Source organism: Medicago sativa, chromosome 2, assembly GCF_051527215.1.
Source record: "Medicago sativa cultivar Bolivia chromosome 2, Bolivia_mono, whole genome shotgun sequence".
Taxonomy (NCBI): Eukaryota; Viridiplantae; Streptophyta; class Magnoliopsida; order Fabales; family Fabaceae; genus Medicago; species Medicago sativa.
The window spans coordinates 61,130,673-61,414,966 of NC_140750.1; the positions used below are offsets into that span (position 1 = coordinate 61,130,673).

At 34.4% G+C, this 284,294-nt stretch overlaps 12 protein-coding genes, 12 long non-coding RNA genes, 1 other non-coding gene and 7 pseudogenes across 35 annotated transcripts; 11 read left to right on the forward strand and 21 right to left on the reverse strand.

Annotated features, from left to right (window-relative positions):
* Positions 1–2,534: 2,534 nt before the first annotated feature.
* On the reverse strand, positions 2,535–3,281 carry LOC146949372 (uncharacterized). The gene has a single exon (XM_085748520.1). The coding sequence runs from the start codon at positions 3,279–3,281 to the stop codon at positions 2,535–2,537; it is 747 nt and encodes a 248-aa protein (XP_085604646.1).
* Positions 3,282–11,440: 8,159 nt separating this feature from the next.
* Positions 11,441–11,547, reverse strand: LOC146949373 (small nucleolar RNA R71). Its single transcript, XR_015029465.1, has one exon. It is a non-coding gene; the product is annotated as a small nucleolar RNA R71 (small nucleolar RNA).
* Positions 11,548–24,666: 13,119 nt separating this feature from the next.
* LOC146949374 (kunitz type trypsin inhibitor 106 pseudogene) lies at positions 24,667–25,853 on the reverse strand (annotated as a pseudogene). The gene has a single exon (XR_015027239.1). The product of XR_015027239.1 is annotated as a kunitz type trypsin inhibitor 106 pseudogene (transcript).
* A 2,753-nt stretch (positions 25,854–28,606) lies between these two features.
* Positions 28,607–34,097, reverse strand: LOC146949375 (protein neprosin-like). 2 transcript variants are annotated; one of them, XM_085745415.1, is made up of 8 exons: positions 33,896–34,097; positions 33,639–33,725; positions 33,315–33,524; positions 30,911–31,066; positions 30,273–30,326; positions 29,759–29,905; positions 29,132–29,516; positions 28,607–28,871 (listed from the first exon to the last, which is right to left on the reverse strand). In XM_085745415.1, the coding sequence occupies exons 1-7, from the start codon at positions 34,082–34,084 to the stop codon at positions 29,145–29,147; spliced, it is 1,215 nt and encodes a 404-aa protein (XP_085601541.1). In that variant the 5' UTR covers positions 34,085–34,097; the 3' UTR covers positions 28,607–28,871; positions 29,132–29,144. The 2 variants fall into 2 exon arrangements, with proteins under 2 accessions (XP_085601541.1, XP_085601542.1); XM_085745416.1 differs by lacking the exon at positions 30,911–31,066 and having other exon boundaries at positions 33,896–34,083.
* A 6,780-nt stretch (positions 34,098–40,877) lies between these two features.
* On the reverse strand, positions 40,878–46,918 carry LOC146949376 (protein neprosin-like; annotated as a pseudogene).
* A 10,591-nt stretch (positions 46,919–57,509) lies between these two features.
* On the reverse strand, positions 57,510–64,335 carry LOC146949378 (protein neprosin-like). The gene is made up of 8 exons (XM_085745420.1): positions 64,126–64,335; positions 62,866–62,952; positions 62,531–62,740; positions 60,443–60,592; positions 59,941–59,994; positions 59,492–59,638; positions 57,812–58,216; positions 57,510–57,710 (listed from the first exon to the last, which is right to left on the reverse strand). Exons 1-7 carry the CDS (start codon positions 64,315–64,317, stop codon positions 57,845–57,847), a joined length of 1,212 nt encoding a protein of 403 aa, XP_085601546.1. The 5' UTR covers positions 64,318–64,335; the 3' UTR covers positions 57,510–57,710; positions 57,812–57,844.
* On the reverse strand, positions 57,510–126,956 carry LOC146949377 (protein neprosin-like). Of its 3 annotated transcripts, none has more exons than XM_085745418.1 (8): positions 126,744–126,956; positions 125,407–125,493; positions 125,007–125,216; positions 121,878–122,033; positions 120,889–120,942; positions 120,457–120,603; positions 119,428–119,823; positions 57,510–57,710 (listed from the first exon to the last, which is right to left on the reverse strand). In XM_085745418.1, exons 1-7 carry the CDS (start codon positions 126,936–126,938, stop codon positions 119,461–119,463), a joined length of 1,212 nt encoding a protein of 403 aa, XP_085601544.1. In that variant the 5' UTR covers positions 126,939–126,956; the 3' UTR covers positions 57,510–57,710; positions 119,428–119,460. The 3 variants fall into 3 exon arrangements, with proteins under 3 accessions (XP_085601544.1, XP_085601543.1, XP_085601545.1); XM_085745417.1 differs by lacking the exon at positions 57,510–57,710 and adding an exon at positions 119,183–119,337; XM_085745419.1 differs by lacking the exons at positions 57,510–57,710; positions 121,878–122,033 and adding an exon at positions 119,183–119,337.
* LOC146949379 (uncharacterized) lies at positions 88,159–89,905 on the forward strand (annotated as a pseudogene). Its single transcript, XR_015027240.1, has 5 exons — positions 88,159–88,668; positions 88,944–89,243; positions 89,464–89,536; positions 89,647–89,691; positions 89,723–89,905. The product of XR_015027240.1 is annotated as an uncharacterized LOC146949379 (transcript).
* On the reverse strand, positions 91,302–95,719 carry LOC146949380 (protein neprosin-like; annotated as a pseudogene).
* Positions 102,737–105,293, reverse strand: LOC146949381 (uncharacterized). The gene is made up of 4 exons (XM_085745421.1): positions 105,141–105,293; positions 104,085–104,360; positions 103,898–103,999; positions 102,737–103,392 (listed from the first exon to the last, which is right to left on the reverse strand). The coding sequence occupies exons 1-4, from the start codon at positions 105,231–105,233 to the stop codon at positions 102,943–102,945; spliced, it is 921 nt and encodes a 306-aa protein (XP_085601547.1). The 5' UTR covers positions 105,234–105,293; the 3' UTR covers positions 102,737–102,942.
* Positions 105,806–117,047, reverse strand: LOC146949382 (uncharacterized; annotated as a pseudogene). Its single transcript, XR_015027242.1, has 8 exons — positions 116,713–117,047; positions 116,538–116,616; positions 113,489–113,598; positions 111,185–111,294; positions 110,661–110,994; positions 109,235–109,285; positions 107,347–107,415; positions 105,806–106,059 (listed from the first exon to the last, which is right to left on the reverse strand). The product of XR_015027242.1 is annotated as an uncharacterized LOC146949382 (transcript).
* Positions 113,670–114,500, reverse strand: LOC146949383 (uncharacterized). The gene is made up of 2 exons (XR_015027241.1): positions 114,361–114,500; positions 113,670–114,016 (listed from the first exon to the last, which is right to left on the reverse strand). It is a non-coding gene; the product is annotated as an uncharacterized LOC146949383 (long non-coding RNA).
* A 4,249-nt stretch (positions 126,957–131,205) lies between the features above and the next one.
* Positions 131,206–135,567, reverse strand: LOC146949384 (putative sodium/metabolite cotransporter BASS1, chloroplastic). Its single transcript, XM_085745422.1, has 7 exons — positions 135,057–135,567; positions 133,405–133,498; positions 133,163–133,196; positions 133,027–133,081; positions 132,476–132,559; positions 131,831–132,118; positions 131,206–131,707 (listed from the first exon to the last, which is right to left on the reverse strand). The coding sequence occupies exons 1-7, from the start codon at positions 135,537–135,539 to the stop codon at positions 131,555–131,557; spliced, it is 1,191 nt and encodes a 396-aa protein (XP_085601548.1). The 5' UTR covers positions 135,540–135,567; the 3' UTR covers positions 131,206–131,554.
* Positions 135,568–137,466: 1,899 nt separating this feature from the next.
* LOC146949385 (uncharacterized) lies at positions 137,467–137,928 on the reverse strand. The gene is made up of 2 exons (XR_015025403.1): positions 137,788–137,928; positions 137,467–137,685 (listed from the first exon to the last, which is right to left on the reverse strand). It is a non-coding gene; the product is annotated as an uncharacterized LOC146949385 (long non-coding RNA).
* Positions 137,929–143,217: 5,289 nt separating this feature from the next.
* Positions 143,218–143,984, reverse strand: LOC146949386 (uncharacterized). Its single transcript, XR_015027243.1, has 2 exons — positions 143,515–143,984; positions 143,218–143,412 (listed from the first exon to the last, which is right to left on the reverse strand). It is a non-coding gene; the product is annotated as an uncharacterized LOC146949386 (long non-coding RNA).
* A 167-nt stretch (positions 143,985–144,151) lies between these two features.
* LOC146949387 (uncharacterized) lies at positions 144,152–146,002 on the forward strand. The gene is made up of 2 exons (XM_085745423.1): positions 144,152–145,077; positions 145,169–146,002. The coding sequence occupies exons 1-2, from the start codon at positions 144,415–144,417 to the stop codon at positions 145,409–145,411; spliced, it is 906 nt and encodes a 301-aa protein (XP_085601549.1). The 5' UTR covers positions 144,152–144,414; the 3' UTR covers positions 145,412–146,002.
* A 6,870-nt stretch (positions 146,003–152,872) lies between these two features.
* LOC146949388 (uncharacterized) lies at positions 152,873–158,220 on the reverse strand. Of its 4 annotated transcripts, none has more exons than XR_015027247.1 (5): positions 157,737–158,218; positions 157,158–157,646; positions 156,637–156,739; positions 156,374–156,431; positions 155,017–155,483 (listed from the first exon to the last, which is right to left on the reverse strand). It is a non-coding gene; the product is annotated as an uncharacterized LOC146949388 (long non-coding RNA). The 4 variants fall into 4 exon arrangements; XR_015027245.1 differs by having other exon boundaries at positions 155,017–155,438; positions 157,737–158,216; XR_015027244.1 differs by having other exon boundaries at positions 152,873–155,438; positions 156,374–156,739; positions 157,737–158,220.
* Positions 158,221–159,053: 833 nt separating this feature from the next.
* LOC146949389 (uncharacterized) lies at positions 159,054–159,984 on the forward strand. Its single transcript, XR_015025404.1, has 2 exons — positions 159,054–159,176; positions 159,270–159,984. It is a non-coding gene; the product is annotated as an uncharacterized LOC146949389 (long non-coding RNA).
* A 3,734-nt stretch (positions 159,985–163,718) lies between these two features.
* LOC146949390 (uncharacterized) lies at positions 163,719–164,123 on the forward strand. Its single transcript, XR_015025405.1, has 2 exons — positions 163,719–163,825; positions 163,927–164,123. It is a non-coding gene; the product is annotated as an uncharacterized LOC146949390 (long non-coding RNA).
* A 3,049-nt stretch (positions 164,124–167,172) lies between these two features.
* Positions 167,173–168,761, forward strand: LOC146949391 (uncharacterized). Its single transcript, XR_015027248.1, has 2 exons — positions 167,173–167,855; positions 167,961–168,761. It is a non-coding gene; the product is annotated as an uncharacterized LOC146949391 (long non-coding RNA).
* A 646-nt stretch (positions 168,762–169,407) lies between these two features.
* Positions 169,408–169,928, forward strand: LOC146949392 (uncharacterized). The gene is made up of 2 exons (XR_015027249.1): positions 169,408–169,546; positions 169,642–169,928. It is a non-coding gene; the product is annotated as an uncharacterized LOC146949392 (long non-coding RNA).
* Positions 169,929–174,097: 4,169 nt separating this feature from the next.
* On the reverse strand, positions 174,098–179,020 carry LOC146949393 (uncharacterized). 2 transcript variants are annotated; one of them, XM_085745424.1, is made up of 2 exons: positions 178,483–178,943; positions 174,098–175,191 (listed from the first exon to the last, which is right to left on the reverse strand). In XM_085745424.1, exon 2 carries the CDS (start codon positions 174,751–174,753, stop codon positions 174,304–174,306), a length of 450 nt encoding a protein of 149 aa, XP_085601550.1. In that variant the 5' UTR covers positions 174,754–175,191; positions 178,483–178,943; the 3' UTR covers positions 174,098–174,303. The 2 variants fall into 2 exon arrangements, 1 of the variants encoding a protein (XP_085601550.1); XR_015027250.1 differs by lacking the exon at positions 174,098–175,191 and adding an exon at positions 176,523–176,714 and having other exon boundaries at positions 178,483–179,020.
* Positions 179,021–182,599: 3,579 nt separating this feature from the next.
* On the reverse strand, positions 182,600–185,007 carry LOC146949394 (uncharacterized). The gene is made up of 2 exons (XR_015025406.1): positions 184,602–185,007; positions 182,600–182,832 (listed from the first exon to the last, which is right to left on the reverse strand). It is a non-coding gene; the product is annotated as an uncharacterized LOC146949394 (long non-coding RNA).
* Positions 185,008–186,987: 1,980 nt separating this feature from the next.
* On the forward strand, positions 186,988–187,658 carry LOC146949395 (uncharacterized). The gene is made up of 2 exons (XR_015027252.1): positions 186,988–187,344; positions 187,440–187,658. It is a non-coding gene; the product is annotated as an uncharacterized LOC146949395 (long non-coding RNA).
* Positions 187,659–193,600: 5,942 nt separating this feature from the next.
* On the forward strand, positions 193,601–194,702 carry LOC146949396 (F-box/kelch-repeat protein At3g23880-like; annotated as a pseudogene).
* Positions 194,703–203,805: 9,103 nt separating this feature from the next.
* Positions 203,806–204,949, forward strand: LOC146949397 (uncharacterized). The gene is made up of 2 exons (XR_015027251.1): positions 203,806–204,121; positions 204,214–204,949. It is a non-coding gene; the product is annotated as an uncharacterized LOC146949397 (long non-coding RNA).
* A 10,761-nt stretch (positions 204,950–215,710) lies between these two features.
* Positions 215,711–218,825, forward strand: LOC146949398 (uncharacterized; annotated as a pseudogene).
* A 13,339-nt stretch (positions 218,826–232,164) lies between these two features.
* On the reverse strand, positions 232,165–245,901 carry LOC146949399 (uncharacterized). Its single transcript, XM_085745426.1, has 3 exons — positions 245,303–245,901; positions 236,756–240,279; positions 232,165–236,462 (listed from the first exon to the last, which is right to left on the reverse strand). Exons 2-3 carry the CDS (start codon positions 240,202–240,204, stop codon positions 232,997–232,999), a joined length of 6,915 nt encoding a protein of 2,304 aa, XP_085601552.1. The 5' UTR covers positions 240,205–240,279; positions 245,303–245,901; the 3' UTR covers positions 232,165–232,996.
* Positions 240,684–242,105, reverse strand: LOC146949400 (uncharacterized). Its single transcript, XM_085748522.1, has one exon. The coding sequence runs from the start codon at positions 242,103–242,105 to the stop codon at positions 240,684–240,686; it is 1,422 nt and encodes a 473-aa protein (XP_085604648.1).
* Positions 245,902–255,966: 10,065 nt separating the features above from the next.
* Positions 255,967–256,408, forward strand: LOC146949401 (uncharacterized). The gene is made up of 2 exons (XR_015025407.1): positions 255,967–256,074; positions 256,171–256,408. It is a non-coding gene; the product is annotated as an uncharacterized LOC146949401 (long non-coding RNA).
* A 14,866-nt stretch (positions 256,409–271,274) lies between these two features.
* LOC146949402 (putative sodium/metabolite cotransporter BASS1, chloroplastic) lies at positions 271,275–273,090 on the reverse strand. The gene is made up of 3 exons (XM_085745427.1): positions 272,841–273,090; positions 271,812–272,033; positions 271,275–271,693 (listed from the first exon to the last, which is right to left on the reverse strand). The coding sequence occupies exons 1-3, from the start codon at positions 272,868–272,870 to the stop codon at positions 271,541–271,543; spliced, it is 405 nt and encodes a 134-aa protein (XP_085601553.1). The 5' UTR covers positions 272,871–273,090; the 3' UTR covers positions 271,275–271,540.
* A 4,252-nt stretch (positions 273,091–277,342) lies between these two features.
* On the reverse strand, positions 277,343–281,902 carry LOC146949403 (putative sodium/metabolite cotransporter BASS1, chloroplastic). Its single transcript, XM_085745428.1, has 7 exons — positions 281,323–281,902; positions 280,378–280,471; positions 280,267–280,300; positions 280,126–280,180; positions 278,862–278,945; positions 278,275–278,562; positions 277,343–278,157 (listed from the first exon to the last, which is right to left on the reverse strand). The coding sequence occupies exons 1-7, from the start codon at positions 281,785–281,787 to the stop codon at positions 278,005–278,007; spliced, it is 1,173 nt and encodes a 390-aa protein (XP_085601554.1). The 5' UTR covers positions 281,788–281,902; the 3' UTR covers positions 277,343–278,004.
* Between the last annotated feature and the right edge of the window lie 2,392 nt (positions 281,903–284,294).

Here is a 284,294-nt window from a genome sequence, read left to right on the forward strand (position 1 = left end):
TCTAGGGTGGTTAGTTGTTGGGTAGGTAGTTTAGTTTCTGAGGCTTGAATGAAATTTGTTTGCTCAGGTGCAGTAAGTTCAGAAGTATCTGGGTCAGAAGTGGTTTGTTTAAGAATAGTAGGTTCATAAACAGTTTGGCTGGAGCTTGTTGAGGGGGCCATTTGTGGGTTAATTTGTGTGTTTGGTGGTTGTTGTTGTTGTGATGAAGTCTTTTGTGGTTCAGGTGCTTGTTGTTGGGGGTTTTCTAAAACAACTTTCTCAGAAGCAACTGCTTCAGAAGCTGTTTCAGAGGCTTTCTCTGAGTTTGGGTTAACTTCATCAGTTACAATCATGTTAAGAGGTTGGATGACTTGTGGTTAAAGAGGATGATATAGAGGTAATCTTTCACAGATTTGGTTTCTTCTCTCAGACATTTCACCTATCTTTTGATAAATCAAATGACCAATAGGTTCGTAAAAGCTTGTCTGAGAGGGCTTTTTGTTGATCTTGGTTGATGTTGACTGGATTTTTGCAGTGGCGGAGCCACATGAGGACTGGGGTATGCCATGGCCTACCCATTTATCTTTTGAAAAGACTATAATACCCCTGATGTAATTTTAATATGACTGTCATGCCACTCACCAACTACCCCAATCTTTTTAACTTTCCATAAGGTTACTATGTTTCAGTGATTTGGAAGTGCATAAATATGTTAATTAGTTCCTTTGTTAATTAGATTTGGAAATAATCACATGATTGTTAATTAGATTTGTAAATATCAATGATAGAAATACCACTACTTGTTAAATTCAATGTTGCAACTGCTGTTATACACCCTGCAGCTGCGCCACTACTATTCTTGAAAAGGATACTGCTGGACAGACAAATATATATTCAGTCGAGGTTAGAATTTTTTCTTTTATTAAGGAATTAAAGCTGTTCTTGTTTCATAATTTGTTATTTCTTTGATCTTTATGTGTGTATGTGTGATTATGTCCCTTTGACTTTGTTGAGCATGTAAACATATAGCAAAACATGCTAGTGATACAAGAGAGTAGTATGTACTAATCATATCTATCTTGTTAGTCTGGACATATCAATTTTAGAGTATCTCGTTGAGGAAAAATGGAGGGAGGGGACTCAGGGTAGAAAAACTCATCCCGATTCAATGGGACAAAAGTGAGATATAATTTGGTCCATTTTAAAATCATGTATGTTATTTCAATGAAATTGAAACTGGCTTTTGTTATAAAATTTGAATGTTATTAGAATAGATGTAACATTGAAATCCATGTATTGTTATTTGATTTTTACCTTTCCTTTTATTTGATTTTTGTTGATTTTGAAAATGTTTCAACAGAAAAAGTTACTATGAAAAGTCAAAAAATCGATTAATTTTTTCAGAGGAAGGCCGATGATAGCGGTCACCCCAAAAGGTTTGGTCTGGCTCCGCCACTGCTTTTTGTAACTTTTGGGAACCATTGTCCTAGAGGTATGTCATCATCAGAATCATCAGATGATGATGATGATGATATGGATGAAGATGAGGATGAGGATGGGGAATCTGATGATACATTGACAACTTCTTCCGGCTTGGCATCAAAATCCTTCTAAACAGAACCTCTTGCTATCAACAATAAGTTCTCTGCTTCTGAGGTCACTTGGTGTTGAAGATCCTCAGTAGCTTGAATAGCTTCTGTAGCAACAGCAGCAGCTTCTTTACTGACAAGGCTAGATGCATGAACTTCAATCTCTTTTGATAGCTTCAAGGCCTTCTGAAGAGCCTGAGCCGCAGCTTTTTCCTCCTTTTTCTTCTTCAGTTCCCTTGTTACCAGATCAGTTGATGCTTCCACACCTTCTACTTCCTCAACTACATAGGGAGATTCCTTAATTTTCCTTACTGCAGACTTCCTCTTCTTCTTAGGCACTGGAGGTTGTTCAGGAGTTGTTACAGTTTCAGAAGCAGCAACTTTACCATTTCTGGTCTTCCTCTTCAGGACCACATTAGTGTCCAGATCCTGAACTTCTTCCTCAATCGATGGTAATCCAGAACCACCAATTTTCAGCTTGTCAGAAGCTATATTCTTCTTTGACTTCCTGGAAGGCTTTTCTACTTCCATATACTCTTCTTCTGACATTTCCTTTCTCTTCCTCTTTCTGCTTCTTTCAACAGGTAGCTTACTTCCTGGCATCTCTTCAGGAACTTCCTTTAAACCAATATACTCACCAGTTGTTGAAAAATGATCACTAAGAAGTGCCATTTGAACTGCAAGAGAGTCCTTCTTACAGATTGGGGGGAAATCAGCATTCAGTTGTGAGACTACCATGGATTCACTGATATCTGACTTCAGAGGTGTGAACTCCTGAATCAGGTTCATGCTCTTCAAGGTTCTTCCATTGATCACCTTACCAACCACTGTATCCAGCATTGTATCAATATAGAACCTTGTTGCACTGAGTGCTGCAATTATTCCTCCTTGATGAAAGATTTCATAAAGCAATCTTCCATAGGGTACCCAGAATCTATTCTTGTTCTGACTCTTCCAAAGCTGATTCTACATGTATTTGAAGATATACTTAGGCAGGTTGATTTTCTCCCCTTTGATAAGATGGTGAATGAAAACTTTATGAGCCAATGAAGGTTGCTCATTCCCACCACCCTTTGGTAGCAAGTTCTCATACTGGATTTTCAGAAGTATCTTCTTCACCATATCCAAGTCAGCATACTTCTTTGGTTTTGTTGAGTTGAAGAGAGTCATGTTTACACTGTCATTCCAGAATCTCTCTTTAGAACTTGAAATCTCTATCCCAGAATATTTTCCAGATGCTTCTACACCAATCACTGAAGCAATCACCTCCTGAGTGATTTTTATGGGAACTCCCATCACCGTTGATCTGATTTCAGTTCCATTAAAGGGTTCCAGCATCATTTCTTCTCTTGTTTTCCCAACAAGTTTTGGATAGCGTAGAACCAAATCCTTTTCTTCTGCATTTGCTGCTTTTCTGTCAAAAATAGATGCTCTTACCCAGAAATGCCTTACCAAGGCTTTGTACGTAGGACCATTCAGCATCCTAAAGTACTCCTGCCAGCCTTGAGTATTATAAAATCCCTTGATATTACACCCGTGATGCAAATGAGATGAGAAATCAACTGAATTTTCAACTTGTACGACCAATTGATATTCTTTAAGCTCCATAGTAGACCCAGCCATCAGATAAGCAGCCCTTTCTGGTTGATTCTGATGTTGTTGCATGTTGGATGTAGATTCTGATAGTGCTTGTTGCGAGCTTGATGATGCCATTTGATGAAGATGATGATGATGATGATGATTTTGGGTTCTAGGGTTGAGAATTGCGCTTACTTCGCCAGAACAGGTTTGAAAGAATAAGTGTTTGTTGTGAAGTGAGTAGTGTGTCAATTGTCAAAGTGTTAAGAGTAAAAACGTTTGCAATTCAAAAGAGACAAACAAACATAGCATTAATGACATTGGGGGGCGCGTGAAAGTACTTTTAAAGCTTTTAAATTATCATTGCCATTTTAAGTTATACACCAATACATGTAAGCCACATCAGAAGTTCTCAGAGTAACTGCCAAGTTAGTGGGCCAGTGTTACCACAAAAAGTAACTTCCAGCGTTTCCACTAACTCTACTATTCAGAAGCGTAAAATCCAGCTTCTGGACTTCAGATGCTGACGTCATCATCAGAAGCGTATTTTCCTCAGAACCTCAATAAAAAGCTTCTGATGGACCACAACTTCTGAACTGACTTCAGAACCTAAAATCCTATTCAGGAGCAAGCAAGTTTTTTAATCAGACACAAAGTGCATGTTCAAATTTTTCTTTATAAAATCAAATCTTTCAACAGTTAAAGGCTTAGTAAATATATCAGCCCATTGATTCTCAGTATCAATGAATTGTATATCTAAAATTACTTTTTGAACATAGTCTCTGATAAAATGAAGTTTGATTTCAATATGCTTAGCTCTTGAATGCAAAATTGGATTTTTGGACAAACAAATAACAGCAGTATTATCACAATAAATGGGAATACTGTTAGCAATAATCTGGTAATCTTCCAACTGGTGTTTCATCCAAAGTAGTTGTGTACAACAACTTGCAGCTGAAATGTATTCTGCTTCTGCTGTAGACATAGCAATAGTTGTTTGTCTTTTGCTAGCCCAAGATATAAGATTATCACCCAGAAATTGACAATTTCCATTGGTTGACTTCTTTCAATCCTATCACCAGCAAAATCAGCATCACAGAATCCAATTAGCTTATAATCTAAGGATTTCCTATAAAGGAGTCCAAGATTAGTTGTTCCTTTCAAATACCTGAAGATTCTCTTGACAGCAGTCAAATGAGATTCTCTAGGATCTGATTGGAATCCTGTACACAAGCATACACTGAATAAAATATCTGGCCTAGATGCAGTGAGGTATAACAAAGAACCAATCATACCTCTATACACCTTCTGATCTACTTTTGCTCCTTCATCTTCTTTGCTTAAGGTGCATGTAGGATGCATTGGAGTGTCATCACTTTACAATCTTCAAGCTTGAACTTCTTCAGAAGCTCCTTTGTGTATTTGGATTGATGAACATAGACTCCATCATTGCATTGATTGATTTGAATACCCAGGAAGAACTTCAGCTCTCCCATCATGCTCATTTCAAATTCATCCTGCATTAACTTAGAAAATTCCTTGCAAAGAGATGCATTAGTAGAACCAAATATTATATCATCAACATATATTTGCACAATAAGAATATCTTTCCCAAGGGTCCTTCTGAAGAGTGTTGTGTCAACCTGTTCTCTTTTAAAATCATTTTTGATTAAGAAATTATTTAGTCTACCATACCAAGCTCTGGGAGCTTGATTCAAGCCATATAGCGATTTCTTCAATTTAAAAACATGATCAGGATACTTAAGATCCTCAAAACCAGGAGGTTGTTTGACATACATTTCTTCTTCTATGACACCATTAAGAAATGCACTCTTGACATCCATTTTATATAATATTATGTCATGATTAGCAGCATAGAAAAGAAGTAACCTGATTGCTTCCAATCTTGCAACTGGAGCAAATGTTTCAGTATAATCAATGCCTTCTTGTTGGCTATAACCTTGTGCAACAAGTCTTGCTTTGTTTCTTGTTACTTCTCCTTGCTCATTCAACTTGTTTCTGAATACCCGTTTTGTTCCAATAATGTTCTTATGCTGAGGTTTGGGTACCAGATCCCAAACATCATTTTTTTGAAATTGATTCAACTCTTCTTGCATAGCTAAGATCCATCCATCATCTAAAAGTGCTTCATCAACTGTTGTAGGTTCAATCATTGATATCAGTCCAATCATTGTATCTTCTTGTCTGAAGTATGATCTTGTTCTCCTAGGACTATCTTTGTTTCCAATGATTAGCTCCTTAGGATGTGAAGACTTGTGCTTGAAAGTGTTTATGGGAGGATATGCTTGATGTGAGTCATCTTGTGCTTCATCAGAAGTAGCTTCATCTTGAGCTCTGATGTGGGTTCAGCTTCTGGACTATCTTCAGATTCAGCTATCTGATCAGGTTCTGGAGTATCTTCAGGAACCTGTATCTCTGCAAAACTTTCATCTTTCTCTGAAGTTTTACTCCTAGGCTCTTTGTCATCAAATTTAACGTGCATAGATTCTTCAACACAGAGTGTCTCTGAATTATACACTCTGTACGCCTTTGACCTTTCAGAGTAACCTAAAAAGATTCCTCTTTGGGCCTTGACATCAAATTTCTTTAGGTAGAGCTTATTATTCAGAATGTAACATGTACATCCAAATTGATGAAAGTAAGAGATATTGGGTTTTCTTCCTATAAAGAGTTCATATGTTGTTTTCTCCAAAATAGGTCTGATATAGACCCTGTTTTGGACATAACATGCTGCATTCACTGCTTCTGCCCAAAAATGCTTTGCTAAATTGTTTTCATGGATCATGGTTATGGCCATTTCTTGTAAGGTTCTATTCTTTCTTTCTACAAACCCATTTTGTTGTGGAGTTCTAGGAGAAGAGAATTCATGGACAATTCCATGTTTTTCACAAAAAGCTTCAAATGGCTCATTTTCAAACTCTCCACCATGATCACTTTTGATTTTCAAAATCTTTGTTTCTTTTTCAAATTGAATTTGAGTGCAGAAACTACTGAATACATCACAAGCAACATCTTTACTCTTCAGGAATTTTACCCAAGTCCATATGCTGTAATCATCAACAATAATCAATCCATATTTACTTCCATATAAGGATGCAGTGCTAACTGGTCCATTTAAGTCAATATGGAGTAGTTCTAAGGGTCTGGAGGTTGAAACAATGTCTTTTGTTTTAAAAGATGATTTCACAATCTTCCCTTTCTGGCATGCACCACAAAGTGCATCTGAATGATAGTCAATGTCTGGAAGGCCTTTGACAAGTTGTAGCTTACTAAGCTTAGAGATTAATCTCCAGTTAACATGTCCTAACCTTCTGTGCCACATCCATTTCTTATCATTCATTGACAGAAGGCATATGACCTTCTGATCAACCAGTTTAGAAAAGTTGATTTTGTAGACATTTTTCACTCTCTTTCCCTTGAACACAGTGGATTTGTCTTCCTTGTTGATTACAGTACAGTTGGCTTTTTCAAACAAAACATCATAACCATTGTCACAAAATTGACTAATGCTCAACAGGTTATGTTCAAGACCATCTACCAACCATACATTATTAATTGAGGTAGAGGAATTACCAATAGTTCCTGTACCAATGATCTTTCCAAACTGGTTGCCTCCAAATTTCACACTTCCTCCTTCTTTCATTGTTAGGTTGAGGAACATTGACTTCTCTCCTGTCATGTGTCTTGAGCAACCGCTGTCTAGGTACCATGATCTTTGTTTCTCCTTTGCTCTTAGACATACCTGCAACATGGACATTTTTAGATTTAGGTACCCATTGTCTTATGGGTCCTCTCAGGTTAGTACTAGAAGTTTTACTCTTCACTTCTTGTTCCTTGTGTTGTGTGTTGGGTTGCTTCTGATTAACCATCACCTTAGGTTTTACAACCTTTGGTTTTGGTACTTCAGGAGCAGTAACTGTCTTCTTCTGAGACTTAGATTTCAGAACCTCAGGTTTTGGTTTCACCAGACTCTGAGGAACATGTTCTGATCTCTTTAGAATCCTGATCTTTGAAGTCTTGGAATCAGAGTTGATCATAGCCTTTGGCTTGAAGTTCTTTGGCTTTGAAGTAATCTTAGCCTTAGAGCTAGAAGCTTCAGGTTCTGATTGAACAACAGTTTCCAACTCAGCACCTTCAGGTACAAAGAAGGTTTTCAATCCTTCCTTGATGCATTCACAACATGCTTTGAGACTGATTTCATTAGGTTTCCCTCCTGAGAAACCAATCCCTTTGCCATTGTTTCTGTAAATGCTGTAAATCATTGAAGCAACTCTGCTTCTGTCAATGCCAGACATGATAAAATCTTCAAGAGCAATTTCATGGTTGCTTAAAGGTTTTTCATTACACTTTTCTTGTAGCTTCTGACACAAGAACATGAGCTTATCTTCATAATTTCTACAAATGAAGTCAAAGCCTCTAAGTCCTTCTTCAGAAGCTTTCAGATCCAATAGAGTTGATTCTTGTTGTTTCATTAAGTCAACATATTTTTCTTTCAAATCCTTCAACTCATTGGTTCTTACTTCAAAATGTGTAAGGAGTTCTTTAAGTGACTCAACAAGTTCATTTATGGGAATTTTAGAATATACCTCGTTTTCATCTTCAGAGTCTGATTCTGATCCAGCTTCTGAAGTTGTTGTAGCTACTAACCCAACAGCTATCTTTGCACCTTCATCAGCTTCCTCTTTATCAGATCCAGATTCACTTTCCAAATCAACCCAGGTGGCCATTAAACTCTGCTTAATCTGCTTCTTGAATTTGCTTGGTTTGAAAGATGACTTCTTTAACTTGTCCTTTGACTTATCCTTTTGAAGATCAGGGCAATCAGCAATGAAATGTCCAGGCTTCTTATAGTTGAAGCAGCCCTTCTGATCTTCTCTCTTTGAGCTTCTGGAGTTACCCCTTCTGGTCAGAAACTTTCTATTCTTCTTGGCCAGATACTGAAGTCTGTTGGAGAGCATAGCCATCTCAGCAGCATCTTCTTCAAAGTCTGAACCAGATGGTTCTTCTTCTTCAGATTCAACTACTCTGAGAGCTTCTGATGACTTGCCTTTGGATGGAAGAGCTATTGATTTACTCTTCTTAGTAGGCTCATGTTCATTAAGACTTAACTCATGAACTTTGGTCTCCATGGCAGTCACTTTTGGTCTCCATTTAGCAGGCAAACTTCTGAGTATCTTGCTCACATGATCAGAAGCAACATAACTCTTCTTCAGTATTTGTAGTCCAGAGACTAGAGTTTGAAACCTTGAGTACATCTCCTCAATAGTTTCATCATCCTTCATCTTGAACAACTCATACTGATGAACCAGCAAAAGAGCCTTTGCTTCTCTAACTTTCTTGCTGCCTTCCTAGTTAGCACAAAGAGAAGCAAACATTGCTTTAGCAGTTGACTTATCACTCATCTTCATGTACTCTACTTTAGGGATAGCAGTGACAAGTGCTCCTCCGATGATATGATGCTTCTTGTAAATCTTCTTCTGAGCAGGAGTATGTTTCTTTCTATCCACAACAGCTCCTTCTTCATCAAGAACCAAGTCATCACCAACACCTTCTTCTAGTATGTTCCATAGTTCTTCATCCAAACTCATGACATAGCTGTAGAAGTTAGTTTTCCACCAAGAAAATTCTTCAGGGTCTCCATTAAACTTGGGAATCTTTCCTACGCTGGATTTCTTGTTGTCACCATAATCATATGCAACAGTAGTATGATCAGGTCCAGATCCAGAAGTAAAAGTACCACTAGACATGTTTTTCTCAGATCTTTTTCTGTTACACTGTTAAGTGTTGAGATAACAGACCAAGGCTCTAGATAAACACAAGAAGGGGTTTGAATTGTGTTTTTAAAAAATTCTTCGTTTCATCTAAACTGAGCACACTGGTCAGAAGCTAAGTGAGACAGCTTCTGAAGTGGTAATCAGAATCTGAACGCAGCGGATAAAAACAGAGAGAGAGAGAGAGAGAGAGAGAGAGAGAGAGAGAGAGAAGAAAGACACAAAGCAATTATACAGGTTCCTTCTACAAACCGGAAGTAGTCCTGTCCCCCTTGCACTTCCAAGGAGAGTTCACTAGAATGTAATATCTTATTACAATTGCTCAAGCACACAACAAGAGACTTCCTTTGCTCAAGCACACTTTGCAAGAGTCTTCTTATGCTCAAGAACACAATCAAGAGACTTCTATGCTCAAGCACAACTGCAAGAGACTTCTAAACAAACAAGATTACAAAGAAAAATGTTTGAAGTTGAACACTTGATATACAATCAGAGGTGCTCACAATACAAATCAGATAAGACTCTAAGACTTAAGAATTTCTAGAATAGGACTTTGAGAAACAGAAATTCTAAGTGAATGCAGAAAAATTTCAGCAGAGGTTTGACACTTGTAAAAATGTTGAGAGTCTTTCATTCAGCACTACCAAATCTCTAAGTCTTCAATCCTTTATATAGAGGTTGATGAGTCTATATTTAGTCTATTTTTATGCATTATTTAGTTTAGTTTTATTTAGATTTGAATTTATTTTATTACAATAATATTTCCTTTTTGAATCTTTTTACTACAATTGCATATTTTATATTTTAGGAACGAATATATGATGGAAGGTGTCTTGGAGCAAAAGAAAGGAGTCTGGAGCTGATTTGGAGCAAAAATACGAAAGATTCGGAACAAAAATATAAAGCCCCCAAGTCAGAAGCTTGGCACGGCCCGTGCCAATATGTGGCACGGCCGTGCCACCTCAATGAAGGCCTTTTGCTGCTTTTTCTTCGGGCCCAAGTTACTCTGTTGTAGTTTTACTGATTAGCCCTTATAGTTGCTTAGATTTTAAGTCAATTGTAAAGCTATAAATAGAGTAGCACTCCATCATAAACATTCATCTTTTGTTCTTGGAATAAAAGTTCACTTTTACTTTAATTGTTATTTTATATTCTTCCTCTTCTCCTTCTTCTCTATGTCTACAACGAACGTTAGTGAGTAGACTTCTTTGTCTTGGGATTGTTGGATAAGTCTAATGACATAATCTGAATCAATCCAAGCCTTAAACCCTAATTATATGTTACCTTAATTCCTAATCTAAATTCACCGCTTTAACATGAATTAACTATTATCAAACTGTGGAAGCGAACGCGGAGGGTTTGATAATGGTTAATTCATCATCTCAAATATCAATTCATAAAGCGAACGCGGAGCTTTGATATTCGAACAAGTGAATTTAGACAAGGTTTGTGAAACATGAGAATAGTCTAGCAAGCCTTGAGACATATAAAGTTTCGATCTTCAAGGGTTCCAAAGGCAATCACCCATGAGAATAGGTGTGGTTGTTGGAGGAATACACTCACTGACTTCGAGAGAAGCTTTGATATGCTAAAGAGAAACTTGTCTTTAGAAATTAAGAATAACGTAGAATTATAAGTTTAAGGCTTGATTGTGAAGGATTCGTTGTTAGGATGAACCAATAATCCCAAGACTCTTTTATTTTATTATTGTTATTTTCTTATAAATAAAAATCCAAACTTTATTCTCAAAACTCTCTTCTAATCGTTATTAAAGTTAATTGAATTCATAACTCCCTAGCAGAACGATACTCTCTCTTACTACTATTACTTCGATAGACCGTGCACTTGCGGTTTGACCTATCAAGTTTTTGGCGTCGTTGCCGGGGAGTTATTGCAATTTGGTTAATTTTTTTTTTTTAACGATTAGACTTTAAAAAAAAAACAATTTGCTTTATTTTATTTTATTTTATTTTATATATTTCTTTCTAAAAAAAAATGTTTTGCTTTATTTTATTCTATTGTATTTTATATTTTTTCTTTTTACAGTTCTATCCAAAATATATATATATATATATATATATATATATATATATTTCTATTTCTTCTTTTTCCTTTAACTTCTTGGGAAGATAATAACGATATGACTTAGAACGCTCTCTCAAAGAGTATGCAATCCCATCTTCAAATGAGTCATATGATGCTATTGTGTACCCAACGGTTGAGGATAATTTTGAAATAGAACCTGCACTTGTTCACCTAGTGCAGCAAAATCAATTTTTCGGATCACCCACTGAGGATCCGAATTTTCATATTTCAACCTTTTTAAGACTCAGTGGAACCTTGAATGCAAACCAAGAGGCCTTAAGGCTGCACCTCTTTCCTTTCTCCTTAGGGGGTAGAGCTAGTGCTTGGTTTCATTCATTGGAAATTGGTTCTATCTTTTCATGGCAACAAATGAGGCAAGTTTTTCTTGCCCAATTCTTTCCCTATTTTAAAACCGTCCAATTAAGGATTCAAATCACACAATTCACTCAAAAAGATGGTGAATCTCTTTACGATGCGTGGGAGCGCTTCAAAGAAATGCTTAGACTTTGTCCCCATCATGGTTAAAAGAATTGGCTTATTATTCACATTTTTTATAATGGTCTTTTATATACCACAAAAATTTATGTTGATGCAGCTGCAGGTGGAGCTTTAATGAACAAGAATTACACAGAAGCATACGCCTTGATTGAAGACATGGCTCAAAATCATTACAAGTGGACCGACGAGAGAGCCATCACAAATTCTTCACCCTCCAAAAAGGAGGCAGGTATGTTTGAAGTCTCTAACTATGATCACCTTGCCGTTAAGATTGATGCATTAACCCAAAAATTTGAAAAAATAAATGTTAGTGCCATCTCTTCTTCTTCTGCATCTCCTTTTTGTGAAATTTGTGGTGTATTTGGCCATATTGGCATTGGTTGCCAACTAGGTAGTGTTGTTAGAAGTCTTGAGCAAGTAAACTATGCTCAATATAATCAAGGGTTTAGAAACAATCAAATTTTTTTTCAAACCCCTCAAAATCTTTTTGGACAACAAACAACATCACCCAGTTATGCAAACAACCAAAGAGTCCCTCAAAAATCCAGCTTGGAACTTTTTTTAGAAAACCATTGTATAAATCAATCCGAGCAGCTCCAAGAGCTTAAAAATCAAACTGAATTTTTGAAGGACTCTCTTGCCAAACTTACATCAAAAGAAGACTCCATAGCTACTCACAGTCAGATGCTTGAGACTCAGACTTCTCAAGTGCCCCAACAGGTGGCTACTTCCTCTCAATCCTCCGAAGTCATCCTAGACCAAACCGAAACCAACCCCAAAAACCATATAAGTGATATTACTCTTAGGGATGGTAAACAATTAGAGGACCCTGTTGTGAAAGTTAAGAACAATGAAGGAGAGATAGGGTGTGATGAGCCTCAAAGTGAGAAAGCCAAAGGAGAGAATGAAAAGTCACTTGTTTCACCATCTCATGAGCATGAAAATCCATTAACACAGGGGTTTGATGAGTCCAAGTTAGATGAGCAGTTTAGAAAATTTATTGAAATAATTCCAAACAAATTGCCACCTAAACTTAAGAATCTAGGAAGCTTTTCCCTACCTTGTGTCATAGGATCTGAAACTATAGAAAAAGTCATGTGTGATTTGGGAGAGAATGTTAGTTTGATGCCATTGTCCCTTTCTGAGAGATTGGGTATAGGATAGATGAACCACTTTCTAACCGTCAAGCTAATGACTCTAAACGAGCGCTTCGTGGGAGGCAACCCATGAATTTTATTGCTTTTATTTTTTCTTTTGTGTTATTTAAATTTGTTTTGTAGGTACTTGTCCAAGATGATGCAAAGAAAAGAAAAAAAATTTCAAAAAAAAAAATTTTAAGAAAAAAGAAATATTTATGCCTAAACTCCAGAGAGTAGGCACGGCCCGTGCCTATGGTGGCACGGCCGTGCCTAAGAAAAAAGAAAAAAAAATTAGGGAAGAAGATTGCTGGCTCGGATGATGATGCAAGGAGGAAGAAATCAACAGTCATGAACCAGGATATCAAATTCAAAGATACCGAATAGGTATACAACTCTTGACTCTAGACCTATATCTGCTTGCAGGTACCCTGATCATAATATTATGATTACACTAGGTATTAGAGATACTATGGTTAGATTGTTGAACACATTGTCTTGTACCATGTGGAGTAGGAAATAGGTAGGGATGTTGAGGACTGTTGAGCTGTTTATATTGTGGGCTATGCTTTATAACTATCATATTAAAATTTGCTATTATTTGCTTAATTATCTTGTTTCAATTGTTAAAAAGAAACTGGATGATAAGGGTGATATAATGGTAGGTGGAATCATCACTTTTCTTGTTAGGAAGTTTGGGGTGAGTATGAATCAAGGGAACAAGAGGATAGAGGGAACAATTATCTAGACTTATACTCTCACTACTTTGTCCTTCCTTAGAACCCATGGCCCTACTCACAATTACCAATATGAATGGAGAATTATTAGAGCTTATTATTTGATTATTCTACCTAATCCGGACTTAACTATTCTGGAGGTGGTGGAAAATTTGCTTTATGTTGGTACTAACCCACAGGTACAAAATGATCGTGATGATGGTGGTGATGAAGCGGAGGTAGGTGCAAACTTGCACCATGAACAAGAAGCCGGTGGAAGCTATAATGATGAACGGCGGGCATGGATGCAAACCAAAGTTCAAAGAATAAGCACCGAGCAACAAAAATAAGGTGTTGAAAGGAACAATGTCCAAAGGAGCAATCGAATAAATGAAGAAAACAATCAAATGCTCCAAAACATGATGCAACACCTTCACCTCCAAAGTCCACTATGGACTTCAATAAAATTGTGAGCTTTCCACTTCCTCTACTCTTCTTCTTCTTCTTCTACTTCTTCTTCTACTTCTTCTTCTTCTTCTTCTTTTATTTTTCTTTTTGAATCATTGAGGACAATGCTTCTCCTAAGTGTGGGGGGAGCCTAATAAAGTGTCTAGAGTCGTAGTGTCACAAACTCCCTTGAACTTTATTCTTTTATTGTTTTTATAGCGAAAGGCATGATTAAGTAGCTTGTTTTTAATGGAAATCATATGGCATAAAAAATTTTGTTGTCTTCTCTTAAAAAGGTTGTTTCTTGTGCATCAAAGCAATTTCTTGTGTTTTTAGTGTTCTTGCTATACCCACATCATGTTTTATTGTGAAAAATTCTCCAATGAGAAAAGCACCCAGTTGCAATCTTTGAGCAAGTGTATGAGTAGGTATTTTAAGGAGCACGTTCTATCTCTAGTGGTAACTTAGACCCTTAAAAGTCTTTAGAGTAAAAGTAGTATAACTTTGTGTGGGAAATTAATCAATTGTGCTTCAATGTTATATTCTTAATTGTTAAAAGTTAAATGGGGCGGGAGAATGGCACCAACATGTGGGGGAAAGGACAATCCCTAACTTCCTAATTGTGGTGGTGACTCCCTAATTTGAACTTAAAGAAAATAAATTCATCAATGCTAGGGGGAAAGGACAATTACATCCAAAAAGACTTCCTACGCGGAGATGAAATAAAAGAAAATTTTGCAGCACTGCTTAGGGTGATTTTAAATCTAGGGGGAAAGGACAATTACATCCAAAAAGACTTCCTTTGAGGATAGATAGCCCCTAAGCATCTGCAGCCCCTTTGTGCTTAATTGTTAATTTAATTCAATTTTAACTTAAATTCCCATCACTCTTATATGAAATGAAGAAAGGACTTTTCTCGGTTACTTTAGCATTAAGGATAGAACATGTTCCTCATAATATCTGTCTTATACAGGAGCAAGAAAAAGGTTGGACTGCACACACACACTCACTTAAGACTTGTTGTTGGGTTGAATAGGTTCACAAAGAATACTTGAAGTCGTAATTAGTCCACTTGAAACAAAACCTTAGGAGAGACTTGTGTTTTTAATTGTGTTTCCATGGTTTAATCTTTCTTGTTGCTGCTATGTCTATTGCCTTTTGCTTGAGGACAAGCAAAGATTCAAGTGTGGGGGAGTTTGATGAGTCTATATTAGTCTATTTATATGCATTATTTAGTTTAGTTTTATTTAGATTTGAATTTATTTTATTACAATAATATTTCCTTTTTGAATCTTTTTACTACAATTGCATATTTTATATTTTAGGAACGAATATATGATGAAAGGTGTCTTGGAGCAAAAGAAAGGAGTCTGGAGCTGATTTGGAGCAAAAATACGAAAGATTCGGAACAAAAATATAAAGCCCACAAGTCAGAAGCTTGGCACGGCCGTGCCACCTCACAGAAGGCCTTTTGCTGCTTTTTCTTCGGGCCCAAGTTACTCTGTTGTAGTTTTACTGATTAGCCCTTATAGTTGCTTAGATTTTAAGTCAATTGTAAAACTATAAATATAGTAGCACTCCATCATAAACATTCATCTTTTGTTCTTGGAATAAAAGTTCACTTTTACTTTAATTGTTATTTTATATTCTTCCTCTTCTCCTTCTTCTCTATGTCTACAATGAACGTTAGTGAGTAGACTTCTTTGTCTTGGGATTGTTGGATAAGTCTAATGACATAATCCGAATCAATCCAAGCCTTAAACCCTAATTATATGTTACCTTAATTCCTAATCTAAATTCACTGCTTTAACATGAATTAACTATTATCAAACTGTGGAAGCGAACACAGAGGGTTTGATAATGGTTAATTCATCATCTCAAATATCAATTCATAAAGCGAACGCGGAGCTTTGATATTCGAACAAGTGAATTTAGACAAGGTTTGCAAAACATGAGAATAGTCTAGCAAGCCTTAAGACATATAAAGTTTCGATCTTCAAGGGTTCCAAAGGCAATCACCCATGAGAATAGGTGTGGTTGTTGGAGGAATACACTCACTGACTTCGAGAGAAGCTTTGATATGCTAAAGAGAAACTTGTCTTTAGAAATTAAGAATAACGTAGAATTATAAGTTTAAGGCTTGATTGTGAAGGATTCGTTGTTAGGATGAACCAATAATCCCAAGACTCTTTTATTTTATTATTGTTATTTTCTTATAAATAAAAATCCAAACTTTATTCTCAAAACTCTCATCTAATCGTTATTAAAGTTAATTGAATTCATAACTCCCTAGCGGAACGATACTCTCTCTTACTACTATTACTTCGATAGACCGTGCACTTGCGGTTTGGCCTATCAGAGGTGTGAAAGATACGTTGTGAAATTGCCAGCACATCAAAAGAGTCGTTGTTGAAGCGTGATCTTTCACCAATGATCTTTTGCCTGATTTGGTTGTTGTCCTATGAAGAACCAATTTGAAATCCATTCCCATTGTGAAGGAACATCTTTGCAGGCATAACTGTTATTCTGGAGCTGTTTTCTTATCTTGTAGCGTGGACATAAAACAGAGTAGTGGAGAAGGTGGTTGTATAGTTCGTAAAAAGTACAATGTCAACGCTCTTTGAAGATAAGCTTCCAATGACTTCAAATCTTCACCAAAATGACCGTTGTAACGTTCCATTAGTCTTCTGCATTTCTTTCGAATCCAATTAGACAGCTTTTGAAGTGTTAATTCTTGAATCTTCGGCTTGTGGTGATTATCAGCTTCTGATGAGCTTCAGCTTCTGCTGAAGTTGCTTCTGATGAACTTCAGCTTCTGATGACTTTCAGCTTCTGATGACGTCATCATTCTTCAGGAGCACTTTTGGTCTTCAGGAGCACTTCTCTTCAGATGCTTTAAAGCTTCCTTTCCTTGATTCCTTAGCTCTCATTTGTTCTTCAGAACCTTTAAGTGATGTAAATTTTTAACTATGGTCGTGTACACTTGAACAAATATTAGCTAGTCCAATTGTCAATTTTTAATACCTTGTTATCATCAAAACTCTCAAAGGTTTATTGTTAAACACATTTTGTTCCAACAAGAGTTTCTACCTGGGTTAGGGATAAAAATGCGGGCTTTATATTTTTTGGAAGTAGGAAAAGACAGTTGCGCCCTGACTTTTTTCGTGCACGGGGCATATTGCAAATGCACGGGGCTCATGGTGCAAATAATTTGCATGCACGGGGCGCTTTGCAAATTCCCTAGTTGCATGAAATCGATTTTCGTGCCCTAGGCGCATTGCAAATTCCCTAGCGCATTTGGCTATCTTTCGGTCCCAAATCTCCGATTTTCCGTCGTTTTTAGGTCTTCGTCTTCAAATAACTTGCTTCAGTACTTTGCAAACATTATTCCTCCCACTTGTAAGTCTTCTAAGGCCTCTTGAATCTTCATTCTTTGTCCCTTGAATCTTCACAATTCTTCGGTTGTTCTTGATTTGCCAATTTGCATGATTTCTTCGTGAATTACTTCAAAAACCCCCTCAAATTGCTATGTTTCGGGAAAACTAGAATTACAGACACAAATATAGAAAACATTACAAAAGTCCTGAAATCATAGGCAATCGTTCTAATACTCCTCCTTTTTGCTGCTATATCCTACTAGAATTAACTGAAAAACATGATAAGAATAACGTAAGATGACCTGTCATCACAACCCCAAACTTAGACTGTTGCTTGATCTCAAGTAACGAAAGAAAAACATAATTTATTCTTTTCATTTTTTCAGGAAAAACATATCTTTACGGAAGTTGTGCTTAAGAATCATTCATCACATTTATAGCAGAGCAGCAACTAAACTTACCACTATACATTCAAGCGGGTCTGGCTTGGTGAAAGTAACCTATGTTGTCCTTAATCTTTTTTATGATACACGTATGTATCTCCTAATGCCAATAGGGCTGGTCACGACATTTTCCCACTCCAGTCGTCACATGAATGTACCTTGCTATAAATTTGAAACAATTCTAAACAGACAGTCAAGTTAAAGTTATTCACACACTTGGAGGATTTGAGGGTTATAACTTGGCTGAGGTTAAGGGTGGATATAATTTGGGAAAGTAGGCTAACAAAAGAACTTGGAGTTAGTTCACTAACCTAGGGATTACTAATAAAACATTAATGCATTGTCATCCTTCCTTCCTTGATTCAAACAATATGGGTAAAACAGTAGAACTATTTGTCTTTTTATTTAACAAAAACATACTATTTTTTTTTTTGAAGAGACCATTATTGGCTCTTGATTTTTTTTCTTTTTTCTATTTTTTTTTTGTAGATCCATGGTCATCTACATTTTTTTCATTTTTTTTCTTCCACTCTCATTATATGAAAACAGAATACTACCATAATTACTTAACTACCCATACCTAATTTTCTTCCAAACTTTTTCCTTTACAACTTTAGGGTTATTTTTGTCATATCCATTATCAAAACCCACTTTACTAAAACCCACTTTCTCACCTTTCTTTATTTAATAATAAACTTTTCTCTCTCATCTTTCTTTATTTATAATAATAATATTTTCTCTCTCATCTTTATTTATTTAATAATAAACTTTTCTCTCACCTTTATTTTTTAATAATAAACTTTTCTCTCTCAATCTCAATCTCACTCTCCTCTCTTATCTTTTTCTTACTAACTTTTTCCTTTTTTCATTTTCTCTCTTCATTTTCAACTCCATTTTGTCTACTAATTTTCAATTCGGTTTTACTAACAAGTTTTTTTTTAGAGGAAACTAACAAGTGTTGTTGTTATAGCAAAATATGATTTTGTATTTTACGATAACACTATTGTATAATACGTTAATTACTTTTTTCACGGGACACATATTAATATTTTCACACTCAAACATATTAGTAAATAAAATCTATGATTATTTTTCTTTATTAGCTTTTTTCATATCGTCAATACTAAAACAAGAATAATATTATAATATACTATGATTAATCATACTTCAATTTTGTCTGTTTTTTTAAATGTATCACTAAAAAACCCGTTGGAGTGTACAATTGTAACATGAGACCCATTTTAGTAACTACAATGAGTGATCAATTTTAATTAGTATTTTTTAATATCTCTAATTAAACAGCGCGATTGCCTAAGTTTTATTAATATATTAATAAAATATATGTGGGTGTATGAACTATATATTTATAAAAATATATGAGTATATGTTTGTTTTATGGGAATATATTAATATATTCTTATTTCTGAAATTTAATGGGAACTATATATTGATAAAATGCAAATGAGTATATGAACTATATATTTACAAAAATATATCTCACTATATGTTTTTTTTTACGTGAATATGTTATTATATATTTATTTATGAAATGTATTTTCATTTATTAGCTTTTTTAATATCGTCAATACTAAAACAAGAACAATATTATAATATAATATGATTAATCATACTTCAATTTTTTCCGTTGTTTTCTTTTTTTGAAAATGTATCACTAAAAAAATCATTGGAGTGTACAATTGTAACACGGGACCCATTTTAGTAACTACAACGAGTGATCGGTTTTAATTAGTATTTTTTTAATATCTCTATTTAAACACTGCGACTGCCTAAGTTTTATTAATATATTCAAAAAATAAATGTGGGTGTATGAACTATATATTAATAAAAAAATATATGTGAGTATATGTTTGTTTTACGGGAATATATTAGTATATTCTTATTTCTGAAATCTAATGGGAACTATATATTGATAAATATTTATGAGTGTATGGACTATATATTAATAAAAATATATCTCACTATATGTTTTTATACGGGAATATGTTAGTATATGCTTATTTGTGAAATGTATTTTCATTTTTTTTAATATCGCTAATACTAAAACAAACAAAAAAATTATAATATACTATGAGTAATCATACTTCAATTTTTTCCGTTGTTTTCTTTTTTTGAAAATGTGTAATATCCCGCCTGTCAGTATCGGTATATTACCAGTCGATCGTGTCAGAGGATTTAAAATCATGAAAAGTAAGTTAATGGAGATATTTTATGAGATGTCAGCTTTTTACGGGTAAAGTATCAGAGTCGTTTTAAACACGCTTGAGGCAAGGGTATTATGATAATTTCACGAAGAAAGGATATTTAATTGGATTTACCCAAAAATATCTCACTTTCCTCTTTCCTTTCTCTCTCTAGTTGGCAAACAATTGCTCTTCCTTCTCTCTACTCTTCTCCATCGCCCTCTTTTCTCCCTCACTCCATCAATTCTTCTCAAGTTTCTTTCTACCAAGAATCATGTTTTATGAGGTTCTTTCAAGATCTTTATCATTAGAAGCTTGAGATTTGTTTGTTCTCTCTCTAATGGATTCAAAAGTTAGGGTTTGGATTTGAATAAGAAGCTACGATCTTTGATGGTTGATTGGAGCTTATGTTGGGTCTATTTCATGGAATCGGAAAGCAAACAAGAAACAATTATGGAATGAGTGGAAGCTTTGGAGTCACCTTGGAAGCAAGAGTTAGGGTTTGTTTGAAGGTGAAGATGGATTTTAAATTGGCACAAGGTATGGTCTCCACAAGATCAAGGTAATAATATTAAGTTTGAATGGATTAATATCTCTATTCTTCCTCACCAAGAATTCCTTTTGATTTTAAGTTTTGAATATGTGTTTTGAGGGTAATGTTGGAGTATGGTTTTGAGCTTGAGATGGTGTCTTGGTTTGCAAGATAAGGACAACAAGTTTGAAAGGCATGAGCTAAGGTTGCAAGGAAATCAAGTTAGGGTTTTTGATTCTTGAGCTTATAAGCTTGGAGATGTTTCAAGAAATATACTAGGTGAGTTCCATAGATAGATTTCCCACCCTTTGGGATTATGTTATGTCATGTTAGTATATTATGAGAACTATGAAATTCTAGGGTTTTATGTATGTGGTTAATTGGCCCTTTTTATGCCATGCATGCTATACATGCTAATACTTGCCATATGCATGTTTTACAAGTTTCATATGATCAAATATGTACCAATATGTGTAGGGACACTTGGTTTGAGGTTTTTGGGTCAAAAATACCATTTTTAGGGGTTCCGGACTGTCATAACTCGCCACAGCGAGCTATTACTCGCCACGGCGAGTTAGAACTCCGAAAGGGGGGTCTTACTCGCCCCCAACTCACCTCGGCGAGTTACCACTCGCCTCCCCAGCAAATCTACTCGCCTAGGCGAGTAAGACAGTGAGGAATCTCATTGTAAGCAAGATTTCTATGATAAAGAAGCAAGTATTAAGCATGGTAGTAAGGCATAGCATATGAGAGAAACATGTTATGAATTGGGTAGCAAGTTATCCTTAAGCAAGGGAAAACTAGAGCCTCGACATAGTCGTCGAGAACTAGCTAGTTAGTATGAATTCTTAGAATGACTTAGCTAGTATGTAAGTTGTGGATTGATAAGTTAATTCTCTCCACCATGTTATGAACAAGTATAAGTTTACCGTTAATTGGATCGATTCAAGGGTCCGAGGTAATAAGCAAGCAAGTATGTATATGTTTAATTTATGTATACTACAAGACCATGACTAATAAGTAGGTGGCATGTCTCTTGCTATCCACATCAGGGGGATACAAGAGGTTCTCGATCTAAGGGGAACGATTCAAGCCGTAAGGGACCCGCATGTCACTGAAATAAGCAAGACGTAGGTGCTCGTGTCTCTTGTTATCCACGCTAGGGGGATACGGGAGGTTCTCGACCTAAGGGGAACGGTTTAAGCCGCAAGGGACCCGCACGACACCGAGGGAGTCCGATGTACGTACATCGGTCATGTATGGGATTGATCTCGGGGTTACTCCACCCGGGACTGTCTGTAAAATGAATCCAGATTATAATTGTTTGTTCAACGCTAACATAATTGAATGAACTTAGATACGTTTATGTATGATTATGATTATGATTATGATTATGATTATGATTATGATTATGTTCACGAATGAAAGCACGTATGATTAAGTTAAGTATGAGAGCATGTGATGCCTTAAGACAAGTTCAAGTTATGTATAGAACAAGTAAAGAACATGATACCGATGACGATCTTAGGTTTCCCCTAATCGTCCGGTTTAGAATCGTGCCATGATTATGATATGTTTAGGCCTTGATACGTAGATCGTATTCTTGGCAATGCGGTTCTAGGTTCCCTTTCGACCGCCATGACATGTATAGGATGAGAAGCCTATAATATGTGAGATATGATTATGACGGCTCTAGTATGCACCACCGTCTAAGTATGCAAGTCCCCACACACGTATAATCAACCGTTAGGTTGTAATGTAGACATGTGGTGACCGTAGGTTTCCCCTTGAGGTTGCCTATAACCTAGGATTTAGGGGAACTCACTGAGACATTATGTCTCATCCCAATCCTTATTTGTTTCAGATAAGCAAGTTGGTATGCAAGCTTGAAGCCGGATGGATGTATCAACAATGCGTGCTCGTATCGCTACAAGATGCCAAGGATGTCAAGGATGTAATTTTCAATGTTGGATGAGATGTTTTTGTTAATGTGTGTACGAACGCAATTTGTTGTATAAATATTCATTCGAAACTTTTATTGTTGTATATTTTAATGTATCCAGTACTAAATTAAACGCACGTGCTAGACTTTCTAGATACGTCTGGTATGGGTGTTACAAAATGTATCACTAAAAAAATCACTAGAGTGTACAATTGTAACACGGGACCCATTTTAATAACTACAACGAGTGATTGGTTTTAATTAGTACTTTTTTAATATCTCTATTTAAACATCGCGACTGCCTAAGTTTTATTAATATATTCAAAAAATATATGTGGGTGTATGAACTATATATTAATAAAAATATATATGTGAGTATATGTTTGTTTTACGGGAATATATTAGTATATTCTTATTTCTGAAATCTAATGGGAACTATATATTGATAAATATTTATGTTAGTATGGACTATATATTAATAAAAATATATCTCACTATATGTTTTTATAAGGGAATATGTTAGTATATGCTTATTTGTGAAATGTATTTTCATTTTTTTTTTAATATCGTCAATACTAAAACAAAACAAAAAAATTATAATATACTATGATTAATCATACTTTAATTTTTTCTGTTGTTTTTTTTTAAAAATGTATTAATAAAAAACCCGTTGGAGTGTACAATTGTAACATGGGACCCATTTTAGTTACTATAACGAGAGATCAGTTTTTTTTTGAAAGAAACGAGTGATCAGTTTTAATTAGTATTTTTTAATCTTTGAAAAAAATTAGTATTTTTTAATATCTCTATTTAAACACCGCGACTGCCTAAGTTTTATTAATATATTAATAAAGTATATGTGGGTGTATGAACTACATATTAATAAAAATATATATGAGTATATGTTTGTTTTACGGGAATACATTAGTATATTCTTATTTCTGAAATCTAATGAGAACTATATATATCGATAAAATATATATGAGTGTATGAACTATATATTAACAAAAATACATCTGACTGTATTTTTTTTTACGGGAATATGTTAGCATATGTTTATTTATGAAATATATTTTACAATAACAATATTATATAATACATTAATTATGATTTTTCACGGGATGCTTATTAGTATTTTTTACACTAAAACATATTAGTAAATAAAAACTATGATTATTTTTATTTATTAGCTTTTTTAATATCGTCGATACTAAAATTTAATATATATTTGTTCATATTAAAATTTAATTATTTTATAATTTTTCATTACTACCGATCAATATATACATTATTATGCTTTAAATATTTTACATATTTTCACCATAGACATAAAAAAAAAATCATTATGTCAAGCGCAGCCGAGACACGACAAGCAGCGGAGCCGCGGCCATACAGCGCGGCGAAGCCGCGCTACCCGTGCTGTAGCACGGGTATCTCGACTAGTTTGGCTTAAATATGTAAATTGTGCCTGTAAGTTCGCGTATTTTTGGTTTTTGTCCCTGTATTTTTTTTGTTCTAAATCGTCCCTGACAAATGTGTTCTAGTGTTACCCCACCCCAAACTTAAGATATTGCTATCGGCTATCGGCTTACTGCTTGATTGGATATTTGATTAACAGATACTCTGTATTTTGAGCGTCCTCTTTTGGTACGCCTTGTGCTAGAGAGGCGTCTCTGCTTGTGTGAATATATATATACCATTTTTGCTTCTTAAAAAAAATAGAGTAAACATAATATATATATATATATATATATATATATATATATATACACACACACACACACACACACACATTGCGAATTTGACTAATGATGATGATGATGATGATGATGATGATGATGATGATGATAATAATAATAATAATAATAATAATAATAATAATAATAATAATAATAATAATTTGTCAAGTAGTTTAGTGACTAGAAATTCACCCCAAAGGTAAATAAGTGGGGAATAAGGCTTTCGAATTACCAGTCATGCATTTAAAATGTGATGTCTATATATGAAATAATTTTAATAGATATTATGCATAACACAAACTATAATTATATATATATATATATATATATATATATATATATATATATATATTAAGCTTCATTTTTTATGGTGGTTAAAGACGCCTAAACCGGGTTTCTCTTTTGATTTTCATTATTGGTGGCCTATATCGTCTCTTTGCATAGGTTACACCAGTTTGTAATTGTGGTTTTTGTCTCTGAGGTGTTTGTTACTATAATGTTGGTATAAACTTAATCAAAAAATTTACACAAATAACCAAACTTTTTTTATTTTACGAATACATAAATAACCAATATTGCTAGGGTTATTTTATGCAGTAGTGAACAGAAGTATTTTTGCTTACAAAAATAGTAAAACTAGTGATTTACACACATTTTGGAGCTTAATTTTATACTTTAAGAGAAAGAAAAGTCACATGCTTTTTCTATCCTCCAACTTATTAGCATGAGTGGCTCCAATTATTAACCAACTGTTACAAGAACAAAGCTACAAGTATACATTACAAACACAAACTTAAATAGAACTACAAACACAAGCAAGATCTACATCCAATGTAAATAAAGTACTTAAAAATTATTCAAAACTCCAACGATGCCTAATATTGACCTTATCAATAGAAGTTGATGATCCTTCTTATTCTAACGTATCAAACATTTGTCTAATTAGTGTCGGTTTGTAAAACATAGCAAGAGAAAAACATAACTTGTACATTTTCCCTTCTTGTTTTTATCAAACATGTACCAATTAGGTCACAATTTCATCATGAGAATAAAGACATACACTAGCTTCTACATATATGATGAGCCACGTCATCATTGATGTTTTAGGAAATTTTCATGTATTGGTTTATGGTGTAGATCTTACCTTACAAATACATTCATTATGCTCTCACAAACACAACTGGGAGAACACTACCATCCAAAGCCAATAAAATCTTCCCATTCTCACGTAAACCACCAACAAAACCACAATTAAATCTACAAAAGGAACATGTATCCGTGGGACAAAACCTAATATTATAAATACCTTCAAATTCAGCCTTCACAATTCTAAAATAACTACCATCACTTCCAGCAATAATAACCCTTCTTCCACTCTTAGTATCCCTATCACCTAATTTCCATTCAGTGGATTGTACACAAATTGAAGAAGCTGAAAATTTCACCTTAAAATCCCTACTATCCTTAATAACTTTATCTTCTTTAGCAAAAGGAGTGAAAATAACAGGTAACCCTTTTCCAAGATCTGTATTTTCTTGACCTACATATAAAGGGCATGAACCGTTTCTATTTATTAAAGTGAAACGGCCTCCACTATCGGTTATAGCTGGTTTTATGTAATACTCTTTGCCACGCTCAAGAGGATGGCCTTTTGTGTCAAGAACTGGTTGATTTTCAGATTGTGCTAATGTTTTTGTGGCCATGAAAAGCCATATCATAAGGCTAAGGCTTGTAATTTTGATTAATGTTGTTGACATGGTTGTGTATAATGTAATTTGATTAATGCTTTAAATGTTGGAGCCATATGACTTACTATTTATAGGATATGATATGGATATTATGTGTGGCAGGCGGTGGAGATATTAAATGTTAGGTTGCCAAATTAAAGTCTAAGATCACTTGCCACATTATTCAACCATACTTTGCTTGTACCGGCAGACTTGTTTGAGTGTGAAACGAAGGTTTGAATTGATTTTTTAGCTCTCAATCTTATGCAATATCTTATAGATTAAGACAACTAAAATTGATTTTTTTTTTTATTGAAGACAACAATTAATTATTACGAAATTATGTACTATAAAATGCACAAGTTTTAAGATAAATTTATATTTTTAACTTGTTATACTCCTTCCGTTTCAAAATGAGTGTCGCTTTAGCCAATTGCACACAGATTAAGGAATGGAATAAAGTAGTCAAATGTCATAGCAATTTTACCAAATTATCCTAATCAACTATTGGTTTGTTTTTCATTAAAGAAAAAATAATACTTTGGAAGTAGTGTAACATAGTATTAATTGAAAGGTACAATTGAAAAGAAAAAGTTATTATTGCATTGAAAACCGAAAGTGACATTCATTTTGAAACAAATTTTAAAGCGACACTCATTTTGAAACGGAGGGAGTATTATAATTTACACATAATGTAAAAACTCTTTCTCTTGTCTTGAAAGTATAGCTCATATGATTGCTGGCTTTAATTGTAATTTGCTGAAAATGTAAATTTTTAATACAGAAGGTATACAGACTAGCTACTCCATTGGATTGAACCTCTTTGGAACAAAAATTCAAATATAAAGTGTATAGGTTAAGAAAACTAAAATTAGTAAACTATTTTATTTGAAAACAACAATTACATATTATAAAATTATATGTTTAATTATAATTTTTTAATTTATACTGTGCAATTTTCCACATAGAAAAAAAAATAATTCTATTGTCGTGAAAGTATAGCTTAAATGATGGTCGACTTTAATCATAAAGAACTCCATTGAATTGAACCTCTCTAGTCTTACTTCAACAATCAGACAGATAAATTGCTAGTCAATGAAATATCGATTACATCAAAGAAACGGTGTTGTGAAATGTTGAAACATCTTTTGCCGTTCATAATTTAATGATAATGCTGCAAATAATGTTAAAAGTGGAATGAAAATTAAGATCAGTCTTGCGCTATCATATTTCTTTCTATTTTTGGTAAAAACTTTGTAATATTTCTTTAGATATACTAAAGATTAACTTAAAAAACATAAACCTCTTTTCTACCAAAAAAAAAAACACTTAAAAAACATAAATAAACTATACCGACACAAAAAAAATTATAACAATGAAAGGCCGTCTCTGACAATGCGGGCCCATTGTAATCTTGACAATTTAAATTTAAAATGTATTGAAAAAAAATTCAACACCACTTAGAGTGACAAACATCTACGTTCTAGTTAAATACACAAGCAATAGTTCAAACATGACTTTTACCCACAGACAAATAGACATTTACATACAATGTATAATTGACAATTAAATAGTTGATTTCTTGATTTATACCTACAGAAAAATGACATTTAGTGACGGAATTTTGTCTGTAGGTACAATCTTTTTTCCCCTTTTTATTCAAATTTTGAGGCTCCTTTGTGTCAAGTTTGACAGTTAAGCGTGCTTGACTTGGAGTAGTCTTTGGATGGGTGATCTACTGGGAAGTTTCCTGATAAGCATTCGAGTGAGAACAAAACACGCTAAAAAAACTCGTGTTGGTTGGTAGGGTCAGTCGACAATGCTTAAAGTCGTCTGGAATGTTACAGACGGTCATAGTTCAAAGGAACTAGCATATGCCACCATAAAGAGTATAATCACTTAAAGCATTTCAAGCAATTTGGTTAGATTATGTGTTAAAGGATTTACCAATTGAAGTTTGCACGCCTATGGTATTGTTAATAGATGACAAATCTGCTATAGTGCTATTGATTTGGCTAAGAATCTAGTGGTGCGAGAAGCAAACAATATAAGTAAGGTTTCACTTTAACATAGAGCAAGTAAAGTGGTACATTCACAAACTGAAAAACAACTTGCAAATGTCTTTACCAAAGTTGTTAAGATTGACAAATTTGTCAAATTGAAAAGCATGATGTTGTATTTTGTTAATTCAAGATAGTTAGAAAATAGTTATTCTGTTAGCAATTCAATTAGCTATTTTTGTGGAAATTAGTTAGAAGGATAGTTACTTGCTTTGCAAGTTAGTTCCATATGTAGTATAATTATTCTAACGTTCACTTCCATTCACTAATGAGAATATATATAATTACAATCCATTGCATATATCTCTTTTCTCTCTCAATTTCTCTTTAAAACTTCATTGCATAAGTTACAAGCAAGCTTCGCTACGCTAACAAATCCGAATAGCAAGAAATTTATTCAAGTATTGTAAAGCCTCAACTTCAGTTGCAGTTTTTAAGCTTAAACATTTTTTATAGATTTTTCTAATAGACTTGAGAGCATAAATATATCTTGAATTGAGAAGAAAACAATTAATTAAAGGGCGTCATTACTTTTCACATCTTATGAGTGTCTTGCGTGTCCTATTCAGATTCTAAAATGCGAAATATATCAATATATTTTTGCAGGTTTTATGGGGTTTTCATGCAGTTTGAATTTTAAAATCCGAACCGCATAAGACACATGAAAACCTCGTTAGGTGGGAAAAGATATGGTCCAACTAAAGCAGACACTCAAAAATGTCAAGCAGCTGTCGTGTTTGCATAGTACTCCATAGACAAGTACAATTTGACAACAACATCAAAATTTAACACAAGGATATTATTATAGAATATGATGTATGAGTTATTTCTTTTTATGATCATAATATTTGACTTTCAATGTATCATGAATGGACTTCTTTGCAAGTATCATTATAAGCAAAGTAAGAGAAAAACGATAGAAGGAACAAATTGCCGTGAACGGCATAGAAAGAAAAGCATTTAAGTATGTCAATTTTGTTTCTTCTTTGCATAGAGTCGAAATGGAAATGGTACCAACAATATGGATCACCTGCAAATAAAAAAGTAAAGAAGAAGTTTAATTTCAACAAAAAAATAAATCACTAATCAAAAAAGGAGAATGTTAAATAGTGTCTCATGAGTCACGACATTGGTTAAATAATTAAAACAAGTAAATATTTATTAAAAGTTGTGCATTGATCACCAAAAGCAACTTGTATTTTTAAGACAAAGTTCCTATTTATAAATTCTTTAACCATTGTTCAGGAAAAACTGGTTAGCAAGATCGAGAAATACGAAAGAAATATTCACCTTTATCATTCCATTAGGGACATTTCCTATTCCTTCCCGGTCCACCATAGTAAAAGTAATTCCCCTCTTTTTTAATCCCTTTTATTATATTATAACAATTTGGTTCTATTGCATACACATTGAAATTTGACAATGGAATCAACTGGTTATTAGAATTCACAACTTGAATATCCTTAAAATATGAAGCTTTTGAAGGACCCTCATCTGCAAAATGTCCACTACCCATTTGGGTTGATGAGTGTGTCCCAGTTGACCTTATATACACTTCTCCACCAAATTGAACTTTAGTTGCACTATCCTTTAAACTTGTGAACAAAGAGGATGGCCAATATCCAATTATGTTTCCAGATCCAAATTCAAGCCACCAATTCCCATATTTTTTATCCTACACAAAAGAAAAGGTAATAATATAACCTTAAATGTCACGGTAAAGAAACAACAATGATAGGTAGACACCATTAATGTGTACACCCATTTGTATCACTCTGAAAAATTTCAGTTAATCAAATATATGGTCAGTGTGATCACATTTATTTAATTGCGTGACAACTATGTTTTCAGAATTTATTTGGTTAACTAAATGGAAAAATAGTGGTTACGCGCATTTTAATCTGAGTAGAAAATTACCTTATAGATTAATAAAGTAATTGCACGTTGCCGTCCATTATACGTTGAAACTGGAGAGAGTGCACCTCCAAGTACAAATGTTTTGCTAGTTTGAACAAAGCCTGGACAACGTAAATTGTAGCATCCAGTTTGTTTATAATCATCAGCCTGCAATTACTACTACTACTATTAGTATCATTTTCCTTTCAATATATATTAAATCATCAAGACCAAATACATAAAAAAATTGTTTTTGATTAAAGACCAAATAAACAACTTGAAAATAATTATTTTGATTTAATACTCCTATAAATTTAATTTTTTTTCATGAATACTTTGTATTAATTACTCTTCATTTCACTAATTTACTTACTCTTAACATTTCTCTCCTATGATAAATAAGGACACAAGTTAAATTTAACATTTAATACATTTTAAAATTAGTTAATGTTTCTTATAAGAAAGGACCAACTTTTTTTACACTTTTGTTTCTCATAAAAATAATCCAGTATAGGTTAGGGCATAAATTACTTACCGTCCAATAAACAAAGAATCTAGGTAGATAGTCCCCGTAGATCTGGTGGCTCACCTGCATAAAAATTACTTGATCTTAGCTTTATTGGCTAAAATACAAAAATTATTGGCTAAATTACTTATGTAACAATTTATACATGAGTTAAACCTTGTTTAAGTAAAGCGTATGAGGTATATAATCAAGTTGTTTTCATATAATTGATCTATATATTTGCTCCTCCTCAAGATCTCAAGTTCGATTCTTCTCAGTGTCAATCTGGATGTGATAGTTTAGCTTCTTCGGAAAAAAAAATTTGATCTATATAAGTAACATAAGGTAACTCTATGTGATTGGACTATGGAGAAAGCTGTAGTCATTTTGGAAATACTTGGGCATGTGATGTGAGGTAATTCATGAAAGAAAATTTGAGATATTGACATATCAAAGGGCATAGTGAGATTAAATAGTGTTGAAATGGGATTTTGCATAAGGTTGTTCATCAAAAGTGAAATGATAACATGATTATTGACGTATATTGATAATATATACAAATTAAAAACATAAAAAAAAACAATGCATATGGAAATGAATGAATGAATGAATAAATGAATTGATTGAGATGAAATAATAACCATGTATATGGAATTAATTTAACATGCCTGCCAACCAGCTTCAATGGTGTTGGCATTTCTACCGGTAACGAGCCATATTTGAGACAAGCTGAATTCTTTTTCACCTTCCACATAGGGGGACCATAAATTTATTGTAGCCTTTGCTCCATAGTACCGATCCCCAGTAACAGACCCATATGAATGCTGTGGAGTGTAGAGTAATAAGAAGACAATAGTATAGGTGCATGATGAAACAACCAATTTTTCTTTTTGACATAATATTTTTTTTTAAAACCGAGTATATGGGTCCATACAGCGAACCGTGAAAGTCTCAAGTTCTGTGAGACTCAAATGGATGGTAAATTCTCTTTAAAAGTTTTAGCGTTATTGCGTACATAAATTCAAGTTTGAACATTAGGCATTTGTCAATTTAAAAGAGATTCATGAGTTTTTTAAAACCGAGTATATGGGTCCATACAGCGAACCGTGAAAGTCTCAATTTCTGTGAGACTCAAATGGATGGTAAATTCTCTTTAAAAGTTTTAGCGTTATTGCGTACATAAATTCAAGTTTGAACATTAGGCATTTGATGTTTGAACATTAGGCATTTGTCAATTTAAAAGAGATTCATGTCACGTCATCGAAATGTCTTTGGTTTAAGCATGAACTTTTTGTTGGGGAGTCCGGGGAGCCCCGGGAGCGGCAATGGGTCAAACGTTCAGACCCCAGGACCATAAGAGACTTAAACACCACACTCTTATGCAAAACCATAAGGCAATGAGTTTATGGGTTCCCTCTCTTATATAAGGCAATGAGTTTATGGGTTCCCTCTCTTATATATCATTTGTTTCTTCCATTCCTAGTTGATGTGGGACATAATCACTCACACTTGATTACCGAACAATCTCCCCCCTAAGTCCCCCCTAAGTCTCCCCCCTAAAGTGTGAATCACCCATATCACTGAGACTTAAACACCACACTCTTGCCCAAAACCTTCAAGCAATGAGTTTATGGGTTCCCTCTCTTATATATCCTCCATTCCTAGTCGATGTGGGACATAATCACTCGATTACGGAGTCTGGTCTACACTAACGCTCCCCACCAAGCCTATATTTTTTATGAGTTCCCTCTCTTATATATCATTTGTTTCCTCCATTCCTAGTCGATGTGGGACATAATCACTCACACTTGATTTTTTATGAGTTCCCTCTCTTATATATCATTTGTTTCATAATCACTCACACTTGATTTTTTATGAGTTCCCTCTCTTATATATCATTTGTTTCCTCCATTCCTAGTCGATGTGGGACATAATCACTCACACTTGATTACGGAGTCTGATCCACACTAGGATCCCGCTCCTGCTCCCCACCAAGCCTAACCACGACTCTGATACCACAATGAGTTTATGGGTTCCCTCTCTTATATATCATTTGTTTCCTCCATTCCTAGTCGATGTGGGACATAATCACTCACACTTGATTACGGAGTCTGATCTACACTAGGATCCCGCTCCTGCTCCCCACCAAGCCTAACGCTCCCCACCAAGCCTATATTTTTTATGAGTTCCCTCTCTTATATATCATTTGTTTCCTCCATTCCTAGTCGATGTGGGACATAATCACTCACACTTGATTTTTTTTCCTCCATTCCTAGTCGATGTGGGACATAATCACTCACACTTGATTTTTTATTTTTATGAGTTCCCTCTCTTATATATCATTTGTTTCCTCCATTCCTAGTCAATGTGGGTCATAATCACTCACACTTGATTACGGAGTCTGATCCACACTAGGATCCCGCTCCTGCTCCCCACCAAGCCTAACCACGACTCTGATACCACTGTTGGGGAGTCTGGGGAGCCCTGGGAGCGGCAATGGGCCAAACGTTCAGGACCATAAGAGACTTAAACACCACACTCTTACCCAAAACCTTAAGGCAATTGGTTTATGGGTTCCCTCTCTTATATATCCTTTGTTTCCTCCATTCCTAGTCGATGTGGGACATAATCACCCACACTTGATTACCCAACACTTTTATGATCACTTTAAATTTAAAAAAAGCATTCAATATGATGACTAAAGAAAGATAGAAAATTGAAAACTTTTTTCTTTTTCAAAAGACATAGATATAAACAGTTTATTATGCTTTCATCAAACAAAATTTTGTACAATAAAAGCATAATCCCTCTAAATGGGATTAGAAGCGCAACTTGTTATTCGCTTTCCTTCCATTCATTTATAATTCTCTCTCTCTCTCTCTCTCTCTCTCTCTCTCTCTCTCTCTCTCTCTCTCTCTCTATATATATATATATATATATATATATATATATATATATTTGGCATTTATCCCTTAAAAAAATTATAACTTGCATGAAAATAAAAAAGAAGGAAAAAACCAGAAAACAAAAAATATCAAGAAAAAAAAAATATGAATTCCTGTGATTGCATACCACATGTTTGTATTTAGTGGTATCCACTTCGACTTGGTTTAATTTTCTTCCAAACGTGTTAATAGAGCTAGCTCTTAATATGTCCTCTTTTTTTGTTCTTCTAATTGGAATTGTTCCTTCTGAACATGATTCACCGGATAAGCTCCACAATTGAAAGTTATCACTCAAAATATCCGTTTGGTTATGGCCTCTTGGTGTTTCTTGAGGATCCTATATATAAATATGCATAAAAAATTACAATTACAAAGTTGAAATATAATAGCTTAATTAGTTTCAAAAAATATATTTATATGAATGTTTCTTAATTCAATTGACGAAAAATACCAATGGTTTTTGTCCTTTCAATAGAAGATGATCAAAAGCTGGTTGTTTGTGAGACGGAACACAGTCTATAATATCGCCATCCGGACTCTGAAAATGAAAACAAACACAACCATTAATTTAAGTGTGTTTGGAAAAGCATATGAAAGTTATATTGCTTCACAAAATTCTATTTTCAAACAAATTATAACTATACAAACACAATCATATACATTAGACTTAAAGATTTAAAGAAGATTTAAGATTTATTTTTAACATACTTGAATAGTCTTAACAGCAGGCATGTTGATCTGTTGAAGACGACTCATTATTTTCTTCAACATGTGAAATTCTTCTGATAGAAAAGTTTGATTGGATAACTGATGGTTACTTGCTTCTGAAGCTAAGCAAGGAACGAAACAATGCATTGAGAGAGAGAAAAGAAAGAGACCATATAATAGATTAACCATTTTTGTCTTGTGTGTTGATAAGAAACGAGGCAAGGGGCTTAGGATGTATATATATAGTGGTTTAAAATCTATAATTATTGTTATCTTTGGGGAAATACGATTAGAAATAATAATAATAATAATAATAATAATAATAATAATAATAATAATAATAATAATAATAATAATAATAATAATAATAATAATAATAATAATAATAATAATAATAATAATAATAATCTAGCTGTCTCAAAATAATTAAGCCATTTGTAAATAAAATTTCAAAATAAATGTCGCTTTTCAATGTAATATTAATTAATTTTTTCAATTATAATTTTAATATTAATTTCATTACTCTCAGTTGAATATCTTCCACCTCATTTTTTTTAATATGTATGAAAAGACCAAATTGCTCGATTAATTTGCAAAAGAAGGAGTATATAACTATAATAATAATAATTTGATTGAGAAACTATAGTAGTTTAAAAATGCTCGACCGTTATTGTTATGAACAATGCTATATCTCTAGAAAAAAAACATCAAGAATTATTCAAGAATAAAGAGCAACCAATCACAATGCACTATTTGCCACAATTCAAGGAGGTGTGGCTGAAAAATAGGAAGTAGACAAATAAATCATGCAATTAAAACTTGCCACATGTGTCTTGAAAAATTCTTGATGTTATTTTTCTAGATAAATAGCATTTTCCTATTGTTATTATGAAGTGAGTCTCTTAACCATTCCAAGTTTGCTGGCGAATATGCAATTTAAAAGTTAGTCAATGGAAAAAGGATAAGAGTTTTCTATACATAATTATATGGAAAATGCTTCTAAGCATTGATAGTGATATGTGTATAGCATACATACATATGATTATTTTATTTTTTAAGTGATTTTTACAATATTTTACATATTTCTGCACAATTTCATTAAAAATACAAAAATTTACTTAAATATAGGGATCAAAAGTAGTGATTGAAAATTTTATAGGGACAAAAAGTTAAAGGAAATTTTAGAATGACTAAAACGAAAAGTTAATATAAAAATACACCATTGTAGGGAAACTTGAACTATACCACGAAACGCTATGAGGGATGTTTTAGAACCTCCGTCGTGAGGTCGCCAAAGCTCCTCCGTGTACCACCACCGGCATCCGCCGGACACCACCAGCTGCCTCCACTACTTTATAACTATTCTATTCCAAACAATTATTTATAAATTTTTAAGCCCTCATAATATATAAGCCCAATAAAGACAATGAGGATCAATCCTTGTGAGTTTAGCTCAGTTGGTATGGACAATGCATAATATATATAAGGTCTCGGGTTCGAACTAGACCACCACGCATAAAAAAAAAGACAATGGAGATCAGTCCAAAGTCCAATACAGTAGAAACTCTTTAATTTAATACTCGGTAAATTAATAAACTCTCTAAAATAATAAATTTGTCCGGTCCCGACTTGGGCCAATGTAAAAAATTGAAAAACTCGATAAAATAATAAGATAATAATTTTTTGGGAGATCCCTTTATAATTTTCGGTCCCAAGAAAATCATAAATTAATAATTCATAGAAACTGAAAAAAAAATATATTAAGAATACATTGAACACATTTGTTCCTCTTGTTTACATTTACTGTACTTCAAAAGTCATTATTGATTTCCAATGTATATGAACACAGTAGTTACTAATTTACGTTGAGTCCCAAGGTTCGCTGCAACGTAATTCTAAGAGGCATAGACTAATTTGTTTTTTTGTTTGGTATGTACAGTATAATTACTTAAAAACTCTTTAAATTAATAATTATTAATTTATCGATAAATTAATAACTCTCTAAATTAATAAATTTCTTCGGTCCTGACATTATTAATTTATAGAGTTTTAACTGTAAATAGATTTTAGCATAAGTAATACCGGTTAATATTATATGATCAAACTGAAAAAGAAAAAAAAATGAAAAAAATCCCAACATAGAGAATAAATTTTTTATTTGTAAATAATAAAAGAGAATACATTTTTGTCAAAAATAAAAAAGAATACATTATTATAGATGGATCGATGTAATACATCTATTGAAAATATATTAATGGATGAATTAGATGAAATTATTATAGATTGAATTGGATCTTTTTAAGGGATTTTTGTTGGCTAAGTGGGTCCGTTCCCTGGTGTTTTTGTGACCATCGTGCAGTGCACTGAAATGCTTGGTCAAAACAAAACAAAAAAAATACTAAAGTAAACAAACATGCATCACCCACCTTTTAGATGTGGTTTCCTTAACTACCATTGGATGTATTCTATTGGGATTTGGAAGGATTTTTTAGTGATATTTTATGATGAAAAAGTCTTCATAGTATTTCCAAAACTTTTGTTTAATAAGGATTTTTTTAAGCTTTTAAATATAGAAAAATGTTACATAGTGGATAAAAGGGTGGATTCTAGGGTGAGGGTTCAATTAAGTCCCTCACCGGTGAAGCACGACAAAAACACGATTTGATTGAATCAATGGTGAAGATTGTTTAAGAAAAACATATGAGAACATTTATTCCTTTCCACACACAATCCCACCTCTATTTCTTTCTCATTTGCATCCTTTTTCCTCAACCGGTGATGATAACCAGTCTAAATGAAAATCGGACATACGATGATGAAATTGAATGAAGATTATTGATGTTTTATGTTTTTTTATTGGGTTTAATAGCAAAGGCCAAAGGTAGAATAGAGGTATACAATTCACCAACCACTTAAAATTAAATTTCCAATTCCATTACACCATTGGCCAGGGAAGATCAAATCTATTTTATCGACCAAATGTTGACGATTATACAACTATGCCAATAAAAATTAATTGATTAGCATATGAATCTCTGGCGTGAAGTGATGTGAGAAATGTTGTTGTGTGCAGAAATCTTTGAATTGTTTTTTGAAATAACAATCTTAAACCAAAATAATATCAAACTTAGGTAAACATAGATCTATGTTATTAATCCTGTACAAGAATGAGTAAAAAAACATTTGATTCTCAAAACCCGTTTCATTCTTTCCAAAATTCATCAATACCCAAATCCAGTTTTTAATTTTGAATAAAAAATTTCCATACAAATATCAAACAAAAATTATCAGGAGTGAAGATGCAATTGAAGTAGAAATTGAGGATGGAGATAGTTTCATGGCATAGATGCAGAAGTTGAAAGGAGAGAGAAAGAAAGAAATTGTAAAGAGATGAGATTAGATCCGGTGTGGTAATGACTAATGAGTGTAATTAATCTAATGGTTAAATTTAGTGGTACACCGGTGAGGGACTTAATTGAACCCTCACCCTAGAATCCACCGGATAAAAGACATTTATTAAAGAAACAAATATTAAAATAATATGTTACAAAGATTTTTTTTAAAAAAAAAAGGTTGATTAAAGTTTTAAAATCGTTGTTTTCAATATAAAATTAATTTTTAACTTCTTTAATTAGTGTTTTTTGGGGCATTAGTTAGAATGACCCTTCAATATAAGTATAAAAAAATTTGTGGTATTTTTAATTTTTTGTTACAAGGGATAAAACAAAGAAACGAAGAAATAAGGCAGGAACAAAAGAAAAAAGAAAACAACCTAAATAGGCCTACAAATAATCCCTACGAAAAAAAGGTTCCCCAAGTGTCATATCTAAGCAAATCGCTCATTCCCTCAGGCGCAGACAAGTGGATAGCCAGCGCAGAATCTGAAGAAGCTCCTAACTTAGCCAAAAGATCAGCGCATTGGTTACCCAACCGCAGAGTGTGAAAGATAGAAGAGTTGCTGGAGGATAACAGATCATTTATGTCTTGAATGAGAGTAGCATAAAAGTGGTATTTCATGGCGGGACCAGTAATGAGATTTTAGTAGAGAAGGGAATTTGTATAAAACATGAAATCAGGAGTATCCATGTCTCGAGCCAACAATAAACCATGGTAGATAGCTGAGAGCTCAACAAGTAATATGTCATCTGAAAGAATGAACCCGGAGAAACTGAAAGGTAGAAACCCGCATAATTTCTAATGAGACCTCCAAAGCTAGCTCCATGCGGTGTTGCTAGACAGCTCCTGTCAACGTTGAGAATGGTGAAAAAGTGATTGGGACAGTTCCACTTGATAAAATGCTCTGAGGAATAAGCAACACCATTGTTAGAGAAAGCATTTTTAATGACTTCTGTCGAGCTTTGAATGTTGAAACAGAGCCTATTTAGAGACCATACCTCGTGTTCAGACAGACTAGATTACGATGTCTCCAAGACGATCAAATGCCTGTGGTGAAGAAATTTGGCTTAGAACTCATCAATTCTGATTTTAACCAATCATAGGTGCAAGAAGAAGAGAAGAAATTAATCTGATTAGTGAACCCAATATGATACCAAACCTCGACATATTGAGTCAGTCCCGAATGCAATGGAAAAAAGTTTCGTCATGGTTTCCACACCTAGGACAAATAGCAAAAGAGGCCATATTTCTATGGTGGAGATGAGAAAGAGTAGGAACAACATCATGACAAGCAAGCCAAACAAGGAATTTATATTTTTCTGGAATATTTAGCTTCCAATGTTGAGATAGATTAATATTTGTGACCAGTTCAACATGAGAAAGAATCCAATTGTATCCACTTTAGGTTAAATATACCCCATTCTTATTTTGGGACCAAATAAATGCATCTTTAATAGAATTGTTGAAGCGGAATTGAATGTTGTTAACAGCCTCGACAATTTCTCGAGGGAGATGAGTGCCTAGATCTTCCGAGTGAGGAGATGGGCTATTGAGAACATCCTTTACAGTGAGGTGTAAGTCATGGATGTCAATGAAAGAGACAAGAGATCCAAGGTAGCCTAGACCACTCTAGTTAGTGAACCAAAATGAGGAAGAACCACTGCTAGGGTGCCATTTGTAACCATCTTTAAGTTTGAGTCCATCCAAATGAAGTTGTGGGTTGTTTTGTCAATGTTATCATAAATTATTTGGGGAAGATAATTAATCTGCATGTAGTAAGAAGGAATGGATGACAAAACAGACGAAGCAATCGCCAATCTACCTAATTTTTTGAGAAGTCTATTCTTCCAAGTCGCAAGTGTTTGCATTTTCTTAATGATGAAATTGAAGTCATTTTTCTTATGTCGGCCTTTGAGAATAGGAAAACCCAAATACTTATCCAGGGATGTCGTGCATCTGATTTCAGATATAGAAGTTAGATTGTTAATTTTTTCTTGGGGAGTGCCTGAAGAATAAAAGGCTCTATACTTGGAAAGAATGATCTTCAATCCAGAAACCCTGTTGAAACGGTCAAACAAATCTTTGATAAACCGAAGTTGAGAGTTTATAGCCTTGGAAAACAAGAGAACATCATATGCAAAAAGAAGGTGAGATAAATTGGGCCTCGTGTTAGAGATATCGATAGGCTGGATAGGCTCCCAATTACCATGATGATCAACATTGTTAATAGCAATAGATAGCTTCTCCATGCAGAGGATAAACAAGTAAGGAGAGAGCGGATCACCCCTGCCTGAGACCATGAAAGGGCTTAAAGCGGGGTTGCCATTCCAAATGATAGAAAATGTAGATGAGGAAACACAATGCATTATCAGCTTGATAGTGATGTCTTGGAAGCCAAAGTCTTGGAGACAAGAATGAAGGAAGTCCCAATTAACATTATTGAAAGCTTTCTCCAAATTAGATTTGAAAGACACAAAACCTTTCTTCATTTTGGACCTGCCCATAAAATGAAATAGCTACGGAGTAGCTACGAAATTGGCCGTAGCAAATCGCATATTTTCTTGTAGTGGTTGGAGAACTTGAATTAAGAGGATGTTGTATTTTGCTAATTCAAGCTAGGTAGAAAATAGTTATTATATTAGCAATTCAATTAGCTATTTTTGTAAAAATTAGTTAGAAGGATAGTTACTTGCTTTGCAAGTTAGTTCGATATAAAGTAGTATAAATGATTCCAGCGTTCACTTTCATTCACAAATGAGAATATAGAATTACAATCTATTGCATATATCTCTTCTCAATCTCAATTTCTCTTTGAAACTTCATTGCTTGAGTTACAAGAAAGCTTTACTACGCTAACAAATCCGAATAGAAAGAAATTTATTTAAGTATTGTAAAGCCTCAACTTTAGATGCACTTTTCATGCATAAACATTTTGTATAGATTTTTTTATATAGACATGAGAGCATAAATATACCTTGAATTGAGCAGAAAACAATAAGTTAAGTAAATCTGACACTCAAAATGTAAAGCCGCTGTCGTGTTTACTTGGTAGACAAGTACAAATTGACAACATCAAAATTTAACACAAGGAAAGTATATGAGTTATTTCATTTTATTATCATAATATTTGACTTTCAATGTATCATGTATGGACTTCTTTGCAAGTAGTATCATTATAAGCAAAGTAAGAGAAAAACGATAGAACGGCATAGAAAGAAAAGCATTGAAGTATGTAAATTTTATTTCTTCTTTGCAAAGAGTCGTAATGGTAATGGTACCAACAATATGGATCACCTGCGAATAAAAAATAAATCACTAATCAAGAAAGGAGAAGGTTAAACGGCGCCCCAGAACATTGGTTAAACGATTAAAATAAGTAAATTCTTATTAAAAAGTTGTGTAATTAATGCTTAATCACCAATAACAACTTGTATTTTTAAAACAAAGTTTCAAATTATGGATTCTTAACCATTGTTTCCGAAACACCTGTTAGTAAGACCCAAAAATACGGAAGAATTTTTTTTTTTTGAACAAATACGGAAGAAATATTCACCTTTATAATTCCAAGTTTCTATTATTCACTCCATTAGGGACATTTCTTATTCCTTCCAGGTCCACCATAGTAAAAGTAAACCCCCTCGTTATCAATCCCTTTTATTATATTATAACAATTTGGTTCTGTTGCATACACATTGAGGGTTCTGTTGCATACACATTGAGATTTGATAATGGAATCAACCTGTTATCAGAATTCACAACCTGTTATCAGAATCCCTTTTGAAAAACCCTCATCTGCAAAATGTCCACTACCCATTTGGGTTGATGAGTGTGTCCCAGTTGACCTTATATACACTTCTCCACCAAATTCAACTTTAGTTGCACTATCCTTTAAACTTGTGAACAAAGAGGATGGCCAATATCCAATTATGTTTCCAGATCCATATGAAAGCCACCAATTCCCATTTTTTTTATCCTACACAAAAAAAAAAATATAACCTTAATAAAAATATCGTATTTTAGACGAGATATCTACCAAATTATCCATAATCCAAAGTCAATTTAATAATCTGAGTAGAAAATTACCTTATAGATTAATAAAGTAATTGCAGTTTGCCGTCCATTATACGTAGAAATTGGAGAAATCGCACCTCCAAGTGCAAATGTTTTGCTAGTTTGAACAAACCCTGGACAACGTAAATTGTAGCATCCAGTTTGTTTATATGCATCAGCCTGCGATTACTACTACTACTATTAGCATCATTTTCCTTTTAATATATATTAAATCATCAAGACCAAATAAAAAACTTGAAAATAATTAATTTGATTTTATAATCCTATAAAAAAAATTCATGAATACCCATATATTAGTTACTCTTCATGTCACTAATTTACTTACTCTCAACATTTTCTCCTATAATAAATAAGGACACAAATTAAATTTAACATTTAATACATTTTAAAATTGGTCAATGTTTCTTATAATAAATGGACCAATATTTTTAATCTTTTGTTTCTTATAAAAATAATCCAGCTAGTATGTTAGGGCATAAATTACTTACCGTCCAATTCCTTCAAAAAAAAAAAAAATTACTTACCGTCCAATAGACAAACAATCTAGGGCGACAGTCCCCGTAGATCTGGTGGCTCACCTGCATAAAAATGACTTGATCTTAACTTTATTGGCTAAAATACAAAATTAAGTACGTTGCGGGAAAAAGAGGTAGATATTGTTGACATGCTCGTTGTCTTTTGAATGCATGAGTGATGTAGCATTTGAAAGTTTAAACATCTGGGAAATTATGTTATAAATAGTTATTTATAGTTACAGGTTGCTACATTAAGTTACTTGATGATAACTTATGTAACAATTTATATGAGTTAAACCTTGTTTTCATAACTGATCTATATAAGTAACATAAGGTAACTCTATGTGATTAGTCATTTTGGAAATACTTGGGCATGTGATGTGAGGTAATTCATGAAAGAAAATTTGAGATATTGACATATCAAAGGGCATATTGTGACTAACATGATTATTGACGTATAGTGATAATATATACAAATTAAATGGTGTTGGCATACCTGCCAACCAGCTTCAATGGTATTGGCATTTCTACCAGTGACGAGCCATATTTGAGACAAGCTGAATTCTTTTTCACCTTCCACATGGGGGGCCCACATGTTTATTGAAGCCTTTGCTCCATAGTACTGATCTCCAGTTACAGACCCATATGAATGTTGCGGAGTGTAAAGTAATAAGTGATAGCGCAGCAACACTTGTTCAACAAGTTAAGAATTAGGGTTTTGAGTTTGTGTTGGTTTTAGAGAGAATTGAAGAATGAGAATGGAAGTAATAAACTTGTATTATTGAGATATGTAAAACTATACAAGGAATGAGCTTAAATACAAGCATTTGCTAGGTTACTTGAAGTACAAGTAAAGTAACAACACTAACAACTATAAGCTAGATTCTAGGAATTTTAAAACAACTTTATAACAAACTAAAATCCCTTCCTTCAAAAAAATAAAAACAAACTAAAATCCCTAATGTGATTAATCAGATAAGCTTGATTATATCACTTGTAACAACATGAATTAAAACAAACTAACAATAAGAAGAATCCATTTGTTATTTCATTTTTAAATTCGTTGAAGCAATCATATAAAAAATTAGTAAATTAAAATAGACAATATTATAGGTGCATAATGAAACAACAAATTTTTTGTTTGACACTGTTTGTTTTTTAAACCGAGTATATGGTCCATACATCGAACTGTGTGGAAGTCTCAAGTTTTGTGAGACTTAAATGGATGGTAAATTTTCTTTAGAACTTTTGACGTTATCGCATGCATAAATTCAAATTCGAACATGAACCATTTGTCAATTTAAAAAAGATTTGTATCATCTCATGGAAATGTTTTTGGTTTAACGATGAAGTTTTGTGATCACTTTCAATTAGAAAAAGGATTCAATTTGATGACTAAAGAAAGATAGAAAATTGAAAACTTTTTCCTTTTTCAAAAGAAATAGATAGAAATAGTTAATTATGCTTTTTGTGTCAAAAAAAAGTTAATTATGCTTTTTTTTTTTAGCAAAGGCAAGATTAATTCATTTCATTAATAATAAGCGGATACAAGTAATCAGGAACATCATGAAAAAGGTAGGGGCTAGGATGAGATAAGGAAGCTCTTGCTATGTTATGAGCTACCCTATTTGCTTGCCTCCTGACATAGAACACAGAATAATTACTGTGGGATGCTAATAAGGTCTTACATCTAGAGATGATATCTCCAAACTCATTAAGAGGAGTAGAGGTGGAAATAATAGCATCAACAACTAGCTTACAATCAGATTCAAATATGACAGACGCCATGCCTTGATTGTCAGAGAAGGTTAAGGCTTCAAGAAGGCTTAGAGCCTCGGCTTCTGAGGGGGAAGAAGAATATAAAGAATACTTAGATAGACCATAACACAATGCCCCTGAAGAATCGCGAAAACAGATGCCAAGCCCTGTGATGGTATTGTTGTTGAAGAGGGCACAATCCACATTGCATTTTAACATGGAAGGAGGAGGTTTAACCCAGAGCTCATCCTGAGGTATAATCTGGTTGGGCTGCCTTGCTCTTTGTAAACACTGCCATTCATGAAGTGAATTATGCGCTCGTTGAACGATCAAAGATGAGGGAGTGTCAATGCCTTCCCATAATTTAGAGTTACGACTTTTCCACAAACTCCATAGAATCATAGATGTTGTTGCCTGCGTATGTGAGTCCAACCTGCTAAAAAAATCAAAAAGAAGAGATGTGAAATCGTTAGCATCACGCAGCAACTCTCGCACAATACATCCAATCAGACATGCTCCCAACAATTCATAGCTTTTGGGCACACGAAGAATGAATGAATGTGGGATTAAGCCAAGACGTCGCAATGAACACAAGTATCGTCAATAGGTAAACCTTTTTGGATCAAACAGGTGCAAGTTGGAAGACAACAGTGAGCCATTCTCCATAACAGGGAACGAACTCTAGGAGGCACATGTTGTTTCCAAATAATGTTCCAATTATGAGTAGCTGCAATGGGGGAAACAGTGGCTTCAGCTTCGAGAGACATACATAAGTTATAAGCCGATTTAACAGAATAAATACCATCAACAGAATAATGCCAGACTCGAGTATCATGCAGATTACGCGTATGGAGTGGCAATCCGCAAATGGCTGAGGCGTCTGAGATGGAAAAGATGTTACTGATGAGCGAACTATTCCAAGTATGCAGGTTTGGATTAATTAAATCACGAACCAATAAATGTTCCAGATATGAAGGAGGCGCTGTTGACGGTCGAAGAGTAGGAAGAGAACGAATCCATGGTGAGGACCAAACTTTGATTTGGGAGCCATCTCCAATCTTCCACCTATATCCCAAGTTAATTATGCTTTTATCAAACAAAATTTTGTACAATAAAAGCATAACCCTCTAAAAGGGATTAGAAGCGCAATTTGTTACTCACTTTCCTTTCATTCATTTATAATTTTCTATATATATATTTGCATTTATATCCCTCTAAAAAAATTATTATTTGCATGAAAATAAAAAAGAAGGAAAAAATCAGAGAACAAAAAATATCAAGAAACAAAAAAATATGAGTTCTGTGATTGCATACCACATGTTTATATTTAGTGGTATCCACTCGGACTTGGTTTAATTTTCTTCCAAACGTGTTAATAGAGCTCGCTCTTAATATATCCTCCTTTTTTGTTCTTCTGATTGGAATTGTTCCTTCAGGACATGATTCACCTGATAAGCTCCACAATTGAAAGTTGTCACTCAAAATATCCATTTGGTTATGGCCTCTTGGTCTTTCTTGAGGATCCTATATATAAATATGCATGAAAATTATCAATTACAAAGTTGAAATATAATAGCTTAATTAGTTTCAAAAAATATATTTATGAATTTTTCTTAATTCAATTGACGAAAAATACCAATGGTTTTTGTCCTTTCAATAGAAGATGATCGAAAGTTGGTTGTTTATGGGACAAAACACAATCTATAATATCACCATCCGGACTCTGAAAATGAAAACAAATGGATATTATAGACAGAATACAATCTATAATATCGCCATCCAGACTCTGGAAATGAAAACAAACACAAAATACCACCACCACCACCACCACCACCATATGAGTTAGTCAATGGAAAAAGGATAAGAGTTTAACATACATAATTATATGCAAAATACTAGTGTGTCCAAGAAAAATTCCACAAAATCTGACGAATGACTTTTAAGCATTGACTTTCTACCTCTTAATTCTAATCTTCCAACATTCTTATTATTATGTATTGGTTAGGATACTCTAAATTTAAGATTATCTTCATTTCTTTTATTTGAAGAGACAAAAATATAAAGAAGTTTTAAAAATATTTTTTAGTTATATGAATTTATAAGCTATCCGTCATAAACTAATACTCCCTCCGGTCACATTTATAAGCAAAAAAGTACTTTTTAGATTCATTCAATATTTAATGTATTTGGTCTATATATAGACCAAATACATTATGTATTCAAGAACCTTAAAAGTTCTTTTTTGCTTATAAATGTGACCGGAGAGAGTATAGTGTGTTTGTCATAGAGATCCTAAATATTTGTCAAAAAAAAAAATAGAGATCCTAAATAGAAAAGGATGGTACTCAACAAATCCCTTAAAATTGTTCAATACCTTTCCACAAAATTGATCGAAAGTTACGATCTGATTTTAGCGACACACAAAAACAATCGATCGGAAGCAAAATTGAAGAGCCTATTGAAGAATCATCGTAGAAAAAAACTTATTCAAGCGCCCAAAATTGTACAAATGATTGTGTGATTGGGTCCGTGTAATGATTGGACAATCAAATTGAGAAGAAGATCTAGTTAATACCTCATGATCATGTAGCCATGGAGGTGCAAGCGGCAGGGACGGAACGGAAACTATGTCTGGTGGATCTGATAGACGAATCCTAGGTTGGTTAAGCGCAATAGCAAGTTTGGAAACCCTTGGGTCGGTCACTACTGAAGAATGATGTTGCTTGTCAACGTCATTGAAGGTTGCCTTCGTCTTGCCACAACCATCGAGTTCAACGACGGAATGAAGAGAACCTTGGAGCATGTTAGGCGCAACATAATCTGCAATTAATTGTTCAAACGCTTGATCACCACTCAAATTAGAAGCATCTACAACTGGAAAAGCATCGAACCAAGCTTCTGAACTTATCAACTCATCAGTGTTGTACGGTGTCGCCGCCATATGTTCCGTGTATGAAATACTCGGATTCAGAGCACTGATATCAACAAGTGATTTTGAAGCATCAATCTCGTCGTGATTTAGGTCTATCATTGTTTTAAGCATATGAACCGGTTCATTTGACAACGATTGAGCAGATGAGTTCGAACCACCATTAAAAGCGGAACCCACTTGAAGTGCAACCAATTGCGCCTCAATACGATCGACACGCGAGATGGAAACTGTGCGTGACTGCATATATTCAGCGTGACATACTTCTTCATCTTCCATGAACTTCTTCAATGTTGCATTGATGCCTTGGATGGCTGCCTCCAACTCGTTCATACAAATATCATCCTCTGCCATGGTGATCAATGAAAGCACCAATTTAATGATCTCAAAATTGAGAGTGTAATAAAAATGATAATTGTGAATTGATTATTGAATGAAGAGTAAAATTGATAGATTAGAACTCAATTAAAATTGATGTTCTTAGTGCATAAAGGATAAAGGAAAAGATAGAAGAAATTACTCTACTAGAGAGTACCAAAGGGAGAGAGAGGAGAGACTTTCATCATTTTTCTTTCATACCCTTTCTTCCAATCATTGGTCTCTTTTAAAGAGGTTAAGAAAATATTATTCCCTTAATTATTGGATCAAGTGACACGTGTCGCATATAATATTTTGGATCATAACAGTCCGTCCCCTTGGTGTTTGTGTGACTATTGTGCCTTGCACTGAAATAGTGGTAAACAACTAAACAAACATGCTTCGTAAAAAAATAAAATAAAAAAAATAAACAAACATGCATCACCCACCGAATTTTTTTTTCCGACCCTGTTTCCCAAAAAAATTTCAAAGTTGACCCCCTATGAGAAAAAAATACAGAAATGACCCACTTTCTATTTTTGGTGGTTTTTTTTTTGTCGTTTTCTGCCAGTCCCGCCATTTCAAACGGCGGGAATGAGCCGTCTCCTGACACATGTCACGTCGTGACAGGCTGCTGCATGTTTTGTCTTTTTTTTTGGTACCGCCATTTCAAATGGCGGGAATGAATATTTATATTTTTTTTCGTTTTTTTAATTTTTTGGCCATTATTTGTTTATTTAAAACACAAATAATAATAATAAATAAAAACATATTAATTTATTTGAACACATAATACATAACATTATTAACTATCGGTTATTTATACTCGGACAATTTCTCCTGCAGCGCCAGAAACCTATTCGGTGCCAGATGAAAATATGTGGTCAAATACACCTCCACCATACAACCAATTCATGACACCTTCACCCACTAACTTTGACCAAAGCTTTAACCCATCCACCAACTACAACTACAACCAAACTTACCAATCACCGCCACAACCCACAAATCAAATCTTATATAACACCCCAATCCCATATCCAACCTATTCTCAACAAAGTCATCATGGAGAAAGCTCCCGAACATCAAACTATTCATTTGATGACTACAATCCAACTCAGTACACCACACAAACCAGTTGCCCAGACCAATCACAGTACTCCTCGTTCAACCTACCAACCCCCCCCCCCCCCCCCCCCCCCCCCCCCACACACACACACACATTGTAAACTATCCCCAAACAAACTACGCACCTCATTGGCCAAATTCACAAACTAATACTATAGAAAGTCTGGCAGAAGGGTTTAATGACGATGACTTCGTTAACGAAATCTGGACCAACTCAGCTCCACAAGTGCAAAATGAAGTCACTATGGAAACTAATGATGATACTGAAATTCCTGATGAGGATGTGGAACAGGAAGAAGATGAGGAAGAGGAAGAGGAAGAGCAAAATCAACGACCCGTACGAACTAAAAAAGATAAATTATGTGCTACGGGAGGTCATAGTTTACATTGGCGTAAATGGTTGCTGAGGAGAAAGTAGTTTTTGTTTTTATTTTGTATGAATAAAATAATTAGTGTTTTAAAATTAATAAATTAATATTTATTATCATTAATTTTCATTTATTATTATTTGTGTTTTAAATAAACAAATATTGGCCAAAAAATTAAAAAAACGAAAAAAAATATAAATATTCATTCCCGCCATTTGAAATGGCGGTACCAAAAAAAATAAAAAAAAGACAAAACCTGCAGCAGCCTGTCACGACGTGACATGTGTCAGGAGACGGCTCATTCCCGCCGTTTGAAATGGCGGGACTGGCAGAAAACAACAAAAAAAAACCACCAAAAATAGAAAGTGGGTCATTTCTGTATTTTTTTCTCATAGCGGGTCAACTTTGAAATTTTTTTGGGAAACAAGGTCGGAAAAAAAAAATTCTCACCCACCTCTTAGTTGTGTTTCCTTAACCACCATTGGGATGTATTCTATTGGGATTTGGAAGAATTTTAGTGATTTTTTATGATGAAAAAATCTTCATAGTACATAACAAAACATTGGATGTATTCTATTGGGAGTTGGAAGGATTTTCGTGATTTTTTATGATGAAAAGTCTTCATAGTACATAGCAAAACTTTTGTTTAATTAGGATATTTTAAGCTTTTAAATATAGGAAAACGCTAATGAATATGTGCATAAGACATTGGTTAAATAAACAAGTATTAAAATAATATGTTAAAAAAATCTTTCATAAAAAAAGTTTGAAAATTGTTGTTTTTAATATAAAAACTACTTCCTCCGTCCCGGAATATCTGACTCATTTACTAAAAAAAAGTGTCCCAAAATAACTAAGTCATTTCAATTTTCAATACAACTTTCATCATTCCCAATACAATATAACTTTAATTAATACTACTTTCATCATTCTCAATTCAATATATTCCACTTTCCCCTTTATTTATACATTTTTCTTAATCTGTGTGAAAAACCAAACTGGCTCAGATATATCGGGACAGAGGGAGTACTATTTTTAACTTCTTTTCGAGACATTAGTTAGAATGACCCTTTTTCTGTGGTGTCCAGGGTTCGAACATCACGCTTTCTATATATTATGCATTGTTCATACCGACTGAGCTAAGCTCACAGGGATAGTTAAATTGACCCTTTAATATAAGTATAAAAATTTTGTGATTAAGAAGTTGTGGCATTAAAAAAATCTTCAACTTCCATGGATTATTTTAAAAAAAAAAAGATTTTAATGGATATTCTAGTAAGTTTTTAGCTTGAAAGAGTATTTTCCAATATCATGAGATTTCAATGGTTTCTCATAATCCCTATTCTCTCATTCCCTTTTCTCTCATTTCTTCGTTTCTTTTATGTTCAACTCGTTATATAATTCCCATCTTTCCAATTTTATCCTCCACTTTTGTTATAACTTTTATACATTTATATATTTTTCATTTCTTTTTGTTTTCGCTGATGTTTTTCTCCACTTTGTCAGCCCCTTGAAACATTATATTGTTGGATAAGCATAAAATAAAAAAGGCTTTATCCTTCTTTCATCTATGTGAAGTCAAATTTTCCATTAATCTTATATTGATACCTCTTAAAATTCCAAATCCAATACATCGTGCTTGATTGGAAGAAGATGGAGCGGAGGAGAGGAAATAGAAGAGAATGTTTAAAATTCTGTTTATTTGGTTCAATTTTTAAAAGGTGACGTAGAGGGAAGGGAAACAACAATCCTCTTATTCCATTTATTTGCTTGGTTCCATTTCGGGTGTTTTTTTTTTACTAAAACAAAACGATATTCATTCATTCAAATTGATAGAGTATATCATTTAACATCGCTAAGAACGTAAATAATGAATCTGCGAACAAACTCACAACATTCAAGTTAATAGCATACAACATAAAAATGGCTATAAATAATATGATAAATATAAAATGACTGAAATACTCATGTCGTTTGATTTGCAATGTTGACGCTTATATCATTGCTTGAATAGATGATCTGTCAACAAGAACCAAATGAATATTGCAACAAGACAAGAAATCAAACAACGCCGCACAAGACGACATACAACACAGCGCCACACCCAGACGACGAAATCACAACGGAGAAATTATCTTGATCTATGTAAAAATCATTTATTTAGATTGAAATAGAGAGGAAAAGATGAAGATGAGTGATTTCGGGTCAAAAATTGACCTAAAACCACCCCCTCAATGTAGATAATGAAAGAGAACAGAGAGAGAGAGAGAGAGAGAGAGAGATAGATAGATAGATAGATAGAGAGAGAGAGAGAGGGAGAGAGAGAGAGAGAGAGATAGATAGATAGATAGATAGATAGGGGGAGAGGGAGAGAGAGAGGGAGAGAGAGAGAGAGGGAAAGAGAGAGAGAGAGAGAGAGAGAGAGAGAGAGAGAGAGAGAGCTAGGGTAAAATGTTGGAGATGGAGGAGTTAGAGAGAAAAAATATTTACGTTGTTGAGAACTTGTTAAGAAAATAATATAGTAAAAATAATGCTGCTTCTGGTGCTTGTGAGTGACTTTCTTCTTGTGTTTACATTGTCTGGATTATATTTGTTTATGCCTTGTGTTAGTACGTTACTGCTTGTTAGTAAATTTGTTTGTTTCATATAATTGAAAACATATTTTCTTCGCTATTTGTCGTCACTATTATTTTATTTTGGTTTCTATTATATTTGGTTATCATGTACTTGTTTTCATGTTGTGTTTTTAGTGGTGGTAATGTATCCATTTTTTAATTCATTGACTTAACAAAAACAACATAAGTATAGGATTAAATTGAACATAATTTTTATTTTGAATCCGATCACCTCAAATTAGTTTAATTCATTGACTTAACAAAAGAACACAAGTATAGGCTTACAAATCATAGCAGACTTTCATAAATCCAGCCTCATAAGTACTCTTAAAATTCTATATAAGATCAAGAATACTTATGAGTTCTTGATTTTATTTTACGGATGATCTAGATAACTAAATTGAGATGATATTTCTATAAATTCTTACATCATGTTCTTGACTTTTATCTGATTTGATTCAATAGCTATTAAGATATTCATGTATAAATAAGTGATTCTCAAGCATTACGGTCATAGAAGTCACTTCAAGGGCAAAGAGATATTATTAGGAAACACAATGAAATGAATAGAAATGATTCTTATTAATGAAATGAGAGCTTACAACATGTTTATATAGTAAAATCTGGGCACATTCTAAGCTACCATGCACTAGCTTTATGTAAGTAAAACCCTAGGGCACAGTTACTTGCGCAGCAAGTAACAGCTCTCTAAGTGATATTATCATCAGATATATCACTATGTAATATCCCCCCACAAGTTGGAGGCTGATAAATGTTGATCAGACCCAACTTGGATAGAAGAACATTAAAAGTCTTGGGAAGCAATGCCTTGGTAAAGAAATCTGCAACTTGGTCTTGAGAAGAAATAGGAAGCAGTTTAAGGATCCCAGCTTGTAACTTTTCTCTTATCAAGTGACAATCAATCTCCAAGTGTTTGGTGCGTTCATGAAATACAGGATTGGAAGCAATGTGAATAGCACTCTGATTGTCACAATAGAGGACAGGTAACTTGGAGCATGAAATGTGTAAATCTCTGAGAAGATATAGGATCCACTGCAGCTCACAAGTTGCTGAAGCTAAAGCCCTATATTCAGCCTCTGAGGAAGATCTGGACACTGTGATTTGTTTCTTAGTTCTCCATGAAATCATGGAGCTGCCCAAGAAGAAGCATTGACCAGAAATGGACCTTCTTGTATCAAGGCAACCAGCCCAGTCTGCATCAGTAAACCCTTGCAAAGTGAGAGAAGATTTTCTGGGAAAGAACAAACCCTTGCCTGGACAACCTTTAAGATATTTCAATACTCTTAAGGCTGCATGATGATGAGTTTGTGTAGGTTTAGATAGGAATTGACTCAGTTGCTGGGTGATGAAGGTAATGTCAGGCCTTGTGGTATTAAGGTAAAGAAGCCTCCCTACAAGTCTCCTATATGCAGCAATATCATCAAAAGGAGGACTTGAATCATGATAAAGTTTGATGGAGGGGTCAGAAGGAGTAGAAACTGGTTTGGAACTGACAGTGCCTGAATCATTGAGCAAATCCAAACAATACTTCCTTTGACATAATGAAATACCCAGTTTTGAATGAGCAACCTCAATCCCTAAAAAATATTTCAGCTTCCCTAAGTCTTTGATTTTGAATAAAGAATCCAAAACTGACTTGATATGATCAAATTCACTAAGAGAGTTTCCTGCAAGAATGATATCATCAACATAAACCAGAAGGATGGTGAATGATGATGAAGTTTTCTTGACAAACAAGGAATGATCAGAAGCTGCTTGGGAGTAGTCTTGAGCTAAAAGTGTAGAGGTTAATCTTTCATACCACTTTCTGCTGGCCTGTTTCAGACCATACAATGACTTTTGTAACTTGCACACTTGATTTTGCTTGTCAGTTTTAATACCAGGAGGAATCTGCATGTAAACATCTTCCTGAAGCTCTCCATGAAGAAAAGCATTGTTAACATCAAGTTGATGCACATGCCAACTATGAATAGAAGACAAAGCAATCACAAGTCTGACAGTGGTGAGCTTGGCAACTGGAGAATATGTATCAAAATAATCTAAGCCTTCAACTTGATTATATCCTTTGGCAACCAATCTTGCCTTATATCTCTCAATAGTGCCATCAGCATGGTATTTAACTTTGTAAATCCATCTGCATCCAATTGGTTTGACATTGGGTGGTAAATCCACAAGCTTCCAAGTGCCAGTTTTCTCAAGAGCCTGAAGTTCAACTTGCATAGCATGCTTCCAACAATCATATTTACTTGCTTCAGCATATGTGGTAGGCTCAGGATGAGAATGCAAAGACATAACAAAGGAAGAATGATTAGTAGAGAGTTTATGATGTGAAAGATAATGAGAAAGAGGATATGTAGATGCATGAACATTATTGCAGATGTAATCATTAAGGTAAGAAGGTGTAGTGGTGTTTCTGGTGGAATGTCTATGAATGACAGGTGGTGCAATATCTGTAACAATGGGAGGTTGTGAGGAAGGGATGGAAGGAACAAGAGGAGAGACAATATCATCAATGATAGGAGGTTGAGTAGTTGAAGGAGTATGTTCAATAATATCTGAAGGTGGAGAATGAGAGAAATACTCCCAATCAGGAGAAGTAGATGATGAAGAATGAGGATAGGGTAAATAATTTTCATGAAAACTGACATGTCTAGACACAAAAAGCTCTCTTGATTGAAGATCATAGAGAACAAAACCCTTATATCCAGACTTGTATCCCAAGAAAAGAGACTTCCTGGCTCTAGGTTGGAGTTTGGTTCTGTGAGAATGCAAGGTTGAAGCATAACACAAGCAACCAAAAACTTTGAAAAGGGCAATGTCAGGAAGTTTATTGTAAAGAAGAAAATAGGGAGATTGGTTTTGAAGTAAAGGTGTAGGTACTCTATTTATGAGAAAGACAGCATGAAGAATGGCATAAGACCAATATGAAGGAGGAAGTTTTGACTGATAAAGCAAAGCTCTACCAACATTCAGTATGTGTTGGTGCTTTCTTTCAACTCTCCCATTTTGTTGGGGAGTTTCAACACAAGACATTTGGTGAACTATACCATGTGAAGCATAAAAGGAAGGTAACATGAATTCAGGGCCATTATCAGTTCTTAGGAACTTAGGTGTAGTGTGAAAATGATTTTGAATCATGGTAATGAAATTCTTAACATGGGATGACACTTCAGCTTTGGTTTTTAGAAGTATGACCCAGAGAAATCTGCTGTGATCATCTAAGATAGTAAGAAAATATCTATGACCATGAACTGAAGTAATTGAGAGAGGACCCCAAATGTCTAAATGGAGAAGTTCAAAATTAGCATCAGCATAAGAAGAACTAGAAGTAAAAGGCAAATGTTTGTGCTTGGCAAAGTGACAAAGATCACAAGCATCTTTATTATTATTAAGAGTAATAGCAGGATACAAAGTTGACATTACATGAAGTCTCTGATGAGACAAATGACCAAGTCTAAAATGCCAAAGGGCATGATTAGGTACATGATGAGTAGCTTTATTACAAGGAGGATTTAAAACTGCATTACAAGAAGATTGAGACAAATTAAGAGACTCAAAATTAGAAGTTTTGCATGATGGATAAAATTTGTATAGTCCATCTATCTGCTCAGCCAAACCAATCATCTTCAAAGATTGTTGGTCCTGTATAAGACATTTTTCAAGGGAAAAGTGAAAGAAACATGTTAAAGATTCACAACATTTAGCAACAGATATAAGATTGAGAGTGAAATGGGGTGAATAAAGAACATGACTCAAATGAAACTTTGAATTGAAAGATATGTTACCAGCAAAATGAGCTAACACAGAGTTACCATTGGGTAAAGAGACATAAACAGGTTTGATTCTATAGAATGAACTAAAAAATGCAATGTCACAACAAATATGTTCATTAGCACCAGAATCAACAAGCCAAAATGAAGGTTTGCTTGTTAAAGAAGAAACAGAAGCAGATATACCTGCTGAAGGATCAGGAGTGGAAATGCTGGCAGATGCAATGTGGTTTGATGTGGCTGGAGGAGAAGAAGATGCTGAAACAACCAAATTTGATTGTTGTAACATGGATACAAGTTGAGCTAATTGTTCTTGAGAAAAACTAGCAGAAGAAGAGCTTGCAGATGCACCCAAACCAGAAGAAGACATTGCACCAGTTTCAGAGTCTTCTTGAGAAACAGCATTCACTCTTGGTGAAGATTTGTTGTTGACATTAGGGTAACCATGTTTCAGATAGCAAAAATCCACAGTATGATTTGTACGGTTACAGAAAGTACAAAGTCTAGAAGGTTTATTGGATGGAAAACCTTTACCACGTCCTTGAGGCTTTCTATTGGAGTTGTCAACAGCATTGATTTGTATTGAAGTGTCTTCAGTTACACTCAAAGAAGTAAGAGCAGCATGATTACTCTCTTCCTGAACAACTAAAGAGTAGACTTTGTTCAATGAAGGAAGAGGATCAAGGAGAAGAATTTGAGTTCTCACAATGGAGAAATGATCATTCAACCCTGTAAGAAACTGCATGATCTGGTCCTCATTTCTGTGAACCTTAGCAACTCTAGATGCAGCACAACGACAAGGATGAATACATGAACAATTAGGAATAGGTCTATGTGAAGACAATTCTTCCCACAACGTCTTCATTTCAGTAAAATAATCCAAAACAGATTTTGATCCTTGTTTCAAGTTGTTGATATTAGAGCGCAAATTTGCAATGCGAATACGATCAATTTTAGAGAACCTTTCCTTTAGATCAAGCCAAACCTCAATTGCAGAATTGCAAAAAACGATAGTTTGAGCAATTGATTCAGAAACAGAGTTGATAAGCCATGATTGCACCAAATGATTGCACCGTTCCCATGCTGCACGATTCAAATCATCTTCGTCAGGCATAGGGATGGATCCATTGATGAATCCAAGCTTGTTCTTTGTGCCCAAAGAACGTTCAACAGTGCGACTCCAAGCAATATAGTTAGAACCATTGAGTTTTGGAGTAATAGCAAGAGAATTAGGACCTTCACTAGGATGAACAAAGTACACTGATTCAGTATCAGGTGAATTGTTCCGTGGCGCCATGGATGAAGCTCAAAATTCAGAAGAACAGAGTAGAACAAGATCTGAAATTGATGTTGAAGAAATTCAACAAAAATCAAATGTGATTGAAGAAATTCAATCAAACCGAGAAAAACGAGATCAAGAAAGAAGAATCAAGGTGTGAAATCAAGAATATTCACACACAAACAACGAGAAATTGATCTAAGAAAGGAGATCAATGAAGAACAGAGCACAGCGGAAAAACGGTTACAAAACCGTTATGGATCGTAACAAACTCTTTCTCTTGTGAAAGAACTCTTGATACCATATTAGGAAACACAATGAAATGAATAGAAATGATTCTTATTAATGAAATGAGAGCTTACAACATGTTTATATAGTAAAATCTGGGCACATTCTAAGCTACCATGCACTAGCTTTATGTAAGTAAAACCCTAGGGCACAGTTACTTGCGCAGCAAGTAACAGCTCTCTAAGTGATATTATCATCAGATATATCACTATGTAATAGATATAATAGATACTTGTACTTTTGTATGTATTCTTATAGGAAAAAGCTATTTGTCCCGAGAAAGCATTTCACGACGGTATCACGACTGTGTTAAATTAAGTGGAGCCCAATCCACTTTGTATTCCATCACCCCCATGTATTGTGGCAGTTGCAAATCTAACGGTGATAAGTTATTCTAGATAATTTCGGGACAAATTGTTCACTAGAAATAGCAAAGCTCATTCTTATAACAACTATATCTCTTGTCGTATTCCCCAATGGTGCTATTCTAGATCTTATTTAAAGAAAAGCTATTAATGTTGTTTATTGTTGTTGCTGCTATCATTGTTGGTCCTATAATCACGACAACCAGTATAGGTGTTCAATACACCGCACTTAAAAGAAGAAGTTTATGTTCTTATTGAAATCAAATCAAATAAAAGTTAAGAACATGATTTATGAATTTATAGAAATATCATTTCAAGTGATTTATCTATATCATTTATAAATCAATCAAGAACTCATAAGTACTCTTGAAACTATATAGGATTTCAATGTATTATCATCTCAAAGAGAGTTATCATCATACCTATGACTTTGTATTAATTAAATACAAACTTAAACCTCTTCATGTACCCTACCCAATAACGACACTTTGTAAAAAGATAAAGAAAGTACACACTACAGTACTACATCCGAATAAAAAAATCGCGCCACGAAATTTTCAACCGCTGTACGATTTTGCTTCCTGTAACTACCCACATTCAGTATAAAAAAATCGTACCATGATTTCTAAAATCGTATCACGATTTGTTCACCAGAGTCAAAATCAATTTTGAGAAAACACAATAGTTTACTTAATAAGTACTCCATGGAGACAAGGACAATTTGACAACAACATCAAAATTTAACACAAACAAATTAAAGAAAATGATGAGTTATTTCATTTTATTACCATAATATTTGACTTGCAATGTATCATATGTATGGACTTCTTTGCAAGTATCATTATAAGCAAAGTACGAGAAAAACGATAGAACGGCATAGAAAGAAAAGCATTAAAGTATGTAAATTTTATTTCTTCTTTGCAAAGAGTCGAAATGGTAATGGTATATGGATCACCTGCGAATAAAAAAGTAAAGAAATAAGAAGTTCAGTTTCAACAAAAAATAAATCACTGTAATCAAGAAATACTAGAAAAAATAATTGAAACAAATATTCACCTTTATAATTCCAATTCTCTATTATTAATTTCATTAAGGACAATTCATATTCCTTCCAGGTCCACCATAGTAAAAGTAATTCCCCTGCTTACTATCCCCTTTGATTATATTATAACAATTTGGTTCTTCTGCAACCACATCGAGATTTGACAATGGAATCAACTGGTTATCAGAATTCACAACTTGCATATCCCTAAAATATGAAGCTTTTGAAGAACCCTCTTCTGCAAAATGTCCACTACCCATTTGGGTTGATGAGTGTGTCCCAGTTGACCTTATATACACTTCTCCACCAAATTCAACTTTAGTTGCACTATCCTTTAAACTTGTATACAAAGAGGATGGCCAATATCCAACTATGTTGCCAGATCCATATTCAAGCCACCAATTCCCAGTTTTTTGATCCTGCACAAAAAAAAAAAAATAATAATATTACCTCAAATGATACAATAAAAAAACTTATTTTGACCTTGTACAAAAAAAAATATAGTGTAACATTTTATCTTCTAATTTTAGGATTCGTTTGTTTTTCAAAATTTTCGTTTCTTACCAAAAAAAACGGCAAGACAGACACATTAATGACCTCTTGACGCTAATTCTTCTATATAAAGTGGATTGCTGAAAATTTCATGACATTTAACCATTAAACAAATTGTATTTGAAATTCTTTTGTTTTTATCTTTTATGATTCAATAGTCTTAGAAATTCTAGAGATTAGTCAATTTGGTTATTGAAACGAAAAAGATCAAAAGATTTTTGCAATTAAATGAATTTTGCCTCTATTATGGAAGTTTGTTTTCCAAATAGCAATATTTCGTCAATTGACATTAGATGGGTGTGCTGGCATCCAACAAGAAAGGATTGTTTTGTTCTTAACATGGATGGAAGTTGTTTTAACGACGGTAGAGCTGGAGCTAGTGGTTTAATTAGAAGAGGTGATGGTAGTTGGGTAATTGGGTTCAACGACTTTCTTGGTATTGCCAATAATAATTATGTGGAGCTTATGCATGGCATTGTTTCTTGGTTTAAAGCTTGCTAAGGATATGAGTTGCAATTGAATTTCTTGCTATTCAGACTCGAAAACAATTACTGATATTATACTGAGCCGGTTAACAACTACCACTGCTATGCTTCTATCATTGCTTGTGTTCAATAGTTATTGAGAACGGATTGGGAGGTGCGGTTATGCCACTCTCTTAGAGAAGGGAATGATAGTGCATATATTTTGGTTAAATTGGGTGTTGCCAAAGATGATAAGTTCAAGATTTAGGACTCCCGCCTAAAGACTTGAATTGTTCTCTTTTAAGTGATTCTTTGAGGGTTCTTTATCCTCGGGATTAAGTTTTATTTTTTTTTAATCATATGTACCCAAAAAAAATCACATTAGCCACATATACGCCGGATCAATCTTAGAGACTATATTCATACCAAATATGATTTATATACGATTGAAATTATTTCAATTTCAAACCAATTTTTTTTCCTTAAAAAAACAATTTTTTATTTTTATTTTTTACTTTATTAACCAAATTGACTTATCTCTACACGTTTGAAGGCATTATTGATAATTCACACATTCTTGAAGGAAAAAAAAATGTAAAAAACAAGAGGAGGGAGACGAGATATCTACCAAATTATCCATAATCCAAAGTCAATTTGGTAATCTGAGTAGAAAATTACCTTATAGATTAATATAGTAATTTCATGTTGCTCTCCATTATACGTAGAAACTGGAGAGAGTGCACCTCCAAGTACAAATGTGTTGCTAGTTTGAACAAAGCCTGGACAACGTAAATTGTAGCATCCAGTTTGTTTATAATCATCAGCCTGCAATTATTACTACTATTATTACTAGTATCATTTTCATTTTAATAATGTTTTTTTTAAAGAATTTTAATAATTTTATTTATTAATCCGTTTATTACAATATAAATCAGGGGAAAATTTAGGTGCATTTTCTTATGTGTTTTTCGTATGGTTTTCACATAAAATTTACTTTTTGTACTTGTAACAAACTTTAAAAAAATTGTGGATTTAAATTTTTTTTGGCTGTTATAAACAATTTATGTGAAGAACCACACCAGAAACATATAAGAAAATGCCTAAGTTTTGTCCTATAAATTACTTACCGTCCAATAGACGAACGATCTAGGGCTATAGTCCCCGTAGATCTGGTGGCTCACCTGCATAAAAATGACTTGATCAGCTTTATTGGCTAAAATACAAAATTAAGTACATTGCGGGAATAAGAGGTAGATATTGTTGACATTTAAATATTTTTTTTAAAGAAAAATAAATAAATGTTTCATTTTGATAATGAGGTAATTCATGAAATAGAATTTGAGATATTGATATATATATATATATATATATATATATATATATATATATATATATATATATATTATCAAAGGGCATAGTGTTGAAATGGGATTTAATTTGCAGATTGTAGTTGGGTTGTTCCTCAAAAGTGGAATATCAACATTTTTTTTTTGAGGGAAAGTGGAATATCAACATGATTATTGACGTATATTGATTTTATATACCAATTAAATAGATAAAAAAAACTATGTATATCAAAATGAATTAAAGTGAAAATGAATGGATAAAAAAAACTATTAATTAACATGCCTGCCAACCAGCTTCAATTGTGTTGCCATTGGCGATGAGCCATATTTGAGACAAGCTGAATTCATTTTCATCTTCCACATGGGGGGCCCACAAATTTATTGTAGCTTTTGCTCCATAGTATGGATCTCCAGTAACAGACCCATATGAATGCTGTGCAGTGTAGAGCAATCAGAAGAATCCATTTCTTAATATATTTTCAAAATAATTGTTGGAGCAATGATAAAAAAAAGAATTAGATTAAAAGAGACAACCATAGTATTTGATTATAGTATTTGATGAAACAATCATAACTTTACTACAATATATTTTTTTTTTGGTCAGGTACTTTACTACAATATTAATATCAATGTTCAATAAATTTATTAAAGTCTTTTAGATTAATTTCTTAATGCCGTTAATTTAATTGAAGATACATAATTCTTAAAAATCGATAATAAACTTTTTTAACAAAACGGTTATAGTACAAAAAAAAAAGCAATTTGTTTTGTTTTATTTAACAAAAAGTGAAGCAATTGGATATTATTAAAAAAATCAATAACAAACTTCTTTAAAATATGGCTATAGTAGAAAAAAGAACAATCTCTTTTTTTATCACAAAAACTCAAACAGTTGGAAATATTAAAAAAAAGATCGATAACAAACTTCTTAAAAAAAAAATAGATAAAACTAGATATATTAAAACTGATATCCACCAAATTATCTAAAATATCATCGTTTAAACTTTTAATCTCACTAATTTAATTTAACGACATTCATGGTCAATTGTCTATTTAATAGTATGCAAAAAGAATTCATGGTCAATTATATATTTAATAGTAAACAAAAAGAATGATGTATTATGACATAAATATAGGAAAACATTTCGGTTTCCTCTCTTATGTCATAAATATAAGAAAATAGTTTATTATCACCACTTTTAATCTCTTAATATCACTAATTTTCATATAAAAAAATAATCAAAACACTACATTATTGTTGATATTTTAAAATAGTCGTGTATTTTTAACATTTTATCATATTGTTTCCTTAAAAAAATTTAAAAATTTATCATACCGACTTTATTATACCGGTACATAAAAAATTTCTTCCGCGTATATAAACACAAAATTCTGCAACAAATACAGTGCAAATATTTAACGATGTTTTGCATATAAAATAAAAAATATATAATTCAAACGTTGCATTAATGTTAATATGTTGAAATAGTCATGAGTTTTCAATATTTTATCACATCGACTTTCTCATATTGATACATAAAACGATGATTCCGCACATATAAGCACATAAAATGTGCAACAAGTGCGGTGCAAATATTTAATAACAAAATATATTAAGAGACAAAAAAATACGAGTCACGGGTTTTCATAATTTTATCATATCGATTTTCTCATATTGATACATAAAAAGTTGCATTCGCATATATAAGCAAACAAAACCTGCAATAGGCGCGATGCAAATATCTAATGGATTTTTGTATATAAAAGAAAGAACTATTTAAGAGAAACATTATACTAATATTAATAAGTTTTAGTTATTATCTTTAAACATTCAGAATATTATAGATATAATTATTTTGTATATAACTACCGCGATGTTATGCGACCCATGCGAATGCACGAGTCTTTTACTAGTTTTTTTAAAAACCAGGTATATCATCCCCACAGCGAACTAGGAAGATTAATGTCTCAAGTTTTGTGTGACTCAAATGGATGACAATTTCTTTTTATGAGTTTTAACGTTATTGCATGCATAAACTCGAGTTCGAACATGAAGATTGGTCAATCTAAACGACACTTTTGGCTTCCTAACACCAAACACTTTTGGCTTCCTAACATAGTAGTGTTGTGTTGCGTCTCATAGGTCTACGTATGTTACTTTTAAGTAGATTGATTTTGTCATAAATAAAAGTTAACAGCGCAACATATTACTCGTTTTCCTTCTATTCATTTGTAATTTTCTATATACATTTGGCATTTATCCCTCTAAAATAATATATAATTTGCATGAAAAAAGAAAAAGAAGAAGGAAAAACCAGAAAAACAAAAAATATTAAGAGACAAAAAAATACGAGTTTCTGTGATTGCATACCACATGTTTATAGTCATTGGCATCCATTCCTACTTGACTTAATTTTCTTCCAAACGTGTCAATAGAGCTAGCTCTTAATATGTCTTCTTCTTTTGCCCTTTTAATTGGAATTGTTCCTTCCGGACATGATTCACCAGATAAGCTCCATAATTGAAAGTTTCCACTAAAAATATCGGTTTGGTTATTGCCTTTTGATCTTTCTAGAGGATCCTATATATATATATATATATATCATATGCATGAAAAATGATCAATTATAAAGCTGAAATATAATAGCTTAATTAGATCAAAAAATATATGTTTGAATTTTCCTTAATACAATTAACAAAAAATACCAATGGTTTTTGTCCTTTCAATAGAGGATGATCAAAAGCTGGTTGTTTATGAGACACAACGCAGTCTATAATATCACCATCCGGACTCTGCAAAATGAATATAAACACAAAATATATAAAAACAAACACAACCATTAATCTAAGAGTGTGGCTTGATAAAGAATATGAAAGTTAAAAACAATTAAAATGCTTTAATAGAATTCTCTTTATTATAAAATATTTTTTGTTTAATTAGATATAGTAATTGCTTATTTAAAGTTTGATCATTTGTACAAGTTTCAAAAGTTTTAAAATTATTTGGATAAACATTTAAGTTTTTCAAAAATTGAGGGATCAATTTACAAAATTTAAAAATTTATAGGAAGCGCTTTATACATTTTATAAAATATAAAGGCCAATTAATCCTCTAAAAAAAAAAGACCAATTAACAACTTTCGAAAAAGTTAAAGGGTCTAAACTTAAAAAAAATTAAAATAATTAAAGGGACTAATGTGCACATTTTGAACATATAGGGACAAACTATTAAATTTTGAATAACAACATAAGGACCATTAATACTTTAAGATTCACAGTTTATAAAGTAACTAGACCCTAACCCGTGCTATGCACGGGTTTTTGTAGAGTTTCATATATAAAATATCAAATTGGCTATACTATTAATCGTAAAGTTATATTTAAACTCAGAAACAATCAAACTAAGTGACAATTGAGAGTGATCGACATGCACAATCTCAAAGAAGCAAATTAACAACATTTAGTTTGCATCAACAAAAATGAATATGGAAATCAACAAAAATGAATATAGAATCAAAGTCATTACTTTGCCAAAACAAAGTAATGTTATAGTCTACTGTAGTGATTTTTGCAAATAAAAATTCAAAACAAAAACTTCATGTAATATAATACAGGAAAAAGTGAAGTTTCTAATAAAAAATTATCATATGGATCAGTCAAATTATCTACAATTTTAAAGATGCAACTTTAATATCGTAACACGTAGTTAGCGTACACCAAAAAAAATATGAAAAAGAACAACTATCAATAAAGTTACTAAAAAATAACTGCTATGAGAGAGGTAACCGCTAGGGCGGTTGGGGATTTAAAAATTACTCAGACCCACCAAAAAAGGCGGGATCAGAATTAGGGCAAACCTTATAGCTGCTAGCTAGTATGGAGTAATTTATAATGATAACTACCCTCTAAAATTATATTACTTCATAAAATTTTATAATATGAAAATTTAAGAAATTTTTAACATACTTGAATTGTCTTCACAGCAGGCTTGTTAATCTGCTTAAGACGATTTGTTATCATTTTCTTCAACTTATGCAATTCTTCTGATCGGAAAGTTTGATTGGCTAACTGATGGTTACTTGTTTCTGAAGCTAAGCAAGAAACGAAACAATGCATTGTGAGAGAGAAAAGAAAGAGACCATATAATAGATTAACCATTTTTGGTTGTGTGTTGATGAGAAACTAGGCAAGAGGCCTAGGATATATATAATGGTTAAATTTTTTGGAATAATAATAATAATAATAATAATAATAATAATAATAATAATAATAATAATAATAATAATAAATAACACATGCAAAAGTCCTTCTTAATAATTATTATTAATAATGATTTTTGTAAAAAAAAATCATAAATCCGTAAAACATAATTATTATTATTGTTATTCTTTTTTTGAGGAAAAAAATATTATTATTCTCATTCCCCTAATAATTATTATTATTATTATCATCATTATTATCATCATCATCATCATCATCATCATCATCATTATCATCATCATCATTATTATTATTATTATTATTATTATTATTATTATTATTATTATTATTATTATTATTATTATTATTATTATTATTATTATTATTATTATTATATTGAATAATTATAGTGGTTTAAAAATGCAAGACCGTCATTGTTGTTATGAAGTCTGTCAAGGAAAATGCTAATGTGGAAAATGTTAGTGTGGAAAATGCTAATGTGTCCTAGTCTCCTAGAAAAATTCCACACAATCTGACGAATGACTTTTAAACATTGGTTTTCTATCTTTTAATTCTCATCTTTGCGCATTTTTGTTGTTATGTATGAGTTAGGATTCTCACATAAAAATATCTTATTTTTTTCATTTGAAGAGATAAAGAAACAAAGAAGTTCAACAAATATTTTTGAGTTATATATAAATTGGGTTGTGTTAACTTGTGCCCTTAGGACACATGTTAAGAAACCTAAAAGAAAGCAATGTTTTATAAAATTTTGTGCATTCAACTCATTAAAAAACTAAAAATTAAATGTAATGCACATATTCCAATGAGTTATTTCTATATTTGTTTCATTAACTTGTGCCTTAAGGGCACAAGTTAACATTATCCATATAAATTTATATGATATCGGTCATAAACATACCTAAATAGAAAAGGATTGTTGTTCAATACGCCCCTCAAAATTGTTCACTTGTCTGGAAAAAAATTGATTAAAAGTTATGATCTGATCGTAATATACACACAAAAACAATCAATCGAGAGTTACGACCCGATCAAGAGCAAAATTGAAGGACCTATTTAGCAACCATCATAGAAAAAACTCAAACATAAAAAATAAAAAAATAAAAAAATTGCCCAAACATTCAAGCAAACACAAGTCAAGCTTATCTGATGTAGAATTGTGCATAAATCTCGTTTTCTTAACTTAATTTTCTTTTTGAACAAGTCAAAATATATATATATATATATATATATATATATATATATATATATATTATAAACATTTGCCTTATTTTTTTTTTAAAAGTGTGTTTGTCACTCAATCTTGCTTAACCTCATTAATTGCTCTTACACAATTGTTCTCACAATTGATCATGAATAGGTTCTACCACACTAGTATGGAGCCCGTGCCAAACACGGGTAAATAATTTTCTTTTTTTGAGGTAAATAATTTTCTTCTTTAGGTTCAGATTGACGAACTTCTTTGTTTGATGTTCATTAAATATAATAAAATATTGGCTTAAATATGAATTTTGTCCCTGCACTTTCATCAGATTTTGGCATTGGTCCCTGCACTTTTTTTTGTTTGGAATTGGTCCTTGCACTTTGTAAAAATATTGGTATTGGTCCCTCTGTTAACTTTCTGTTAAAAAAAAAAACACAAAACTATTAGTATTGGTCCCTACACTTTGTAAAAATATTGGTATTGGTCCCTGCGCTTTGTAAAAATATTGGTATTGGTGCCACGTGGCATGAAATGATTGGGCCACGTGGCACTCCGTTAGTTTTTTGTTTTTTTTTTAACAGAAAGTTAACAGAGGGACGAATACCAATATTTTTACAAAGTGCAGGGACCAATACCAAACAAAAAAAAGTGCAGGGACCAATGCCAAAATCTGATGAAAGTGCAGGGACGAATGACACATTTAAACCTAAAATATTAATATATCAAATTACCAAATATTACAAAATCCAACAAATACTCGACTGACAGATTATCATGCACATATGAATGTATATCATTACTATCTAATGGAGGGTCTTATTATGTTTAGAATATGCAATCGCACAATACCCCATTTGTTTACGGGCAACAATTAATTTTTCATATATATATATATATCTAAAAGAAGTTTTATGAAATCATCTTCTCCAACGAGGGTTGGTAATGAACCGAACCAACTCGATAATAGTTTGGAACTCGATTCGACAATTAACTCGTTGAACTTGGTTTATGAACCAAATGAGCTGAACTTTAGCTGAAAATTAAGTTCGTTAAATAAATGAGCTGAACTTGAGTTCTATATAGTTCGAATCGGTTGGTTCATGAGATAGCTCGATAAAATATATATACATATACTAGTCTGGTAAATATTAATAGAGAACTATTAATTAAAAATTAACTGTCATTTTTCGGAGGTTAAGCTATTTGATTAGCATAGACTCACTATTTTTATTTCACGACTGAACTTTAATTTTTTTCAAAAGAATGGGAAAAAGTTCGAATAACCATGATGAAGGTGAGAAAAACACAAGAATGAGGGTTGAATTGTGTTAGCTTTTTCTTCTTTTTCACCTACTGAAATCACTAGTCAGAAGTAGATAGAGTTCAACTTCTAAAGTGATGTTCAGATTCTAAATGCAGCGGATAAAAACATAGAGAGAGAGAGAGAGAGAGAGAGAGAGAGAGAGAGAGAGAGCGAGAGAGAGAGAAGAAAGACACAAAGCAATTATACAGGTTCCTTCCACAAACCGGAAGTAGTCATGTCCCCCTTGCACTTCCAAGGAGAGTTCACTAAAATGTAATATCTGATTACAACTGCTCACTGCTAAAACTAGCAAGAGACTTCTGTGAAGAAGATTTCCTTCTTAAACTTGGCTGGGTTTTGATGATAACAAACTCACATCACAAAAGAAGAAAAACTATGGAGGCGCAAGTTGAGGAATGAAGACTAGTGCCTAAGCTTCTTGGTTATACTCTTTGTAAGTATGGCACTTATCTTTTGATTTATCATTCTTAACTTATGGAATAACTTAGAATGCTCAGAAAATAATTACAAACATTTTTCTAAATCCTCATATGAAGCAATGCCTAAAACTCTCATGAAAATAAATCACACACTTGCAATAATATTCATATAAACGTGATTTTACATTAAAGTATTTTTTTCATGAAAAACAAGAATTGACATTTGAAATCATTTTAGCATGCATTCTCTTGGTCTTTAATTGTTAAATATTTGATGATCATTCATGCCTTAAAGAATGTTGCTGAACGTGTTTAAAAGGATGAGTATAATGAATATATTTTAATTGTCTTGTTGAACATGCTTTGAACCAATATATTGATCATGCAATTATAATTATTCATGAGAATTTCCCCATTGAACTAACGGCCATATTTGCATTTATTGGCAACGGCTGATTTTAAGTGTCAACGGCAAGTATCTTTCTAAAATGTATTTCATACACATTTTTATGAATAGGTACCATTTTAAATATGTGTCTATTCATTGGTAATTCTTTTTGAAAAATAGTATTGCTTCATAAACATCTTTTTAGCTTCTATAAATTCAATTGAGAATCAAAACAATTTACAACACAACAACTTTCATTATCTTAATTGACATTTTCAATATCACTTGCTTTCAAACTTTCATTCAAATTGTTTGGAAAACTTTGCTTGCACTTTAACATTGATTAAAAAGTTTTCTGAGCACTAAGTCCATTTGTTAGAGTGATATTGATAAAGATATACAGTCATACATTTGTTATTCTTCAATTACTTTGTTGTAAAGTTTCTTGCCATTGTTGGTGAGAATTATTGTTAAAGATAGTGAGGTGCTATCTTGTGATTGTTGTAAAAGGTTCTTTGATTCGGGAAGATTCAAAGTCCACCAAAAGTGTTTGGTGTTTGTGTTGTAATCAAGAGAGAGGGTTTCTTTCTTGTGTTTATGTTAGAAAGATTGTTAGGGGGTCTTGGGGTGAGATTGCTTGTAACAAAGATTCTAACATAGTGAATTCCTTCGCGGGGTGTGAAGGGAGTGGACTGACCCTAAGGTTTAGAGGGGAACCACTATAAACTCTCTTGTGTCATTTTTTCTTCCCTTGCTCTTTTATTTTTCCGCATTTATACCTTCATCATTATTCACCGGAAAAATTATCAAGAACACTAAACTCTGAAAAATTTACCAATAATCCTAGAAACCTAATTCACACCCCCCCCCCCCCCCCCCCCCTCAGGTTACAATCTGAACTTACAACTTCAAACTTACTCGAGCACAACTGCAAGAGATTTTCTATGCTCAACAACAAAATCAAGAGACTTACTATGCTCAGGCACACAAGCAAGAGACTTCTATTCAAATAGAATTACAAAGAAATTTGTTTAAGGTTGAACACTTGATATACAATCAGTGGTGTTCACAATACAAATCAGATACAGACTCTTAAGACTCTAGAATTTCTAAGATATGAACTTTGATAAGAAATTCTAAGTGAACTTTTGATGCAGAACAATTTCAGCAGAGTTTTGGCGCTTGTAAATTGTTGTGGAGTCTTGTCATTCTCTAATTTTTCACTCCTTTATATATAGGTGTGAAAGAGACGTTGTTGAATTGCCAGCACAACAAAAAGAGTCGTTTGAAACTTGATCAAATCACCAATAATCTTTTGCCTAATATGGTTATTGTCCTATAAAGGAACAATTTCAAATCCATTCCAAGTCTGGAGGAACACCGTTGCAGGCACAGCTGTTGTTCTTGTCCTATTGCAGACACAAAACAGAGTAGTGGAGGTAGTGGTTGTACACTTCGTACAATTGTCCTTTTTCAACTCTCTCCAATGGATAAGCATCTAATGCCTTCAAATCCATTTGAATTAGTCGTTGCTTCATTCTTCCAGTCTTCTGCAATGATAGGCGAGATTAAATCATTTGAACAGGCTTTGAAGCTTCATTTTTCTCAGTTTCTGATGATCGTCAGCTTCTGATGATCTTCAGAACTTTTGATGAAATCCGATTCTGGTGATCTGCTTCTGATGAGGTGCTTCTGATGACGTCAGCACTCCAGGAGCACTTGTCTTCAGAACCTCTTTTCTTTAGACGCTTCAAGCTTCCTTCTTGTTGATTCCAATTGCACTCATTTGTTCTTCCAGAACCTAAGCTTTAAAAAGACACTAAATTTTTGTCTATGGTCCTGCACACTTGAACAAATATTAGCATATCCAATTGACAATTTTTAATACCTTGTTATCATCAAAACTCAAAGGGTAATGTTAAACACATTTTGTTCCAACAATCTCCCCCTTTTTGATGATGACAAACACTAGTATTTAAAATGTTCAATTGTTGTTAATCTAATTAGCAAGTTGACTTTAAGGGTATGATGTTTGTAAGCTCCCCCTGAGTCTATCCAAGTTAATTAAATTCATCATTAAAAACGTAATAACACTCAGAATAATCTCACATTAAATAGACCAAGAGTTTTTGAATATTTATGTTGACCAATTTATGAAGGATGAATTGTTATTCATTCCATTTATGATTTTTAAGAAGTGTAGCATTCCGTTTATGTTGAATGACTCTGATTTATATGTGAAATTTTTATGTTGGGAAAACAGGGTGTTACATCCAAGAACATAAGAGTATCTGATAAGTAAAGCTTGCTCTTCTCCTTATTCCTGTTGAACTCTAAATCCTCCATATTCTTGACAACTTCTGAAAACCATTCATTGAGAGATTTCACAGCTTTATCATGTGCTTCCAAGGAAGCTTTCTGAAGCTCAGACATGACATTGTCTACTATGGTTCCCAAACTTGTCCATTCATTTACATAGTCATTCTCATGGACAAGATTGTTCCTTGTCTTCACTAACTTGTTCAGGTCCTTAAAAATATCCTTACACACCTCTTTTAATATTATAGAATCTAGTAAAAGGGTAGGAGGGAATGAGACATTTGTAGGAGGACAAGTTTGATTGGAGGAGCTAGGCATGTCAGAGACAGAAGAATCAAAGATAGGTTGTTCATCTTCATCATCAGAATCTGATGAGAACGTGAAATCAGGTTCTGACAAGTTTTCATGTGAAGGCTGATCAACAAAGATTTGTTCTAGAAAAGATGACATTTTTCTTGCTAGATTTCTTAATGCAATACCACAAGATATGTTTGAATGGGTAGCATTCAGATGATGAGGAAAGTATTCAGGGTGAAAGATCAAATCAGTGCAGGTGTTTGAGGCCATTTGTAAGTTAGGTTCTTGTTGTTGGGGGCTTTCTAAAACAACTTCATCAAAAGCTACCTCAGAAGCTCTTTCTAAGTTTGGCTCAAAACCTGGTAATTCACCTTGATAGTGATTAACCAGTTCTTGTAGAACAGATGGATCACTAGTTTGGGATGTTGGGTTTGGATGAGATGATGATACCTCAAGATTGGCAGACTCAGGCCCTGCTGGTTCACTTGCAACTTCTGCATCAGCAGGTATAGATTGAAGTGGCTCAATCATTGGTGGCTGTAAAGGATGATTGGCAGGTAGTCTTCCACAAACATTGAATCTCATTTGTGCCATCCCATCAATTCTATCCAAAACAGATGGATACATAGGCACAAATGTATCATCATCAGGCTTTTTCTGATGTTTGGTAGATGGTGAGGGGGAAAAGGATTTATGTAAGTTTGCATAGACTCTATTTAATGGAATATCATCTATGTCTGAAGAGGTTGAAACAGATGTTGAGTGGGAGGCTGAGGTTGAACTAGATTGTACTTCTATTACATTAGAGATGTTATAAGAATCAGTGTTACCTCTTGTAGCTTATGAAGCAGCAACTTCTGAACAAGTAGCTTCCTCCTTCTGAGTCTCTTCAGCAGCATTCAATAGGTCACCAGTCTTCACCAGCATTCAATAGGTCACCAGCATTCAATAGGTCACAAGTAGCTTCCTCTGTTAGCTCAATCACCTTATGAGCAGCTTCAACAGTTGATTCCTTCAGCAGGAACTTCAATAGCTTTAGCAAGCTCTGGTGCTTTTTGCAAAGCAGCAGCTTTCTTCCTCTTGATCTCTCTAGTGACCAACCCAGTTGCTTCTTCTACCTGACCATCTTCTTCAATCACATAAGTAGATTCCTTCAATTTCCTTAAATTATGCTTCCTCTTTTTCTTAGGAATTGATGATTGAGAAGGTAGAGATTGTGAAGAGCCAACTGACTTACCACTTCTGGTTCTTTTGTTCAAAACCTTATCAAGTTCTAAGTCCTGAACTTCTTCTTTAATAGTTGGCATAGCAGAACCAACTCTTTGAACAGATATATGATGATGTTATGTTGATGTTGTAATGATAATTACTATGATAAGTTGATGATATGATGCTATATGATTTATGATATGATGTCTATGTTTATTAAATGATATATGATGTTACGATTAAGATGATATACGATGCTTGTGATTAATATTTGATGATAATGTGATGACTGTTTATGACTAATATTTGATGGTATGTGATGATTGTTTGCGATTAGTATTTGATGATATGTGATGATTGTTTGCGATTAGTATTTGATGATATGTGATGATTGTTTGCGATTATTAATTGATGATATGTGATGATGCTTTTATGAATATATTTATGATGATATATGATGACGTTTATGTTCGCACTTATGATGCTATAAGATGATGTTTTATGATTATAATTATGAAGATATATGATGATGTTTATGATTGTATTTTTGAAGATGTATGATGAAGTTTACGACTAATGTAGGAAGATTAATGATGCTAGTTAATGAAGTTTAAGATGTTAGATATAATTGTTGAATTATATGTCTAATATTATTGTTTTGTGAAATCTCACCCCTTCTGCTTGAAAATGTTGCTCTTCGTATGGGTAACTTGCAGGTAACCAAGATTAGTTGTGGTCGTGAGTGGACTCTTTACAAGTGTGTGTCTTAGGTGCTCTGATATGTAACGGGATGGGATTATGTCTTTACTTTCTGTTCCTTACGTATTACTTTATGAATATTTCAAGAATTGATGTTGAACTAAGTTTTATGAGATTTTATATTGAGGCCCTTGTGCCAAAGATTATTTAAGTAGTCAAACTATTCCGCTGCGAAGTTTTTAATATTATGTTGTTGAACGTTTTGAAGGATAAATTATTATTTATTCCATTTATGATTTTTAAGAAATGTGACATTCCGTTTTATGATGAAAAACTCTGATTTTATTTATGAAAATTTTACGTTGGGAAAACGGGGTGTTACATAGACCACTCTAGTTAGTGAACCAAAATGAGGAAGAACCACTACTAGGGCAATATTTGTAATCATCTTTAAGCACATTTTTAGCACGGATGATGGAGGACCATTTAGGGGTGCTGCTCCTAAGGGCTTTTGCTTGAAGCATGTGATGATCCATAGAATACTTGTCCGAGAAGAGGTGAACCCATAATTTGTTGGAGGATTGCACCAAGTCCCAAATGAGTTTTCCAAGAAGACAAATATTTATCTCTCTAGCCGATCTAATCCCTAGGCCACCAAGGTGCTTTGGCCTAGAAATTTTTCGTGAATCTACCAAATGGATACATTTGTTGTTTAAGTCCATCCAAATGAAGTTGCGGGTTGTTTTGTCAATGCTATCATAAATTCCTTGGGGAAGATAATTAATCTGCATGCAGTAAGAAGGAATGGATGATAAAATAGAAGAAGCAATCGCCAATCTACCTGATTGTTTGAGAAGTTTATGTTGGAACAAAATGTGTTTAACAATGAACCTTAGAAAGTTTTGATGATAACAAGGTATTAAAAATTGTAAATTGGACTAGCTAATATTTGTTCAAGTGTACAGGACCACAGTTAAAAAAATTACATCATTGATTGGTTCTGAATGCGCAAATAAAGAGCAAAAGAAAATGAAGCTTAGATGATTCTGAAGGCAAAGCGCTCCTGAAGTCAAGCTGCTCCTGAAGAATAGTGCTTCTGAAGACAAGAGGTCTAGAAGCCACATCATCAGAAGCTGAAGAAGTTGTATCATCAGAAGCTGCCTCATCAGAAGCCATTTCACCAGAAGCTGAAGATCAACTGGATTTGCAAAACATTCAAAGATTGAAGAATCTACATTGCAAAAGCTGTCTATTGGTTTCGAAAACACAGCAGAAAATCAGTGGAACATTGCAACGGTCATTTCAAAGGTGTTTGAAGGCATGTGCTTGCAATTTGGACGAAAGCGTTGACATTGTACTTTGTACGAATTGTACAACCACGTTCTCCACTACTCTGTTTTGTGTCCACGCTACAAGACAAGAAAACAGCTCCAGAATACGGTCTCGCCTGCATATATGTTCCTTTGGATAAGGAATGGATTTCAAATTGGTTCTTCATAGGACAACAACCAAATCAGGCAAAAGATCATTGGTGAAAGATCAAGCTTCAACAACGACTCTTTGGTGTGCTGGCAATTTCACAACGTCTCTTTCACACCTCTATATAAAGGAGTGAAGACTTAGAGTTTTGGTAATGCAAGAACGCTGAACGAAAGACTCATAACATTTTTACAAGTGCCAAACCTCTGCTGAAATTGTTCTGCATTCACTTAGAATTTCTGTGTCTCAAAGTCATATCTTAGAAATTCTTAAGTCCATTGAGTCTGTATCTGATTTGTATTGAGAGCACCTCTGATTGTATATCAAGTGTTCAACCTTAAACAATTTTCTGTGTAATTTTGTTTAGTTAGGAAGTCTCTTGCAGTTGTGCTTGAGCAGGAAGTCTCTTGATTGTGTTCTTGAGCAAAGGAAGTCTCTAGCTTGTGTGCTTGAGCAAAGGAAGTCTCTTGCTTGTGTGCTTGAGCAATTGTAATCAGATATTACTCTTAGTGAAATCTCCTTGGAAGTGCAAGGGGGACTGGACTACTTCCGGATTGTGGAAGGAACCAGTATAATTGCTTTGTGTCGTTCTTCTTCTCTCTCTCTGTTTTATTCCGCTGCATTTAGATTCTGATCATCACTTCAGAAGCTGTCTCACTTAGCTTCTGATCAGTGTGTTCAGTTTTTAGGAGAAACGAAGAATTTTTCAAAACACAATTCAACCCCCCTTCTTGTGTTTTTCTCACCTTCAATTGGTATCTAGAGCCTTGGTCTGTTGTATAACACTTAACCGTGCAACAGTCAAAGATCTGAGAAAAACATGTCTACTCCTCCTCCTACTGGTTCTGGTGATACTAGCTATAAACATGTCTCACATGATTATAGTGATAGTAAGAAATCCAGTGTTGGAAAAGTTCCAAAGTTCAATGGAGATGCTGAAGAGTTCTCTTGGTGGAAGAGCAACTTTTACAGTTACATCATGAGCCTAGATGAAGAATTATGGGATATTCTGGAAGATGGTGTTGGTGATTTAGTCCTTGATGAAGAAGGAGTTGCTGTGGATAGAAAGAAACATACTCCAGATCTGAGGAAACTCTACAAGAAGCATCATATTATCAGAGGAGCCCTTGTCACTGCCATACCCAAAGCAGAATACATGAAGATGAGTGACAAATCCACTGCTAAAGCTATGTTTGCTTCTCTCTGTTCAAATTATGAAGGGAGCAAGAAGGTCAACGAAGCAAAGGCTCTCCTGCTTGTACATCAGTATGAGTTATTCAAGATGAAGGATGATGAAACTATTGAGGAGATGTACTCAAGGTTTCAAACCTTAGTTTCTAGGCTACAGATTCTAAAGAAGAGCTATGTTGCTTCTGATCATGTAAGCAAGATACTCAGAAGCTTACCTGCCAGATGGAGACCAAAAGTGACTGCCATTGAGGAAGCTAAAGATTTAAACACTTTAAGTGTCGAAGATCTTGTTAGTTCTCTCAAAGTTCATGAGTTAAGTCTTAATGAACATGAGTCTACTAAGAAGAGTAAATCAATAGCTCTTCCATCCAAAGGCAAGTCATCAAAAGCTCTCAAAGTGGTTGAATCTGAAGAGGAAGAACAGTCAAGTTCAGATTCTGAACCAGATGCTGCTGAAATGGCCATGCTCTCAAACAGACTTCAATATCTGGCCAAGAAGAACAGAAAGTTTCTCTCCAGAAGGGGTAACTCCAGAAGCTCAAAGAAAGAAGATCAGAAGGGATGCTTCAACTGTAAGAAGCCGGGACACTTCATTGCTGAATGCCCTGATCTTCAAAGAGAAAAGTCAAAGGACAAGTCAAAGAGGTCTACTTTCAAACCAAGCAAATTCAAGAAGCAGATTAAGCAGAGTTTAATGGCAACCTGGGATGATTTGGGTAGTGAATCTGGATTTGATAAAGAGGAAGCAGATGAAGATGCAAAGGTAGCTATTGGGTTAGTAGCAACAGCAACTTCAGAAGCTGGATCAGATTCAAACTCAGAAGATGAAAATGAGGTATATTCCAAAATTCCCAGAGATGAACTTGTTGAGTCACTTAAAGAACTTCTTACACATTTTGAAGTAAGAACCAATGAGTTGAAGGATTTAAAAGAAAAATATGCTGAGTTGGTACAATAGCAAAAATCAACTCTATTGGATCTGAAAGCTTCTGAACAAGGACTTAGGGGCTTTGACTTCATGTGTAAAACATATGAAGATCAGCTCAGGTTCTTATGTCAGAAGCTACAAGAAAAGTGTAATGAAAAACCTTTAAGTAACCATGAAATTGCTCTTGAAGATTTTATTATATCTGGCATTGACAGAAGCAGAGTAGCTTCTATGATTTATAGCATTTACAAGAACAATGGCAGAGGAATTGGTTTTCCAGAAGTGAAACTTGATAAAACCAATCTAAAATCTTGTTGTGAATGCATCAAGGAAGGTCTGAAAACCTTCTTTGTACTAGAAGGGGCTGAGTTGGAAACCGTTGTTCAATCAGAACCTGAAGCTTCTAGTTCTAAGGCTAAGATCACTTCAAAGCCAAAGAACTCTAAGTCAAAGGCTATGATCAAATCTGATTCCAAGACTTCAAAGGTTAGGATCCTGAAAAGATCAGAACCTATTCCTCAGAGTCTGGTGAAACCAAAATCTGGGGTTCTGAAGTCTAAGTTTCAGAAGAAGACAGTTACTGCTTCTGAAGTACCAAAACCTAAGGTGATGGTTAATCAGAAGCAACCCAACTTACAGCACAAGGTACAAGAAGTGAAGAGTAAAGCCTTAAGTACTAACCTTCCAGGACCCATAGAACAATGGGTACCTAAATCTAAAAATGTCAATGATGCAGGTATGTCTAAGAGCAATGCCAAAGCAAAGATCATGGTACCTAGACAGCGGTTGCTCAAGACACATGACAGGAGACAAGTCCTTGTTCCTCAACCTAACAATGAAAGAGGGAGGAAATGTGAAATTTGGAGGCAACCAGTCAGGCAAGATCATAGGTACAGGAACTATTGGTAATTCCTCTACCTCAATTAATAATGTATGGTTGGTAGATGGTCTTGAACATAATCTTTTGAGCATTAGTCAATTTTGTGATAATAGTTATGATGTGTTTTTTGAAAAACCCAACTGTACAGTAATCAACAAGGAAGACAAATCCATTGTGTTCAAAGGAAAGAGAGTTGACAATGTCTATAAAATCAATTTTTCTGAACTGGCTGATCAGAAGGTGTTTTGCCTACTATCAGTGAATGATAAGAAATGGATGTGGCACAGAAGGTTGGGACATGCTAACTGGAGGTTAATCTCTAAGCTTAGTAAGTTACAACTTGTGAAAGGGCTACCAGACATTAACTATCATTCAGATGCACTCTGTGGTGCATGTCAGAGAGGGAAAATTGTGAAATCATCTTTTAAAACCAAAGACATTGTTTCAACCTCAAGACCTTTAGAATTACTCCATATTGATTTATTTGGACCAGTGAGTACTGCATCCTTATATGGAAGTAAATATGGATTAGTCATTGTTGATGATTACAGCAGATGGACTTGGGTGAAATTCATAAAGAGTAAAGATGTTGCGTGTGATGTATTCAGTAGCTTCTGCACTCAAATTCAATCTGAAAAAGAATCAAAAATTTTGAAAGTCAGAAGTGATCATGGTGGAGAATTTGAAAATGAGCCATTTGAAGCTTTTTGTGAAAAACATGGAATTTTCCATGAATTCTCTTCTCCTAGAACACCACAACAAAATGGGGTTGTTGAGAGAAAGAATAGAACTTTACAAGAAATGGCCAGAACCATGATTCATGAAAACAATTTACCAAAACATTTTTGGGCAGAAGCAGTGAATACGGCATGCTATGTTCAAAACAGGATCTATATCAGACCTATTTTGGAGAAAACAGCATATGAACTCTTTAAAGGAAGAAAACCCAATATCTCTTACTTTCATCAATTTGGATGTACATGTTACATTCTGAACAACAAGCTCTACCTAAAGAAATTTGATGCCAAGGCCCAAAGAGGAATCTTTTTAGGTTACTCTGAAAGGTCAAAGGCATACAGAGTGTATAATTCAGAAACACTCTGTGTTGAAGAATCTATGCACGTTAAATTTGATGACAAGGAGCTTGAAGATAAAACTTCAAAGCAAGATGAAAGTTTTGCAGAGATACAGGTTCCTGAAGTTACTCCAGAACCTGATCAGATAGCTGAATCTGAAGATAGTCCAGAAGTTGAACCCACATCAGAAGCGCAAGATGAAGCTGCTTCTGATGAAGCACAAGATGGCTCACATCAAGAAGATCCTCCCAGAAACACATTCAAGCACAAGTCTTCACATCCTGAGGAGCTAATCATTGGAAACAAAGATAGTCCAAGAAGAACAAGATCACATTTCAGACAAGTAGAGTCAATGATTGGACTAATCTCAATGATTGAACCTACAACAATTGATGAAGCACTTTCAGATGATGGATGGATCCTAGCTATGCAAGAAGAGTTGAATCAATTTCAAAGAAATGATGTGTGGGATCTGGTACCCAAACCTCAGCACAAGAACATTATTGGAACAAAATGGGTATTCAGAAACAAGCTGAATGAGCAAGGTGAAGTAACAAGAAACAAAGCCAGGCTTGTTGCACAAGGGTATAGTCAACAAGAAGGCATTGATTACACTGAAACGTTTGCTCCAGTTGCAAGATTGGAAGCAATCAGGTTACTTATTTCCTATGCAGTTAATCATGGCATAATATTATATCAAATGGATGTCAAGAGTGCATTTCTAAATGGTGTCATAGAAGAATAAGTGTATGTCAAGCAACCTCCTGGATTTGAGGATATTAAATATCCTGACCATGTTTTTAAACTGAAGAAATCACTATATGGCTTGAAACAAGCTCCCAGAGCTTGGTATGATAGACTAAGTAATTTCTTAATCAAGAATGATTTTAAAAGAGGACAGGTTGATACTACACTCTTCAGAAGGACCCTTGGGAAAGATATTCTTGTTGTGCAAATATATGTTGATGATATAATATTTGGTTCTACTAATGCATCTCTTTGCAAGGAATTTTCTGAGTTAATGCAGGATGAATTTGAAATGAGCATGATGGGAGAGCTGAAGTTCTTCCTTGGCATTCAAATCAATCAATGCAAAGATGGAGTCTATGTTCATCAATCAAAGTACACAAAGGAGCTTCTGAAGAAGTTCAAACTTGAAGATTGTAAAGTGATGAACACTCCAATGCACCCTACGTGCACCTTGAGCAAAGAAGATGAAGGAGCTAAATTAGATCAGAAACTGTATAGAGGTATGATTGGTTCTTTGTTATACCTTACTGCATCTAGACCAAATATTTTATTCAGTGTATGCTTGTGTGCAAGATTCCAATCAGATCCTAGAGAATCTCATATGACTACTGTCAAGAGAATCTTCAGGTATTTGAAAGGAACAACTAATCTTGGACTCCTTTATAGGAAATCCTTAGATTATAAGCTAATTGGATTCTGTGATGCTGATTATGCTGGTGACAGGATTGAAAGAAAGTCAACCAGTGGCAATTGTCAATTTCTGGGTGATAATCTTATATCCTGGGCTAGCAAAAGACAAACAACTAGTGCTATGTCTACAGCAGAAGCAGAATACATTTCAGCTGCAAGTTGTTGTACACAACTACTTTGGATGAAACATCAGTTGGAAGACTATCAGATAACTGCTAACAGTATTCCCATTTATTGTGATAATACTGCTGCTATTTGTTTGTCTAAAAATCCAATTTTGCATTCAAGAGCTAAGCACATTGAAATTAAACACCATTTTATCAGAGATTATGTTCAAAAAGGAATTTTAGATATACAATTCATTGATACTGAAAATCAATGGGCTGATATATTTACTAAGTCTTTAACTGTTGAACGATTTGATTTTATAAAGAAAAATTTGAACATGCACTACGTGTCTGATTAAATGTTTGCTTGCTCCTGAATAGGATTTTAGGTTCTGACGTTAGTTCAGAAGCAGTAGTTCATCAGAAGCTCTTTATTGAGGTTCTGAGGAAAACTTGCTTCTGATGATGACGTCAGCATCTGAAGTCCAGAAGCTGGATTTATTGCTTCTGAATAGTTGAATTAGTGGAAACGTTGGGAGTTACTTCTTAAAAGTAACTTCTGGCCCACTAACTTGGTAGTTACTTTGTGAACTTCTTACGTGGCCTGTATGTGTTGGTGTATAACTAAAAGGGCAATGATGATTTAATAGCTTTGAAAGTACTTTTCACGCGCCCCCAATTTTGTCATTAATGTTATGTTTGTTTGTCTCTTTTGAATTGCAATCGTTTTACTTTTAACACTTTGTCAATTCACACACTACTCACTCACAACAAACACATTTTGTTCTCAAACCTCTTGCGAAGTAAGCGCAAAAACCTTAGAACCCTAAATTCTCTAAATCTTCTTCAATCATCATCAAATGGCATCATCAAGCTCGAAAGTTTCAGAATCTTCATCAAGCAAGCAAGGCGCATCAGGATCTGGGTCAGTCTACAAAGAGAAGACTATGGATATTCCATGGAAAACTTTAATAGTTCAAATAGAATCACCGGTGGATTTCACTTCACTTAAGAAGTACAAAGTGAACATGGAAGGATTGATAGAAACTCAGAAGCTGTCTGAGTATTTCAAGATGCTAAATGGGCCAACTTATGTGAACTTGGTCAAGGACTTTTGGTTAAAAGCTGAAGTGTACAATGAAAAGCCTGTGAAGGTAGCAGGTAAACAAGCTGGATCGAAGAAAGGAAAGATGGAGATAGAGTTGAATCCCACTTCCTTCAATAGCCTTGAGATAAGGTCTGAAGTGATGGGTATTCCCGTAACCATCACAGAGGAGATAATAGCTAAAGCTTGTAGAATGAATGCAGAAGGAAGGTTTCAAGAAATAGTTAAGAAGGATGATGTCCTGCTGCAAAGCTACTACAACACTCTTCTGGGTGGTAACAAAGATGCTAAGCCTTCTGAAATGGAGATTCATCACAGGATGTTGGTGAAATTCTGTACTGATTGCTTCTTTCTAAGAGCAGGAGGGTCTGACCAACCAAATCATCAACAGAAACTGGCAATCTACTTCATGGCCATGCTAGAGAAGATTAATTTCCCCAGATATGTCATGGATTATCTCTGCTGGGCTATTAATGAAGGCACTGTCAAAGGAAGGAAACAAGTGCCATGTGGAAGATTGCTATCAGAAATCTTTTATCAAGGAAGAGTGCTGGATTTCTTGAAAAAGACAAGAGATGCTTCTGATAAATGCTTCGAAGTTTCTACTGCTGAGAAGACTATCAGTAGCAAGACATTGCATTCTATGCATGTTTTCAAGACAACCCCTAAAGATGAAAAGTGGTTGGAGATGACCACAGAAGAAACTGAGATTATCAGGGACTTTCCTTCCATCTTTAAGGAAAGTAATCCTGAACACTTAGCTAAATTAGTAGCTGAGTACGTCTTGGAGGAAAATGCGAGCTCTCAGGAGGAAGCTGCTGTTGCTAAAGGGAAAGGCAAGAAGGCCAAGGCAGTTGCTGTGTCAGAAGCTGTTTCTGATGCACCTAAAGGGAAGAGAGCCAGAACTAGTTCGGAATCTGATGCTGCTCCTACTAAAGGAAAGAGGGCCAGAACTAGTACTGAGTCAGAAGCTGCTGTTGCTAAAACCAAAAAGCAAAAAGTTGCTAAGTCTGAAGCTGAATCTGTTTCTGCCAAGGATAAAGGAAAGATGCAGAAGGTTGGTGCTGCTTCTATTCCTCAGAAAAGAAGAAAAGGTAAGGCAGATTTGGTAATCACCAAAGAGCAGCTAGAGGAAGCTCTCGATGAAATAGAAGAAGAAGAGGCTGAGCCAAAGCTGAAAAGGAAGAAGGCTCCTGTTGACAAGAAAAGTTCCATGGTTGAAATGACTCCAGCCATGAAGAGAATGGCTAAGGAACTTTCTGATGACTATTTGGCAAATAGGCAAGAACGGAAAGCCATGAAAGAACTTGAAAAAGAACAGGAAGGAGAAAGGACTCTAATAGTGGATGAAGCTGTTGCTGAAAATGTGGAGCAAGTTCAGAATCTTGGAACTTCAGAAGCAGTAGATAACTCAGCAATGTTATCTAAGGTATCTCAAGTTTCTCACACATCTTATAGCACATCCTCTATTCCTTCTGAAGACACATCTCTTTTAGATCACCTAGAAAGTCATTATCTAGGTGAACTACCCCAATCTGGCTTTACCACAACCTCAGAGAAAGCCTCTGAGACAACTCCAGAAGCAGCTGCTTCTGATAAAGTTGTTTCAGAAGACCCCCCACAACAAAAACCTTCACCAGAAAAAGCCTCTTCACCCCCTACAACTTCATCACCCCCAATTGTTCCTGAACTATCTGTTCCTGAACAAGTCTCTCCTCAAAAGACCGTTCCTGAACATTCTGTTCCTGAACAACCAGTTACTAAACCCACTCCTGAACCTGAACCTGAAACTACCGCTCCTGAACACATTGTTCCTGAGCTAGCCTCTGCTTCCATATCTTCTTCACCAGTTTAAGTCATCAAGATCATCCACCATACTGGTGTATGTGATATGGACACAGACTCTGAGGATGATCAATATGATCATGCCTCTGATATGGTAGTTGACCCCACTCCTGACCAACCATCAACCAGCCAATCATCAACTACAAATGACCAATCATCATCAAACCTACCAATTGTTCCCCTAGCCCCTCCAAAACCCTCTAAACAACCTTCACCTCCCACCATTTACCTGGATTCTCAAGTACTAAAGGATGTGTGGGAAGATATTGCTTCTGAAGTTCTCAGACTGATAGCAAGTAGAAATGACTTGGGTCATACAATAAGCTATCAGAAGCAATGGAGAAGGATCAAGGAAAGGGTCATCAACCTGATTTCAGCTCTGCATGATTCCTGTATTGAGGCTCAAGAGCAAGCCAAGCAGAAGCTGGAAGATTGGTTGAATGGCATTGAAGAGAATGCTGGAGATGTAGAAGTTCTTGGTACTTGGGTGAAGAATCCACTCAGTATCAGAGGCAGAAAACCTGATGAATTCCTGCCTAAGGAGCTGAATCTGATCATTCCTTCTGAGATTCTGGAAAAGATTGATGCACCCAACCTGGCTCTAGCTCAGGAGAACAAGGTGCTCAAAGAAGAAAATGACAGGCTGGAAACAGAGCTACTAGAGCAGAAGCTGAAGATATCACAGTTGGAAGCTGATATGCAAGAAGCCAAGATCAGAGAAGACAACTACAGAAAAGTTATGGACAAGAAGTATGCTGATGTTCAAGAGCTTCTGAAGAAGATTCTAGAGAAATAAGCCAAACCCATAGTTGCACACTTTTAGCTTATTTTTCTGTCTTTTTAGGCTTTTGATATTCTTTGTTCATTTCTGCTTCTGAATTAGTTCTTTTTGCTTCTGATATTATATGCTTCTGAATTCTTCCTGCTTCTGAAAATCTTTAACTGTTCATACCTTCTGATATTATAATGCTTGCTATGCCTGTTTATGTAATCTTTGAAGATGGTTAAATGCTTTTAAATTTATTTGAATTATGCTCTGAACCTTTAATCTTATGTTTTTCTCATCTCTTCTTTTTGTTTATGTCTTTTTGCTAATGACAAAAGGGGGAGTATATGTGATAGTATTTAAAGGCTCTGAGCCCCATTAATTAATGTTTGAAAATTTTGAAAATTTCTATCCTTTTTATCGGTGTATCAAAAAGGGGGAGTATCAAATTTCAAATAACAATTAATTGAACCATTCTTCTTATCTATAAGTCAATTCTTTCAATTTTTTTATAGCTCTGATATTATTGTGCGAAAAATGAATTTAATTAACCTGGATAGAACTTAGGGGGAGCTTACAAACCTCACCTTGAAGACTATCAGACTCAGGGGGAGTTAGAGCTTACAAACCTCAGATTCTGAGCTTACAAACCTCAGAACCCCAAGGTCAACTTGTTAATTAGATTAACAACAATTGATCAATTTTTAAATACTATTGTTTGTCATCATCAAAAAGGGGGAGATTGTTGGAACAAAATGTGTTTAACAATGAACCTTAGAAAGTTTTGATGATAACAAGGTATTAAAAATTGTAAATTGGACTAGCTAATATTTGTTCAAGTGTACAGGACCACAGTTAAAAAAATTACATCATTGATTGGTTTTGAATGAGCAAATAAAGAGCAAAAGAAAATGAAGCTTAGATGATTCTGAAGGCAAAGCGCTCCTGAAGTCAAGCTGCTCCTGAAGAATAGTGCTTCTGAAGACAAGAGGTCAAGAAGCCACATCATCAGAAGCTGAAGAAGCTGTATCATCAGAAGCTGCCTCATCAGAAGCCATTTCACCAGAAGCTGAAGATCAACTGGATTTGCAAAACATTCAAAGATTGAAGAATCTACATTGCAAAAGCTGTCTATTGGTTTCGAAAACACAGCAGAAAATCAGTGGAACATTGCAACGGTCATTTCAAAGGTGTTTGAAGGCATGTGCTTGCAATTTGGACGAAAGCGTTGACATTGTACTTTGTACGAATTGTACAACCACGTTCTCCACTACTCTGTTTTGTGTCCACGCTACAAGACAAGAAAATAGCTCCAGAATACGGTCTCGCCTGCATATATGTTCCTTTGGATAAGGAATGGATTTCAAATTGGTTCTTCATAGGACAACAACCAAATCAGGCAAAAGATCATTGGTGAAAGATCAAGCTTCAACAACGACTCTTTGGTGTGCTGGTAATTTCACAACGTCTCTTTCACACCTCTATATAAAGGAGTGAAGACTTAGAGTTTTGGTAATGCAAGAACGCTGAACGAAAGACTCATAACATTTTTACAAGTGCCAAACCTCTGCTGAAATTGTTCTGCATTCACTTAGAATTTCTGTGTCTCAAAGTCATATCTTAGAAATTCTTAAGTCCATTGAGTCTGTATCTGATTTGTATTGTGAGCACCTCTGATTGTATATCAAGTGTTCAACCTTAAACAATTTTCTGTGTAATTTTGTTTAGTTAGGAAGTCTCTTGCAGTTGTGCTTGAGCAGGAAGTCTCTTGATTGTGTTCTTGAGCAAAGGAAGTCTCTAGCTTGTGTGCTTGAGCAAAGGAAGTCTCTTGCTTGTGTGCTTGAGCAATTGTAATCAGATATTACTCTTAGTGAAATCTCCTTGGAAGTGCAAGGGGGACTGGACTACTTCCGGATTGTGGAAGGAACCAGTATAATTGCTTTGTGTCGTTCTTCTTCTCTCTCTCTCTGTTTTATTCCGCTGCATTTAGATTCTGATCATCACTTCAGAAGCTGTCTCACTTAGCTTCTGATCAGTGTGTTCAGTTTTTAGGAGAAACAAAGAATTTTTCAAAACACAATTCAACCCCCCTTCTTGTGTTTTTCTCACCTTCAGTTTATTCTTCCAAGTCGCAAGTGTTTACATTTTCTTAATGATGAAATTAAAGTCATTTTTCTTATGTCGGTCTTTGAGAATAGGAAAACCCAAATACCTATCCAGGGATGTCGTTCATCTGATTTCGGAGATAGAAGTTAGATTGTTAATTTTTTCTTGGGAGTGCTTGAAGAATAAAAGGCTCTATACTTGGAAAGAATGATCTTCAATCCAGAAACCTTGTTGAAACGGTCAAACAAATCTTTGATAAACCGAAGTTGAGAGTTTATAGCCTTGGAAAACAAGAGGACATCATATGCAAAAAGAAGGTGAGATAAATTGGGCCTCGTGTTAGAGATATGGATAGGCTCCCAATTACCATGATGATCAACATTGTTAACAGCAATAGATAGCTTCTCCATGCAGAGGATAAACAGGTAAGGAGAGAGCGGATCACCCTTGCCTGAGACCATGAAAGGGCTTAAAGCGGGGAATTGTGTTACCATTCCAAATGATAGAAAAAGGAGATGAGGAAACACAATGCATTATCAGCTTGATAGTGATGTCTTGGAAGCCAAAGTCTTGGAGACAAGAATGAAGGAAGTCCCAATTAACATTATCAAAAGCTTTCTCCAAATCAAATTTGAAAGACACAACACCTTTCTTCATTTTGGACCTGCGCATAAAATGAAATAGCTACGGAGTAGCTACGAAATTGGCCGTAGCAAATCGCATATTTTCTTGTAGTGGTTGGAGAACCTAAATTAAGGGAGGATGTTGTATTTTGCTAATTCAAGCTAGGTAGAAAATAGTTATTATATTAGCAATTCAATTAGCTATTTTTGTGAAAATTAGTTAGAAGGATACACTACAAGAAAATTGCCATATACCTACGGAGGTTTATAGTGACGGACGAAAATCCGTAGGTATTGGTAAGTTTTACCTACAGATGTGGCCGTAGGTATAGATATCTAAAAAAAAATAATACAAGAGAGTGCGCCTAATGAAACTATAGACCGGGAAAGATCCCGCTTTTTCCAATTTTTCCCACATCTAAATTTAAAATATATATAAAAAACTAATAAAAAAAAAAAACCCAATTCCATTCTACACGTTCCAGAAAAACATTTCACTTTCCAGAACACGGTTTCATTCTTCACCGGTTCCAGAATCCAAATCCAAATCTCACTCTTCCTAATCCTGAAATGGCTAAATCAAAACCTCACCTTTTCTTCCCTGATTGAAACCTCAGCCTTTCTTGTTCTTCCCCATTCCCAAATTGCAAAAATATTCACACCCAAATCGAAATCCTTGAAGATCAACTGAAAGAATCTGAAGTCAAATCCCTCTGTCTCAAAGAACACGAGATCCTGTAAGCCATCAATTTTCACGTTTCTTCTGTTTTTACTTGCTGCAAGTCATGAAAGGACAAAATTTTGTTATTAGGTTTTCACTAGATTCACTTATTTTTTGATTTATTTTTACTATAATATTTGTTGATTTTTGATTTGCTTTGATTACATTTTTTAGTATGATAGTATTTTTACTTACTGGGCACACTGTGATAATTGGGCACACTGTGATAATAAGTAGTAACAATTATTTTAATGAAAAATTATTTTAGTTTTAGGGTATCTGTCAAGGAGATTTAGTAGGTTTGGGGAGTGTTTGGGTTGATGTATTTGCTCTTATATACTGGCATAAGTGTTGTGAGACTGTTATTTGGCAAGAACTTATCAAAACAGCTTATGACATGTTCATAAGCTGTTTTCAGCTTATTCTCATAAGTCATCGAAGATAGGCTATTAAAATAGCTAATAGTTTATGAAAAAGCAACATAACTTGATTTTGGCAAGAACTAATAGTTTTGTAAGACTGTTGTTTGGCAAAAACTTATGAAAACAGCTTATGACATGTTCATAAGCTGTTTTTATCTTATCCTCATAAGTCATTGAAGATATTGATTTAACTTGGTTTTCCCATTTAAGAAAATATAAAGAGAGCTTCTGTGAATGATGAACTAAAGACATATGTAAAAAAAAAAAAGGTTAAAAAGATAAGTAGCGAAGTAGCGAGACTGAAGCAATTATGGCCAAATCAACGGTTGTAGCTCATTCACATATTTTCATGAATTTTTATTTGGTATATTTAGCATTTTCCGTAAATGTCATATATCTATTTTGCTAAGTGAGCTTGTTAATGATTTGTTCATTTCAGTTCCAATTCGTGACTTGTTTGTTCCTGTTTGTGACTCGTGTTCCAGTTGTCTCCTCGCTCTGCTCTTCATCTACGAATTGCTGGTATATTTTGCTTTCTCATTCTTGTTTTATTTGATTTTGATTCAGATTTTTGTTATTGTTTCATTTTAATTGTTGTGTTAATTTAAATCTATGAGTTGTGTTGTGTTAATTTGAATTATTGATCATATGAGTTGTGTTGTGTTAGTTTGAATTTTTAATGTTAAGCTCTTTAGTTTGGGACTGTAGGGAATGGCTATTTAAGGTGGATACATGTGAACAAGAATATACCATTATACTGGTATAGTATATGTATGGAGACGTTTTTTTTATTTTACAGGACAGGGGAGAGTTTTTAGCTAGCTAGCTTAGTACATATTCGATTTTAACATATTAGTTTGTGTTGTAGAATATGAATTATTGATCATATTCATTTTTTATTAATCTCGGTGGAGTTTAGCTCTAGTGGCCTGGGTTCTGGTTTTTTTGCTTTATTCATGTTCTAGGCTATAAGCTTTGGCGGTTTATGCTTGGCTTCTTAGTCCTAGCTTGTTGTTTTGGTGCTTGGCCTGTTGTTCCTTCTGTTCTGTTTCTTCGCCCTTTTTATGCACTTCTGGTGCAAGGGGCTTTTTCAATATAATGCTATTTCAAAAAAAAAAAAAATTGTGTTGTAGAATATGCCATGCTCAATCAAAATGTGCACTTCAATAATTTTCAGAAAATAAAAGACATCAGATAATAAAAAAGCGATGCTGGAACAAATAGAGGTATTAAGTTTGCAAGTTTTTTAATTATTTGTGTATCAGAATTTGTAATATAACTTACATTTTTTATTTAACATCTCTCAATGTGTAGAAACGATTTGAGTTTGTTCCTCCAATAACTGATGAATTGCGAGAAATTATAAAATCTAATTTGAATGAAAAATGGAGACAATGGAAGGGTGATTTAAAGGCAGCTGGATTTGACTCAAGTAAAACAGTAGTTGAAATTGTATCTGGAATTGAGTTACGTGATGCTAGGATTGACGAAGCTCAATATCGTGGGTTGGTTGAATATTGGTTCTCCGATGAAGCAAAAGTAAGTCCAAGTCATACATATTAACGTAATACACTAAAATGTGTATAATTATGGAACGCAGAATGTAAATATCTATCATTATGTGCGAGTTTCAATGTAAATATCTTGACTGTAAGCTGCAAGAATGAAAAAGGGAAAAGGAGTGATGCCTGGACGTCAAAATATCTAACAATTGTCAATGGAAAAGCTGCAAGAATGATTGTAAGCATCTAACATTTTTGGAACGCAGAATGATTCTCTGTTTTCCTGATTTTTGAATGGAATGCCTGTTATACCATTTGAAAGTATGATATCTTGTTGCTGTTTGCTACTGTTTGATTTCTTGCTGCTGTTTGATTTCTTGTAGTAAATGCTTGAGTAAATATTTTTGTCACTATGTTTTGCCAACTGCTTTTGTATTAACAGCAGCGCCAAGAAACTCTAATGCCTTTTCATGCCTGATTGCCAACTGTTTTTAATTCTGTTTTGGGTTTTAGGAAGAACTAAAAAAACATAGTAATGAGGCTGGAACATCTCAATCAACTCAAAACAAGCAGGGTTCTATGTCTTGGAAGGATGACATATTTTCTAAAGTACAAGGAGATGCAAAGAAGGGGCGCGTGCGATGTATGGGAAAGTTACCTAAATCTAAAAAATCAAAGGTTGATTTGTCTGAAAATGAAGAGCTGCGTGATAGAGTTAAGACTATGGAGGGCTTGTTAGCAGATGTCATGACTTTGATTCAAAGTCGATTTTCTGCAGAAGATGTGAATGAGATAATACAAGCTGCTAGACAGGTACTTCTGAATTTACTAATCTTCGTATAAAAATACAAGTTGCTTCATTGATTTAAGAGAACATGGAATTTATATAATTACATGTTTATGAAAACAATGCTAGTTTTGTGTTTGAGTCACACAATTCGCTGAATTTTGCACGTGGTGGTTCACACCATTTAGCAATACTCTTGATTTATTACTAATCTTTATCTGCAATTTTTGACTTTTTGTGATATAGGTTACTGATGCTTCTAGTGTTCCTAACCCTTTGAATTCCCCTAGTCCAAGCAATAATGAAGATAATGAAAATGGTATTCAATTAAATATCACTGAAGTTGTTAATATTTTATTTGTTTTTTAGGAGTGATATTCTCAATGATGAATTGTGTTATTATTCATCTTTTCTTTTTATTTCGTGTAGGTGAAGATGAGGCTAATATGGAGACTTGAAGATGGAAATTTGAAATTGGAAACTAGGCTAGACTTTGTTTTGGTTCTTTTCTTTATTGGCATAGTTATAAGGCTTTGTATGCCGAATATGGTTATGTCTTGTTTTGGTTAATGCTCTAAAGTACAATAGGATTGACATGATTTAGCTTGTGTTAATTTCTATGTTTGGAAGAATTGGTGTTAATCTTCAATATATATGGTATGGAATCTTGTTTTGGTTTCTAAATATATCCATTTAACTGCCTAGTTTGTAATTTGATTAATTTCATAAAATAAAATTTTCAAATAATATAGCATCAAGAACGTGGTGTGTACATTAATTGCAATGAAATGCGTACGATAACGAATTTATACAAACAAATGATAGGTCTCGGCTCGGCAAGTTTTTAGTGACGGAAATGGTCGTAGGTAAAAACAATTTGCAGTTCTATACCTACGTCCAAATCTATAGGTAAAAAGCATTCCTAATTCAGATTAGGTTCTATACCTACGCCCAAAATCCGTAGGTAAAGCATTATTGTCTAGTCCAACGGCTATTGATACCGTAACTATAGGATGTAGTGACGGCTCAAATCCGTAGGTATAACACCAGTATCCACCACGAAAAAAATGGCCGTAGGTATAGGTATTTAGACATATACCTACGGCGAAAGGATATTTACCTACGGTTTTTGGCTGTCACTAAATGTCAAGTTTCTTGTAGTGATAGTTACTTGCTTTGCAAGTTAGTTCGATATAAATGATTCCAACGTTCACTTTCATTCACTAATGAGAATATAGAATTACAGTCTATTGCATATATCTCTTCTCAATCTCAATTTCTCTTTGAAACTTCATTGCTTGAGTTACAAGAAAGCTTTACTACGCTAACAATTCCGAATAGAAAGAAATTTATTCAAGTATTGTAAAGCCTCAACTTAAGATGCACTTTTCAAGCATAAACATTTTGTATAGATTTTTTTATATAGACATGAGAGCATAAATATACCTTGAATTGAGCAGAAAACAATAAGTTAAGTAAATCTGACACTCAAAATGTAAAGCTGCTGTCGTGTTTACTTGGTACTCCATAGACAAGTACAAATTGACAACATCAAAATTTAACACAAGGAAAGTATATGAGTTATTTCATTTTATTATCATAATATTTGACTTTCAGTGTATCATGTATGGACTTCTTTGCAAGTAGTATCATTATAAGCAAAGTAAGAGAAAAACGATAGAAGGAAGAAATTGCCGTGAACGGCATAGAAAGAAAAGCATTGAAGTATGTAAATTTTATTTCTTCTTTGCAAAGAGTCGTAATGGTAATGGTACCAACAATATGGATCACCTGCGAATAAAAAATAAATCACTAATCAAGAAAGGAGAAGGTTAAACGACGTCCCAGAACATTGGTTAAACGATTAAAATAAGTAAATTCTTATTAAAAAGTTGTGTAATTAATGCTTAATCACCAATAACAACTTGTATTTTTAAAACAAAGTTTCAAATTATGGATTCTTAACCATTGTTTCCGAAACACCTGTTAGTAAGACCCAAAAATACGGAAGAATTTTTTTTTTTTCGAACAAATACGGAAGAAATATTCACCTTTATAATTCCAAGTTTCTATTATTCACTCCATTAGGGACATTTCCTATTCCTTCCAGGTCCACCATAGTAAAAGCAAACCCCCTCGTTATCAATCCCTTTTATTATATTATAACAATTTGGTTCTGTTGCATACACATTGAGGGTTCTGTTGCATACACATTGAGATTTGATAATGGAATCAACCTGTTATCAGAATTCACAACTTGCATGTCCCTAAAATATGAAGCTTTTGAAGAACCCTCATCTGCAAAATGTCCACTACCCATTTGGGTTGATGAGTGTGTCCCAGTTGACCTTATATACACTTCTCCACCAAATTCAACTTTAGTTGCACTATCCTTTAAACTTGTGAACAAAGAGGATGGCCAATATCCAATTATGTTTCCAGATCCATATGAAAGCCACCAATTCCCATTTTTTTTTATCCTACACAAAAAAAAATATATAACCTTAATAAAAATATCGTGTTTTAGACGAGATATCTACCAAATTATCCATAATCCAAAGTCAATTTAATAATCTGAGTAGAAAATTACCTTATAGATTAATAAAGTAATTGCAGTTTGCCGTCCATTATACATAGAAATTGGAGAAATCGCACCTCCAAGTGCAAATGTTTTGCTAGTTTGAACAAACCCTGGACAACGTAAATTGTAGCATCCAGTTTGTTTATATGCATCAGCCTGCAATTACTACTACTACTATTAGCATCATTTTCCTTTTAATATATATTAAATCATCAAGACCAAATAAACAACTTGAAAATAATTAATTTGATTTTATAATCCTATAAAAAAAAAATTCATGAATACCCCTATATTAGTTAATCTTCATGTCACTAATTTACTTACTCTTAACATTTTCTCCTATAATAAATAAGGACACAAATTAAATTTAACATTTAATACATTTTAAAATTGGTCAATGTTTCTTATAATAAATGGACCAATTTTTTTTAATCTTTTGTTTCTTATAAAAATAATCCAGCTAGTATGTTAGGGCATAAATTACTTACCGTCCAATTCCTTCAAAAAAAAAAAAATTACTTACCGTCCAATAGACAAACAATCTAGGGCGACAGTCCCCGTAGATCTGGTGGCTCACCTGCATAAAAATGACTTGATCTTAACTTTATTGGCTAAAATACAAAATTAAGTACGTTGCGGGAAAAAGAGGTAGATATTGTTGACATGCTCGTTGTCTTTTGAATGCATGAGTGATGTAGCACTTGAAAGTTTAAACATCTGGGAAATTATGTTATAAATAGTTATTTATAGTTACAGGTTGCTACATTAAGTTACTTGATGATAACTTATGTAACAATTTATATGAGTTAAACCTTGTTTTCATAACTGATCTATATAAGTAACATAAGGTAACTCTATGTGATTAGTCATTTTGGAAATAAAATACTTGGGCATGTGATGTGAGGTAATTCATGAAAGAAAATTTGTGATATTGACATATCAAAGGGCATAGTGAGACTAACATGATTATTGACGTATAGTGATAATATATACAAATTAAATGGTGTTGGCATACCTGCCAACCAGCTTCAATGGTATTGGCATTTCTACCAGTGACGAGCCATATTTGAGACAAGCTGAATTCTTTTTCACCTTCCACATGGGGGGCCCACACGTTTATTGAAGCCTTTGCTCCATAGTACCGATCTCCAGTTACAGACCCATATGAATGCTGCGGAGTGTAAAGTAATAAGTGATAGCGCAGCAACACTTGTTCAACAAGTTAAGAATTAGGGTTTTGAGTTTGTGTTGGTTTTAGAGAGAATTGAAGAATGAGAATGGAAGTAATAAACTTGTATTATTGAGATATGTAAAACTATACAAGGAATGAGCTTAAATACAAGCATTTGCTAGGTTACTTGAAGTACAAGTAAAGTAACAACCCTAACAACCATAAGCTAGATTCTAGGAATTTTAAAACAACTTTATAACAAACTAAAATCCCTAATGTGATTAATCAGATAAGCTTGATTATATCACTTGTAACAACATGAATTAAAGCAAACTAACAATAAGAAGAATCCATTTGTTATTTCATTTTTAATATCGTTGAAGCAATCATATAAAAAATTAAATTAAAAGAGACAATATTATAGATGCATGATGAAACAATAAATTTTTTGTTTGACACTTTTTTTTTAAAACCGAGTATATGGTCCATACATCGAACTGTGTTAAAGTCTCAAGTTTTGTGAGACTTAAATGGATGGTAAATTTTCTTTAGAACTTTTAACGTTATCGCATGCATAAATTCAAATTCGAACATGAACCATTTGTCAATTTAAAAAAGATTTGTATCATCTCATGGAAACGTTTTTGGTTTAACCATGAAGTTTTGTGAGCACTTTCAATTAGAAAAAGGATTCAATTTGACGACTAAAGAAAGATAGAAAATTGAAAACTTTTTTCTTTTTCAAAAGAAATAGATAGAAATAGTTAATTATGCTTTTTGTGTCAAAAAAAAGTTAATTATGCTTTTATCAAACAAAATTTTGTACAATAACAGCATAACCCTCTAAAAGGGATTAGAAGCGCAACTTGTTACTCACTTTCCTTTCATTCATTTATAGTTTTATATATATATTTGCATTTATCCCTCTAAAAAAATTATTATTTGCATGAAAATAAAAAAGAAGGAAAAAATCAGAGAACAAAAAATATCAAGAAACAAAAAAATATGAGTTCTGTGATTGCATACCACATGTTTATATTTAGTGGTATCCACTCGGACTTGGTTTAATTTTCTTCCAAACGTGTTAATAGAGCTCGCTCTTAATATATCCTCCTTTTTTGTTCTTCTGATTGGAATTGTTCCTTCTGGACATGATTCACCTGATAAGCTCCACAATTGAAAGTTGTCACTTAAAATATCCATTTGGTTATGGCCTCTTGGTCTTTCTTGAGGATCCTATATATAAATATGCATGAAAATTATCAATTACAAAGTTGGAATATAATAGCTTAATTAGTTTCAAAAAATATATTTATGAATTTTTCTTAATTCAATTGACGAAAAATACCAATGGTTTTTGTCCTTTCAATAGAAGATGATCAAAAGCTGGTTGTTTGTGGGACAAAACACAATCTATAATATCACCATCCGGACTCTGAAAATGAAAACAAATGGATATTATAGACAGAATACAGTCTATAATATCGCCATCCAGACTCTGGAAATGAAAACAAACACAAAATACCACCACCACCACTACCACTACCACCACTATATGAGTTAGTCAATGGAAAAAGGATAAGAGTTTAACATACATAATTATATGCAAAATACTAGTGTGTCCAAGAAAAATTCCACAAAATCTGACGAATGACTTTTAAGCATTGACTTTCTACCTCTTAATTCTAATCTTCCAACATTCTTATTATTATGTATTGGTTAGGATACTCTAAATTTAAGATTATCTTCATTTCTTTTATTTGAAGAGACAAAAATATAAAGAAGTTTTAAAAATATTTTTTAGTTATATGAATTTATAAGCTATCCGTCATAAACTAATACTCCGTCCGGTCACATTTATAAGCAAAAAAGTATTTTTTAGATTCATTCAATATTTAATGTATTTGGTCTATATATAGACCAAATACATTATGTATTCAAGAACCTTAAAAGTTCTTTTTTGCTTATAAATGTGACCGGAGAGAGTATAGTGTGTTTGTCATATAGATTCTAAATATTTGTCAAAAAAAAAAAATAGAGATCCTAAATAGAAAAGGATGGTACTCAATAAACCCCTTAAAATTGTTCAATACCTTTCCACAAAATTGATCGAAAGTTACGATCTGATTTTAGCGACACACAAAAACAATCGATCGGAAGCAAAATTGAAGAGCCTATTGAAGAATCATCGTAGAAAAAAACTTATTCAAGCGCCCAAAATTGTACAAATGATTGTGTGATTGGGTTCGTGTAATGATTGGACAATCAAATTGAGAAGAAGATCAAGTTAATACCTCATGATAATGTAGCCATGGAGGTGCAAGCGGCAGGGACGAAACGGAAACTATGTCTGGTGGATCTGATAGACAAATCCTAGGCTAGTTAAGCGCAATAGCAAGTTTGGAAACCCTTGGGTCGGTCACTACTGAAGAATGATGTTGCTTGTCAACGTCATTGAAGGTTGCCTTCGTCTTGCCACAACCATCGAGTTCAACGACGGAATGAAGAGAACCTTAGAGCATGTTAGGCGCAACATAATCTGCAATTAATTGTTCAAACGCTTGATCACCACTCAAATTAGAAGCATCTACAACTGGAAAAGCATCCAACCAAGCTTCTGAACTTATCAACTCATCAGTGCTGTACGGTGTCGCCGCCATCTGTTCCGTATATGAAATACTCGGATTCAGAGCACTGTTATCAACAAGGGATTTTGAAGCATCAATCTCGTCGTGATTTAGGTCTATCATTGTTTTAAGCATATGAACCGGTTCATTTGACAACGATTGAGCAGATGAGTTCGAACCACCATTAGAAGCGGAACCCACTTGAAGTGCAACCAATTGTGTAATACCCACACTAAACGTATCTAGAAAGTTTAGCGTGTGCATTAATTTAGTACTGGATACATTAAAAATTTCCAACATAAAAACTTCGAATGAATATCTTATACAACAATGTGCGTTCGTACAATAATATTACAACTCAAACTTTTCTAAAACATAGTAATGTGTCCTTGCATAACCATATCATCCTGCAGCTGGTACGAACGATCACCTGCTGAACATCCATTCGGCTACTAGCTTGCCATCCAACCTCTTTTATCTGAAACAAATAAGGATTGGGATGAGACATAATGTCTCAGTGAGTTCCAACTAACCCTAGGCTATAGGTAACCTCGGCGAAAACCTACGGTCACCTCGTGACTACAATACAACCTGCCGGTTGATTATACGTGTTTGGGGACTTGCATTACTTAGACGGTCGTGCAAACTAGGGCCGTCATAAGATTCTTCTTACCTTGTTATAGGTCTCACTTCTTATACGTGTCATGGCGGTTAAGGGGAATCTAAAACTGCATTGCCAAGAATACGCTCTACATATCGAGGCCTAAGCATAACATAATCATGACACGATTCTAAACCGGACGATTAGGGGAAAACTAAGATCGTCATCGGCATAACTTTCTCTATTTGCTCTATGCATACTTACGTTGTGTCTAACAACATACCTTATCTTGCTATCATACTATTTCTTGACGATCTACGCCAAGGCTCTACTAATTCTTGACGATCTACGTCAAGGCTCTATGACATAACATAAACATGTCTAATAATTATGCATAGTCAAATTCATTAGGTTAGCGTTTAACAACCAAATAATATTTGAGTTCATTTTACGGAAAGCCCCGGGCGGAGTAAACCCGAACGCAATCCCTATCTAACCGATGGAAACCTATCTAAGGTATAACCAACGGCACTCCCTCAATGGCGTGCGGGATCCTTACGGCTAACCCCGTTTCACCTAGTGGAAACCCCTTGAGCCAACCTAGTATGGATCACAAGGGACACGACACCTACATCATTATTAAAGTTTTGGTCTATTCATGCATGAGTATTAAATCTATACATGCTAACTCTTTTACCTCGGATTGCTATACGATCCAACTAGAGGTAAACTATATGCTTGCTTAACTTACTGTGTGAAGAGATGTCTAATCAATTCATGTCTAGTCATGCTTGCATGACCGTTCTAGTTCCTATATGAAGAGAATACTTTATATCACTTCGCGTCTTATCAAGCATATTCTCATATCTAGCATTCTATTTCTTACATACTATTCTAGTTCTTGACAAGCTATGTCAAGGCTCTACTTTAATCCCTTTCTTAGTTCATTTCTACCCGAGTATTCGGCTAAAACTCTCTCGTGCCGTTCTTGATGTACATGTTAAGATTACCATGATTCTTGATTCGAGGATCATTTGATGTTATGTGCATTTCCTAGATGTTGTTTTGGGGTTACAAAGTTATAAAACGATGAAAGAAAGGCTCTGGAATGCACCACCGACCCTAGAATGGACCAACAGGCCAAAAGTAGGCCAAAACAGAGAATTTCGCTATTAGCTAACTTTTTCTGGGCAGGTTCTGAAAATTTAGCTATTAGCGAAAATTGAGCTAATAGCGACTTTCTTCTGGGTAATTTCGCTATTAGCGAAAATTGAGCTAATAGCGAGTTTCTTCGGGTCTGTGGTGTAAATTTTGCAATTTTGGCCCAAAACTCATCCAATTCGATCCTGCAGTGCACTATGAACATCCAGCAACTTATATATCATTATAAAACATCTTTCATGGCAATTTTAACATGAACAAAGCAAGATCAAAGGAAAGGGTACAAAAATCTTATTTTTCTAAACTTAACTTATTTCATGTTTTCCTTGCAAAATTAAGCACATAATCCCAAAGGTAGGTTCTATCTAAGAACTCACATGATAATTGTAGCATCTTCAAGTCTCAACATCAACCTTTCTCCAATCCAAACCCTAGCTTGGTCCTCTTACATCATAGCTCAAACCATTCCAATCTTGAGGTTTTCTTGCAATTTAAAGCACCTTAATCCATGTTTGTTCATCAATTGCATAAAACTTGGAAGCTTGAGGGAAAGAGATTGAGGAATGGGGGCGCCATCTAGAGAGAAGGAGGAGAGAAAATCTTTTCTCAAACCTAGAGAGAGAAAGAGCAATGGAAAATGAAGATTTTGGCCCCAAAATCACTTATATACCTCTTTGCGTGCAAGTACCAGAATGCCCTTCGTCTTAACCGTTTTATCTTGACACTGATACGTAAGTCCTTACTTGACTGATATTACATAATAATATCTTCCGTCGTTCTTACTTTCCGTAACATTAATCCTCTGACATGATCGACTGGTAATATTCTGATACTGACAAGCGGGATATTACAAATTGCGCCTCAATACGATCGATACGCGAGATGGAAACTGGGTGTGACTGCATATATTCAGCGTGACGTACTTCTTCATCTTCCATGAACTTCTTCAATGTTGCATTGATGCCTTGGATGGCTGCCTCCAACTCGTTCATACAAATATCATCCTCCGCCATGGTGATCAATGAAAGCACCAATGTAATGATCTCAAAATTAAGAGTGTAATAAAAATGATAATTGCGAATTGATTATTGAATGAAGAGTAAAAGTGATAGATTAGAACTCAATTAAAATTGATGTTCTTAGTACATAAAGGATAAATGAAAAGATAGAAGAAATTACTCTACTATAGAGTACCAAAGAGAGAGAGAGGAGAGACTTTCATCATTTTTCTTTCATACCCTTTCTTCCAATCATTGGTCCCTTTTATAGAGGTTAAGAAAATATTATTCCCTTAATTATTGGATCAAGTGACACGTGTCCCATATAATATTTTGGATCATAACAGTCCGTCCCCTTGGTGTTTGTGTGACTATCGTGCCTTGCACTGAAATAGTGGTAAACAACTAAACAAACATGCTTCGTAAAAAAATAAACAAACATGCATCACCCACCTCTTAGATGTGTTTCCTTAATATAAGCAAAAATCCAATTTCTAGGTTCATTTAATTAATGATGTATGTAGTCTTTATTATAAGCTACATACATCATTTATTGAATGAATCTAAAAAGTGGATTTTTGCTTATATTAGTGACCGAAACGTGTATTCTATTGGGATTTGGAAGAATTTTAGTGATTTTTTATGATGAAAAAGTCTTCATAGTACATAACAAAACATTGGATGTATTCTATTGGGATTTGGAAGGATTTTCGTGATTTTTTATGATGAAAAGTCTTCATAGTACATAGCAAAACTTTTGTTTAATTAGGATATTTTAAGCTTTTAAATATAGGAAAACGCTAATGAATATGTGCATAAGACATTGCTTTAATAAACAAGTATTAAAATAATATGTTAAAAAAATCTTTCAAAACTACTTCCTCCGTCCTAGAATATCTGAACCAAAATAACTGAGTCATTTCAATTTTCAATACAACTTTCATCATTCCCAGTACAATATAACTCTAATTAATATTACTTTCATCATTCTCAATTCAATATATTCTACTTTCCCCTTTATTTATACATTTTTCTTAATCTGTGTGAAAAACCAAACTGGCTCAGATATACCGGGACAGAGGGAGTACTATTTTTAACTTCTTTTCGGGACATTAGTTAGAATGACCCTTTTTCTGTGGTGTCCAGGGTTCGAACATCAGACTTTGTATATATTATGCATTGTTCATACCGACGGAGCTAAGCTCACAGGGATAGTTAAATTGACCCTTTAATATAAGTATAAAAATTTTGTGATTAAGAAGTTGTGGCATTAAAAAAATCTTCAACTTCCATGGATTATTTAAAAAAAAAAAAAGATTTTAATGGATATTCTAGTAAGTTTTTAGCTAGGAGTGATATTTGTACAACCAATTGTTGTACAACTTGTGTGACAACCCTTTTTCTCTCTTCTTATTGGATAAAAAGAATAGAGAGAGAATGAAGAAGAGAGAGAATAAAAACACATGTGAGTATGAGAGAGAGGGTTGTCACAACAGTTGTCAAAAATTGGTTGTACAAATATCATTTCTCTTTCCAATATCATGAGATTTCAATGGTTTCTCATCATCCCTATTCTCTCATTCCCTTTTCTCTCATTTCTTCGTTTCTTTTATGTTCAACTCGTTATATAATTCCCATCTTTCCAATTTTATCCTCCACTTTTGTTATAACTTTTATACATTTATATATTTTTCATTTCTTTTTGTTTTCGCCGATGTTTTTCTCCACTTTGTCAGCCCTTGAAACATTATTGTTGGATAAGCATAAAATAAAAAAGGCTTTATCCTTCTTTCATCTATGTGAAGTCAAATTTTCCATTAATCTTAGAGACTATATTGATACCTCTTAAAATTCCAAATCCAATACATCGTGCTTGATTGGAACAGGGCCGTTCCTAGAGTTTTATGGGCCTTAGGCATAATATAAAAAAAGGGCCTTTACATAATACATCATAATTTTTTTTAGCTCATTGTTGTGTTTTTTTAGCTCTTTATTTCATTTTTTTATTTCGCTTTTCACTACCAAATAAATGTTTTTGAGACAACATCTGAAAATAAATTAAATAATCTACATACACCAAAATAAAATAAAATATCGTAGAAGTAGAGAAAAATAGCACATGCGAAGTAGAATGAAATTTTAGCACCTCATTTTCAACTAAAATAAAATTTGCTTTGTTATGAAAATTATCCTAATTTCCTGGATAATAAATATCGTCGATATTTTTAATATTAATGAAGCACATTATTAGGAACAAAGGGCCCAAAAAAATATCACCAATTTCTTCGATAATAAATTTTCGAGCATATTATTAAGAACAACCAATTTTTTTTTATAGGAGGGTGTATATAGAAATTTTTGTGCTGCATGGGATATTATATAGCAAATCTCACTAAAAGGGTCAAAAACATTAACAGATTTCAGCCCATTCCTATATCATGTCAATGTTTGGGCCTTTTCAGAGAATTTTGCTATATATACTCCCAAAAATCCAAATATTTCTATATACACCCCCACCTTAAAAAAAAATTGTTGGGCCCCTACCGACAAGGGCCCTAGGCCGTCGCACTCGCGGCCTATGCCCTAGGGACGGCCCTGGATTGGAAGAAGATGGAGAGGAGGAGAGGAAATAGAAGAGAATGTTTAAAATTCTGTTTATTTGGTTCAATTTTTAAAAGGTGACGTAGAGGGAAGGGAAACAACAATCCTCTTATTCCATTTATTTGCTTGGTTCCATTTCGGGTGTTTTTTTTACTAAAACAAAACGATATTCATTTATTCAAATTGATAGAGTATATCATTTAACATCGCTAAGAACGTAAATAATGAATCTACGAACAAACTCACAACATTCAAGTTAATAGCATACAACATAAAAATGGCTATAAATAATATGATAAATATAAAATGACTGAAATACTCATGTCGTTTGATTTGCAATGTTGACGCTTATATCATTGCTTGAATAGATGATCTGTCAATAAGAACCAAATGAATATTGCAACAAGACAAGAAATCAAACAACGCCGCACAAGACGACATACAACACAGCGCCACACCCAGACAACGAAATCACAATGGAGAAATTATCTTGATCTATGTAAAAATCATTTATTTAGATTGAAATAGAGAGGAAAAGATGAAGATGGGTGATTTCGGGTCAAAAATTGACCTAAAACTACCTCTCAATGTAGATAATGAAAGAGAACAGAGAGAGAGAGAGAGAGAGAGAGAGAGAGAGAGAGAGAGAGATAGATAGAGAGGGAGAGGGAGAGGGAGAGGGGGAGAGAGGGAAAGAGAGAGAGAGCGAGAGAGAGAGAGAGAGAGAGAGAGAGAGAGAGAGAGAGAGAGAGAGAGAGAGAGAGAGAGCTAGGGTAAAATGTTGGAGATGGAGGAGTTAGAGAGAAAAAATATTTACGTTGTTGAGAACTTGTTAAGAAAATAATATAGTAAAAATAATGCTGCTTCTGGTGCTTGTGAGTGACTTTCTTCTTGTGTTTACATTGTCTGGATTATATTTGTTTATGCCTTGTGTTAGTACGTTACTGCTTGTTAGTAAATTTGTTTGTTTCATATAATTGAAAACATATTTTCTTCGCTATTTGTCGTCACTATTATTTTATTTTGGTTTCTATTATATTTGGTTATCATGTACTTGTTTTCATGTTGTGTTTTTAGTGGTGGTAATGTGTCCATTTTTTAATTCATTGACTTAACAAAAACAACATAAGTATAGGATTAAATTGAACATAATTTTTATTTTGAATCCGATCACCTCAAATTAGTTTAATTCATTGACTTAACAAAAGAACACAAGTATAGGCTTACAAATCATACACTACTAGAAAACTCGGATTTAGCGACGGCAGTTTTCCGTCGCAAAATGGGCAAAAATCCGTAGCAAACGATTTTCTGACGGATTTTGCGACGCGGCAGAAATCCGTCGTAATAATGGGGGTCGGAAAACATTAGCGAGGGAAAATCAATTCCGTCACTCATTGCTACGGAAGACAACCGGTCGCAAACACCAAAAATCCGTCGTAAAACCTCTCATAAAATGGATATGTGTCACCCATTTTTCCGTCACAAAATACCGACGTTTTACCTATCCGTCACAAATTTCTGAGGGATAAAACCGTTGCAAATTTCTGAGAGAATACTTCGGTCGTAAAACTTCTGGGAATTTAACTAGCGTCGGAGGGATGGCGGACGCTACTCTGCTACACAAAAATTTTGTGACTTTTTAAATTCCGTCACAAATACGAAGCTTTTTTTTTTTTCCCTCTAAAAATTAGATTAGGAAATTTCTCAATTTCTTCTCAAAACACTTTTGAAATATAAAAAAGGTGATGAAAAATTACAATATAAAATACATTAATATGATAAGATATGATAAAAATCACATTAATATTTGATAAAAAAACCTTTTTGGTTGCGTTCACAAAAATCACACTACTTATCTTTTGCATGAAAATATATTCAAATAATTACTAAATAGTATTAGAACATTTACTTTAAATTAAAAGTTATACTAAAATTCTCAATAATATGATAAATAATCAAGTAAGTGGACATAGATGTTGATCCTAACTCGAACGATGAGGTCGATAAGGAGGTAGATGTGAATGGCCTTGTTGAAAAGACTCCATGAATTTCTGGAACTGCTCTCGGAGCAATCGCGAATCCTCCTGTGACTGTTGTGACTGCTCTCGAGCTAAACGTGACTCCTCCTGTGATGCACGGATTAATTCCTCATTATTCTTCAACCGCTCCTTGAGTTCCATGTTTTCAGCTGACATTTTAGATATTGTAGTCCTCATATGCTCATATTCAGATGGTGAGATGCCGTCAGATGATCTGGATGAAGAAGGCTTGTATTTTCCTGCCTCTATCCCCAAACCATATATGCGTTCTTTCTTGTCGACTCCTCCAACTACGTCCAAGAAGATGAAGTTATATGACTGATGGTCATTAGACACATCATCCCCCTCTGTTTGCTGTGAGTTCCTTTCAAAAATCCGTCTTTCATATTCATCCTACAAAATTAAGAGTTCGTCTTAATTCTTACGTACAAAAATATAAAATTAAATTAATTGCTACAATTAAATTCATATATAAACCAACCAATAACAACTTAAACAAATTAAAACTAGCTTTTAATTAATAACTAAGTTATCATGACTTCTTTCCAAGTGAAGAAACATAAGATCATCATGTTCAGATGTCAGAACCTGATGAACAATAATAAGCATGCATAACGTTAAAAACTATGGCACAAAAGCAAGTAACATACAACAATAAACATGATTAGATAACCAAAAACAATTATAGCACATGATGACAAAGTTATAGTGTAGCAGCATGCATCAATACACATAAGGACAGTTATAAATACTAATTTCAAAGTTTTTCCAATTACCTTGACTTTCCACCAACATACAAAGTCCACCAAAGGATGTAACTAATTCTAGAAAATTTTCAATTGTTTTATGTTTATTTGACAAAAGGCTGGAAATGATAATCTCATCAATTGTAACTTACCGCAACCATTTGAGATTTGGAGGATACCCACTTTGATGGATAGCCTTTCATTTTGTGTGTCTTTATATACACCTCCCAGCAGCTTGGAGTTGAGTCAATTTTCTATAGTACAAAATAAATAAATAGATTAGTATTATGGTTAATTTATATCACTATGCTTTACTGCAAAAAAAATGTGTTTACTTACTAATCTTTTAGAATGCTCGATTGTTGGAATTGACCCACAAGTGTGCAATCGACCATCAGAGGATCTTCTATTTTTCTTATTAACTTCTGCCTTGTCCTTCCATTTACTATCTTCCCAATTTTGTTCCAATTTTTCACGCAATTGAACAGGGATCCATTCGCCTTTGTCTATTCCTTTTCGTACCCGATACATTGTATTTTGGTACCGTTCAGATGCCTTATTATGATAAGTCTTCTCTATGTCTTGCTCATGCTCAGGAAGCCAATTATATATCTTCTGCAATACAAGCAATGTATAATATAGGATAAACCGGACATGGATATAATATAGCAATTGAAAAGTAAGCATCAATTATTTTAGACATGTTAAAATGTTATTGTGTATCTAAATTTGCAGTATTTTGATCTGTACTAGTATAAAAAGTCTAAAAAAAGTAAATAAAAAAATCATAAATTACAACTAGATGTCTGCGAACCTTCAACCCCAACAGGATTCAATAAGATATGGCTACTATTTCAAAGTTTAATAGAAGTTTGACTAAAGAAGTTAGTAGTTACGATTCTACTGGGAGTTTGTCACAGAATTGATGCATTAGAATTCTATAATAAGGGAATCATGGACTCACTTCATACTCAAGTATAAGCAGAAGTACTTTTTTTCACACTTATTAAGGACGGTAGTTAAGTGCATATAATTTCCTTGATTTCATGTAAAAAGAGATTAAGAAAAGGGTGATGCTCCACTGGAGAAGCTATAGTTAGTACCAATCCGAAAACAACATCACCTAAGGGCTGTATATATGTTAATTGGTGTAACTTATCATTTTATAGTTTTCATAAGAGACTAGTAACAAATTCCATTCCATACCCTCCAAAGTTGGGAGGGAGCCAAAAATGATGGTAGGCAGTGCAGTGGAATATAATATATACCAGCAATTCCAAATAAAAAATGGACTAGAGATAACTTCAACCGACAATTCCAAATAAAAAATGGACTGAGCGGTAAATCTAACAACGAGGACGTTAAACATAAGTTGGAGGAAGAGAAGGACAGTACCTGAAACTCGTTATACCACAAGTCCGCAAGATTCTTGTCATTTTTCCTTAACTCTGTGTAAGTTGCCCAAGTCCCTCGAAACAGACGTTTCATAATCTTTGTAATGGCACGTGGAGGCTGAACAGCAGGCTCAAACCTATAAAAACAAAATTAAACAAGTAGTAAAATACAAGGATACAAGTTATTATAGAATTAAACGGAAAATATTATAAAAAATCTTACGTTAACTGTGGCCCCGAACGGATCCATATACGCCTATCAGTAGGATCAGTACTCCCAGCTATCGGATACGAATCATCACATGATGATGATGATGCATGTGGATCACCACCAGATACAACATCGGATGGTAAATGTGGCGGGCTATGTGTATTAGAAAGATGTGGACTTGGAGTAGAGTGGGGAGATTGATATTTGTAGGTATTTGAGAAGTGGGAGCATGAATTGTAGACATTTGTGGACTTGGAGTAGAGAGGAAAGGTGGGAAATTTGTACGTGTTTGAGATACGGGATGATGTGTCGGCTGCCTTGTAGGTTTGGGAGGTTGGATATTTGAAGGTATTTTAGATGTAAGATGATGTGTAGGTTTCCTTGTAGAGGGGGGTTGTTGGGTATTTGAGAAGTGGAAGCATGGACAGTAGACATTTGTGGACTTGGAGTAGAGAGGAAATGTGGGAAATTTGTATGTGTTTGAAATATGGGATCATGTGTAGGTTGCCTTGTAGATTGGGGTTGTTGGGTATTTGTAGGTTTCCTTGTATATTGAGGTGGTTGGGTGTCTGCAGGCCTAGGTGCTTGAAATCTGGAAGAACGTGACAAAGTAGTTTTATGCTTACCTCCCCCATTTCCCCTAACTTTGTTGATGCTTATACCAACACCTCTTCCACTGCCCATTGTAATATCATTGTCTTCCATCTATCTATACACATATAAAACTAGGTAATTAACTACTGTACATAAAAAAGTTAAAAGGCACACAAAATTAGACATGAGCACAAACAAGTTAAAAGGCACACATTAGCATTTTCCATTAATATGCATAAGAATCACACATAAGGATTTGTTAAAAAAATTTAACATAACAATAGAAAAAAGACTATTTGAATATGTATATCCTCCTCCTCCTCCTCCTCCTCCTCCTCAAACTCGTCATATTGTTCTTCTATCTCTAAATCAAGTTGGTCCAAGACAGAGATTGGTACTAATTCTTCTCCTACACCATTAGTGTCAACAATGCATTGTTGAAAATCAAATAAAATCTAAACTAATAAATGTCATATCCCACTTTTCTTATTAGCCTAAAACCCCTATGCCCCAGTAAACAAAATAAACGAGAAACAAACCTTGTGTTTAGCTGGTATAGTTGTATGGTGAAAGTTCAAAAATAATTGGTAATGGTCAAGTTGTGATAGAGGCTCTGTTCAAACAATTTTGCTCCATGGCACCCGATTTTCATTTTTAACCTCTTTGATTCTACAAAATCCTCTATGGGATGTAATTATAATGTTGATTTAAACAATGAAAGTCTGCAATTTAGATTTAAAATTTATGCACAGACAAATATAATTTAACTTTTTCAATTTCAGATGCGAGAATGAATGTCAATTTGAGATTTGAGGAGGGCAGTAGTGTTCTAAAAGTTGAAAAGAGATTTAATCAAACATGTAAATGAAGAAACATGGGATTTGACATTTATTAGTCTAGATTTTATTTGATTTTTCCTTTTTATAGCACTTAAGCTAATGTGTCTTAATAATGGTTGACAGTGAATGTTTTTTTTACACTATCAGTATTCTAATTAAACTCAAAACAAAAACAAAATTATCTATCCAAAATTTGTTCTCCCTAATTAATAATTAAAAAAAAATAAAATTAAGCATCCAAATTCCATATACTAGTTTGAAGCAAACAAACAAAAAGAAAAACAAAATTATCTATCCAAAATCTGTTCTACCTAATTACTAATTAAAGAAAACAATTAACCATCCAAATTCCATACACTAGTTTGAAGCAAACAACACAAAGAAGGGGATTCAACTCTAAAAGACAGCAAAAAAATCTTCACCTACTAAAACATAAATCTATAAAACAACCCAAATCACAAACAAATTGACAAAATCCCAAAAAGAAAAATCAAAACCTTAACAGATAGGCATTCAAATTGTGCATACATAAAAACAGAAGAAGGAGAAAAAGAGTCTGGAACCTGTTTGCAGCAGCCAAGTGAGATGAGCTAAGCGAGCAACGGGCCGAGCGAAGTGAAGGATTTAGGAACCTGTTTGCGGCAGCAAAGTAAGATTAGCGATAAGCTGATCGAAGTGAACTGATGAGTGAAGGTTTTGGGAATTAGATTGATGAAGTGAAGATTTAGGGCAAATGAATTTGGAAATTGGAGAGGGGAAATTAGATTAGGAGCCGATTGGGGGGACATGTTTTGGAGTTAGATTGATGAAGGATGAATGGATTTTGGTATGAGCGATTGCTGATTGATGGGTGAATGAGGAAAAACTTCGAGTTTTGTTATGTATCTGTTTGTTATAATAATAATGAATGATTTGAGGGAGAAAGTGGTGTTTTGTTATTTATATAATAATAATAATAATAATTCCTTCAAAATAATAATAATAATAATAATAATAATAATAATAATAATAATAATAATAATAATAATAATAATAATAATATTCTTCAAAAAAAAAAATAATAATAATAATAATAGTAATAATAATAATAATAATAATAATAATAATAATAATAATAATAATAATAATAATAATAATAATAATAATCTATCACAGTATATAATTGTGAGCAGGAATGTTCTATTGTTTGTGTTATTGAAAAGATAAAATAAATTATTATATATTTTTGAATAAAGAATTTTTATTATATTTGTTATTATTGTTTTTTGAATAAATTTTATATTTGTTATATTATTGTTAAAAGATTAACGTAATTTGTTACCTATAATAATGAAACATCCGTATCTGAAAAATTCAAGTTTTTTTTTTTTTTATAACAAACTTTTGTTACATATAATAGTGAGAGTAGAAATTATATAAATAAGACTGTAATGTTGTTAAAAATTTAAGTGCAAATTAGAATAACAAATATGATGGCAAAAATAAAGGACTCTATGAATATTCAAAAAGAAGAAAGAGTGGAAGATTCGTTTGAAAAAAGTGAAGGAGAAGGAGAAATAGTTGAAGATTCATTCGACAAGATACAAGAAAAAATTTGCAACGAAGGAGAAGTTTCATCAAAAGTTCTAATGGATAATGATTTAACCGAGGAAGAGTATCAATTTGAGTTGAAATTTTTTTAAGATATGGTTGAAGCTGTGTTTAAGAAGATACAAGAAAAAAATGGCAACGAAGAAGAAAAGAATTTACCAAGAGTGTTATGGGATTTTGATTTAAACGATGAAGCAGATTGCGAATTTGATTTGAACAAATTTCCAGAAGGAGAAGAATCTTCCCAACATGAATTTCAACCTGTGATTAGGAAGATGTTAAGAAAACTTCCTAAATTTTATTGAAACCCATTTTATTTTGATTTTAGATTTGAAATAAAGAGTAACTTTGAATCAAAGTTTCCAACTTTGAATCAATGACACCGTCTAGTCTAGTACAACATAAAAACATTTTATGTTTAGTATTGCATTAGTTTATCTTCTTTTTGAGAATTACATATTGCTTAGCCATGACTTTGCTTTTCTATAGTTGGTGAAATTTACTTTTCTTCAAGTTATACGTATTTACCACCTCTTTGATTTAGATTTGGTTTATTGTGTAAAGGAGCCTCTTTGGCTAATTTCTTGTCTACGTAGTTTTCTAATAAGCTACTGAAAAAAGGCTTATGATTTTAAGCATTTGTTAGGTTTTTCTTTTAGATTCTCTCTTTGTTTTAAAAAAAGTAATTTTTTTTATAACAAACTGATATAAAAGTGATTATTTTGCTTTAAAAAGAGATTTTTTTTCTTCGAAGATGGATAACAAACAAGGAGTTCAGTTAATAGGTAACAAGTTAAATTTACATATTTCACTAAAAAAAAATAAACAAAATACTCATCACTACTGATCTCAGAAACTTACCCGACGCCACGATTCAGCAAGGCAGGACCTCCACCTCGACCACCTCTAGGCCTGGAATACCCAAACAAAAAAGTAAATAAGTGATTGAAGATTTCAACAGAATTTGAACCATTAGAGGAAAAAAAAAATCCGACACTTGCTGCCTATTTTGATCTAGTAGTTTAGATATGAACATCAATTTTCACCATTCACAAATAAATATGTACTCCATCTAGTCTTGAATAATATATTTTTTTTACCAAATACAGTTCAACTTTTGCTTAAACAAAATGACCATATGGAGTTCCAAGTGAAGAGTTGATATATAGGAATTGACAACCATATCACTCCCTTCCTTAAGAAGCTATTGGACATGTATACAAACTCTTAATATTGTCCAGAATGGTTTTCACAATAATAGAAGGAAAAGCATGATCATGCATGTTGTGGCAGATGAAACTTCCTAATAGGGTATGCTTTGATAAAGAATTGATTCTTGGCTTCACCTATGCGCCATGTGCTGGTGTATCAACATGCTAGTATCCTTTATTCACTACTTTTCTGTTCTAAACAAATTTTAGAACCAAAATATACAACAATGATTATGAGTATATAACTAGTAACTTTTTCCATAAGTTGAAATGAGCTTACCACATTTCGACAATTTCATAAACTTACCTATCTTACTACTCCACGACAACCTATAAACGCATACGGGCTTGTTATATAGAGACAAATTAAATACATTTCTCTATTGAGAAGCTCCTATAAGCTAGAAGTTCATCCAAACTTTGTCATCATCGACTATCTCCATGTCATTTGTATGATGTACCTCACAACATAGCACTTAAACTTAAACTGTGTAAATTGTAATATGGTATGTTCTCCAATTTTCCACGGTAGGCTAAAATTTCAGTGCCTTTTGCTAACTTTACATTCCATATTATACCCTTTCTACTACGAACTTTCCACACAACAATAATAAAAATAGAATGACATGTATCTAGTTCTAAATTCTAATGTATAATTAGGTAAGCTGTTGAACAAATATGATTTTCAAGTGATTTTACTCAACAGTTTAACCTTTTGACATAGTTGGTCCTATGCATTGTCCACGCTTTAGGCCCACAACCTAAGGCTTTTATGAGATAATCAATTTTAAGACATGAACCAAAACATGAGGTGGGCAACAAAAAGCCATTGGATTCTTGAAGAATGCCATTTTGCGTATCTTTCGAAATTATACGACCAAACAAAGTCACTGGTCAGTAGGCACTATCATTTCGACATCGATATAGCTAAATGCATGGGGATTTTTTTTTCAATACACAAGTCCCCGAGATAATTAAAGAATCTATTAAAGTTTCAACAATATATCACAGTATTTTATGCAAAAAAAATATATCGCATGAAATTGAATCGAGTTGGAAGGGATAAAAGCTCCAACCTGATAATCTGGTGTGAGCCTCATCAATGACAATCCTTGAAAGCAACTCACGACCATGTAAACTCTCCAATTGTCGCAAAAGAAAGCCACTTCTGCAGTCAATATACATAACGAGAGGTAAATTTAAGTAGAGGCTATGATATCTCACATCACTTGCCATCCTCATCGGTGCTACGATTCCACCATGTATCCAACGAGAGTGCAGCCAACGATCCTATAACAGGAGGAAGTGGTGGAGGCCGGCTATAGGTGACTATTGGGTCATTCATCTCTTTAGTAGTAATCTCCATCTCGCCAGATTCGTCTTTTTCTTGTTTCTTAGGTGCCAATATACCTATATTAATGCAAAATATCATTTCAAAACAAAATGTTGTTTCAAGTACAAAATTTTAATATTTCTTATATTTAAAAGTTCCCATTGTCCAACTAGTAACTATCTAACAGTAAAATCTATATTGTCTAACAAAGTCAGAATCAATACGATCATTGCAATATTATACAGGAATCAAAGTGATTGCACATACCCTGTTATCCATTCACTGGGTACATCGGCTTAAATCTGTTTTTCGCACGCAGCAGTAGAAATGCAACAAGTCCACGCATGAACTTTATCTATAGCTATACAGTTACTCACCTGCAATTGGAAGAAAGCAAGCCTTAGATTTCTGAAGTAGACACGGTACTGGTGCGTCAATGATAATTTGAGGAAATAAAATTATCGAATGTAACCACATTGCCGGCGTCTGACACATATCATGTCGGACACCGTACACACTTTTCAATCGAAAGTGTCATGCTACTTAGTCTGAAACACACAGAAAAAAGGCAGCAAGAGTTGTTTATAAAATGGAATTATACTTGTATGATTATTTAAATGTTTATTTGGATTAAAACTACACATCAATTAATGCAAACAACTGGGGTCAACTAACAAACATGATTATTGGAAAATAAAATAAAAAGGCAATTCAAGTGTTTGAAGTGAAACACTCAAAAGAATTTGAGAATATATTAATTAAATTTTTCGTTTAAAAAAGACATGAAAGTTGCTGGCCGCTTAGCATCTTCCGTTCTCAGATTAGCATGTTTTGTTTTCAGATTTTTGCTGGCAGTTTTCTTATTCCTGCTGGAAGTTGCTGGCCGCTTTTGCAGAGCTAGTAAGGTGGTTGTTTATTTGGTTTTGGCTTCTGATATAGGCGTAGCTATGGTTCTGAAATTTGGTGAGGTTAACTAAATTAGAGGATCATAACTTTGTGTCTTAGAAGGTTACAGGAGTTGTTCCTGTCTAGGACTGTCATAGCACTTTTAGTGGGACTCGGTGGAGGTTTTGGGCATAGTAGTTAATAGCGGCGCTATAGCGGCCAATAGCGGCCGCGCGGTGCGGTGCGGTCCAGGACCGCTATGCAATAAGCCATGGCGTAGCGTTATGAGATAGCGGCGCAATAGCGGCCGCAACACTGCATAGCGGTTTTGCACTCTTGCACCGCTATTTCATTTTACGTGAAAATACAAGATTCTCCTTGGTTTTAAATAAAAAACAAGGGTATTTTTGTCATTTTCGTCACACCCTAATTAATAACTTCAGTTTCTCTCTTCCTTCTTTCATTCTTTACGGCGCCTTTCAGATCTGTACGCATCTGCTCTCTCAAAAAACTTCCTCTCTTCATTAAATCTTCTCTCAAAAGCATCAGATCTGTACCCTAAAAAGCATCCTCTGTTTTGTTCACCCTCTATTCTGCTCTCTGTTTCCTTATTTTTGTTGTTTTTGTGGACAACACAGTCATGGCAGCTTCCGCTTCTGGTGTTCAATCAAACTCTGTGTCTGTTGACTCATGTGCTCAAAGACATAAGTGGACTGGTGATAATCTCGACATTGTTTGGCAATTTAACCACTGGAAGGATCCCAGCTTCTGGTGTTCAATCAATCCTAAATACTTTTATAGCAAACCAGAAATTGAGACAGATCCCAAATTGCTGAGAGGTTTGCATAAATGCATTGAGACACTTTGTGAATGTAATGAAGTGGCAGACTTGGTTACAACTCAGTTGGGACAACTCAGAAGTTACAAGTGATATATGTTTGTTTATAATTTATAGTATTATTTATATTTTTTTTGAGAGAAGTTTATAGTATTATTTATATAATTTGTCCAAAAAGTTATATGAAATAGCGGTCATAGCGCTAGGCGCTATCCCGCTATAGCATTTTTGGGGTCGGCCGCTACGCGCCGCTATCCGCTATTAACTACTATGGTTTTGGGCGTTCTGTATTTTGACGGCGCTAGTTGTATTGTTGATTGAAACAAAGTCATTAGAATATAATTACTAGCGGTTACAAATTGTCTATAAAAAAATCTTTTAAACTGAAATGAAAAACATAACCCAAGAAATAATAAGATCAACATAGTAATGTTTACCCTCTGGTGCTTCTTCCCATGCCATATACTACAGACAACAATCATAAAACACAATTTTTTTATAGTCTTTAAATCATATCTAACTCATCTAAGTCTCAATCAACAATGTTTCTAATTGTTACATTAACAACCAAGTCTAATCCCACTTAATGGATTTAGCTACATGAATCAAACGACGTTATAATGTTGTATCAGATATCACATCTCTAACAAACTCATTAATTTCAAGATTTTTCTAAATAGTTTCTCGTATAGTGATTTGACTATCCTCCTTCTAATCTACTCTCCTTACTATAGAATCTATACCAAAAAATAGTGATTTGACAATCATTTTGAAACAGAGGGAATACATTAATGTAGATCATGAAAAATTATACAAGATATAAACCAAAAAAGTTAAGCAGAACAAACCTTTCTCTAACAGCACCTCCAGATAAATCTCCACCATAGGCACGATTCACAGTCCTCCTGTTTCTAGGTAACCTAGATCACTTGTACTCAGTGGCTCTTAGATGTGGAATCTGCGATTGTAAAGCGTTAATAAGCATTGTAGCCTCATGACTCAAACCATTGTTACGTATTTCACCAATTACCATAGTAGTTAATAGCGGATAGCGGCGCGTAGCGGCCGACCCCAAAAATGCTATAGCGGGATAGCGCCTAGCGCTATGACCGCTATTTCATCACTTTTGTGGACAAATTATATAAATAATACTATAAATTATAAACAAACATATATCTAATATAAAATTAAATATAACATTCAAATCTCATGACACATTCATAAATCACAGTAAATCTTTTTCTTATCATTCAAATCCTTCCAGTGATTAAATTGCCAAGCAATGTTGAGATTATCACCGGTCCGCTTATGTCTTTGAGCACATGAGTCAACAGACATAGAGTTTGATTGAACACCAGAACCTGATGCTGCCATGACTGTGTTGTCCACAAAAACAACAAAAATAAGGAAACAGAGAGCAGAATAGAGGATGAACAAAACAGTAGAGGAAAACAACAGAGAAAGATTGAACTAAATGTGTCCTGCGTCTGAGAGTAGAGTTTATCATAGAGATCTCACAGATAACCGAAGTCATTTGTGTTTTTTTCAATCATTCATGAGAAAACAGAGAGGAAGAACAAAACAGAGGATATGTTTATGAACAGATTGTGATACGTTTATGAACAAAACAGAGGAAGAACAAAACAGAGAGGAAGAACAAAACATATTGTGATATGTTTATGAACAAAACAGAAAGGAAGATTTATAGAAGAGAGCAAACCTGAGGAACGGCGGCTGTAAGGAGAAGATGAACAGATCTGCCGTTTGATGCGGTTTTGAGAAGATGAACAGTGAGAAGATGAGATGCGTTTTTGAGATGAGAAGATGCGGCTGTAAAGAATGAAAGAATGAAGAGAGAAATTGAAGTTATTAGGGTTTGACGAAAATGACAAAAATACCCTTGTTTTTTTTTAAAAACCAAGGACAAACTTGTATTTTCAGGTAAAATGAAATAGCGGTGCTAGACTGCAAAACCGCTATGCAGTGTTGCGGCCGCTATTGCGCCGCTATCTCATAACGCTACGCTATGGCTTATTGCATAGCGGTCCGGGACCGCACCGCACCGCGCGGCCGCTATTCGCCGCTATAGCGCCGCTATTGACTACTATGCCAATTACTATTAAAAACGCACCTGAGTAATGCACAAGCAATAACTAGTGCCCAAAAGTATCAATGTAGCATAAATACACTTAAATAAAACAATCACTAGGTTAGGTTATTAGGTTGAAAACAGGGGAGTTAAAGGCACTAAAAGGCATGCATAAAGGACTTATACAAGGCACCACAAGGGATTAGGACTGATCCTGAAGAATGTAAAATTGTTATGATGTTTCAAAACAAGTACTACTCAAACTTTGGGACTCTTAACATCAAGCAGCTTAGGACATTTGTAACTAGAATATTATATGTCTTTATCCTAGAATACATGTAATTATTTTTTTAGTTAATAATGATAAAAAAGTGCAAAATAGATGAGTGGTTGTTAGCAATTGTCACCTTAAGGCTAGGCAAAACCTTTAACAACCTTGATGAATAAATATATGCTAAAGTGCATGAGCAAATCATACGGAAATGAATCAACCAAATTCATTATTATAGTCATTTAAACTACTTGAATCACTAAATTTATATGATTAGTATGTCTGACATTTTATTTCCCTTCCCACGTAAATGCCTTCTTTCAATTTCTATAGGTGCTAGGTAAGGACCTCTAACAGAATTATCAACAGTGTTTGTTTGTAACTTCCGTATAAAAGCTGATGCAATTGATATTCGACTGTCAAACTGCACGAACATTAGTTTCAAATTATACATGAATCAAGTTCCATGCAGATAGTAAATGCCCCTTTTATGCATAAATGAATTGCTATCTTAAAAACACCATCAAAGACAATATTCACCAGTTCGTCTGTCAAGTGAGATACTTTACAACTGACAAATTTTGGATCAACAAAATGAAGCATTACTAATAAAATGTCATAGGTAAAAACACAATATTCCACACTTTCCATTTTAGAAGCATGACATCCAATTCCATCAAGGAAGTTTTTTGCAATTGCTTAGTATTTATAAGGCTTAGACATCAGGCTTCATTATTACTCTTTTCTTATTCTAGCAATGAAGTGACTAACCGATGCCATTAATGAGTCTAAATACTCACTTATTACTACTATTAATGTATTTAAGCAGACATCAATGACACCATTATTATCCTATCTATCAAGTTATCAACCCAGCAATTCACTTTTAGAAAGTAAAACAAGAGACCTTAGTCATGTGATGAAAAATACTAATAGTAGAGTATATAATATATGTTACAACATGATTCGGCTCCTCTAAAGTAAGCAACTCGCTCTAGAGTATAAGGTGAACAATATCAACAACTGATTAACAAATCTATTGTGGATATTGCAGGTATATCATAACAAATTATGAGCTTGTTAAAATAACAATCCTCAAGTTTCTCGCTTTACACTTTACATACAAGGACGTTTGACTCTCTCATTCTCGATCAAGATATCTTACTATTTCATCCTCTAAAGTGAAAAGTAGCTAAAACCACATAGATGATAGTTTTATATCATTGACTAAATGAATTTGCCCCAAATTAATTGAAAATCAAGATAGTAAACAATAAAAAAGCAGCTTCTAGAATCATTTGTGTAAAAAAAAAAAAAACATTATCCTTTGTTTCAAGGGTCAAATTAATATCAAAAGACACAATTATGAAATAACTTCTCATCACAAATGAATAATTCAGAAAAAGAAAAAAAGAACCCAGATGATAAAGGAATAGCATCGAAATTAGAATGTAAATGCAAGTATGAACAACAGAATAATAGATTGAGTGTGCAATAAAAAATAAAAAAGTTAGGAAGAAAGAGAGTAACTACATACATGGCATGAGAAGGGTAATTGTAAAGTATGACGAAAACCATAGCTTCCTCAGCGGATTGATCATCAATGGTTACAAGACCTGCGTGAGTGAGTGAATCACAATATGATAATAATAATTAAGTAAGCAAATTGAAAGTGAAATGAAGAAAGAGTGAATTAGTATCACACTACTTACTGAGATGGTGTTTGTGAATAATGTCGAAATTATTTTTTCTGAAATATTAAAGAATGATATCTCCGGCAGCGTCGGCGGCTTTGTTAGTGACATCAGAGAAGTGATTGAGTTGGTGAGGAGGCGAAGAGGAGGACGTTGCTCTGAGTCTAAGTTTGGGAGATGATGATGATAATGGAGAGGTCAATTTGTTCGGTTGGAATTGGAATTGGAATTGGCTACGAAATTTGAGAGTGAAGAAGAAGAAGATGACGGAACAGATCTAATTCCAATTCTAATTTGTTCAACTGATGTCATGTACATTCTAATTGAACAGATCTGGGTAGAGAGGGTTTCACGTGTTTGTCTGAAATGGAAAGGCTTTTAACAAAAAATATGTGATAACATAATAAATAATACAATTTGAATAAAATATCAGAGAAGTCATCATGGTTTGGTGGTAAAGCGCTTTGCCATTCAGCTGAAGGTTACGGGTTCGAGTCTCGGCTCACCCAATAACCAATAATTTATTTTTGCATGATTTAATATAAAACGCGAAAACCTCATTGTGACGGGTATCCAAGGACGTCGCAAAGCATTTGTGGAATCTACGACGGAATATGTGACGGAACATTTATAGAAGGAACAAAACCGTCGCTAAATCCCTCACAAAACTTGGGAAACTCAAATTTCTGACGGAATTTATGACGGAAAAGTTGCGACGCCAGAAACCCTCGCAAGCTCCGTCGCTAATGACTTCTTCCCAATATCCCCCACAAAATCCGTCCCAATTTGCGACGGGATACATAACCTCACAAAATTCCGTCGCAAAATCCGATTTTTCTAGTAGTGATAGCAGACTTTCATAAATCCAGCCTCATAAGTACTCTTGAAATTCTATATAAGATCAAGAATACTTATGAGTTCTTGATTTTATTTTACGGACGATCTAGATAACTAAATTGAGATGATATTTCTATAAATTCTTACATCATGTTCTTGACTTTTATCTGATTTGATTCAATAGCTATTAAGATATTCATGTATAAATAAGTGATTCTCAAGCATTACGGTCATAGAAGTCACTTCAAGGGCAAAGAGATATAATAGATACTTGTACTTTTGTATGTATTCTTATAACAACTATATCTCTTGTCGTATTCTCCAATGGTACTATTCTTGATCTTATTTAAAGGAAAACTATTAATGTTGTTTATTGTTGTTGCTGCCATCATTGTTGGTCCTATAATCACGACAACCAGTATAGGTGTTCAATATACCGCACTTAAAAAAAAAAAAAGTTTATGTTCTTATTGAAATCAAATCAAATAAAAGTTAAGAACATGATTTATGAATTTATAGAAATATCATTTCAAGTGATTTATCTATATCATTTATAAATCAATCAAGAACTCATAAGTACTCTTGAAACTATATAGGATTTCAATGTTGTGAGAGTTAACTTAAAATCAGGATCTGCAGAAGCAACGTGGCACAATGGAAGGGCAACGTGGCACGATGGAGGTTTCAGTTTTTTGAGGCAAGTCACTGGAAATTTCGTGGCACGATGGTGCGTTGGCAGCAAATAACAGAAACTTATTTTTCTGGTGCAGATTTGTTCCAAATTTTAAGCAAAACTTTTACTATAAATATAGGCCTTGTATCAGACTATTTTGAGAGAGATAGAGGGGCTGAAACAAGGGTTTAGAAAGGCAACAACAAATCTAGGGTTTGTGTAGAGTTTGTCTCTTTGGAACAAACACTAGGGTTTGAGGGTTGATTCACCTTGGGAAACACTATTAGGATTGAGTCTCTTGGTTACGGGAAGAGGCTGGGATTTGGGTAGAATTAGGCGGGAGACTTATTCTTGTAATCCATCTCTTTTGTAACGTTACTCATCATATAGTGAAACGGAGGGCTGCTCTCTCCCCCAGACTAGGTCAATTTGGACCGAACTGGGTCAACAAATTCTTTTGTGTTCTCTTCTTCTTTTCTCTCGCTGTTGTTTTCTACTTTTGGCTTGTGATTATAACTGTTCCATACACTTTGATTTTGGTTGCTTAATTATCCCTTGCTCCACACATCAAGTTGTTATTGGTGTGGTTTTCTCATCGGAATCCGCAACAAATGTATTATCATCTCAAAGAGAGTTATCATCATACCTATGACTTTGTATTAATTAAATACAAACTTAAACCTCTTCATGTACCCTACCCAATAACGACACTTTGTAAAAAGATGAAGAAAGTACACACTACAGTACTACATCTGAATAAAAAAATCGCGGCACGAAATTTTCAACCGCTGTACGATTTTGCTTACTGTAACTACCCACATCCAGTATAAAAAAATCGTACCATAATTTCTAAAATGGTATCACGATTTGTTCACCATAGTCAAAATCAATTTTGAGAAAACATAATAGTTTACTTAGTAAGTACTCCATAGAGACAAAGACAATTTGACAACAACATCAAAATTTAACACAAACAAATTAAAGAAAATGATGAGTTATTTCATTTTATTATCATAATATTTGACTTGCAATGTATCATGTATGGGCATAGAAAGAAAAGCATTAAAGTATGTAAATTTTATTTCTTCTTTGCAAAGAGTCGAAATGGTAATGGTACCAACAATATGGATCACCTGCAAATGAAAAAACATAAGAAGTTCAATTTCAACAATAAATCACTGTAATCAAGAAATACGAAAAAAATAATTGAAACAAATATTCACCTTTATAATTCCAATTCTCTATTATTCATTTCATTAAGGACAATTCATATTCCTTCCAGGTCCACCATAGTAAAAGTCGTTATTATTCCCTTTTATTATATTATAACATTTTGGTTCTTCTGCAAACACATTGAGATTTGACACTGGAATCAACTTGTTATCAGAATTCACAACTTGCATATCCCTAAAATATGAAGCTTTTGAAGAACCCTCATCTGCAAAATGTCCACTACCCATTTGGGTTGATGAGTGTGTCCCAGTTGACTTTATATACACTTCTCCACCAAATTCAACAGTTGTTGCACTATCCTTTAAACTTGTAAACAAAGAGGATGGCCAATATCCAACTATGTTGCCAGATCCATATTCAAGCCACCAATTCCCAGTTTTTTGATCCTGCACCAAAAACCACATATATATAACCTTAAATGACACTATAAAAAAACTTATTTTGACGTTGTATAAAAAATTAATATAGTATAACATTTTATCTTCCAATTTTACAATTCATTTGTTTTTTTAACATTTTATCGTTTCTTGCCAAAAAAAAACATCAACATAGACACATTAATGCCCTCTTGACCCTAGTTCTCCTACAACTGGATTACTGAAAAATTCATGAAATTTAACCATTAAAGAAAATGTCTTTGATTTATTTTTATTTTTTTATGATTCAATAGTCTTATAAATTCTAGAGATTTGTCAATTTGGTTAATGAAACGAAAGAGATCAAAAGATTTTTACGAATGAACTCAATCACATTAGCCACATATATACCAGATCAATCTTATTGATACCAAAAATTATTACTGTACGATTGAAATTTTGTCAATTTCAAAAACAATTTTTTATTTTTTACTTTATTAACCAAATTGACTTATCTCTAGTCTTTACAAGTTTGAAGTTATCATTGATAATTCACACATTCTTGAAGGAAAAAAAAATGTAAAAAACAAGAGGAGGGAGACGAGATATAAACCAAATTATCCATAATCCAAAGTCAATTTGGTAATCTGAGTAGAAAATTACCTTATAGATTAATAAAGTAATTTCAATTTGTTGTCCATTATACGTAGAAGCTGGAGAGAGTGCACCTCCAAGTGCAAATGTTTTGCTAGTTTGAACAAAGCCTGGACAACGTAAATTGTAGCATCCAGTTCCTTTATATCCATTGGCCTGCAATTACTACTACTACTACTATTACTAGTATCATTTTCGTTTTAATAATTTTATTTATTAATCCGTTTGTTACAATATAAATTAGGGCAAAATTTAGATGCATTTTCTTAATTGTTTCTTGTATGGTTTTCACATAAAATTTACTTTTTGTAACAAACTTTGAGAAGCGAAAATTGTGGATTTGAAAAATCATTAGTTGTTATAAGCACGTACGTTATGCGAAGAACCACACACCAAAAACATATAAGAAAATGCCTAACTTTTGTCTTATAAATTACTTACCGTCCAATAGACGAATATTCTAGGGAGATAGTCCCCGTAGATCTGGTGACTCACCTGCATAAAAATGACCTGATCTTATAAGAGGTAGATATTGTTGACATGCTCATTGTCTTTAGAATACATTTAGGTTAGATATTTTTGAAAGAAAAATAAGATATTTTCGAGATTCATTGGGGCAGCTTTTACTTGGAAAATCAGATTACATGCAATTTTCTGCTACTGTTCTTGAAGTGGAAACCATTGGGCTGCTAGAAGCTATGAAGATGGCAATCTCCAATGGCATGCATAATGTTTTTTTTTTTAAGAGGCTAAAATGAATTATATTACCACGACAAAAGGCCCTCCTAGCACATGATGTGCGAAGGAGGCATGCATAATGTTATATTTAAAACTGACAGTAGATCCTTGCTGAATACACTCTACTCTACTACTACTCCTCTCAATGAATTTGGAGACCTTGTGATTCAATGTAAAAATATCTTACGACTTTGTGGTGTCGTTTGTTAGGAGGCAAGTAAATAAGGTTGCTCATAGTATTGCTAGAGCCGCCTTATCTCATCATCGCCCCTTTGTTTTCCATGTTGTTCCCACTACTATGTACTCTCCTATTATGAATGACATGCAGTAAGTTCGTCTTTGCTAAAAAAACCTGATGTAACAATTTATATGAGTTAAACCTTGTTTTCATATAACTAATCTATATAAGTAACCCATTAAAAAAAATCTATATAAGTAACATAAGGTATCTCTATGTGATTAGACTATGGAGAAAGCTCTAGTCATTTTGGAAATACTAGGGCATGTGATGTGAGGTAATTCATGAAAGTAAATTTGAGATATTGACATGTATAATCAAAGGGCATAGTGAGATTACTATAACATGATTATTGACGTATATTGATATTAGTATATACTAATTAAATAGATAAAAAAATCTATGCATATGGGAAATGAATGGATAAAAAAAAGTATGTTATTTATTAACATGCCTGCCAACCAGCTTCAATACTGTTCTCATTTCCATTGGCGAGGACCCATATTTGAGACAAGCTGAATTCATTTTCATCTTCCACATGTGGGGCCCACAAATTGATTGTAGCCTTTGCTCCATAGTATCGATCTCCAGTAACAGACCCATATGAATGCTGTGCAGTGTAGAGAAATCAAAAGAATCCATTTCTCATTTTCAAAATAATAGAATTATATTAAATGAGACAACCATAGTATTTGATTATAGGTGCGTGATGAAACAATCATAAACTTTAGTACAATATTAATAACGAGAAATGCTATATCGTGCGACATGAGACACCCACGAATTGCACGACACGCACTGTAACACGTGCACTTTCCATTTTATTGGTTATTTTTTAATTTTGTTTTTACTCAACCTGGTTATTTAACATAAACAATAAATATTGAAATAAATATATGCAAAAGAGAAAGCATTTATGTCCTTGCTCTATCTTCTTTCAAAAAAAAAAATGTCCTTGTCTCGATCACATGACCGCTTCACATAGCAGAGCTTTGTGGATACTATTAGCCTCAATCGACATCTCACAACTTATCTTTCTTGTCTCCCTTGTCTTCATTGCTTCCATTGTTGCTGTCTTCAAAGTTACCAAATAGAGACTCCATACAACCACTACTCCATACTTCTCATATTGCAGCAAGTTTCAATTCATTATAAGTATTTGCTGCGAGATATAAAATGGCGGCTGATTTTTGCTGCACCGACGTTGAGTCACGTAGTTGTAGTGCAAACGAATCTAGGGTTAAACTGGACTTTTTGTATGAAATAGAATTTAAGAGATGGTCCCATCAAGACGCCACATAGTTCGCGGGATATGCACGACAATTGTGTCGTACTATTCATCATTTTCCATTAATAACAATGTTCAATAAATTTATTAAAGTCTTTTAGATTAATTTCTTAATGACCTTAATTTAATTGGCAATACATAATTCTTATTAATCGATAATAAACTTTTTTAACAAAACAGTTAGGGTTAATGGTGATTTACCCCCTTCCGATTCCCCTCCCCCGTAATTTTTTTTTTATTTACCCCACTGTAAATAAATTTTGTTTTGGAATACCGCCTAATAGGTCATTCAAAAACGAAAATTTCTGCAAAAAAAAATGGTTTTTGAATGACCTATTAGGTGGACATTTCCAAAACAAAATTTTTTTTTACAGGAGGGTAAATAAAAAAAATTATAGGAGGAAAAACAGGAATAGGTCATTCAAAAACGAAAATTTCTGCAAAAAAAAAATGGTTTTTGAATGACCTATTAGGTGGACATTTCCAAAACAAATTTTTTTTTTACAGGAGGGTAAATAAAAAAAAATTATAGGAGGAAAAACAGGAAATAACATATATTACAAGGAACTATTAACCCAAACGGTTATAGTTAAAAAAAAAAACAATTTGTTTTGTTTAACAAAAAGTGATGCAATTGGATATTATTAATAAAAGTTCAATAAAAAAACTGCTTGAAAAAACGGTTATAGTAGAAAAAGGATAATTTCTTTTTTGTTTTACAAAAACCGAAACAATTGGATATTATTAAAAAAAATCGATAACAAACTTCTTAAAAAAAAATAGATAAAACTTGTGATATATTAAAACTGATATCCACCAAATTGACTAAAATGTCATCGATTAGACTTTTAATCTCACTAATTTAACGACTTTTATGGTCAATTCTCTATTTAATAATAAGCAAAAAGAATTCATGGTCAATTCTCTATTTAATAGTAAACAAAATGAATGATGTACTATGACATAAATATAATAATAAGCAAAAAGAATTCATGGTCAATTCTCTATTTAATAGTAAACAAAATGAATGATGTACTATGACATAAATATATAGGAAAACAGTTTGGTTTCCTCTCTTATGTCATAAATATAAGAAAATAGTTTATTATCACCTATTTTAATCTCTTAATATCACTTATTTTCATATTAAAAAATAATCAAAACAAAATAGTTGTGCATTTTCAACATTTTATCATATCGTTTTGATAAAAAAAAAATTATCATATCGACTTCATCATATCGGTACATAAAAAATTTCTTCTGCATATATAAACACAATCCTGCAACAAATACGGTGCAAATATTTAACGATGTTTTGAACAAAAAATAAAAAATATTTAATTCAAACAATGCATTAAAGTTGATATGTTATTTTATCACATCGACTTTCTCATATTGATAAAAAGATGATTTCGCACATATAAGCACATAAAATCTGCAACGAGTGCGATACAAATATTTAACGGTGTTTTGCATATAAAATAACAAAATATTTAATAGAAACACTATATTAATGTTGATATTTTGAAAATAGTCATGAGTTTTCATAATTTTATCATATCGACTTTCTCATATTGATACATAAAAATTTGCATTCTCACATATAAGCAAATAAAACCTGCAATAGGCGCGATGCTAATATTTAATGGATTTTTTCATATAAAAGAAAGAACTATTTAATGGAAACATTATACTAGTATTAATAACTTTTATTTATTATCTTTAAACATTTCACAATATTACAAATATAATTATTTTGTATATAACTACCGCGATGTTATGTGACCGATGTGAATGTACGAGTTTTTTACTAGTTTTTTTTTAAACCAGGTATATCATCCGCAAAGCGAACTGCAAAGATTAATGTCTCAAGTTTTGTATGACTCAAATGGATGGCAAATTCTTTTTTATGAGTTTTAACATTATTGCATGCCTAAACTCGAGTTCGAACATGAAGATTGGTCAATCTAAAAGACATGTTTGGCTTCCTAACACCAAAGAATATAAATCTCCTACAAAGTGTTCAAAAAAGGGCATACATAGTAGTGGTGTGTTGCGTCTCATAGGTCCATGTATGTTGATTTTAAGAAGATTGGTTTTGTCATCCAAAAAAAGTTAACAGTGCAACTTATCACTCGTTTGCCTTCTATTCATGTGTAATTTTCTATTTACATTTGGCATTTATCCCTCTAAAAAAATTATAATTTGTATGAAAAAAGAAAAAGGAGAAGAAAAAAAACCAGAAAAGCAGAAAATATTAAGAGACAAAAAATACGAGTTTCTGTGATTGCATACCACATGTTTATATTCAGTGGCATCCGTTCCTACTTGACTTAATTTTCTTCCAAACGTGTCAATAGAGCTAGCTCTTAATATGTCTTCTTCTTTTGCTCTTCTAATTGGAATTGTTCCTTCTGGACATGATTCATCATATAAGCTCCACAATTGAAACTTACCACTCAAAATGTCCGTTTGGTTATTGCCTTTTGATCTTTCTAGAGGATCCTATATATATATATATATATATATATATATATATATATATATATATATATATATATATATATATATATATATATATATATATATATCATATGCATAAAAAATGATCAATTATTAAGTTGAAATATAATAGCTTAATTTGATTCAAAAAGTATATTTTTGAATTTTCCTTAATTTAATTAACAAAACATACCAATGGTTTTTGTCCTTTCAATAGAGGATGATCAAAAGCTGGTTGTTTATGAGACACAACGCAATCTATAATATCGCCATCCGAACTCTGTAAAAATGAACGTAAACACAAAATATATAAAAACAAACACAACCATTAATCTAAGAGTGTGGTTTGATAAAGAATATGAAAGTTAAAAAGAATTAAAATGCTTTAATAGAATTCTCTTTATTATAAGATATTTTTTGTTTATTAGATATAGTAATTGCTTATTTAATGTTTGATCATTTGTGTAAGTTTCAGAAGTTTTAAAATTATTTGGATCAACATTGAAGTTTTGAAAAAATATAGGGATTAATTTGCAATGTTTAAAAATTTATAAGAAGAGCTTTATACATTTTATAAAATATAAGGACCAATTAACAAATTTTGAAAAAGTTAAAGGGTCTAATGTGCACATTTTGAACATATTGGGACAAACTATTAAATTTTGAAAAACAACATAGGGACCATTAATACTTTAAGATTCACATTTTATAATTAGGTAATGAGAGTTTCTAATTTGGTGGTTGCAGATGTGGACTTTGGTTTCGTAAACCCGTAAGGGTTGTTTGGTTACCGACGTTTTGGACTCGATCTGGGTTCAAGTACGTTCTTGAGAGACTGGTTGTGTTGGTGTTCCTTGCTAGATTCTCTGATTCTTCCAGGTCTGTTTAGATTTGCAGGTCTCGATGCTTCAAGTCCGCCTCCACTCCGGTACCGTCCTTTTATCCGTCGCAGCCCGTGTGATTGTTTTCGGAGTGATGCTCGAAAGAGCTTTATACCTGCTGCTTTGTTCAGGGGGTTGCTGGTACGTGGATCTTAATACCGTGCTGGCGGTCGATCCATTCGCCAACCTAAAACCCTTTTTTATCCTACGGATGATCATTAGTCATCTTTTTTGTAACTTGGTTTCGAGCTCGTACGCGAGTTTGCCGGGTTGCGCCCTTGAGGAGTGTTCAATTTGTTAGGATTGATTGGGGTTGTTTCACTTTAATGTTTTATCACGATGTATTCCCTATTGGGTTGATTCTGGGTCAGGTCCAATGTCCCCCAGCTCTGTATCTTTCTTTTTATTTATTATATTTCTCCTTTTGTCTAAAAAAAAAAAGAAAATTTATAGCTGCTAGGAAGGAGTAATTTTTGAGGTAACTAAAATGACTTCGATCAGGATGGAGTATTTGAAATGCTTTAAGTTTAGCTTCAACAAATTATTATCCAAACAAGATAATTTATAATGAAAAATTAAAATTACCCTCTAAACTTATATTATTTCATAAAATTTTCTAATATGAAGATTTAAGATATTTTAAACATACTTGAATTGTCTTCACACCAGGCTTGTTAATCTGCTTAAGACGACTTGCTATCTTTTTCTTCAACTTATGCAATCCTTCTGATCGGAAAGTTTGATTGGCTAACTGATGGTTACCTGCTTCTGAAGCTAAGCAAGCAATGAAACAATGCATTGAAAGTGAAAAAAGAAAGAGACCATATAAAGTTTGATTAACCATTTTTGCTTGTGTGTTGATGAGAAACCTAGGCAAGAGGCCGAGGATATATATAATGGTTAAAAAATCTGAAATAATAATAATAATAATTAATAATAATAATAATAATAATAATAATAATAATAATAATAATAATAATAATAATAATCCTTCAAAAAAATAATAATAATAATAATAATAATTATTATTATTATTTATTGTGATGAAGAATTATTGTGGTTTAAAAATGCTAGACCATCATTGTTTTTGAGGGGGGGAGACCGTCGTTGTTGTTATGAAGTCAGTCAAGGGAGAAAGACAAATGCAAAAGTCCCTTTAAACCATCCCAAGTTGCTGGCTAATATGCAATTTTAAAGTCAGTCAACGAAAAAAGATAAGGGTCTAGCATATACATAATTATATGGAAAATGCTAATGTGTCCTAGAAAAATTCCACACAATTTAACGAATGACTTTTATACATTGGTTTTCTATCTTTTAATTCTCATCTTTGCGCATTCTTATTGTTAGTATGAATTAGGTTTCACTACACTAAAAATTATCTTATTTTTTTCATTTGAATAGACAAAGGAACAAAGGAGTTCAACAAATATTTGAGTTATATGAATTTATAAGCTATCGGTCTTAAACTGGTATATTGTGTTTGTCAAATAGACCTAAATAGAAAAAGATTGTTGTTCAATACGCCCCTCAAAATTGTTCATTTGTCTAAAAAAAAAATTGATTGAAAGTTATGATCTGATTGTAATATACACACAAAAACAATCGATCGGGAGTTACCATCCGATCAGGAGCAAAATTGAAGTACCTATTTAGCAACCATCATAGAAAAAACTCAAACATAAAAATAAAATAAAAAATTACACTAACATTCAACCAAACATAAGTCAAGCGTATCTGGTGTAGAATTGTGCATAAATCTTTGTTTTCTTAACTTAATTTTCTTTTTGAACAAGACAAAATTGAATATATATATATATATATTAAAACAAAGAAGAGATTCTCCCTAATACAAGATGTACCGGAGTAGAATTTCAAAGTTCAATAACACCGATCAAACCGAAAAAAACAAGCCGGCAATAAAATACAAAAAGTTCACATCCAATTCCCAAACAAATAAAATGGCATAGCCATCAACTATGAAAACCAAGAGCCAAGTTAATATTATTTGGCTTCAACCACTAAAAGGAAAACAACTTAATTTTATTCAAAATTACTTAACCAACAAACTTAATTTTTAAAAGTAAAAACAATCAATAAAACAAAAAATGCAAACACGAGGGAGTAAATGTATGGTTGACTCTCAATAAACAATTCCTTAATGTGATTATGTGACTAGTTTACGTTGACAAATAAACCAAAAAAATAAAATGAAAGTATGAGGGTGAAAAGGAGAGATGAGAGCAGCCTTTTGTCTATTGATCTTTAAAGTCTTTATGGATTTTGGATCTGTCAATTCCATTGATCCATATAGAGAGACTTGCTTGATCTCAAGAAAATTGTTGTTCACACATCAAAGAAGGCTAAAACATACTCATAAATGACTTAAATGCCCTTCGACAGTTAGCTGCAGTCGGATTGGAAATCCTCGGTAGTTAATTGCCATCAGTTTATAATTCCTCGGTAGTTAGCTATCGATGTTTCCATGTTGTGCTTTTTAACCGAACTTCACATTTGTTCATTTTAATGTCCTCCAAAGTCAATAAATGAGGAAACAAAAACGATAAAATATGTGAAGTGAAAAAACTAAAAAGAAAAAAAATAAATAATTAGGTTTGACACTTAACTAATTTATTACTATTTTGTTTTAGTTTTTTAAGAGGAGTAGTGATGTTGGAGAAGGTTGTCATAACATTGTATGTTCGAACACCTTATCCAACATCACCACGCATCTTATAAACTTTACGCCTCTAAATTCAAAACCAAAAAACAATGAAGAAGTGTTTTTAGGTTGGTGGTTTTTTGTTTAGTTTTTAAGAGAAACAGTGATGAAAGGGAAGGTGTTCGAACCATTGTTCGAACACCTTCGCTCCCATTACTACGCATCTTATAAACTGTATATGTGTTGAGTGTGAAAACAACAATCCTATATATCGAACTTTTTGTGGGATATGGACCACAAAATGTGTAACATCCTGAACCCCGAATTCAATAAATCATGCAAATAAATCAATTATTCAAAAGAGTTTAGATGCTACGCCATCAATTTCTCCAAATATGCATAAACTGGTTTTCATAAAAACTCGCACCGGATAAACAACACTATAATATCTCATCAACATGTAATAATCCTCAAATACATGAATAAAATCTCAACACCATGTCTCAGGTCTCAAATACATAACCACTGTCTCATCAAATAAAAATCCAACAACGGATAAATGACAGGAAACGTAAATGCCCAACACCCTAAATAGTGCCTATCTAAGATTCCAAGTAAGAAAAAGAGGTAGCTCCAAAGCTAGTCCTCAAGCAACTCACAAGAAATAAGAAATCAGTCATGCACGTCGTCTACCCATTCATACAAATAGGCAGGCGGTCAACCAAACAATCACTAGGGTTAGATAATATTTCACATAACAATATAATCAAGTAAAAAGCATTCAAGGATTTCAAGCATATCATGCATGCATATTCATCATTCCTAGAATACTAACTTCATGTGAATATTATCATACTTCAATCATGACATACCAAGCTTAATCATTCTCAAGTTATTCAACAATGAATCATCGCATCAACATTATTCATCAAGTATACTAGCATAATCAAGCAACATATACAAGGCCACAATTCCACATAGTCACAACATTCATCAAGTTCACCAAATCACATAGTCAAATATGATATGTTTCACCAATTTCAAGTGCATGCAATGTTCTAGACACTTCTACATGCATGTGGTACCAAGTTTGGATTCGGAGATAACTATTACCAAGATTCCATTAACGTAATAAACACCACCAATTATGCTCTTCACCAACTAACGTAATAATCACCACCAATTATGTTCTTCACTAAAGATTCACCATGACCATGATGCATGGACTTCAAGTAAAAACTCAAGAATGCACATATCATCAACACTATATTATACAATTTTTCACCATCATATAATATCTTCACCAATTCACCACCATTTTCATTATCAAGCATTCACATCCATACACTCAACAAGTCATAATCAGTAAAAGAGTCATCAACATGATCATCATCAATAATTATCACATCAAGGAACAACATCGTTTCACAAGGCAAAATCCACTCAATAGATGGACAATCAACCACATCATGTTAACCAATATATTAAACACCCATCAATCATCAATTCATTCTTATTGCATCATGTTATCATGAATACAAAACCATTTGCAAGTTATTCGATCATATAACCTCATTTTGACAAAGTTCGTCTATTTTCACAAAATCGTCCATTGTTTATGATCCACAAGTTAACTACCGAGAGACATTTAGGTCTTTTACTGGTGTTTTCTAGCCTTGTTTCAAGTGTGAACAACAATTTTCTAATCTCAAAAGGGTCCAAAAGATTTAGACTTTAATTTGCTTGAGACTCATATGTACATCAAATTATCCAAAATAACCTCCCGTTTGGACAATTTAACTACAATTTTGAAGCGAATGGTAGTTAATTATCGATCAGTAGGTGCTTACCACAATTACCTACCGTTCGGGCAATTAACTACAATTTTAAAGCGAATGTAGTTAGTTATCGTTCAGTAGGTGCATGTGAACAATTGTTAGATGCATAAAGAGCAAACCTCTAGTCATTATAGGTCTTGGTTCTCTTGAAGATTGCACATCCTCAGGTTCATTGAGCCAAAATGTCCTGTGTTTCCTTTCATAGGTAAGTGGCATTCCAGTTGATATGGAGATAGTCTTAAAGGTGTCTTATATGCAGTTTATACGTCCACAGGGCCTCATCTAGCTTTTCTGAGCAATCCTCAACAGTTTTTTTCTTTTTCAGGATTCTCTTAACTTCTTTTCTATAGACATCAATTGGTCCACAAGTTTGTGTGTGACAAGGGTAGCGACTGTGTGTTTGACATCATAATATTTCCAAATATCTGTTGTAGAAATTATTGCTTCATCAATTATTCACCACAATTTGGAAATCATTGACTACGTATACAACTTCTTCAAACCCATTTGTAGCACATAAACCTTTTTAAACATAAAAGAAACATACACCCTTTACAACAAATATAAATGAAAGCATAATAAAAGCTATCACAGTTTTATGGGAATCTCTCTGTGGATAAAACTGAGAATGTACTCATTGGCATCAAAAACAATCTTTGCTTAACCAGAAAGTAAGCAAAAAGTACTGATAATATTCTCACATTTGTTGACCAGAAAATCATATTCTCACATTCTCCACCATGCATCCAAATATATACTTAGTCTAAGTCATTTTTAACGATTACAAGAAAATATTATGATTGAAGAACCTTGACAACCGAGGAACGGGTTTTTTTTTTTTTTTTTTTTTTTTTTTTTATCAAAAAGGAATAGAAACAGTTAATTTGTTGACCAGAAAATGTTACAAGTGAACATCGAAACATCCTAGTTACATGCAAAAGCTGATTCAGCTAGCTATATTCAGTCCTTCTTCTCAGGAGGCACAGAGCGTCTCCACATTCCAGCCAAGATGCTACCAAAGATAGAGTGACACACACTTGAAACAGCACAAGGTACTGTTGTTAGGGGATCTCCAAAGTGCTTGGCAGCCAGAACTACGCCGAGGACTGAGTTCTACAATATCGAGGGTAAAGAAACGGGTAAATGTTTGCAGAATTGATCAAAGGACCGCGAAAAGGTTTATCAACTAGTAAGCTTCCTATGCTTAAAATTGCGATGACAGAATATTAAACTTACCTGCATGCCAACTTCAATGGATATGGTCCGCGATGATGCAACATCCAGCCCAAGACTCCTGGCAAGAACATATCCGAAGAAAAAACCAGAAGCGTGAAGAAGGCAGACAGCTAAGACTACCTGTCCACCAGACATAAGGATTGCAGAAGAGCTCTGTGCAATTGCATTTCCACATAAAATTGCCACAGTTGCTACAGCTAAGGGTGGCATCAATGGAGACACAAGTTTAACAAGAGGTTGGAAATACTGATTCAGAAGTGCACCAGCCAATACAGGAAAAAGCACAACCTGTTGAGAGAAAACGGAGAGACAATTAGGGCTGTTTACTTTCTAATAAGTATCTTCAGTTTTCGTTTTCTAAATTTTTTGTTTATTTTAATTTATAACAATGAAACTTAAAAAAAGAAACAATGAGATTGAAGACTCTCAGTGAATGATTGCAAAAAAGAGAATATGCAAGGCAAGCAGGAAGAATGCATTTTTAGAAACAATGAAAACATTGTTTTGGCATTTTCAAAATTTCTAAAATGTTAGATCTGTTTTTGAAAATTGTAAAAGAAAATGGTGAAAGAAAATGTTAGATCTGTTTTCTGAAATGTTTATTAGTTGAAGCGAAAATGAAAACAAGAACCATGGAAAGTTAACCTGCAATGTCGATATTAATAAGCCAGCTGCATCCACGGCAACATATTTACCAGCTAGTTTGGCTGTCAGAAAAGGAGTCATGATCTGCAATGTTAAGTAGTTGACGAATCAATGTGAGAAGTTGTTTACAAATAAAAGTACTATACTATCGCTAATATAACAACTGAGTTTGATACACACCCTTTCCCCCAAGGTTCTTTTTTACCCTTTTCCTGATACTTCGTAGCCATTTTAAAGTGCCGAATAAAGCAGAAAAAATTAAAATGCCATAAACAGTATGAAAAGTTTATGCAATCTCAGCAGATTTTTACGGTAGGTATCTTAGATAATGGAGTGATGGATTATTTCAAGTCTCCTCAAAACTACTAAATCTGACAAACCACTTAGAGTTAACAACGTGGAATTAAACAAAAAATCTCGCATTACGAAATCCATATGGCACCATTTCGATTTGACTGTAATTCCTTCCAGCACCATATTTTGTCATCAACATTGTACATCAAGTTGGAAAACCAAATATAGGACTAAAAACATTATCATAATATACTAACCACAGCCGAAAGAGTGCTAGCAGCTGTCATTACAACGGAAAGCGCCACGTTTCCACTAGCAAAATAAATAGATCATCAAATTACCCTGCTCATCAAATCTATTAATAAAGTATTCATTGGAATAAGCGTTATGTACCGTGCAAGATATGTTACAATATTACTAGCTGTGCCTGCAACCAAACAAAGACTACATAAATTAGGTTAAGGATAGAGAGAAAGCATAAAGCACCAGCTACATAATACCAAATGTGCTGCAACCAAACAAAGACTATATAGAATACGTTACAGGTAGACAGAAAGCATAAATCACCAACACAATGTGAGGCAACCAACACAGACTACATAAGATAGATGTTAATGGTAGACTAAAACTCGTACCCCCAGGACAGCACCCAACTAATATTAAACCAGCTGCATAATGTGATGGAAGATTTAAGAGTTTGCTTACAAAAAATGCAGATAATGGCATCACCTGAAAATTGTCAGAACAAGTCTCATCAAGTTAAATAAGTTAGAATGCTATAAAACATGCCAACTCAGATGCTGTTTGGAATCTCACAATATCGAAGGTTTTAAATAAATTGTAGCCTCAACATCAGCATTTTAGGACCTCTGCGAGCACCACAATCGCAGTTGCATTAACTGCATCTGTTCACAATTCTTTTTTATCAAGGATCGCAACTACAATTGTATTCATTATTTAAAACCTTGACAATATTATTGTCATCCCTTGTATTTGTGTATGGATACAGGTGAAAATGGACATAAACTTCATTCATCACATAAAAAATACCTTTTGTGTTATCTCTTTGGAAAAAACAAATCATTTTATGGTTTTCGAATACAAATTTTTAAATCAGAAATGAAATTTTTACACGAAAATTTGACAACAAATTACAACAACAATATAAATAGTTAACACAATTCAAATACTACATTCAATGGATAGTTAATAAATATAACAAGGTGTCACAATTGATAAATCATCCAATGAACGTAATTAACCACAATTTTAAACGTCATTAATCACAATTTTTTAGTGTTCAAATATACATGATATCCATTAATCAGCCAAATTGTGTTCAAAATATATATGATTTTCACGCGTTATTATACATGATATTCAATAACCACAATTTGTGTTCAATTATACATTCAAAGATTGTGGTAAAACACATTCATAATTTTGATTAATTGTGTTTAATGGATTATTAATGAATTGTGACACCTTGTTATATCCCATTAATATCCACTAAACACAGTTATCCATGTATTTAAACTACATTAACAAAAAAAAAACTACATTAACCATCCAAATCCAAATTGAATTAGAAAATTGTTGTCCAATTTTGTGTCAGAATAACAAATCATTTTTAAAATAAGAAACAATGAGTAAACCACAAAATTGGTCCCAAACTTTGTACGACACTCAAATAGATCCCTGTGATTATGAATATTCCATAAAGCTCCCTGACTCTACTAAATTGTTAAATTGGTCTTTATATTTAACTACTTACTATCAATTACGTCCCTATATAACCCATTGGGTTGACTAGTGGTATTGGCTTGAGACCTTGAATTGTTCTCATCTCAAGGTCTCAAGTTCGATTCTCCCTTATGCCAATTTCGGTGGGCTAGTCCATACAAAACTTTGCTCTGACTCTGAATTTAAATGGGGCCCTGCAAGTGGACGGTGGGATTGGACCCCTCGTACTAGTTGGTCCTTGGACCTGATACCGAGTTTTCACAACAAAAACAAAATATATGATGTCCCTATATTTTAATCATTTAGTATCAATTTAGTCTCTAACGTTACTATCGAATTTGGTCCCTGACTCTCATCAGCAAGATCAATATTTGTAACATTTGCAGAAGTATGAGACCTTTTTGAAATATTCATAATCTCATGGACCTATTGTGACGGATTTAAGTGGTCTACTCAATAAAAAACATAGCATTTGTGTAATCAAAACAAAGTAAACAATGAAAGCAACAACATAAACAGTATATCAAAGTATACAGAAACTAACCGAATACTGAAGAAAAAAACCAGAAAGAACTTCTTTAGGCATAGAAAGAGCAGAACGAAGATCATCAAGAGTCAAAGTCATACCCATACCAAGCATAATTACACTAAGTCCCACAATACTCAATTTATCAGTAACCCAATTAAACGAACTTGGTCTCATCAAACCCAACACACACCCAATTGTTACCCATAATGGAAACGCCGTCGATATCGCCTCACCGGCAACTTCAACCCATTCTCGAATACTCTTCCCACCTGCATTTGCACTCTCACTGTTCGACGAAATGCCACAACGAAGTGGGCCCAGAATTCTGGGGGATTTTGATGTGGAAGAGATTAATGGTGATTGAGGTTGAAAATTTTGTAATGTGATGCGAGAACATGGTTTAGTTCGATGTAAAATTGGGTTTAGATTTGAAGATTTTGATCTGGATTTGATTAGTGTGATTGGAAGTGAAGAGTACGATGCAATTGATGCTTGCATTGTTGCTGTCTGTTGTTTTAAGACATTTGACTACTCCAGTGTCCACCTCGTCTTTGTATATGCTATAGCTCACACAATTAAGTATCAAGAAGTGAGGTGTCAGGGTTCAAACATATTCTTGTCAATTGAGTTAAGCTCACGTGATTTTTCACTACTTTATTTGGTTCAAGTAATTTAATTTTATTGTGAAAGATTTTCCGAATAATTCGTCATTTAATAGAATTTATTAATCACTCTGTCTGAAAATAGGTATTATTTTTACTATTTGTTTGTCTTAAATTATCTGTCAATTTTAAAATATCAATATACAATATGGGTAATGTTAACCGATGCCCCTGGGACATTGGTTAAGGAAATTAAAAGAGGAAATTTTAAGCCAAAAGAGGAAGTATTCAATGTATTGATTACACAACTTTGAATGCAAACTTTACCTTTTTTGGGTCATTATTTAAGCATTTAATGCAAATATTACTATTTTTGACTGCCAATTATTTTTTTCCATTAGCATATTTTTATTTATTGCATTTCATTTATCTATAACTAAGCAAAAAAAAATAAAATCACACTTATTAAGAAAACTAAAACATAGTAGTTTGTAACATAGTTTTTTGTGTTATCTTTCAAATAAATTTTATAGGAAGATGTAAAAACAATTTTCATTGGTAGTTGATTATAGAAAAAATGAAAAAGAGAGCAAATTGAATGCACTTTGCATTTAAATTTCCTTTGGAAAAGATAATTTTTTGAAAAAACATAATTAAATAGGATAAAATTGGTCTTTTTTGCTTATAATTTGGGACAAAGAAAATGGTTTTTTTTGCTTATAATTTAGGACGGAGGGTACTATTTAAGTTTTACACGAGTATTAAGTAAATGATTAACAATGTCGATTTCAATGATAAAATATGTGTTACTCCCTCCGGTCACTATTATAAGCAAATTTTGACTTTTTAGGTTCACTCAATAAATTATGTATATGGTCTATATTATAGACTACATACATCATTTATTGAATAAATCTAAAAAGTAGAAATTTGCTTATAATAGTGACCAGAGGGAGTATTTACTAAAACACATTTATTAATTATAATTAGTCTAGTAGTTATAAGATTGAGGTAGTAACTACTTCAAACCAATCACTTGATTAATCTAACTTTATACATACACACACATATGTGTGTGTTATATTTATATTGTGACTTTCTACTATTGTTGTGGACTGAGTTGAATGCATGATATTTTAGTAGATTGAGTTACGCAGATATCGTGACAACAATAGTGGCATAACATTAGCAACTTAAATTAGTGGTCAGATTCCATGAGGCTTGACGTTACCATTGGGTCTCTAGTACCTGTAATCCTCATCTTCAATGTAATGATCAACTTAGAATTTTCTTGATGTCTTATTACCCTTCTTTAAAAAAAAAAAAAAAAATGTCTTATTCCCCTTCTATTTGGAGTTATTTGTGTTTAAAAGATATAATAGCATATGCTTGAAATTCTTTAAAAAAAGTAGCATGCTTGAAATTGTCGTGCTTACATTTGTATTATGCCAAATACTTGAGTTATCAATATATGTTTGTTTTTCATTTTCGGAAAAGGTATTTAAAAGAAAATACACTCTAATTTTATGAAAAGGAGATCATGATCGAGATCTCAATCATTTCGGGATTGTTTTTTAAAAAAACAAAATATACTCTCGTTGTTTAAATTTAAGATCTTACACATACTAACATTATTAAGTTTACATCAATCAACAATCTTGTGTAAAATCTAAAAATAGAATAAATAATTTATCAATAAAATTATATATTGTCTTTATTTATTAAAATATCTAATTATATTTATGAAATGATGTTGTTTTCCATAGTTTTTACGAACGAACGATGGTAACATACTTCTGTAATATAATAATACACATTTGAACTTGTCAAAGAAAAACAAATAAAAGTATGAGAAAAATCATAAGAGTACAAATATTATGTTGTTCAAATATTATTATACACTTACAAGTGACATATAATTATTTTTCAACTTATTTGTTACTTTTACGCGCATTCACAAAAACCAACAACACACCACACAATTTGAGGAAGTTCACACATATCTTTCGGACATTGAGCATGTGTTGTGCATGGAATAGAATCTGTAATGTTGGATAAAAATAAAAGAAATGTTATTAAAAGGTGATGAAATATTTTATATAAGAGAAATAGGATATTTGAAAATAGTGTTGCAATTGACTTACCACTTTTGGTTAGGACAAAAAATACAGAATGAAAGATAATAAAAGCATAAAACATATATGAAATTTGAGCCATATTTTTTCTCATTCAAATCTAATAAGTTGAAAATTGTTTGAGAATATTATAAGAAAAGTTTTCATGCTAGGTCAACATCACCTAAATAGTTTTTAGAACTTAGGATTTCCAAGAAACCATTCATAAAATAGGATTTATTGTTAAATGTCCCTACAATACACCAATGTGTCGTGTTTCTAAAATAAAACAAAAAGAAATAAACTAAATATTTATTTACAAAGTAAAGCGATTTGCCTTCCTGAATTATCAACAATTCCCGACAACGACGTCAATAACTTGATGACGAATTTGGAAAGTGCACCAAACTCTTGCCAAATAATAAAGTAGCAGGCCATCATGTCCACATGGATTGTCGTTTTTTTTAGAGGACAAGGATTGTCGTTTAACAAGATAATTTACTTAACTTGTTTATACAAAAACCGTAAAATTTTATGGTTTTTCAAGCTTGATTTGTTTGCACAATGAGAGTATTTTGATTGCATAAAGTAAAAGGATTGATTCAAATGTTTGACGGCGGTTATGATTCTTCGAATCCCCTCTATATTCTTTGTTGGATTAATGCAAGGTCCAATACCAATTATGAATAAGTACTTGACAAACGATGATTTTGATATGAAACCGTGATGTATCTATAAAATTGTTTGTGGTAATTGTGCCTAGAAATGTCGGTACAAAGAAAGTTCTAAAAGGATGAATTTTGTAACACCCCGTTTTCCCAACATAAAAATTTCATTTAAAATCAGAGTATTTTGATCACAACGGAATGTCACATACTTCATTTAAATCATAAAATGGATAATAATAATAATCCTTCAAATTCAACATCATGTAAAATCTTAAACTATTGCAGCGGAAATTAGTTCAACATTTAAAAGTCTTGGCACGCAGGCCTTATTAAAAAATCTCATAAATTAGTTCATAAAAGAGACACGTAAGGAATAGAAGTAAATGCAAGCCCCCATCCCGTTACGTATCAGAGCACCTAGACACCAACTGAGAGTCCACTCATGAACGCCTCTAATCTTTATTACCTGCACATTACCCACGGTCGAGGCAACATATACGCAGAAGGGGTGAGATTTCATAATCAATACATTAAGCATATAATCCAATAAAATGCATTTAACAACTTAAACATTAATAACATATCAACAATTAACAATTAGCATATTTTTCATTACATAACAAATACAATCATCAAATACCATTACTAATTTTCATCACAAATCATAATCAACTTAACACTCAACTTGACGACACAACTCATCCTTGACCATGCAACTCTATCAACTCAACAACAACCTAACAACACGACTCATCTTTGACCATGCAACTCTATCAACTCGACAACAACTCGACAACTTAAACATCATGAACTTCTTGATATGCAAATGCATGTGGTACCAATCAGCAACAAAATGAGCATAATAGGCTCTTCAACGTGTGAGCACAAAGGCTGCCGGGCCTAAAGCCCCCAACTTTAATGAGCACAAAGGCTGCCGGGCCTAAAGCCCCCAACTTTAATGAGCACAAAGGCTGCCGGGCCTAAAGCCCCCAACTTTAATGAGCACAAAGGCTGCCGGGCCTAAAGCCCCCAACTTTAATGAGTATGCAATGAACTCAACTTCCAACAACTTAGACAACGACGTGTACAACTCATACGACTCATAATCATGGACGACTTCTTAAATTCCAACAACATAGACCGACTCATGCAACCTCAAGACACTAACAGTCGACAACAGAAAACAGCAGCAACATACAGCAATTAACAACGCTTGAATGTGTTAACATTCATATAAAGAATTAATTACATCAATATAATTATCATAAAACATCATTATAGCATTCATGCAGCAATACTTCTAGTTTCAGTCACCATAACAGACTTCTGGAGCTTATGAAAGCATCCTAAACAGCTCTCTAACTTACTTCTAAGGTCATCTCAAGACTACACGTGCGAAAGGATCGCATCGGGACAATTTTGGGCAACTAACAGCCTAACTCGCAGTGGCGAGTAACTTCACTCGCAATGGCGAGCAAAGTGTGCATTCTGGGTTCCTACGTATTTACTCGCAGTGGCGAGTTATTCTGCTCGCGGTTGCGAGCTCACAGGTCACTCGCAGTTGCGAGTGCATTGCTCGCAGTTGCGAGTTCTGGGTTCTAGCTCGCAGATGCGAGTGTTCTTGCTCGCAGGTGCGAGCGATGAATGTCAGTACGGCCAGAAACCTAAAAATTCCAACTTTTCACTTAATCTCCTAATTCTAACCTCAATTTAACATCTAATTATCATCTTATGGTATAACTAAGTTCTGTACACTAATTTAGCATCAACCTAACATCTTTTCATGATTCAATCATCAAATTCGGTCTTAAACCTAATTCCCAATTCTCACCAAAACTTAACCTAATCATGCTAAATTCATCCTATAGAATCATACCCTCAATAGTAATGAAAATTAGTCTCACCCTTACCTTGTAATTGCAGAATCGATAGCCTCTCCCTCTGGTTCTCCTCTTCTGACTTTTCTCCCTTTTCTCCAAAAGCGTTTCCCGTAAAAACGTTTCCCACTTATGTCTGTATTATTTATTTACTCTTATTACTCACCTCACCTATAAACTTACTCTTTCCACCTCACAGCCTAACTTCTAATATTTTTATTTTATTTCTAATATCTTATTTTATTTAATAATAAAATAAGTCACACCAACATAACAACTTCACAACATCATATACTCCACATAATTTCTTCATAAATCGTATAACTCACTCAAATCATAAATCACATAAATTACTCAAATTATAAATCATATAAGCATATATTTATAAATATATACTAAACTTCATTGAATTAATTAAATAGTTAAGACGGGCGTTACAAATTTGATAAGTGATAAATTACTATTATTTTCCATATCATTTATCGACTTATTTTACAAGTAATCTAATACAGAATCCCCCAATTATATGAAAATATAGTTTATATTGCAAAACTATACCAAAATATCTATTATGTATGTTTCCCACACCTTTGTAGGTTTTAGACACAACTACATCAATATGGAACAAAGCGATGCAAGTACATGTGATATAAGGCAAGCCATAACAAAGACATATGGGACAACCCCGATTCGCAAGGTGATATGAGTAACATGAAAGCGAGCCAAAATAGAGAGTTCCAAGGAGTAAAGCCAAAGGTGGTTCGCTAGGCGAGATTTGGTTCGCTAAGCGGGCTAAGACCGTTTCAATAAATTTCTAAACACAACTGGTTTTTCCATCCAAACAAGAAAGCTTGAATCGCTAGGCAAGCATCATTGCGTCTAGCACTCCTACACTTGCAGAATCTCTATAAATAAAGATGCAGTCATTTCTTTTGTTTTTTTATCACGTGTAACTTATAGACGAGCGAGAGAGAGAGAGAGAGAGAGAGAGAGAGAGAGAGAGAGAGATAGATAGATATAGATAGAGAGAGAGAGAGAGAGAGAGAGAGAGAGAGAGAGAGAGAGAGAGAGAGAGAGAGAGAGAGAGAGAGAGAGAGGTGAGCAGCCACAGGAGGGTTAGGGAGGTTGATTCCAAGCTTGTTGAAGCTTTTCCAAAATTTATTGACCTTCTATTGTTAGTTATGTTATCCAGAATCAAGTAGTGCTTGATTCTCTGGTGTTCACCTTGAATTTCCATACATAATCCTCTTTCAATGTAACTGTTCCATTGGGGAAGACTTGAGAAATCATAAAAGGTCTAAACCATCTTGAATTTAATTATCTAGAAAATAGTTTTAGTTTGGAGTTACAAAGTAGGACTTTCTCCCCTACTTGGAAATCATTTTTTTGAATCTTAGCATCATGCCATTTCTTAACCTTGGACTTGTAAACTTCTGCATTTTCGTAAGTAACAAGACTATTTTATTCTAATTCATGGAGTTGCAGCATTCTGCAACTCGCAGTTTTTTGCAAGTCCAAGTTAAGTTTCTATAAAGCCAACAAGGCTTTGTGTTGTAATTCAGTTGGTATATGATAAGTTTTTCCATATACCATTCTATATAGAGATATTCCAAGTGGTGTTTTGTATGCAGCCCTACATGCCCATAGAGCATCATATAATTGAAGAGACAATCTTTCCTTGAAGGGTTTATTACTTTTTCCAAAATTCTTTTAATCTCTATTTTATTGCTCTCTATTCAACACAGATTTAAACATTTTGCTGCAAAAGTGAGTTCCCCCACTACTATTGATAGTTATAGGTGTGCTAAACCTTGTAAAAATATTCTTAATTAAAAACTTGGTCACTACCTTAGCGTCAATAGTGGGAAGTGTCACTACCTATATCCACTTATAAACATAATCAACAACTACAAGGATATAAGTATTTCCAAAGGATGGTTGAAAAGGACCCAAAAAGTCTATACCCAAAACCAACAAGGACAATTGTCCATTTTATAATACCAATATAATATTTATTGTTCTTTCTAAAAAAAACATTTATTATTCTTTTCCACTGACATACTTTTATTTATTGCATTTCAATCATTTATAACTATATACTAAAGAAAAAGCTAACTTTTACACTTAAGGCACAAATTAATGAATCAAATATAATAACTTTTTATTGGAATGTGTGCGTTGAATTTAAATTTTAAGTTTGTAATAAATTAAATGAACAAAACTTGAGAAAATATTTTTACTTTTGGATTTATTAACATGTGTCTTAAGGACACAAGTTAATAGGACTCTTATACTAATTATAATTAATAAAGGTGTTTTAGTAAATAACACATATTTTACCATTAAAATCGATATTATTAATTATTTTTTTAATACCCGCGTAAATTTTAAATAGCACACCTAATATTGATCAGCTTAGGATTTTCTTTGATGTCTTATTCCCCTTCTATTTGGAGTTATTCGTGTTTAAAAGAGAAAATAGCATGCTTGAAATTGTCGTGCTTACATTTGTAGTATGCCAAATACTTGAGTTATGAATATATCTCTGTCTTTCATTTTTGGAAAAGGTATTTAAATGAAAATACACTCTAATTTTAAGAAAAGGAGACCATGATCGAGATCTCAATCATTTTTGGATTGTTTTTATAAAAATACAAAATATACTCTCGCTGTTTAAATTTGAGATGTTACACATACTAACATTATTAAGTTTACATCAACCAACAATCTTGTATTAAATCTATAAGTAGAATAAATAATTTACCCACAGTTATATATTATATTTATTTATTAAAATATTTAATTATATTTATGACATGATGTTGTTGTTTTCCATAGTTTTTACAAACGACGGTAACATACTTGTGTAATATAACAATACACATTTGAACTTGTCAAAGAAAAACAAATAAAAGTATTAGAAAAATTATAAGAATACCAATATTATGATGTTCAAATATAATTATTCAGGTACAAGTGACATAGAATTATTTTTCAACTTATATGTTACTTTTACACGCATTCACAAAAACCAACAACACACCACACAATTTGTGGAAGTTCACAAATATCTCTCGGACATTGAGCGTGTGTTGTGCATGGAATAGAATCTGTGATGTTAGATAAAAATAAAAGAAATGTTATTAAAATATGATGAAATATTTTATATAAGAGAAATTAGATATTTGAAAATAGTGTTGAAAATGACTTACCGCTTTTGGTTGGGACAAAAAATACAGAAAGAAAGATAATAAAAGCATAAAACATATATGGAATTTGAGCCATATTTTTTCGAATTCGCATGTAATAAGTTGAAAATTGTTTGAGAGCATTATAAGAAAAGTTTTCATTTTATGTCAACGTCAACTAAATAGTTTTTAGCACTTAGAATTTCCAAGAAACCATTCACAAAATAGGATTTATTATTAAATGTCCCTACAATATGCCAATTTGTCATGTTTCTAAATAAAACAAACAGAAATAAACTAAATATTTATTTACAAAGTAAAACGATTTGCCTTGCTGAATTATCAACAATCCCCGACAACGACGTCAATAACTTGATGACGAATTTGGAAAGTGCACCAAACTCTTCCCAAATAATAAAGTAGCAGGTCATTGTGTCCACATGAATTGTCGTTTAACTAGGTAATTTACTTAACTTGTTTATAAAAAAAAAGACTTAAACACATTGTTCACCCCTTCAGTTTGCAAAAGTAGCGATTTTGGCCCCCTTTTAAACAAAATGGCAAAAGTGACCCCCCATGTTTAGGGAAATATGCTCTTTTGACCCCTTATCTTTACAAAAAGTTGTGATTATGGCCTCTTGTTTGGGACATGAGGCGTCTTCTCAGCACTTTTGGGACGAAAATGATGTGATCCTAAAATTATCTCTCTTGAAAAGAATAATAAAGTCATTGTGGAATAAAAGAACCAAATTAATTTTGGGTTCTAAGTTTTATTTTCGCAGGTCATGATATGTCAGCCTTTTTTGTTCTTTATCATTTGGTATCAGAGCACGGTTTCGTTTGGGAAAAAATTTCAATTTGGAAATCCCTTTCCATTGTTACCATTTCTTTTCTTCATTTTAATCTTTATGATTCTAGAAAAAAATGGAAAGATATAGTGACAAAAAAATCAAAGTTCCATTTTTTCGAGGGCAAAGAGACCCGGATGCATATTTAGAGTGGGAAACAAAAATTGAACATTTTTTTCAATGCAACACTTACTCTAATGTTCAAAAAGTGCAGGTTGCAGCTCTTGAATTTAAAGATTATGCATTGGTGTGGTGGGATCAAACTATCAAGGAAAGAAGGAGGTATGGAGATCCACCGATTGAAACTTGGGAGGAAATGAAAACAATGATGAGGAGACGTTATGCACCTTCTTATCATCTTAGAGAAATTCAAAGAAAGAAGGTGGAAAAGATAGAAGGAGAAAAAATATTGCAAAGAGAAAGGGAAAGACAAAAAAGAAAGAAGGAAATGATGGAAAACATTGATAGAGGAATGGCTGATATCTCTAAAATATTAATGGAAAATCTCTTTCAAATCCAAAATAATTATAAGAAAGAGATAGAAGAAAAAGAAAGTCATGAGGAAGAAGTGAAAAGGAAGGAAAAAGAAGAAAAAAAAGAATGTGATGAAAAAGAAGTAGATGAAAAAAAAGAGAGAAAAGAAGGTGCTGAAGAAGTCGAGAGAAAAGAAGAGAAAAAGGAGAGTGAGAATGAAAATCAAGAAAAAAATAGTTTGAAGTTTTGGCCTACTATTACACTAGTACCTTCTTCTAAGTTGCTTTGTGTTGTTAATTGTTGGAATTCTTCTAATATTGTTCAATCTCCTAACATTTCTTCTTTATGTCATGAAGGAAACAAAGTCAATGAAGAAACTTTTTCTCAACAGGTGGAAGGAAATTATGAGATTTGGAACGATTATTATGTCCATAAATCAAAAGTTGATGAAAAGCAAACAAATTCTTCCAACAAAAGTGAAGAGCTCTCTAAAGTTAAAGTTACATGTGATGGATTCTGTAGATTTGTTTTTGACCCAGGAGGTATTCAAGCTAAAAATTCGAGGTCGAATTCTCTTGAAGAGGGAGAGTATGATGTGATCCTAAAATTATCTCTCTTGAAAAGAATAATAAAGTCATTGTGGAATAAAAGAACCAAATTAATTTTGGGTTCTAAGTTTTATTTTCGCAGGTCATGATATGTCAGTCTTGTTTTGGCTATATCTGGAGCTCTGGATGTCCGTTTGAGGTGATCTTTAATGCGTTGGAAAGCTTAGAATATTCTCTACATTTCGTCTGTTGGACTCAAGAGCAAATTCGGAATATTTCTTGGTGTAAAATGAGCATGAATTGGATGACGTGATTTTGATGAATGGGCTGATGTAAGAGAAGAAACAACACATTAAAGAAGCAAATGAATGTATAACATCTCCATGCATTGATGCAGCCACCCCCACCTTAAAGTCATTTTTGTAACCTTTTATTTGCATTAATCAGCCACCAAAACATTATTGTAATTAGTGGCTGCATTTCCTTTCATTTTCTAAGAGTTTTAGAGTCAAAATCATCATGTAATAAGCTCCTATAAATAGAGCACGAAAATGATATGTAAAGATAGCGAATTTTGATAAAAAAAGTCACTTTATGTGAATTTGGAAGCTTTGCTTCTTTTTGGTTCTGGATTGAACCATGCATTGATCATATCAAGAATCCTTTCTTGTGGTGATCCTCAATCCCATAGACTTATCACTTTCTTGGATTAGGAAGTGTGGCATCCCGTTCTTTCCATTCCATTTCTCCATTTTATCCAAAAAATCTGTTTGGGTCAAAATTCTGCCATTTATCCATTATAGCCCAAATTTCCATTTTTTTCATTCTGTTTTATTATCATATTTTATCCAACATTCACAAAAAATACAAAACTAAAATTACAACCATTTTTTGTTCTTTATCAGAAAAGGGCCAAAATTGTTTTTTTTTGTTAGGGGACCAAAATCGCAAGTTTTTAAAAGTTAAGGTGTCAAAAATGAATTTAAGCCAAAATAAAATTGTAAATATAATTTATATTGCAAAACTATACCAAAAATCTATTATGTATGTTTTCCACACCTTTGTACGTTTTGGACACAACTACATCAATGCGGAACAAAGTGATGCAAGTACACGTGATATAAGCCAAGCCATAGCATCAAAAAGACATATAGGACAACCGCAATTCGCTAGGCGATCTGAGTGACATGAAAGCGAGCCAAAATAGAGAGTTCCAAGTAGAAAAGCCAAAGGTGGTTTGCTAGGCGAGATTTGGTTCGCTAGGCGAGCTAAGATCGTTTCAAGAAATATCTGAACACAACTGGTTTTTCCCTCCAAATAAGAAAGCTTGATTCGCTAGGCAAGCATCATTGTGTCTAACGCTCCTACACTTGCAGAGTCTTTATAAATAGAGATGCAGTCATTTCTTTTGTTTTTTTTATCACTTGTAACTTATACGAGAGAGAGAGAGAGAGAGAGAGAGAGAGAGAGAGAGAGAGAGAGAGAGAGAGAGAGAGAGAGAGAGAGAGAGAGAGAGAGGTGAGCAGCCAAAGGAGGGCTACGAATGTTGATTCTAAGCTTGTTGAAGCTTCTCCAATATTTATTGACTTTCTATTGTTAGCTATGTTATCCAGAATCAAGTAGTGCTTGACTCTCTTCGTTCACCTTGAATTTCCATACATAATCCTCTTTCAATGTAACTGTTCCATTGGGGAAGACTTGAGAAATCACAAAAGGTGTAAACCATCTTGAGTTTAATTTTCTAGGAAATAATTTTAGGTTGGAGTTACAGAGTAAGGCTTTCTCCCCCACTTGGAATTCGTTTTTTTGAATCTTGGCATTATGTCATTTCTTAACCATGGACTTGTAAACTTCTGCATTTTCATAAGTAATAAGACTATTTTCTTCTAATTCATGGAGTTGCAGCATTCTGCGACTCCCAGTTTTTTGCAAGTCCAAGTTAAGTTTCTTTAAAGCCAACAAGGCTTTGTGTTGTGATTCAGTTGGTATATGACAAGATTTGCCATATACCATTCTACATGGAGATATTCCAAGTGGTGTTTTGTATGCAGCCCTATATGCCCATAGAGCACCATATAATTGAAGAGACCAATCTTTCCTTAAAGGGTTTATTACTTTTTCCGAAATTGTTTTAATCTCTCTATTTATAGCTCTCTATTCAACACAGGTTCAAAAATTTTGCTGCAAAAGTGAGGTACCCCATTACTAATGATAGTTATAGGTGTGCCAAACCTTGTAAAAATAGTCTTAATTAAGAATTTCGTCACTAGTGGGAAGTGTCACTACCTATATCCACTTATAAACATAATCAACAACTACGACGATATAAGAATTTCCAAAGGATGGTGGAAAAGGACCCAAAATGTCTATACGCAACACATCAAAAAGTTCCAGTTCAAGGATGCCATGTTGTGGCATTTCTTGTTTGATTGATACATTTCCAATTCTTTGGCATCTATTGCAATTTCTTACCATAGTATAAACATCCTTAAAGAGAGTTGGCCAAAAAACCTATTTGAAAAACTGTTGATGTTGTTCTGTCCACCCCGAAACGTCTTCCATAAGGTGAAGCATGAAAAATTTGACATATTTGAGGAATCTCTTCATCAGAGGCACATCTTCTTAGAATATGATTTTGACACCTCTTGTATAAAAAAGGCGCATCCCAGTAGTAATCCCTTGCCTTGTATTCTTGTATAAAAAAGGCGCATCCCAGTAGTAATCCCTTGCCTTGTATTTGAACCCCTTCTTTTGATAATAATCTAAGCTTGGATGTAATATTCCACACACCAAGTAATTTTCCAATTCAACATACCAATGATTTGAAGCTCCTTGTATCACTGTTGGAGCTTCAAATTCTAACGCATTATCACTAACTTCCAAAGTTGTAGCTTATAGCAGTTTCTCATCCGAATTTTTTTTTTTTGGGATAGGACTTTCAACCATGCAATTAAACCCTTTAGGTATCCTTGATAAAATATCTGCAATATTAACATCTACTCATTTTCATTCACTGATATCATATTCTTGCGACAATAACACCCATCTTATAAGTCTTGGCTTAGAATCTTTCTTAGCAATCAAATACTTAATTACAATTTGAGCGGTATACATAATCAATTTGGTTATCACAAGATTGAATTTGAACTTCTCAATTGCAAATACTACATCTAAAACCTCCTTATTTAGTGGTGGTGTAATTGAGCAAGCTTCAATCATTGTTCTACTTGCATAATAAATGGAGTGAATTATGTCTCTTCCCTAAAACATACCCCACAACATAATCACTTGCATCACACATGATCTCAAAAGGTTTCTTCAAATCAAGAGCTATGATTACAAGTGTTGTGATCAAGGCCTTCTTTAATGTTTCAAAAGATGCAGCGTAGTGTTCATCAAAGTCAAAAGCTTTATCATGCTGCAACAATTTGCATAAGGATTTAGAAATCTGAGAAAAGTCTTTGATAAACCTTATAAAGAAACCAAGATGTCTCAAAAAACCTTTAACTCCATTGACATTTGTAGGCGGAGGTAGCCTCTTTATAACATCAATTTTGGCTTTATCTACCTCCAAGTCCTTCTTTGATACTTTGTGTCCCAACACTATGCTTTCTTGAACCATGCAATGGCATTTTTATGAGTTAAGAACTAGATTGGTTTCCTCACACCTTTCAAGTATTTGCTCCAGATTATGTAGGCACTTGCGGAACAATTCCGCAAAGACTTAGAAGTCATCCATGAACGCTTCCATATATTTTTCAATAAAATCAGAAAACAAGGCCATCATACAGTTTCGAAAACTTCCTGAAGAATTACATAGTCCAAATGGCATTATTCTGAAAGCAAAGGTGCCATAAGATCATGTAAAAGTTGTCTTTTATTTATCCTCATGAGTTATAGCTATCTAATTGTATCCTGAATAGCCATCCAAGAAATAATAGAAATCTTACCCTGCCAATCTATCTAACATATAATTAATGAAAGGTAAAGGAAAATGATATCTCCTTGTTTATTTGTTGAGCTTCATGTGTTCCACATATATTCTCTAACCCGTGATAATTTTAGTTAGAACCAATTAATTCTTATAATTTGTAACTATAGTAACCCCACCTTTCCTGGGAACACATTGTACTAGCCTATAACACACACACACACACACACACACACACACACACACACACACACACAAACACACACACACACACACACACACACACACACACTATCTGAGGTTGGATAGATAATACCTACATCTAACCACTAGATGATTTCCTTCTTTACAACTTCTTTCTTGATAGGATTTAACCTTCTCTGAGCTTCAATGCTATTCTTTCATCAATCTTCAAGCAAAATCTTATGCATGCTGATAGAGGGGCTAATACCTTTGGTATCTGCCATTCTTCATGCTATAGATTTGTGATGCTTCCTCAAAAAATGAAGCGATAACTCCTCTTGAGTTGAATCAAGAAGTGAGAAGATGATTACTGGTAAAATATCCTTCTCCCCCCAAAAAACATAATTCAAATAAGCAGAAAGTTGTTTGAGCTCCACGCTTGGCGGTTCATTAATAAAGGGCAGATGACCCTTTAGATTTTCACTTGTTTGCTCAAGTGACTCATACTTTCTGTCCTAGAACCATTGAGTAGATATAAAGATAATATAGGAACAATAAAAGTTTGAAAGCATCATCTTCTACACATGGGATCTTGAAATTATCTGCTACTTCTGTGAACTGCTTCAAGTGTAGACGAGGATCATCAATGACTGCTTCTGAGAACTGGCATGCAAGTGGTTTGTAGCAATTAAAAAATCATAAGTTTGAATTAAAACTAAACAGAAATGATATATGGTATCACTATGCTTGTGTGTAAAGTGTTTGGATTAGACAATACATATTATTTGACGAACCTATTCATATCATTTTCCATATCAGTTGTGTTATTGTTGTTGTTCGCCATATCTTCTAAATGACCCTCATTTGAACTAGTTTTGTTGGAGGTACTATTCTCTGCAAAGTTGGGATCTACATGCTCTAGACATGATTTGTCTTAGACTTTAACAACTTTCTTCTACTCTTGAAAATCTTTTCTATTTCAAAATCAATATGAAACTCATGTGATGATTGTAACCTGAGCATTCAAGTCAGGGGCGGATCCAGCCCTATGTGAGGGTGTGCACTTGCACACCCTGAATTTTCAAAAATTACACCAGTAATCTATGTTTGTATGCTTTTTGCACACCCTGAGATTTTGCTTTTGCACCCTGACCCAGAGACTGAGAGAAGTGAGTTCATTTGCAGCCACAGAAAAGAAGGAAAACTAGAATATAAAGAAAGAATTGATGTGCAACTGCGAGAAAACGAGAACGGTGGGTGGCGGCCACTCAAAACTGTATAAACTTGCATTATTTAGAATTTCCTATAACCCGTTTTGCCATGGGCTCTTTAATCTATGGCCTCATTCTCAGTTCAATGGCCCAATTTCAAGTTGAGTTTAAAATGTTTTGACATATTTGGTTTTATATATAATCATACAAACCTTTTAAAAATAATAATAATATAATTATACAAAGACAACTCTAAACTTAATTGCTACCATCGACTAATTTAATTTTGTGTTTGATATCGTAAGCTATACATGCAACTATAGAGCCTGACTTTATAACCTCGAGATAATATTCAAATTTTATCCGAGACAATTGTAAAATAGTCATTATTACTACTATTTTTTATAAAGTATTGTTTAGTGGCATCGTTATTAATATTTTTTTTTGCTAATAGTCACCATTATTAATAATAATTTTTCATTCCCTATTTTTTTTTTTTTTAAAATGTTGATTTTAACGATTTTAAAATATAAATTGCGTAAAAGTTAATTATAAATTGTGTTAGCAATTTATTAGTTACATAACATAAAAAAAAAATTATGTTTAATATTGCGAAGAAAATAATAGTAATTTATTAAGATCAAACAGTCTGCACCCCCTGGTCCAGGGTCCTGGATACGCCACTGATTCAAGTCACACCTGCTAAGCAATAACCTCAAACTATTAGAAGCAAAAACAAACAAGTTTACTACTTAATTAAAAACTTTAAAAACTAAAACACCGTGCAGTCCCCGACAATAGCACCAAAAAAATTGGTAGCTTTGGAAACACTGTATTTTCAAGAGTCTTACTAGTACAAGTATACACTGTCTTAAGTAATAATATAAAAAGATCTAGCCCACGAGGACTCGGGCATTGCAGCTTTCTAGCGGTAAACTTATTTGCGAGAAAATAAAATAAATCATTTGGTGTCACAACAATAAAAGTATAGTATTAAAAACAATAACAATTTAGAAAGCATTTTAAACACTTGGAAAATTCTCATGAATAAAAGTGTGGTTTAGAACATTGATTCAGTTATGACATAATTTTGCAACGATATAGAGAGATATATCTTTGTATTGTTTCCTGTCAACTTGGTGGCATTAGGGGCCTTCCAACTCAACCATCTTGTTGTACATGAGAGGAAACATCATCCGGAGTTCTATCATAGTGTCTAACAAGCAACATTACTAGGTTAGGTCTCATTAGCTCTTCTCATGGAGTAGCTGAGCCATTTGCCGATGACAAAAAATCTTGATAGATCTTAGGGACGTAACTGGTGTTAAACAAAAATTTTCATTCATATCTCCTTCCAACCTCAAGGAATTTGACAATAAATGTAAAAATGATCAAGTTTTATATTTAAAGATTATCCTAAAATAATTTGCTTAAAATAAGCTTGAAGATGCAACTCTCTAATCTTATGCAAATATAATCATAACATCATCATGTATAAACCACTAAAGGGGTTCAACTCATGATGAGCTTAACCACAAAAAAATGAAGTACACATAAAATGAATGAAAAAATAATAGCTATATTAATAAAGAAATAAAGATTTAAAACAAGACTACACTCCAAAATGGAAAGAGGTGAGCTTTGTAAATCACCCGACTAATCTTAACTCTAATTCTGCAAGAGCTAGCACTCACGCTCATCTATGGAGGAGATGAGATGGAGTTGGAACTTTGTGGCTGCTAACCCTAGCTGGACCTTGGCCGTTCAATTCAAACAATCAAATTTCAGAATGTTGGCATCAACATGTGGTTTTTCTGTTATTGTAAAAGTCCAACCACTACATGTTGTGCCCTTTGATAATTTCTCCTATCATGCGTGTTCTTGTCTTATCCTCTTGGTACTTGGCATATTCTTATATTCCTCATACTACAATAATTGGGAGAACTCATCAAACTTCGTCCCTAACTAACGATAGACAAGGGACCAAAGAGTTTCTACAATTGTATGTCCCATATTTGACGTCTTTCAACAATAGAACTCTAGACTCCTTCCTAACTCCGCATCTTCCTACATCACCAAAAGCCTTCCCAACACTATATCTTCTTGTATCGCCACGTCAAATATTCCATCTAATCCACAAAACCAACATAAACAAAGGATTACTAGTTCAAAACAACTAAATAACAATCAAAACTAATTAAATTCTTAAATAGTCACTTATTAGATGCCATAGGCCATACAATCACTCAATATCTCATAAAATTTGGGAGATAAGTGCAACGTAATAACCAACACACTTCAAAAAATCTCGTCCATTGCGGCGACTTAAATTTGCTTATTGCGGCGGTTTTAGCCACCGCTATACACAATAGTGGCAGTTTCAAAACTGCCGAAAATTTTACTATCGCTAGGTGCAAAGTGGCAGTTATTTGTTGACCGTCAAAACAACCACCGTACTAAGCATTGTTTAAAATAACGGCTAAAGTTTTGTATCTAATGGCGGTTTGAACCGCCAGAATATTCCATTTTATGTTTTAGAAAATGGGAACTATAGGAGCCTTAACCGCCACAATTGCCAATTTTTTATAAAAAAATTATTAATTGAAATAATAATTATTAGATAGATTGCAGACATTTTTTGGCTAAAGTGACACTCATTTTGAAACGGAGGGAGTACGAATACAATAACTGGACAGCTAAATAAAAGGCCAAGACAATAATAACCAACTAAAGAATTCCAGCCAAGATCCACGCAAAGATGTTAATACTAAACATCCAAAACAAACTAGAACAAATGCAAAAGACATAAGTCACCACACGACCAAAAAACAGGCAGCTCCTACTAGTCATAAATCGAACCATCAGACCATAAAAACAGGCAGCTCCTACTAGTCTAAACATCAACATAAACAAATGGAAAAAATAAAAACACATCACCATCCCCCGTCTATAACAGACCCTCGAGAAGCAAAAACTAACCGTAGCTGGAAAACAAAACCAAACACACCGGATATGAACACAAACACCAGCTGAGTGCTGATCCTGCTAGCCATACTACACCAGCTGAGTGTTGACCCTACTAAAGAGAGTTTCTACATATTCAAGCTTCTATGTATCACATACTAATTGCCTGTACAATCGAAGAATACTTCATGTCAAGGAAAGCATAGATTTTGTTTCTACTTATTTAACAAGATTCATCAATGATGCATCCATGTTAAACTAAGGAATCTTGTTTCTACTTATTTCAAAACTATATACAATTATTAAGTTAGAAAAACCTATAGCTTCCATTATAATATAAAATAAAAACATAGATTTTGAACTGTTATATGAACTTTTAATTAATTTCGAGAAACAAGACACCAACAAAATTAGGAATAAGAAGATTGATATATGAATTGGAGAAGAGATTAAAAAACGTAAAAAAAAATCCAGCAAGGAAACAAATGAAGTTAATTTACGAAGGAGCATAATTAGTGCATTTGAACTATTTTCAATGGAGAAGGATGAAGGAGAAGGGTAACTAGGGAGACGGGAGTAAAAAGAAGGGAAAAAAAAAATCATGTGTAATTTAATTGTATATGGATCTTTTAAATATGACCCATACAATTTAATCTAATGGTGATATGAATGAAGTGCATTTTGCATTTATATGTTGATGTTTGAAATGGTGAGTGTTGTGAATGAATATGTGGATGATGATGTCTGAAATTGATGAGTATGGTGAATGTTATATAAATGTTTTTTTTTACAAGAGAATGTTATATAAATGTTGATAACTGAAATCCTGCTATTATCTAATGTTGTTTTGATGCACGAAATATATTTTGATGAATGTATTCTCACCCATGTTTGTTGTTGTACGTGTCTCAGTGTCTATACTTGTGGGGTTACAGATACTCAAGTTGAGGAGCTCTAGATGCGGGATCTACGCCAAAAAAGGGATTTTATAGCACTTTTTTAGGCCTTTAATAGCACTAAGTGCTATTAGCACTTAAAAGTGCTATTAAAGCCGCCGCTATTGTAAGGGTACTCTTTATAATAGCCCTTTAAAAATTCTATTAAAAGGATTGTTTTTGATAGCACTTTCCCAAAAGTGCTATTGTAGGCTCCTACTTTTGGAGCGATGGTAAGAGGTACCTTGAACAAGATTTAATAGCCCCTTTTAGAAAAATGCTATCAAAGGCCCATTTTCATTTAAAAAAATAGTAATTGTTTTTTAGAGAATTATTTTTCATAAATGGAATTTCATAAATCAAACATAAAAAACACTTTATAAGTCATTCAATGTATTCACATTATAAATTAACCTATCAACCACAGACAACTCAAATTCAAATAACAAGTATGGAAATGGAAAGATAATGATTCATTGAGACTAATGAATGTCAAAAGTGTAACAAAGTCCTAAATTGGAGAAGGATATTAAAAGACAACAACATGAAAGAAGAGAATGATTGTCTATCTCCAAGATCATATGGCAACTTCATGACAATCTTTCAAACCAACATCAATATTACGATCTTTTGTCCGGAATAACTACAAAATAAAACCACTCAACTTTTTTTTTTTTGAAGAAAAACCACTCAACTTCTTTAACTGCAACTTGTTGCCATCCAAGAATCGAAAGTGCCAAAATTAGGAGACTTCTTTAGCTGCAACTTATCGAGACTATGAGCATATTGTTGTTTGTTCATCCTCTATCTCCTTCTTAGCTCTCCTAATCCTAGCAGCAATGCTGATGATTGTACTACCATATAGAAGTAAAACTCCAATCAAAGAAGTTACAACAACACTACACAAGAAACACGTAGAGAGGTCAGTAGAATGTATTTGTAAGACCAACTATGCCAAAATATGCAGATCAACTATTCTGATTTGTGGAGACTGATATCCAGCAAAAGTTATACGACTTACATACTCACTATTAACATGAAGTGTTGAGCAAATCTAAGAATGATGAAGTAGGAACTTATAGGATACAATTTTACAAAAGAGGTATTTAAAATGTAACCTAGAGAACGCTCAGACATCGATTAAGGAAAATAAAAGTCTCTGCGTATACTTCGATGATACAATTGATGGTTGTAGGGAAGGTTAATAAATTAAAGACTACATCATATTAGTGACTACCAAATTGAAAATAGTGTTAGATATGTTTGTGGTCCCTATAAATATTCAAACTTATTGCGATCATAGGGAAACTAAGACAAAAAGGTAGGATTTTATAGGAATCAAAAACATATTTAACCCTTGAAAATATAATGCATATTTGAGGTCATGTAATGTGTTGAATTCTTTCAAAGCACTACAAATAAAAGCATTATGCCCATATTTTGATTGAACGGGAATGAGGTGTATTGCGCTTTCTATGTCCTAAACTTTTAGACTAAGAACAACCAATAAATGGTTAGTACCTAAAACTAATTACTACCACATATAACATCAAGAAAAATGAAATTGAAAAGGAATACGGATGGGAGTGTCTACTAGGGCCCTAAAACAAACAAAATTGCATTTACATTACCTTGCATCACTTGCATTTATCAACGTCTGAAATATATTTAATCATTATTTGTAGTTCTTTACTCTATAAAACTATTCAAGACAAAGTGAAATTAATTCTCTAATATTTCATTTAGAAAATAGTTAAAGCACATAAGCATCATAAGATAATTTTCTTACAATAGACTAAATGGTGTGAAAGTGTCTTGGCCTTTTATAGCCAAACTTCATGGAAGCCCTGCACATCAACAACAAAAGAAAAGAAAAAAAATCAAGTATTAGATCACAAAAATAACAAGTCTTAATCAACTTAAAACCACTAAGCAGAAAGTGTTGTATTTATATTTTCATCATGATCATTCTTATTACATGGATGGTAGGAAAAAGAGATATACAAAACATATTATAAAAAGTGTTCTAATCTAAAAAAGCTATGATAATACCGTACTTCAAGAGGTACCAGCTAAGCATCTTCTCAAATTCCACTGCCTTAGTTGCAAAAGTATCACTTGGTTTTCAAATTCATGCATATTCTTAACGCAGTCCCTATAATTTCACTCAATTCAGTTCAAGTCATTTTTCAATGCACTAGAAGTTGGTGAGTAATAGCCTAGTAGGTTGGTAGAGAGATGATTATACTATTATAAAAAAGGATGGAATGTGGAACAAGATGAGCTACAACTGGAATTTTTCTAATCACATATCAAAAATTGTAGTGATTCAATTAATTATGTCTTTGGCAAAATATCAACTAAACAGATAAATTAACATAGTAAAGTCACAAATAATCTTTTTATTCATTAACTTTTAAAATTTTAGCATGTCTTACTAGGTTAGTTCACAAATAAAAAGGAAATTTATTGATTCGAGAATACAGGTAAACAATGCATTATCTCACAATATGTAACATAACTTAAATGAAATTCCTTCAAAAAAAAAAAATAACTTAAATGAAATGTTATACCTAGAAGCACCAACACAAGCACCAAAGACTGTGATCATTAGCAAATCATCATCCTTAACACCAAGGGCACTCAATTTTCAAAGAATTGATCACCTCATTCCCATTGAACAAAATTTGTTGTTAAAGAGGCACAATTGTCTTTCGAAAAGAACAAGTGTATCATCAAACAAACACAACAAGAAAACCAACCACATAAGTATCATAAGAGAAAATCAGATCTCTCAAATCAATATAGAAACCTTTCCAAGACTCATAATGGTTAAAAGGTTCTCCAAAGTATGCACGACAAGAAGTGGTGATATCGCTACAAGATGCAAACAAATAACACGCACACACAATCAACACACATAACTTGATTATGAATAAAATACTCATTAATAGATTTAGGTCCCTTGAAGAGATAACAACCCACTTAAAGGTTGTAAGAACAGCCCCAAGAAATAATTCAACTACAATCACAGTTACAGGGAAATGACAAACCTTCAAAACCTACGAAGAAAATCACACCAAGTTCAAAATCCTAAATTGCCGTAGCTTCAAAACCTACATAAATCACCGAGATAAAGAACAAAGAGATACCTGAATCACAATTACAGGGAAATGACAAAGGGCTTGGTAAGAAGATGAGATAATGGGTTAGAGTGTTAAGGGTTTGAAGGGGCTCGTCTTGGATTTCTGAGATGGTAGTTTTGCAACATAATATATTTCGAAATTCTGATGAAGATGGGTTCTATGGTGTAAAGGGTCAGTGTTGTATCGACAGTTGGCGTTCGATGGTGAACTATTAAATGAGTGCTACCAAATGTCGAAATTGGCGTAGAAGGTGACGTTGGAAGATTTTCTTCTGTCTTTAATTATTTGTGAGAACTATGTAGACGAATACGTGCTATGATTCTGTAGCACTAGGGTTGGGGTCTTGTGTCGACTATTTGTTTATTAGAGTTGATTTATGAAATTATAATTTTATTTTGCTTGGATGATGAGATCCTAAACTTATTATATTCGGAGTTGACGAATTATCCCGCTGTTTTAATTATGGATTTTGATTTATGATGAAGTGAATGTTAAGCATGTGTAGGATCTATTTAAATAATTATTATTTTTAATTAGTAATCAAAAGTCGGTGTCTTAGGGTGTTACATCAAGTATTTGGGGTATGAATATTTATCAACCCTTAGATAAAAGCAATTGGTTGAGATTAAAAAGTAATCCAATTTAAAGAACACATGTGACTCTTCCATTGTTGTTTATTTTTCAGGTTTAAGGCGTTCTCAAGTTGTTGGAACCAAATCACAAAGAGTCTAGTTTAGGATTCCAATTGTATCTCTTAAAACTCTTTAACTATTTTCTAATTGATGTAAATATTTAATTTGAATTCAATTGTTCTATACTGTTTAATTCCAATATATACAAACTTTACTCATAAAATTTGAGCTTTGAAATCCGGTGTTAACAATAATTTTTTCAATAAAAAATATATCATACTATGGTAATTTGAATTTCTAAATAAATGTGTTATCAATCACCTCTTCGACGAATTATTTCTACAAATATTTATTTCGATCATCCATCAATATTATTTTCCTTTTGTATATTTTTGTTATCTATCATGAAATGCTAAAAAATGAAAAGTAAATTGATGAATTGTGTGAAAGAAAGAGAGAAAGATGACACATTGATGTATTGTAGGAACATGTAATAATAAATCATATTTTATGAATGGTCTTTTGGAACTTCAACTGCTAAAAACTATTTAGAGCGAAAGAGAGAAAGACGACACATTGATGTATTGTAGGAACATGTAATTATAAATCATATTTTATGAATGGTCTTTTGGAACTTCAACTACTAAAAACTATTTAGCTGAAGTTGACAAAACATTAAAAAAATTCTTATAAAGTGATCAAAATAATTTTCTACTTATTACATGCAAAAGAGAAAAAAATATGGCTCAAATTCCATATATGTTTTTTGCTTTTATCATCATTCTTTTTGTATTTTTCGTCCCAACCAAAAGTAGTAAGTCATTTTTCACACTATTTTCAAATATCTAATTTCTCTTATATGAAATATTTCATCACATTTTAATAACATTTATTTTATTTTTCATAGCCATTAGAGCTTTGGGAATGGCTCCATGCAAAACACGCGCTGATTGTTCGAAAGTTATGTGTGAACTTCCTAAAATTCAATGGTGTTTTCATGGTTATTGTGAGTGCGTGGAAGGGTAACAAATAAGTTGAAAAACAATCCTATATAACTTGTAGCCGGTATAATTATATTTGAGAATCATAATATTGGTACTCTTAGAATTTTGCAAACACTTTTATTTAATTTTGTTTGACAAAGTCAAATGTGTAATGTAATTGTTATATTACAATGGCATGTTATTGTCGTTTATTTATAGAAATAATTTAATAAATAAGGTTAAATAAGTTTTTCGTCCCTATAAATATGGCGAATTTTGATTTTTGTCCTTAAAAAAATAAAATAGAATGTTTTCACCCTCACAAAAAAAAATTATTTTGTTTTTTTGTCCTTAATGGTCAATTTATTTTCATATAAATGTCAATATAAGGTCAAGATATATTCATGTTATGTCAGTTTATTATGTTACAAAAATGTCAAAAAAATTTCAAAATTATATCCACTAGGGACCAAAAAGAAAACAAAAAAAATTGTGAGGAGTGAAAACATCTCATTTTATGTTTTGGAGGCTAAAATTAAAATTTGTTATATTTATAGAGAAAGAAAACTTATTTAACCCTACTAAATAAAGACAATATATGACTGTGTGGATAAATTATTTATTCTACTTCTATACTTAGCATAAGATTGTTGATTGAGGTAAACTTAATAAGTTTTTGTATGTGTAACACCTTAATTTTTAATAGTGTCTTTTTTTCAATAAAACAAAAGAAAAAGTTGAAATCTCAATCATGATCGCCTTTTCATAAAATCATAGTTTATTTTCTTTTAAAATCTTTTTTCAAAAATGACAATAAGGGATAAACCATATTTTATATAATAATATCACCACACATATTATACTCACAAACAAAACACTTGGCTTAATACAAGTGTAAGCAGTACAATTTCCATTATGTTACTTTCTTTTTCAAACACATAATTCCAAAACTTAAGGCAAATAAGACATTTAGAAAATCCTATGTTAATCTTTAGTCTAAAGACGAGGACTATTGGTACTGGAGACCCACCGGTGAAGTGAAGACCTAAGATATTTGACCACAAATCTCATCTGTTTAACTTCGTAATTCGGTTCATCGAAACTTGTGACATTAATTCCAGTCCACAATAATAGTAAATGGTTACAATCTAAATAAAACATCTATACAAAAATACACAGAACAAGTAAATATAGCATGATATAAAGATAAATCATAATAGATAACATGTTCTCAACTTATAACACAACATGACGATGAAAACACATTCGTAATACAATGTATATATGTCAAACACATTCCAAATACAATGTCTATATGTCAATGCTTATGATCATGGAATATCTCATCTCCTAATTGAGGGGTGTGGATTACCATTAGAATTGATCAACAATGTGAAGTCTCATAGGAATTTCATGACTCTATTTCCTTCTTGGGACTCTGACTCAGAGCAGATTCAGGATTAAATATTTGGTGTGGCTAAATTTTTGAATGACATGTAACAAAATACCATTCTTATGGTCAAAATTACTTTAGAGTATAATTGGAAGGAGAAAAAGACAGCCTAAAACGGACACATTTTTATTTATAGCATAGATACATTAGATAATGATGTTCTTCTTGGGATGATGTTCTCATATATGTATATGTATATGTGTGTGTGTGTGCGCGCGCGCACGTGTGTAATTCACTAGGTAATGATGTTGACTTTTTGGGATATATTTAATTGACTAATTGTCACCTTCATTATTATCAATATTAATTATTTTTGTTTAGGGGAATATTAATTATATTTATATAATGTGCATTTAGATATTTAATTTTAAATTTTATTAAAGTATCTCGAGCGCATGGTATCTTGAATTTTGAAATTTTCCCATATTGTCGAATATGTCATATATTATACCTATATTGTATCAAGTATCTAGGGTATGAATATTTATCAACCCTAAGATAAAAGCAAATGGATGAGATTAAAAAGTTATCCAATTTAATGAATGTTGATCTATATGGCCAATAAGCTAGAAGGGGAGTGAATAGCTTTTTGAAAAAGTTTTACAGAGTTTTATCAAAATCGATTTGAAATGTTTTGACTAATTCGAAACAAACTTGAACAATCACAACAATTACAAAAAGTTAAAACTACTCCCTCCGGTTACTATTATAAGCAAAAATCAACTTTTTAGGTTCATTCATTAAATGATGTATTTGGTCTATATTATTGACCAAATACATCATTTAATGAATGAATCTAAAAAGTGGATTTTTGCTTATAATAGTGACCGGATGAAGTATGTGCTAATAACATTCAATATAGAATTGAGAGATTCACAATATAAATCTTATTACAATCAAATATTAATAGTTCTTGACAATTTTCAAAACAAGACAATTTCAAATCCAAACCTATAATGAAATGTAACAAGCTATCAATCAAAAACACAATGTATATGCAATTGATGAATTGTATAGGAAATGTGACTAATTGATCCAAGCACAATAGTAAAACCTAACTCAATGAATTAGATTAATTTTTATCAAAATTAATTAGAATAATTATCAATTTTATACACTATCAATTAATCAATTAACATATACAATTAACAAAAATTAAAGAGGACAAGGAAAAGAGAACGACACAGACATTTTTATAGTTGTTCACCCTTTCGTCCTCGATTCGGGCTACGTCAACTCTTCTTGGTGAAAAACGCCTACACCAAGCTGGTCATCCACTAATAGTAATAATGTTGAATACAAATGTGATTACAAGAGTTCGTTGGAACAATCCTAGTTCTTCAACCCCTATGTAAGAACTCTCCCAAACTTCAAATACCCTTTGAATTTGATGCTCTTTGAATCCTTGATTACCCCTGCAACCATTCGAACTCTTCACTCAAGTCTTCGATGCTACGTCCAGTAAACGAATCCCCTTCAATTGCAAGAACGATTTGAAAGACCCCCAAGAGCTTTGGAAGTGGAATGAGATTATTCACTTCACTTTGGAATCTTGATTAAGCTCAACCAATTTCCTTGAGAGAACCAACATACAATCCCTACTAGCACCCTAGCAAATCAATGTGACTCAATGTGCAAAGTAATTCTAAGAAAAAATGTTTAATCTTGAAGAATTTATGCACAATGAATTTTTGAGACCTAGAGAGAATAGATGCAAATGATTTAATGATTTTGCGGTTATAAGGAGGTGAGTATATATATATAGAGAGGAGTGGCAAGTGTAAAATTTTGGCCAAAAAAAAAATAGTGAATCGATTCAGACAACAAAAATACAAGCCAGAGACCCATGAAGATTGATACGATTCAGTGCAAATGTGAATCGATTCAAGTGAGCCCAGGACGAAGAATGATGCGATTCAGCCTTTTACGAATCAATTCAGTGCAAGTCAGAAATATTTTATGATGCGACGGAAAATGTGATGAATCGATTCAATAGTGATTCGATTCAAATTTTGATGAATCGTTTCATTCGAAGTCAGAAACTTCAGATGATACGATTCTAGGCATGATGAATCAATTCAGTCAGTGAAAAATGAGATATAGCTGATTTTCAAATAAGCAAGCAATGCACATAACACAATTGAATCCTAGGACAATGAAACATAGATGATGGGTGCTTTAACATGCTATATGCTAGAAAAATAAGGAACAAAACGATCATCAAAACGTAAACTAAGGAACATCATCAAAAACATATAAAGTAAAGCTATGTAGGCTTCAAAGAACATGTGTGACTCTTCCATTATTGTTTATTTTTCAGGTTCTAGGTGTTCTCAAGTTGTCGGTACCGAATCAAAAAGAGTCTAGTTTATGATTTCAACTGTATCTCTTAAAACTCTTTAACTATTTTGTAATTGATGTAAATATTTAATTTGATTTTATTTGTTTTGTATAAGTTGAAATCCACTTTATACAAACTTTATTCATAAAATTTGTGCTTTGAAATCTAGTGTTAAAAATCATTTTTTTCAATAAAATATATTTATAATACTCTGGAAATTTTAATTTCTAAATAAATGTGTTATCGATCACCTCTTCTATGCATTATTTCTACAAATAGTTATTTATTTTTATCATTCATCAATATTATTTTTCCCTTTGTATATTTTTCTTATCTAGCATGAAATGCTAAAAAATGATATATATATATATATATATATATATATATATATATATATATATATATCATTTATTTGAATTGAATGAACGAAAGAGAGAAACAAGACATGTTGATGTATTACAAGGACATCTAATAATAAATCATATTTTATGAATGGTCTAATGGAACTCGTAAGTGCTAAAAACTATTTAGCTGAAGTTGTCAAAGCATGACAACTTTTCTTATAAAGGCATCCAAACAATTTTCTACTTATTACATGCAAAGGAGACAAAATATAGCCCAAATTCTATATCTCTTTTATGTTTTTATCATCTTTCTTTTTATATTTTTCGTCCGAACCAAAAGTAGTAAGTCATTTTTCATTCTATTCTCAAATATCTAATTTCTCTTATATAAAATATCTTGTCACCTTTTAATCTTTTAATAAAATTTATTATATTTTTCATAGACATTAGAGCTTTGAGATTGGTTCCATGCAAAACACTTGCTGATTGTTTGAAAAATATGTGAACTTCCTCAAATTGTGTGTTGTTATGATGCTTATTGTGAGTGTGTGCAAGGGTAACAAATAAGTTGAAAAATAATCTTATATTACTTGTAACCGTCTAATTATATTTGAACATCAAAATATTGGTACTCTTTTAATTTTTCTACACTTTTATTTATTTTACTTTGACAAGGCCTTAGGTTTCTTGTAATTTTTATATTACTGCTTGTCGTTCAATTATAGAAATATTTTAATAAATAAAGACAATATATGATTGTGAAGATGAATTATAAATTCTACTTCTATAATTAGCATAAGATTGTTGATTAAGGTAAACTCAATAAGTTTTTGTATGTGTGACAGCTTAATTTTTAATAGTCGTTATTTTTAAATAAAACAAGCAAAAAATATTTAAAACCTCAGTCATGACCTCCTTTTCATAAAATCATAGTGTATTTTCTTTTAAAATTCTTTTTCAAAAATTACAATCAGGGATAAACCATATTCTACGATATAATATCACCATACATATTATACTCACAAACAAAGCACTTGGCTTAATACAAGTGTAAGCAGTACAATTTTCGTTATGTTAGTTTTTCTTTCAAACACACATAACTCTCAAACATAAGACGAATAAGACATTTAGAAAATTCGATGTTGTTATTTGCTCTAAAGACGAGGACTATTGGTATTGGAGACCCACCGGTGAAGTGAAGACCTAAGATATATGACCTTTGCTCTAAAGACGAGGGCTATTGGTACTGGAGACCCACTGGTGAAGTGAAGACCTAAGATATATGACCACAAATCTCAGTTGTTTAATTTCGTAATTCGACTCATTGAAACTTGTGGCATTAATTCCAATCCACAACAATAGTAAATGGTCACAATCTAAATACAACACATATACAAAAACACACATAACAAATACATATAGCATGACATAAAGATAAATCATAATAGATAACATGTTCTCAACATATAATACAACATGACGATGAATACACATTCGTAATACAATGTCTATATGTCAATGTTTATGATCCTTGAATATCTCATCTCGTAATTGAGAGGTGTTGATCTTCATTAAAACTGATCAACAATGTGAAGTCTCATAGGACTTTCACGACTATGTTTCCTTCTTAGGACTTTGACAGGGGTAGATTCAGGATTAAGAATTTGGTGTGGCTAAGATAATAATGTTAATACAAATTTGTTTGATAAAATAAAAAATTATGTGCTATTTTACCCAAAATAACAATTTTGTTAGTTTTTGTTTGGGCTGGTTTTATTTTGTAAGTATTTAAGAAGATGATGACTCAGTTTTATACTGATTTTTTTTCTAACATTGGTTTGAACTTTGAAATAAGTGGTGTGTGTGAGAAATATGAAAACATACTAACAATATGAGATGCAGAAAACGTTCAAGAAGACACACATATAAATAGATAGAGAAGGAAAAAAATAAAGAGTATTACTAATGAGTTTCTTTATGATATTTAAAGGCACTTGTTAAGAATTAAAAAATAGAAACAATTTAAAAGTTTCATATAAAAAAGTTGATTTTTTATGTTTTAATGTGTCGAATACACAAATTTTAAGATATTCTACTTTAAAATTTTTATCAAGTGTCTTAAGGACACTTGTCAGCATTTCTAAAGAAAACAAAACATTAGGTATTAACCATTTGAGTTAGCCAACTTATACAGACAAGACCATACATAGACTGAGAGCAATTCATGTGGTGTCACATGTTTTTTGAACAGTTACGCAAATTAATATTGTGAATTAAACAAATGCATTTTGTACTGGAAATGGTATGCACCTCCAAAGATTAGAGATATTTCAAAATTGATGAAGTACTAATTAAGATCTGGTATGTATCCTACACTGATATTTGTTTGATACATTCTGATACGAATTGAGAGAGTATCTAATGATTAAATTTTATTTTGAAGAAAAAAATGTCTGATACATTTCAGATAAGCCCAAGATACGACAGTGGAAACTGATATGTGTGTGATACATGAGTTTTCTTATTACTTTTTATACGTAAAAAGTACGAAGAAAAAAAACCTTATAGTATACTAGCGCTTAGACGGACACTCTGTGTTCGTCAGTCCGCTGTCCTTATTGTGTTAATACATATAAATTACAACATTTGTTTTTATTAAATTTTTATTAAATTTAATTTGAACTATACTTATATTTTTCAATGACATGTAACAAAATAGCATTCTTCTGGTCAAACTATACTATATAGGTATAGATAATAAATATTTTGCACTTTTATATTGTAACAAACTATAATATCTTTCGTCCTCGTGAGCTTAGCTCAGTTGATTGGGACAATGCATAAAATATGCAAGGTCTGAGGTTCAAACCCCGGTCACCATCATAAAAACTATAATATCTTTCAATAAAATATAACTAATATAATATAAGTTCTTATATTTTTGAATGACATGTAACAAAATAGTATTCTTATGGTCAAATTTGCTTAAGTGTATAATTGAAAGGAGAAAAAGCCAGCCCAAAACGGACCATTTTTTATCTATACTATATATAAAGAAAACAGACTTAAAATATGAGTTTGGACTGACTTTTTCAATACCTATTTTACCCTTCATTTAAACTATTTTATCCTTTAATAAAATTATTTTAAATTTTACTTAAAAAATTAAATCTCATTAAAATATGAAATATTACACTACAATAGAAACATATTATCAATATTATATATGAAGAGGATAGAGATTTTGGGATAATTTTTTATAATTTAAATTATACCCTTAAACAAATTTTTCTATATTAATGTTATATTGTTGGTGCTATTAAAATAGATAAGGATTTATATTACATTTGTTATATTACTGTTGTTATTGAAAAAGATAGACATGATTTTTTTGTGTTTGTAACAATTTGAAAGTCACAAATATTTGTACTTATAATTTTAATTAAAATCAAAATTTTATTAAAATACCGCTCATAATTTACATGTGTTAGTGCAATGAAAAGAGAGGAAAGACGTCCCGTCTTTTCGCTAGTATATATAGTATAGATACATTAGGTAATGATGTTCTTCTTGAGATGATGTTCTCTTTTTGGGATATATGTAATGGGCCATTTCTCACCTTATTTATTATCAATATTACTTGTATTTGTTTACGGTAATATTATTTACATTTATATATTGTGCATTTAGATATTTTTAAATTTTTATTAAAGTATTTCAACCGTATCGAATCTTCAATTTTGAAATTTACCCATATTGTTGTATCAATGTCGTATCATATGTGAACCATATCAAGTATCTAGGGTATGAATATTTATCAACCCTTATATAAAAGCAAATGGTTGAGATTAAAAAATGATCCAATTTAAAGAACATATGTGACTCTTCCATTGTTGTCGGTACCAAATAATAAATAGTCTAGTTTAAGATTTTAATTGTATATCTTAAAACTCTTTTAACTATTTTCTAATTGATGTAAATATTTAATTTGACTTCAACTTTTTTTTACAGGTTGAATTCCACTGTATACAAACTTTAATCATAAAATTTGAGCTTTAAAATTTGGTGTTAACAATCATTTTGTTAATAAAAAGAATATTATATGGTCATTTGAATTTCTAAATAAACATGTTATCAATCACCTCTTCGATGCATTATTTCTACAAATATTATTTATTTTTAACATTTATCAATCTTTGGGGCTGGATTGGTTCTAAACTCGGCTGCACTATTGATCTCACTTCAGCCGTTTCTCTTCTCTCCTGTCACCCGGTTAGATGCTCATCTCAGGTATCTGATATTTATCTAGCTGTGGTCTTGCATACGCTGGATACTATTTGGTGGGCAAGGAATTCTTTGCGGTATTCCTCAGGTACGCCTTCTTTACACTCGGCTAAGGTACGTATTCACTCCATGATTGCTATGCCAGGCAATGCTTCTAAGGGTAAATGCCTACCATCTGATTTGGTCTTTCTAGATTCCTTTGCGGTTTCTCCGCACTGTCGCACAATTAAGGAAATTATTATGGTGTTGTGGAAGCCTCCAACTGCTTCGTGGTTAAAAGTTAATACGGATGGTTCAATTGTGGGAGGGCTAGCAGCGTGTGGGGGGCTGTTCCGAGATCATCTTGGGACATTTCATGGTGCTTTTGCTTGTAACATTGAGTGTCAGACTGTTTTCTATACGGAAGTTATGGCTATTATTTATGCGATTGAGTTTGCTGCCCAACATGGTTGGAGGAATATTTGGTTGGAAAGTGACTCCACGAGTGCTTTATTGATTTTTACAAACCCTCTTTTGGTGCCTATCTTGTTACGTAACAGGTGGTATAATGCTCGTAACCTTGGGATTCAGGTGATTTCTTCTCATATTTTCCGTGAAGGTAATTGTTGTGCGGACTTTTTGGCAAATTTAGGACACTCTATGGTTGGAACCAATTGGCTTGACACTCTTCCAAGTGCCTTACGGTTTGATTTCTTTAGAGACAGATGTGGTTTGCCTAACTACAGATTTCCTTAGCCTGTTCTTTGGCTGTTTTAGTTTCTGTTTTTATGTCGTTCTATTCTGTTTCTTTGGTGGGTTTTGGCCTAGTCCCCCCACTTTTTGTAAATATTTTTCCCCCTTTTTTAATAATATTTTCTTAGAGTGTGGTGGCAGGATGGCGGTGTCTCGGGGTGCCAACCTAGTTGGGATGTCGATGATGCCATTTGATGCCTGTCCATTCTCCTTGCTTATCAAAAAAAAAATCATTTATCAATATTATTTTTCCTTTTGTATATATTTGTGTTATGTATCATGAAATGGTAATAGATGATATATATATATGTATGTAGTTTGCTAACTTAGACCAACAAAAAACATGAAGGTCCAAGTTAGCAAAAGTGCACCTCAAGTTGTTTGTTATAAATTAAAAGTGAGTCTAAGTTAGCAAATTGGTGCAAGTTAACAAATATGTTTTAATGAAAATTACTAAAGTAACCCTGAAACTATTTCTAATAAAATGAAAGTGGATCTAAGTTAGCAAATTGGTGCAAGTTAACAAATATATTTTAATGAAAATTACTAAAGTAACCCTCAAGCTATTAGTTTTAAATAATAAAGATGAAGAATATTTTTGTCCAAACGAAAAGGTGCACTTTTGCTAACTTGGACCTTCATATTTTTTGTTGGTCTAAGATAGCAAACCCCTATATGAATTTGTGTGTGTTTATATATATATATATATATATATATATATATATATATATATATATATATATATATATATATATATATATATAAAATTAAATTGATGAATTGAGTGAGCAAAAGAGATAAACATGCACATTGATGTATTGTAGGGACACGTATAGTAAATCATATTTTATGAATGGTCTTTTGGAACTCCTAAGAGCTAAAAACTATTTAGCTGAACTTGACTAAGCAAGAAAACTTTTCTTTTAAAGTGATCAAAACAATTTTATTCTTTTTCATGAAAAGGAGAAAAAAATATGGCCCAAATTACATATCTATTTTATGTTTTTATCATTTTTCTTTTTGTATTTTTCGTCCCAACCAAAAGTAGTAAGTCATTTTTTCACGCTAGTTCAAAATATCTAATTTATCTTATATAAAATATTTCATTACCTTTTAATAACATTTATTTTATTTTTTTTTAGACAATAGGCGTTTGGGATTGACTCCATGCAGATCACGCGCTGATTGTTCAAAAGATATGTGTACACTTCCTAAATTTGTGTGGTGTTATGATGCTTATTGTGTGTGCGTGCAAGGGTAACAAATAAGTTGAAAAATAATTTTATATTATTTGTAACCGTATAATTATATTTGAACACCATAATATTGCTACGCTTATAATTTTGCTGACACTTTTATATCCTTTTCTATGACAAGGTCAAATGTATATTATAATTGTTATATTACACATGCATGTTGTTGTCCTTCATTTATAGAAAATATGAAAAACAACAATATCATTTCATAAATATAATTAGATAGTTTAATAAATAAAGACAATATATGAATGTGTAGATAAATTATTTATTCTACTTCTATATTTAGCATAAGATTTTTGTTTGAGGTAAATTTAATAAGTTTTTTTATGTGTAACACCTTAATTTTTAGGGCAAATCACAGTCACCTCCCTTGAGGTTTCTTTAAACAATATATAGACCCCCCTCTAGTTTAAAAATGAACATTGACCTCCCTTATTTGTTTCCCTAATTAACATATACGTCTCTTGTATGTTAACGTTGCTAGTAGCCAGTTAACTTTCTCTGTTGCATTGGATGCTTGTGCCAGATAAGATGTTTTTGGCCATGGCAACTCCTTGCACGAAAAATTGGTACCTCATCTCAATGAAAAATTGAGAAAAAATACACAATGAGGAAGAACAATTTGATTATAAATAAATGAATTAAAGCCATAAAACTAACAAACAATTCATCAATCAACATACACACAAATTAAATCTATGGATTCATTAGGCTAGAGAAATAGGAAAACAAACTAGTAAATGAAATGTGTAATTCAACAATGATGATTATAACAAAACTAATCTCTCTTGAAACAAAAAAACAAAACTACTATTTCTTTTATACATTACAAAGGAATAATTAATGTTTGGAAACGGATTAATGTACAAATAGAAAATATAAAACAAACTTACATAGAAACAAACAAAATAAAGGAATTATAATGGAAAATGTAAAACAAAATTAACCCATCACTTTTTTTTGTGTGTGTTAAAAATTGATTCACCAGCCTAAATACACTATTACACCATACCAAATCCTTCTCCAACGAAACACAAACTATTCACCAATTACCCTAATTTCTCGCCATTAACATCATCAATATTACTACTACTAGTCTCTGCCATCAATTGAATTATAGTAGGGTTTAGTTGTAATGGAATAAAGCAGAGTTGTTAACAAATAATCTATCAAACATTTTAGGCTAACATAGTAAGTTTAGAGGGGAGGTCAGGTGAGTGTTTTTTCTTTTAAAACTAGAAGGGGTATGTGTGTTGTTTAAAGAAACCTCACGGAAGATAAATGTAATTTACCCTTTAATTTTTCTTTATTTGTTTATTACTTCTATTTGTCTGAATATAACTGTTCCAGTTGACATATATATATTAAAAAAGATGTATAAATGAAAGAGAGAGAAAAGTACTTTTATGGAAGTATTTTTTATCATGTATTGATTTATTCACGTTTACCAAAAACTCAAATTGAAATACCCAATTACATTTGGATGAGATTGTATTTGTTTCTTCTGGCTTGACGACTTGATCAATTGATCTTTAGAGCTGAACGCACAAGAAATACCTGGTTAAATATTTTGAATTAAGAGTGATGTACGTAGTACTAAATTAGTGGTATAATTGGAAAAGGTAACTAATCTTGTATTGAAAGTTAAATGGGCTTGTCACGTTGGATTTTTTTTTTTTTTTTTGCAAATAGTTCAGTTATTTAAGTACGGATAAAGTAATGGTTTTTCTGAAGTAAATTGCAACGAAGAATGCCTAATCGTTTTAAGCATAAAGATGAACTATTCGATTTCTTTTCCAAATAAAAAGTGCTCGTAATCGTTTTTACATCAAAATTTAAGATTAACTTTCAAACCCTAAAATTGTATAGGACGCACTGTAACACCCAAGACTGCTTTCAGGATTGCCGACTGACCTCACAAACTAACACAAGTCTTTTCACCATGTTTTGTCCTCACTCGCACGCTTTCTAAGAAACTACCCAGAAGGTCACCCATCCCAAAATTGCTCCAAGTCAAGCACGCTTAACTGTGGAGTTTTTATGGTTTGGGCTACCGAAAAGAAGATGCATCTTGTTGATATAGGTAGTACCAAACAATTCTTATAAGCCTTCCTTAAATCCTTCAACCATGCAGTCTCATACCTACACAGCTTCAGGATCCCTCTCATTGTGATGTGATAAGGTTTTGCCTAGAAGCTGCCAGGAGCTGAACCACACCCCGCCCTTATCAGCCTCTAGCGTTACATGCCCACCAGCTTCAGCTTGGTTCGTCCTCGAACCACATCATACTGGGAGAGGTCTGCTTTCTGGATTGCCGACTGACCCCACAAATCAACATGAGTCTTTTTAGCGTGTTTTATCCTCACTCGCACGCTTTTCGAGAAACTTCCTAGAAGGTCACCCATCCCAAAATTGAACTAGGTCACCCATCCCAAAATTTAACTAAGTCAAGCACGCTTAACTGTTGAGTTCTTATGGTTTGGGCTACCGAAAATAAGATGCATCATGTTGATATATGTAGTACCTAACAATTCTTATAAGCCTTTCTTCAACAATGAAATCCCATACTTGCACGACTTCAGGATCACTCTCATTTTAACTAGAAACTTCCAGGAGTCGGACCATTTTCCGCCCTTGCCAACGTCGGGCATTACATGCCCACCAAACGTATGCGTTAGATTCCCACCAGCTTCCGCTTGGTTTGTCTTCGAACCACAGCATACCGGGAGAGGTCTGCTCTGATACCACTTGTAACACCCAAGACAACTTTCAAGAAAGTGCCGATTAACCCCCACAAACCAACACGAGTCTTTTCATCGTGTTTTGTCCTCACTCGCACGGTTTCTGAGAAACTTCCTAGAAGGTCACCTATCCCAAAACTGCTCCAACCCAAGTACACTTAACTGTGGAGTTCTTTTGGTTTGGGCTACCAAAAAGAACATGCATCTTGTTGATATAGGTAATACGAAACAATTCTTATAAATCTTCCTTCAACCATGCATTCTCATACCTGCACGGCTTCATGATCCCTCTCATTCCGATGTGATTCAATTTTTCCTAGAAGCTGCCAGGAGCCGGACCACTCCCCACTCTTGTCAGCCTCAGGCGTTACACGCCCACCAAGTGGAGGCGTTACACGCACAACCACTAAAATCCTTAGATTTGCTTCTGCATCCATCATAACAAAAAAAGGTCAACCTGTAGAACAAAAAAAAAATAGGGACACACTGTACTCCGATAAACTTTGTAGTTGTAACACTGAAAATAACACCCTTTTGGATTTTCGTTCCCCTTACCTAGTTCTCCCTCCTGCACTAGGATAAGAAAAATTACGCAATGGGGAAGAACAGTTTGATTATAAATAAATGAATCAAAGCCATAAAATAAGCAAACGATTCATCAATCAACATACACCACAAACTAAATCTTCAGATTCATCAGGTGAGGGGAACGAAAATCCAAAAGGGTGTTATTTTCAGTGTTACAACTACCAAGTCTATCGGAGTACAATGTGTCCCGTTTTTGTTCCTTCTATACGTTGACGTTTTTTTCGTTCTGATGGATGCAGAAGCAAATCTACAGATTTTAGGGGTTATGTGTCCTGTAAGATTTTAGGGTTTGAAAATTAATCTTAAATTTTGATGTAAAAAAAATTTTAAGCACTTTTTATTTGGAAAAGAAATCGAACAGTTCTACTTTATTCATAAAACATTAGGCATTGTTGCAATTCACTTCAGAAAAACCATTACTCTTTTCGTACTAAACTAACTAACATATTTTTTATTTTATTTTTATAGATTTTGGTCTAAGATATATTACTTATATTTTTATTTAACTTTAGAAAATAACGATTATTTTTTATAAAAAATAAAAAATCTTACTGCGTGGTTGTTGATTTTATGTTGAAAAATAATTTAGTTCAATAACCATTTGCATTATAAAATATAATATCTTAATTGGCTAATTTATTCAAAAAAAAAAAAGTTAAAAAATAACGATTATTTTTTATAAAAAATAAAAAATCTTACTGCGTGGTTGTTGATTTTATGTTGAAAAATAATTTAGTTCAATAACCATTTGCATTATAAAATATAATATCTTAATTGGCTAATTTATTCAAAAAAAAAAATTAAGCAAATAGTCATGTATATTGTAAAGTAGAGTATTTTATTGTATTTGGTAATATTTATATATTTTATCGGTTGAAGAGAATTTTTCGTTGAGTTACTCTAAAATAATTAAGCAAAATATTTGCAAAAACAATTCAATTAAAACTTAGCTTTCTACATACTTTATTCCTAGCTGAAGAAAAAGCCATCTCTGCATTTTCCTTAAAAAAAAAAAGCCACCTCTGTATTTTAAATGAGTTTTTAATGATAAAAAATTCCAAATAAAGTAGTAATTATTTGGATTTATTACAAATATTTATGTTATTGCAAAAACCTATTTTTCCGTACTCTTTTCAACAAAGTCAATGGCGCAAGGGCCGGTCAAATGAAAGCAAAAAACATTAAAAAGTTACAGGGCAATACAAGCCTGGGAGTTTTAGACATGCCCATCATCGTCTTGATCAACAATTTCACCATTCCTAACATATTTCAAGAAATGCGCTCCATCCACTCGGAACCGCACACCAGGATTCAACACCTTAAGCTGCCCAATGGCGTTTTCAAAACCATGACGTGCAGCACCCACGAGGTTCCTTTCCAATTCCTCGAGCTTGTACACCAAAGCAGGGCAAGCAAGCACTGCGGTATCCTCAGTTTCATCCTCACTAGGTTGACAGGCATCACAGAGAGCATCCTCAAGGACCTTCTTCTCAGCGGCAAACCTGGCCCGGACCTCCTCCAGCTCACGCTGACAGCAAGACGCCGAGTCCGCTTTCCCCTTCAAAAAAGCAATCATCTCATCTTTCTCTGAAGCACCTTCTTTCAAAGCGGCCAGTTCAGCTTCCATGTCAGCCATCGGAACGAACCGCCTCCTCCGTAGAAGCATTGTTGAGAAAGACAACAACCTCCAGGGCCCTCATAGCACTGACAACTCCCTCTGTGATAGCACGGGAAGGGCCAGCAGGCCCCAAATCTCGAATTTCCTTCAGCTCGGAGTCTCCAAGGTAGAGCGACGCTTGAGGACGGAAAGGGTCAAACCGCGACCACACTTTGGGGAGCTAAAACAAACCTTCGTCAGCCGGAGAAGCTCCTTGGTGAGGGGCCACAGCTTGGGACTGAACCTGCTTGCCCTTGTCAGAAGCAGCGATCCTCTTCCTCTTGAGGGGAACCTCTATATCCTCTGCAGGCTCATCGGTCACCCGGATGGGAAACCAAGCATCTGTTGTCCGCTCTCGCTGCTCAACTCTCTTCCTACTACTACTGCCCTGACCGGTAACTTTCTGACTGGCTTTCTTCACCAGGTAACGAATGTTGGACATTTTTCCTGCACGTGAAAACAGAAGCGAATCGTTAGTCAAAAACTCAAGTAAGCAGAAAGACAAAAAAAAGCACTTCCAGCATACCTAAAAAGACCAAGGGATTCTTAGAAAACACCAAAGAACAGGTATCAATCAAACAAGGCTTATAACCGGATTCCCCCGTGAATCCAATACTGGGTTACCATCCTCAGCGTCCACCTCCGACTGAGAAAAAGAGCTCACAAATTCAATGATTCTGGCAAAGCTCGTTTTGTTGCGGTTAGTCAGCCTATCATAACTATGTTTGTACATGGCAGGTTCGGGCCTAAGATGATCTAGGCTCCAACAAAAGCGGAAACGTAGGACGTGCGCCGACGCAACACCGACTTCCTTGTGAGGGCGTTCTTTCACTTTCAGAACACTATTGAGCGCCAATTCAGTCCAGGGTCTCACCAAAAAGAATCTCTCATGAAACCTGGTAGCACCACTACTAAAGGCTTCGAACAAGGCTGTACGCTGACGGAAAGATACCCAATTACAGCCGCCATCTTTGTCCAAACCTCGTTGAATGGTAAAGATGGTAAAGAAAAGGTCTTTGGTAGCCGAGAGTCGCAGGAAACGGCACACCAACTTAAAATCCGTCAAATAGGCGAAAGAATCCAGCTTCAACTGGGAAGGGCAAAGTTCCAGCCATTCGAAGACACTGACCTGGAAAGAAGAGAATGGAAGCCTAAAACCCACTTCCTTGAAAACAGCCTCATACATAGGGATGCGGTCCCTCGGAAAGCGCGAGCATATCCTATCCGCGACTTTTGGAAGAAGAATTTCCCAATCTTATCTCCTCCCTATCGGGCAGTGTGGAACTATTCCCGCACCAGCAGACGATAAATGGGACGTTGTTTCTAGGGCTTCTTTTCCTACCCAGGAATCCTCGGGCATCGCTCCACTGTTCTCGCCGAAGTTTCCTACCATGATCAAACCTGAAAGCGAAAAAGCAAGGAGAAAATCACAATCATCTCCTCCGAAACCAACGGGTTTGATCACAATGGGAAGGGTTTGGAAAATTTCGAGACGCGGTAAACAGTTTCAACAAAAAAACGAATAGTCACGAACGCCTAAACAACTCAGTATCTAAACCTAACCCTAGAAAACTAAGCCTGTCGCCAATCTTCCTAAACACCAACAGGAAATAGACAGCAAAAGCATTTAAAACTCTTGACGCACGGTGGAAACCACCGTAACATACGGCAGAAACCACCGAGTCGGAGTAACTGCTACCCTAAAAAACATGTTGTAACACCCATACCAGACGTATCTAGAAAGTCTAGCACGTGCGTTAATATTAGTACTGGATGCATTAAAATTTACAACATAAACTACATACAAATGAATATTTATACAACAAATTGCGTTCGAACATAAATAACATAACCATCTCAACCATACATATATAATTCATCCTTAAAATCCAAAGCATCCTGCAGCGACACGAACGCACACTTGTTGAAATATCCATCCGATTTCAAGCTTGCATATCCAACCTGTTTATCTGAAACAAATAAGGATTGGGATGAGACATAATGTCTCAGTGAGTTCCCCTAAAACCTAGGCTATAGGCAACCTCAAGGGGAAACCTACGGTCACCACGTGTCTACATTACAACCTGACGGTTGATTATACGTGTGTGGGGACTTGCATTCTTAGACGGTAGTGCATACTATAGCCGTCATAATCATATCTTACTTGTTATAGGCTTCTCATCTATACATGTCATGGCGGTTGAGGGAACCTAAACCGCATTGCCAAGTGTACGCTTTACGTAACAAGGCCTAAACATAAATAACATAGCATATTCATGACATGATTCTAATCTGGACGATTAGGGAAAACTAAGGTCGTCACGGTCATAGCTTTCTTTACTTGTCCTATACATATCTTGCTCTCATCTAATAACATTTCATGCTCTTGTTCTTGTTCTTAAACATAATCATACATGAGCTCGATCATGAGCATAAACATAACATAATCATAATAAACATAATCGTGTCTAAGTTCATTCATTAGGTTAGCGTTGAACAAACAATTATTATCTTGATTCATTTTACGATAGTCCCGGGTGGAGTAACCCCGAGATCAATCCCATACATGACCGATGTACGTACATCGGACTCCCTCAGTGTCGTGCGGGTCCCTTGCGGCTTAAACCGTTCCCCTTAGGTCGAGAACCTCCCGTATCCCCCTGGCGTGGATAACAAGAGACACGAGCACCTACATCTTGTTTACTCAGTGACATGCGGGTCCCTTACGGCTTAAATCGTTCTCATTATGAGAACCCCTTGTATCCCTCTGATGTGGATATCAAGAGATATGTCACCTACACATATTAAGTCATGGTCTTGTCGTGCATATAAGTTAAACATATACATACTTGCTTATTTACCTCGGAACCTTAATCGATCCGATTAGTTGTAACTTATACTTGTTCATAAACATACTTATCATGGTGGAGAGATTAACTAATCAAACCACATCTAACATGCTTACTATCTTATTCTTAATCATGTGCGAAGATAACATGCTTCGCGTCTTATCATCTAGGGATTCTTGCTAACTATCTAGTTCTCGATGACTAAGTCGAGGCTCTAGTTATTCCCTTACTTAATTCATCACTACCCCATCATGCTTAAACTTTCTTGAGCCATCCTTGTAATACATGCTAAGATTGCCATGATTTTAGATTCAAGGATCAATGGATGTTGTGTGCAATTTTCAATAATTTCTAAAGGACGAAAGTGCCGAAAACCCAAATTCCAAGCCGTTTATAAGTTCTAAGTTTTGATAAAACCATATTTGTTCCAGTAGAAAAATAAGTGAAAACAGTCAAAGAATACTTCGAAACGATCGCTACGGACCCCCACACGACTGCCCCCAAGCACCCGAACGCAAGACAACGCGGACGTTGTCCTGTCTGGGGCGCCTGGCGCCAGAGGGAGGGCGACTAGCGCTGGCTCTCTGACTTGTGGGCGCCTAGCGCCCTTGTTCAGGCGCAGCGCTGCGAATTTTGCGTTTTCGGTGTTTTCGGCTACGGGTTTTCGCCATTTTTGACCCAAAACTCGTCCAATTGGACCCTGTAATGCACCAATACATCCAGCAACATGTATAGCTTCATTTAAACATATCTCATGGCAATTTTATCATATAAACAACAAGAATTTCTTTGGGGTACTAAAGATTCATAAAAGCTAAACTAACATAAAACATAATTTCTTCATAAGATTAAACAACCCAAAGGTAGGTAATCTATCTATGGAACTCACCTAACTAAGATTGCACTTGATTCCCAAAGCCTCCATGTATCCTCTTCACTTCATCAAAATCTAATCCTTGATCTTGAATCATCAATTCCATGATACATGCTCAACATAAGCATCCATGCTCAAGCAACCCAAAGCTCTAATCTTCTTAATCAATAACCAAACCCTAGCTTCATGAAAGAAAGAAGGATTGAAGCTCAAACAAACCAAAACCCTAACTTATGATTCTCTTCTTGAGAGGAGAAGTAGAGAAACCAACATAATCCAAGCTTCTAAAAGTTAAGAGATCAAGAGGGAACAAGTTTGATTCACTTGCCATGGAAGGGAAAGATTTGGTGGAGAGGAAGAGAGAAGGGCGATGGAGAGAGTAGAGAGAAGGAAGAGCAAAACTCTTTCTCTCAACCCTAGAGAGAGAAAGAAAATGGGAAATGAGATATTTTGAGACCAATTCCAAATAAATATCCTTTTCCATGCAATTACTAATTTGCCCTTGCCTTAAACGTATTAAATCCGACTCTGATACTTAACTCGTAATTAACTGACATCTCATAATTAACATTTTCCATTATACTTACTTTCCATGAACCTGAATCCTCTGATACGTTTGTCTGATAAAAATTCCATTAGGTAAATAGCAGGATATTACACTCTACCCCCTTAAAGAAATTTCGTCCTCGAAATTTAGAGATCACTTACCAATCATCATGACAAAGTCTTAGCATCCTTGGTCTAAGCCATACATATTCTAATCATTTATTCTCAAGAAGTTCATCGTATAAATTCCTCAAACATGCATTTCGTCTTGTTTCTTGATTCACATACATAAGCATATAGCTTTCTTGATCTTAATATCACTCAACATTTAGAGTTAACTTGTTACATCATGATTTAGATCATTCCTTGCTACATATAGACTTATCGTTTCGGACTCATATCTTACCCACTTATCATTAACCATCCATAAAGGTATCTTATTATAAACATGAACACTCAGGATTTTCCTTTTAACTGGGATCCTACGGAAACCAGGTTTGCCCTGCAGTGCTTACTTGTAACTTTAAAACATCTTTTCATGCATACATAATCTTATCGGGTAAACATACACTTCATACATCAATTTACTTACTATACCTTGAGACACATGCCTCTTACTTCCATTACTCGTATAGACGATTTCACGAATCTCCTTCCGAGTCTTAAGAAATCTTCCGATCTTATTACATTCTCATTGAATCTTACCACACCCGAACTAATGGGTAACTCAAATAGCTTGACATAGAGGAGTGAAATTAAACTTGCCACCTCATCTGACAATTTAATAACCAACGTTGTGGTTCACTTTCTCTTGAAACTTTCTAGCAAATCCACTTGCACATACATCAAACATTCTTAACATATTACCGTGTATCATGTATGATATTAGCTTCATATGAACATTGTCGTTTCCATAACATGTACATACTCTCAAATGTCGCCTCTTGTTAAATGATAACGATACATGTTCTAGCATCTTTCTTGAAGAAATTTTTCTTAAACTTTGGTATTTCGGTTCCTGGAACGAATATGCTCGTAACTAAAAAGTTTTTGTTATCTCCAAAACTGATGGTGTGATGGTACCACAGAACCACCGGACGAGTTTCTATATTTTGAAAAAAAAGATTTAACAACTCGCCAAAACTTGTCCACGACAAGTTGGTCCTGAAGTTTTGTACGTCTTAAGTGAATTTACTTACGACATATTTCATCAGTTTCGAAAATGTATAATTCCATGAGTTTAAATAAAATATCGTTCCCAAGTTCCATAATACCAATCTTAACTTTTAAAAGCTTTAAAATCATGACTTAACATATTTTAACAAGTATCGTTTTCACTCAACAAGTATCGCATACGAAAGTATGATTCTCATTGCACAACTCGAGAGTTGCATCTCCTTTCATAATAACATACTTAACTCCGAAGGTAGATTCTTACATTCTTAACTGATATACATACTCACAATACCGCTTACATATTCGTAGGAAATCCTTGAACCTCTTGACATTAACTTGTCTTATGATGCTTCTGCTAAACTTGCCTTACCAACCGAACATTCTTCACGAAGCTTCATACATACTAAAACTCCCATGTGTTCTATGGCGCTACTCTGATTCCCACCAGTTGGCTTAAACTAATACTCTAACCCGTTTGAGCAATTGAGACTTCAATTCATGCTTACCACTTGAATACTTACTTCTTAAACTATTCTCAAGATCTTCCATGTTGCAAACACCATCACAACCTTACACTTGTCTTCTAAATTCAAAGCTCATGATATTTTATCTTATGCTCATAATACTTGACTTGGGGATAAACCTTACGTTCTTGCTGGTTGCATTTACCATACATATCACACTTGAACTTGTTTCCGAGGAACTCGAATTCCTTTAGCAACTCCTCTAACACTTGAACATATCTTCCTTAAACCTCTAGCCTGGTACCTTCGTATCTTCGCATACTACATTTTGCTTAATAACACCAATGCTTGCTCGTTGATTTTTCTTTTAAAGTAACTATGTAAACTAGCGCACAGGTCATTGACGTTGATTTTCTACTTTATAAATATATTGAGTTTAGGCCCCGGCCGTTAGTATAAAATCATAGAACGAGTTGATAACACATACGTGTCATCAATTCTAGATTCTAATGAGTCTAGCTCGCTCTACGAGTGTCGTAGCAAACCGGTTCCTAAAAAAAAATCTCGTGAATTTTCAAAATGTCAACTTCAATCACCCATACGCGTAAATCTTTCTAAAATTATTTAAACTTTATGATCCAACATCATATCGAGCCCTAGCATGTCCGTTAAGCAAAACATAAGTTCGAGAGATACGCCATAATTCCACATAATCCGAGAACTTTGTGATTTCTTATAACTTTGCACCAATTAAATTTCTTACTTCATACCTCATGCATAAACATCCGTGACTTTCCTTCTAAATGCCGAAACTTTGTACTATTGATCTTGGCTCTTGAAACATTAACTTCCAAAGCTACCTTAAACCGGATTGATTCCGTTAATAATTGTCCATGCATTTTCTTCCTCAGAAATCATAGGATGTGATGTGCATTCGATACTTGATGTTATAGAGAGTGTTGGTTATATAAAAGATTGTGAAAACAACCCCCAATAGCTACTACTGACCCTAGAGGCGAAATAACAGTTTTCGAAAAAAAAAACTGAAAAATTCGCTCCAGGTTCGCTATTAGCGAAATCCTCTGGAGTAATTTCGCTATTAGCGAAATTTTCGCTATTGACGTATTTTCTTCAACTCAGTTTTCCAAAAAGAAAAAAAATTGTATTTTACATAAAAAATCTTATTTCCTCAAGTATCCCAATGCATATCATTCCTTCCAAACATCTTAAAACTATTCTATAACCTTTGCATGGCAAGCATTAACATCATTCGGTTCCATTCAAGGCACATTAGAAACTGATATCTTGTCATCACGTCTCTTAACATAAAATTTCCACATAAACCTTAACTTCATCTGCTAAGAACGGCTTACTTCATTACGTTGCTACTTATGCAACTTCCAAACATACATATAGTTAACTTCATTCATATAATGCTATTCCTGAGAGCCTGCTGACTCCGTCAACAAATGTCGACTTCTTACTATTTTATAACCTTCTTCTGACATTCCAGAATATCATAAATCCGTTCCAATATCTCTTACTGAAACTTTTAGCCATGCCTAAATATATATCCAACTTCTTCACTTATGGGCACATGGAGTATCACTAGCATTTTACCTGACATTGTCGGAACGTTCATTCTTAACATACCTTACATTCCCGGAGGATTCTCACTACTACTTGATTAGTTCACCGGCCACCTTTTGGCACGATCAAACTTCTTCATCACATACTTCGTTCCTCCTGGGTCCTATTCAGCTCTCAGGCATCCATTCCAATCGTCGAATGCTAAATTGAGTTGATCAGGCTCAACTAACAACAACAATTAGAACTTTTACCCGGAACCCAATGGTCCCACTACCTTAGTTGTAATTTAATGACCCAAGGCACGGTCTGAATCGACCTGCTCTGATACCAACTGTAACACCCATACCAGACGTATCTAGAAAGTCTAGCACGTGCGTTAATATTAGTACTGGATACATTAAAATTTACAACATAAACTACATACAAATGAATATTTATACAACAAATTGCGTTCGAACATAAATAACATAACCATCTCAACCATACATATATAATTCATCCTTAAAATCCAAAGCATCATGCAGCGACACGAACGCACACTTGTTGAAATATCCATCCGATTTCAAGCTTGCATATCCAACCTGTTTATCTGAAACAAATAAGGATTGGGATGAGACATAATGTCTCAGTGAGTTCCCCTAAAACCTAGGCTATAGGCAACCTCAAGGGGAAACCTACGGTCACCACGTGTCTACATTACAACCTGACGGTTGATTATACGTGTGTGGGGACTTGCATTCTTAGACGGTAGTGCATACTATAGCCGTCATAATCATATCTTACTTGTTATAGGCTTCTCATCTATACATGTCATGGCGGTTGAGGGAACCTAAACCGCATTGCCAAGTGTACGCTTTACGTAACAAGGCCTAAACATAAATAACATAGCATATTCATGACATGATTCTAATCCGGACGATTAGGGAAAACTAAGGTCGTCACGGGCATAGCTTTCTTTACTTGTCCTATACATATCTTGCTCTCATCTAATAACATTTCATGCTCTTGTTCTTGTTCTTAAACATAATCATACATGAGCTCGATCATGAGCATAAACATAACATAATCATAATAAACATAATTGTGTCTAAGTTCATTCATTAGGTTAGCGTTGAACAAACAATTATTATCTTGATTCATTTTACGGATAGTCCCAGGTGGAGTAACCCCGAGATCAATCCCATACATGACCGATGTACGTACATCGGACTCCCTCGGTGTCGTGCGGGTCCCTTGCGACTTAAACAGTTCCCCTTAGGTCGAGAACCTCCCGTATCCCCCTGGCGTGGATAACAAGAGACACGAGCACCTACATCTTGTTTACTCAGTGACATGTGGGTCCCTTACGGCTTAAATCGTTCTCATTATGAGAACCCCTTGTATCCCTCTGATGTGGATATCAAGAGACATGTCACCTACACATATTAAGTCATGGTCTTGTCGTGCATATAAGTTAAACATATACATACTTGCTTATTTACCTCGGAACCTTAATCGATCCGATTAGCGGTAACTTAGACTTGTTCATAAACATACTTATCATGGTGGAGAGATTAACTAATCAAACCACATCTAACATGTTTACTATCTTATTCTTAATCATGTGCGAAGATAACATGCTTCGCGTCTTATCATCTAGGGATTCTTGCTAACTATCTAGTTCTCGACGACTAAGTCGAGGCTCTAGTTATTCCCTTACTTAATTCATCACTACCCCATCATGCTTAAACTTTCTTGAGCCATCCTTGTAATACATGCTAAGATTGCCATGATTTCAGATTCAAGGATCAATGGATGTTGTGTGCAATTTTCAATAATTTCTAAAGGACGAAAGTGCCGAAAACCCAAATTCCAAGCCATTTATAAGTTCTAAGTTTTGATAAAACCATATTTGTTCCAGTAGAAAAATAAGTGAAAACTGTCAAAGAATACTTCGAAACGATCGCTACGGACCCCCACACGACTGCCCCCAAGCACCCGAACGCAGGACAACACGGACGTTGTCCTGTCTGGGGCGCCTGGCGCCAGAGGGAGGGCGCCTAGCGCTGGCTCTCTAACTTGTGGGCGCCTAGCGCCCTTGTTCAGGCGCAGCGCTGCGAATTTTGCGTTTTCGGTGTTTTCGGCTACGGGTTTTCGCCATTTTTGACCCAAAACTCGTCCAATTGGACCCTGTAATGCACCAATACATCCAGCAACATGTATAGCTTCATTTAAACATATCTCATGGCAATTTTATCATATAAACAACAAGAATTTCTTTGGGGTACTAAAGATTCATAAAAGCTAAACTAACATAAAACATAATTTCTTCATAAGATTAAACAACCCAAATGTAGGTAATCTATCTATGGAACTCACCTAACTAAGATTGCACTTGATTCCCAAAGCCTCCATGTATCCTCTTCACTTCATCAAACTCTAATCCTTGATCTTGAATCATCAATTCCATGATACATGCTCAACATAAGCATCCATGCTCAAGCAACCCAAAGCTCTAATCTTCTTAATCAATAACCAAACCCTAGCTTCATGAAAGAAAGAAGGATTGAAGCTCAAACAAACCAAAACCCTAACTTATGATTCTCTTCTTGAGAGGAGAAGTAGAGAAACCAACATAATCCAAGCTTCTAAAAGTTAAGAGATCAAGAGGGAACAAGTTTGATTCACTTGCCATGGAAGGGAAAGATTTGGTGGAGAGGAAGAGAGAAGGGCGATGGAGAGAGTAGAGAGAAGGAAGAGCAAAACTCTTTCTCTCAACCCTAGAGAGAGAGAAAGAAAATGGTAAATGAGATATTTTGAGACCAATTCCAAATAAATATCCTTTTCCATGCAATTACTAATTTGCCCTTGCCTTAAACGTATTAAATCCGACTCTGATACTTAACTCGTAATTAACTGACATCTCATAATTAACATTTTCCATTATACTTACTTTCCATGAACCTGAATCCTCTGATACGTTTGTCTGATAAAAATTCCATTAGGTAAATAGCGGGATATTACACATGCATTCCTACGGTTTCTTAAAACAAGAAACTAACAGGAGTCAAGCATAGGGGAAGAAGGATCAGTACAAAGAGCCTTACCTGTTACAATGGATGATCTTGACTGGAAGCGAGACGTTGGAAGATCGGAAATGCCTTACCTTTGAAAAAATTTTGGGAAAAATATCCAAGTCTTTGAGAAAACGAAATGCAGTGATGTTCCAAACAATGTTTGAACTATTTATACTCATTTCATAAAACCTCTCAAAGTTCGTGTGGCACCATCCGGTACCGCCCTTCACATACAACTCCCCTTTCAGACGACACCCCTACGGTCTAAACTTAATCAAAGCATCCATCCAAGGACTCTGATCCTCCAAAGCAGTTTTCTAAACGCCAGGATTAGATCAACGATGATGATGACAATTTGGAAACATAAACCGAGAACACTCTACAGGTTATAGGTACTCAAGTACCACAGTAGCCTTTACACATGTCACTCAGAAACCAAAGGTCATGTCTCCTCAACCTCTCCCGCGAAGACGTGGGCATTAATGCCAGAATGACAATCAACCAAACTTCCAGACAATGGAATCTTTCCTCCAGCTTAAGACAACCGAGCACTCACGCGCCGGGCATGACCTTTTCTGCTAGGCGAACTAGCTCGATTGAAAAACAAGAGAATATCAAGAGTCATCGAGCGCACTCCCTCGCGAGCCAGCGCAAGTCCTCATAAAATTCTCAATCTTCAGTCTCAATAGTTCCTTAGTCCAGGGGAGTCACTTTGACCGCCGAACGAGATCGATAATCTTCTAGCATACCAATTACAAAGTGAACTTCCTTATACGGCCGGCCACGAGCGCCCAACTGCGCCCGCACTTAAGTCATTACTCTTTATCAAGAGTAGCGACTTGGGGGGCTACTGTTCTGGACCGGCCAAAAGGATCCTTGGCCCATTTACTTAGGCCCAATACAATCCAAAGCCCAAACACCAAAGTTACTTGCTACACACCCCTTCCACACAAAGGGGGTGCACGAAACGAAAGAGACTGGTTCAAACGAACCACAATGTCTCTTTGCACGTTCCCGCAATAAACTCTCTGACGGTTACACTTCCCACGATTTCGTAACCGCCAGAGCCAGGTGTGCCATTACAACGGCTCTGCAGCCCTCCACCTCTATAAATAGGGGACTCACGACAGTCCCCAAGGTAGAATCTCTCTTCCTTCTAAACCCTCACTCTCTGATCTCTACTGACTTGAGCGTCGGAGTGCCTGCAGGTACACACCCCCCATCCGCTCCAAGAAGCATTCTGACGTATTCCACTACCGTCACAACCACCGCATTCAAAGCACCGGCAATCACCTTTTGATCAGGTACGATCAGATTCCGTCCTTGTAATTTGAAGATTTTTTTGTTTTAGACCTTCATGAAAAATTTTGCCCCCTGTAATTTGAGGAAATTTTGGTTTACCCCCTGCAATTTGAGCAAATTTTGGTTTACCTCCTGTTAATTTGAGAAAATTTCGGTTTACCCCCTGCCATATCATCGATTTTGTACAGTCAAAATTCATAAAGGTCCAAAACCAAAAAACTTCAAATTACAAGGACGGAATCCAAAAAGAAAATTTTACAGGGGGAAAAACCGAAAATGACCTATATTACAGGGAGTAAAGCATTATTAACCCTTATAAATAAATATGTTGCCACCTCTTTGACGCATTATTTCTACAAATAGTTTATATTTTTATCCTCCATGATTATTATTTTTCTTTTGATATATTATTGTTGTCTATCATGAAAGGCTAAAATAGATATAAAAATATACTTATTGGAAGAAAAAAAGTGACAAATTGAGTGAGAAAAGGAGATAAATACGATAAATTAATGTACCGTGGAAACATTTAATAATAATTAACATTTCCTGAATGGTTTCTTGCTGCCTGTAGGTGCTAAAAACTATTTAAATGAAGTTGACAAAACATGAGAGCTTTATATATAAAGTGATCAAACAATCTTCTACTTATTAAATGCAAAGGAGACAAAATATGGCTCAAAATACATATTTGTTTTGTGTTTTTATCATCTTTCTTTCTCTATTTTTTGTCCTAACTAAAAGTAATAAGTCCTTTTTCACACTACTCTAATTTATCTTATATAAAATATTTCATCACCTTTAGTAACATTTATTTTGTTCGTATTAAATATTACAGGTTCTATTCCCTGCAAGACACGTACTCAATGTCCAGGGAATATGTGTCGTCTTCCTAAATTTGTGTGGTGTATTGATGGTTCTTGCGTTTGCGCGTAAGTGTAACAAATAAGTTGAAAAATAAATCAATATTACTTGTAACTGTACAATTTTATTTGTACAATATAATAATTGTAATCTTAAAATTTACGTCATAATTTTATTTATGTTTCTTTGACAAGATCAAAATTGTATTGTTAAATTATACAAGTATGTTATCGTCATTCATTCATAGAAATTATGAAAAACAACATCACTTCATAAGTATAATTAGCTATATTAATAAATGAAGACAATGAATGATTGTATAGATACTAGGGTTAAATATGTTTTTGGTCCCTATAAATATGTCAACTTTTCGTTTTAGTCCCTCTAAAATTTTCCTTCAACTTTTAGTCCCTATAAAATTTTCAATCTTCACTTTTGGTCCCTATTTTAAAGTAAACTCATATGTAAAATTCATATTTTCTAATAAAATATTCGAGAAAAATTCAAAATATTATAAGAATCACTCCAAAACAAATTTAGAATTTTTTAACAAAACATGAATTTAATATGAATTTTTATATTTTTTATGGTTAAAAATTCATATTTAATTTTTGTTTTGTTAAAAAATTCTAATTTTTTTTAGGAATTTTTTTTAGAATATTTTACACATTTCTGCACAATTTCATTAAAAAATACATAAATTAAGTTAAAAATAGGGACCAAAAGTAGTGATTGAAAATTTTATAGGGACTAAAAGTTGAAGGAAAATTTTAGAGGGACTAAAACGAAAAGTTGATATATTTATAGGGACCAAAAACATATTTAACCCTAGATACTATATCTATTCTACTTCTATACTTAGCACAAAATTATTGATTGATGTAAACGTAATATATGTTAATACATGTAACACCCCAAATTTTAATATAGAAGTGTCTTTTTTTCTTTAAAACAAACCAAAAATGTCCGAAACCTAATCATAATCATTTTTTCATAAAATTGGAGTGTATTTTCTTTTAAAAAAACTTTTACCGAAAATGATGATCAATGATGCCATATTTTATAAAATAAACTCACTACACAATGTACTCACAACCCAAGTATTTGACTTAAAGTAAATGGTTGCAATCCAAATTATATATATATATATATATATATATATATATATATATATATATATATATATATATATATATAAAGACACACACATATACATGGAACAAGTATGACATAAATATAAAGCATGATAGATAACATGTTCTCAACATGTTACACATAATGACAATAAAAACACATTTCTAATGTAGTGTCTATATGTCAATGCATATGATTATGGAATATCTCATCTAAGAAGATGGATCACCATTACAGTTGATCCACAATATGAAATCTCATAGGACCATCTTGGCTTCATTTTCTATTAGAGATTGCGGCTCCAACCCATTATCGACGTACCATTGCAACCCTAACACCCTAAGTAATTATAGACATACCATAATGGCTCCTACAAAATTTTGAAATCACACACTAGGTATGCATGAACCTGTTTATACTCCAACGTATATGTATAATAACTCCTTCAACCATGATCATCATCATAATATAATTCATAAATATTATACATACGTAAATACATAATAAAATTACCAAATCAAATACACATATTTAGTCATGTACAAATAACACACCACAACGGTACGTATAATTAGTCATGTACATACAACACATCACAATAGTAAATACATTCAGTCATTCACAAAAACATATTTTTCCTAAAAAATATGGTATGATATAATTAGAAAGTCCTCTTACCTAAGTCAACTTATCGTAGCAAAGCACAAGCAACTACTCTTAGACCTCTCATACCTTAAATCAAACAATTGACTAAGTTAAAACAAAGTCCCTTGAAACCTGATGGTCGGATTTAGGCAAAGTGTACAAAATCGTTTACCAAGTAATAAAGTGTAAGTAAAGTACCGTATCAACATGGATTGTCGTTACAACTATGCAATTCATATTACTTATTTGGGAGCAATAAAAATAAAAAGATAAAGGGATTAGGGGTTTTGCAATTTAATTTGTTTACAACAGAGAAAAGTTTACTTGTTTTGACTGCAGAATGTTAGCGGTGGCTAAGATTCTTTGAATCCCCTCTATTCATTTGTTAGAATTACATAACAGTTAAGTCTTATTCAGCTTTTAGCTATTTCTATCTAAGTGATGAGTTCCTGGGGTTTTACTACCTACCAGCTGTCAAGTTGCACCTGCTAATCAACTTGGTAGGTAAGTGTCGGGTCTTACTTTCTCAGAGGTATGAGTTTATTTCCCTCCAGCTGCCAGTTGCAACCATTACACCAAAGTTCCTATAGGTTTCAGTGTTTAGGATTGTCATTCCTACAGAGAGATACACATTCGTGCGAAGGGTTGCGTGTAGGTTCTTACTTTCTATGAGGTATTTGAAACAATGACGGATATTAGGGTTCCTAAATTCTTAGGTCCCAAAGGTTCCCTCGTCTATTGAATCTTAGAAGGACATCAGCACACTCTCCCTCCCGGTAGTTCTACAAACGGGCAACCCTATCTCGTCTACCTTACCAAGGTGAAAGAAGAATGAAGTTAATAGGTTGATTTAAATCATAAAGTCACTTGTTTCCCTAATTACCGTATTCGTTATCTTAGTTACTTCCTGAATCGGGCAGGTATCCACCAATATTAGGTATGTCACCTTCCGAAGTATCGTTATCTTAGGGTTATGCTTCAGAGGAGACAAATCTTATGCACGATAGTAAAATTAAATAAGATTTGAAAAATAACTGAATAAAGACTTTAAATTAAATAAAATATCCAACAAACAGAATAAAGGTTCATCTTAGAACCCTAGCCTAAAAAGATTTAGTTACTCATGGTAACTAAAGACAAATTATAAAAGAAGTAAAACATACTCTAGAGACTCGGAGTGAGGAGAGAAACTCCTCCCTTGAAGCTCCTATTATTTGCCTTCCTCTTAAACTGCTTCGTTCTAAATGAGAAATTATGAATGAAAGGCTTGCTATTTATAGGGCAAGTTTCCACCTTAAGTTGGGCTAAAAAACCGGATTTTTTCCACTTAAAAGTAGCAAAAATCAGTTCTTACACGTTTTTCTGCATGCTCGGGGCGCCTGAGTGTGCTGTCCCGTGCCTAAATGCATGTTTCTTCATTTTTTTGGTGTTTGCTTCCATATAAGATGTATTGGGACTTGGAAACAGAATTCCTCCCTTTGTAATGTCTTTTGAGGCCTCTTGAATCTTCTCTCATTATCTTCCCAAAGTCATCTTCCCAAAGTCTTCGCAAGTCTTTAGATGTCTTGCTTTGTCGATTTGCATGATTTCTTCTTGAATTACATCAAAACACCCTAGAATTTCTATCTTTTGGGAAGAATTGAATTACATGACTTAAATATAAAAAACATTACTTCTCTATTTTGGATGAAAAACCTACTGAAAATGACTGAAAAACATGCTAAAAGTGACATGCATTAAAACCTTACTTTAAAATTCAAATCAACCAACACCACAACTCAACCTTGGGGTTTATTGTCTCTCAAACCAACTCATCACAAAATTCCTATATTAGATTAGGAGGATCTTGGATGAGACTCTTTTATGAAGTTACATTTTTTTTAAAAGGACTCAAAACTTTAAATATAGAACTTAAATTCCAAGGTATCTCAAGCTTTGGACATTTTCACATAATCTTTTTCTTCGATTTTCTTGCCATATCCTCATGTTAGAATAGAAAAATCTCCTCAACTCTAAGGCTTTGTTTGCGAGTTTGGAGGAGAAAGGAAGGGAGAGTTTGGAAAAAAAAGGAAGGAGTAAGTGGAAGAAATAGAGGACATTGGGAGGAGGGACTTCAGAGGATTTATTTTTTTTCAAAATATAAAACCCTCATCTTTTGGGGGCACTAAAAAATTGTATTTGAAGGTGGATTTTTGGGAGTTTGAGAGTGTTTATGTGAATTCTTCAAAATTAATATATGTTGTTATAATATTCTTAAAATTAAAAATATATGAATCATAAACATTAATTTATTACTCTGTAAAAAAAATACTCTTTCAAAAAATGTGAAAGATTTCTCAATTTTCACTTATATTTCTCTCCCCCCAAAACTTTCTTTCCCCTTCCCTCCAAACTCCCAAACAAAGTCTAAGAGGTTGTCAAAAGGGTTTATTCATTTACAAAACTGAAGGATTCTCCAATAATTTATCAACAATCAACACAATGATCAAAATTTCATGTTCAGTTCTTTTCAACAAAAATTCTCCACAAAAGGTAGATTTATAAAACAAAGATGACATTTTAAATAAAATTACAGACCCGAGTTACAACAAAAAATTTCAGCCAATACTCAAAACAAAGAGAAGAAAAAGATTGATCTTTTCAAATACTCTCACAACATACTAAATCTAGTGATTTGAGAATTAACTAGTGTGTATACCCGTGCACAGCATGAGAAATTTTTTATTTAAATAAAATTAAAATCAAAATGTTTAAAATTCATATCTTTAATTATTTTAAATTTGACATTAAAAAAAACATGTAAAAGGAACAGTAAGAACAGTTAAAACGAGACATTGTCACGAAAGTTCGAATAATTTTATTTACCACCGACAATACCCAATCAATAATGACAATAAAATGAGGTTGAATAAATCAATATTTACAGCCACTCCTCAGTAAATGATAGGCATTTGCCAAAATAGCATAAAGTTTATGTAAATTAATCCTTCATGAAAAATAAAGGCCATAATAAGACATCATTGGTTCTTTAGATTAAAGGATAAAAGGAATACTTAACAAAAAGAAGCAAAGGACGGTAGAAATGAATGAAACCCTAAGGGTGTGTTTGGGAAGAGGGTTTGGGAGGGGAAGGGAGGGGAGGACTTACATTCCTTTTTTAATTTAAAGACATTATAAAATGATTTTTAAAAAATTGAATTAACAATATGATAAATGATCATATAATACTTCAAAAACACTTAATTTATCTTTTTTTTGAACAAGAACACTTAATTTATCTTAAAAAGACATTTTACATTGTTCGTAATTTAAAAAATAAAAGTGAGTCATCCCCTCCCTTCCTCTCCTAAACCCTCTTCCCAAACACACCCTAAATGATACAAATATGTCACACACAAAAAAGGGACATAAGTAGCATTTGAAGAATAGTGGAAAAAATTGCAAATCAGTAAAAAAGACTCAAATAAAGAGACAATCAGAAAAACAGATACAATACACAATAGCGGTAATATTGTGTTTTTAAGTTTCATTAGTTATTCTCATAGTCATAGTGGTGTATGTTACCCTTCTATTACTTGTTATTACGATTCAATATTTGTTATTAAATTTTCATAGCTCCAATGTTGAGAGGGCATGCTTTGAACAGTAGGAGATTTAAATATCATCTAAGCACTCTAGAATCGAAGCATAAATTCTTTGGACTGGGTGAATTGGAAATTTATGTTGATTCTATCAAGATATATAATGGTTAATTTCTTCTGCATCTGGTTTTCCTAATAGTAATTAATTGTGTCCGGTGAATTTGCAAAAAAATTCCTAACCAGTATCTTTATATAATTCGTGTTTTTGCTTGATTTCTTCTTTGGCAATATAATGAGTCCCTAGAGTTTTATCTTACGCTGGGATCGGTTATCATTGTTTTTCTTGTTTCTAAATCACGTGTTCATAATGAAAATAGTGCACCTTGGACTTGGACAGATCTGGATCTAAGAGTAAATCATGGCTAAATTTAAAGAAAAGTTTGCATGTTTAAGTAGATCTACATAGTAAATCAACAAAAGATGCTTGCATGTGGAGTAAATTTTGTTATGGGCCGGTCGGGTTCAGTTTACACGGTTTTGGATTTGTAAAAACTGGGCTTGACCGTCTAAACCCACACAAACCCTATTTTTTAGTCTTTCTTTACCCGAGACCCGTTTTAACCCACCCGGTGGACAAGCGGGTGACTCGGATATATCGGTTGATGAACGGGTTCGGATTTTGTGCTCACCCCTAGTTTAATAACCTAGTTGACCTTGTCCGCTTCTAAACTAAATAATAGGCCGCAAGCAATACAACAAGCACACATTCGTTTGAATGGGTGATGATGATGATGATGTTAAGATTGCAAAAAGCAACAATCCATTGCGGTTTTTGCCGGAAGAACTCATCGTCAAGATCCTCCTGAGGCTTCCGGTAAAATCCTTACTTCAATTTAAGTGTGTTTGCAAATCATGGAAAACCCTAATGTCAGACTCCCAATTCGTAAACAATCACCTGCAGACATCAAACACATATCCTTCTATCATCGCCGCTACTTATGGCTTGCGCGAATTCATATCATACCCTATTAAGCCATTGCTGGAAAACCCATCAACACTTGTTAAACCTGTTAGATTCAGAATGGGATACAATTACCCTGATATTATAGGTTCATGCAATGGGTTATTGTGTCTGTTTGACTTCGATCATTTATTTGTCCGTTTGTGGAATCCTTCTATCGATTTGAAATCCAAGAGATCTCCAACCATTGTTTCGCCTCGTGATAATAAGGTTACATATCATGGTTTTGGCTATGATCAACTTAATGACAAGTACAAAGTGATAGTAGGTGTGTCCGATTTGAATGATTATACAAAAGCTGTGACCGAAATGTATACCTTTGGCGAAAATTTATGGAAAACACTTCAAAATTTCCTGGTTTATCCTAATATGTATTTGGGAAAACCTTTTAACAACACTTTAAATTGGATAGTTTGTAAAGATGGTGTTGATTCTAAGGAACAAGTAATTTTTTCTTTTGATCTTGAGAAGGAAACTCACGGGGAAGTGTTGCTGCCTCAACATGATGGTTACAGTGTATGCAATCGTGGGCTGTTTGTTTTGATAACTCTAATGAATCTCAATGGGCTGTGTGGGTGATGAAAGAGTACGGAGTTTTTGAGTCATGGACTAATTTGGCGATCATCCCTCGTGGAAAGTTACTTTGTAATCACATGTGGCAACTACAATGTTTTGTTGAACCCTTGTTCGTTTCAGAAAATGGTGTTTTTCTTCTAGTGAATACAGAGTCTTGTCAACTTATCCTCTATAACATAAATAATGCCGCAGTGGATTATCATAGGACTTTTGGCGAAGTAGCATCAAATCTACATTACTGCATATTTACCACGAGAGTCTGGTATCACCGGAAAGGTAAACCATATCTTATATTTTTATTTAGTAACATTGATTGTTAAATTAAAGTAATAGGAAGGGCACATTTACGAGTAATAGTCATAGGCACCACTCTTTGCCTTGCTAAGTTTATTGACAAGTTGCTAAAATAATTTGCTTTATATTCTAAGTTGAGAGATTATGGTTAAGTTGATTGCATGTTTGATAGTTGATTTGGTTGAATTCTTCTTTGTTTTTTTGTGTGATTATTTGGTTTGTACTTTAAGTGATTATCAAAGTGATAGAGGTACGTAGAGGCAGCAGAGTGAGGTGTTTTAAAATTGAAATTTTGTTCAGTTTTCTTTTTAAGATTTTTTAAAGCTGAACTGATCACTTGAACCAACCTGTAATTAACAGGTTTGTTTGACTCGGGTCTACAGATTTTTTTTATGTAGAACCGAACCGAACAATTTTGATTATTATTAATTAATTTTGTTTATGGTTTTTTGATGCTTTAGTTTTCCAACAAAATGGTCTTGCATAGGATTTTACAGTTCCAGTTTAATTAAAAAGATGCTCCTTAGGCTTCTTTAAGATTGAGTTAGTATAGGTTAAATTTTTCTTAGTTTGTGAAATTAACCACTTCATCTACTAACCACATCTTGTTACAAATTGAAACGATTCTATATATATTACATACAATTTTGGCACCCCCAACAAATTTAATCAAGATCCGCCACTGCCCATACTTTCTTTGTATCGCTACAAGAAATTTACAATAAATTTGACTTTTAGTAGGAAAAATTTCCGTAGCTAAATCCACCTGTCATTGCCAAATGGTTGTCACGACATGTTTTCCACATTTACCTAAGGTTTTTTTTCCATAGGTAAAACTTATTATTGTTTTATTTTGCCCAGACTCTATAAAATTTCTGGCTCCGCCACTGGTCCCACGCGTTCTCATTCTTCTTTGTTTGACGCCACACTTACCCCGTGTAACGCATTCTCCTTCACAACCATGTATTTGTTGTCCTCTCCTTCTCTGTTGCTTCTGCTCTCTCATACACGTTCTCCTTCATCACTTGTTCATTATTTTTGTTGTTTGATTGTTCTTGATTTAGCAAGTTTGTTTCTTCAGTATATCTAGATCTGCTATTTTTGTTGCTTGATTTGGATATTTCTTCACTGTCTTGTTTGAACAAATCTAGTCCCTACTTACTGTTTTGCTTACTTTATTGTTGTTTCTACAGGTAATTTAGAGTTGAGACAAATGAAAAATCAAAGTAGCATAGGAAGTGCTCCTTTACAAGTAACTTATCCCATGCAACGCGAAGGACTTAAACCACAGCACCATTCCTGAAGGATTTACAAGCAAGCTACATGATTATAGTCTATTGCCACCACTATGTGCCTTGCTAAGTTGTTAAAAATATGCTTCACGTTCTAGGTGAAGAGATTATGTTTAGTTGATTTCATGTTTGATAGTTTATTTGGTTTTTAACTTTTTTGTGTGATTAAATTGGTTTGTACTTTAAGTGATTATCAAAGTGATAGAGGCAGCAGAGAGTTGTGTTTGATAATTTGTTGTTTTGTCTATGAGTTCTCCGGTATATACATGCATAGTTCATGAGTCGTAGCGGTTTTTGTGTATGATTTATGTCGCAGTAATTCGGTAAATACTATTGCCATGTCAATTGAAAATTCTCTCAATTATAGCAGTAGTCAAATATGGAATTCATTTGTTTAAACTTTAAACTACCTTACCGAGCTTTTTAGTCAAATTCTGCCAACTTTAATTTTTTGTTTATATATTATAGTTAGTTTTAGTTGCCCACCCAAGTTTTTTTTTTTTTGGCTCCACCATTGCTCTTTCGTTTATAAACTATTCTTAATATGTGAAATGACCAAGTAGGTCAACCATATTGGGACGGAGGGAGTAGTGTTTAGGTTAATTATGAATCTTGTTATGTTTTTTGTGCATATTAAGTGATGAAAAGAAATCAGCAAATAGCAAGCAAATTCTATCATTTTTTAAGAAGAAAGTTGAGGAATGGAATGAATTATGTTTTCTAATCTTATAGTGTTAGCATGGTTAACTAACTCAATGCCATGTTATACTTTCCAAAATTTAAATAATTAGTAGTAGTAGTATTGTGTTTTTAAGTTTCATTAGTTATTCTCATAGTGGTGTATGTCACCCTTCTACTTGAAACCACTATGGTCCCTGCTTATGATTAGAATTCAGTATTTGTTATTAAATTTTCATAGCTCCAATGTTGAGATTTAAATCATTTAAGCACTCTAGAATCGAAGCATAAATTCTTTGGACTCTAGTTGGGTGAATTGGAAATTTATGCTGATTCTATCAAGATATATAGTGGTTAATTTCTTCTGCATTTGGTTTTCCTAATAGTAATTAATTGTGTCCGGTGAATTTGCAAAAAAAATTCCTAACCAGTATCTTTATGAATAATTTGTGTTTTTGCTTGATTTTTTCTTTGGCAATATAATGAGTCCCTAGAGTTTTATCTTGGGCTGGAACTAGAAGAATCACAATCATGAAACCATGTTCATTACCATTTACAATAGAAAAATTTGATTGAGCTGTTTTGAAAATGGAATGTGTTAAATTTAATTTTCTTTTTTCAACACCAATTCTTTATTTGCTTTTCTTCTACAATAGAATAATTAATGGTTTTCTATTTTCTCGTTATTTTCCTATTTGTATTCCCTCACTCATTACTTCAATGCTAGAATTTAACTGACATCCACCGTTTTTTCGTAAGGTGATTCATTTAAATAATGGACCAAACTTCGGAGTAAGGTTTATTTTTTACAGACCTTTTTTTCTCCATTAATATTTGCGTGCCAATAATTGATCTAGGGAAGATAGCAGTCCTTAGGTATATGATTTTGTTCAAAAGAGTAAATTGTCACTCTGCACCTCACTGTCACCAAGGTTCCTGATTCAGGATTAAATATAAAATATTGAACGCATATGTGTATTTCCATGACACCTTCCACGTATGCATAGACTATTTTGATCTAAAATTTGGATTGTTATAAAACTAATACTTAAAAATTTCTTCAAACTCAAAAACACATCAATGTGCATCCTCTTCTCATCATCTTTTTACGCTCAATTGTAGATCAAAAGAGTTAAGAATATAAATCAAATCTGGGAGGTGACTCTATATTAAAAATATCAGGCTTTGGTTCAATTGATTTGGTTAGTTATAGTTTCTCGATTACATAGAAGGAAAGGAAATGCTGCATTTTTTCAGCAAAAGGAGTTGTCGTTGCATCAATTAATTGATAAAGTAAAACTTCTTTTTTATTGGTCGTTAAAAGCCAAACACAAAAATTTAGCTTTTGATTTTCATCGTCAGTAGTTAACTCCTCTTCATTGGTTGAGTCATATCACCGTAACTAGTAAGTTTGTTTTGTGTCCTAACTTTTTTGTTATTTTCTTGCTTTCATTTGACGGTGTCAAGTTTTTATTATGTTTGTAGCTACTCTTAAGGTCTAGCCTTGCACTCATTGTGTAGAGGTTCCTTTTTTTTTTCTTTCTTTCTTTTTCTTGTAGATGAATAAAATGAAAAACAACCACCGAAACTCAAACATACAATCGAGAGACTGTGGTTCGAACCCCGTCATGACGTTCAGTGGCGGAGCCAGGATTTTTATAAAGTCCGGTCGAAAAAAAATTTGCAATACATTTATAGGGGTTTAAATAAGAAATTGCAAGCAAATAATAAAAAATTTAAAGAAATTGCCCAATTTATAGGGGTTTATATAAGAAATTCAAGGGGATTTACATAAGAAATTGTAAAAAAATTGGGCCAGAGCCCGGGCTCGCCGGGCCTTAGAACCGCCCCTGATGACGTCCAACCTAACAATTTTTACTTTTGCCAATTGAACTATGACTTATGGACTATGTAGGCATTTCTTTTAATTTATTATCATTCATTTCGGCTTCTTAAAAAATAGTACCCAATCCCTACCCAACAAAATATTAGGGTGTTTTTTTAAAATAAAATAAATATTACTGTATTTTAAACTCGATCATTAGAATTAGAATTATAAAATAAAAATGAAATCAATAGACATTCTGAAATTTGTTTTTTTTTTTTAATCTTTCATCTTAATGAAATATCTTATTTAGCTTACAAGTCAATCAGATTTGTAAGGATGAGATAGACCCAATATAAAAACCTTATAGAGGAGTTTGAAGTTGTTCGGTGAAGATCTATGAGCAAGAAGAAAGAAACCCAATATAAAAAATGTTTTCTAACCTTCAAAAAACTTTAAGGCATATTTAAAATGTTCAGTAGTGTAATTCTAACTTATACTCCATCTGTTTCACAATACTTGTCCATTTTGAAGAATAATTTTGTTTCATTTTACTTGTCACTTTCAAGTTTCAATGCAACATTAATTATTGGTTTATCAATAATAATCTTACCTATTTATTGTAGAGAGAGAAACAATAGAATGAAATAATAAATGAGTAAGGGAATTATAGAAAAAACACAAAGAATTTCATCAAAAATGACAACATTTATTTGATTCCTTGGTATGTGTAATTTCTTCAAAATGGACAAGTATTGTGAAACGGATGGAGTAATAATTTTCTGCTTCCTCAATTTTTTTAAATAATTAATCATATAAAAAGATTGAAAAATGTTATTATTAAATGCTTTCTAAAGACTTTAACTGTTTTCCCAAACTTAACATTTTACTTTTATTATTGTCACAAATGTTTTATTTTATTTTTCTCCAAACAAATTTTATGTTGAAAAGCTACCCGAAGCTATAGTTCCACAATCTCTGTGAGATCGATATCTTTTTATACTATAACCTGAATAGTGTATACTTGCACTTAGTCTTTCCACCTTAAAATACTCATAGTAGTTTGAGAGACACCAATTATCCTATGAAATTTTTAATTTAGGGTGAATAGTGTTTTTCACCCCTGTAATATATGTCATTTCCAGTTTTCACCCTTATGAAATTTTTCGTCCGGTTTGTGTCCTTGTAAAAAAAAAAAAATTCCGGTTTTCCACCCTCCTCCCTCCAACTCATCAACTTAGCTGATGTGGCGCTGACATGTAATTAATTTTTAATATTTATTTATTTTTTCACCTGCCACGTGTGAAAATCAAATTTTTTTTTAATTGAAATTTGTTAAATTTTATTTTTGTTTTTTTAAAACTCAATATTAATATTAATTCCTAAAAACTATTTAAAAAATGGAAGTGAATATGTAACGTTTTTTCATCATTCCACCCTTGTGATTGTTTTGAACAATGAGACATTAAGACAAATAAACCCCAAGTTTTCTAACAAAAACCCTATAGAAATCGATACCCAGAAAATCGTAACCCAGAAAATCGTAACCCAGAAAATCAATGAAAACGATGAAGAATGGTGCGAAGAACAAAACGAAAAAGCTACGAAAGAAAAAGATGACGACGGTGACGACGAAGGTGACGACGAAGGTGACGATGAAGGAGGCAGAGAAGACGAAGGAAGGAGAGAAGATGAACGAAGTTGTGAAGAAGATGCAAGAGACGATCGAAGGACAATCGACAGTTAAGGAAAATGCTGGAGCTCCAGTTGCTGATGTAAGTTGTCTAAATACGCGAATCCCTTTACTTTCTTGTGTTTGTTTTAGAATATGCATGCTCTTTCTTTGTTTGTTTATTGTTGTTGTGGTACTTTTAAAGAGCAAAAGGAGGAAAACGTTAAAGAAGTTGAGAATTTTTAAGGGTTTATGTTGTGAATATTCATGTGAACTTGTTTATTGTGGTATGTGGCGTCTGTGAGTGGGGTAGTGTAAGACACATGTCTGAATGTTATTGGTCCAATTTTTTGTGTGCAGGACAACACTAAGTTCAATTGCATTTTTCACCATGGGGGAGAGTTTGTTAGGGACGAAACCATATTCTAAAAAGGCGGGGGTTCAAACCATTGTCTCTGACTTAGTTCCAGATGCTTGGAAAGTAGGTGTTATTAGGCAACTTGTGTGTAGCTGGGGTTATCAAGAACATGAGATTAGGCTGTGGTGTAAAATGGATAGGATTGTGAATGAGTTTGTTCAACTTGACCAAGACCACATTGCAGATGAGGTTGCCATCCATGTTGTAGGTGATGGAATTGATGGACAAATTTATGTTGAACATAACGTTACTAATATGTCTGTCAAGGTTAATATGCCAAACTTTGTGGATTTGAATGAGTCTAGTGGGGAAGATGAAGACAATATGCTGATGTATTCAAGTGATGATGGTGGTGCCAAAGGTGTGAAGTTTGATGACAGTGAGGATGAGAGGGCAACTGCACTTAATGATGGGTTTGCCTATGTTGAAGTGGATGCACCTGTGAGTGGAAGTAATAGAGTAGATTTTGAGGGGAAGTCTTTGAGGATTAAGACTTGTGCTTCAAAATCACCTAAGAAAAAAATGAAAGTGAAGATGCTTATTAATAAAGGGAAGAAAGTTGAGGATGAAGCAGAAGAGTATCATAGTGATGAACTAGATAGCTCAGACCCTGAGAACTCTGACCATGAGAATGGGCCCAAATATTCTAGGTTTAGAAAGGAGCAATTAAATGAAAACTATGAGTTTAAGTTAGGTATGGAGTTTAATTCAATGAGAGAATTCAAGGATGCAATAATTGAGTGGAATGTGTTGAATGGGCATGAAATAAAGATGCCAAAAAATGAACCTGGTAGGGTAAGGGTAATTTGCAAACAAGAATGTGGTTATTTGGTCTTTTGCTCTAGAGTGGGGACCAGTCACACTTATCAGATAAAGTCTTTGGATCCAGACCACACATGTGCAAGGAAAACAAAAAATAAATCTGCTTGTTCTAGGTGGGTGGCCAAGTTTGCTGTGGTTAAGAAGCTGCAAACAAATAAGAAGGTAACCATAGAGGACATCATGCAGTGGGTATGATGTCCACTATGGTTACCTTCTTATTTCTAGGTGGGTGGCCAAGTTTGCTTTGGTGATACCCACTGCATGATGTCCTCTATGGTTACCTTCTTATTTGTTTGCAGCTTCTTAACCACAGCAAACTTGGCCACCCACCTAGAACAAGCAGATTTGTTTTTTGTTTTCCTTGCACATGTGTGGTCTGGATCCAAAGACTTTATCTGATAAGTGTGACTGGTCCCCACTCTAGAGCAAAAGACCAAATAACCACATTCTTGTTTGCAAATTACCCTTACCCTACCAGGTTCATTTTTTGGCATCTTTATTTCATGCCCATTCAACACATTCCACTCAATTATTGCATCCTTGAATTTGATCTCATTGAATTAAACTCCATACCTAACTTAAACTCATAGTTTTCATTTAATTGCTCCTTTCTAAACCTAGAATATTTGGGCCCATTCTCATGGTCAGAGTTCTCAGGGTCTGAGCTATCTAGTTCATCACTATGATACTCTTCTGCTTCATCCTCAACTTTCTTCCCTTTATTAATAAGCATCTTCACTTTCATTTTTTTCTTAGGTGATTTTGAAGCACAAGTCTTAATCCTCAAAGACTTCCCACCAAAATCTACTCTGTTACTTCCACTCACAGGTGCATCCACTTCAACATAGGCAAACCCATCATTAAGTGCAGTTGCCCTCTCATCCTCACTGTCATCAAACTTCACACCTTTAGCACCACCATCATCACTTGAATACATCAACATATTGTCTTCATCTTCCCCACTAGACTCGTTCAAATCCACAAAGTTTGGCATATCAACCTTGACAGACATATTAGTAACGTTATGTTCAACATAAATTTGTCCATCAATTCCATCACCTACAGCATGGATGGCAACCTCATCTGCAATGTGGTCTTGGTCAAGTTGAACAAACTCATTCACAATCCTATCCATTTTACACCACAGCCTAACCTCATGTTCTTGATAACCCCAACTACACACAAGTTGCCTAATAACACCTACATTCCAAGCATCTGGAACTAAGTCAGAGACAATGGTTTGAACCCCACCTCTGTAGAATATGGTTTCTTCCCTAACAAACTCTCCCCCATTGTGAAAAATGCAATTGAACTTAGTGTTGTCCTGCACACAAAAAATTGGACCAATAACATTCAGACACGTGTCTTATAGTACCCCACACACAGACCCCACATACCACAATAGACAAGTTCACATGAATATTCACAACATAAACCCTTAAAAATTCACAACTTCTTTAACGTTTTCCTCCTTTTGCTCTTTAAAAGTACCGCAACACCAATAAACAAACAAAGAAAGAGCATGCATATTCAAAAACAAACACAAGAAAGTAAAGGGATTCGCGTATTTAGACAACTTACATCAGCAACTGGAGCTCCATCGTTTTCCTTAACTGTCGATTGTCCTTCGATCGTCTCCTGCATCTTCTTCACAACTTCGTTCGTCTTCTCTCCTTCCTTCGTCTTCTCTGCTTCCTTCGTCGTCACCTTCGTCGTCACCGTCGTCATCTTCTTCTTTCGTAGCTTTTTCGTTTGGTTCTTCGCACCATTCTTCATCGTTTTCATTGATTTTCTGGGTTACGATTTTCTGGGTTACGATTTTCTGGGTATCGATTTCTATAGGGTTTGTGTTAGAGAACTTGGGGTTTCTTTGTCTCAATGTCTCATTGTTCGAAACAATCATAAAGGTGGAATGATGAAAAAACGTTACATATTCACTTCCATTTTTTAAATAGTTTTTAGGAATTAATATTAATATTGAGTTTTAAAAAAACGAAAATAAAATTTAACAAATTTCAATTAAAAAAAATTTGATTTTCACACGTGGCAGGTGAAAAAATAAATAAATATTAAAAATTAATTACATGTCAGCGCCACATCAGCTAAGTTGATGAGTTGGATGGAGGAGGGTGGAAAATCGGAAAAAAAAAATTTACAATGACACAAACCGGACGAAAAATTTCATAAGGGTGAAAACTGGAAATGGCATATATTACAGGGGTGAAAAACACTATTCACCCTTTAATTTATAAATAAATATGTTGCCACCTCTTTGACGCATTATTTCTACAAATAGTTTATATTTTTATCCTCCATCATTATTATTTTTCTTTTGATATATTATTGTTGTCTATCATGAAAGGCTAAAATAGATATAAAAATATACTTATTGGAAGGAAAAAAAGTGACAAATTGAATGAGAAAAGGAGATAAATACGATAAATTAATGTACCGTGGAAACATTTAATAATAATTAATATTTCCTGAATTGTTTCTTGCTGCCTCTAGGTGCTAAAAACTATTTAAATGAAGTTGACAAAACATGAGAGCTTTATATATAAAGTGATCAAACAATCTTCTACTTATTAAATGCAAAGGAGACAAAATATGGCTCAAAATACATATTTGTTTTGTGTTTTTATTATCTTTCTTTCTCTATTTTTTGTCCTAACTAAAAGTGATACTACATTTGTGTGGAGTAAGTCCTTTTTCACACTACTCTAATTTATCTTATATAAAACATTTCATCACCTTTAGTAACATTTATTTTGTTCGTATTAAATATTACAGGTTCTATTCCCTGCAAGACACGTACTCAATGTCCAGAGAATCTGTGTCGTCTTCCTAACTTTGTGTGGTGTATTGATGGTTCTTGTGTGTGCGCGTAAATGGAACAAATAAGTTGAAAAATAAATCTATATTACTTTTTTGTTAAATATGTTTTTAGTCCCTATAAATATGTCAACTTTTCGTTTTAGTCCCTCTAAAATTTTTCTTCAACTTTTAGTCCCTATAAAATTTTCAATCACTACTTTTGGTCCCTATTTTTAATTTAATTTTTGTATTTTATAATGATATTGTGCAGAAATGTGTAAAATATTCTAAAAAAATTTCATAAAAAAAATTAGAATTTTTTAACAAAACACAAATTAAATATGAATTTTTAACCTTAAAACATATAAAAAATTATATTAAATTCATGTTCTGTTAAAAATTCTGAATTTTTTTTGGAGTGATTCTTATAATATTTTGAATTTTCCTGAAAAATTTTATTAAATAATATGAATTCTACATATGAGTTTACTTTAAAAGAGGGACCAAAAGTGAAGATTGAAAATTTTATAGGGACTAAAAGTTGAAGGAAAATTTTAGAGGGACTAAAACGAAAAGTTGACATATTTATAGGGACCAAAAACATATTTAACCCTACTTTTTTTTAAGGAATAAATTTATATTACTTGTAACTGTGTGTGCGCGTAAGTGTAACAAATAAGTTAAAAAATAAATCTATATTACTTTTTTTTAAGGAATAAATCTATATTACTTGTAACTGTACAATTTTATTTGTACATCATAATATTTGTAATCTTAAAATTTCCATCATATTTTTATTGGGAGATTAGTCACTTTAGTCCCTGAATAAGAAAGAAGTCGTCACTTTAGTCCTTGAATGCAGATAAATTGTAAAATAATCCTTGGATGGAGACTCTGTTAGCCAATTTAGCCTCTGAATGCAGACTTTGTTTGTCAATTTAGTCCCTGAATGTACACTCTGTTATTCACTTTAGTCCCTGAAATTGACCAACATGGTCTATATTCAGGGATTGTTTTGCAATTTCTCTGCATTGAGGGACTAAAGTGACTACTCCTTTCTCAATTAGGGACTAAAGTGACTAATTCCCCTACTTTTATTTGTTTCTTTGACGAGATCAAAATTGTATTGTTAAATTATACAAGTATGTTACCGTCATTCATTCATAGAAAATATGAAAAACAAAATCACTTCAAGTATAATTAGCTTTATTAATAAATGAAGACAATGCACGATTGTATAGATACCTTATCTATTCTACTTCTATACTTAGCATAAAATTATTGATTGATTTTTTTAAGGAGAAAATTATTGATACTTAGCATAAAATTATTGATTGATGTAAACTTAATAAATGGTGAAACTCATTTATTAGTAGGACACACCATCTATTTTGTGTGTCTATCTCTCTAAATTGCATACGCCGTTTATTTTTTCAAATTGAGAGAATCTTTACTCCTTTCAAACTACTAATTCATTCAAAATTACAATTTAAAATCAATAGTTACAAATAAAATAAATAAATAATAAGTAATTAGAAGATCATCAGGGAAACATTTCTAATAATCGCTAATTTAAAAGAAAGTAATTATTCTTAAAAGATGGCAAACTTATCAAAATACTTTTTTTACTAACTTGTCAAAATACTTAGTTTGTTTTATTATTACTAGCGAAAAGACGGGCACTCACGTGCCCGTCTTTCTGTTTTTTATTGCGTTAACGTTTGAAAATTATGAACTTTGTTTTTTTATGAAATTTTGATTTTGATTAAAATTAAAAATATAAATGTTTGTTGCTTTCAAGTTATAACAAATCAAACTAACAATGATTATCTATTTCAATGACATCAACAATATATCAAAAAATATATAATCTAAATTCTTTTTTTAATGACACCAACAACAATATTTATTATATAAAAAGTTGTTTAAGGATATAATTAGGATAATGAAAAAGCAAGTATAAATATACTCATCTAGTTTGTTAACTTTTTAAATGAACACTTTTTAAATGATTCCAAACACACACACACACACACACATTCATATCGTGTTTATTATTTTTTTTAAAATATTTAAATTTATTCTTATATGTTTGTTACATGTATTATTTGTATTGACAATTGAGGGTATTTTTGAAAAGAGAAAAAGCCAACTCAAAAGAGCTGAAAGGGGTTATTTTCTTTATATATTGTATAGAGGTATAGATAGATTTTGAAAAAGAGCAACTAAAACAAAAACATTTTTTTAGGAAACTAAAACAAAAACATCAATTCAAATTCCAAATAACATTAAGACTTTTTAAAGGTGGTACGAAACCGCAAGCGTACGGTTTTTATCGAGTAGTAAAAAGATTATCGTCCACAGGGAGTTAAAAGTAATTACCGATATTGTTTCTAGTGTTGATTAGCTGAAAAGATTAGAGTTAAAAAGTTCAATAGTTTCTTGGTTTAAAGTACATAATATAAAAGTGTCTAGGGATTATTGGTTCGTCGTAATAACAAATCACTAACAATCCAAGACTATGTTTTTATCTTATGTTAAATTCATTTTCTAAAGACAAGAATCTATTAGGTATTTTATGTTTCCTTTCAGAATACATAAATGTATCTCAATAACAACCAAGTCTATTCTCTTGATTGTTATTGAAACCCTTTAAGTGTGATTCCTATAGCCTCAATACTTCACAAAACTATTCATTTGGGGTGTTCCCATCAAGTTTTGTGTCGTCTTGTCGAATTTCATTTGTTTCAATATCAAAATTCATCTTTCGATCCTTCGTTTGATATTTCAGATGATGAAATAACAACTATTAAACTTCACCTTTCGGTCCTTCGTTTAACACTTGTTATTGAGTTTGAAAACAATGAAATTAGATTAGAAAATAGAAGTTAAACAAAATAGGTATTTAGACTTGGTTTGAATAGGATTAAGTCATTAGACTATTCCAACAATCCCAAGACCAAAAGTCTACTCACTCATGTTCATTGTAGATAAAAAGAAATAATTAAAAGACATAGAATGATAATGCATAAAGATAAATGACTGAATTGTAAAATGCAGAATTGTTAAGGCAAGGAAATAAAAGTGCAGAAAATAATAACAAGAACTTAGAACACAAAATAACTTTGATTGCAAAATGTATACTAAGTTCTTAATGATCCAAGATGATTAAAAGTCTTATGGAGAACCTATTTATAGCCTAGAACCTCAATACAAGGCATTAAACTCGTTTTTACAGGATTAAAACAAAGAAAAGCAAAGAGTTTTATAATAGCTCCACCTGATAGTAAAAACGCACGGCCTGGGCTCAGACCGTGCACTTTTCAGCTTCCAAGTATTAAAAACGCACGATCTGGGAGGAAAAACCCACGGTCTGCACTTTTTGGTTCCAGGGAGAAACGCACGGTCCGTGCACTTTCAGAGCCAGACCGTGCGTTTTGTTTTTCCAGTTTTACACCCATTTATGTTCCGAATTGAGCTTAGGGTTCTTCATGAAAGTTATAGATATGGATGTTAGCTTTCATTGGCCTTTGATTTGACTCCATTTGTACATCTACAACTTAAGTTATGGTCAAAATACTACACATGGGTCAACATAGACAGCACAGCCGTGTGTTTTTCCATTATTCATCTTTCTTGCTTTTCTTCAACTTCTCTGCTCCTACCTCAGCCAAATGCTCTCATTTCTTCGTTACTTGTCCTGAAAATAAAACCAAAGTATTTGTAGTAAAATAGCTCTAAGCTAGGATTAAAACTAACAATACTTTTTTGAATTTGAATGCTCAAAACACGACAAACTACGACTTATCAAAAGGTTGAATCTTTTCACTACCAAAAAAAAAAAAAAAAAGCTTGAAACTTTTTATAAAGTTTACTCTCTCCGTCCCTAATTATAAGACTACTCACAAAATATTGTTTGTCTCTTAATATAAAATCATCTACAAATTTTTAGATGCATTTATTACTCTTTTTCCAACTATACCCTTAATTAATACTATCAATGCATCTTGGAATATGAAAAGTTAATATTAAATATATTTTTTTATATACAAAGGACAACTTGATAATAGGCACATATATTTGTGACAACTTTATGACTACAACAACTTTTTATCTATACCCGTTTTTTTAAACTATTCTATAAAAAAAAAAAAAAAAAGGTCTTGCTAAAAGGGAAATAATTGATAAATTTTATGTTGAAAAAGTTAATTTTTAATGTTTCAATGTGTTAAATATACAACTTCCAAAATAAACTTTCCACTTTAAACTTCTTATCAAGTGTCTAAGGACACTTGTTAGCATTTCCCTGTAAAAAAAAAGGAGGGAGTATAACTAGGGGTGGGAATGAGTCGGGCCGTGCCGAGCTTTGCTTAAATAGGCTAGGCCTGGTTGAAAAAACTAAGGCCTAAGCCTTGGCCTTTTACCTGTCAAAGGCTTTATTTTAAGCCTGACCTGACCTTTTTAAAAGTATGGTATGACCTATTAGTCTGTCTAAAAGCCTAGTTTGTGTTACAAATTTCAAACAGAGTCTGTTCATCAATTTTTTTTCCTTTCAATTTGTGCAACATACTTAATATAGATATAAACATAATTAGATACAAATTAAACTAATGAAACACAATTGTAAAATTTATAAATGGATAGAAACTCAAGAATAATCATGTCTCATAACAGCAAGGATTTCAAACTTAATCTAATAACCATACTTGACCTTAGGCATATCAGTAGCAAGCCTTAATATAGTTCACACAAATATATATAAATATATAAGTAGCAAGGCCATACAAAATAAAATAAAAAACTGAAATAATAATAATTGTGGTATGAGAATTTGAAGGATCAATAATTCTTTTTGATATATATATATATATATATATATATATATAATATGGAAAAATGTAATATACTCGTATACGGGTTGGGCTGGTGTTGGAACATGTGTGGAAATTGAGTAAAAAGACTAAACACAAATTCCCATGTTGGGTAGAACTAGTGTTGTGTGAATTGAAAAAAGTGGAAGTCCCACATCGGATGGAACACACACATTAGTAGTGTTTATATAGTGGGGGTGTACCTCTAATTAATGGGGGTACATAAGCATTAGAGAAAAATATATATTGATATATATATTTTATTATTTGGAAATGATAAATTAAATAATTAATTTAATCATTATTAGAAAGTGCTTTCTTAGTCCCCAAGTTTTGCTAAAATATTTTGGTACATAATATAATATATTTTTGTACTAAATATAATATATTTTGGTACTCAATTGAGATATTTTTGTACTAGATCTAATATGTGAATTACTTAATCGCAAAGTAATATGTTACTTGTTGTTATACCCTAATTTTGGACCTAAAAATACTAGCTCAATTATTTTCTTGCATTTCAAGTCATTTGAATTAGCTCTGATCAATTGCATCTTTCTCTGCATTTTATTTCAATGCTATTTGCAAAATTCATGAAAAAGGGTATTTTAGTCATTTCCTGCATTCAAACTCATTCTAATTCTTGAAAACTGTTTGAGTCTTTTCAATGGGTTTGTATAAGTCCTTGTTTCAATCTCATGTCAAAATCCATTTCAAAAATTACATTTGAGTCATTTTGAGTCAGTTTAGCCCCTAGGGGCATTTTAGTCATTTCAGTGTTAAAGTTCTGTTTAATCTCTTAAAATTGTCTCTGAGTCTTTTAATTTGCTTGCATAAACTCTTGCTTTAATTCCTTGTTAAAAAACCATTTTAAAATTGCATCTGAGTCATTTTGAGTCATTTTAGTCCCTAGGGGCATTTTGGTCATTTCACACGAAATTTTGACAGAGAGAGGTTACTTTAAAGTACCTCATTTAGTAGTTGGTTCATTTTAGTCCGTTTTGTGTTTTTTATTGGTTTCACTTTACGTTTATTCCAAATTACCAATTTTAGTCAAGATTTTATTGTTATTTTCATTAAAGTCCCTATTTTCTAGTATTTTCATTTTAGTCCCCCAAGTGGTTAAAATTGCATTTCAGTCCCTTTTTAAATTTTTACGGTCCAGTCCATTATTTTTTGGCAATTGCAAGGAGGTCCCCAAGTCCAATTTCAGTCCTTTTGTCCAAGTCATCAGCCAAGTCCACATGTCAGCATCTCATTGGGTCAAAGGCCACATGTCAGCCTATATAAGGCGCATTCACTGCACAAGTGTCCAGAATGATCAATCACACAGTGCCAACTCATAATCACATTCACGATTCTCTCTCCCAGATCAAAGAATCAAATCCAGAAAAATTCAAGAACACTCTTGAATGCTCAAACCCTAACCACCGTAACAAACTCTCAACCACCACAAAAAACACTGTAACAAACTCTCAACCACCACAAAAAACACCGTAACAAACTCTCAACCACCACAAAAACAACCGTAACAGAATCCCAGCCACCGTAACCAACACAAATTCACGCCAATTCATCACAAAACAACGAAAATCAACAAAAATCAGTTCGAATTTACAAAAGAAAACTCTCAGAGATTTCAAAGAATCATCATCATTGAGTTTTACCTTCGCAATTCAAACGAAGGATCATCATCAACGATGACGAATCCAACGTGATCACGAAGGATTTGGAGAGAAGAGAAATCGAAGAATCAGAGAAATCGAAGAATCAGAGAATACGAAGAGTGAGAAGACGAAGAGAGCTTCGATTTATCTTCGAAGTTCGAATCAAGAAGTTCACCAGAGGCAAGAAGAAAGCATCAGATCATCTTTTCATCATTCTTTTGCTCGAATCTCCAAATTCCAGCAGGTAAATCTTCAGACTCTTCTTTCTCTTTCGAAATCCCATACTCTATCGTTGACGAATGCTTTCCACGCTCGAATCAGTGTAGATCGAAGCATTTCAAACCGTTTTCCTCAAAAAGATTTCAAAAATCCAAAACGTTTCGACACCGTAAAGGTTCAAAATCAAATCTGTTCGAATCAGTATAGATCGAAACATTTCGAACAGCTTTCTTCAAAAAATATCAAGATTGAAACATTTCGAACAGTTTTCTTCAAAAAGTATCAAGATCCAAAACGTTTTGTGTCCGATCTACACTGATTTGTGGATTAGTTGTGATTTATGGTTTGAAGTCATGTTCGTAGTGAAAGACCGAGTGAAAAAACATGTAAACATGAAGATGAGAGAAGACGAGAGAAGATGAGAGAGTCTGAAGAGAAGAGAGAGATTAGGGTTAAGAATGAGTTAAACCGGCCTTTCCTGCTTTTATATTGGAGTGAACCGAACTGGTTCATTCGAACCGGTCTGGTTCACTCCTGGACCATGTGTGTACGCCGTCTGATCTAGGGTTTTAGGAGCCTGGATCAATCCAACGTCCCTGATGCGTTTGGATGATCCAGGATCCATGCAGGTGTGGGCTTGGGCTTGTGTCTGCGCAGGCTTTAGTTTTTTTTTGTGTTTTTTGCTATCTTTGCACTGCTCCTTGCTATTTGGACCTCTGTTTTATCCAAAAATCCTTTAAAAATTCTAAAAATTTTCATGTATATTTCTTGTTAATTTTGTGGTATTTTTGTGATGATTTTGCATATTAAAAAATTGATAAAAAATAATGTGATAATTTTCTTGCTATTTTGTGATGTTTTGTATTAAAAATTTGTGAAAATTGCTTGATTCTAGTTCCAATTCCTTGATAAATGTTTGTGATCTATACCATAGGATTTTGTGAAGCTTTAACTACTGTTTGTATGAGCTTTTGCTGCATGTGTGTGAATTTTGCTTAATTGCTTGGTTTGCAAGTTGTGTTTGTAAATAAATAATGCAAATATGTCTAAATTCACTCTAAAAATGTCAGGTTCATCATGTTGTCTTGATTCTCATTCTAAAACCTGAGTTTATGCCTTTGAAAAATGTGTTGAATTGTGAGGATTATAAGCCATATGATTCTTGCATTTTTTTATGGTTGAATTCTAGTTATGTTTTGCATCACTTTGGCTTTGTTTTTGTGATTAATTTCTATGCTTTTGTTATGATATCTTACTTGCTTCATTTTTCTTGATATTACCATGTGCTACTAACCATTTCCTTGTGTTTCATGTCTCATACATCATAAGCATATTCCACCTCACTTTCTCATCTCACTTCTTTACTTTTATTTTGCTTTTAATTCATTTATGAGAGATTGAGTTCTCACAAGGAAGTAGTGTGTATGTAGGGAAATGATGTAAGGGACAATGGACTCTAATGATGTACACCGACACAAGCACCGACACATGCCCACACATCACCTAGATACTTTAGATGTATGCTTAGGTTATGCATGTTTAGATGTATGTTTAGGATTGCATGTTTAGATGAATGCTTAGGTTTTACACTTAGAAAAATCCTTTTTCCAAAGAAACATGAACAAACTTCACTCAAATCATTTTCTTAATAAACCTTGGGATCAAAATCCCATTGATTTTCTCTTTTATTTTCTTAATCAAATTTCAATGAAAATTAATCATACTTGACTTTTTTCCAAAATAACTAATCAAACCTCACTTTTTTCTTAAATCTCATGCCTTTAAGGCCTCTCTCTCTCATTCTTCAAAATTCCAATTTTCAAACTTAAAATCAACCAACAAAAACAAAAACATTTTTTGGAAGAGAACTACGGTGGATTTGATCCCTTAAAAGGGTACGTAGGCAAGGAATCAAAATTCCTTCAATTCAAATAAAACAAAAAGATCAAACATTCTTCTCCCTCCAATTCTTCACTTAGAAACTCTTAGGTTTAAATAAACATTTTCAAATAGCATTTAAAAATAGAGCGCGCGCGTAGAAAATAAAGACGGTTCCTATAGGATACTATAGTCGTTATGGGTGCCTAACACCTTCCCGTAGCGAAAACAACTCCCGGACCTCGATTCTCAAGGGTTTTTCTTATTTTTCCCTTCCCAAGAAAAAATGAGATATCAAAGGTTAAAAAAAGGTTCAAACGTATTCAATGTTTGACACCCGAAAACCAAGATAAAACAGCTGGCGACTTCACTGGGGATTTGAGAGTTACGCCTAGTCTTTATTTCCACGCTTGCGCTCTTTTTACTTATTTCTTTACTTGCTTTCCTATGTGAATAAATGTTTAAATTTTTGCAAACGTGTGGGGGTGAGAATATCAAAAGTCCTACACCCGGGGGTTGCCTCGTGTTTTGGATTATGCGATCAATCCAACATAGCTAAGGCATTTTGGAGGTGATGTTGTCGGCGCGTGTTGTCGCGTTTAGGCACTTTACTTCTGATTGTTCTATGACGCTATGGACCGTAGATAACCAAACCCATCGATGGCCATTTTTTAGGATGTAGTGCGGAGGCTAAACCGAGTGTTGTCTCGAGTTTTAGTCGTCACGCGATACTACACTCAAGTTAGACCTTCTTACGGATAATCATGGAGCGAGTGTTGTCTCGTGGCACCATGATATACGCAAGAGAGGTTGCAACTTGGGAACCTTTTTAGAACCCGGTTACTATTTCCTAAAGCCCTAGTTTCACCGGACACCGTGTCCACCCATGACTCCTTGACTTTGAAATTCAACCCCACCATGTTTTCTCCGTACTTGAATGTGATCATGCATACATGCATATATGCATACATGCATAAACTTTTTCCCATGCATTTATCGAAGGGCTTAGACAAATTGAATTTGTAAACATTGTAGGAATGGGAAAGACTAAGTCCTACAAGTTCATGGAGGTTGACTTGGCTAGTTTGAGGGATTTGGCACTCAAGATCAAGGATCCGATTGGTTTCCAACACCGTTATGGGAACTTACTTACCATTCTCCAGACTAATGTGGATGAGAAGCTTGTGCACACTCTAGTGCAATTCTATGATCGAGAGTATCAGTGTTTCACTTTTCCTGATTTTCAGTTGATGCCCACTCTAGAGGCTTATTCTTCTTTGACCGACTTACCCATAGCCAAAGGGACACCATTTGCGGGACTTGAGAAAGCTCCTACCCCATTGGTTATTGCTAAGGATCTTTATCTCAAGACCACTGATGTTTCCAAGAATCTTGTCACTAAGGATCACATTCGAGGGTTCACTTCAGGGTATCTACTTGATAAAGCCAATCTCGAAACCACTTGTCAAGACACTCTTGAAGCTATTCTTGCACTACTTATCTATGGGCTTATTCTCTTTCCACACCTTGATGACTTTGTGGACATGAATGCTATCATGATCTTCCGCTCCAAGAATCCGGTTCCTACTTTGCTAGCTGACACATATCATGCTATTCATGATCGATCCGGCAAGGGTCGTGGATATATCTTTTGCTACATACCTCTCCTATATAGGTGGTTTATTTCGCACCTTCCGAAGTCTTTCCATGATAACCCGGAGAATTGGTCTATTTCACAGAGAATCATGGCTCTCACTCCTAATAAAGTAGTTTGGCTCACTCCCGCAGCTAGAGTTAAAGAAATTATCTTTGGTGGTGGGAAGTTTCTTAATGTACCTCTTCTTGGTACCCGGGGTGGAATCAACTATAACCCGGAGCTCACCTTGCGACAATTTGGTTTTCCGATGAAAGATAAGCCCATCAATCTTGCTATATCTCCTTACTTATTTTATTACTCCAATGCTCCTACGGGAATAAAGGAGGATTTCATAGAGGCTTGGTCTAAGATTCGGAAGAAAGATGTGAAGCATATGGGTGTGAGATCCGGTATTGCTCACGAGGCCTATACTCAATGGGTGATAAACCAAGCTGAGAAGATTGGCATGCCTTACCCCGCCATGAGATATGTGTCTGCATCTACTCCATCCATGCCTTTACCTCTACCCTTGCCTACCCAGGAGATGTATCAGGAGCATCTAGCTATGGAGAGCCGATAGAAGCATCAGTGGAAGGCTAGATACTATGAGGCTGAGAATTTGATCATGACTTTGGATGGAAAAGATGAGCAGAAGACTCATGAGGTCTTGACATTGAAGAGGGAATTAGCTAAGGCTAGAAAAGAAATTGAAGAGAAAGACAGATTGCTTATGAGGGATTCCAAGAGGGCTAGGGGTGCCCGTGATTTCTTTGCCCGATATTGCAGCTATGATTCTGAGTCTGAGTCTGAGGATGATCCTGCCACTTCTTATGTTTGAGGATTTCTATCTCCTTTTGTTATTTCCAGTTGTTGTCTATGTTGTTGGCTTGGCATCTCAAAGGGATTTATCTTGAAAGACTTTGTAATGTTTGAATGTTTCATCTGGTGCAAATGTTTCAGCTGTTTAGTAATGTTTACAAAATTTCTAATTTGTCTAAAAACCCTTCGATAACATAAAAAGAGTCCTTTTTGCATATGCATTTACACATTTCATGCATCATATGCATTCATCGGTCACAAAAAAACTTCCCCCGTGCTCATTGCCTCCTGGTTTTTCCGCCGCAGTTTGAAAGGTGGCTCGTGCTCGCAAGGTTCACCAACCAGCTAGAATTCATCAAACAAGGTTGTACAAGAGGCGAAACATGGCTAACTTTGAGGAAGAAAATGCTCAGCTCCGCGCCGAATTGGCTGCTATGAAGGAAGACTTGGCTAAGGCTCATGACACTATGTCTACTCTGATGGCTGCCTAAGAACAACCAGCCACCTCTGTTCCAGCTTCTACTGAAGGGATTCCATCTATCCCGCTATCTACTGTGGCTTCTGATGCTCGGTTTGTTATGCCCAATGGGCGTCCTTATGGACTCTCAGCTTTCTATGCTCCTAACACTGCAGCTGGTGTCTCTGGTGTTGCCAATCAAGGGTCCATTCCCACAGCAACTTTTGTTCATACAAATACTTCTATGCCTCAAGTGACTACTGTTGTTACCGAACCTGTGGTACACACTGTGCCTCAGGTGATTGATGTTGACACTCCACGTGGACAGGACCCTATAGTAGAGGCTATGAGAGAACAATTAAAGGTGTTAGCCGGAGAGCTCCGTGAGGTCAAAGCTAGCCGTGGAAATGGTATTTATGCTAAGGCTCGTGATCTTTGCCTGGTATCCCGATTTGAGATTCCTAAGAAGTTCAAAGTACCAGATTTTGACAAATACAACGGATCTTCTTGTCCACATAACCATGTCATCCGGTACGTCCGAAAGATGGCCAACTACACAGATAACGATGCCCTAATGATTCACTGCCTCCAAGACAGCCTGGCAGAAGATGTGGCAGACTGGTACACTGGTTTGAGCAAAGACAACATCCATACTTTTGAAGAACTTGCTGCTGCTTTTGAAAGTCATTATGAGTTCAATACCCGTTTGAAGCCGAATAGGGACTCTCTTAAGTCATTGTCTCAGAAATCAGATGAAACTTTCCGTGAGTATGCCCAGAGATGGAGAGGGGCAGTTGCCCGTGTTTCTCCACGGCTGGATGAGGAAGAGTTGACACAGACATTCCTGAAGACTCTGAAGAAGGAATATAAGGAAAGAATGATAGTCTCGACACCAAACAACTTCTCCGACATGGTTACTATGGGAACTCGTCTAGAGGAGTCTGTTAGAGAAGGTATTATTGTCTTTGAAAAGGGTGAGTCCTCAACTGATGCGCCGAAGAAATACGGTAATGGTCATCATAAGAGGAAAGAATCTGAAGTAGGGATGGTATCCGGTAACCAGTCTACAGCTCCTGCTAATGCTACTCAGTTACCTTTGCCCTATCAATACATGCAGTACTCTCAACATCCTTTCTTCCCACCGTTCTACCAGCAATATCCTCTGCCACCGGGTCAACCACCAGCACCCGTTAATTCCGTTGCTCAGCAGGTACAACAGCAGCCTCCTGCTCCACAGCAGCAACAACAGGGTCCTCGGGCCAAGACTCATTTTCCACCAATACCCATGTGGTATGCTGAATTACTCCCAACTTTACTTGCTAAAGGACATTGTGTCACCAGACCAGGCAAGCCCCCACCTACGCCGTTACCTCCCAGGTTCCGGCAGGATCTTACATGTGAATTCCATCAAGGCGCTCAAGGCCATGATGTTGAGGGTTGCTACGCTCTTAAGTACATTGTGAAGGATTTGATGGACAGAGGACGGCTGACCTTTGAAAATAGTGTTCCGCATGTGCTCGACAATCCACTTCCAAATCATGGTGCTGTTAATATGATTGAGGCTTTCGAAGAAGCTCGGGTTCCTTCAGATGATCCCATTTTAGATGTCCGTAATGTTGTTACTCCTTTGGCGTTGTTACATGTCAAACTCTGCCAAGCTTCCTTGTTTAACCATGATCATGTTTCTTGTTCAGAATGTCTCCAAAATCCTATGGGTTGTTGTGTGGTGCAAGATGATATACAAAGCCTAATGGATGATAAGCACTTGGTTGTTAGTGATGTCTGTGTGATTGTGCCGGTGTTCCATGATTCTCCCGTTGAAAGAGTATCTCAGACAAAGAAAGTTGAGCCCTTGGTGATTAGGCTACCTGGCCCGGTGTCCTATGCTTCTACTAAAGCAATCCCTTACAAGTATGATACAACTATGGTTGAGAATGGAGTATAAGTGCCTTTGGTATCCCCAGCTACAGTTGATAACATTGCTGAAGAAGTTACAACTCTGAGAAGTGGAAAGGTCCGTCCACCCTTGTTTTAAAAGAAGGTGGTTACACCTATTGCCACCGTAACTCCGCCAGTTGTCCCTCCTGTTGACAAAAATGCCAGCTCATCGGGCCAGTCTATTGAAGAGTCCAATCTGGACGAGATCTTGAGGCTCATCAAGAAGAGCGATTATAAGATTGTTGACCAGCTGCTGCAAACTCCCTCAAAGATATCTGTCTTGTCTCTGATCCTGAGTTCAGAAGCTCACAGAAAAGTGTTGATGAAAGTACTGGAACAGGCCTATGTTGACCACGAAGTCTCTGTGGATCAGTTCGGTGGAATAGTGGGTAACATTACTGCTTGTAATAACTTGGGATTTGGTGATGATGAACTCCCCGAAGCAGGGAAACACCACAACTTAGCCTTACACATCTCAGTGCACTGCAAATCTGACATGATATCCAATGTGCTGGTGGACACTGGATCCTCCTTGAATGTAATGCCTGAATCTACACTGAGACAGTTGAGCCATCATGGAATTTCCCTAAGGGGAAGCAGTTATTTGGTTAAAGCTTTTGACGGATCTCGTAAGGATGTCCTTGGGGAGGTAGATCTACCAATTACCATTGGTCCTGAGACATTCCAAATCACTTTCCAAGGCATGGACATCAACGTTTCTTATAGCTGCCTCCTTGGAAGGCCGTGGATTCACGACGCTGGGGCAGTAACTTCTACTTTACATCAAAAACTCAAGTTTGTGAGGAACGGGTCCGCTGAAGGTACATCATTTCAAGGGTTGACTGTTGAAGGTGCGGAGCCTCGAAGAGCTGGTACTGCTATGGCCTCATTGAAAGACGCCCAGAAAGCTGTTCAAGAAGGGCAAGCTGCTGGCTGGGGCAAAGTAATACAGATTCTGGAGAATAAGCGCAAAGAGGGCCTTGGTTTCTCCCCAACCTCAGGCATTTCAACCGAAACTTTCTACAGTGCTGGGTTTATCAATGCTATAGATACTGCTGAAGATGGATATGTGCATGTGTTTGTTGTACCAGGAGGCACCGTGAGAAATTGGGAAGCCGTTGATGTTCCTTTAGTCATGCATGCTTCCATGTAATGTGTCTTGTTGCTCATGTTTTCTTTGTTTTCAAAATAACAATCCTTTCGCTCTGCCCAAGGCGAAAGTGATGTCTTTGTAAGGGCGTGTTTGTTTCGGCATTGCCGTTATTAATAAAAATCGTCGTTTTTTCCACGACTTTTGTTTTTTACTTTTTAGTGCCTTTTTCTTGGAAATAATGGTAATGCCAGAAAAAACCAAAACATCTGTATTTTCTTATTAATTTCAAAAATCTGCATGAAAAACTTTTTCTAAAAAAATCATCCCAATCATATTATGCAGATTGAACCATAATAAACCCGTTGAACACAGTGACCCTATGGTTCCTCCAAATTTTGAATTCCCGGTATATGAAGCTGAAGATGAGTAGGATGATGAAGAGATACCATATGAGATCACTCGACTGCTTGAGCAAGAAAGAAGAGCCATTCAGCCTCACCAGGAAGAGATTGAGCTTATCAACCTGGGTACTGAAGAGAACAAGCGAGAGATCAAAATTGGTGCTGCACTTGAGCCAGAGGTTAAAAAGAAGATTATTCAGCTTCTCCATGACTATCCAGATGTCTTTGCATGGTCCTATGAAGATATGCCGGGTTTAGATCCCAAGATTGTGGAACATCGGATACCGACAAGACCTGAATGTCCTCCTGTCAAGCAGAAATTGAGAAGGTCTCGTCCAGAAATGGCTCTTAAGATCAAGGCTGAGGTGCAAAAGCAAATTGATGCGGGTTTTCTCATGACAGCTAAATACCCTGAGTGGATTGCCAACATTGACCCAGTACCAAAGAAAGATGGGAAAGTTCGGATGTGTGTTGATTACAGAGATCTGAATAAAGCCAGTCCAAAAGATAACTTCACATTGCCTCATATTGATGTGCTTGTTGACAGTACTGCTCAATCCAAAGTGTTCTCCTTTATGGATGGCTTCTCAAGTTACAACCAGATACGGATGTCTCCCGAAGATAGAGAAAAAACGTCCTTCATCACTCCGTGGGGAACGTTATGTTACAAGGTGATGCCTTTCGGCTTGATAAATGCTGGTGCTACCTATCAAAGGGGTATGACCACTCTGTTTCATGACATGATTCACAAAGAGATTGAAGTATATGTTGATGACATGATTGTGAAATCAAGTGATGAGGAGCAGCACGTTGTGTATTTGAAAAAGATGTTTGAAAGATTGAGAAAGTACAAGCTGTGGTTGAATCCTAACAAATGTACATTTGGTGTAAGATCTGGAAAGTTGCTAGGCTTCATTGTCAGCCAAAGAGGCATTGAAGTTGATCCTGACAAAGTCTGAGCCATCAGAGAGATGCCGGCCCCTCAAACTGAAAAACAAGTCAGAGGTTTCCTTGGACGCCTCAATTACATTTCAAGATTTATATCTCACATGACTACTACTTGTGGCCCAATTTTCAAGTTGCTCAGAAAGAATCAGCCTGTTGTATGGAATGATGAATGCCAGGAAGCTTTTGATAGCATTAAAGAATACCTGTTGGAACCACCTATCCTTGTCCCGTCAGTGGAAGGAAGACCTTTGATTATGTATCTGTCAGTGTTAGATGAATCCGTGGGATGTGTCCTCGGTCAACAAGACGAGACTGGAAAGAAAGAACATGTTATCTACTATCTGAGCAAGAAATTCACCGACTGTGAGACTCAGTATACAATGCTTGAAAAGACTTGTTGTGCTCTAGCTTGGGCTGCCAAACGCCTGCGTCATTATATGGTGAATCATACAACTTGGTTGATATCCCGAATGGATCCAATCAAGTACATCTTTGAAAAACCTGCTGTTACTGGAAAGATTGCACGTTGGCAGATGTTGTTGTCTGAATATGATATTGTGTACAAAGCTCAGAAAGCAATCAAAGGAAGTATCCTTGCTGAGCATCTTGCTTGTCAAACTCTTGATGATTATCAGCCAATTAAGTTTGAATTCCCTGATGAAGAAATCATGTATCTGAAAGCAAAAGACTGTGAAGAACCACTAATCAATGAAGGGCCAGATCCCAATAGCAAGTGGGGATTAGTCTTTGATGGTGCTGTTAATGCTTATGGTAAAGGAATTGGGGCCATCATTGTAACCCCGCAGGGGCATCACATCCCTTTTACCGCTCGAATAACTTTTGAATGCACAAATAACATAGCTGAATATGAAGCATGCATCTTGGGTATTGAAGAAGCCATGGACCTGAGAATTAAGCACCTTGACATCTATGGAGACTCTGCACTTGTCATTAATCAGATAAAAGGTGAATGGGAGACTCATCATGAGAAGCTGATCCCATACCGTGACTATGCGAGACGTCTGTTGACATACTTTACAAAGGTGGAACTGCACCACATCCCTCGGGATGAAAATCAGATGGCTGATGCTCTAGCTACTTTGTCTTCCATGTTTCGTGTGAACCACTGGAATGACGTGCCCGTAATCAAGGTTCAGCGTCTTGACAGGCCCGCTCATGTGTTTACTGTTGAAAATATACCAGATCAGGCTGATGAAGATGTGAATGATAAAAAGCCTTGGTATTACAATATCAAACGGTTCTTGCAGAATCGTGAATATCCACCTGGTGCCTCCAATAGGGACAAAAAGACCCTGAGGAGATGGGCTAGCAGGTTCCTTCTGGACGAAGAAATCCTATACAAGAGGAACTATGACATGGTCTTGTTGAGATGTGTTGATGAACAAGAAGCTGAGAAACTGATGCATGATGTACATGACGGTACTTTTGGGACCCATGCCACGGGTCACACCATGTCAAGAAAACTGTTAAGGGCTGGTTACTACTGGATAATTATGGAGCGTGACTGCTACAGATATGCCAAGAGATGCCACAAATGTCAAATCTATGCTGATAAGATCCATGTGCCTACACACTCTCTCAATGTTATCTCTTCCCCATGGCCTTTCTCTATGTGGGGCATTGACATGATCGGAAGAATCGAACCGAAAGCTTCCAATGGACATCGTTTCATTCTAGTGGCAATTGACTACTTCACCAAATGGGTTGAAGCTGCTTCTTATGCAAATGTGACCAAGCAAGTGGTCGTCAAGTTTATCAAGAATAACATCATCTGTCGATATGGTGTTCCTAACAAAATCATCACTGATAATGGCTCCAATTTGAACAATACCATGATGCAAGCTTTATGTGAAGAATTCAAGATTGAACATCACAACTCTTCTCCTTATAGACCTCAGATGAATGGTGCAGTTGAGGCCGCTAATAAGAACATCAAGAAGATTGTTCAGAAAATGGTCACCACTTACAAAGACTGGCATGAGATGTTACCGTTTGCCTTGCATGGTTACCGTACTACAGTGCGCAGTTCAACCGGGGCAACTCATTTCTCTCTGGTATATGGCATGGAAGTAGTTCTCCCTCTAGAAGTGGATATTCCATCTCTTCGAGTGATCATGGAAGCAAAATTAACTGAGGCTGAATGGTGTCAAAGTCGGTATGATCAGTTGAATTTGATTGAAGAGAAACGCATGGGTACTATGGCTCATGGACAGTTGTATCAAGTACGAATGAAGAATGCTTTTGACAAGAAAGTCCGTCCTCGAGAATTCAAGGAAGGCGAGCTTGTATTGAAAAGAAGGATAAGCCAGCAACCTGACCCAAGGGGCAAGTGGACACCTAACTATGAAGGTCCTTATGTTGTCAAGAAGGCCTTCTCTGGCGGTGCTTTGATTCTTACACACATGGACGGTGTTGAACTTCCAAACCCTGTTAACGCCGATATAGTCAAGAAATACTTTGTCTAAAAAGAAAAGAACAGCGTGGTAGGTCGAAAACCCGAAAGGGCGGCCTAGGCAAAAATGCGCTTCCCGGTGGATCGAAAACCCGAAAGGGCGATCCAGGCAAAAGTAAGGGACAAAAAAATGAATGTGAAAAAGCTCGCTGAGATTGTACGCAACTCAGGCAAGAATGAGCGCCTCGATGAGCCAAAAACCCGAAAGGGCGGTTCATGCAAAAATGAGGTTGACAATAAAAGACAAGTAACTATATCTGGCAAATCACCGTCACCCCTTGGGGCATCTGCAACTGTCAATGATCATCTTCATCAGAAGCTTCTGTACTTGTGAATCCAAAATTTCTATGAAAGGTAGCGGTCATCGTGTTCAATATACCACCAACCAATAAAATTACCATTTTCCAAGCTTTGTAAATCCGTGGAGTCAGGCATTTGGCTGACTTTCACTCTTCTACATCGATTTGAGCTTGTGCTCTTGTTTGAAACTCTACTTCCTTTCTACTTTCAATGCTATATACAAAATATTTTCTTTCTACTTGATAATGTCAATGTCTGAAACAAACATCTTTGAAAATTGAAAAATCTTTTTTCCTGTCTATTTTGAAGGCAAACCTGAGCAACAGGGTACATTCCAATGAAACATGCATGAATAAATGTCTATCAATGTCTATTTCAATACATGTTACGAGCAGGTTACTCCCCAGGATGATCTGTGGCAAGAATGAAAAAATAGAATGAAAATAAAAAATGAAATGAAAATGAAAATAAAAAGCTCGCTAAGTCGAAAACCCGAAAGGGCGGCTTAGGCAAAAATGAGCACCCCGCTGATTGACAACCTATGAAGGCAATTCAGGCAAAAATGGGGCAATGAAAAGAATTTAGTTCCCGGTGAATCGAAAACCCGAAAGGGCGGTTCAGGCAAGAATGGGATTAAAAATGAAAGAATGAAAAATGATATAAAAGCATTGACCACAGATGCGAACATCCAATGTTTACCCAGCACTGACACGCCTAGCAATGGCGACTTGTATCAAAGAATTTTCCAAGGTTCCCTCCTCTGCAAGTTTTGTATGTGTGATGTATTGCCCTCAGCCATGGTTTCGATACGTCTCAACGACGGTCTCTCCAAAGAGGATTTCCATGTGTACATGTTATAGCACGAGCCACTACGTGCCCAATCTTCCAATGTTTTGTCTATCTCTGCGAAACTTCACTGCCAAATTACAAACCCCAATCATGCATTTCCAAGCATTCATACATGTATAATCATGCATTTTATGTGCTCATACATTTAATGATCTTGTTATACCATACATACATTTTGCACTTCCAACCTCAATTTCAGTCTCAATTCCAATTTCAATTCAATCTCAAATTCAACTCAATTTCAATTCATTCCAATCTCAATTTCAATCTCAATTCCAATTCAATTCAATCTCAACTCTCAAACCTCAATTGCAATTCACCTCAATCTCAATTTCAATTCATTCCAATCTCAATTTCAATTCAATCTCAATCCCGATTTCAATCCAATCTCAATTTTAATTCAATTCAATTTCAACTGTCAAATTCAATTCAATCTCAACTTTCAATCCAATCTCAATGTCAATATAACTCAATCTCAATTTCAAATTCAATTCAGTTCCAATCTCCAATTCAATTCAATTTCAACTTTTCAATTCAATTTCAATTTTCAATTCAATCCTAATTTCAACTCTCAATTCAATGTCTATGTCTATGTCTCTGATTATTCTCAGCCTTCAATGTCTCTTCCAATGTCAACTTTCAATTCAATTCAAATCAATGTCAATTCACTCTCAATTTGCTTTTGGACCAACAATAATGGTCATGTCTATTGTCAAATCAAGTCAATGTCAACTTACTCTCAATTTGTATCCTTTCAAATCAAATTTCCAATTTGTATCTTGTTATTGGTCAAGTGGCTAGTTCGATCCAAAGAACAACTTGTACCTGTTTATATGTCTATATTCCTGGACAAACAACAAGTTCGATCCTAAGAACAGTTTGTACCCAGCTTATGCTTTGTTATCGGTCAAATAACAAGTTCGATCCAAAGAACAGTTTGCACCTACCCACGTGATGGGGTGTTGATCAAGCGGCGAGTTCGATCCAAAGAAGAGCCTGTAACTACCCTTTTGTCTATGTCTCCAGTCAAACCGCAAGTTCGATCCAAAGAACAGTTTGTACCTGCCTATCTGTTTGTGTCTTCAATCAAGCGACAAGTTCGATCCAGAGAACAGCTTATATCTGCCTATATGTCTATGTTTCTGGTCAAGTAGCGAGTTCGATCCAAAGAACAGCTTGTCCCTGTCTTGTATTTCTATCCCCAGTCAAGTAGCGAGTTCGATCCAAAGAACATCTTGTACCTATCTCTTATCCCCTGGTTTGTCTACCCTGTCAATGTCTACCTGAATCCCAGTGACATGACATGCTCCATAGACTCCAGTTGCTTGTCTTGCATTCATAATCAAAGTGTTGCATGACATTCATATCTTGAAAATCTGAGAGTGTATTTTTACGTCCAAAAACAGTGCAAATGTTAATATTTAAGTATCTTTGTCCCGTTAAATCAAAGACTATGTCTCTTGACCCTCCGGACAAAGAAACTTAAATAGGGGCAGCTGTTATACCCTAATTTTGGACCTAAAAATACTAGCTCAATTCTTTTCTTGCATTTCAAGTCATTTGAATTAGCTCTGATCAATTGCATCTTTCTCTGCATTTTATTTCAATATTATTTGCAAAATTCATGAAAAAGGGTATTTTAGTCATTTCCTGCATTCAAACTCATTCTAATTCTTGAAAACTGTTTGAGTCTTTTCAATGGGTTTGTATAAGTCCTTGTTTCAATCTCATGTCAAAATCCATTTCAAAAATTACATTTGAGTCATTTTGAGTCAGTTTAGCCCCTAGGGGCATTTTAGTCATTTCTAGTGTTAAAGTTCTGTTTAATCTCTTAAAATTGTCTCTGAGTCTTTTAATTTGCTTGCATAAACTCTTGCTTTAATTCCTTGTTAAAAAACCATTTTAAAATTGCATCTGAGTCATTTTGAGTCATTTTAGTCCCTAGGGGCATTTTGGTCATTTCACATGAAATTTTGACAGAGAGAGGTTACTTTAAAGTACCTCATTTAGTAGTTGGTTCATTTTAGTCCGTTTTGTGTTTTTTATTGGTTTCACTTTACGTTTATTCCAAATTACCAATTTTAGTCAAGATTTTATTGTTATTTTCATTAAAGTCCCTATTTTCTAGTATTTTCATTTTAGTCCCCCAAGTGGTTAAAATTGCATTTCAGTCCCTTTTTAAATTTTTACGGTCCAGTCCATTATTTTTTGGCAATTGCAAGGAGGTCCCCAAGTCCAATTTCAGTCCTTTTGTCCAAGTCATCAGCCAAGTCCACATGTCAGCATCTCATTGGGTCAAAGGCCACATGTCAGCCTATATAAGGCGCATTCACTGCACAAGTGTCCAGAATGATCAATCACACAGTGCCAACTCATAAACACATTCATGATTCTCTCTCCCAGATCAAAGAATCAAATCCATAAAAATTCAAGAACACTCTTGAATGCTCAAACCCTAACCACCGTAACAAACTCTCAACCACCACAAAAAACACCGTAACAAACTCTCAACCACCACAAAAAACACCGTAACAAACTCTCAACCACCACAAAAACAACGGTAACAGAATCTCAGCCACCGTAACCAACACAAATTCACGCCAATTCATCACAAAACAACGAAAATCAACAAAAACCAGTTCAAATTTACAAAAGAAAACTCTCAGAGATTTCAAAGAATCATCATCATTGAGTTTTACCTTCGCAATTCAAACGAAGGATCATCATCAACGATGACGAATCTAACGTGATCACGAAGGATTTGGAGAGAAGAGAAATCGAAGAATCAGAGAAATCGAAGAATCAGAGAATACGAAGAGTGAGAAGACGAAGAGAGCTTCGATTTATTTTCGAAGTTCGAATCAAGAAGTTCACCAGAGGCAAGAAGAAAGCATCAGATCATCTTCTCATCATTCTTTTGCTCGAATCTCCAAATTCCAGCAGGTAAATCTTCAGACTCTTCTTTCTCTTTCGAAATCCTATACTCTATCGTTTACAAATGCTTTCCACGCTCGAATCAGTGTAGATCGAAGCATTTCAAACCGTTTTCCTCAAAAAGATTTCAAAAATCCAAAACGTTTCGAAACCGTAAAGGTTCAAAATCAAATATGTTCGAATCAGTATAGATCATAAACATTTCGAACAGCTTTCTTCAAAAAATATCAAGATCGAAACATTTCGAACAGTTTTCTTCAAAAAGTATCAAGATCCAAAACGTTTTGTGTCCGATCTACACTGATTTGTGGATTAGTTGTTGTAGACCAAGATTTTCGGGTGTCAAGCCATTGATTGGACTTGAACCTTCAATCTACCGGACTTGCTCGGTTTTATTCTTGGGAAGGGAAAAAGAGATTGAAAAACCCTTTTTGGATCCGGGGGTCGGTTACGATTCGGGAAGGTGTTAGGCACCCGCGTCGTTCACGGTACTCCGTGAGAACCTCTTTCTAACTTTTATTTTTATTTGGAAAATTATTGCTTAAGGTATGAGTGAAAGAATGGAGGGAGAAGAAGTAGGAGTTTTGGTTATTTTTATTTGATTGATTTGAAAGGAATAAAGCCTCTGCCTACGTACCCTTAAAAGGGATCAAAACCACCGTAGTTCACTCTTATAAATATATTTTTTGTGGGTTGGGTTGATTTTAATTATTTTTGAAAATGATTTTGAGAAGGGTTGCGAGACCTCAAGGTATAGAAGAATAAAATAGAAGTGAGGTTGTTTCATTTTATTTAAGAAAATTGAGTCTAAGTTTAATTAAAGTTCAATTAGGAATTTGATTAAGAAAATAAAGGGAAAATCACTTGGATTTGGATCCAAGGTTTATTATGAAAATAATTTGACTTTTGCTTATTTAATTTTTGGAATGAAAAAGGTTTTACTAAACTAACGGTAAATAGGTGTAACGATGCGAAAAGTAAAGCAAGCATGGATAAAATGGTGTAGTGTCGGTGCTTGTGTCGGTGTGTGCAATTACTAAGCTATTACATACCATTCCTAAATGCAAAGCCCACAACAAATTACATCATTCCCCTAATTATACACACTAAAAAATCAGGGGGCTTTGCAATAGGAAATAAATGAATAGATACCAAAAATTAAAGCAAACATAATTAAATGAAATATAGAGAAAATTTAAAGCATCAAATATTAAAATGTAAAGCAATGATGATAAAATTTTTTTAGTAAAGCATGATTTAAAGCTAGATGCACGTATAAAAAATGGACAAGACATTAAAAATATGCATAATATAAAAACTTTAAAGCCTAAGAACAAAATGATAAAGTATGGAGATTAATGCTAAAAAAAAAGATGAGGTAATATCAAAATAAAAAACGCATGAAAGAAAGTTTAAAACATGAAATTATAAAAATATAGTGATAATAAAATGCAATGCATGAAATAAATTATTATGCCGTAAGTATGAGAAAAGGATATGCATGTGAAAGATTTTTTTTGAGTCTAAATAGAATGCATGACATAGAGAAGGACTATATGAGCTATAACATAGAAGTTTGATTCATAATCAGACTTATATAAATGCACAATGGTGTAAATTCTTTCAAGAAGAAGCTACGTAAACTAGAAAAGTAAAAAAGAATGCGTGATGTAAGAACAAAAGTTATTTAAATGAACTTAAAAGATAAAGATGCATGATATAAACGATTCTAAACCTAAAAAAGATGAATGTATCCAAGGATTAATGTGCTAAGATAATAAGTAAAAACAAAGTGAAGTAAAGCATGCCACTGATGCGGATAAAAAAACAAGAGCCAAGATAATTTTATCATGACATAGGGGGTACAGTAGCAGCATAAGGAGTGTAAGAAGCAAAACTGGAAACAATCAGCAAGCAAAAACAGGCTTCAAACCAGCACAGATGGGCCTGGGTCAGTTCAAAGAGGCTGGACCGGTTCAGGAACGGGTCGGTTCAACCGAACCGGTCCAGCAGAAGAAGTATAAAACCCAGGCTTTAGGGTTTGCAGCTCATTTTTACCAACTCCCCTTTCACAACACAGCTGCGCAGCTTTTGTTGTTCATGTTTCTTTCATTTTAAAAAAAATTCTGCCAATTATCCAAACAAACCTACCTAACCTTCAACTATCAAAAGTGATTTTATGCAACAAACAAACACAAAGAAACTCCTACTTCCTTTTTCCAGTATTTGTTCAAAAGTAAAAACACACAAAACACATAGATCCAAGACCTCTAGTCATGGTAACCGAACTAAAGGGAAGTGTTTGGCACTGTGATTGTTCTTTTTCTTTTCTAAAACGAAATTTGACAATGATTGAAACAAACACAGTGCTGAATCACTACTTTCTTCATGTTTCTTTTCGATTTTTTTTTTAAAACGTAACAAGCTCAAAACGTTAGATCCAAACTGGTGACTCCAGCGGATTTCTTCGAACCAGACAACCTCATCTTTCATTTTTCACTTAAACATTAGATTTGAGGTGCTTGTTCGAAGGAATTCGGGACCAAGAATGGACTTATGAGTTTTGATTCACGGATTTGAAAGCATACACACTTATCATTTGAATCTGAGTTTATGGATCTACATGATGTTTATGTCTTTAATCACGAATCTGAGTTCATCTTTTGTTCCCAAATCCATTCAAAAAAAAGTTGATCAGGAACAATTCGAACGTTGAAATTGATTTTTTAAAACATTTTTCGATTATTTTTCCTTTTAAATCGCTTTGGGAACCAGACTCAGATTCGTAACAGTAGCAAGCAGGTCGGAAGAAAAGAGTAAGACGGGGTTACCTTTAGTGTCGATCTGGAGAAAAATGATAAGAAAACGAGCTGCTGCTAAGATCCACTCCTACAGATCCACTTCTACTCCATTCGATTCGATTTTTGCTTGCTGATGAACACGTGAATACGAATTGCTTGTTGATGTTCAAGTGATTCTGTGTAATTTTCTGTGATTTGAATTGTTAATTTGTGCAAATTGAGTTTAGGGGAGGATACTTATCACTGGATTTTCATTTCTGGGTGAACATATGACTTTGAATGTTCATAGTGTTCTTGGATTATTTTTGTGAATTTTTGTATTTGATTCGGACAAGTGAAAAGGAAAGAGGAACTAGGGTTTCTGCCGCTACAGTGTAAAATCAATCATTGGGGCTCCATTCTGACACTGAACAGTGACTTAAATAGCAAAAAGTAGGGCTAACCCTGACTCTGATGCAAAAGACAGTATTACCCTTAAAGTCTCTGATACAGGTGAACAGCAAGGCAAAAAGAGGATTGGAGAGCAAGTTTTAAAACTGAGCCAATAAGAGACTGCCACATGGTCACAAAGGGACCCAAGGACTTAACCAATACAAAACATAAAATAAATAATAAAAACAAAAGGAAAACAAAAGGAAGAGGTCACTCACGTGACCAGAAGAAAAAGAAATAAAATAATTAATAATAATAATAATAATAATAGTACTAAAGGTAATAATAATAGTAATAAAAAAAAAATAATTAATAATAATAATAAAAGGATAACAAGAATGAAAACATTATCTTAAATGAGGTATTTTAAAATACCTCTCTGCCGAAATTTTGACTGAAATGTCTAAGATAACGCGGCGTTTAAAACGCGAACAAAAATCTTTTAAAGCGGTTTAAACACGGACAAAGAGGAAGATTTAAATTAAAAGCTTTTAGAGGAAATTAAAATATAAATAAGACGCTAAATACTTAACAAGAACGCGTAAAATATTTTAAAAAGCTGACGTGCAAAAGGAATAATTACACGAAACTTGGACAAAAAGAAATTCATTTTGAACTATAAAATAAAGCCTCAAAAATTTTAAAAGACGACCGAATGACTTTAAATGAATAAAGCGAAAAAAAAAGTTTGAGACGTTTTAAAAATGACTGGGAAAAGAAATGACTGGTCCAAAATTGGGGTATGACAGATGCCCCTATTTAAGTTTCTTCGTCACGAAGATTTGAAAGAAGACTTTTTAAATCGATGGGTCGAAGAGACTTAAATACTTAAGTACACCACTTTTGGACCAGACAAGATGCTAAGAGTGCAATGCTTATGTGTGTTATGGTATGCATGTGTACAACGTTATTATGAATGCAACTACGACAAACATATAATGTCTGGGGGAACAAACTGATAAATAACGCTGGGGAGATAAAGCCCTTCTAATACCGACTGTCATGGTAAAGGCGAAAATGCGGAGGATAAAGCTTGTCTTTTATCAACTGCCGTGATAAAGACGAAAGTACCGAAGATAAAGCTCCGAACAGGCAATAAAGTTTAAGACGGAAAATAAAGCTTGAGACGGGAAGCAAAGCTTGTCTATTACCAACAGCCCGTAGTAAAGACGGAGATACAGAAGAGAAAGCTTGTCTATTACCAACTGACGCGGTAAAGACGAAAATACAGATGATAAACCTTGTCGGAATATAAAGCTTGAACAGACGGTAAAGCTTGAAAGATAAAGCTCAGACAGCAAATAAAGCTTAAGACAGGATAAAAAGCTTGAGACGGAAAATAAAGCTTAAGACGGAAAATAAAGCTTATGACGGAAAGTAAAGCTTGAGATGGAAAGTAAAGCTTATCAATTACCAACAGCCCGTGGTAAACGATGCCAATGCGGAAGATAAAGCTTGGACTGAAAAATAAAGCTCAGACGGGAGATAAAGCTTGAGACTGAACATAAAGCTTGAGACACAAGTAAAGCTTGAGGTGGAAAGTAAAGCTTATCAATTACCAACAGCCCGTGGTAAATGATGAAAATGCGGAAGATAAAGCTTGTCTACTACCAACTGCCGTGGTAAAGACGAAAATACTAATTAAAGCTTGTCTTATTACCAACTGCCCGTGGTAAAGACGAAAGAACGGAAGATAAAGCTTGTCTATCAATAATACTGGAGTACTTTAAGCAGGGTACTGAGAAACTGATTAGCATTGGTAAAATGATCATTTGGTTTGACCTGCCACTTGAGCATAAATTGATTGGTTAACATCTTGGGATTGACATTTTTAAGTATTGGAGTAAAGCATGGGAACATAATGCAGTTATGCATGAATGATATTTGTATGCATGCTATCTATGCATGGATGAATGAATGCATATGAGACTTATATGACGGTTTAACAGAAAGATTATTGAGACGAGCATGGGCAGGTCCAAAGAAAATGGTCCGACATCACATAGCCAACACTTAGTAATCTTCATTGGGGATAACATTGCCGGGGATGAACCAAAAACAAAAGCCGGGGTACAACCCTTCAAACAAATCAATGGCAGAAATCGACATTTCTCAACCGCGGCACCTTCTCAAATTCATGCTCTACATAGTCATTGCTTTCTTTTGAATATTTTTCTTTCAAATCTTTTGAAATCCCTAACTTTTGCCTGGATTGCCCTTTCGGGTTTTCAATCCACCGGGAATATATTCTTCTTTTTTTTCTATGTCCTTAATTTTTGCCTGGACCGCCCTTTCGGGTTCTCGATCCACCAGGACGCTCATTCTTGCCTAAGTCGCCCTTTCGGGTTTTCAACTTAGCGAGCTTTTTTTTTTTTTTTTTTTTTTTTTTTTTTTTTAGCAATGTCTATGTCCAATTGTTGTATCCACCTGCTTTTAGACCAAATGTTGACACATGCTTCTATGATACATAATTGTAAAGATAATATGTTTGTCATTTTTTTTATTTTTCAAAGAAAACATGAAAAAAATTTAAAAAAAGATTTTTCAAAGTTTTTGTTTCAAGTACTAATATTAAAAACGGAAGAAATTTTGCACATAGAATAAACAAGAATTCCAAATAAAAGCACTGGCTCAAATTAATGTATTAGAAATGGTAACCGGCCAAAGGCATGGCACCACGGATTACAAAATTTGGAAAATGGTAATTAATATATGGAAGGTACATTGAACACAATAACCGCTATATTCCCTAACAACTTTGAAATCCACTGCTATGATGCTCTGATATAGGAGAACTTCTGACAGCTAAGGTGCCCCAAGTGAGTGATGCTTAGTCTGATACAGTTACTTGTCATAAACCCTTAACTTTTGCATAGATCGCCCTTTCGGGTTTTCAATCTATCAGGGTAAACGTTCCTTTTTTTTTTTTGTGTCTCTAATTTTTGCATGGACCGCCCTTTCGGGTTTTCAATCCATCGAGACGCTCATTTTTGGTTTAGGCCGCCCTTTCGGGTTTTCAACCTACCGAGCTGTTTTATATTTTCTAGACAAAGTATTTCTTGACTGCATCAGAATTCACAGGACGAGGTAACTCTTCTCCATCCATGTTTGTAAGTATTAAAGCACCACCAGAGAAAGCTCTCTTGACAACATAGGGACCTTCATAGTTAGGTGTCCATTTGCCCCTTGGGTCTGGTTGAAAGGACTTGATACTCTTGACCACAAGGTCTCCTTCTTTAAATTTGCGGGGATGCACCCTCTTGTCAAATGCCTGTTTCATTCTTGACTGATATAGCTGTCCACGACACAAAGCTGTCATACGCTTTTCTTCAATCAAATTCAACTGATCATACCTATCCTGACACCATTCAGCTTCAGACAATTCAGCTTCCTTCAAAACCCTTAAAGATGGGATTTCAACTTCCACCGGGAGTACAGCCTCCATACCATATACCAGAGAGAAAGGGGTTGCCCCTGTCGAAGTACGCACTGAGGTACGATAACCATACAAAGCATAAGGTAACATTTCATGCCAGTCCTTGTAAGTGACCACCATCTTTTGCACAATCTTCTTGATGTTCTTATTTGCAGCTTCAACTGCGCCATTCATCTGTGGTCTGTAAGGAGAGGAGTTATGATGTTCAATCTTGAAATCCTCGCACAATTCCTTCATCATTTTGTTATTCAGATTGGTACCATTATCTGTGATAATCTTGTTAGGGACACCATATCTGCAGATGATATTGTTCTTGATGAATCGGACCACCACTTGCTTGGTCACATTAGCATAAGATGCCGCTTCAACCCACTTGGTGAAGTAATCAATAGCCACTAGTATGAAACGATGTCCATTGGAAGCTTTTGGTTCAATCCGACCAATCATATCAATGCCCCACATAGAGAAAGGCCACGGGGAGGAGATAACATTGAGCAAAGTTGGCGGGACATGGATCTTATCCGCATAAATCTGACACTTGTGACACTTCTTGGCATGGTGATAACAGTCAGCATGCATCGTTATCCAGTAATAGCCTGCCCTCAACGCCTTCTTAGCCATTGCATAGCCATTAGCGTGAGTCCCGAACGTGCCTTCATGTATCTCATGCATTAACAAATCTGCCTCACGCCGATCTATACATCGGAGCAAAACCTCATCGAAGTTCCTTTTGTACAACACATCTCCATTCAAGAAAAAGTTACCGGACAATCTTCTTAGAGTCCTCTTATCTTTGCGAGATGCCCCAGGCGGATACTCTTGAGTTTGAAGGAAAACCTTGATATCGTGAAACCATGGTTTGTCATCAAAGACTGCTTCAGCAGCAAATACATAAGCTGGCCTGTCAAGGAACTTGACACTAATCAAAGGTACCATTTTGGGGCAATTTACCTTGATCATGGAGGATAAGGTAGCTAAAGCATCTGCCATTTGATTCTCCTCCCTAGGAATGTGGTTCAATTCCACTTTGTTGAAGAAAGTTAACAGACGTCTGGCGTAATCTCTGTAAGGTATCAAACCGTCATGATGAGTTTCCCACTTTCCCTTAATCTGGTTAATCACCAGAGCTGAATCACCATATATCTTAATCTTCTTAATTCTCAAATCGATAGCTTCCTCAATACCCATAATACAAGCCTCATACTCTGCAATGTTATTCGTACAATCAAAACGTAACCTTGCAGTAAAAGGGATGTGCTCGCCATTGGGTTTGATGAGAATCGCCCCAATTCCTTTGCCATAGACATTCACAGCTCCATCAAATATCAAACCCCATTCAGATTCAGGATCAGGACCTTCACCAAACAACGGTTCATCACAATCTTTCATCTTCAAATACATGATCTCTTCATCTGGGAAGTCAAACTTGATAGGCTGGTAATCTTCAATTGGTTGATGGGCCAAATGATCAGCAATGGCACTTCCTTTGATAGCTTTCTGAGTGCGGTACACAATATCATACTCGGACAATAACATCTGCCAACGAGAGATTCTTCCGTTCAGAACAGGCTTCTCGAAGAGGTATTTGATGGGATCCATTCTGGAGATCAACCAAGTAGTGTGATTAATCATGTAGTGGCGGAGACGCCGGGCAGCCCAGACTAAGGCACAACAAGTTTTCTCCAGCGCGGAGTATCGAGTCTCACAATCAGTGAACTTCTTGCTTAAGTAGTAAATTGCATGCTCTTTCTTACCAGTTTCATCTTGCTGACCAAGTACACAACCCATGGAATCTTCTAATACAGTCAAATACATGATCAAAGGCCTTCCGTCTACTGGAGGGACAAGGATTGGAGGTTCTAACAAATACTCCTTGATACTATCGAAGGCTTTTTGGCATTCATCTGTCCACACAATCCCTTGATCCTTGCGAAGCAACTTGAATATCGGCCCACATGTAGCGGTCATCTGAGAAATGAATCGGGATATGTAGTTCAGCCTACCAAGGAAACCTCTGACTTGTTTCTCGGTTTTTGGAACAGGCATCTCTCTGATAGCTTTGACTTTGTCGGGATCTACTTCAATACCCTTCTGACTAACGATAAAACCAAGAAGTTTCCCGGATCTGACGCCGAAAGTACACTTATTGGGATTTAGACGGAGCTTATACTTTCTCAACCGCTGAAACATCTTCAATAAATACTCAACATGCTCTTCTTCAGTACTTGACTTGACAATCATATCATCCACATAAACCTCGACCTCTTTGTGCATCATATCATGGAAAATCTTAGTCATGCCCCTTTGGTAAGTGGCACCAGCATTTATCAATCCGAACGGCATCACCTTATAGCAAAAAGCGCCCCATGGCGTGATGAAAGATGTCTTCTCTCTATCTTCAGGAGCCATCTTGATCTGATTATACCCGGAGAAACCATCCATGAAGGAGAACACTTTGCATTTAGCAGTATTATCAACCAATACATCGATGTGAGGTAAAGGGAAATCATCTTTTGGGCTAGCTTTGTTCAAATCTCGGTAGTCCACACACATTCTGACTTTACCATCTTTCTTTGGAACAGGTACTATATTGGCTAACCATTGAGGGTATTCAGATGTGATTAGGAAACCGGCGTCAATCTGCTTTCGCACTTCTTCCTTGATCTTGAGGGCCATCTCGGGATGAGATCTTCTCAACTTCTGCTTAATAGGAGGGCACTCGGGTTTCAAAGGCAGACGATGTTCCACAACTTCGGCATCTATCCCTGGCATATCCTTGTATGACCATGCGAAAATGTCAGCATACTCTCTGAGAAGCTCAATAACTCTTTCCTTAACCGTGGCATCCAACAATGCCCCTATCTTGATTTCTTTCTTGTCTTCCTCTGTACCCAGATTGACAATTTCTATCTCTTCCTGATGAGGTTGAATAGCCTTTCCTTCTCGCTCCAACATCCATCTAATCTCATCAGGAATCTCTTCATCACCTTCTACCATAGCCTCATATACGGGAACCTCAAAGTTGGGAGGAAGCATAGGGTTACTGTGTTCAACGGGCTCATTTATGTTCAGCCTGCATATGATTTATGATTGATTTTAAATGAGTAAATGCAGGACCTTTGAGTTTGATTTTTAAAAGAAAAAGAGAAACAACTTTGGTTTTATGTATTACCATTTTTTTCCAGAAAAAGCACTAAAATAAAATAAAGTAAAGTAAAATAAAGGCCGTGATAGAAACGACGATTTCATTAATAACCAAAAGTACTTGAAACAAAACATAAGGCCCTACAACGTTTCACTTTCGTCTGGGGCAGGACGAAAGGAGTTTTCTTAAAGAAAAAACAAAAACAAAGACAAACATATTACTTAAAGCGAGGTATCACAGAAGGAACATCCACAGCGATCCAATTGCAGCAGACTCCCCCAGGTGTTACGAAGATAGGTGCCACCTCTTCAGATTGATCCTCAATGATCGCATTAGTCTCCGGTGGATCATTGATAAAACCAGCACTGTAAAAAGTACAACCAGCAGGGTTGAATGCCCCAGGCTTGCTATTCGGGAAACCAATTCCCTCCTTGCGTTTGTTCTCGTGCAGCTCCACCAACTGACCCCACGCTTCAGTCTTCCCTTCTTGAATAACCCTCTGAGCGTCCTTCAAAGAAGCCATACTAGTCTCAGCTTTCTTTGCACTCCCTTCAACGGAGAGACCCTGGAATGACGACCCCTCTGAGCTACTACCCCCAATGTAAGAGAAAGCCGACAGATTACTGACCAACAAGGCCGTCTCACCACTTACGGTTATTAACTTTCCATGACTTATAAACTTCAGCTTCTGGTGGAGAGTGGATGTCACTGCCCCAGCATCATGGATCCAAGGCCGGCCAAGGAGGCAACTGAAAGAGGCTTGAATCTCCATAACTTGGAATTTAACTTCAAATTCATGCGGGCCCACTGAGATAGGCAACTTTATTTCCCCAAATACTGACCTTCTAGTTCCGTCAAATGCTCTCACCGTCACCGTGCTGGGCTGCAAGAGAGCTTTTGGATATGAAAGCTGGTCCAAAGTGGACTTAGGCATCACATTTAAAGCGGACCCAGTATCTATCAAGACGTTAGAGAGAGAATCTGATTTGCAGAGGACGGAGATAAGCAATGCCAGATTGTGATTCTTTCCTTCCGCTGGGAGGTCTTCGTCACTGAAGCTCAAATTGTTGCAGGCAGTCACATTCCCCACAATACTTTCAAATTGTCCCAGAGTCACATCATATTCCACATAGGCTTGATCTAGCACCTTCATCAAGGCATCTCTGTGGGCATCAGAGCTGGATAGGAGAGACATTATAGAGATTTTGGCAGGAGTTTGTAGCAACTGATCCACTACCTTATACTCGCTCCTCTTGATTAGTTTCAAGATCTCATCACTATCTTCATAGACAATCTCATTGGGCTGTCTGATAGCTTTACCCTTATCAAGATTTCGCCCTTTCACTGGTTCTTCGGCTGGAGCACTGACTTCCTTCTGATTAACAACCGGGAACACCCGTCCACTTCTCAAGATCTTGCTATTTTCCGCAATGTTGTCTACATGGACTGACGAATCAAGGGGTACCTTTTTTCCATCTTCCAGAATGGAGTATTCGTAATTATACGGCACAGCTTTTTGAGATGAATAAGGCAACTGTTCTGGCGGGCAGATCACCAGGGGAGTACTGGCTGGTTTGGCACGATTGACCATTATCACAAGTGGCTCCCGAGTCTTGAAAACTGGAGTAACAACACAAACATTCTTATCTTTCTCCTTTCTAGTGACAACAAGTTCTTTTCTGTCCAGTAACCCCTGCACATCGTCCTGGACTTGCTTACACCCGCGAGAATCCACTGAACATACAACACAAGCCTCATGATTATGACTGAAGAGGGTGGCCTCACACATTTTTACATGGATCGGGACCAGAGGAGTCTTGATATCACTTGCATAGAGAACATAGTTGTCTCCTTGAATCATATTGACAGCAGGCCCATGTGGCGGCAGAGGGTTGTTTGGAACAACAGGGTCAGGGTTCGCGAAGGTTAGCTCTTTGTCATTGATTAACTTCTGGACCTCTTCTTTAAGGGCGCGACAATGTTCAATATCATGCCCTGGTGCCCCTTGATGGAATTCACAGGTGCGATCGGCACGATACCAGGCTGGTAAAGGGTTTTGCATGCGAGGCTGAGGCCTAGTTTGCACCAAATTTCTGGCAAGGAGAGAAGGCAACAAATCCTTGTATGGCATAGGTATGGGAGGGAATTGATTTCTAGGAGGGCGAGGCTGCTGTTGAGCTTGAGGACGTTGTTGTTGTTGTTGTGGTGAGGGTGGTGGAGGATAATATGGGTATGGGTAGAATGGTTGAGGATTGTATGGTTGGTAAGGTTGTTGGTATAATGGTGGATAGTATGGTGGAGGAGCTTGAGGACGTTGTTGTTGTTGAGGTGGGTTTTGTGGGGTTGGCGTTTGTGGTGCGATATTGGCGACATATGGGTAGTTTGAGTATACAGGCTGAGATCCGCCATGGGCCACCATGCCGACCTCTTGAGTGTTCTTCCTTGGATACCCACTTCCAAACTTTTTACCATTAGACGATCCACTTGATGAGCCACCCGAAGAACCAATCGATGAACCATTATCCTTAGACACGTGTCCTTTCCGGGCCCACTCTTCGATACGCACCCCTGTATCCACCATGTCAGTGAACTTTTGCGAAGCACATGCCACCATCTTCTCTGAGTAAAAAGGGCTCAAAGTTTCATAGAATAAATCAGATAACTCTCTTTCATTCAGAGCTGGGCGGATCTGAGCAGACTTCTGGATGAAACGCTGGGCATATTCCTTGAATGACTCCTTTTCCCCTTGTGTCATAGATTGCAGCTCTTTCCGATTAGGTGCCAGATAGGAGTTGTACTTATATTGCTGAAGGAAAGCGTCGGCCAGTTCCCCAAAAGTGGTAATACTCTTCAAATTCATATACCATGTATGCGCGGGGCCAGCCAAACTGTCCTCGAAACAATAAATAAGCAAAGGTTCATTATCTCTATGAGCTGTCATTTTTCTCACATACGTGGTTAAATGCATTTGCGGGCAAGTTTCTCCTGTATACTTCTCAAACACCGGTGTCTTAAACTTAGGCGGTATTACCACATTTGGAACCAAGCAGAGATCATGCACACTTTGACCGAATACTTCTTTACCCTTGATACTCCTCAACTCTTTTTGTACTGCATCAAACTTCTCTTCCAAGTTACCCACTCGATCATCCCCTATTACGCTACCAGAGTGATAAACCTGTTCTTCCTCTTGCTGGGTCGCATGGACAATAGGCCCTGCCTGAGTCATAGTAGCCTGAGGAATTGGCTGGCCAGGCTGAACAAAAGGTGGTGATTGTTGTCCATAAGGAAACGGCATTTCTGTAGCACCAGGACGAACACCGTCATTGATCATTTGTGGCATGCCCCATGGATAACCGGGCGGCATGTAGTATTGGGAAGCAACACCATGAGGACCAGGAGGACGAAAACTCTGGTTGTTCATATCATCAGATGAGAAACCCATCATGAGAGGCTGTGTAGGCCCAGCAGATGTAACAACAGCAGGTATCGGCTGTGAAGTACCATTAAGTGCAGCAGAAGCGACCACAGTAGGAGCTGGCTCGGAAACCGCTGCATGTTCTCTCTCAGTCATCAGGACTTCCATCATAAGTGCCATCTTCTCTAATTCTGCCTTGAGATTACTAACATCTGCTCTGAGCTGAACGTTTTCCTGTTCCGCATTTGCCATCTTCTTCTTAATGTAAGCCCTTGTGTGATGAATGCGAGTAGGCTTGTATTGAATTCGTCGGGCCACTTTCAATTACTGCGGCAGAAAAGGAGTGAAGTGTGAGACTTGATTTTGACACTTTTATGAATGCATATGATGCATGATATGCTAGATGCGAAAACGTGCAGTTTTTTTTTATTTTATCGAAGGACTTATAGAAGTAATTTTGTAAACATAACAATTTAAACATTACATTAATGATAAAAGTACTATAAGATAATTCCCTTTCTAACAACCAAGCCAAGGGATAAACTTACAAATATAAAATACTACAAGATAAATCCCTTTCTAAACAGACCGAGTCAAGGGATAGACTCCAAATATATAAAAAATACTACAAGATAATTCCCTTTCTAAACAGCCTGAGCCGAGGGATAGGCTCCAAAGTACATAAGCAAAACCTCAAAGATAACACAAAAGCAACTGGGAAACTCAAACTCCTACTCCGGAAAATCTGGATGTGCGCCAGCAAACATATCCATGCGCCTCTTCTTACTCCCTGAAACCCTCTCAAGTATGGCGTTCTTTTCTTTGATGATCCTCTTTAGTTCGGCATTCTCAACCTTCAGCTGGTGGTTTGCCCAATTTTCTTTCTCTAAGATATCCATCACTATCTCATAATCTTGTCCTTTCTTGCGAAGCTTTCCTTCCACGGCAGCTTTCTCACGCCTTTCAAAATCTAACTGCTTTTGGTACCCTTCCAAGGACTCAGGGGGCAAAGGCATAGGTATGGCTGGAGTAGTTGCGGACACATACCTTTGTCGAGGGTAGGGCATCTTCAATTCGTTTGCTCGGTTTATGACCCATTGGACGTAGTCTTCATGGGTTATAAATGACTTTCTTCCTAATTGGTTCCTATCCAACCTGATGATGGAATGCCAAGCCTTTTCAAATTGTACTCTTAGGTTCTTTTCATCCTCTTTGTAGAGGAAGAAATCCTTATCCAAGATGCGATACACAGGTTTCATCTCCATAGGGTATCCAAACTGACGTCTAGCAAGCACTGGACTATAACAAATTCCTCCCCGTGTACCAAGAAGCGGTACATTGTTGAAAACTCCACAACTATTGATGATAAACTCCGGGTCACAAACTGGGTTGAACCAAACTACATCATTAGGGGTAAGAGTCATAAGCTTCTGAGACCAAGGGAGACGCTCTGGTCTAAACTTAGGGCGGGGTAAGTGTGAGGTGATCCACAGGTGGAGTAGAGGTGCACAACAAAGGAATGTTCCTTTCCCTTTATCGGTTCGTTCGCGGATGGAAACATAGGTATCAGCAAGCAAAACAGGAACCGGGTTTTGGGTTAGAAAGACTTGAATGGCATTCATATCGACAAAGCCATTAACATTTGGGAAGAGCACAATACCATAGATGAGTAAAGCAAGGGTGGACTCAAAAGCGTCAATGTCAATTTTTAATCCATCAAGACAATCGGTGGCTTTTTGGTAGAGGAAGTTGTAGGATAGGCATTGCAGACCGGCTTTAGGGACAAACTTTTTCCTTAGATCGGTTATTTCATGGTGAAGGGTTTTTGCGAGAGCTTGGATTTGTTTAGGGGTGAGTTCAAGATTTTGAAATGGCACTTGGTTGAGTACGGGTAAACCGACCCAATGAGAATACTCCTCTAAAGTAGGGAAAAGCTGAAAATCTGGGAATGTAAAACCATGATGAACCGGATCAAAAAACTGGACCAAAGTATTAAGGAGCCCCTCATCCACTTTTTCCATGAGAATATCCATCAAATTACCATACCGTCCTCGAAAATGATCTGGATCCCTTAATCTCCTAGCTAGCTTCCTTAAGCTCTCCAAATCCGGTTTCTTGAATTCATACCTATGAGTTCTCCTTAAATCCTCCATTTCCTACGATGTTTACAAAAAACTTCTACGTAAGTCCTTCGATTTTTTTTTTGGATGAAAAGAACTATTTATGAATGGATGCATGTATGTATGATTATGCATGGAAAGTATACAATGTTGGAGCTTAGGGACAACAACGCCATTTGGTAAGAACTATGGTTTCCAATTGCACAAGTAACAAGGGTTCTACCAAGGTTCCCGAATTACAACCGCCACAGAACTTTATCGGATACCGTGACAACACCCGGTCCAATAACGTTCGTAGGAAAGTCTAGTTCGAGTGTAGTATCGCAAGTAGACTAATACCGAGACATCACCCGGCTTAGCCACCGCACTACATCCTAAAAAAGGCCAAGATGGGTTAAGGGTTACTAAGGTCCTTAGCGTTCAACGGAGACTTAAAAGCAATAGAGTCTAAGCGTGACAACACCCGCCGACATATATCACTTTAAGCTCCTCCGCTAAGTGTGGTTATCTCACGTGTGACAAGACACGAGAATACTCTCGGTATGCCACTATGAGTCTACCACCCCTATCTTATGTTTCACTCGAGTCCGGGTATAGGACTTTGCCTCACCACTCACGTAAAAGTATTTACAAAGTATATACAAATGATAAAGCAAAAGTAATAAAGAAAGAAAGGTGGGCTTAACCCGCGTAGGATCCCCAGTGAAGTCGCCATTTTTGTAGACCAAGATTTTCGGGTGTCAAGCCATTGATTGGACTTGAACCTTCAATCTACCGGACTTGCTCGGTTTTATTCTTGGGAAGGGAAAAAGAGATTGAAAAACCCTTTTTGGATCCGGGGGTCGGTTACGATTCGGGAAGGTGTTAGGCACCCGCGTCGTTCACGGTACTCCGTGAGAACCTCTTTCTAACTTTTATTTTTATTTGGAAAATTATTGCTTAAGGTATGAGTGAAAGAATGGAGGGAGAAGAAGTAGGAGTTTTGGTTATTTTTATTTGATTGATTTGAAAGGAATAAAGCCTCTGCCTACGTACCCTTAAAAGGGATCAAAACCACCGTAGTTCACTCTTATAAATATATTTTTTGTGGGTTGGGTTGATTTTAATTATTTTTGAAAATGATTTTGAGAAGGGTTGCGAGACCTCAAGGTATAGAAGAATAAATTAGAAGTGAGGTTGTTTCATTTTATTTAAGAAAATTGAGTCTAAGTTTAATTAAAGTTCAATTAGGAATTTGATTAAGAAAATAAAGGGAAAATCACTTGGATTTGGATCCAAGGTTTATTATGAAAATAATTTGACTTTTGCTTATTTAATTTTTGGAATGAAAAAGGTTTTACTAAACTAACGGTAAATAGGTGTAACGATGCGAAAAGTAAAGCAAGCATGGATAAAATGGTGTAGTGTCGGTGCTTGTGTCGGTGTGTGCAATTACTAAGCTATTACATACCATTCCTAAATGCAAAGCCCACAACAAATTACATCATTCCCCTAATTATACACACTAAAAAATCAGGGGGCTTTGCAATAGGAAATAAATGAATAGATACCAAAAATTAAAGCAAACATAATTAAATGAAATATAGAGAAAATTTAAAGCATCAAATATTAAAATGTAAAGCAATGATGATAAAAATTTTTTAGTAAAGCATGATTTAAAGCTAGATGCACGTATAAAAAATGGACAAGACATTAAAAATATGCATAATATAAAAACTTTAAAGCCTAAGAACAAAATGATAAAGTATGGAGATTAATGCTAAAAAAAAAAGATGAGGTAATATCAAAATAAAAAACGCATGAAAGAAAGTTTAAAACATGAAATTATAAAAATATAGTGATAATAAAATGCAATGCATGAAATAAATTATTATGCCGTAAGTATGAGAAAAGGATATGCATGTGAAAGATTTTTTTTGAGTCTAAATAGAATGCATGACATAGAGAAGGACTATATGAGCTATAACATAGAAGTTTGATTCATAATCAGACTTATATAAATGCACAATGGTGTAAATTCTTTCAAGAAGAAGCTACGTAAACTAGAAAAGTAAAAAAGAATGCGTGATGTAAGAACAAAAGTTATTTAAATGAACTTAAAAGATAAAGATGCATGATATAAACGATTCTAAACCTAAAAAAGATGAATGTATCCAAGGATTAATGTGCTAAGATAATAAGTAAAAACAAAGTGAAGTAAAGCATGCCACTGATGCGGATAAAAAAACAAGAGCCAAGATAATTTTATCATGACATAGGGGGTACAGTAGCAGCATAAGGAGTGTAAGAAGCAAAACTGGAAACAATCAGCAAGCAAAAACAGGCTTCAAACCAGCACAGATGGGCCTGGGTCAGTTCAAAGAGGCTGGACCGGTTCAGGAACGGGTCGGTTCAACCGAACCGGTCCAGCAGAAGAAGTATAAAACCCAGGCTTTAGGGTTTGCAGCTCATTTTTACCAACTCCCCTTTCACAACACAGCTGCGCAGCTTTTGTTGTTCATGTTTCTTTCATTTTAAAAAAAATTCTGCCAATTATCCAAACAAACCTACCTAACCTTCAACTATCAAAAGTGATTTTATGCAACAAACAAACACAAAGAAACTCCTACTTCCTTTTTCCAGTATTTGTTCAAAAGTAAAAACACACAAAACACATAGATCCAAGACCTCTAGTCATGGTAACCGAACTAAAGGGAAGTGTTTGGCACTGTGATTGTTCTTTTTCTTTTCTAAAACGAAATTTGACAATGATTGAAACAAACACAGTGCTGAATCACTACTTTCTTCATGTTTCTTTTCGAATTTTTTTTTAAAACGTAACAAGCTCAAAACGTTAGATCCAAACTGGTGACTCCAGCGGATTTCTTCGAACCAGACAACCTCATCTTTCATTTTTCACTTAAACATTAGATTTGAGGTGCTTGTTCGAAGGAATTCGGGACCAAGAATGGACTTATGAGTTTTGATTCACGGATTTGAAAGCATACACACTTATCATTTGAATCTGAGTTTATGGATCTACATGATGTTTATGTCTTTAATCACGAATCTGAGTTCATCTTTTGTTCCCAAATCCATTCAAAAAAAAGTTGATCAGGAACAATTCGAACGTTGAAATTGATTTTTTAAAACATTTTTCGATTATTTTTCCTTTTAAATCGCTTTGGGAACCAGACTCAGATTCGTAACAGTAGCAAGCAGGTCGGAAGAAAAGAGTAAGACGGGGTTACCTTTAGTGTCGATCTGGAGAAAAATGATAAGAAAACGAGCTGCTGCTAAGATCCACTCCTACAGATCCACTTCTACTCCTTTCGATTCGATTTTTGCTTGCTGATGAACACGTGAATACGAATTGCTTGTTGATGTTCAAGTGATTCTGTGTAATTTTCTGTGATTTGAATTGTTAATTTGTGCAAATTGAGTTTAGGGGAGGATACTTATCACTGGATTTTCATTTCTGGGTGAACATATGACTTTGAATGTTCATAGTGTTCTTGGATTATTTTTGTGAATTTTTGTATTTGATTCGGACAAGTGAAAAGGAAAGAGGAACTAGGGTTTCTGCCGCTACAGTGTAAAATCAATCATTGGGGCTCCATTCTGACACTGAACAGTGACTTAAATAGCAAAAAGTAGGGCTAACCCTGACTCTGATGCAAAAGACAGTATTACCCTTAAAGTCTCTGATACAGGTGAACAGCAAGGCAAAAAGAGGATTGGAGAGCAAGTTTTAAAACTGAGCCAATAAGAGACTGCCACATGGTCACAAAGGGACCCAAGGACTTAACCAATACAAAACATAAAATAAATAATAAAAACAAAAGGAAAACAAAAGGAAGAGGTCACTCACGTGACCAGAAGAAAAAGAAATAAAATAATTAATAATAATAATAATAATAGTACTAAAGGTAATAATAATAGTAATAAAAAAAAAAAAATTAATAATAATAATAAAAGGATAACAAGAATGAAAACATTATCTTAAATGAGGTATTTTAAAATACCTCTCTGCCGAAATTTTGACTGAAATGTCTAAGATAACGCGGCGTTTAAAACGCGAACAAAAATCTTTTAAAGCGGTTTAAACACGGACAAAGAGGAAGATTTAAATTAAAAGCTTTTAGAGGAAATTAAAATATAAATAAGACGCTAAATACTTAACAAGAACGCGTAAAATATTTTAAAAAGCTGACGTGCAAAAGGAATAATTACACGAAACTTGGACAAAAAGAAATTCATTTTGAACTATAAAATAAAGCCTCAAAAATTTTAAAAGACGACCGAATGACTTTAAATGAATAAAGCGAAAAAAAAAGTTTGAGACGTTTTAAAAATGACTGGGAAAAGAAATGACTGGTCCAAAATTGGGGTATGACAGTTGTGATTTACGGTTTGAAGTCATGTTCGTAGTGAAAGACCGAGTGAAAAAACATGTAAACATGAAGATGATAGAAGACGAGAGAAGATGAGAGAGTCTGAAGAGAAGAGAGAGAGATTAGGGTTAAGAATGAGTTAAACCGGCCTTTCCTGCTTTTATATTGGAGTGAACCGAACTGGTTCATTCGAACCGGTCTGGTTCACTCCTGGACCATGTGTGTACGCCGTCTAATCTAGGGTTTTAGGAGCCTGGATCAATCCAACATCCCTGATGCGTTTGGATGATCCAGGATCCATGCAGGTGTGGGCTTGGGCTTGTGTCTGCGCAGGCTTTAGGTTTTTTTTTGTGTTTTTTGCTATCTCTGCACCGCTCCTTGCTATTTGCACCTCTGTTTTATCCAAAAATCCTTTAAAAATTCTAAAAATTTTCATGTATATTTCTTGTTAATTTTGTGGTATTTTTGTGATGATTTTGCATATTAAAAAATTGATAAAAAAATAATGTGATAATTTTCTTGCTATTTTGTGATGTTTTGTATTAAAAATTTGTGAAAATTGCTTGATTCTAGTTCCAATTCCTTGATAAATGTTTGTGATCTATACCATAGGATTTTGTGAAGCTTTAACTACTGTTTGTATGAGCTTTTGCTGCATGTGTGTGAATTTTGCTTAATTGCTTGGTTTGCAAGTTGTGTTTGTAAATAAATAATGCAAATATGTCTAAATTCACTCTAAAAATGTCAAGTTCATCATGTTGTCTTGATTCTCATTCTAAAACCTGAGTTTATGCCTTTGAAACATGTGTTGTATTGTGAGGATTATAAGCCATATGATTCTTGCATTTTTTTTGGTTGAATTCTAGTTATGTTTTGCATCACTTTGGCTTTGTTTTTGTGATTAATTTCTATGCTTTTGTTATGATATCTTACTTGCTTCATTTTTCTTGATATTACCATGTGCTACTAACCATTTCCTTGTGTTTCATGTCTCATACATCATAAGCATATTCCACCTCACTTTCTCATCTCACTTCTTTACTTTTATTTTGCTTTTAATTCATTTATGAGAGATTGAGTTCTCACAAGGAAGTAGTGTGTATGTAGGGAAATGATGTAAGGGACAATGGACTCTAATGATGTACACCGACACAAGCACCGACACATGCACACACATCACCTAGATACTTTAGATGTATGCTTAGGTCATGCATGTTTAGATGTATGTTTAGGATTGCATGTTTAGATGAATGCTTAGGTTTTACACTTAGAAAAATCCTTTTTCCAAAGAAACATGAACAAACTTCACTCAAATCATTTTCTTAATAAACCTTGGGATCAAAATCCCATTGATTTTCTCTTTTATTTTCTTAATCAAATTTCAATGAAAATTAATCATACTTGACCTTTTTCCAAAATAACTAATCAAACCTCACTTTTTTCTTAAATCTCATGCCTTTAAGGCCTCTCTCTCTCATTCTTCAAAATTCCAATTTTCAAACTTAAAATCAACCAACAAAAACAAAAATATTTTTTGGAAGAGAACTACGGTGGATTTGATCCCTTAAAAGGGTACGTAGGCAAGGAATCAAAATTCCTTCAATTCAAATAAAACAAAAAGATCAAACATTCTTCTCCCTCCAATTCTTCACTTAGAAACTCTTAGGTTTAAATAAACATTTTCAAATAGCATTTAAAAATAGAGCGCGCGCGTAGAAAATAAAGACGGTTCCTATAGGATACAATAGTCGTTATGGGTGCCTAACACCTTCCCGTAGCGAAAACAACTCCCGGACCTCGATTCTCAAGGGTTTTTCTTATTTTTCCCTTCCGAAGAAAAAATGAGATATCAAAGGTTAAAAAAAGGTTCAAACGTAATCAATGTTTGACACCCGAAAACCAAGATAAAACACTTGTTCCCAAAGTTTCTCATATTACTTGTTCCCAAAGTTTCTCACTTATTAGTTGTGAATTTTCTCTATAAATAGAGAGCTCACACAGTGCATTCCACACACCAAAGAGTTTCATTGAGTTGTCGGGAACTCTTTCTCTCTTCTCCCTTTTTTGACTTGTGTTGACGAGTCTTTCATCTCTTCTCCCTCCTTCGACTTGTTTAACAAGTCCTTCTCCTTTTTCTACTCCTTTCTGTCCCTTCAGAATTAAGAGTGTTCTTAAGACCATAGTCCCTTTTCGGTTTAATGTCCCTTCGAAATTAAGAATGGTCTTAAGTTCATAGTCCCTTCGGTAATATATGTCCCTTCGGAATAAAGAGTACTTTTAAGATCATAGTCCCTATTTGGAATAAACAATGTCCCGTCGGAATCAAGAATGATCTTAACGGTATATAAAAAATTATTCAATAATTTTATTTGAGGAGAAATGGTGGTAACACCATATTTGAGTGGTCATAGTACCATATTGATAGTTTGGAGAACTTAAAGGTTAGAATGGTGGAAACACCATATTTGAGTGGTCTTAGCACCATAATAGAATGGTAATGATACCATATTAAAGTGGTTTCAGTATTAAAGAGTGGTCTTAGTACCATATTTGAAGGTGTAATTCTCGAACGGTTTTCTACGGTGCAGTAGTTAACCGCACAGTTGTAGCTGGGCTTGTTTTATCCTGGAGGCGGCGTGGTTGATAGTCTACCTTGCACAATTTTGGGTAGTTCCACGAAACGTCTTAAAGAGAGCGACCTGGTCGTGACTCAACCTAGTAACAACTTCGGTAGATAATAGAATTTGGAAATCCAAATACAACAGTTTGGAAATCCAAAAACAACAATTTTAAGACGTTTCGATTTGCTATGTCTACTGAAGAAGTTACTTATTGAGGTTCAATTGTCCCTAAATACATTAAGGATAAATCAAGCTATAAAAATACATCTTTCGACTGAAACGAAGAAGTGTTTGTTGTTATAACAACAACACTAAGAAATTCATATATACGATTTTGAAATTTAATTTCGAAATAAGAATCGGACTGTGAATAGTTGAAGAATAGAACCTCATGTGTTGCTTTGGTTGATGCATCGTGCTTAAATTTCCACTTGACAAAAGACAAGTATTTAGCGTAACAAATAACTGATCGGCATGATATAATTAATTGTCAAGTATTGGAAATTTTTCCTTCAAAAAAAAAAGTATTGGAAATTTTTGTACAGTGCAATGACAAGGACGTTAAGGTTCTAATTGAAAATTGAGTGTAACATAGCATTGTGTGCCTACTCTACCAAAATTTGCTTCTGCTCAGCACATCAAACTAACTAATTTACTTTTGGTAAATTTCATTATTGAACATATATTTACGTTTTGATTATAACTATTAGCTTGAGCACCAATTTTTGGTAGACATATATATAAACTAGAACACTCAATTATGTTAGGATTTTGATCCTATAAGAACATGTCTAATGACTTGTATTCCATGCACTCTTGTGAAAAAGACTACGTCTTTGATGATATGTTCAAAATTAAATTCTCTTTCTATTTTATTAGTTGTGATTTTAATGTTTGACATATCAAAATTTATCACGTGAACAGCATTTAATTTTAAATTTGAGTAACTTGGATTTAATTCCAAAGTTATATGATTAGACGATTTTATTTATTGCAGTCAAGAAATATGAACCAAAAGTTCATATAAATCAGAATTTAGAGGATACGAATCTCTAAACATAATAAATTATGATATGTGTGAACTTGATGACACATAAACTAGAAATGATAAAATGATATTTTATCATATTTATTGTTGACTGCAAATTTTGAAAAATAAAATTGATATGCTTGAATGTTCAATTTTTATAACGAAAATTGAAATTTATAGAGTACCCAAGTCTAAGGACAAAAATTCTAATTAAGAAATTTTTGAAGAAAAGACAATCCAACTTGTCTTATTTTTGAACTTGGGATTGTCCGGACTATATTTGGCTTCAGGACCCCAAGAGAGTTAAACTCACTAGTAGAGCCTATGAATGTGTATTCATTAGGTATGTTATAAATAACGAAGCATATAGGTTTTAGGACCTAAATGTTAAAGTGATCATAGAATTTAAAAGATGTCGATTTCTATGTAAATGTTTACCCCTTTAACTATAGAATAGTGGGGGCTCTAATGGGAGCACGACATTAGTGGGGGCAAAATAAATTCCCTTCTAAAAATTAAGAACTAGTGGGGGCACTATATCTAATCACATTCATGTAATTAGAAATAGTTATGAGAACATCGTACGGGATGTTATAGAACCTCAAAGAGGTAAGAAAGCTAAAAATGCTAAAGAGTATGAACTTGGTTTATACATTGGAAGAAGATTCATTAAGCCTTAAAGAAGTTATATCCTCATTGGATGCTGAATTATGGCAAAAAGCAATAAACGATGAAATGAATCTTCAAGAGTCTAACAAAACATGACACTTGGTTGACTTGTCTCATAGTTGCAAAATCAATCGGTTGTATTTGGATTTTGGAAAAAGGAACTAAAACCTGATGGTATGGTTGATGAATACAAGGCTCTCCTTGTAGTCAAAGGTTTTAGACAAAGAGAAAAATATAGACTTCTTCGACATTCATTCACCAGTCACGAAAATCATATCCATAAGAGTACTAGTCCCTTTAGCCGCCGTTCATAACTCGATAGTACTCCAAATGGATGTGAAAGTTGTCTCTTTTTATGGTGAACAAGAAGAAGAAATCTATATAGAACAACCTGAAAAATTTTGTGATTCATGGACAAGAAAACATGGTCTGTAAGTTAGATAATTATTTGTATGGTCTAAAATAAACTCTTAAGGAATGACATGAAAAATTTGGCATTCTAATGCTATCGAATGAGTATAAAGTGAATGAAAGTGACAAATAATATTTGCACGATCATATGTCTCTATGAAGACGACTTGCTCATATTTGACTTAAAGATTCATGTTATGAATTAAGTGAAATCATTGTTTATCAATAACATTGATAAACAAAATTGAAGTAATTCTTGGTTTCAAGATTACTAGATCATAAAAGACAACCTTTTTGATAAATCTCACAAAGTTGAGAAGATCTTAAGGAAATGTAACTATTTGACCGTAAACTTGCAATTAGAACACTTGAGATGGAGTTAGAAAAACAGAATATGTGAGCATTATTGACAGTACTTAGGTATGTCATTGAATATATTAGACCCGACATTGCTAATGTCGTTAAACTCTTGTGCAAGTTTACTAGTAGACGGATGAGAAGCATTTCCATGCTATAGAAAGAGTCATGAGGTGCCTTAAAAAGACTATGACTCTAAGATTACTTCATTAGGAGTAACCTATTGTACTTAAATGGTACAAGATATAAACTAGAACATCTTTCAGATGAGTATTTAGCGACTAGTGACTGCACATTGAGCATCACTAGAGGAGTTGTTTGTTAAAACAAATGATATTGACTCAGTCCACTATGGAATGAATCTGAGATGAGAACACTAGAGAAAACTAGTGGAGAAGCAAGTTGACAAGATGCTTGCTAATTGAGATCCCTTAGTGGATAAAACCGTTTCCAGAAGTGTTAATTCATTGTGATAGTCTGCAGCTATTACAAAAATTGAGAATCGTTAGAGACGATAATTAAGGCATGAACACATAAAGGATTAGAGAGCTAGCTACTCTCAAAAGGAACGATTAAAGTAGATCATGTACGTACTGATAAAGAATTAGTTAATCCTTTGAAGAAAGGAATTACTAGAAAGAAAGTCATAAACACATCCAATAGGATGGGACTAAAGCCCAAAGGTCACAAGTGATGGTAACCCGACCTACATGACTGGAGATCCCAAGAAATAGGTTCAATGGGTAATAACAAGTCACAAGTGATAGAACATGCTATGATAAAAGTAAGAAAGCATGATTCCTGCAGCGATAGAAGGATGAGATAATAGAAACTCTTAATGAGATCTATACTCTATTTGGAGTGGAGTACATAGCTATAGGAGTACTCTTGATAGACTCACCTATACGAATGTGGAACGAAGGGCCGATTCCTATGGAATTCGGGGCAGAATACCTAGAGCGTTCGATAAACCGGGATACACGTGCAAGACCATAAACGCACGGGCTTTTAGAATACACCTTATGAAAAGGTTTGTGTGTGGGTTCTATGTCTGAGATAGAGTTCAATGCTGTAAGCAACTCTTGTTAATCAGAATTTTACTCGCTATGCAAAGGTTCAAGTTGTAGGCGACACCTTTGTTTACTAGCAAATCTTATGGAGACGTTTTTGACGTTACTTCTGAAACCATTTTTTAAATTCAAGTGGGGGATTGTTGGAACATGTGTGGAAATTGAGTTAAAAGACTAAACACAAATTCCCATGTTGGGTAGAACTAGTGTTGTGTGAATTGAAAAAAGTGGAAGTCCCACATCGGATGGAACACACACATTAGTAGTGTTTATATAGTGGGGGTGTACCTCTAATTAATGGGGGTACATAAGCATTAGAGAAAAATATATATTGATATATATTTTATTATTTGGAAATAATAAATTAAATAATTAATTTAATCATTATTAGAAAGTGCTTCCTAAGTCCCCAAGTTTTGCTAAAATATTTTGGTACATAATATAATATATTTTTGTACTAAATATAATATATTTTGGTACTCAATTGAGATATTTTTGTACTAGATCTAATATGTGAATTACTTAATCGCAAAGTAATATGTTACTTGTTCCCAAAGTTTCTCATATTATTTGTTCCCAAAGTTTCTCACTTATTAGTTGTGAATTTTCTCTATAAATAGAGAGCTCACACAGTGCATTCCACACACCAAAGAGTTTCATTGAGTTGTCGGGAACTCTTTCTCTCTTCTCCCTTTTTTGACTTGTGTTGACGAGTCTTTCATCTCTTCTCCCTCCTTCGACTTGTTTAACAAGTCCTTCTCCTTTTTCTACTCCTTTCTGTCCCTTCGGAATTAAGAGTGTTCTTAAGACCATAGTCCCTTTTCGGTTTAATGTCCCTTCGGAATTAAGAATAGTCTTAAGTTCATAGTCCCTTCGGTAATATATGTCCCTTCGGAATAAAGAGTACTTTTAAGATCATAGTCCCTATTTGGAATAAACAATGTCCCGTCGGAATCTAGAATGATCTTAACGGTATATAAAAAATTATTCAATAATTTTATTTGAGGAGAATGGTGGTAACACCATATTTGAGTGGTCATAGTACCATATTGATAGTTTGGAGAACTTAAAGGTTGGAATGGTGGAAACACCATATTTGAGTGGTCTTAGCACCATAATAGAATGGTAATGATACCATATTAAAGTGGTTTCAGTATTAAAGAGTGGTCTTAGTACCATATTTGAAGGTGTAATTCTCGAACGGTTTTCTACGGTGCAGTAGTTAACCGCACAGTTGTAGTTGGACTTGTTTTATCCTGGAGGCGGCGTGGTTGATAGTCTACCTTGCACAATTTTGGGTAGTTCCACGAAACGTCTTAAAGAGAGCGACCTGGTCGTGACTCAACCTAGTAACAACTTCGGTAGATAATAGAATTTGGAAATCCAAATACAACAGTTTGGAAATCCAAAAACAACAGCTGGTATGCTTGATTGAGGATAATGTCCAATTTGAGATCAAAGTTCTATCAGGTTATTGAGGAACATAAACAATTTGTATCTAATTATGTTTATCTCTTTTCTCAAATTGGACATTATTCTCTTTCACCTATCAGGTTGTTGAGGATAATGTCGTGGGGGCTTCTTTTGTGGCTCAAAATTGATATGGTTCAATATTTGAGTATATATACCTATGTATCAAGAAATACAAAATTTCGGTATATATAGCTCCTTTTATTATGATTTTACCCTTCAAAGTATTAGAGACAAATAATGCCTGAATTTGAATTTTTCAGAAGAAGTGATCCTTAATCAAAAGATAATTCCCAGCATGGTGTTTTTGCTCCTAACTTCCTATCAGATGACACCTATTAAGATGACATACCTATAACAACCCATCTGGTCATAGCAGAAGACAAAACGATAATATGAAGCACATGGTTAGAAGTTCTAACATTGCACTTACAATCTCCTACTGAGAAATATCCAATTACAAAAAGGCTAAAATATGGTTTTAGCCCCTGCAAATATGTCTCGTTTTGGTTTTAGTTCCTGTAAAAAAAATTGTTGTTTTTCGTCCCTGCAAAATTTTTTGTTTTTTAAAATAGTCCCTGGAGGGACTATTTTCAAAAACAAAATATTTTGCAGGGACCTTTTTTAAAAACAAAATATTTTGCAAGGACCAAAAACTACAAAATTGGTTCAGTCATCATGCGCCACGTATGCAAATCATCACAATAGTAGGGCCAGGGACTGTTTTCAAAAACAAAATATTTTGCAGGGACCAAAAACTACAAAAAAAATTCACAGGGACTAAAACCAAAACAAGGCATATTTGCAGGGACTAAAACCATATTTTAGCCTTACAAAAATTTAGTATAGACAAATCACACATTTACACAGAATAGGCAATCTCGGATATTATTTTCAGATTGAACGTCTCAGATCACAAATTCACAAAATCTATTTTAAATAATCTTGAGCGTTAACTTAGATCGAACAGTCGAAATCAGTACTGTGTGCGTCTGTTTCCAAATAAAGAGTATGCTAGGATCATGTCTCACTTGAACTTATTATGGTCTTCATCGAATGCTCTTGGATCTTACAATGATAACGATTGCATGCATCTAACAAACCCTAGAGCATCCCAGAAAACCTAAAACCTTACCCATGGTTAAAAATTATCCAATATAACATATATATAAGCCTTATCACTAACAAGCACACAAAGTAAAACCAAATCAAAATAACAACAATTAGGGACAAGAAAAATGAGATCAATGTATTAATTTTGAACCTATAGTTTTGCCAATAAAGAAATATAATCCTATGGAAATTACTCCCTCCGTTTCAAAATACATGTCCATTTTTTGCAATGTGCACTATTCACTTGACTTACTTTGACCATATTTTTTAACTAATCTATAAATACAAATATTAGCATGAAAGATGTTGTTTGATTTGTCTCGACAAATATTTTCAAAATATTAAATTTTTATAATTTTTTACTTTAGATAATTAAAGATATTAACAGTCAAAATTGTGCATTGGCATGTGTGAAGTGGTTAACTTGGACATGTATTTTGAAACGGAGGGAGTATAATTTATAAATAAATGTGTTGCCATCTCTTTGACGCGTTATTTCTACAAATAGTTTATATTTTTATCCTCCATCGTTATTATTTTTATTTTGATATATTTTTGTTGTTTATCATGAAAGGCTAAAATAGATATAAAAATATACTTATCGGAAGAAAAAAAAAGGTCAAATTGAGTGAGAAAAAGAGATAAATACGATAAATGGACGTATCAAGGAAACATTTAATAATAATTAATATTTCTTGAATGGTTTCTTGCAACCCCTAGGTGCTAAAAACTATTTAACTGAAGTTGACAAAACATGAGAACTTTATATATAAAGTGATCAAAGAATCTTCTACTTATTAAACGCAAAGGAGGAAAAATATGGCTCAAAATACATATATGCTTATGCTTTTATCATCTTTCTTTCTCTATTTTTTTTCCTAACTAAAAGTAATAAGTCCTTTTTCACACTACTCTAATTTATCTTATATAAAATATTTCATCACCTTTTAGTAACATTTATTTTGTTCTTATTAAATAATACAGGTTCTATTCCCTGCAAGACATACTGAATGTCCAACAGATATGTGTCATCTTCCGAAATTGGTGTGGTGTATTTATGGTTCTTGTAAGTGCAATTAAGTGTAACAAATAAGTTGAAAAATAAATCTATAACAAATAAGTTGAAAAATAAATCTATATTACTGTTTACGCTGATTTTTGGTAAACAAACGCTGGTTTAGACAGAGTTACTTGCAAGATCAACCAGTAAATCTTAAGAGCATATTTGTGCTTTTGTAATTAGTGGGAAACCGTAATGTTCTTGAATGTTAAATAAAACAAAGAAAATAAAAGCAATCGAAATCAACCCAGTTGACTTCAATCGAAGTTTGTTAAATAAAAACAAAGAAATTGTTCAAAACGAACAAGCAAAATGCAAAGACATTTAAGAAAAAGAACTTAAATTGCATTGATCGAAAGTAAATTGGTACACAGATTCATACATTGCAACTTGTGACTCATTTCTCGCTTCCATACGGATAATTTGAGTGTAAGTTTTGTATGATTGAATTGCGACCTTTTTTCCCTATGAAAAACTACTATTTATACAAATAGAAATAACTACCTACATTCGAATTCAAACCTATAACCATATGAAAACTAACAAGTCTTAACTGCCTAATTTGAATGTGCCGCCTGGAGATATCTGTTGCTTGCCCTTATCCAAAATAACTGTCCTTTGATGGTTTTTATCCGTCGAACTGAAGCACGTGCTCCCAGCAAGCCCAACTTCGATAGAACCTTAAGAACAACTCTTCATTTCTTCGATGATAAGGTTGACTCTCCTTTGAGTGCATTTAACACCACATTAAATGATAGCCTTAAAAATATAGGCTAACAAATTGCCCCCCAGAAACGTCATTGTCGACTCATCTTGTTGATAGGGAGAGAAAGATGTTTCTGACCCCAATGCCTATATTTCGACTTAATCGATGCTTGAAATTCAACTGACGTCATTCTGGTAGAGAAACAATTCAAAAGAAAATTTTGGTGTCCCCACCATACTTAGTGGGCCACGTTCCATTGGGAACTACCACTTTTGTAAACTGTCAAACACAAGATGTTGACACATGTCTTGATCAAAAGGCTATAAAACACAAAGGTTTTACCTTTACCTTTTCACTTTCCAAACTTTCCCTTTCTACTATTCATTCGTCTTCTTCAAAGCAAAAACCAGAAAGAAAAAAAAACCCTTTTTATAAACCTCATTTTTTTCCAGAAGAAATTACTTCATTCCGTTCGTCATTCTCAATCATTAAACACTTATATCATGACAAAAGCACAAGGTTCTTCATCTGGAACTGCAAAGCACGATGATCGTATAAATTTCTCTAAGGAATTTTCTATCGGCGCTCCTGTGCTCATAAAGGAACCTGACATCAAGGAAGCCGAAGATAAAATCTGGAAATCCCAGGTAATTATCTCTTGCCCTAAATCACAACATGCATTATTAGGGCCGCTTCCTATAGAAAAGGAAACCCCAAAGGGTCTTAGCACCGTTTTTCCATGTTCAGAAGAACAACTTCCACTAGTCTTCACTAAGGGTCCATATGATTTAAGTTTTTTGAAATCCAAATTCAGAACCGAGCCACGAATTAGCGAGGATGACCCTTACATTGGCTGGCTAGATAAACTAGAGAAGAAAAAAGGTCAATTTTGGAAAGACATAGGCATTTTTGACCTTATTCAGCTATCTAGGTTAGGACCTAAGTACCATAATGAACTGATAATCGCTGCCTTGCATTTCTGGAATCCTTCGACAAATAGCATGCATTTAAAATGTGGTATGCTTACACCTACTTTGCTAGATGTTGCAGGCATTACTGGTCTTAAACCCACTGGCCAAACTTTCGATCCAGAAAAACACCAATCGGAACTCTCATTTGATTTTACTAGACCTGCTTATGGTCTTTTCATTCTGGACCATTATGATACTTCAACTGCTGAAATTTCTGATTCAGAACACATAGCCTTTTTATCTTGTTGGTTATCCAAATTCATTTTTTGCTCAAGGTCAATCCAGATTCCCAAAAAGTTAACTGGTTTAGCCATTCAATTGCATGAAGGCAAAGACATTTGCTTAAGCAAACTCATTTTAGGGTCCCTGTATGAGAACCTAAACCAAGCAGTAACCAACATCAAATATTATCCATTTTGGGGTAGTTTGATGATTCCTGGTCCTATTTGGTTGTTTCAATTGTGGCTCTTGGCCACTTTTAGGACAAAGCTGGCTATTACACTTCCTAAGCGCTTCCAGAAAGCTTATGAAGATAGCCCTATCGAAGGTATTGGTTTGGCCATGCTACAATATGGCAATAGGACTTCTCAAGACCTATTTTCCATTGCTTTTAATACCTTCTTAGAATGTGACACTTTTACACCTGCCATGGCTCCATTTGCTACCAGAGTTCGAGGACCAACTTGGTTTACAAAAGAGTTTCCAGCAACCTCTGTCGAAGATGAGGCAGAGATCAATGCTATTTGGGAGGCTTATTTGACTCCCACATATCTATCTAGCAGGCTTACACCTGGCAGTCCTTATGGGTTATATGGTTATCAACCGAACCATGTTGCTAGACAATTTGGGTTAGTTCAGCCTAAGCCCACTTCTTTGTACCAAAGCATAGATGACCTGAAGCAGCCAATGATAGAACAATTTTGGAGGTCAACTTTACGTAAAGCTGAGAAACAAAAACTTGTTTTCAAGCCTATTCCTTTTGTTTTATCTACATCATGCACTGAAGCATTCTTTCAATGGTGGCGGGATTATTATGAACGCCAGACCAATCGAGTGAATCCTGATCGAATACTTCCTCAACTAATTCTTGCTTTTAACAATGTGCAGAGCAAGACTAAGAAGACCAAAGGTACGCATATTCGAGAAATTCAGGCTTTTCAAAAGTATTTTCAGACTGTATATGATCCTTTGCATTTAAAAAGAACAGTCAATTATGCCGCCCAAACTCTAAGAGATAAGATTTATAATAAACTTCCTTCGATGAAGTTTCCACCTTTTACTCCTAGCAAATACCTTTTTGCACTGCACTTTAAAACAAAATTCCCACCATTGCCAACCAGTAAACTGGCATTAGCTTTTAGGCCACCATATCCAAAATGGCTACATTGTATTTCCTTACTGGGAATGAAACAATTATTAATAAAGAAAGAGGAGGATAAAGTGACTGCATCGAAACTGAACCTTTATACTTTTAGAGGTCATCTTGGCTTAGACCTTGCTCATATTCGAATCACTTCTCCGATAGGAATAGGTAATGAAGTTACCAACCAATTTCTTAGACAATAACAAGTAAATTCAGAGAAAGAAAAATTATTTGTCACTTATCTCGTATCCTCCTTTTGCAGCTGTTTCTTTGGACTCCAAAAATATGAATGATGATAATGATGTTCCAAAACCGTCGAAATCCAAGTCAGGGAAGACATTGAAGAAAAAATCATTGAAATCAGAGAAGAAACAGATCACCCCTTCTCCTGAACCATCTCCCATGGATGTCGAGGAACTTGCTCCTGAAGATCATGTAAGTTTCATCGATCTATTTTAGATATTTCTTTATGTGATAATATTATAGTCGATGTTTTCCCAGCCTGATTCTGCTTCTGAGGCTATCGAAGTTACTACAACTTCAGAAATGCCAAAAGCTAAAGAAGGCCGAAGAAAAAGGACACATAAAGTCCAAGAGACCATCATTGAGACTACACACACTGAGGGATCTCCAATCAAATCAAGTCCAAAAAGGAGGAAGCATGGGCACAAACATTCAAATCCCAACAGTGCTCAATCTTGTGTAGGTAACAATGTTTCGAAGGTAACTTATCAACTTGATGCCATTTTTAACATATTCTATTCTATGTTCTTTTAATAATCCCTTGCGACATTTATTTCGTTTACAGGATATCGAACATGGCATTGTTGATACTTCTCAACAGGGTCAGCTTCTTTCAACTGACAAAGATATCCCAACTCCAATTTTTGAGGAAGAAGAAGGGGAAGAGACTAGCTCTCCTGGTGCTGCTAATGTTTCTCTTAATCTGCCATCGAAAACGAATGACGAAGGTTTAATCCTTAGCAACTTGGCTGATGAGGAAGTACCAATTCTCGAAAAGAACGCCTTCGATCGAACTAACCTATCATCAGAAAAGGTTACGTCGATGGTCAATTTGGATTTGACTGACGCTGCTATAAGCCCAGAAGAATTCGACCGTCTTGAGCAAGAGGACCCTCTTAATGCATTTGCTCTCTTGATGAAGAACAATGCGCTCTTCTTGAAGAGTAGTGGCAAATCTTCGAACGTTTCTACTGATGCTCCATCAGAGACATCGAAAGAAAATCTCTTAGCGGCATTCCGAGACAAAGTCCTGAAAGTTAACCTATTGGAGGCTATCGAGCAAGATGAAGGCATCATAGGTGAAGTAAAAGACTTGCTGCATAAGCTTTGTGAGCTTCCTTCTGGTTCTAAATTCCAGCAACTTTCTCACTCACTAGAGCCTCTTCTTGATGACATCAATCAAAGTTTCTTAGAAAAGAAGACTGATCAAGCCCAAATTAAAGAGCACACGCAGTGCTGTGATCAGCTTGTGGCGGACGTTTCTGCATTCAATGTTAAATTTGAAATCTTTCGACAGGAAACTCCAGTTGTTCAACAAAAGGTGAAAGAGATTGATGCTACCATTGCAAAATACAAGGCAGAAATCCAAGCACTGGAAACTCAAAAGACTAACCTCTTGGACAAAGAGAAGCTCATGAAACAAGAGGCTCAAGCTGCTCTTCAAAAGGCCATAGAGTCACAACAATTTCAACAGCAAATACAAGCCCTTACTAAAAATTGTAGTGTTCTCGATGGAAAGCTTTCGACTTTTAAAAGTCAACTCGATAAGCTCTTGTCTGAATTTGTCATTTAATATCAACATTTCTGTAATAATTCTATTTTGAAACACTTAGTTCCTTTCTACCCTCGTTTGGTATTTTGTGATGGTATTTTTACTACTTGAAATGGCAAGAGTACTTTTTATTTCTAAAAACTTATTTGCCAAATTTATTTACCATAAAATATTCTAAAAATATTATTTAGGAACGTGTTTCAAGGACAAGTAATGATGAGAAACTAAAAAGTTTCTTTTGTTTAACCAAACAAGTTAACCTAGTCTAGGGAACCGTCAAACTATCTTGTCAATAATGACAATTAAAGGAAAATAAAAAAGTAAATAAATCAACTTTTCAACTTCCTTCTTTTCCCAAGGCAATATACGGTTCCTAGCTCCACGTGTGTGCATCTAAACCGGCTTAAGAAATCGTAAAAAGTAACTCCTTCATCTTCTATCTTTATTATAAATGTAAACAACTTCTCTTGAAAGTTCCATCATCTTCTTTCATTTCCATCTCTTTGAAAACTTTTCAACTTTCTCCAAGTTTTTCCTTCTTTCAGAAATGGATTTTTTGAGTGATGATCTTCTCATCAACATAGCAAAAAGGGTCGCTAAACACAGCATGCACGACCTCTTTTATTTTCAAAGGACCAACAAAAGGCATGCAATCATTTGTAGGAATCCTATTGTCACCAAGTCTTTTGGCAATGACTGCATTCGCCTACTGAATGATTTGGAACCAACTCATGAGAAGCTTGATTTCATGTTGCGTTTGTGGGATCATGGCAACCCTATGTTCTGCCTCCTTCGATGTTCCCAACAAATGTTGCATGAAACTCCAAACCTTGATACTATACACCGTTTGTTGAAGAATGCTGCTCCCTTTGAAAGTGCTAAATACTTTCAACTTCTCTTGAGGGCTTGTGGTCCTCCTCATTTAAACTACGAGAAGCTTCTTGAAGATTTCAGGGAACTATTGATGACCAGAAGAATGGAACAATTTCGGTTGGACATCCTGGGAGGTACTACTCCTTTTAGGTTTCGTTGTACCTGGTATAGGAGACCCATGCCTGCAGGTATGATCCGTCGACAATTCTGCAACAATTGGCTTAACTGCCCAGGCGATGGAAGGGTAGGGCATTATCGCGGCTTCCTCCCTGCTGCTGATGAAGACTATAACTTCCACAACTTCGGCATCGATTGCCGCCTGGATAGCGAAGTTCGATGGTTCATCGAAGTCTTTGGCATGAATCACCAGTGGTAGATTCAGTAGCTTACCGTTGTTTCAAATTTTAATCCGTTTATTTTGTTTTATTTGCACTTTTTTTTTTGCAATGGTTAGTTTATCCATTTTGGGACTTATGGTGTAATTTGCCCATTAGTTGGCACTTATCTTTATTAATTCCATATTTCGTTTTTCATTTTGAATTAATTTTGTGCAATTTTAATTTCTTGCAACATCGGTCTATATTTTTTCAAATATTTTCCGTTTATGCGTATGACTCTTTGATCATCATTTAATTCTTTGATTTCATACGCATTATTCTAAAAAACTTTTTGAATTTCCCATGGTCCTTCCCAACTAGGAGACCATTTCCCCAACACTCGATTTTTCTTGTCTATTGGCAAGATAACTTTCCATACCAAATCTCCTTGGGCAAAAAGTTTTGATTTAACTTTTTTATTATAAGCCTTAGCTATCTTTTCCTTCTGCTTTATGAGGACTTCTAATGCCATTAATCTTTCTTCATCTAAGTCTACCAACTCATCCAAAATCATATCCCAATAATGATTCATCAGAATTTCAAATTGCCTTTGGATTCTAGTTGATTGAAGCAAGATTTCGACTGGCAAGACAGCATCATGGCCAAATGTAAGCCTATAGGGTGTAGTATTAGTCAATTCTTTGGGAGAAGTTCGACATGCCCACAAAGCTTCACCAAGAAATTCATGCCAATTCTGGGGTTTACCTTTGGCTTTCTTTTTAACTATCGAAATAATACTTTTGTTTGCTGCTTCAACTTGACCATTTGCCTGAGCATAATTTAAAACCTGTTGTTTCAGCAAATTTTACCATCTTTCGACCAGTAAACACAGATCCTTGATCTGTAGTGATAGTTTCAGGAATGCTAAATCTATATATGATATGTTTTTGAACAAAATTTATCACTTCTTCTTGTGTAACTTCTTTTAGTGGGATTGCCTCTATCCATTTGGTAAAATAATCTATCCCAACTAAAATATATTTGTGGCCTTTCGATGATTTAGGTTTTATTTCCCCAATTACATCTAAAGCCCAACCTCTAAATGGCCAAGGTTTGACTATCGAGTGTAGTTCACTTGCTGGCACACGTTGGATTCCAGCATGCTCCTGGCATCTTTGGCATCCTTTGGCAAACTCTATGCAATCTTTTAGCATAGTTGGCCAATATAAACCCTGTCGAAACAAAAGCCACTTCATTTTATTGCCTGCTTGATGTGTACCACATGTTCCATTGTGGGTATTGGAAATGGCTAAGTATGCCTCGTTTCTCCAAGACATTTAAGCAAAACTCCTTCTGGGGTCTTTTTAAATAAATCATTTCCCACAATCACATAGCTCAAAGCTTTGTATTTTATTTTTCGACAAGTTGTACCATTGGGGTTTTCCAGATAATTAACTATAGGTTTTCGACAATCATTATCAGATAAATTGTTAACAACCAAAATTTCGATTAAATTCATACCTTGTATTTGTCTATGAGATGCTTCTATGCCCCCAAGTTTTGGTGTTGACAATTTATTAGGAAAGGATTCTATCGAACTGCGCTTGTTCCTAATTTCGATGGGTTCCTGCTCTTGATCATGCGAAATCTTATATCCAGAGGCTGTTTGAGCAAGGTCGTTTGCCTCTTGATTCTCCATTCGTGGAATATGTTGTATTTTGACATGAACAAAACGTTTGAGTAACACATTCGCTATGGTGAGGTATAAAATTAGACCTTCTTTGACACATTTGTATTCTTTGGTCAATTGTCTCAATACTAGTTCTGAATCCCCATTTATTTCGATATTTTTTGCCCCCAGTTCGAGTAAAATCTCTAAACCGGTAACTAAGGCTTCATATTCAGCCTCATTATTGGAAAAAAAATTGGTTTATTCGAAATTGGTACTTAGTTATAGTATTGCTTGGTGAAATAATCACCATTCCAATTCCAATTCCATTTTTATTACTAGAGCCATCGAAATATAACTTACACCACGAGTTCTCGATGCCCCCAGGCATCAGATCTTCCACTAAATGATCAGCAATAAAATCAGCCACAATTTGGCCTTTGACGGATTTCAAAGATTGATAAGTCAATGAATATTCCGTAAGTGCTAGAGCCCATTTTCCTACTCTACTATGCAGAATAGGTTTTGACAACATATGTTTAATTATATCGAAATGAGAATAAACACAGACATCAAAAGGCTTTATATAATGCTTAAGTTTTGTACATGAGAAATACAAACAAAGACATAATTTTTCGCTTGGATGATATCTTGTTTCAGCATCATTCAAAACCCTACTAAGATAATAAATGGCTCTTTCTACACCATTTTCATCCTCTTGTGATAACATACTACCCATAGTATTTTCAGAAGTTGCTATATACAATTTCATCTGTTTTGCTATATACAATTTCATCTGTTTATTTTTTAAAAGAGGAGATAAAGTAAGAGGATTCATCAAATAAGATTTGATATCATCGAAAGCCTTCTGGTGCTCTGGTTCCCATTTGAACACATTCTCTTTCTTCAGACGAAGCAATGATGTGAATGCTTGCGTTCTACCACTTAGATTCGATATGAACCTCCGAAGAAAGTTAATTTTTCCCAACAAAGATTGCAACTCTTTCTTGGTTGAAGGGGCTTTAGTCTCCATTATTGCTTTGGTTTTGTTTTGATTGATCTCCATCCCCTTTTTGTGAACAACAAAACCTAAAAAATCACCTGCACAAACACCAAATGCACATTTTAATGGATTCATTTTTAATCCATATTGTCGCATCCTTTCGAATGACTGGCGCAAGTGTTTCAAATGTATATCCTCTGATGAGGATTTAACTACAATATCATCGATGTAGACTTGCATAAAGTCTTCTATGAAGTCATGAAACATCGAATTCATTGCTCTTTGATATGTAGCACCAGCATTTTTGAGGCTGAATGGCATTACTATCCACTCATAACAGCCTAATGTCCCCGGGCATCGAAACGCTGTTTTAGGAATATACTCTTCAGCAATAAAAATTTGGTTGTAGCCTGAATAGCCATCAAGCATACTTAAATACTCAAATCCTGCTGCTGAATCTAATAGCATTTCTGCTACAGGCATAGGATATTCATCTTTGGGAGTAGCGAGATTTAAATCTCTAAAGTCAATACAAACTCTTATTGTCCCGTTATTCTTTTTAACAGGCACTACATTTGCTAGCCAATTTACATACCTGGCCGGTCTGATGAAACCGCATTTCAAGAGTCTTTCGATCTCTTCTTTAATCTTTAGCAAGATATGAGGCGCGAACCTCCTAGGAATTTGCTTCACAGGTTTCTTGTCTAGTCGAATTGGCAACTTTAGCTCCACCACTTTTCGATCCAAACCAGGCATTTCATTGTAATCCCAAGCAAAACAATCCTTATATTCTTTCAGAAGTTATACTATTTGATCCTTAAACTCTTTGGGAATCTTGGTGCTTACATAAGTTGGTCTTTTAACGAAACCATCTCCCAAATCTACTTCTTCGATAGGATCCTGCACCTTCATTTTAATGGTAGATCCCATAGGATCTTCTTCGAAACCCAAAGGCTCTTCATCATATATGCAATCCAGTTTTTGATCATCAAGAAAATCATCAGTAGCATCTTTCACTGGAATCTCAATCATTTCATTTTGCTAAATTTCGGCTTCCTTAGCCGTTTTGGCATGAGTTTCGGCCACATAGGCCGTAATTTTGTCCCAAAAATTGGGCTTAACCATAAATTACTTTTCAATATCCCACCCAGTTGGTGAGATAGCATACTCTGTTGATTCTGGGGTGAGGTCATCAGTAACCTTCTTGTATGCTGAAGCTCTTGTTCTAAGCAAGTTTTCCTCTCCTAGAGGAACTTCCTTATGATCTACCATTATGTAATCATGATCGACGAGTTCTCTTTCCCATACAAAACCATCAGGATGTAATTTCATAGTATACATTTCATCTTCAGAAATTACATATTTGGGGCCTAGAGAAAGAACTGGAGAAATATTGGCAAGTTGTTTGTCGAAATTCTTCTTGGTGATAGTATTCACTTCAGCCAAAAAATAACTTTGATCAACCTCGACATTCTCTACCAAACCATCTTCTCTCCAAATAGCAATCCTTTGATGTACAGTAGAAGGTACTGCCCCCACACCATGGATCCATTCCCTTCCTAATAACACATTGAAGTTAGCCTTAGAAGAGACCACCATAAATGTAGTTGTTCTTTTCACACTCCCAACTATCAGATCGACTTCGACAGCCCCAAGAGAATTACCAGTTGTTCCTTCAAAGTTAGTGAGAACTATGTTATGTGGTTTTAAATCAGAATCGACGAGACCAATTTTCCCTAAAAAAGACTGGGGTATCAGATTCACTATAGCACCACCATCCACCAGCACTTTATTCACTCCCACACCATTTATTTTGGCTTGAATAAATAAAGGTTTGAGGTGATGCATCATCGAGATGTCTGGTCTCTCAAACACTGCATGTTGATCTTCAACACAACCATCATTCATAACATAGTAACACAATGGCTTGTGAATAGCCATTTCTTCAGTGAAGTCGCTTTCCACTTCATTTACTTCAGAAGGTACGTCATACTCGACTGGCACTACTGACACAACATTGCACACTATATCGAGACTTGGGTCAGATTCAGAAAAATTTGAAGTCATTTCTTCATCTTCTTTTGGGAGGTCCTCTTTCAAGATTGATAGAGGAGGAAATATCCTTTCAGTGGCTGGTCTTTTGACCATTTCGAAAACAGTTTCTTGTTTCTTTTCCTTTTTCTCAACATTAGTAATGTCCTTCAAAGCACTTGCCTTTTTCTGGCGTTGATACCTTCGTCATTGTGTTTTTGTCATAGGGTTCTTACCCTTATAATTATTGTTGTAGGCGTACTTGCTAGAATTCGATGTCTCTTGTTGATGAGATGTTGTGGCCACTCTTTTCACCCATTTTGTTGGTGGAGCGGAGTAACCAGATTTTTTACCTCCAGAGAAAACCCAAGTGTCTGTAGGAACTTTCGAGGAAGGGCTGAAAGTCTTTCTGTGATTTTTATCTGGATTTTTCTCTGAAGGATTCATTTTGTAGGGGACTCCTCGTTTGTTGAAACTAAATTTTAACCGGTTATCCACCCATCCCCCTTTACGTTTAGTTTGGGGCTGAAATCCTTCAACAGATTTTGCAACTTCTTTATCGAAAATTGCGCTGCATCTTGGACAAAGCATGGCATGTGCATTGGAAATTTTGCATCTGTTAAGAAAATCTATCAAATTTTGCATCTATCAAATTTTGCATCTGTTAAGAAAATCTATCAAATTGCGCTGCATCTTGGACAAAGCATGGCATGTTCATTTTTTCAGCAAACTGGTCCTCAGTTACCATTGCTTCTTCAAATTGATGGTTTTCAACAACCATCTCTTCATTTCCAGTTTTTAAATTTTGACCTGAAACTGGGAACGAAGAATGGGGTTCAGTGCTGAATTCTTCTGAGATATCTACCATGTTGATGGCAACCACATCAGCATACATTGAATCAGCCTTCTTTAGAGGATCTGTTTCGATTTGTATCGACTGTTTGGCTTTGTCTCCAAACTTCAACCTTCCCTCATCGAGAGTTGTTTGCACAGAATCCCTGAAACGAGTACAACGAGATAAGTTATGGCCTAAAAATCCATGAAATTTGCAAAAACCTCGTTTTTTTCTTTGTTCTAAAGGAGGAAGTCTCATATTTTTTGGCACCAAAATTATGTCATCTGCAACTAAAAGATCGAAGATCTCCTCACATTTAGAAACATCAAAAGTATATGTTTTGGACGGGTATTTATCATTTTTAGGCTCTTCAGGATTTTTTCCATTCGATGGCCTTAACAGTTTGCAAGTATAAGGCGGTCCATCTTTAAGTTCTGCCAAATTTATCTCATTTTCTTCGACAATGTCTGACCCCCAATCGAATTCAGGGTCACTGTCTCCTGTATCTACATAAGCAATTTTTTCTTTCTTAGGGAATTTGTTTGACCGGGCTTTTTCAGCCTTGAGTCTTTCAACTTGTCGAACTCTGTCTGCTAGTTGTGCCATATCCCTAAGATATTGGGTGTCTAACTTCTTTCGAACAGAATAATCAAGGCCGCCAACGGCCATTTCGACCAACTCATGTTCTGGTACTAAAGTGAAACACCTGGCCTTAAGAAGGCGGAATCTATTCAAATAATCATCAATGGATTCATGCGTCCTTCGTCGAACGCTAGCCAATTCTTTCAAACTAATTTTAGATTGGCCCATGTAGAATTGTTCATGGAAAGCTTTTTCCAATTGATTCCAACTAAAAATAGAATTAGGAGGCAATGTTGTAAACCAAGTGAAGGCATGTTTTGTCAAAGAACTTGGGAAATATTTCAACCTTAAATTCTCATAATTTGCCATCTCACCCGCCTCCATAAGGTATCGAGCAATATGTTCAACTGTTGACTCATTAGTTTCCCCAGAAAATTTAGTAAATTGGGGAACCTTCCAATTTCTTGGTAAGTCAGTTTCTAAAACATATTCAGATAGTGATGATAAGAAATTTGGTCTATATAAACCCATATTAAAACCATTTTGGGCTAACAAAGCCTCAACAACATTCGCTATGTTGTTATGCCCTTCGTAATTGTTTCGACGGGCTTGCATGACCACTTGGTCTGCATCTTGATGCCTGTTCACTAATATTGGTACCCTTTCAGGCTCTTCCGGAATTTGGGCCTGTGCACCTAGTGGTTGAAATTGGTTTTCAGGCACCTGAGCGTTTTGACTAACTGCTGGGGGTTCTATCGACCCACCATTTAAATTTCGATTAGACGGTGTGCTTCGTGCAGCAGGGGCACCGAAAAAATCAGCAATTCGCTCCATTTGAGCAGATAACGCTTGATAACTATTATTCGTATCTCGAATTAAGGGATTAATCACTGCACCCATTTGTTGCGTTACTAAATTGGCCATATCATGGTTGGCCTCGTCCATTTGTTGCCTTAATGCCATCATAGATACATTCGTTAAAGTTTGTTGGGGCGTTGCAATCGGAACGCTCATCCCTGGGGTAAAGAATTGAGGCATTGGCACATTTAAACTTTCGGAGAACGAAGATGGGTTTGTATGCAGGCCTTGCATTAAGGAAGTCGGCATACCATACTGCATATTTCGACGACTTGTGCCCAGATTAAAAAATGCTGGAACGGCCTGTGTGGTTTGGCCAGGGATAGTTGATCCCGTCGAAACGGCCTGAGACTCTTGAGCGGATGTTGTAACCGTTGGAATGGCCTGCGATGTTGGCATGGCCATTGTTGATTCGACGGTTTGTAGTGCCGTCATTGTGGCACTATTTGGAATTGCTTGTGTACCACCAGATGATGAAGAAGGATTGGTTGTGGTTCCGGCTGAACCAGCGGCATTCGATGCCGCTGTATTTGGACTGAGAGGAGGACGTACCATATCAGGCAGTTTCTTCCTACTCCTTAAGAGCATACACAACACAAACCAACAATATAAATTCTACAAATTTCTTTATGAAATTATTTACAAAGGCACAAAACAGTCCCACTAGGCGTGCCAATTTGTTTACGCTGATTTTTGGTAAACAAACACTGGTTTAGACAGAGTTACTTGCAAGATCAACCAGTAAATCTTAAGAGCATATTTGTGCTTTTGTAATTAGTGGGAAACCGTAATGTTCTTGAATGTTAAATAAAACAAAGAAAATAAAAGCAATCGAAATCAACCCAGTTGACTTCAATCGAAGTTTGTTAAATAAAAACAAAGAAATTGTTCAAAACGAACAAGCAAAATGCAAAGACATTTAAGAAAAAGAACTTAAATTGCATTGATCGAAAGTAAATTGGTACACAGATTCATACATTGCAACTTGTAACTCATTTCTCGCTTCCATACGGATAATTTGAGTGTAAGTTTTGTATGATTGAATTGCGACTTTTTTTTCTATGAAAAACTACTATTTATACAAATAGAAATAACTACCTACATTCGAATTCAAACCTATAACCATATGAAAACTAACAAGTCTTAACTGCCTAATTTGAATTTCGAATGTGCCGCCTGGAGATATCTGTTGCTTGTCCTTATCCAAAATAACTGTCCTTTGATGGTTTTTATCCGTCGAACTGAAGCACGTGCTCCCAGCAAGCCCAACTTCGATAGAACCTTAAGAACAACTCTTCATTTCTTCGATGATAAGGTTGACTCTCCTTTGACTGCATTTAACACCACATTAAATGATAGCCTTAAAAATATAGGCTAACAATTACTTGTAACTGTACAATTTTCTTTGTACATCATAATATTTGTAATCTTAAAATTTGCATCATAATTTAATTTATGTTTCTTAGACAAGATCAAAATTGTATTGTTAAATCATACAAAGTATCTTATCGTCATTCATTCATAGAAGATATGAAAAACAACATCATAAATATAATTAGCTATTTTAATAAATGAAGACAATGAACGATTGTATAGATACATTCTCTATTCTACTTACTTAGCATAAAATTATTGATTGATGTAAACTTAATAAATGCTAATATATTTTCTTCAAAAAAAAATGTTAATATATGTAACACCCCAAATTTTAATAAAGGTGTATTTTTTTTCTTTAAAGAAAGAACAAGTAATAAACCCTGTAATGCCCCATGACGGATTTGGATCCTCTCAAGTGTGAAAAAAATTCATAGGGTTATGTAGATGATCTCACCACTGAAATGCATTGAATTCTATAACTTATAAAAATTATAAGTTGCGTCCAATGCATTTCAATGATGAGATCATACACATAACCCTCTCAATTCTTATTTTCTGATTTTTTTTTCTTGCTGAGCATTCCTCAAGTACCAAGTGAACTTTACCTCTGTAAATGAGTGCTTCTATTTATTTTAGAGAAATCAAATTCAATATACCATATCAATTCTCTACAAAATAAGAACAATTTGTTAAATATTACTATACAAATTTAAACAATAAAAGGGCAACCCGGTGCACTAAAGCTCCCGCATACGCATGGTCTGGGAAGGGGTCCCACCATTTTTGGTGTATTGTACGCAGCCTTAGTGCACAGAAAAATATATAATCATTTAAACTTTATTTGAAGGACTACACATCACATTATACAAATACAATTCCTAGTTACATGCATGAGCTCATCCAGCTATATATTTTCAGTCTTTAATCTCAGCAGGAACAGAAAACCTCCAAATTCCTGCCAAGATACTACCAAAGATTGAGTGACACACACTTGAAACAGCACAAGGTACTGTTGTTAGAGGATCTCCAAAGTGATTGGTAGCGAGAACAACTCCAAGAGCTGCGTTCTACAAGTGGACAAAACGGGTAAAATAATGTGGAATCGAAAAAAGGATTACAAAAAAAAAAAGTATAGCAAGTTGTCTATGTATAATCAATGATGCAATTATAGAACACTAATTTTACCTGCATGCCAACCTCAATGGATATTGTTCGCGATGATGACACGTCTAGCCCGAGCAGCCTTGCGAGTATGTAACCAAAGAAGAATCCAGAAGCATGAAGAAGGCAAGATGCTAAAATCACTTGTCCACTAGACATAAGAATTGACGATGAACTTTGGGCAATGGCGTTTCCAGATAACATTGCTGCGGTTGCTACAGCCATTGGTGGCATCCAGGGGCGGACCTGGACTTCCAATATCAGTGGGGCTATATTTTTTTGTCAAATGATTAAATAATAATTTTTTTAATAAGAAGCTAGATTAAAAAAGAGGTTGTAACATCCAAATTACAAAGCAAATGCTCTATTTTCCATTTGTTGAAAATGAGCTAAAATTACATATTATTAATTGTTTTAAGAACATCTCTTTCTATATATGTTTACAAGACGATCATTTAACTATTGATCACCCCTTACCCCTTTGTTACTTAGTTGACTCTTCACATATTTCATAGCTGAGAAAACACGTTAAACACTTGCAGTTGACACTGGCAAAATCAGAGCTAACTTCTCAAGCTTGTACACCAAATCAAAGGTAGCGTTCTTGTTTGTTTTCACAACCAAAATCAGTATAAAGCCTCTCTAGCCAGGCCAAGAAATCAGCACCGCTAACCAAAATCATATAGCTCACGTTGTGTCTTTATTAAATTGGATATAATATACAATTACAAAATCTGAGTTGATTGATCTATCCAACAGGGCTATTTCTTGACTGCAACAACCTATTGATTCTTAGACAACAGGGAGTCCAAAATCCAGATTAATATACCTCAAAGTTCAACTCTCATTATCTCAATAATACAACCTAATTCAAGTTCAACTCCAATTCCAAACAACCTATATCAATTTTAGTAACCAGACCAAAACCTAAAAGTTAAAATCAAATTCAATTTCAGTACTGCTATCACTGCCACTCCTACTATCTTAATTCAATTTCAATTTATATATCATGATTCAATTACTCTCACTACTATAATCAATTTCAAAACTGACCTGAGAGAGAAGAAGAGAGGAGATGGGCATGGGCTGACAGGCTAAGAATGGAGAGGAGATGAGATGATCATGACCGGCTGAGAGAGGAGAGGAGATGGGATGAATCGCATTTTGTTGTTGTTGGGTTTACTTGTCTGTTCGTGAATTGTGATTCACTTCTGAGGAAGGAAACGCGTTTCTGTTGATAGGGGAGAAAAAGGAAAACGCTGTTATACTTTGCTGATACTATCAAAGAAAAAATACTAGGCTGGGCTACCTATAAGAAGAAAAAAAAATTGGGCCTGAGCTGGTGTGGCTATTGCCACACCCTGCCCTGCTCAGGTCCGCCCCTGGTGGCATCAGTGGAGAGATAAATTTTACAAAAGGTTGGAAATATTTAACAAGAAAAGCGCCGGCCAATACAGGAAGAAGCACAACCTGTTCAGAGAGAAAGGAGAAACAATTCATTGATGATCATTGAAAGGAGTATCAATGAAGCATCACAACTATTTTATACCTATGTATAAGAGGAATGTCAAACTTTTGTGTACCTCTATTTTCGTTCAATTTTAAAATTCATTTAAATTATTTTATTTACAATGATCCGTTTTTTACTGAATCAAATAACTGAATACTTTCAAAAAATTGCATACAATTTTATAAGTTCTACTAGTTTTATCGACAAAAAAGTATAGACAGTCATGCCCGTCTGCACGGTAGTTAGAGAAGGAAATCTTACTTGCAATGTAGACATCAATAAGCCAGCTGCATCCACAGCAACATATTTACCAGCAAGTTTGGCCGTCAGAAAAGGAGTCATGATCTGCAATGTAAAGTTTTCAGTCAGTCAATGTGAGAAAAAGTTTACAGATGAAGTGAATTTTCCATCATAAAATGTAACTCGGCTTGAATCTCCCTCTACCACCCTTCTTACCTTTTGCTTTTTTTTTCTTTTCTTTCTTGATGCTGCATAACCTTTTTGAAACATTTCAATTTCAGAAAAAAAAAAAGGCCCGATATACATGTTTTTATTTGCTTTTCTTGTCTAAATTCTGGTTAAAGGTGCTCCATCATTTCAAAAAACAAAGTTTGTAAAAAGTTTAGTGTATGATAGACCAACTTTGTGCTACTAGAGTATGATTTGGTTTGTTGCAATAAGGTTAGGTGAAAAGAGAATAATGTCCAATTTGAGATCAAAGTCCTATCAGGTTGTTGAGGATAATGTCGTGGGGGCTTCTTTTGTGGCTCAAAATTGATGTGGTTCAATATTTTAGTATATATACCTATGTATGAAGAAATACCAAATTTCGGCATAGCTCCTTTTTTTTTGTGATTTTACCCTTCAAAGTCTTTGAGACAAATTAAACCTGAATTTGAATTTTTCAGAAGAAGGGATCCTTAATCAAAAGATAATTCTCAGCATGGTGTTTTTGCTCCTAACTTCCTATCAGATGACACCTATTAAGATGACATGCCTCATGGTATATATGGACATATAACCACCTCTCTTATCATAGCAGAAGACAAAACGATACCATAAATGGAGCTGTCATCATTTGTGCTGAAGGGCTGTCATCACTTATTCGTCAAGCGGAAGGAAGCGGTACCATAAATGGAGCAAAGATTTGTAAGTATGCACCGATCATATCACATCTCCTGTTCGCGGACGACTGTTTCCTTTTCTTTAAAGCTAGAAGTGGTCAAGCTCAGGGTATGAAAAATATATTAGAAATGTATGAAAGTGCTTCTGGTCAGTCTATAAATTTTCAGAAGTCCGAAGTTTTTTATAGCAGGAATGTAGATGATGCAGTCAAAGACTCTATCTCTCAAATCTTAGGAGTTCAACAGGTTATGGGAACAGGAAAATACCTTGGTGTCCCTTCTATAGTCGGAAGAAGTCGCACTTCTACTTTCAAATTTGTGAAGGAAAGAGTGTGGAAGAAGATTAACTCTTGGAGCAGCAAATGCTTGTCACAAGCTGGACGAGAAACATTAATCAAATCGGTATTGCAGTCAATACCTTCGTACATTATGAGTATCTTTGCTATCCCTAAATCCATTATTGTTGATATAGATAAAATGCTTAATTCATTCTGGTGGGGTCACAACAAAAGGAACACCAAAGGAATCAACTGAATGTCATGGGAAAGATTTAGCATTCACAAAAAGGAAGGGGGTCTTGGTTTTAAAAATCTTCGCGCTTTTAATAAGGCTATGCTTGGAAAGCAAGCTTGGAAATTCATGACAGAACCACACAACATTGTCACCAGATTGTTCAAAGCAAAATATTTTAACAAATGTGATTTCTTGGACTCAAAGATTGGTCACAATCCAACCTACGTTTGGCGCAGCATTTGGGGCGCCAAAAGAGTTGTTAGCGAAGGATACAAATGGAGCATTGGTTTAGGTACTGATATTTGTGTATGGGACCAACGATGGCTAGTGGATGGTGGTGTTTTGTAGAAGCCAGAAAGTCTTCCAGAAGAATTGAAAGAGCTTACTTTTTCAGATCTATTCATATCTCAGACTCGGTTTTGGAATGTTGGTTTATTGAGGAACCTTGTTAGCAACAAAGATACTAATCGCATCTTTAATACTCCAATATTTGAACCTAATCAGCGCGATAGAAGAGTTTGGAAGTCAGAGACAAATGGTATCTATTCCGTTAGAAGTGGATATCGTATCAGTCTCAGTCAACATGTGGATATGAGTACTCACCGGTGTGATGGAAATTGGGAACTCCTTTGGAACCTTAAGGTGCCTCCTAAGGTGAAAACTTTTTCTATGGAGATCGTGCAGAAATGCTCTTCCAACAAGAGTCCGACTTCAAGACAGAGGGGTAAATTGCACAAAAACTTGTGCTTTATGCGAGAATGAGGATGAAGATAGTATGCATCTATTTTTTTATTGCACAAAGAGTATGCAGTGTTAGCAGCAATTAGGATTGTGGAGCAAAGTTCAGCAAATGGCTCAATTAAATCTCAGCTTTGGGGTCACCATGTTTGAAATCCTGCAGGAGCTAGATTCGAGTCAACGAGTCATTTGGGCTTGCGTTATGTGGTCTATTTGGAAACAGAGAAATGATTGTATCTGGAGGAATGAAGTCATGACTGCTGCAGCAGTTCGTGACAGAGGCCTTAATCTTCTAACGGGTTGGTAAAACGCGCAAGTTAGCCGTAATAGAGCGGATGTACAGCAACAGCGTATTGACGACACAGTTTGGAGAAAGTCAGATGAAGGTCATTTCAAATGCAATGTAGATGCTGCTTTCTTCAAAAAAGCAATCGCGGGAGGTTGGTGAAAGCTAGAACCAGTTGGTCAACGCCGCTCTTAGATGTGTCCGAGGGAGAAGCTATATGCTATCAGATGGGCAAAAGAGTAAAATTTAAATAATGTTATTTTCGAGCTTGACTCTAAGAGGGTAGTACATAGTTTCCATAGCACTAGAAATGATGTATCTGATTTAGGAGCTATCATCAGAGAATGTAGGACTACCTTCTCATCCTTTTTCACAAACTCAATGGTAGAGTTTATTAGGAGACAAGCAAATGAGGTTGCTCATAGATTTGCTAGGGCGGCCACATTTTATGCTAGTATCCACTATTTCACTGTATTACCTGATTGTATTCAAGATGTTCTTATTAATGAAATGAGATAGTTATCTTTCTTTCAAAAAAAAAAAATAAGTTGAAAAATAAATCTATATTACTTGTAACTGTACAATTTTCTTTGTACATCATAATATTTGTAATCTTAAAATTTGCATCATACTTTAATTTATGTTTCTTAGACAAGATCAAAATTGTATTGTTAAATTATACTAAGTATCTTATCGTCATTCATTCATAGAAGATATAAAAAACAACATCATTAATATAATTAGCTATTTTAATAAATGAAGACAATGTACGATTGTATAGATACATTCTCTATTCTACTTCTATACTTAGCATAAAATTATTGATTGATGTAAACTTTTTTTTTTGAGAAATGATTGATGTAAACTTAATAAATGCTAAAATTTCTTTAAAAAAATGTTAATATATGTAACACCCCAAATTTTAATAAAGGTGTATTTTTTTTCTTTAATGAAAGAACAAGTAATAAACCCTGTAATGCCCCATGACGGATTTGGATCCTCTCAAGTGTGAAAAAAATTCAGAGGGTTATGTAGATGATCTCACCACTGAAATGCATTGAATTCTATAACTTATAAAAATTATAAGTTGCGTCCAATGCATTTCAATGATGAGATCATACACATAACCCTCTCAATTCTTATTTTCTGATTTTTTTTTCTTGCTGAGCATTCCTCAAGTACCAAGTGAACTTTACCTCTGTAAATGAGTGCCCTCAGTTCTATTTATTTTAGAGAAATCAAATTCAATATACCATATCAATTCTCTACAAAATAAGAACAATTTGTTAAATATTACTATACAAATTTAAACAATAAAAGGGCAACCCGGTGCACTAAAGCTCCCGCATACGCAGGGTCCGGGAAGGGGTCCCACTAGTTTTGGTGTATTGTATGCAGCCTTAGTGCACAGAAAAATATATAATCATTTAAACTTTATTTGAAGGACTACACATCACATTATACAAATACAATTCCTAGTTACATGCAGGCCCGGCCCTTGGCATGTGCAAGGTGAGCTACGGTGCCGGGCCTCGTAATCTTAGGAGCCTCAAAAAAAAAAAAAAAATATAGCACTCAAGTGTTAGGTATATAAAATAAAATATAAAAAAATCAATAGATATATTGGAATAGTTTAGTAGTAAAATAGAATCCACTTGAGTCATTGGTCTTGAGGTTTAATCCCGAGCATTTGTGTGGATTTGAACTAAATATAAAAGTCTCAATTACATACATAACTACTAGGCCATTACAATTTAAAATGCATTTCAAAGTTATTTATGAATGTAGAAAAGTACTATATATCTTGAATTTTTTGTCATCTATTTTCATTAACAAGCACGTCTTTAGTACAAATAGTTGCTAATTTTAATTTCTGTGGCTAATAACCATTATACGAGTGTTATTTTCAATTTCAATAGAAGATTAATTTTTTAAAAAAATTGTGCTTTTTTTTTATTAGGGGCCTATTTTTACTACGAGAGCCGAGCCTCCAGTTTTATAGGGACGGCCCTGGTTACATGCATGAGCTCATCCAGCTATATATTTTCAGTCTTTAATCTCAGCAGGCACAGAAAACCTCCAAATTCCTGCCAAGATACTACCAAAGATTGAGTGACACACACTTGAAACAGCACAAGGTACTGTTGTTAGAGGATCTCCAAAGTGATTGGTAGCGAGAACAACACCAAGAGCTGCGTTCTACAAGTGGAAAAAACGGGTAAACTAATGTGGAATCAAAAAAAGGATTACAAAAAAAAAAATGTTGCAAGTTGTCTATGTATAATCAATGATGCAATTATAGAACACTTATTTTACCTGCATGCCAACCTCAATGGATATTGTTCGTGATGATGAGACGTCTAGCCCGAGCAGCCTTGCGAGTATGTAACCAAAGAAGAATCCAGAAGCATGAAGAAGGCAAGATGCTAAAATCACTTGTCCACTAGACATAAGAATTGACGATGAACTTTGGGCAATGGCGTTTCCAGATAACATTGCTGCGGTTGCTACAGCCATTGGTGGCATCAGTGGAGAGATAAATTTTACAAAAGGTTGGAAATATTTAACAAGAAAAGCGCCGGCCAATACAGGAAGAAGCACAACCTGTTCAGAGAGAAAGGAGAAACAATTCATTGATGATCATAGAAAGGAGTATCAATGAAGCATCACAGCTATTTTATACCTATGTATAAGAGGAATGTCAAACTTTTGTGTACCTCTATTTTCGTTCAATTTTAAAATTCATTTAAATTATTTTATTTACAATGATCCGTTTTTACTGAATCAAATAACTGAATACTTTCAAAAAATTGCATACAATTTTATAAGTTCTACTAGTTTTATCGAAAAAAAGTATAGACAGTCATGCCCGTCTGCACGGTAGTTAGAGAAGGAAATCTTACTTGCAATGTAGACATCAATAAGCCAGCTGCATCCACAGCAACATATTTACCAGCAAGTTTGGCCGTCAGAAAAGGAGTCATGATCTGCAGTGTAAAGTTTTCAGTCAGTCAATGTGAGAAAAAGTTTACAGATGAAGTGAATTTTCCATCATAAAATGTAACTCGTCTTGAATCTCCCTCTACCACCCTTCTTACATTTTGCTTTTTTTTCTTCTCTTTCTTGATGCCGCATAACCTTTTTGAAACATTTCAATTTCAGAAAAAAGGCCCGATATACATGTTTTTATTTGCTTTTCTTGTCTAAATTCTGGTTAAAGGTGCTCCATCATTTCAAAAAACAAAGTTTGTAAAAAGTTTGGTGTATGATAGACAAACTTTGTGCTACTAGAGTACGATTTGGTTTGTTGCAATAAGGTTAGGTGAAAAGAGAATAATGTCCAATTTGAGATCAAAGTCCAATCAAGTTGTTGAGCATAATGTCGTGGGGGCATATCAAAATTGATGTGGTTCAATATTTTAGTATATATACCTATGTATGAAGAAATACCAAATTTCGGTATAGCTCCTTTTTTTCGTGATTTTACCCTTCAAATTCTTAGAGACAAATAAAACCTGAATTTGAATTTTTCAGAAGAAGTGATCCTTAATCAAAAGATAATTCATAGCATGGTGTTGTTGCACCTAACTTCCTATCAGATGACACCTATTAAGATGACATGCCTCATGGTATATATGGACATATAACAACCTCTCTTATCGTAGCAGAAGACAAAACGATAATATGAAACACATGGTTGGAAGTTCTAACATTGCAGTTACAAATCTACTACTGAGAAATATCCAAAAATTTATATAGAAATAGAGAGAAATCACATGTTTACACAGAGTAGGAATTCTCGGCTATTAATTTGAGATTGGAACTCAGATCACAAATTCATGAAATCTATTCATGAAAACAGTAACTGCCTGCGTCACGCAGGGAATATGTATCTATACAAATAGTATGCGTCATAGTGGCTATGTTGTTCTTATCATTTAAAACCTATTACGAATAATTTCTTATCTGCTTCTCTAAATGACGTATCCTAAGTAACCAACCACTGGGGTTAAAAGGGAGAAAATTCATCAACAATTTAATTGAATACTAGAAATTCATATGTAGGAGTAGCAGATTTGCAATCCTTATAGTACCACATACTTGTCATCAACAATGCACATTAAATAGAAAAGTAAAAGATAGGACTTAAAATTAAAAGGTACAAACCACAGCAGATAGAGTGCTGGCAGCTGTCATTATCACTGAAAGTGCCACATTTCCACTGGCAAAGAAAATAAATCAACAGATTACATTGCTCATAATCTATTAATAAATCTCAATTGAAAGAGAAAAAGAAACATTATGTACCGTGCAAGATATGTAACAATGTTACTAGCTGTACCTGCAACAGAAAAAACAAATACATAAAATAGGCGAAAGGTAGACAGAAAGTATAAATCACCAGATGAAAACTCATACCCCCTGGACAACAGCCGACTAATATTAAACCAGCTGCATAATGTGATGGAAGATTTAAGAGTTTGCTTACAAGAAACGCAGATATTGGCATCACCTGAAAATATTCACCATGTACCTCATTAAGACGAACGTTTAGAATGCTAGTAATAACATGATATATCTTCATCACTAGCTGTGTTGTCCGTGTCATTGATATCACACTAGTATAAGCATCTCATCTCAGGTACGAATCACATAACAACAACTACGACGCCAGCTACAACACTGAACTGACATCTAGACAGTAGACACTTGTTATAAATTACAGAAATTAACGATTGAATGGAATGACGTGCGCCGGTGTCAAACACTAGACACTCCTTCAATATGAAGTGTCAATGTTGTTTATAAATTTCATAGCTCACATAATCACTCTGGTGTTGTTTCTTTGAAAAACCAAAAACAGTTTTGTAAGCATGAGAAAATATGACTTATTTAGTTATCTTTAATCATAAAAATATCATTTATTTTTAACTTCACTTTAGTAAAACTGCAAAAGTTACTTTCTCTCTCTTTCATTCGTACATTTTTTCTTAATCAATTTGAATTGATCAATTAGATCAATTATTTTGAGACAGACGGAGTAATAAACAAATTAATAATTGATATTAAATGCATATGGATAACAAATCACATTGGTTAAGATAAATCATTTTCTCAATGTACTACTACAGTACTCTACTGCCTTCGGTCCTATTTATAACAGACATTTGGGCCATCAAAAGTTGACGTATCTCGAACAAGATAAATCAACTTTTGTTGACTCTTATAAATAGGATCGGTCGGAGAATACTGTATATGACATCATTTACTTTATAGGAGTAAAATCTCTTCACACAAACATCCTTACCACATAAAAAATCAAAACTACTAATTGAAAATAGATAACTTGCATTGCACACTAACCGAATATTGAAGTACAAAACCAGAGATAACTTCTTTAGGCATAAAAAGAGCAGAACGAAGATCATCAAGAGTCAAACTCATACCCATACCAAGCATAATTACACTAAGTCCCACTGTACACAATTTAGGAGTAACCCAATTGAACGAACTTGGTCTCATCAAACCCAACACACACCCAATTGTTACCCATAACGGAAACGCTGTCGATATCGCCTCACTGCTCAACTCAATCCACTCTCTAACACTCCTCTCTTCATTTGAACTGAAACTGTTTGATGAAATGCCGCAATGAAGTGGAGCAACTTTGGAGGTGTAGATTTTGTTGGATTTTGATGTGAAAGGGAGTGATAATATTGGTTTTGGTTGAATATTGGATCTTAATGAAAGTTGAATGGATTTGGGTTTGTAATTGATGATTTTGTTTGCATGAAGAGAGAATGTAACTGATGCCTGCATTTTTACCATGAAATTGTTTTAGAGGTTTGACTTTAAATTCAAATATATATCAAATTTTCTACAGTGTGTATAACTTTTTAATTAAATTTGTCACAAAAAAATACTAATGTTTTGATTAATGATTGGTTTTACAATAAAATATGATTAAGGAAGATAATGAAAGGGACTTTACATGTGCAAAGCTGATTAGGGAGATTCCTTTCTCATGTCATGATTATTAAAAACTAATCCAGTCCGACAGGAAATTAACATCACTTTACTTTGTTTGGATTTTTCCATTTAAATGCGAAAAAACAAGAAACAGTAATTTTGTCCGTGTCAAATTGGTAAATCTAGAGTGACGTGCTTTTTAAGAAAGGTTATGTTATCAAATGTCGTTAGGCAACCATTAGAGAAAATAAAAGTAGTAAGTTTGTATTTAATTCAACAATTTTTTAACTTTAAAAAGTTGAATTTATTACTTTTTATCATTTTTAAATACAATTTTTCAAAAAAAAATCATTTTTCCATACAATATTTCTATTTTTGTCCTTTTAACAAATGCCCCAATGTTACTTTTTAGCATTTTTCTTTTAAGCAATAAGAGGAGATAAAAGTACAGGTTAAATGCATTTTTGACCATTTAACTTTGAAAATGTCACAATTTTTGTCCCCTAACAAAAATAATCGCAACTTCTTAAAAGTTAAGGGATAAAAAATGCATTTAAGCCTAAGGTTTTGTTTGCGTGTTTGGTGGGGAATGAAGAGGAGGGTTTTGAAAGAAGGAAGAAAAAAAAAGGAAGAGCAATGGATAAAAAAATAGAAGACATTGAGAGGGGGGCTTTGGGGGTCTAATTTTTCTTTAGGCTAAAATATGGTATTGGTCCCTGCAAAATGGACCAGTTTTGGTTTTAGTCCCTGCAAAAAAAATTTATAGTTTTTGGTCCCTGCAAAAATAGGCCAGTTTTGGTTTTAGTCCCTGCAAATTTTTTTTTATAGTTTTTGGTCCCTGCAAAAATAGGCCAGTTTTGGTTTTAGTCCCTGCAATTTTTTTTTTTTATAGTTTTTGGTCCCTGCAAAAAATTTTGTTTTTGGAAATAGTCTCTGACCCCAATTATGTGATGATTTGTCACTTTTGTACATATGTGACATATGTGTTTACTTAATAAAAAGAATATTATTTTTTATAATTTATATAACAATAATTATTTTTTAATTAAAAATAATAATAAAACAGATACAATAATTATTTTTTAATTTATAAAAGTGACAAATCATCACATAACTGGGGTCAGGGACTATTTCCAAAAACAAAATTTTTTGTAGGGACCAAAAACTATAAAAAAAATTTGCAGGGACTAAAACCAAAACTGACCTATTTTTGCAGGGACCAAAAACTATAAAAAAAAATTGCAGGGACTAAAACCAAAACTGGCCTATTTTGCAGGGACCAATACCATATTTTAGCCTTTTCTTTATAATACAAAATTCCCTACATTTGAATGAACTTAAAAATTGTATTGGAGGAGGGTTGTGGGGGGTGTTAGACTATGTTTTTCGACACACTTAATTCGACAAGAAAAGATGGGTCAAGCTGGGGTCAGTGTTTGTTCACCTTACAGAAAGTTACGAGTTCGGAAGATTGTGTTGGTACTCAGCATATTAAGAGATTACAAAGTCATTCAGTTTTGACAGAAGAATTTCAAATTGCTTATGAGGAAGCAAGATCAAAAGGTCGAAGACACGTAGGAGTTTGTCAAGGAATCTGATAGAATGTCAAGACACATATCAAAGACTCTTAGTTTATGACTGTTATTTTTTGTTATTTCTTACTATGTATATATAGTGTTTTTGTATAAGAAATAAGGGTCACAAATCATTCATAGAAACTTTAACACTCAAACTATCCAAGTTACAGTCAGAAACGAGTATGAAGAACATACTTGATTCTGTGTACCAGTTTTTCTAATTTATTTATTCAATAAGATACTTTTTCTTTTAAAGTTGTTTGCATTACTTCAAGTTTTCCTTTACCTTTAAACATATTTCGATTCAGTGGAAATAATCAATTACCTTTATCTTTCTAACATTCAAAGTTATGAACATGCTGAATATTCAAACTTTTCTAAGAATTAATTGTGCAAATATGGCATAGGATTTCTAGTTTGATCTTGCAAGTAATTAATTCAAAACTAGCTCAAAACCAAGACATTGAGTCCCCATAAGCTTAGTTCACTTGGTAAAGGATAATGCATAATATAATGTATAATATATGCAGGGGCTGTGATTCGAACTCTGACCACCCCACTTATTCACCTTTAAGGTGAATTTCTCTACGGAAAAAAAAAAAACAAGACATTGACAATGTCCTATTTGAATCGGACAGCAAAATAGTAGATGCAATTAACATTTCGAAGACTTATCATTACTGTGTGATTTTGAAGACAGCAATATACCACTACTCTTACAGTGATTTCTATCAATGTAAATCATTGTTATCATCCCATGCTAATTACAAGCTGGTTTTTATAAAATAG

Bases quoted from the DNA above. Each gene is read 5' to 3' on its own strand.
- LOC146949400 (XM_085748522.1), bottom strand. From the start codon at position 242,105: ATGGAGGATTTAAGGAGAACTCATAGGTATGAATTCAAGAAACCGGAT.
- LOC146949387 (XM_085745423.1), top strand. From the start codon at position 144,415: ATGGAAAGATATAGTGACAAAAAAATCAAAGTTCCATTTTTTCGAGGG. The intron at 145,078-145,168 runs GTACCTTCTTCT...TATGTCATGAAG, and splicing joins TTTGGCCTACTATTACACTA to GAAACAAAGTCAATGAAGAA.
- LOC146949393 (XM_085745424.1), bottom strand. From the start codon at position 174,753: ATGCTTCTACGGAGGAGGCGGTTCGTTCCGATGGCTGACATGGAAGCT.
- LOC146949377 (XM_085745418.1), bottom strand. From the start codon at position 126,938: ATGGTTAATCAAACTTTATATGGTCTCTTTCTTTTTTCACTTTCAATG. The intron at 120,943-121,877 runs GCATGTTAATAA...ATTTTTATGCAG, and splicing joins GTATTGAAGCTGGTTGGCAG to GTGAGTCACCAGATCTACGG. The intron at 119,824-120,456 runs GTAATTTTCTAC...TTTTTGGTGCAG, and splicing joins TTACTTTATTAATCTATAAG to GATCAAAAAACTGGGAATTG.
- LOC146949384 (XM_085745422.1), bottom strand. From the start codon at position 135,539: ATGCAAGCATCAATTGCATCGTACTCTTCACTTCCAATCACACTAATC. The intron at 133,197-133,404 runs GTACGAGTTTTA...GTTTGGTTGCAG, and splicing joins AGTTGGGTGCTGTCCTGGGG to GCACAGCTAGTAATATTGTA. The intron at 133,082-133,162 runs GTACATAACGCT...TTATTTTGCTAG, and splicing joins ATTGTAACATATCTTGCACG to TGGAAACGTGGCGCTTTCCG.
- LOC146949399 (XM_085745426.1), bottom strand. From the start codon at position 240,204: ATGGCAAATGCGGAACAGGAAAACGTTCAGCTCAGAGCAGATGTTAGT. The intron at 236,463-236,755 runs GTAATATGTTTG...AATCATATGCAG, and splicing joins TCTGTGATACCTCGCTTTAA to GCTGAACATAAATGAGCCCG.
- LOC146949402 (XM_085745427.1), bottom strand. From the start codon at position 272,870: ATGCCCATCTCCTCTCTTCTTCTCTCTCAG. The intron at 272,034-272,840 runs GTCAGTTTTGAA...TTGGAAGTCCAG, and splicing joins CCTCTCTTCTTCTCTCTCAG to GTCCGCCCCTGGATGCCACC. The intron at 271,694-271,811 runs GTAAAATTAGTG...GTCCACTTGTAG, and splicing joins CCATTGAGGTTGGCATGCAG to AACGCAGCTCTTGGAGTTGT.
- LOC146949378 (XM_085745420.1), bottom strand. From the start codon at position 64,317: ATGGTTAATCTATTATATGGTCTCTTTCTTTTCTCTCTCACAATGCAT. The intron at 60,593-62,530 runs GTATGCAATCAC...TACACTGCACAG, and splicing joins CCAATGACTATAAACATGTG to CATTCATATGGGTCTGTTAC. The intron at 59,639-59,940 runs GTAAGTAATTTA...TAATAATTGCAG, and splicing joins GATCGTTCGTCTATTGGACG to GCTGATGATTATAAACAAAC.
- LOC146949381 (XM_085745421.1), bottom strand. From the start codon at position 105,233: ATGAAACGTCTGTTTCGAGGGACTTGGGCAACTTACACAGAGTTAAGG. The intron at 104,000-104,084 runs GTAAGTAAACAC...TTTGTACTATAG, and splicing joins TCGAGCATTCTAAAAGATTA to AAAATTGACTCAACTCCAAG. The intron at 103,393-103,897 runs GTAAGTTACAAT...TTAATTTTGTAG, and splicing joins CCAAATCTCAAATGGTTGCG to GATGAATATGAAAGACGGAT.
- LOC146949403 (XM_085745428.1), bottom strand. From the start codon at position 281,787: ATGGTAAAAATGCAGGCATCAGTTACATTCTCTCTTCATGCAAACAAA. The intron at 280,301-280,377 runs GTATGAGTTTTC...TTTCTGTTGCAG, and splicing joins AGTCGGCTGTTGTCCAGGGG to GTACAGCTAGTAACATTGTT. The intron at 278,946-280,125 runs GTTTGTACCTTT...TTTACACTGCAG, and splicing joins CCAGCACTCTATCTGCTGTG to ATCATGACTCCTTTTCTGAC.
- LOC146949372 (XM_085748520.1), bottom strand. From the start codon at position 3,281: ATGGCATCATCAAGCTCGCAACAAGCACTATCAGAATCTACATCCAAC.
- LOC146949375 (XM_085745415.1), bottom strand. From the start codon at position 34,084: ATGGTTAATCTATTATATGGTCTCTTTCTTTTCTCTCTCTCAATGCAT. The intron at 33,726-33,895 runs GTATGTTAAAAA...TTTCATTTTCAG, and splicing joins CTGCTGTTAAGACTATTCAA to AGTCCGGATGGCGATATTAT. The intron at 29,517-29,758 runs GTAATTTTCTAC...TCTTTTGTGTAG, and splicing joins TTACTTTATTAATCTATAAG to GATAAAAAATATGGGAATTG.